The sequence below is a fragment of the Coturnix japonica genome, chromosome Z (genome assembly GCF_054131305.1).
Source record: "Coturnix japonica strain WE chromosome Z, WE-NBRP24, whole genome shotgun sequence".
Taxonomy (NCBI): domain Eukaryota; kingdom Metazoa; phylum Chordata; class Aves; order Galliformes; family Phasianidae; genus Coturnix; species Coturnix japonica.
The window spans coordinates 6,898,762-7,184,642 of NC_140702.1; the positions used below are offsets into that span (position 1 = coordinate 6,898,762).

At 40.1% G+C, this 285,881-nt stretch overlaps 14 protein-coding genes across 26 annotated transcripts in view; 7 read left to right on the plus strand and 7 right to left on the minus strand.

Moving 5' to 3' along the window:
- Positions 1 to 1,671: 1,671 nt before the first annotated feature.
- Positions 1,672 to 28,659, minus strand: MCCC2 (methylcrotonyl-CoA carboxylase subunit 2). Of its 3 annotated transcripts, none has more exons than XM_015849975.3 (17): positions 28,525 to 28,659; positions 26,076 to 26,142; positions 23,640 to 23,724; positions 23,293 to 23,394; positions 22,596 to 22,723; positions 20,530 to 20,642; positions 16,799 to 16,912; positions 12,967 to 13,031; positions 12,095 to 12,194; positions 11,003 to 11,098; positions 10,151 to 10,223; positions 9,883 to 9,959; positions 9,271 to 9,337; positions 8,875 to 9,031; positions 8,005 to 8,119; positions 6,080 to 6,165; positions 1,672 to 2,104 (listed from the first exon to the last, which is right to left on the minus strand). In XM_015849975.3, exons 1-17 carry the CDS (start codon positions 28,645 to 28,647, stop codon positions 1,987 to 1,989), a joined length of 1,686 nt encoding a protein of 561 aa, XP_015705461.1. In that variant the 5' UTR covers positions 28,648 to 28,659; the 3' UTR covers positions 1,672 to 1,986. The 3 variants fall into 3 exon arrangements, with proteins under 3 accessions (XP_015705461.1, XP_085385723.1, XP_032297381.1); XM_085529597.1 differs by having other exon boundaries at positions 28,401 to 28,659; XM_032441490.2 differs by lacking the exon at positions 28,525 to 28,659 and adding an exon at positions 26,252 to 26,939.
- Positions 28,660 to 28,799: 140 nt separating this feature from the next.
- BDP1 (BDP1 general transcription factor IIIB subunit) lies at positions 28,800 to 80,798 on the minus strand. 3 transcript variants are annotated; one of them, XM_015849971.3, is made up of 40 exons: positions 80,570 to 80,798; positions 77,754 to 78,297; positions 77,330 to 77,439; positions 76,598 to 76,657; positions 76,092 to 76,232; positions 75,433 to 75,566; positions 74,562 to 74,656; positions 73,911 to 73,965; positions 73,132 to 73,275; positions 66,785 to 67,069; positions 66,272 to 66,449; positions 65,814 to 65,973; positions 64,885 to 64,961; positions 64,077 to 64,221; positions 63,642 to 63,718; positions 62,966 to 63,122; positions 62,494 to 62,576; positions 61,253 to 61,484; positions 60,676 to 60,779; positions 60,093 to 60,303; positions 59,441 to 59,637; positions 58,440 to 58,656; positions 57,791 to 57,906; positions 55,513 to 55,720; positions 54,129 to 54,340; positions 52,749 to 53,139; positions 51,135 to 51,251; positions 50,712 to 50,748; positions 49,850 to 49,933; positions 49,078 to 49,303; positions 40,070 to 40,221; positions 39,360 to 39,498; positions 38,639 to 38,807; positions 37,443 to 37,503; positions 35,740 to 35,929; positions 34,618 to 34,840; positions 33,691 to 33,733; positions 32,717 to 33,008; positions 31,891 to 32,089; positions 28,800 to 31,544 (listed from the first exon to the last, which is right to left on the minus strand). In XM_015849971.3, exons 1-40 carry the CDS (start codon positions 80,725 to 80,727, stop codon positions 31,416 to 31,418), a joined length of 6,552 nt encoding a protein of 2,183 aa, XP_015705457.2. In that variant the 5' UTR covers positions 80,728 to 80,798; the 3' UTR covers positions 28,800 to 31,415. The 3 variants fall into 3 exon arrangements, with proteins under 3 accessions (XP_015705457.2, XP_085385721.1, XP_085385722.1); XM_085529595.1 differs by having other exon boundaries at positions 57,791 to 57,939; XM_085529596.1 differs by lacking the exons at positions 28,800 to 31,544; positions 31,891 to 32,089; positions 32,717 to 33,008; ... (10 more) ...; positions 51,135 to 51,251; positions 52,749 to 53,139 and having other exon boundaries at positions 54,168 to 54,357; positions 57,791 to 57,939.
- Positions 41,456 to 43,550, plus strand: LOC146753699 (uncharacterized). Its single transcript, XM_085529598.1, has one exon. The coding sequence runs from the start codon at positions 41,591 to 41,593 to the stop codon at positions 43,421 to 43,423; it is 1,833 nt and encodes a 610-aa protein (XP_085385724.1). The 5' UTR covers positions 41,456 to 41,590; the 3' UTR covers positions 43,424 to 43,550.
- Positions 80,799 to 80,993: 195 nt separating the features above from the next.
- On the plus strand, positions 80,994 to 84,791 carry SERF1A (small EDRK-rich factor 1A). Its single transcript, XM_015849979.3, has 3 exons — positions 80,994 to 81,058; positions 83,686 to 83,794; positions 84,301 to 84,791. The coding sequence occupies exons 1-3, from the start codon at positions 81,052 to 81,054 to the stop codon at positions 84,380 to 84,382; spliced, it is 198 nt and encodes a 65-aa protein (XP_015705465.1). The 5' UTR covers positions 80,994 to 81,051; the 3' UTR covers positions 84,383 to 84,791.
- A 122-nt stretch (positions 84,792 to 84,913) lies between these two features.
- SMN1 (survival of motor neuron 1, telomeric) lies at positions 84,914 to 88,434 on the plus strand. Of its 2 annotated transcripts, none has more exons than XM_015849977.3 (9): positions 84,914 to 84,971; positions 85,044 to 85,115; positions 85,212 to 85,337; positions 85,589 to 85,762; positions 86,129 to 86,266; positions 86,571 to 86,642; positions 87,137 to 87,247; positions 87,477 to 87,562; positions 87,881 to 88,434. In XM_015849977.3, the coding sequence occupies exons 1-8, from the start codon at positions 84,933 to 84,935 to the stop codon at positions 87,531 to 87,533; spliced, it is 789 nt and encodes a 262-aa protein (XP_015705463.2). In that variant the 5' UTR covers positions 84,914 to 84,932; the 3' UTR covers positions 87,534 to 87,562; positions 87,881 to 88,434. The 2 variants fall into 2 exon arrangements, with proteins under 2 accessions (XP_015705463.2, XP_015705464.2); XM_015849978.3 differs by having other exon boundaries at positions 87,885 to 88,434.
- Positions 88,435 to 89,146: 712 nt separating this feature from the next.
- GTF2H2 (general transcription factor IIH subunit 2) lies at positions 89,147 to 96,262 on the minus strand. 3 transcript variants are annotated; one of them, XM_015849976.3, is made up of 15 exons: positions 96,117 to 96,262; positions 95,955 to 96,032; positions 95,741 to 95,777; positions 95,158 to 95,244; positions 94,642 to 94,692; positions 93,719 to 93,773; positions 93,200 to 93,305; positions 92,415 to 92,505; positions 92,206 to 92,293; positions 91,517 to 91,624; positions 91,189 to 91,252; positions 90,646 to 90,749; positions 90,276 to 90,378; positions 89,958 to 89,997; positions 89,147 to 89,559 (listed from the first exon to the last, which is right to left on the minus strand). In XM_015849976.3, exons 1-15 carry the CDS (start codon positions 96,170 to 96,172, stop codon positions 89,440 to 89,442), a joined length of 1,188 nt encoding a protein of 395 aa, XP_015705462.1. In that variant the 5' UTR covers positions 96,173 to 96,262; the 3' UTR covers positions 89,147 to 89,439. The 3 variants fall into 3 exon arrangements, with proteins under 3 accessions (XP_015705462.1, XP_085385725.1, XP_085385726.1); XM_085529599.1 differs by having other exon boundaries at positions 95,158 to 95,335; XM_085529600.1 differs by lacking the exon at positions 93,719 to 93,773.
- Positions 96,263 to 97,273: 1,011 nt separating this feature from the next.
- On the minus strand, positions 97,274 to 105,762 carry MARVELD2 (MARVEL domain containing 2). Its single transcript, XM_015849988.2, has 6 exons — positions 104,730 to 105,762; positions 103,125 to 103,157; positions 102,136 to 102,275; positions 101,298 to 101,469; positions 100,869 to 100,919; positions 97,274 to 99,955 (listed from the first exon to the last, which is right to left on the minus strand). Exons 1-6 carry the CDS (start codon positions 105,690 to 105,692, stop codon positions 99,839 to 99,841), a joined length of 1,476 nt encoding a protein of 491 aa, XP_015705474.2. The 5' UTR covers positions 105,693 to 105,762; the 3' UTR covers positions 97,274 to 99,838.
- A 2,398-nt stretch (positions 105,763 to 108,160) lies between these two features.
- On the minus strand, positions 108,161 to 114,596 carry TMED7 (transmembrane p24 trafficking protein 7). The gene is made up of 3 exons (XM_015849989.3): positions 114,284 to 114,596; positions 112,166 to 112,411; positions 108,161 to 111,028 (listed from the first exon to the last, which is right to left on the minus strand). The coding sequence occupies exons 1-3, from the start codon at positions 114,455 to 114,457 to the stop codon at positions 110,792 to 110,794; spliced, it is 657 nt and encodes a 218-aa protein (XP_015705475.2). The 5' UTR covers positions 114,458 to 114,596; the 3' UTR covers positions 108,161 to 110,791.
- Positions 114,597 to 140,999: 26,403 nt separating this feature from the next.
- On the minus strand, positions 141,000 to 149,447 carry CDO1 (cysteine dioxygenase type 1). The gene is made up of 5 exons (XM_015849985.2): positions 149,242 to 149,447; positions 147,511 to 147,588; positions 145,467 to 145,624; positions 143,073 to 143,242; positions 141,000 to 141,761 (listed from the first exon to the last, which is right to left on the minus strand). Exons 1-5 carry the CDS (start codon positions 149,418 to 149,420, stop codon positions 141,732 to 141,734), a joined length of 615 nt encoding a protein of 204 aa, XP_015705471.1. The 5' UTR covers positions 149,421 to 149,447; the 3' UTR covers positions 141,000 to 141,731.
- A 4,905-nt stretch (positions 149,448 to 154,352) lies between these two features.
- ATG12 (autophagy related 12) lies at positions 154,353 to 156,906 on the minus strand. Its single transcript, XM_085529602.1, has 4 exons — positions 156,706 to 156,906; positions 156,481 to 156,617; positions 155,931 to 155,993; positions 154,353 to 155,586 (listed from the first exon to the last, which is right to left on the minus strand). Exons 1-4 carry the CDS (start codon positions 156,887 to 156,889, stop codon positions 155,527 to 155,529), a joined length of 444 nt encoding a protein of 147 aa, XP_085385728.1. The 5' UTR covers positions 156,890 to 156,906; the 3' UTR covers positions 154,353 to 155,526.
- A 61-nt stretch (positions 156,907 to 156,967) lies between these two features.
- On the plus strand, positions 156,968 to 175,313 carry AP3S1 (adaptor related protein complex 3 subunit sigma 1). Of its 2 annotated transcripts, XM_015849984.3 has the most exons (7): positions 156,968 to 157,067; positions 158,336 to 158,427; positions 159,202 to 159,313; positions 163,950 to 164,021; positions 165,709 to 165,816; positions 168,936 to 168,977; positions 174,128 to 175,313. In XM_015849984.3, the coding sequence occupies exons 1-6, from the start codon at positions 156,999 to 157,001 to the stop codon at positions 168,969 to 168,971; spliced, it is 489 nt and encodes a 162-aa protein (XP_015705470.3). In that variant the 5' UTR covers positions 156,968 to 156,998; the 3' UTR covers positions 168,972 to 168,977; positions 174,128 to 175,313. The 2 variants fall into 2 exon arrangements, with proteins under 2 accessions (XP_015705470.3, XP_015705469.3); XM_015849983.3 differs by lacking the exon at positions 168,936 to 168,977.
- Positions 175,314 to 188,878: 13,565 nt separating this feature from the next.
- LVRN (laeverin) lies at positions 188,879 to 210,276 on the plus strand. Of its 4 annotated transcripts, none has more exons than XR_014939804.1 (20): positions 188,879 to 189,611; positions 191,384 to 191,526; positions 191,714 to 191,853; positions 192,338 to 192,464; positions 193,648 to 193,802; positions 194,437 to 194,550; positions 196,108 to 196,251; positions 196,569 to 196,634; positions 196,748 to 196,813; positions 197,467 to 197,636; positions 198,690 to 198,766; positions 200,207 to 200,346; positions 201,524 to 201,579; positions 202,456 to 202,609; positions 203,134 to 203,182; positions 203,829 to 203,936; positions 205,709 to 205,879; positions 206,356 to 206,496; positions 207,522 to 207,597; positions 209,048 to 210,276. XR_014939804.1 is itself a non-coding variant. In XM_015850010.3 (20 exons), the coding sequence occupies exons 1-20, from the start codon at positions 189,034 to 189,036 to the stop codon at positions 209,192 to 209,194; spliced, it is 2,868 nt and encodes a 955-aa protein (XP_015705496.2). In that variant the 5' UTR covers positions 188,879 to 189,033; the 3' UTR covers positions 209,195 to 210,276. The 4 variants fall into 4 exon arrangements, 3 of the variants coding, with proteins under 3 accessions (XP_015705496.2, XP_085386235.1, XP_085386236.1); XM_015850010.3 differs by having other exon boundaries at positions 203,088 to 203,182; XM_085530109.1 differs by lacking the exons at positions 205,709 to 205,879; positions 206,356 to 206,496; positions 207,522 to 207,597; positions 209,048 to 210,276 and having other exon boundaries at positions 203,829 to 204,119.
- A 1,275-nt stretch (positions 210,277 to 211,551) lies between these two features.
- On the plus strand, positions 211,552 to 219,264 carry ARL14EPL (ARF like GTPase 14 effector protein like). Its single transcript, XM_015850004.3, has 6 exons — positions 211,552 to 211,934; positions 213,235 to 213,303; positions 215,090 to 215,171; positions 217,921 to 218,033; positions 218,384 to 218,523; positions 218,853 to 219,264. Exons 2-6 carry the CDS (start codon positions 213,268 to 213,270, stop codon positions 219,073 to 219,075), a joined length of 594 nt encoding a protein of 197 aa, XP_015705490.2. The 5' UTR covers positions 211,552 to 211,934; positions 213,235 to 213,267; the 3' UTR covers positions 219,076 to 219,264.
- A 222-nt stretch (positions 219,265 to 219,486) lies between these two features.
- COMMD10 (COMM domain containing 10) overlaps positions 219,487 to 285,881 on the plus strand; it is a 79,915-nt gene continuing 13,520 nt past the window's right edge. The window contains exons 1-6 of one of the 2 annotated variants that reach the window (XR_014939656.1): positions 219,487 to 219,549; positions 219,653 to 219,743; positions 220,424 to 220,534; positions 221,718 to 221,873; positions 230,850 to 230,960; positions 282,307 to 282,484. Coding sequence is in view for 1 of the 2 variants with exons in the window: in XM_015850003.3 (XP_015705489.3) it covers positions 219,518 to 219,549; positions 219,653 to 219,743; positions 220,424 to 220,534; positions 221,718 to 221,873; positions 230,850 to 230,960 (501 nt within the window). In the remaining variant the exon portion in view is untranslated. The remainder of the gene's footprint in view (positions 219,550 to 219,652; positions 219,744 to 220,423; positions 220,535 to 221,717; positions 221,874 to 230,849; positions 230,961 to 282,306; positions 282,485 to 285,881) is intronic. The other variant, XM_015850003.3, reaches the window with a different exon arrangement.

Sequence of the window (285,881 nt, forward strand, 5' to 3'; positions counted from 1 at the left end):
TACCTGCATCAACCCAGTCAGACCTTGCAGTTGAGCAGCCTGTTGTACCAATGGACTGACTCAAGCTTATCAAGGTTAACTTACTTTCTCCATGCTGAAATTATCACAGATGCGCTACAGACACAGCCGATGTGCTTTAATATCTATATACCAAATGGATAACTGCTGCAGTTTCACACCGCATGCTTCTCATGGGCTCACTGTTCCACTGTGATTGATCATGTGAGCGTTCTTCCAAACTGAGGAAAATAAAGGAGGTTTCTCTTGACATCAGTGTGTAAATAATGGAGTATTCTTTGAGGAGGTTTGGGTATTGTAGCTGTGGATGGACGTAGACACACAGTGAGATGGATTTTATGACCACTAAACCACAGAGATTAGCGTGAAGACTTTGCTCCAGTGTTCCACTGAATCAGCGCCATGGAACTGGACATCTGGATTTAAGTGGATGCTTTAAAGCTTTGCAGAAAAGCAGGGACTTTTATATATGCCTTATTGGATTGCCCTAATTTATAAATCTTGATACATGCCAGGATGCCATGGATGCATCACATATTAAGCTAAAAAACTTTTTCAATCAGTGGTTTCCTATGCAATGGGGGATAGTTAATTGCTAGTGATTCCTTGCGTCATCTGTGTTCACTGACAGTCCCTCTCTGTGCATCTCCCCTATAAGGAGCACGCTGATGGGATGCTAACAAGCCCATGATGATGAATTTCATCTGTTTAACAGGTTTCCAAAGATAGGTATTACTAATGTGGACGTAACTTATTTATGCAGAAACATGTTTTGACTTTGCTTGTACACATATTTAGAGGGATAAATCCTTTTAGCAGCGCCAATCACGGTAAGTTTTGGGTACATTTATTTGCAATCAAATCGGACAGAAAACAGGTCTTCTATGTACAGGCATACCCCGTAGCTCAGCATATACCGGGCTTTGCTCACAGTTTCACCTTCACCTTTGGATTGTGCCAGAAACGCACTGAGACGGGCTCTGAGACTCTACTTATTCAAGGCACAATTAATGTCAAGCATTTACTTTCTGCAAGGTACAGCATTTCTAAAAGGAACACAAGAAAGAGAAGGCATTGAATTGTCTAGAAAGACGACACTGCAATAAACTACACTAAATAAATAACAGTATTTAACATAGCACTCCAACATCTTAACCCCAAAGTCATTGGGATTCAGGCAAGCGCTCTGCCTGGGTCAAGTATTGACCCATTTGGAGAGCCTGCTGCGTCTCTCGGAACTGGAATCTGCCTGGAGGATCTCATCACTGTATTAAGATGCTGAAACGCCTCGGCAGCCAACTCTCATCTTCAGAAGAGTTCTCAGCAACCTGCAGCTCACACAGAAAATAAGTTACACGTCCATCAGATTCCCTCCTTGTTTTGACTTCGGGGTGTCGCACAGAGGGGAATGTTTTCCAGATGAAAGCCAGAGAAAGAGCAGAATATCAACAGCTGCACGAAATCTGCAGTTCTGTGCTGTGCTGAACTCTCTGGCTACTGCTCCTGCACTTCCCTTTTGAACATGTTTTTTTTTCCCCACTAGAAAAACGTGGATTCTGCTTTTGGTTGCTGGATTGTAAGAATATTCCACATTTGTAGGAGACAGAGAAAGAAGAAATGGAACAAAAGGAAGGAGCTGATAGGCAGCAAATATGCAGCGTATTTTGCAGATTTATTTGTGTAAGGGATGAATGTTCTCACCAAACACTTTAATGCCAGAGGTTGCCGTTTATTCATGGACCAAGCAATGCATTGCTGTGACCGACTGGTCTCAAATCACTACCATGACATCAAAGGCCTGGACAATGATTACTCAGTGAAAATACATAATTAAGGCTTCCATCAATAATAGCATTGTATAAGCCTTTATTTCTTAAGCCAGTTTAAAATACTTCAGTGTTTAAGTAACTTCACTCTCCAGTCCACATTAAGATATACAGGGGTAATTCTGACCAGCATACATCCAGATTACATCCTGAAAACCCCAAATTCTGTCTTCTTCGTGGGTGCATTTAGTGCTGCGCTGAGACTGAGGCCCAAAACCAGTCTGGTATCAGCTGGATCAATAATTCCATCATCCCACAGCCTAGGAAAAAAACAAAGAAAGAACAATAATTAAAATAAATTAACAAACACAGCAGGTATATTTTCAAAGTGCTGATAGGTGCTGATAGCATCAAGGCATCACCACACACTACTGGCAGCTTCCCATCCTTGCTGTATTTTGCCAGGCAGATGAGCCTCCTCCCCTCAACAGAGCACAAGAGCGTTGCTGAAGTACAGCTTTTAATGAACACTTGCAGTGAGCTTTTTATTTATGAAGAAGGCTGAAACTAAATGAAGTAATTCATACTTCTTTAGGAGTGTTTAATAAATGTGCTGAGGGCTGGGAAGAGCAGAGAGAAGCCGAATGATAAAGAATCATCCCCCTCTTCACATGGTGTGCTTCCATGCTGCAACTTCCTAGTGACTGCTGCTGTAATAAACACACCCAAACATGAGGCACGTTTTAAAATGGCAGATCTGGTTTTCGTAGCAACACAATGAACTTATATCCACAAACACACAGGTTCTGTGCAGCATAAAAGTTGAGCCACTTTCTGATGGCTACCCCTGGCTTCTGCTTCTCTTTGTTTAAACAAAACTACATTCTCTACTGGGATGAAACATTAATAATTGAACTATCTATTAAAACCCCACTGCTGGAACATGAGTCACATCTACACTCATAAAACATTCATAACAGAAACACTGAGTAAAAGAAATGAACATCCCCTAAAAGTGAAATGCTCGTGTAATTTGTTATGGTGCACGCTGCTGAAACTCCTTTTGGCAACCTATAAGTAGATTAATATAGCTCATTAAAAATGGTGCTGCCTAATGACTTCTGTTAATTAAGACTGCTCAGTGTGAAAGACTCTAATCAAGTAATTGATTAAAGTTTGATTAGAAAATACAACTATGGGGAATAGAATCAACATTCTGTACATGTAACAATTTGATATTTGTAAGAGTAAACAAGGAAATCTGCCTGTATTTTAAGATCATTAAGGCATTTTTCTTTCCTCTTATTATTACGGCTCAAAGCTTGAGTCAAAGCCTAATGAAGTCAACTGGAAGGGCTACATCAATCTCGGTGGACATCAGAGGTGAGATAAGTCCCCATAAATTAGCAAGAGGACAGTATGAGCGAGCTTCCAGACTGTCTGCACCCAAGCACCAGAGGAAAGCAAGCTTTATTTCCATTTATCTTCCTTTTCTCTCTACAATGAAAAGCTGTTTGTTGGAGATTTCTCCAACAAGATTTTGTCTTTTTGGTGGAGGGATCTAGTTTGTACAGAATCACAGAATGGCCTGAGTTGAAAAGGACCACAGTAATTATCCAGTTCCAACCCCCTGCTATGTGCAGGTTTGCCAACCAGCAGCCCAGGCTGCCCAGAGCCACATCCAGCCTGGCCTTGAATGCCTGCAGGGATGGGGCATCCACAGCCTCCTTGGGCAACCTGTTCCAGTGCGTCACCACCCTCTGGGTGAAAACCTTCCTCCTAATATCCAACATAAACCTGCCCTGTCTCAGTTTAAAACCATTCCCTCTTGTCCTGTCACTGTCCACCCTCATAAACAGCTGTTCCCCCTCCTGTTTATTCACTCCCTTCAAGTATCAGAAGGCCACAATGAGGTCTCCTCAGAGGCTTCTCTTCTCCAAGCTTAAACCTTCTTAGTGTCTGACAAAACTATGACAGTCTAGATTCAGTTTCAAACAGATACAATGACACATGGCCTAAGGTTCACCACTGTGGTTTAATTGTTTTGTTTCCTTTTTAAACCATGCTTGGGATTCCTTTAAAGCAAAGGGAATCTTTCTCCAATCTGCAACAAATGCTTGCTCAATTAGCGACCACTCTAACAACAGGTTGGCTCCATGGTGCAAAATCCCTTCCTTGTGTACATTACTTGCCAGAGGGAATGTAATCCTACCTTAAATCTTTGTTTCTGGTTGAGCAGTCTACTCCATAGTTTCAAAAAATCATGTGAGTGAATGGTCTGAAATCTTTCTTTGGAATTAGTAACAAATGGAAGAAAAAGACACACACAAAGTAGCACTCAAAGGAAATCAAGAAATGAAGGCAGAAAGCCCCAGAATATCTACCAATAGATCCAGTTATCCCTACCAGACAGCAGAGAGCAATTAAAAGCTCCTACGCGATGCAAAGTATACCTGCACAGACATGGAGACAGAAACCAACCTGGACTGCCTTGACCTGGGTCGATCACTCACCACTCTCACAAGTGCTCAGTGACAAGAGGCATTTCACTTCACTTGCTTTTAGACAGATCAGACTCAGAGGGATGTCAGCTCTGACATTTGACTTCACAGCTCAGTTTGGTTTATTATCCTGAGTACAGCATCAGCATCACAAGAACTCAACAAGATGCAATCCAGATCAAAGCTACTTCTGCCAGCTTTCAGCAAGCGCACATACATTGCCCTTCCAAGCTACAGGCAGTAGTATATAACAACCCTGCTTTTTCTAGGTGAAGGACATGTCTCCTGCTGCTAAGAGTATTTCCTAATGCCTAGCAAAGTTAGGTTACTCATTGAGTGCTTATGCATTTGCAGCCTATCTTTACAGAATAGCCAGAAGCCTGGGGAACAAACTAGTGGAACCTGGTCTATAGAGAGCTGGGAGCTGGAAATAAATACCCAACTTTCTTACCTAAATTATTGCTTTTCTAAATCCTAACCTTATTCACATAAGTGAATTTATTGCTGCAACTCATTACAGTGCTCTGTAGTTTTTTGGGAGGGGATGAGATTTTGTTTCATCATTATACAGAACATATTGGATGTTAAATGAATCAAATTATTCTTAATCATGAGTACAGGGAGACTATGACTGTGTCCTCAGTGAACATATTAAAAAGAGAAAACATAAGAAAACTGAGATCTTTCATTTCCTCCTCCATGGTAGGGATTCATTTTAAATACAGACAGATTGACTCATTTTTTTAATGTTATTATTTCAGTGGAAAATTCTTTTCCTTAAATCCAATTATAAAAGATGACAATATTTGTTTCCATTTTTCCTTTTTTTTCCCCAGGGAACAGCACAAGGTTGTGTGGCAGAGGTACCAGCCTTCATCACTGAGCAGTACTAACACAGCACAACTGACACCATCTAAATTTGGGGGAAATCCTAAAAAAAAAAAACAACTAATAATTAGAACCATTAAAAAGACTGGGAAAAAAAAGCTCAAACAGAATGTCACAAAGTTCATGTCAAAAAAGAACTAGGACTTCACAAAACCATCCTCACTGACTATATGCAAAAACCGAAAGAATTATTCTTTAGACCATGAAACTAGCACAGAGGAACACCCAGAGGCCAAAAAAGCCTCCAACCTATTTTCAACAGGCAACAACACTCCAGAATGCCACTCTATTTCACCAGCCTAACTCCAGGGCTGTTAATGTATTCCAGGAAACTGAGCAGAAAATGCTAGAGGTCTACCATAATAGTTTTGGACGACTTATCAGCACACACACACCCATAACCTAACAGCCTACATGAATTCTTACGACCCAGTGTACATCTACATTACCCAAGATCTACAAACTGCTTCAGATGTTCACTGACCTCTTCTATCTTCTACATGCAAACCCCACTTTCTCCTGACACCCACAGAGTGCTGCAGTACACTTCAATGGACTTTAAAGCATGACTGACACTGAAGTGTAAAGAATGAGATAAAATTTATCCAGAACAAAATACACAGAACTAAATGTTCCAGAAGACTGGTTACAGAATATCTCCCTACCACATAATTACTTACAGAACCAGTGTAGTAATTCCTGCAAATGCTTGCCTTCTTCTAAAATAAAATGCAGTACAAAGTCTCAGAGATATTTATTTGATGCTTGTGGTGCTGCACTCCTGCACATGAAACTAAACTTCTGTTCCAGAGTGCTCTGCTTACCTGCCCTTCAACACTAAAATTTAGAGTTATTTCTATGTCCTTCGATTATAATCAAGTTTTGGAAAAGACATTTTCTTGTTACCGTGCACTGGAGTAATAAGGGTTTCCTTCCTCTTCAAACCTCCTAATGATGGGCTCCTTCAAGGCTTCCTCATCTGCTTTGGATAACTGCAGCAAAACAGGCAAATTAACAAGCACAGAAAAGACAATCTTTAATATTTTCTTCCACAATGGCAGCAGAGCTTCAAGTGCAGCATCAAACAAGAAGAAATTGCTGAAATAATTCCTCCAAATCTATTCCACCTTTTGGCTTACAGTTACAGGTTGTGGAATTACTTTTTGAAACTGGAGTGAATGGGAAGAACGAAGTAAACAGGCAGAAAGAAAGTCGTTTCACCATATTTATTTGTCAAATTTATTTGCTGATAAAGCCAGATTAAAAGACTTAAATGAGTGTAAGAGTAACTGGGGATTAGTATCAGAAAAATTACTGAACCTATTCTATTGAATAAATCTTGTTCTGACTCGCCTTTGGCAAGACATTCAATAAAACAGACCTGTGCTATTCTAGTACTATATTTCTCTATAATCCAGAGCGGTGACCGCTGTAATTCACAGTACTTCCACGTCTTCACATAACTACAATCTTCGCAGACCTCCTGTATATCATCTCATCAATCTCAGGGGCTTGAGAAGTTGAGACAGAGAAAAGGATGGGTATGTTTTATACACAGAAAGGCAAAATAAAGAGTAGAAGAAAGAACGCCAGAAATAAGATGTACGTAACACTTGGTAAGAAAAGTGATTTTCTGACACTGCAGTAAGATCACTCCTTATGGAACCAACTGAAGTACACTAATGTACACATAATAATGTAAACACAAGCCAAGTAATGTAAAAATCACAGCAGAGAAGACTGTACGGAGAAACTAGAAAATATCATTGAACTAAATACCAAAAATTATTATATATAATTATTAAGTAAGTCAAAGTCTTTTTTCAAACCTCCCCGTGCTTCTCCTATTTTAAGCCTCATTACTCTGTCACAGAGTGATGTGAAGATCAGATTTCTACAGAACTGCCTACTTCAGAAGTAAATGGAAAGTTGCTTTATTCTCACATCTTCCTCACACTCCCAGGTGGGTGTCGGGGAGTGGGAGTCCCCTGCTGCTAATCTTGGGCAGATAAATAACTGTGTGGGAAAAAAAATCCCCATAAGATGATATAAGAATGCAATATAAGATGCGGCCTTCGGTGAGGCTGCACCTGGAATATTGTGTTCAGTTTTGGGCTCCTCACTACAAGAAAGACATTGAGGCCCTGGAATGTGTCCAGAGAAGGGCAACGAAACTGGTGAGGGTTCTGAAGCACAGGCCTTATGAGGAGCGGCTCACAGAGCTGGGTTTGTTTAGCCTGGAGAAGGGTTTAGCTCAGGGGAGACCTCATTGCTCACTATAACTAACTGAAGGAAGGCTGTGATGAGGAGGGGCTTGGCCACTTCTCCCAGGCAACAAACAGGACCTGAGGAAATGGCTGCAAGTTGTACCAGAAGAGGTTTAGATTGGACATAAAAAGGAACTTTTTCTCTCAGAGAGTGGTCAGGCACTAGAATGGCTGCACAGGGAGGTGGTGAAGTTGCCATCCCTGCAGTGTTCAAGAAGCGTCTGGATGAAGAGCTAAGAGATCTGGTTTAGTGGCTTGTGGTAGCAATGGTGATGGGAGGACAGTTGGACTGGATGATCTTGTAGGTCCTTTCCGACCTTGTGATTCTATGATTCTAAGAAATTCTTATCTTTTTCTTCAAAGGCAAGAAATGTCACGAATGACCTTCACATTTAGAAGACATAAATGACAACATTTCACAAACGTTTTGCTGTTGTCAGTGTACTAGGTGGCATTAGGAGAACCAAAGCACCTGGTATCTCCATAGCATACTTCCCTATGTAATCTGAGCGCTTCCACTGAAGAAGAAAATGGTAATGACAGAACCACAAACGAAACACTTACCTGTTTTCCTTCTCTTGCTTTTTGGTCCTTAGCTATCGTAGCTAGAACAGTTGCAGCCTGTTCCCCTCCCATCACTGATATGCGAGCATTTGGCCACATATAAAGAAATCTTGGACTGAAAAGGTATGTGTTGAGTATTAAAATACAACACTGCATAATGACACAGAAAAGAATTCTCTCTCAGGTGTGTTTTATGCATAACTGTCTTACAGTTTATTGTTTTTTAGGGAACTGAAACTAACACACTATATGCTTGCAGCATCATATTTTAAAATGTAAAAATTCAGCTCATATTCAAGAACCTTACACATTTCTTATTAAAATCCCTTAGGAATTTTTCTTGGATAAGTACTACTAACAACTTCAGTTCTAACAGGGACCTTGAAAAGTAATTATAAAAACTTTCAATGAGTCATGTCCAGTAAGCTAAAAAACAAACCAAAACGACTGTATTGAACATTGTGCAAATACTGCTCATAAAAACCAGACTTGTTAAAGTGAATGAAGATGATTTTTAATATATATTTTTTAATTCAAGCTAGTTTTCTTCACACATATGCACAATAAAGGACCATCCCATGGTAACTAGCAATTGTTTAGGACTGCCCATTTCCTTCCCCTCCCCTCACCAATTATAATAGCAGAAAAGCAGGTCAGCATACTTGTATGCTGGAAAATCTTCTGCTACCTAAATCTGTGTAAATCATGAGTCTATCCACCTTTACAGTTCTGTATGGTTGTTATTTACTCATGACCATATTCACTGAGAGTGGCTTTGTTTTCCAGTACTTCTACAAGAATTACAGCTCAGAACAGCACTTCGTCACAGTATGTTAACTTATTCCTGCTGTAATCTGAAGCAGTGCTTACCTGTATGCTCTTCCACACATCCCATAGTTTCCAGCTCCGTAAGAGCCACCAATAATGACTGTTATTTTAGGTACGCTGGCACAAGCTACAGCAGTTACCATCTTTGCACCGTCTTTTGCTATCCCTCCTGCTTCATATTCTCTACCAACCATGAAACCTAATGAGTTAGATGATGGAAAAAAAGATTCAACATGAACATTGTGCTGTCATACTGCACTGTACTTTGTAACATGCACAATAAAGCACTTCAAAAAAACAAGCAAAGTGTGCATTCAGGCTGACTCCAAAAGAGGCTACACATGTAGGTAAGCATAAAAGATGATGTCTAGAAGTTAAAGCCTCCATAGTTAACAGCAGAGACTACAGCGTTCTGAAATTTCATAATACTGAGCTCACCTGTAATGTTCTGCAAAAACACAATGGGAATATTTCTCTGGCAGCACAGCTGGATGAAATGTGTACCCTGTGGGGGAAAGAAAAGAGAAAAGAGGCAGTAAGCCTTTAAATGTCAAATCAGTGAAGTCATCACTACCAGCACTTTGAAGTCTGTGGCAGAATAAGTTCCATGGACTTCATCCACAGAAGTCCCTGTGAGCATCTGTATCTTGCAGCACTGGCCTGCTTCCATCACATCCAAAGTCAACTACAAAACATACATTTAAACTCTAGCAAAAGAAAATGCTGTAAGTACACAAGTCCAAAGGTAAAGGAGAAATAATATCCTTAAAAAGCACTGCCACTTGTACTGAAAAGATCAACCTTTTTTTTTGGCAAATACGTTGTTAAATTGAAGATAGCTTTACAGTCTGGCACTGAGTTATGTAACACTGCATTGGAATATTCAAAAATTCTAGAAAATAAGGTCAACTATTCTTACTGTATTAAGCCATTTCTTGTTTACTTGAGAAACCTGCAGCCTGCAAGCTCTCATTATTTAAAGAAGTTCCTCACAAACAAATTCTTCTCCAGAAATCTTGTTACTTGATGGCTAAGAAGGCCTTTATTTACCTTTTTTGCTGACTCTGAGAAGAGAACTCCATTGTTTCCAATAATTCCTACTAGATAACCAAATATTCTTGCAAATCCTGGAGAAGAAAGGTAAATATGCAAATTTCCATTTATTTTACAGCAGCACTTAAACACACTTTCTCTTGACAACAGAAATAGCTATTCTTTTGTGGGGGGGGAAAAAGCAAACCCTCCTATTGAGTGATCCAAACAAAAGAAATCCAACTATGAGATCAATGAATACCCAGAGTAATTGTATTTTTAATACCTGTGATTAAAGTATCTCCATACAGGGCTTTGAATTCATCAAATTTACTCCCATCCACAATTCTAGCAATAACCTTAAGAAAAACAAACAAACAAAAAACAAAACAGAAAAACACAGTGAAATTCCCAATCCTTCACAGTTTTGCTTTTGGAAAGAAAGAACATACTAACGCCTGTCTTAAAATCAGTGCCTTTCATAAAGAGACCATCAAGCAACCCACCGTGTCAGCAGTGTGGAAGTCAGGCTAAGTCCATTTTGAAGTGTGATTTATTTACTCATTCATTAAAAAAAAAGGAATATGAATATTAAGAATACTGTGACATTAAAATTATGTAAGCAGAACTTTTTCTCATTTCTTCAGTTTCAAGGGAAAATTGGTACAGAAGCTGTAATCTCTGAAGGTATCTCAGAAAATAATCACACTGCATTAGAATACAAGAGTTTCCATACATACCTGGGAGAGCACTGAATTGTTTGGGGTGCTGAAATTAGTATTTGATCTTTATTTTTCTTCAGAGTAACAGAAAAAGAATGCTATCATATCACTTGGCAAGTCTATAGAATGTTTGGCCACAAGTTCACTGTTTCCTGGCAGCCTTTTACTATTAATCTCTATTCTTTGCTCACCCTTCTTTAAATTAGGACTAGAAAGCATTCTATTTTCAACATGTTACTGGCACTGCAATGGATCCGTCAGACAAAAACATCCAGAAAAAGGTTAGAAGTAATTATGTAATATTTAAACACACACTATATGCTCCAAAACAGATTTCTGCAAACAAACCACAGTGCTATATTCCTTCTATTTCCAAGAAAACTGAGTGCATGCAGACATTCCATTTATATTCTTACCTCTTTGACATCAAAGTTTCTTTTTAGCTGGTCACCAACTATTCCATATATTTCATCGGCAGGAAATAAAGGTTCTTCAGATGGTTCTATGGACACCTATAGCAATGTAAATTTATGCATCATCTGGTTTCCAACTTTCTGCTATGTACAGGGTCACTAACCAGCAGCCCAGGCTGCCCAGAGCCACATCCAGCCTGGCCTTGAATACCTGCAGGGATGGGGCATCCACAGCCTCCTTGGGCAACCTGTTCCTGTGCGTCACCACCCTCTGGCTGAAAAACTTCCTCCTAACATCCAACTTAAACCTCCCCTGTCTTAGTTTAAAACCATTCCCCCTCGTCCTATCACACTGTCCACCCTCATAAACAGCTGTTCCCCCTCCTGTTTATTCACTCCCTTCAAGTATCAGAAGGCCACAATGAGGTCTCCTCAGAGGCTTCTCTTCTCCAAGCTTAAACCTTCTTAGTGTCTGACAAAACAATGACAGTATAGATCCAGTTTCAAATAGATACAATGACACACAGCTGAAAGTTCATAAAGAGCTGTTCTCTTTCTCATTTCCCTCCAGGTATGTTAAGACAGCACTTCTACTATACGACATTTGCCCTAAAACAAAATTTTAAATCAATACAATACATTGCAAGGTCTAAGGTACCAAAATGACATGACATAGCTCCATCCTCTCCATTCTGTATCTTTTGTTAATCACCACATAAAATATGTGTTCTAAAAGATATTTCAGCAGGTATCTAATTTAAAGTCCATGGGAATGGCCATCTAGTTTTAAAATTAGATTAGGCAGCTGACGAGACTGAACTCATTGTAAACTGGAATTCAGCAATTCTGAAGTGCAGTTATTGTGTGAGTTTTGGTGCTGCATGTAATCCCGGTGATTCTGTTGGGAATAATGCAATAGGATTGTAATAACAGAAGTGAAGTATCACACAAAACATTAAAGATTAAGAACAATAAGTTCCTCTTCTAATGCATCTAAAGGCAGAAACAAAGAATGTATTGCATGAATTACAGGAAGAAAAGTGTTTTCTACTTTAAAAAATGCAGTGTTTTTATTAGATGGCACTATGTACTTACATCTACTTTCTTTTGGAGATTTAAACTTTTTACTGTTTTCCTTGCCAGATGAAGTGCATGACTGTCATCCAAAGCATAATGATCTGTTACACCAGAATGTCTGTATTTAAATGAAAATAAGAATATAAAGACTTCTTAAAAATCTATGAACCAAAATTTGAGCTTTTCAAAACATTCAAGGCTGCATATTTAAGATATATGTACTGCATCACATTTCCAAATTATCTTATAAAACTGCATTCCAAATAAAACTTCTGTTTTTTGACCTTTCTTTTAAGCAGTACATTCATGTTACCAGACAAAATACAAACGCTAACAAGCCAAAAATCCAAATGGCAATATAAAGAATGACAAACATTGTTCTAATTGAAAACAATTTTACACCATAAAGTGAAACATATATATATTTATAAAACATCTCTATTTTAGAACCTGAAATTGCACAGAAGTCTTCATTTTGATAACCATCGAATGGCTTGGGTTGGAGGAGTCTTTAAAACCCACCCCTCTCCTATGGGCCCACCACCCAACCTGGCCCTGAGCCCTGCCAGGCACAGAGCTTCTCTGGGCTGCCTCTGTCAGTGCCCAGCCACCCTCCCTTGAAAGAAATGGCAGACTGTTTTGATTTTGTTTGCAGTAATTTCCAACTGGGATATCACCTGCAAAAATATAGTAACCTCCTCAAAAGTTATCATTCTTATTAATCACTATTCGATAATTACACAGAAAAATGTCAACTTTTCAGATCTAAGTACAGTTTTAAAATCTAAACAATAATAATTAAAAATAAACACATATATATGTATACACAAAAACTGTACTGAAGTCTAAAGGATAGAAGAAGTAAGCACTGGGAAAAAATTTCTTCAGACCTGCAATGAAGATCTGCCCCACCAAGATCCTCTGCTGATACCTCTTCACCTGTTGCTGCTTTAACCTACAACAAGAAAAGGGAAATAACACTTGCCTTGTACTCATATTGATACAGGCCTAGTTACAGCAATATAATCATACTCTCCAAAATGTTTCTTCATTAGTAATTCTTCAGCTACTGCCCTTTTCAGCACTTCAAATGTGACAATACAGAATTCTGTCCAAATTACTTAATTTTACTGATTTGGTATCTGTATGACTTATATGTAGCTTTTATTGAGAAAGACTCTCCATATACTCCGCTCTTTGCTGCTTTACCTACTATTAGTGTGGATACACCTACAGATTAATATTCAGTCACTTCACAAATGTTTCTTTTTTAGCTGCTGACAAGGAAGTAATTTAAAATGTGAAGCTTTCCTGCGTTGTTTCAATAATAATAATAATTAATAATAATAATAATGCCTCTGTTCACTTTGCTTTCTCTGAGCAAACTTTTATTCTGTGGATTTTAGTTACTTGTTTTAACAATAGTCATAAATCAATTATTATTAGCTTTTATGTTCTAGATCTTCCATAACAAGCGCAGTAAATTACTAAGAATCATTTTCTAAAAGGAATGCAATAATGTCATGAAACTGTTGAGATCAATTATGATGTCTCTGTAAAATTAACTGGAATGCACAAACTAAGTCAAACCACATACATGACAAAATAATTTAACAGCAAACGCATTCCTCCTGAAAATAAAGCAGTATCATTTACTGCTGGTGAAAAAAAAAATAAAGAAAAAAACACAAAAAACCCCTCTTGACGCATTCCCAATACAATACCTTTCCCCCAAGCTCTGCTGTACTCCTTTTGAAAAGGATTCCTCACAAGTTAGTGAAACCATTACTCATCACCCACACAGTGTGTGAAGGCAGCAAAAGACATATAAAACTATCATCGCTTCTAAACCAGGTATCAGTTTACAAGATTTATGACCACATACAGATGGGTTTTCAGTATCTCCAGGGATGAAGATTTTAAAATCTCTCTATGTATCTCGGTCTGGCGCACAACCACCCAACCCGCACAGTAAAAGTGCTTTATTGTGTCTAAAATGAATCTCTTTTGTTTCTTGTATTTGTGTCCACAGCCTCTCCACCTACCACCAATATTTCCTACTAATCCATCTCCCTCAGTACAACTTATAAGCACTTTTTTAAACACTCCCATGTCATCCGGTCTGCATTTCATCCTTTTATTGAGGTCATTTCAGGAGACAGCATCAAAAGCAAGATAAACAACATTCACTGCTCTCTCCTCACCTCCTGAGACAGTTATCTTAGTAAAGAGAACTATCTGGTTGGCCAGGCTCAGTTTCCCTATTGCAAACCCATCATGTCTACTCCCTGTCATCTTGCCTTTCTTTTACTTCTGCTGTACCTATAGAACCCAATCTTCCTGCCCTTCATGCCTCCTACTAGATTAACTCCAAGTGTGCTTTGCCTTTCCTAAACCCATCCTAACCCAAGACCCGCGACAAAAAAAAAACCACGAGTCTTGTCTAAATAAGTTCTTGTCTTTTTAAACTAGAAATAGAATAACACATCACTAGGAAATAACTATCAGCCACTTTTGAAGGGAATATATTGCACTTATCAGTCTGGGAGGTTGTTACCTAATAAATATATATTAAAAAATAAATAAAAGTAGTAGCACGTAATAAAAAGACAGCCCAGGTTCCAATAAACCAAACACCCATGGGTCACATATCCAAATCTTTCAAAACACTGTAAATACAGATAAAACAAATTTACAATACAACTAAGACTTCCTTCTTCTTGAATCCAAAAGAACATCGAGAGAAAGAAAATGAGCAAAATTTTCACAAAATTTTAGAATGGGACACCAGAGATTGGATGGAAAGGAGTTTCCAAGTTGTTTGTCAGACTGTATCTTCAGACCACACATTTTTACATGGGTTTGCCATTCACTGAGAATTCTACAAACAGTAATTTTAATGGACTTTTTAAGAGTTGGCACTATTTAACTCTGACACTGCAGATACAGCCTCCACTTGTTTTCAGATTTTCAAAGAAACCCCAATTTTGAAACCAACAACAGACATGCACACAACACACTTTATTTAAAAAATGAATTGCATTTCTGTAAACAGATAATGTTGCTGTGTAGAAGAGGCTCTAGCACAAAAAAGGAATTTTGCACTTTTCCCAGTTCTCTAGACTTCCCTTCACCACTGGGAAGGGAATGTAGAAAGCAGCAAACTTACTGTGAGGAATGAAGGATCAGAAATTCCCGATGGGGTGGCAATGCCTATCAGTCAGCACAGCACCTAAGCTACAAAGGAGTATTTCTGGCTAAGATATTGATTCTGTAACTTGGATGGAGCTCCAAGTCTTTATTACTCACCTTCCTAAGAAGAAGACTGAGAAAACTTTGGACTGCACCTGCAGTTTTTCATTCTTTTTTTTATAAAGCATACACATTCCAAGACTGGTTACACCTAGCATCAAGATTCTTCTTTTGTTTCCTTAGGATGTTTTCTTTTAGGCAGGAAAGCAGGAAAATCAAATCCAATTTATTATTTTTTTTCATATAGGAATGATATTTTGGGAAACAAAGCATACACACTAAAGGCTACAATATCTGCAACAACATGAAGCAGATGTTTCTATGGGACTCTGAAGTAATTTTGATGCTTACAGTAAGACAAGTAAAATATTTTCAGTGAGAATATGAAAACCTTTCCCAAACATAAAAGCTGACAGCTGGAGATATTAAAGTTTGATCTATACGCACAAAAGATAAAGATCGTTGCATCTGCAGGTTGGTAAAGAACAAATTAAATGGGAGGATGGTTGTGAAATCTTCTGAAAGTAGTGAAAAGTCTTTCAAACACTCTTCATTCTGTGGCATGATGGCTGTGCCACCCAGAATGTGGCTTGTCTTTCTCATCACTGTCACCACTGCTACCACACAGTCTCCCACCTCCTCATTGCGCTCACATCCACTATTCTATCTCCATAAACATCTGCCAAGTGTTGATGAACGTCAATGGGCGCCATCTTTTCCACATGGAAGAATTCAAATCCATACCTTTGCTACATCCACACTTCCATGTCAGATGCCATTCTGTCAGACTGCCACTCTGCTGCCATTTGTCACACAACAACAACATGGAACAGAATACTGGCAGGGAATGGCCGTTTTCCTATAGCTTACAGGACCTGCTATGTTTTTTCCAAGTATCTTAAGCATTGGGAAGAAGTGGATTCCAGCAGACTCCCACCACTCTGTTACTAAAGAAATGAGTGGAGTACTGTCTTAGTGACAGCATATAAACTGTAATGAAGTTGTTTCTTATTTTATGCCTACTGAAGACGGAAGGACTTGTGAGAGACATTTGATTTGCACCTGGCTTTGTCAAAGGAAATATCACAAAGTTTCCAAATCACTATCATCAAAACAGAGCTAATGTACTGCTTAGCACCAAACTGTTCAATGATACAATATCAGCCCATCTGCTGAAGTTCTCTGACCCAGACTGTTCACTATAACATGCATTTTCATTTTTTATTTCAAGTCAAACTTAGAACCTGCAAAATTGAATACAAAAGACATTTTTTCACCACACTGCTGTAACTAATATCAAAGTTTTCATTTACAGCATAAGCATTCAGATATATTTAAAGGAAAATGCAAATATCCTGCAGAGAATCTGGAAACATCTTGTCAAAATAGGGCAGAGTGGTTTAAGTTGTACAGAGCAGTCAGTAGTGCAAATCTTCTGAGCTATGTTACCAAAAACCTCCCCACGCTTACCAGTGGTGGCCCTCCCAAGAATATTGTTCCCTGTTTGCCAACAATAATGCTTTCATCAGCCATTGCAGGTACGTAAGCTCCTCCTGCTGTACAGGATCCCATCACTACTGCTATCTATTAGGAAAACAAAAAGCATGAGTTAATAACCGCTCAATCCTTAAACCAGAAAATGTATGCACATAACTACTATTACATATTGTACTGATTTTAATGTAGGCTATTGGATTGGAAAACACTGTAAGATTACTTTTGCTTGACAGGACAAACACAATATTTCAGCTTTCATTCAAGAACAAAAAACAAGAGGGCAACTCTCTAGTTTTCAACAGTCTTCAACACTCCACCTTTAGACCTCCCTGCATGAAAATTCATATATGATGTCCTGTAAGGTACATATATGAAATACTTGAAGAGGCTTACATTCTACCAAGGAAGTTGTCTCACTGAACTGTATCTGGGTGAAATCTGGAAACTGCTTCTGGTATTCACACTAAAGTCAGGGAATCTGTTGCTTATCAGCATAATTTCCACATTATTAGCAGCCTTTGAAGATGAATCCTCTCATTTACTACTATGTGACTTCAGTTCTTCAATGCATCAGTGCTGATAATCAGATGCCACAGTGGTTCTGCTCCTTCAAGGTGTGTTGCTTAACTCATTATTTGCTTTAACACTACTAACATTTGCTTCTCTCTTATGCGTAATTTTCAGATTGACCAGGACCCACCTTCCACTGTTAGTATTCTGGTGACACTTAAAACAGAAAAACTGACTTGATCTCATACATAATAAACACTGCAGCAGCAAACAATCCTGAAAGTTACTCCTAACTTTCTGAAGTTCTCCTTCATATGAGTTCCTCCAAAAAATCAAAGACATTTTCAAGACAGCTTGCATTACAGGAAAAAAAAAAATGCTTATAATGAAAAGACACTATGAAAATAATTCTCTAATTGAATGCTTTCTTCCACAACCACAAAAAAAAAATAAAATTTAAAGCACAAAATATTGTCTTGTGGTAATCTTGTTTGGATATGTTTCTGAAATAACACCAAGCAGTGTTCTGTGTTTAAATGGTAACTTAATGTTTGCTATTAGAACACCACACAGAAATAAAATGTCCAAGTCACATTATCTTCTGCTAGTGCAGAAGGAGATTAAACTCATTAAACTGTACTCAAACACCTTCAGGAAATAGTTTTCAGTTTCTCAAACTATAATCAGAGCCACATAATTAATATGCAACTGCACATTTAATAAGTAACTCCAGGTTGATAAAAACATAACATAACTTCTAGAAATGGGAGTAATTTGGGGAAATTTCATGATTTTTTATACAAGGTTTGCAGTTTTTTCCTCCTCTCAGGATTTTGTTCTCTCATGCTCACTCTGAAAAACATAGGCACACTTAACATTTAATTCAGGTCTTATTTTCTCTAATGCATGTATTGGTTTATCCACATACTGCAAAATTAAAATCAACTTGTTAAAGAACACAGACTCATATTTTCCAGCCAATGCTATTTTCTGACTTCATTCTCAGAATTAATGCACTGAAAATTACCTAAAAAAGCAATAAAAATCATCAGCTCAGCTTTCTCGTTGTATCCATGCCACATGAGTATGAGAGAGCATACGAAGTGGCTAATGCGAAGCTAATCACTGCGTTCTGATTCACAGCTATACAGACATCAGAGCAATTTAAAGCTGCAGTAGGAGTATAATAAATTAGTCACAGGTAAAAGTGGAGGGAGAAATTAAAAGCAGCACAGGCAATTGGGAAAAAAAAAATAAGCAAAAAAAAAAAAAAAAAGCTATTACTGTATGGTCAAAATTGAGAAGGGCGGATGAGTGAACTGATGAAACAGACCTTCAGCCAGAGCAACAGCTGATAAAAACAATTTCCAAACTTCTTGTTTGAAGAATTAAAGTGAGTGGGAACCACAAGCAGTGCTATTTCCTAATTAATACTACTTCCTAATGATGCATCCTCTCAGACAGGGAAGATGATTCTAGCTACCACAACCTGTTAGCACAGAATCAATAGCTGATTTACAAAGGTTAATAGTGCTCTTCTGAAATGAAAGGAAGAAACAACTCTTAAACAAAAGACATTCATTACATATTTTTAATGAAGGAATAACTTCAAGAACAACTTTTTCATCCCCTGCCCTCTTTAAACACTTTAAGAAAGAAAAATTTTCATTAGTGTCATTTCAAAAGAATTACTTTTATCCACATCATACCAAACAGTAAGTGCGTTATTACAAGGCAAACCCTTTGAACACTTAATTTTGATTAGGGTCACTGCAGGTCTACAGTGCTAGTCTAATGAAGCACTACAAAGACACATTCAGGACTCTGTAAATGCGTTAATATTGTTTCAAGGTGTATCTAAAAACAGCAGCACGACTTAAAGGACAGGACTTTTGAGCAAGGTCCTGCATAACCTCAGTAGTTTCAGCCTTACTAATTGGGTTTACATATCCATCTTCAACATAAGATCTAAAAACCACCACTACGATACCAGATAATGATTGGAGTCCCTAGCAAAAAAATGTTTATTGAAACTTAAAATCTTTCAGTACAACAGCCATGCGACTGTCTCCTTTGTTCCCTTCATTTCAGGAAATATCCAACACAACCTGACAACAGATTCAGAGAAATTAAACAGGGATGATCAGAAGTATGACAAACACATATCAGGAACTGCTAAGCAAACTTGAATTCTTCAGCCTGCAAAGGGAGTAAATTACAGAGATGTGTAAGCATGTGAAGAGACTGGGAGCTGACCGTAACTTCACAGAAAGGAACTGATTTGCTTTGCTGTACATCAGGATAATAAGTTCCTCTGTTTGGACGTAGTTATCTTCAAAGACCATGGACTACTCTGCTCTCCTAGCGGCCTTCCACAGGTGCCAGCTGACAGCTCCCTTGGCAAGCCAAAGTCTGATCTGCTGAAGTCCTGGCTCTTTATCCTTCTACTTACCTTCTTCACTTACATCCAGATCTTAACACTCTGCACCTCATTTTCCCTGCAGCCCAGGCTGCCATGAGCACTTAAATCCTCAAACAGCTCTGCACTCTTCATGAGTAACAGACCCACTAGAGCACCTCTCCTAGTTGGTCACCTGCATCAAATAAATTGCCTTCAACACATTCCTGAAATATCCATGACACAAAACCATTTCTAAATCCAGGAACTGTGACTAAAAGTCACAATGCTTCTATGCATCATTAATACATTAGAAAATGACTTCAATGTCAGAGCAGCTTTATCATACAGTGATCCACATAAAAAATAGGTATAAAAATATACACATACCACTCTTAGCAAAAAGTATGTCCCATTTACTAGCCATCATCAAAAGGGTTCTCACCCTTAAAGCAATGATGCAGAATAATCAACTGTTTCGAGAGATTTTCCACTGCTTCCTTACACTATTCTACTTACCATACTGTCAAGTTCTCTTTTCTCCCACTCCAAGATAGGAGCAGGTAGGTCACGCAGTCAACATTAAGGCCAAGAAAGAAAGCAGTCTTTTCAAAATGATGACTTTTTGTGGATAGTTAATGAGTTTACAGTGTCTCTAATCCCCAGTCTGGGCCATCAGGTCAGCACAACTCTGTGCTGTCTAAAATAAAGCACTGATATAAACCCTGAAATCAGACAAAAGCTGCAAGTATAAAAGCTAATTAATACTCTTCAGCCTCAAGTCAAAGCAAATTACCTGTGGAATTCCTTGCGAAGACATGATGGCTTGATTATAGAAAATACGACCAAAATGATCTCGATCTGGAAATACCTCTGCTTGCCGAGGTAAATTCGCTCCTCCAGAATCAACTACAGTGAATGAAAAAACATTAATACATTTCTGAACAGTGTTATATACTGAAGTTAGTAGTAAAACATCTGCACATTAGTTAAAATATCTACCACATGCTAATGCTGCATGTATTGCCACAAATCTAGGCATGTTATGATACTCGTTTTGAAAATGCAACACTAGCAACATCACACAACTAAGCAAACAACATCCACTCTCCCCTCCAACAACAACAACAAAAAAAACAACTCAGATGTGCTGAGATGCAATTCAAATTCCTTATATAATCTTATGGATTCATCTTAATGCAATTAATTCATCTTTAAACATTTAAACCAAGAACACTTCCAGTGATTTCATCTTTATTTTCTATGTGCCTTATCTGGCCCTTCAGGAGGATCTGCTCCATGATCTTGTGAGGCACAGAGGTGAGACTGACTGGCCAGTAGTTCCAGGATCTTCTTTCTTTCCCTTCTTGAAAGTGGAGGTTATGTTTCCCCTTTTCCAGTCAGTGTGAACTTCAGCAGACTGCCACAAACTTACAAATAGGATGGAAAGTGGTTCAGCAACTTCATCTTCCAATTCCCTCAGAAATCCTGGATTGATCTGGTCAGGTCCCATGGACTTGTGCACTCTGAGGTTTTTTATATGTTCTCGAAACTCATCTTCACTTACAGCAGGCAGATCTTCCTTATCCAAACTCTTACCATTGCTTTCTGCAGCTTGGGCAGTGTGGCTAAAGACTTGCTGGTGAAGACCGAGGCAAAGAAACCATTGAGCATCTCAGCTTTCTCTGTATCCCTTGTGACCAGGCCCACATCCTCACTAGTCTTCCTTTTATCACCGATATATCTGTAGAATTTCTTCTTGCTCCCCTTAATGTCCCTCGCTAGATTTAATTCCAACCAGCTTTTAGCTTTCCTAACATGATTCCTGTCTGCTCAGACAGCTTCTTTGTAGTCCCCCCAAGTAACCTGCTTCCACTCCCTGTAGACTTTCCTTTTGCACCTTCGTCCAGGAGCTCCTTGTTGATTCACGGAGGCCTCCTGGCATCCTTGCCTGCTTTCCTTTTCTTGAGATGCATTGCTTTTGGCCTTGAGGAGATAGTCCTTGGATGTTGACCAGCTTTCTTGGACCCCTCTTCCTTCCAGGGCACTATTCCATGTCACCCTGCCAGGCAGTTCCCTGACGAGAGAATAGTCTGCTCTCCTGAAGTCCAGAGCAGCAATATTGCTGTGCACCCTCTCTGACATCCTGAGGAACTCCATGATTTTAAGGTCCCTGCAGCCAAGCCTGCCCTTGAGCTTCATATTACTCACCAGCCCCTTCTCGTTGGTGAGGATAAGGTTCAATGTAGCCCCTTTTCTTGCGGGTTCCCGTACCACTTGGAAGAGAAAGCTACTATCAACACATTCCAGGAACCTTTTTGATCATCGGCACCCTGCTGAATTTTCCTTCCAACATGTTTCTGTTCCCAGCACATTTTTCAAAGTTAAACCTGTGCCCATAGTCCCTTATTCCATTAGACCTCAAAATGGCAGCAAGACACAGTTTTGTCCGCTGATGCATTCACTAAAAGGTAAGAGCTGTCTGGAGTCAGAAGTTGCTAGTAAGTCAGACTGAAAAAGAAATCACAGTTGTTTTGCAAACAGTAAGGCTAAATTTCTTACAGCTTTCATGAACAACAACCTCAAACGGTAATTACAGCCCTCCTCTTTACTTTAAAACACCTTCCACACACAATCCAGCAAAGCCTACATGCTGTCACCGTGTCCACTCCACCAATGCTTTCAGTAACACAGCATTATGAAAATGCATCTGGATAAATCTAACTGAAAATACAGACCTGGTCAGTCAAATCTGGAGACTCACCAGTCTCAGTAATACTTTTTAAAAGAATCAGCACTTTACCTAGAGATTACGTGATGCCCTTGACAAGGATCACTTGCTGTTTCCACAGTGTGACTTACCCAAATATATGCAAGGCAGATGGTTTTGCATTGCAATTTCTTGAGCGCGTAAGTGTTTTTTAACAGTGATGGGATAGTAGGTACCACCTTTGACAGTTGCATCATTGGCAACAATCAAACATTCCACCCTAAAAACAGAACAAGTTTATAAGAGATGAATGTTATCTATAGTAAATAAATACATATGTTGCTGAAAAGCTGCAGCTTCACCAAGACACGTGAAACCTCTGGGATGCTCAAGGGAGCAGCCCTCCTCACCTGCATTCCCTTCCAATGCACGTGGTAACAGCAGTCTCAGCACTACGACACTCTGCTACACAGTTCCTTAACTCCCCAAAGGAATGCTGACTAATGTCATATTTATTTTCAACAACAGTTTCCATGGTACTTCTAGTGAGCAAAACTAATTCTCAGCCTAGAATACAGTTCTATCTTTTGCAAATTGCTTTACTGATTCACTAATCTCTCAATTTCACCAGACAACAGAAAGTCTACATGTGTCTAATGGGCAGAACAATATCTGAAAAAAAGCCAATTCCTTTTAGATAAGACTGAATGAATTAAGATGATAACTTATTTTCTGGACGTCTGAAATGAAATACTTAAAAAACCTACTCGCTTAACACTGGAAACCAAAGGAAACTATACCTTCTTCCTTTTCTTAACACCAATAATGTAGATCAATTGTATCTCTCACCCAGATACTCGTCCAATGCCCGTGATAATACCTCCTGCTGGAACCTCTTCATTACCATACAACTGGTAGCCTGCAAACTGGGAGAACTCCAAGAACGGAGACCTAATAATGACAAATAACATATCAAGACTTTAAAGGTCAATCAGTCTAATAATTAGCTGCCAGTGAATCTCACTTGTAAGATTCAGTTTTTTGAGATGTGATTAAAAAGACCCAACAGATTAGTATTTCAAAGAATAGATCTGTAAAATTCCAAATGGTGATAGAAACTAATGAGAAAATAAGGCTCCTAGAACACTACCTGTGAAAGAGAACTTGATGTGTTTTTCAAAAGAGAAAGTACTTACCCTGGATCAATAAGTCTGTCAATTCTCTCTCTGGGTAACAACTTTCCTCTTGATGTGTGAAGCTTACGAGCTTTTTCTCCACCTCCTGTGATAGAAGAGCCATTCGTTAGGCTTACTGAGAACACAGACAGATAAATCACCAGTTATATTAAAATTCAGAATGGAAGTATTAAAGAGTTCCCAGTTTTTTTATGTATGGACTTTAATAATGTATTTAATAAATAACATTTTTCACTTTAAACAGATTTAAGATATCAAAACAAACGTTTGCCTTTCAGAATCTATTCTTCCTTCTGTTTTTTACAGCTAGTCTTGAGGCAAAGACAATAATAAATAGTTGTCTGGAGCTTTCCCTCACTGTTTGGCAATGAACAGAATGAAAACACAAATTCACAGAGGAAAGGACAGCAGAAAGCTTTTCTGAACGAGTTCAAAATAGCTATGCCAACTCCAATCTTCAAAGACCCAATACAATGAAGATTCATCTCCTTAGGTTACTTCAAAACTGTAAGCAACAGATTTCAGAAACACAGCATTTAATATCAAAGTTTACTTATCTTTGCTTCATTTCAACCTTTTACCTGAGGCCAATCTAAATCATACATTTTGCTCTCCAGAGCCTTGTGTCATTCAGTGCTTGAGACATCTCAGTTTCACATCAGTTGACACATCTCAGCCCCTTTATAGCAACTGCTTATCCAAACAGTGTATTTATGTAGACAGATCATTGATCTACCCTGTCAATCTAAAATTGTCTCCCCCTGTCCAAAGTAAAGGAGTTACTTTTTGCTAACATTTCTCCAGACACTTCTACATTTGACATCTAAGCATTGCTGCAACAGAGCTGTTAAGCCTACCTGTCATCATATTGCATTCAGTATCCTTTTGTCTAGTTAAAGTCAGCTGTCCCAATTCTGCTCCCTCCCAGCTCCTTGGGCCCTTGGCTGTGAAGAACCTTGGCTCTGTACAACACTTACAAGGGATTACAGGGTAGACTGTAAGGATTTACAGAAGACCTACCCAACAGAGCAACAAGGAATGAAACATGCATTAAAAAGACCTCTGTCAAAAGCTCACTTTCCAAAAGACAGCTCTTAGAAAAAATAAGAGTTTGCAGCTATCCCTCAAAACTCTTCAGTGTAAGCAACCAATTCTCCTCACATACCTGTAAGACATGTCAAGCAATCATTCTCAAGATACATATTTTAACATCCTGGCAGAGCACCCCAAGGCTTTAGTCTTGCTATCATATGATAAGCAAGACCAGGAAAGGTGCAGCAGTGAAGAAGGTCATATCATTAACTCATAAGCCACATGAAGAACTACTGAACGGTCTCTACACTCACACAAGACAGAGAACCTATAGGATTCAGCACATCATGATGAAATATTAGAGTTTTCTTACAAGAAAAAGTAAGAAAAAACAGAGAGCTCACAAACTGTGCTCTTCTAAAGCTGCAAAAGAGATTGTATTACATGAGAAACAGTATGCTACCACAATTAACACTAGGAGGGGAGAGTTAAGCTGCATGCTTTCAACATCTTTAAACTTCTTACATCTTCTTGTCTACAGCCAACTGGAATTAATTCAGATAGTCTATAAACAGTTAAGGCACTGAGACACGGGTATTTTAAACTTCTAAACCAGTACAAATTTGCTTCTGTTTGCCAGCAAAATGAAACCAGAGGTCTTTGTAAATCCCCTTTACAAGTAAAGAAACAAACAGGCAACCTGAACAGAACCACACTAGTCACACCAAGCTGTTGCAAAAGCAGGCAGGAGGGTGAAGCAAAGAAGCAGGTAAAGAGGAAAGTGCAGCAGTAAAAGCCTTTTGTTAATAGTCTTATCCACTGTTAACATACTGCCATTAAATTTATTAAAGAAACACACTGATATTCTAAAATTTGAGCTCATAAACAATTAAACAACTCTAAATACCTAGCTTTCATTATTTACTTTGCTTACTTTCTGCCTCACTAGGAATTAAATTAATCTTTTGATTATATCAGCCTTGCTTTAATTTATTTCATTTTCCCAGTAATTTATTTGCAGCATTAGGACAGACCTAATCCATCTGACAAACAAATGCATTAACTAAATACTGTAATAAAACAGTACCAATGTTACGGACTTTTTCCTTATTTAAGGTCAGTTGCTTCTTTTTCTATTTTATTTTATTTTTTTTTAAAAATCAACTTAATTTTCAACCAGGCTAACTTGGATAAAAGCTTCAGGGTTTTCAGATGATGAAAGTGGATTTAAACTGATGACACAAATTTCTGTATGACTGTGACAATCCATCTAGCACGTTGTACCTGAATGATCAGTAAACATACAACTAAGAGGAGAAATGATTACAAAAAAGAAAAAAGGAAAAGCACTCTATTTGAGGAATAGTTTTAAAAGCCTTCTAAAATCCGGAGTAGCACACTTACCTAATCTGATTTTTTCTGCTTGCTCTTGGAGTTGAGTTACCAGGGCTTTCATTCGTTCATAGTTTTCCTAAATGGGGAAACAAATGTCTCAAGTTTAACCAAAGGTGACAGAATGATGCTTTAATAAAGAAACACAGAAAATAGCATGCAACATTAATTTCAAGTTTTCTTTTTACCTTATTAAATACTTGCTCCGTGTTGTCTTTAAAGAAATACCATTTCAACCTGTATGTGGGCTTCCTTATGTCATCCCAAAGCACTGAATACACAAGCTTCACAGAAACTATGATTATGTTTGAACTGTAACAGCCCAGCTCTAAGCTTAATGAACCAGTACCAAAATTAGTCATTACAGAGCTCAAACTTTATTTTTCAGGTTTTGTTAACTTACTGCTATGCATTTTGTTTGCCTTTCACAAATATAACTTTGCAGAATAAATCATGGGTACTCAAATGAAGTGCTGCTATGCCTCCTGTGCTGGAAGATTAATAAACTAGTGTGAATTAACTTGGTAAAAATGTCTGTATTCTCACTACGTAAGTAGAACACAAATATAAACCAAAGCTTTTCAAAAGCAGGGAAGTGTGACCTTCTTGCCAATACTCCTCTTAGAATAACAAAGGCTCTTGTCGCTTTGGATATGAGTTATCCAGCAGGCTGCTCACCACTGCTGTCATTACAGTCCTTTTTACCACTTCTTCAGGATTAAAAGGTATTAGTCAACCTTAATTCAGCTTTTCAGATATGTCAAGAACTATGTAACTTCTCTGCAAAGTACAATTGCAACACAGCATAGAGATGTATTAACTGCAGCGTGAGAAAGATCAGTCCCGTCTAATTCTCATTTAGGAGATATGAAAGCCTAATTTTATTGTAAAAGAAAAACAAAACCAAAAACCTGGAGACTTAATATTCAAAAGGTGAACTGATAGGGTTAGGGTCACCCTAGGAAGTAGCAAGTGCTGTAGTTTGGTTTGTTCAGCTCTGAATTAACGAAAGGCACTGCAACGTGAAGGGCAAACAGAATGAAAACACATGCACAGGCACTCTGCATTCAAAGCAGTCTGGCTGCCCAGGACTTTGTAAAGGAAGCACTTCTTGCCCCTTAGCCCTAGGAATCTGACACGGAAATGGCTCCAGGCAGGACTGAACCTATTAGTTCCGCTGTATCTTTGTGGCCCCTTAATTAATTAATACTAAGAATGCAATCGAATGGACACACTTTCCTCCTGTAAACCTGCCTCTGCACCAGTCGAGTCTATAAAAGTCTGCTCTTAGTGCAAGGGCTCCTAGGAACTTAAAGCAGGATCAAGAAGTGAAAGTCACAGACTGCTGCTAAGATCCTAATGAGCTCAGTGAGTTATTGCTACCCAACCAAAGCAGCTGTAAGAGTTAATCCTTAGAGCCTTCGCACAGATTCTCCTCTGTTTTCCAGAATTCAGACTCACTGCTAAATTACGTTTTCATATGTCTAGCTTTACAGACAGTGTACATTATGAAGGACAACCTGTCTGGCTGTCCTGACATCCAGAGGGGCAAACAGCAAACAGACGGCAAGACCTTCATCACACACTGCCATGCACTCTCGTGTTTGCACTATTACTCCTTGCACAACGTTATTCTTGTCTCAGACTGCTTAACACCTCACAGCCCTTCGTGCCTGTCAATGCACTCCCACTACACACAGGTGGGCTCGTGTAACAGAGCCACGTCTTGAAGTCTCATTGCAAACTGCTGCCAAGATACATGAAAGCTAAAAACGGCAGTGGAAATAAAGTGCTCTACAACGAGTTACCCAGCCTTGGATTTTAAAGGTGCTCACACAAATGCAAATCCACTGGCAGCTTAGCAGAGTAAATGCATTAGCATTAAGGCATTAGCAGAGTAAAAGCTGCTGATTTTTTGCTTGTTTGTTTGCAAATGCAAACACATGTGCATGCATGGCATGTTATTATACATGTTTATATGTGTACCTAAACACACTCATATAATCAGGCCTAGCATGTATATATATACGCATACAGGTGTCCCAGAAAAGTTTCTGTAACCTGAAGTACCGTCCCAAACCTTGTTTTCTGCAAAACCCCATTCACAACTGCACGAAGTGCTTCACAGCTCCACACTTAAAACTGCCTTACTCTCCAACTAGCTCCCCAATGACAACGCCTTATGCCGGCACCCCGTCCCCTTCTCCTCAGGAACGAAGCTGCCAACAGCCGGCAGTTCACTCAGATACCTCAGCCCTGCAAGTGAGGCACCCTAACTAAGCCAAAAGTAAAGTCCCGCAATAATCCAGACGTGTCCTTGCTCTGTTCATACGGCACCTTTAAACTCAGCCTGGATGAAGCCTGGGGGACACCGAGGAGCAGCGCTTTGTGCACTAAGGCCCGCCCCGAGCCCTCGCTGCCAGCCGGCCATAGGGAGCCGGGCCCGCCCGGCCCAGCCTACCTGGTAGACGGGGGAGCCCGCGTCGGGCCGCGAGCCCACCGCCGCCGCCTCGCCATAGCAGGCACGGGCTGGGCGGGCGGCACCGGAGCGTAACAAGAAGAAGCAGCAGCGGCCCAGCAGCATGGCGGCCCCGTACCAAAGCGCTATCAGCCCGCCCGCCCCGCCGCCGCCACTCCCCCCGCCGCAGCCAATGCACGGAGGGGCCGCCCGCCATAGGCCGCGCCCAGAGGAGCTGGAAAGGAAAGGGTAAGGTCGTGGGATAAAGAGTACACAGGTAATATAAAATAATTTATTTACATAATTTACACATACAGGACAACGACAACTTCTTTTGAAACAGAAAGCATGTGGGCGATTATACAGGCGGCAGGCACCTCCAGGCAGGAGTCCCGTTGAGATCCCATTGCCAAACATCCACCCTCACAGGACAAACATAACCCTCTCTGTCTCTATTCAGATTGTTCTTTGAAACAAAGTGCAAACGTTTACTGCAGGGAACGAAAAGCATAGCCTCCATTAACAACATAGGTAAGGCACCTTAAATCTTAGTAATGAAACAATTACTTGGTAACGTGTGATACAAAAGGCAAGCCAAAGTGTATGCGATGAAATGCACAATGGTTATCACTTTGGAAAAATACTTACGGCAATTGTTTCATAGCCAGATCCCCAGAAATGTATTCTTAGGCTATGTCAGTGCAAAAGGGATTGAAACATGCCACGTGTGTTCAGAGCTAAGACAACAAAATGAAATATCTACAAGATATACACCAAACTGCATGTATACACTCATCTATTTCCTAATGCTTACAAGTAAGACAACACGCACACATTTCAAGTTAAATGTGCTAGGCAGAACAAAAGATCTGACATTTCCCAACAGGAACTGGTGGTGGTGGATCACTCCCCACCCCCTAACGCAAGCAGGGCCACCAACCTCCACTTTAACACCAGCCCAGGCTGCCTAGGGCCCCATCCAACCTGGCTTTGAACACCTCCAGGGATGGATGGGGCATCCACAGCCTCTCTGGGCAGTGTGGCTGACAGAGGTCTCCTAATACAACTTGCAATAGCAGTAGTTTTTCCTATGTATTCTTCCTTGTTGACAAAGTTTTAAATGTCCATTCATAACCACTGCTAAACATTCTCAAACTTCATGAAGAATTTCAAAATTCAGTACATAACTACATGTGAACATTTGCAAATAAATTATTACCCAGCCCCAACATGAAGACGAGTTTCTGCAGAGCACAATACAATTCCAAATTTCTCTTTCATAACAATTTCTTTCGCAAAATTAATTGCTGTTATTAATTACCAGGAGAAATAGTTGGATTACTTATACCTACATGCTCATTTTTGTGTAGTAACATCTAAGAATTACTTGACCTCTCAGTGGCCACCTATAAGAACTCAAAAGAACTTTCCTATTTCAACAAGACAATTTTCCTACAAGGGAACAAGCTAAAATCTAAAGCTGCACCAACATTTTACGGTGAGTTTCAGTACAAGTAAACCTGGAACATGAGGAAAATGGTTCAAATACAACCGCCTCCAAGTAGCAAATCCTTAAAGCAACCTCACTGTGGGTTAGAGTCAGTTGTTTGCGCTGCTTTGAATAAGTGCAACAAAGGGCACCACTGCAGACACATACACCTACATGTAGAAAGAAGCAGCAGCAGCATCTAACCCCTTTGTTTTCAGATTTAGGATTTGTCCTGGTTCCAGCTGAGACAATATTGACAGCACATATTTGGTTCTTGCTGAGTGATGTTTGCAATCTCGGAGCTCAGCCATTAAGAGCCACCACATGGGATGGAGCCGGGACAGCTGGTCTGAACGAAGCAAGGGGGTTTATTCCACACCACACGGCGTTATGCAGAAGGCTGTAAAGATGTGAGGAGGGGCTGCTGCTTGCAGTTGGCACGTAGTGAGACCTTGAGTTGGTAGCAGGGCATCAGTCAGCAGGCAGCTGTATTGTTAGCTGGGTGTTGGTCGGTGAGCGAGAAGTAGTTGCACTGTAGAGATGTTGATGTTATCGCACGTTTGCCTTCATTCTCCTTTTCTGTCTTAGTAAATAGTTTTTATCTCAACCCACAACTTCTGTTCTCCTTCATCCCACTTTGTCTGGTGCTTAGTTTCCTGCTAATCACAACAGAAGGAAACTGGCATTTATACTGAGAAACATCAACCTCTTCCTCTCACTCCAATGGGACAGTTCCAAGGATTATCATTGTATAAATGAAATGCTATTCAGGTTTTTCCTCTGTACATTTTAAAGGAGCTAAAGTCATTGGGCTTTTCAGGCTAGGGTCTTTTAGCTTATGCAAGTCTTCTTAAATATAAAAATACATATTTGGAGATGCTAATAAAAATACCCGCAGTGCTGAACAGAACTATGCATTTATGATGGTACTTTCCTTGTTTGCAGCCTGATCTACAGAGATTACACTGCAAATAAAAGGTTCATTTTTTTCCTCATAGCATACTAATACAGCATACTTCACAAAAAGAAGTAAAGAACTTGTACAATCAGTACCGCAGTCTTCAGCATTAAATCCAAAGGAGCAGCTCGTCACAAGAATAAGCATTTTTTTGCATTGCACTTTTCTGGAAGACAATGTGCACTTATTATCAAAATCCAAACAAGTGAAAATTAATCCTGCAGCCACTGTTCTGGTCCAATGACACCAACGTAGTTGTTTAGCTTATGTCAACGTTTTGAAAACATCCATTTAGAAGAAAATGATTCCATCCTGATGGAAGTTACTAACAGTAACTGATGCTAAATTTGGCATAGTTAATATTAAAACAATCAATGTTTTCCTAAAAAATAATAGCTTTTAATTTAGTTGCACTAAGATCCCACCATTTCTATAAAGCCTATTTTGCTATTCTGGGTCATCTACTTCCATAAAGATGTCACTGAAAAAATACTCTGAGATTTTGGTTGGCTCCTCTTCCTTCTCTCGATCTTCATCACGATGAGGAGGTTTATCAGATGGTTCATTATGTGGAGCCTAATAGAAAAAGAAAAGGCTGCTCTTAACGTTAAGAGTGCATTTGCATGCAAGTATAAGCATATATAGATGCTTGTGCTGCCAACTCAGATACCAAGACCACAACTTTCTGAGAAACCAAAATGCTCACGGATAGACGTGCACAGAGAAGGCTACTTATTTCCCTTTTAAGTTTCCCAGACATGCACAAGTCTAGGAAGAAACCAAGTCTAACATGAAACCATTCACTGCAGCAGATAAATCTCTCAAAACTTGAACACAACGTGCCCCCCTACTCACTCCTGAAGCGACTAATTCATTGTTTCTCACATCTCAAAAATGCAAAGACATTCAGAAGCAAACATACCACAACTACAGCATCAGCAGCTATGTTGTCATACTGCACAAATGATGATGTGCTTCTAGAGGGAAAGGAACAAGATTCCCTGTCATCCTTATTAGATGGAGTTGTTTCTTTCAGACTTTGCTTTGTGGTCCCAGTCTGTGGGTTTGGGATCTCTCCTCTCTTCCTTTGCAGTTCTTCTGCAAATTCAGAACTACTTTTTCTGCAAATTAAAGATAAAAATCCTAATGGTTTTCATCTACTACTGCTCAGAAGAAATACAGTAAGAATGTAATAAAATTGATCCATAAAAGTGATATGTAAATAGTATTACAAATACAAGTACAAATAGGAGGACAGATAAGAACAATATCCTCTGAGCTGTCAGGCTAGAAAGTCCCATAGGGAAAAGACAAAAATTAGTACTTGTAGAAACATAGCGAGTACTGCATCAAAACAAAATCTTATTGGCAGAAGGCTGAAAATCATAACAAATGGATGGGTGCATATATTTAAGCATTAGACTGAGCTAGGAAAAATAGTTACCCTAAGTCTGTATTACAGCCTCACGGATGTCTGTAGCAGAAGAGGCATCTGTCAGTGCCTAAACAGATCATACATCAGTAGCATCATCCCTTGGTTAATCTGCCTATTTAATGCCTAAAACACTCCAAATTTCAAAGGAGACAGTTTAATTCTTTTTAATTTGTGAGGACAGACCTATGATTCTTACAGGTCACAAAGGAAGGTAGTGCTGCTCTTGTAATACTAGCTGGAAAGAGGATATCAATAACTCAGTATGGGGAAAAACATCTAACAGAAAAGGCTGACGAAAACATTCTATCAATACCTGAGTAATGGAGTTTTTGAAGATTCTGTTTGGCTTTCAGTACATTCCAACTGTGCTGCTTCGTGTTTATCTCCCAGTTCTCCTTGTTCACTTATTTCTGTTTTTCTGCTGGAGGTTAACCTGCACATCACCTCCTCTTGACTGGATGCTGAATTGTGAAACAATGCTTTCCCTGAATTCTCTGAAGTTTCACACTGGCTTCTCTCATCTTGCGTTGAAACAGGCTCAGACAGCAGGGCAGCAGTAGGAACATTTTTATTTGTTGAAGCCCCTTTTTTTTGGAAAGGATTGCCTGTAAAAGAGTCATTAAAAAACTTCAGTGATTCACTTTCATTGATAACACTGCAGTCCAAAAGATGAGCATAATATTAAAATGGCTTAAAAGATGAGGGCTTATTTTTTTCCTTCAGTTTTTTGTCATTTTGTTTTTCAAAACTATCACTAAGACTAAAGAATTCACAATCTACTTTTAAAGTCTGTAAAATCTTACAGACATTATGTGGAAAAAGCTGGAGAAGTTTAGTTTTCCTTCGGTTGATTTCTTCAGAGACTGATTAAACAGCGCATGTACTTTTTAAAAGACCAACACAGACTAAAAAGTGAATTGTGTTACAGCACAGTAACATTAACACCTTCGGTTATTAGCACTCTCCAGCAAGGGAAAATATTTGCTAAGCAGACAGTAACATCTTCAGTCCAAAAATCTCCTGAAATTCACAAGTAGAAGAAAATCCAGCATTGCCCTTAGAATGATTACAAACCATTATTAAGTTAATAGCCAGCTATGTAACACAACACATTTAGTTTATAGCAGAAACCATGAAATAGGTATTAGGGAGTTACAGGAAAGATTTCTTTTTACTTTTAAATTAGCTGCAGATAGGGCCACTTAGGATAACAACAAGCATTAAGCTGTGGTGTACTATGCATTTAGGTTAGTTGCAATTTGCTTTTACAAGTTTAAATTTACCTACCAGAAGTTCTTGTTTGAGTATCTGTGGATTTACTTGAATACCCCTGCATTAAAAAACAAAACAAAAAAAAAGTTATTAATCTCACTATTCAGGTGACAAGAAAAGCTGACAGAGGCAGATCATGCATCTACACTTCTAAGAACAGGAGCGATAAAGAACAGATCTTCAGTAGAGGACAATTCACCATTTAGCTCCTTTCCTGAGCAAGTTTTCAAGATGTTCCCATGAAAAATGATTCAAGATGAGGATGTCAAGATGAGAGGTCAGTGAAAAAGGAGCAGTCTTATCTAGTCCTTCCTAGAAAAGCTCTCTGATTCATATGTGAAATTATTGCTCATTCCCTGAAATTCACACTTCAAAGTCCTAGCCTGGTCGCAGAAACTAATGGTAGTAATTTCAACAACCTGGGTCGTTTTCAAAAAGCACAGCAGGAAGCCCAAACAGGCTGGCCAGTCCTTCTTTGCAGGTATTCTTTTAGACTAGTGCCCACTAGGTCAAAAATGTTATGACAAATCTAACAACTTCTTTCTGTAACAGACACCAGCAGGAACCATAATGTCATCCAGTTAATCTACACAGTCTGCCAGTCATCCAGCAGACAGTCTTCCCTCCTGCAGTGTTGTTGTCAGAAAGGCTGTGGCGAACAAACCAAATAATAAGATGTATTACCAGCCTGCATACTAGAAAGCCTAATAAAATTATCCAAGAGCAAGTGGATTCTCAGAAAAACAAATCTGTATCAACAGCCTAAAAACTGTTTTATCATTCAAAGGAAAAAGCAACCTATAGATGTGTATTTGCCTTTGAAATTGTACAGATTAAGTCACTTTATTCCAACTCCAAAGACAGTTAAAATGCTCTACTATACATTAAGTGTTAAGCACCTACACTACACATAAAGACACTGCTACCAAATTACCTTCTCACCTGACAAGGGCCTTCCACGTTACTGTCCGCTACAGTAGATATGGTTCTCTTGACAGGAGGAATATCGCTCTCTGCAGGCTCAGCAGCTGACCTTTTTTGAGCTGTCTGCACCAAAGTTAGAACAGGCTCTACTGAAACAATCTGTTGTTGTTTGGTTTCCGTACTGCTGTTTGAACATTCACCAAGTTCATCAGCTGCAGTTGTTGAGGATCCAATGATGTTTCTAGAAAATCATTATTGTGATTTGTTAGTGTTTAACCTGGCCAGCAGGTTATGCAAATGGCACTGCACAGCCATTTGCTCCCAGTAGCATGGGCAAGAGAATCAGAAAAAGCCCCAAAACTCATGAGTTGTGATAGTGAGTATTTAATGGCACAGAAAAGGAAGGGAAAATAATAACAGTCATAATAAAAGAATGTACGTAAAAAGCGATGCACAGTGCCTACTGAGCCACTTCCTGCTCAGTATCTTCTATCTTAAGGTAAGTTAGAGAAATGATTTTTTCTAGTTACAGTCAAAACTAATCACTTTAGAAGCTGTTCTATTTGAACTCCATTTGATACTTCCGCAGAACAGTAGGATAACTGCCCTAAATAGTTCCAAAATACAACATTACTTGTACATGTGGCTAAACCTTGATTCTCACCCTCTCCTTGTCCCTCCTCGTATGATCCCAAAAAGACTGTGACATCTCAGGAAGCAGCAGAGATTAGAGATATAATGTAAAGCAGTAAGGGAACAGTGACACAGAAGACATATCCTAACTGTGCCTGTCAGAAATTCTCTTTATCACCAGTAGTTCCACAGCAGTTAGAATTCATACACTGTGTAGCCAAAATTCACTCTTAAACATCTATCTATTCAATAAAAGGGCAAAGCCCTCTACACTAATGGAGCATCACACATGTTATTTTTACCTGAGAACTTACATAGATATAGCAGTACTTTTTACAGACTTGCAAAACTTATTATACTTCAGAATATTTTCCTTTGATTTTTTCCCCCTTCTTTCCAAGCTGAACAGATTTAATTCCAACTGTAATGCTGAAATAATTCAGTTACCTTGCATTGAGGAATACTCCTACTCTAATATACATTCAAAGTAAAAAATAAAGTATTTACCTCCCCACTTCAGTCAAGCTGGTTCCACTAGATTTCACTGGGCTGATAAGTATTGGTGCTGGTAGTAATGGTTCTGAAGTCTGTTCCTGCAAAGCAGATGTATCGAACCCTCCTGAGTCAGCAAGGATTTCCACCAATGTTAAAATGAATGTCTGTTCTTCTTCCTCTGGACATCTACGATCATCATTCACTACCAGAATTTTCCAGGGAAATAAAAAAGTAACAAAAATCTATTATTCAAGTTTAAAATCATACTGTTCTCTTCTTTATGCCCTCCCCACATTGAATAATGAGCATGTAAATCTCCATGAAAGAAGGCACTGGGAATATCCTTCACACAACATGCTTGCTTTCTTCTGAGACAAGATACATATCACTCTGGAGCTCATTCATTGCAGTAGAATCCTTATCATCCCTCAGAAGAAAGAATATTAAGAATGCCTAGCAGGGATGAAGCTTTTAAGATACATGTAAGACGTACTGTTTAATCAAATCTGCATAGCTGTGGTTGCCAGATGGCCCTCTGTCTCTATATATTACTGTGAGGTACTAAGAGTTACTTCTTTAAGTGACAGAATCCTGCTGTTGCTTTATTTCTGTGTGTTTTCTTTGTGGTGGTGGTGTTCTGTTGTTTTTTAAAATAAACTATAGTGGTTTTTTTTCCCTTCCCTGTTGATTTGCAGAAAACCTAAGAAGCACCATCATATATGTCGTAAATGAGAACTAAAATTAATTTAGCCAAAAAGATGGGCATTATCAGACAACTGCCATTAGAAAGAATTTTAGGAGACAACATGTCTAAAGGTTTTTTAAAAATGGAATGCAACAGCATTGCTCACTTAAGAGAGCTCTAATTTTTAACGATGCAGATCTGTTATGCCAACTTTAACTCATTTTGACTTTTTTTTTTTTTTAAATCTCATTAAAGATTATTTAATATGCTCTACAAGATGCAAAATCAGAGCATGGTGACGGACACATGACAATAAATATTAACCCTACTTTTTGCACATGCCTGTGGATTTGGCAGGAAGGAAGTATTTTGTGAATCTAACACTGATTTTCCCATACCTTACCCTAGTATTAGTTCCAAACTGCCAAGTTCTGTTTTAGTTTGTTTTACCAACAAGCAGCTGTCACCTTGGCACCCTGCATTACTTTTAAACAATTAGCAGCTGAAAAGTTTGTCTTCTTCAATTATCATCCCCCCTTCTCCTCTTCCTCTTGCTCTATATTTGCACAGTCCAGCCCAGACACTCACATTCAATGATGCTGGCATTCACTTCGAAGTTTCATGAGCCACTACAGCTCACTAAGCTACTTGAAAAATACATGGGCTTTCTCCCTCTACCAACTTCGGTTTTTGAGGGGTATGTGAGTCAGTGTCACAAAGGGCTCTAACAAATGCTAAACACAGCAGAGGTAATAAGCAGGCATTCACTGCTGAGAGAAAAGAGCAAGAACTTCCCCTTCTATTGATATCTAAGCTTGAGGAGTCATCCGAAAGGTTTCCAAGTCTAGGTTGCAATAATGAAATATAAATAAGAAGCAAGAGTGGGGAATGACACTAAGCTATCGGTCCTTTTCTTTGTTTGTTAAGTACATTATTTAATCATAACACATTTTCTTTTTTTATTAATCTTTGCATCACTGTAAGATACACAACTTTTTTTGCTAACTTAAAATATTAATGTGCATTATACCTGAAGTCTCTTCCATGCTGCTTATATGTTGCTGCTGACAATCCTTAGCATTCGTTTCATTCTAGAAATAAAATATTGGAAATAAAACAACATGGTAAGCTTAACAAAGAACTCTACAAAACAAGAAACGAAGCATGTCAGACTCCAAAGAGACATAAAACCTAAAATTGTGTTTTCTCAGCTTTTACTTCAAGGCATTCCAAGCTGAAGGATACCAGACCAACAAGAGTAATATGTAATTTATATTCAGCTCACTGTCTGCATGGATGATTTCTTGAAATAAATTTATATTTCCCAGCGCACAACTCTGTCACTGATGACTCACATAACAAATTGCCCTAGGAATGTAAACTCCCCCAACCACTGCAAAACAACCAAGTGCCAAAAGAGAAGCACTGAGCTCTGCAACACACCCATCCTATGTCTTCTATAGTAGAAGTTCTTTGCTAAGAAAAGGAATCCTCCATTGCAAGCTGCCTCCTCCTGCTCTTTCTGCCACTCCATTATGAGCACAGTCTTTTGCACCCTGTTCTAAAATGACACATCTACTGGTTGCACTGAGAAAACAAGTTACTGCTCTTCAGCCATTCCACAGGAACTGTGAGTATGCTGGTATCAAGCAATGCTGGAGGTCTCAAGGGAAGAGTGAATGAACCCCTCTCAGGAAAAAATAGGGTAATTATTTATGCTAGAACAGCATAAACCACTGCAAAACTAAAGATGCAAAATACATACATTATCATGGCTGAATAGGTATATGTAAAAGGTAGTTATGCATAGAATTGGGAAGGAGTACAGCAAAGGATAAAGTTTATTTAAACAGAATTAAGTTTGTTTTAAGCAAAGCGGATGAAGGTGACAATGAAAATGCATTGCCCCTGCAGTATATAACTTCAGTTTAAAGAGGTATAACAGGAAGAGGCTGGACTGAATGACACTGGTGTCACAGATACTTCTTCCAATGAAACTGAGAAATTCTCAACATTTTGCTAACAAGCATCACTTATTGCTGAAATCCTAAAAACTGAGGATTGTTGGAATGATTAAATATGACTACACCTGTGCAATACATAAATAAATAAATAAAATCTGAAATACCAAGTCTGTAAAACAGGTGAGTGCACATTTGCACTGAATATTTCCCAGAGTTTGAGAAACCAGGAACTTCCAGACTGTAATTAAATTAAATTACTAACCTGAGCTAAGCTGACTGTACATTGACTGTCCTTGGCAGGGCAAGGATTTTGCACAGCTCTGTCCAAAGAACTTCCATCCAGATAGTCCTGTGGCCCAAGATGAGATTCCACACATTCTGGTGACAAGTGCCCAGAAGTTCCACAAACATCCTTCATCTCTTTCTGTGTTCTGTAAGATGTATAGCCAGGAAGTTTGAAACAAATTAAGGTACCCTGTGTATGGGCTTAAACTCTGTATAATATGATTCTAATCATGCATTTAATGTGAAGCTTACATATTTACCTGTTTAAAAACTACTAAAGAACATACGTAACATTCAAACAGACCTACATGAAGTATTTCAGTAAAAAATCTCCCTAACACCACTAACTTGAGACCTTACTAATAAAGGCACACCCAAGCAAGAAAGCTTAGGAGCTCGCTAATATTTTCAAACTGATCAATCAATTAATGTTTCCTTCCAGACACAGTTTGTTGGCAGACAGTTAAGTAGCAAGCTGATTAGTAAGTAATGAAACAGCAAGCACAGATTAACATTTTCACCCAAAAGTCTTCAGGTAACATCTAAAAAGTAAAAATCTTAAAAACAGAAGTCTACATTAAACTTCTGTGCATTAACACACAATGTCCATAAGCACACAATCCCCATCATGCATACACTTCAGCTGCTTATTTTAGAAGAATCTAAGAAAAAAGTGTTAGCTGACGATTTCTTCCTACCTCCCTTTGTTGTCCATTTGCTTGACAAGTTCCATACTAGTTCCAAAATTCTGAAGGATCGAAGCATCCCCTGAAGTTGGTCCGGCCCTGACCTGTTCCACCTCCTGCACTTCCATACTACCTCTCAAGTCTATAGACTCTAAGAAATATGAAATTGTATTTTAATAAGTTACGTTACGTAATTTGAGCATTTTCTTGTATATCATTTTAAATGTAACTTTTGTATTTAATGCATATATATGTAGAACTGTATAAGCATACATACTGAAGTTTATTCCTATACATCCGTATTCATACATTCTTTATTAAAAATGCTGGCATATATGTAGGTTAAAATTTATGTCTTGTATTTATGATATACACATCTTATCTTGTGCTCTTTGCCACCTTGCATAAAAGAAAACTATTCTGTACACCTCCCCTTTCAGTTCTGATGGAAAGCAATGACAATAATAATAACAGAAGGAAAGCACACTGCACTGTACTTCTGTCATTGCCAGACCAGTAATTGATTTTGACATTTCAATTAATTTTAAATTGAGGCTTTTGTTTATGTATAAAACTACAATAAATGAGTATCTCATGGTATAGCTTTGATGCGTAATCTGTGAACAGGAACTGGAAAAATCAGTTCAGTTTTACATTATAAATAGGCATGAATCTGCTAGAAGAAACTATTTTCAAAATCCCAGGATAAGAAACAGGCTTACCACTTTGAACACTGTTGAGCTGTTCCATAACTACATTCATACTAAGAGGCTTCTGAATTACACTTTCATTAGACTTCAGTACTCCGCTGTTTGGATCTGACTTCTGGGGACTTCTCGGTCTCTCACTATTCACCAAAGGCAGAGAACCACTGCTAAAGGTAAGAAGGAGAAATGCCATCAGCATAGATCTTGATTTCTTGACATCTAGCAATAAGATATTCTCAGCACAGACACTGTACAAAAAAGATGAGAGAGGTAAAACAGATGACAATGAACAGATGTAACACAGACTGCAGCTGACAGAGGAGGCATTATTTGGCAGAAAAAAACACCAAAACAAAAGCAAACATCAGCTACTTTAGTAACTGGAACAAGTTTATTGCAAACTAGTATGTACTCTATCAAAATAACTGAAACATTTAAAGATGTGAGATGATCAGTGATCTAACACTGATCACATGCCACTAAATTCTGGTTAAAAATATAATAAAAGAGCTGATGAACTTAAGTAAAAGTTTCAATTATGTTTTTTCAGAAGAGTACAAGCTGATAATTTGTTCAAGCAGTCAACAGTCTTCCGAATAACAGAACATGATGATGTCTAGATTCTTTTTAAAAAAGAGTTCCATCAAGCTATTTTAACTTTGAAGAATATTTGTGTAAAATTGAAAAACACAATGACAGAAGATCACTGCTCCTTGATATCCATTTGTTCTATATGTAGAGCGCAGTAGCAATGACAGTTCAGCAGTCTGCCTTGGCCCAATTAGCCATAAAGTACTTTGGGAAAATGATCTTAATGATTAGCAGCAATTTCATACCAAGAAAGTTCTATCATTCTTCCCTCCCAAACATAAATTAACTTTTGGAGTGATGAATTGGAGAGTGTTTATGCAGAATGGCTTCATGAGAAAGGACATGAAGAGATTCCTCTAGTTAAATTGTAAAAGAATGAATGTGATTAAAGACAAAGACGGTTTATCCTAGGGACGGTCACGAGCTAAGCAGCTGTGGGGAAATCAGTATGTGAAAAGACAGGGTATGTAGCTAAAGATGAAATATGTATCTAGAAGCAAGGACGGCCTAAGGGAAAAGCAAGATGTGTAGCAAGGTGTAGACAAAGCTGCAAAGAAAAAGTATCTATAAGACTAACCACAAAGGTCAGATGAAGTAATGTCTAATTCACCAATCCTGAGCTTAACTTTTGCAATATGCATGAACTTATTACTGATTGTATAAATGAGATGCTGTAACACCTAATAAACGAGGCTTGTTGACCATGATAGCATGAGACTTGTCTCCCGCGGTTACTTCCAACAAATGGTGACCCCGACGTGATAAGGAAAAAAAAGGGCGCCACGGGTGAAGAACTGCGTTGGGTTCGGGTCCGGATTTCACAGCCCGACGGACGACGAAAGAGCTAAAATTGGAGCTCCGCGTCTCGAGTGACCACACAGGTGGGCTCGACCGACACGTGCTGCCGAAGCCTGGAGGGCTGCAACGGTACCGACGTGAGTAAAAATGGACAGGCAAGCAGCATATGATTTATTTTCCGCTTTTCTTAGGCGGAGACAGTTTAAGGGTATAGACTTAGAAAAGGATCTCCCTGCTTTATTGAGCCACGCGGTCTCATATGGCTTTTTTGCAAACCCCCACTTAGTGCATACATTAGAGGAGTGGCGGCGGTATGGGGATAAGTTGTGGGAGTTAGTTTTAGATGATGATAAGTCGGCAAAAAAGATAAGTAAGTTGTGGAAAGCAGTGCATAATGAGTTGTTGATGAGTCAGGCGGAAAAAAGGGCAGCTCAGGAAGCTCAAGCTGCGCAAAAACAGAATCAAGATTATGGGCTGCCATGGGGCACTAGCGTTCCAAACCCCCCTGTTTTTTCTTCCGTTACTCTGCCGTCTGCAGCCGCAGTGCCCTCTGCACCCCCTCGCGAAGTGCAGGCTGACCTAGCAACGGAGCCCGCAGAGGTCTCCTCTAGCCCCCCCTCTTCGCTGTCCGGAGCTCCGCCGTCCGGAGCCGACTCGGCGCCGCTCCCTGTCTCGGCACCGTCTGTGCCGCAGCCGCAGCCGTCCGGCTGCTCTGAGCTTTCGGTAGCTCCGGAGCTGTCAGTTCTGCGCGGGTCGGGTCCGATCTCTGGAGCTGGGTCTGATTTTGTGGGGACTGTTGCAAGGGAAAGGCGCAAGTTGTGGTCTATGCTGGCAAGGCGCGGAATAGAGGATGGTGATAATGAATTAGTACAGGCAGCGACTGAGAATCTTGCATTTCCTGTTGTTTATGCTCCCTTGCCGCAGGGAGGAGTTCAGGCTGAGATTCAATCTCTAGACTGGAAGATGTTATCACAGTTGCGAGCTACTGTAGGGTCATATGGAGTGACTAGTGAACCGGCCAGGCAAATGCTAGATTATCTTTTTAGTGCACATATCCTTCTCCCAGCAGATATTAGAAGTATCACGAAATTGATTTATACTCCTCATCAGTTAATATTGTTTAATGCTCATTGGCATCAGTTAGCTGTGGCGTCTGCAGCAGTTCAGAGAGGACCAGGAGACCCCTTAGCAGGTGTAACAATGGAACAATTGTTGGGTCTTGGGGCATGGACTCGAATAGAGGCTCAGGCGATTTCTGACCCTGAAGTTTTGCGAGAAACTATGAATTTAGCCAGGAAAGCTATGGATAGTATAAAAGCTCCGGGAGGAACGCCCATTTACATGGGAATAAAACAGGGACGTGAGGAGCCGCTAGGTAATTTCATAGATAAAGTTGTGGATGCCATTAAGAAGGCTAGTGTTCCGGAATATATGCAAGGGGCTTTGATTAAACAATGTGTGCTTCAAAATGGTAATTCCTCAACCCGATCCCTGGTCAATACATTGCCCGGAGATTGGTCGATCCCTGAGTTGTTAGAAAAGGCTGCTTCGGTTCCAACTGGAACCCAGGCATTCTTAGTGAGTGCTTTGCAGAAAATTAGTGAGGGGTTGCAGGAGCAGGCAAAAGCATTTCAGGAGCAATCAAAATCCTCACATACTCAGGTTCTAGCAGCCCTTGCACCCCTCCAAGCTGCAGTCGCTACAAACCCACGCTCGCAGAACAGCCTCCGTATGAAATGTTTCCGTTGTGGAAAAACTGGACATTTTCGTCGCGATTGCCAAGCCACTGGGATTTGGTGCAGCAAATGTCGATCCAACACTCACAACGCTGCTGCCTGCAGGTCGGGAAACTCGAAAAGCAGCGCGAGCAGCAGCCGCGCTCGGACACAAGTAGCAGCTGCAGTATCGGCAACCCCCAACAGCAACAACCCCAACCTGCCACCAGCGGGAGCCTTGGCTTGGACTTGGCAGCCTCAGTAAATGTTACTATTTTGACTAATCAGCCCTATCGGATTCCTACTGGACTATTTGGCCCTGTCATGATTAATGAACAAGCAGTAGGAGGACTGTTATTGGGTAGATCGTCTGTCAGCATGATGGGACTGTTTGTTTTACCTGGAGTAATAGATGCGGACTATCAAGGGGAAATTATGATCATGGTACACACCCCTTACCCGCCTGTAAAAATACTTAAAGGGCAGCGTCTAGCTCAATTAGTGCCGCTGCCGCAGTTAGCAAAAGGACTGACTCCCCTTAAACAAGAGCCAAGAAAACAGGGAGCATTTGGCTCAACTGGGAAATTAACTTTGCTTACTCTTGATTTATCAATGCGCCCGAAAAAATCGTGCACTTTGCACTACCGTGATCAGAGTATTACTCTGACAGGACTTTTGGATACAGGAGCGGATACATCAATTATCACCCCAGGGGAGTGGCCGTCTGACTGGCCGCTTCAATCTTCAACTACCACAGTGTCAGGGGTCGGAGGAATGACACTGGCAAGCCGAACCCCCATGCTCACAGTGGAAATAGATGGCAGGAGAGCCACAGCAATTTTTTCACTTACACTACTTCCACCTACGGTATCCTGCCTTATCGGCAGGGACGTGCTGGCTCAACTGGGTCTTGTTCTTACCAATGAACACCCTTTAGTATAATGGCCATTGCTTGGACTTTCCCACTACCACTTACATGGACTACAGAAACTCCAGTCATGGTTAAGCAGTGGCCACTAAAAAGGGAAAGTCTTCAGCAAGCACATCAACTTGTGCAGGAGCAGTTTGCCCAGGGGCATTTGAAACTGTCTACTAGCCCTTGGAATACTCCGATATTCGTAATCAAAAAGAAATCTGGAAAATATCGTCTATTGCACGACCTAAGGGCTGTCAACGACCAGATGGAGCCCATGGGGGCGCTACAACCCGGATTACCCAACCCTTCTATGATTCCCGAGAATTGGCCCATCCTCATCATCGACCTGAAAGACTGTTTCTTTACAATTGCCTTACACCCCCAGGATACAAAACGTTTTGCTTTTACTCTGCCAGCGATAAATAGGGGAGAACCCGACAAGCGATTTGAATGGACAGTGTTACCACAAGGAATGCGTAACTCCCCAACCATTTGCCAGCTGTATGTCGACGCAGCACTGCAACCGTTACGCCGAGAAATGCCGGACACTATTATTTATCACTATATGGATGATATTCTTCTGGCTCAAAAGGATCCATTCACAGACTCTCAGATTGAACATATCAAAGCAGTGCTGGCAACCTCCTCTTTAGTTATAGCTCCTGAAAAGGTACAGAAATCCATGCCCTGGAAATATCTGGGATGGCAAATCACCAATAAGCAGGTGAAACCGCAAAAATTAACCATTGCTACAGACATTTCTACCCTTAATGATGCACAAAAACTCCTTGGAGACTTACAATGGCTAAAACCAATAGTAGGTCTCCCAAATGTGCTGCTAGAAAAACTGCTGCCCCTGCTGAAAGGCACGGACCCTTGCACCCCAGTGACTCTTATACCAGAACAAAAGGAGGTGCTACAAAAAATTTCAGACTGTATTACCAAAGGGTTCGTTTCCCGCATGGACCCTACAGTACCATTGACTCTTACCATTTGGAGCAGCGATATGCATCTCCTTGGTGCAGTTACTCAGCATAAAAAGAAAACGGGGGAAAGGGTCCTGGAGTGGATTTCGCCACCTCTTCAAAAACGGAAAACAATAACCACAAAAATTGAAAATCTGGCAGCAGTGGTCAAAAAAGGCCGCATGCGTATATTGGAAATTAGCGGTCTGGAACCACAGACAGTTTATCTTCCCATGGAAAAAGCAACGCTAGACTGGTATTTGCTGAATTCGCCAGATCTAGCTGAAGCGCTTTTAGCCTTGGGAGCTAAAATAGAAACAGGTCCACTTGTTCCACGAGCATTGCAATGGATCGGTGAATGGAGCTGGATTGGCGTGCCTTTGCGAAGGGACAAACCCATCTCGGAAGCTGTAACTGTTTACACTGACGCTGGGAAAAAGACACGCAAAGCAGCTATTGTTTGGCAAAAGAAGGGAATTTGGCAGCAACACACACTGGAGGCGGTCCCTGAAGACAGTTTACAAACACTAGAACTTCTTGCTGTAGTGTGGGCTGTTTCTAATATCACTGAGCCTTTGAATGTGGTTTCAGATTCTCTCTATGTAGTAGGGGTGGCCTCAAGAATTGAGGATGCAATTGTTAAGGAGGTTCAGAACAAGCGATTATATGAGTTATTTTTACAACTCAAGCGAGCCCTCAGGAACAGAACAGAGCCTTACTCCATTATCCATATCAGGAGTCATAAATTAAGCACGGGTTTAGGAGAAGGCAATCAGAGGGCAGATCGGCTGGTATCAGTTGCAGTACCAATGTCACAATTTACTCTGGCAAGGGAAGCTCATGCTACCTTCCATCAGAATGCCAGAGGACTGCAGAGGCAATTTCAGATCTCTCAAACAGATGCTTCTGCCATTGTCAGAAGCTGCCCAGTCTGTGCAAATCACAACAATGGAATGGGTCTGGGAATTGGAGTTAATCCTAGAGGTTTATCAGTCAATGAAATATGGCAAATGGATGTTACCCATGAACCCAGTCTGGGAAGGTTAAAATATGTGCATGTCACCATTGACACCTACAGCAATTTTATCTGGGCAACAGCTCAGGCTGGGGAAAGGGGCATCCATGTAACCCGACACCTCACAGCATGTTTTGCAGTCATGGGAGTATGCAAACAGTTAAAAACAGATAATGGTCCTGCCTACATAGGTCAAAAGGTTCAACGTTTTCTACAACAATGGGGTGTTAAACATATTACTGGCATTCCACACAATCCACAAGGGCAGGCAATAGTTGAACGAGCAAATAGCACCTTGAAAACTTATCTCAAGAAATTCTCAGAAATTCAGGACATGCAGGAAAGGCTTGCTAAGGCACTGTTTGTATTGAATCATTTATGCATAATAGGATCCTCAGATTGTCCTGCAGCCGAAAAACATAAGTTACAGAGCCCAGAATCAGAGAAGCATCTTGAAGAAGAAATGTGGGTTAGGTATAGATGCTTGAAAACTGGGGAATGGAAAGGCCCTGCAAGAGTGCTTTATTTAGGGCGAGGCTACCTTTGTGTTTCAACCCCTACAGGTTCTGAGTGGATTCCTGCTCGTTGGACCAAGCCGGTGACGCCATCGCATCCCGGAGAGCACAGTGAACCTGGATGACTGACTACAGATCGGTGACTGCAGAAAAGTTGGAAGAGTGTCTCCAGCTGATTGAGGAGCCACTCCAAACCTTCATTCGGCATGTTCAGTCAACAGTGACTCAAAATTTCTATGGTCCATATATGGAACTGATACATGCGTTGGTTAACATACGAGGACTGATTCCATCTAATAGATATTACAGGTGTTGGGGATGTGGTGTGCGTGAGCATCAGGCTCAAGCGTTGCTTCTTTGTGGTGGTTGTGGAAAATTGGGTTGGTACCACCAATCAGTCTTTTACATTAACCAACACTATCTGTGGTGCAGAGAGTGTGATAAAACCTGGTGTGCAGAAGACCAACCGCTAGATTCAGAACCGGAGGATATTTTATCAGTGACCCGTCTTTGCTGGGTGCTTAAGAGATTCGCTCAGAGAGCTCGAGCTGCTAGGAGGTCTCGCATCATAAGCTATCAATGCGGCGGTACAGTCAGAGCTCTTGGGGCCTAACAGCCCTAGGAGTTCTGGTCTGGCTGCAATGCTGTGGTGCATTTTGGGCCCCTCCGCAGCCTAAGGAAAACGTCTGGGTTACGTTAGCCAACAAGACGGGTCAAGATGCCATATGTTTAGCATTATCATCTCCTGGCAATCCTTTTTCTACCTGCTTGGTAGGCATACCTTTGGACACTCCTCCATGTCCAGAAGGTGTTCTGCCTTGCCAATCAAAAGGTACAAAGGGCTACGCAGACCATTGGGATGCATATATACCACACTTTCCTGTAGCCCCTCTAGAACCACAAGAATTAGAAATTTTGGGATCAGTAAAAGCCGATTGGTGCATATATTTTAATTGGACCGGCAGTTATCGAATTGGGCCTGACAGATCAAAAATCAAACCAAGAAGTGTAAATTCTAGCCTGCTTGTATATAGAAATCAATCAGCATGGTGTAACTATACAAGCACCAGTATATCTGTTTCATCTAACAACCCTATAACATTGCCCTATGGAGTGTTTCTGATATGTGGGGATCGGGCTTGGGCAGGAGTCCCCTCTAAGATAATAGGAGGACCATGCACATTAGGTCGTTTAACACTGCTTACTCCAAATACTTCTATGATCCTCCAAATTCACAGACAGCATTCTAGAGTGAAAAGGGTGACTCATGCCTTTACCCCAGACTGTAAGGATAAGGTACAATTTTGGTCTACAACAGGAAGAATATTTGCCTCTATTTTGTCAGCTAATGTTGCCGCTGCTAAAGCATTAGCCATGCTAAATGGTTTAGGCTGCTGGCTAGCAAAACAAACGAATGCCACCTCAGAGGCATTATCTCAACTACTGATGGATGTGGATTCAGTAAGGCATGCTACACTCCAGAATAGAGCAGCAATTGATTTTCTATTACTAGCACAGGGGCACGGATGTGAGGAGTTCGAAGGCATGTGTTGTATGAACTTATCAGACCACTCCGTGTCTATACATAAACAGATACAAACGCTGCACGCATTAACTAACCGTTTGCAGGTGCAATCTGGTTTTGGTCTTGATGACTGGCTTAGAAGTTTAGGTTTAGGCCCCTGGCTTACTTCTCTACTACAGCATTTGATTACAATCGGTCTGGTACTGATAGCTATCATATTAATAGTTCCTTGCCTCTTTAAATGCTTGCAAAATGCACTAATGAGAATGGTTGACTCAAAATACAATGTATCCTTGGTCGTCCAAAAAGAAAACGGGGGAAATGTGGAGAGTGTTTATGCAGAATGGCTTCATGAGAAAGGACATGAAGAGATTCCTCTAGTTAAATTGTAAAAGAATGAATGTGATTAAAGACAAAGACGGTTTATCCTAGGGACGGTCACGAGCTAAGCAGCTGTGGGGAAATCAGTATGTGAAAAGACAGGGTATGTAGCTAAAGATGAAATATGTATCTAGAAGCAAGGACGGCCTAAGGGAAAAGCAAGATGTGTAGCAAGGTGTAGACAAAGCTGCAAAGAAAAAGTATCTATAAGACTAACCACAAAGGTCAGATGAAGTAATGTCTAATTCACCAATCCTGAGCTTAACTTTTGCAATATGCATGAACTTATTACTGATTGTATAAATGAGATGCTGTAACACCTAATAAACGAGGCTTGTTGACCATGATAGCATGAGACTTGTCTCCCGCGGTTACTTCCAACAATGAATAAATTTCACATCTCTCAAATCACATAACAACATCCCAAAAATTATAAAGAAAAGATATAGGTGGTGGTTCCATATTACACAGAAAATTACCTAAGCTGAGAAATTTTCACTAAAGTAAGACTGCTTGCAATTCAAGAAAAAATTCCAGAGAGAACCTTCAAAAGAAGAGTCAGAGGATTTGTCTCTACAAAGTAATTGAAGTAGTAATTTAACCTGGCCTCTGTTGCATTTCTCTTGAAATATTCTTCAGCGCCTGTTCCTGCACAAGTGCTTCCATCCTCCACATTAACGCTGCTTCCATCCTTGCAAGGCACCTTGGCAGAAGTAGCTGAAGAAACTACATACTGATTAGGAGGTCTGTTTGGCTCTGACTCATTGTGGCTCACAAGGCTATTGGCCACATTCATCTCATCTTGCGCAGGTGACATACGTGTCCATTCTAGTTAGAATAGCAAACAAAACAGAACAGCAAAATTTAATTAAAATTTAATTTTAAAATTAATTTAATTAAAAGTTAATATTCAAACAGTGGAAGCAGGTGATAAATTCTATATGAAAATCTACCAAAAGCTAGACTAAAAGCCTGGTAACCAAAGGTTACAGCTATTCAGAAGGGAAGACCTATGTTTCAATTTAAAGGCCTGGAACGATCACTTATGTCCATTTGACTCCAGATCCTCCCTTTTGTCCTATCTGTGTAGCCAACACAGATCAATTAAAACACATCCTTCCTTAAATAGCTCTAAGAAACACACAGTGATGCAGCTGGTACTACCTGGCAAGGTGCTTTGCTTTTCCCATCCCAACTGCATTGTCTAGACCCCTAGCGTAAGTACATGTTACAATTCAGCAGGACTAAATACACAGAGGACTCTTGCCCCCCTGCTATGCAGCCACATGTAGAGAAGCTCTGCAGCTGCTCTGTTCCTCCTTAGGTGGAGGCCCAGAATGCACAAGGAAGACTGTCACATAAATCAGATCATACCTTCACTGCTTGCTTTTAACTGGAACGTTGGGTCACCCATTGCAAGTAAAGTCATGGCAGCTTCAGTGCTTCCATCACTAATTCCTACACAGTTGTTCAAACAGAGGTTAAAAATCACAAGTATACTTACAAGAAACTCATTTACCCACATCCCAGAAGCATTTGATGTTATCAGCCATACAGCACAGAATGCATTTTTATGTTGTTGCCATTCATGAATTAATACACTCATGGACAGATGGCATCCACTAAATTCAGTACTCATTGAATGATACTCCCTGAAGGAACCGCCCAGTCAATATCAAGTGCTCCTTACAAAGACTGAGAATGTAATTAAATTCCCAAGCAATTCTGAAAAGCAATAGTTCTGTAAGGGTTTGATACATATCTCCTATGAAAAGAGTACTTTCTTCTGGTCAGAGCTGAGTTAGAGACCACACATACAGCGGACAAGCCTTAGACTCTGGCCACTTCATTATCACTTCACAACACTGACATGTCGTAAGCTGTAAGCTGGGAGTTGGAATTAGATAATGTTTAAGATTCTTTCCAACCAAGCCATTCTATGATTCTATGGTTTGTCAAGTTTCCTCTTCTCCCAGTACAGATAACTACAGAATAGGACTCAGAAAATGCACATTCCAACTCTAAGAAACAAAACTTTGCAATGCTTGGTCCATCTACTTGATAGAGAACAGAAGAATGTAGATAGTTTAAGCCTGTTCAAAAAAACATGAGAGTCCAGTACCTCATGTGAGGTTTTTTTTCTAAAATACACAAATTTTGAAATTTCCTCCAAGAGTAACCACAAATTGGTAGCATGTTAATGGAGAAGACACAAACAAGATAATTGCATATCTACCTTTGTCCACTTCTGGATTTTCATGCTCAGTTGCTTCCTTAAGCAAAAAGAAAAACATATCAGGTATTTACATAAAAATCAGTCTGCAATTTTAATGTAATGCACACTGGTTAATTCTCCACCCAGAGGTCACCGTGGCTTTAAAACAGATAGCAGAAGCTGACAAAATGTTACAGTCTTCAATATCTATACTAACAGAAGCAGGCCTGGAAACCAGTCAGAGGCCAGAGCCTTGTATCTGCTATAAAATAACAGACAGAAAAGGAAGGTGAAGGAGACATTGAGGACATGGTGGGAATTTGTCTCCCTCATAAACTGGCTCCCCAAGGAGAAAGAATGCAATTATCAATAGTTCCTGAGAGATGGTTCCCAAAGTAGATGGCAATGCTGACTACAGTGTCAAAAATAAAGAGGCATTCTTACAGCTGGTAAGGTGTTTCCTTCTTCCTCCTTCTGCATGACTGGCTGGAAAGACACATGAGAAAGACCTTCTACATCAGTAGCCACTGGCACCACTGGGATATTCAGAGATATATCCAGCTGTAAAAATTAGTTTGAAAGCATTTCAGTTCATCAGCCCTGGCAGAAAATCTGTCAAATACTTTTTTGTTTTTTTCCTAATAAACTACATGCTTAGCAGACATTGAACATTTCATGGAATCCCTCCATCAATCAAGTACTAAACAATACTGCAGGTTAAAGAAGGAAGCAATTGGAGGAAGAACTGGCAGTGCTGCTTATCACTAACTAGACAAATCAGAAAATCTACATTATCCAGCTGAGACCTTTTGAGCTGGTTATTTAACTCAAACGGATTTTGTTGATTTTATCATTTTTTCTGCTTTTCAAGTCTTCAGGAAAAAAAAGAACTTCAGATACCCGCCATTTTCATAAACATGGACTTGAAATATGGCAGAGCTGTTACAATACAGCCAACGAGGTTCTTAGGAAAATTGTTTAATCTATGCAGTTAACAAAAGCTTGCTTTCAGTATTTATTGACACTTTCCACGGCTCTATTTAAATCTGGAAACAGCTGAGCCCTCAGGCAAAAACTCTGATCTCCATCATTGTTCTAGAGTTTCCCAAAGCATTTTGACTGAGCTTTAAATTCTCTCACTCTCATTCAGAGCAAGAAACAGTATGATTAATTTATGTAAAAAAGAAGGATTTCAGCAGGAGAAAAGAGGAAGAGAACTACTAGTAGTAATCCTAAAGGAGAGCTGGAAGCAAATTCCACTCTAGTGTTTGTCCAATTGAAATACGAAGTCTTGTTACATTCTTAGAGTCCTAATTCTAGTCTAAAACCACAGTTAAACACTAGGCCTTTACTCTAGGCTTAACTATAAAAGCAGTTCATGGGAGAGGCCATAAACAGCTTTTGAAAAAATAATTGCCAAAATGTAGGGACCACAGGCTTTGGATCTGCCCACACCAAACAAAGCAGGATCTTCCTTGAAATACCTCCAGCCTGTGGAAGGGTTACATTCGAGCACAGGGAAGGAGTGGATTCCACTGCTATGTCAAACTCTACAGCCTAAACTAAAGGGATATAGGGCTGTATCTTATAACAGATATATGTTTAAACTCAACCCATTATTTAATTTTTATGTTACAGGAAGAACTATCACAAGAACAAAGGAAGACAAACCTCCAGAGAAACCAGAAACTACTGGTAATCTCTCTCATTCCCGGACATTCAAATGTAGAACTGAAATGCTCCCTTTGCTCAATCCTAGGCCTCAAAACATGCAGTAAGCACATCAGGCCGTGCCTAAATCCAGTCCCAGATAAACTACATGGTGAGCACCCTGCAGACCTACTGATAGTTCATAGCACTGTTTGGATCTCAGGCTTATGTAAATTCATCTGAAACCAAGTACATGTGTCAAGTAAACATCCTTGCCACTGTTAAGACTATTCTTAACAAATTAAACTTAACTGGGATGAAAACAAGTACTAGCAATTGCAATTAGAATAAAAGCTTCTGTTTGAACACACAAAACAAACATGTACACAGAACACAGACACATTATACCTCTTCCATCGTCTCCTCTATCTGAACAGGAATAGGTTTAGGAGATCTAAGACCTACAGGAACAAACACTGGTGCTTTGTTTACTTCCTCTTCAGCAAAACATTCATCTTCATCATCAGGCTCAAAGTCATCTGCTTCCTCCTCTTCTTCTTGAGAAGCCCGGAGGGTCACCAGGCTGCTTGTTTTTGAACTTCTCTGCTCCTTCACAGGTTTCTTTCTGTGGGCAGTTTTCATGCTTTTGCCTCTAGTAACACTTGATTTCACTTCTTGTCTTTGATTCCCCTTCTCACAGTAACTGGCCTCACATTCAGAAGCAGAAGATGAATCAGTTCTTAGCTCCAATCTCTGTTTGGGTAGTGCTATCTGTTTTGATGACCTCCTAGGTTGTCTTCTGAACACATAACAAGAGCACATGACTATGTTAAAAATGATAATCAAGTCTAATACAATCCAAAACATTAAAAGAGACACCACAAATAAAAACCAACTCAATGAACATAAAAGAAGAAAAGGAGCACTGTGATCAAGAATACAATCCTGTTACTTCCTGCAACACGCTGGCAAAAATGCATTCAGATATGACTCCTTCTGAAACTAAATCATCACATATGCACAAAAGTACTGATTTTAAGCATGGAGTAAGCAGTTTCAGAGTGCTGAAAAGCTGCAGTATGAAATCTGCAATATATGGAATTATTAGAAATAGAAAAATTAACTTTCATTTTGAGATAGGTGAAACGTGCAAACTTTTTAAATCATAGGAACTTCTCTAGTTTCTCCTTTGCTAAAAGTATGGTACAGAACCCAAACTGTGAGATTTTAGTTAATCTTACTAATGCCTAGAAACCAGAACTGTTAGATGATAACTAATTATCAGCTCCCGTTACTTAGAACACAGTCCCTTTGAATTAGCTACCACTTCCATCCTCAAAGAGATGGTTGCAATTGCTCTAAGCAAGAAAAATTATTCCAAATTTCACCCTTAAAAGAGCTTGCATTGTCAACTGATAGAAAGATGAAACCAAGTACAGAGGACACTTCCAGTACAGTTTGTTTAGATAAATCTCATAATCCCACTGTCCCCAGTATGGGTATTTTTAAAGCTCTCCTTTTAAAATCTGGAACTTTTACTGAGGCCACAGTGGACTCCAGGGTAGGGTGTTGAGAGTGCTGGCTGTTCATTTTATGAAGCTGCAAACAGAGTAAAGGGTACAGGGATTTCTGCATGCCCCTCGTATGGTTCAGGTGGAAGTCATTAGTGCTACCATCCTGCATGTGCTTTCTTTCTATCACACACACACTTCAGAACTATGGCTGGTTATTAATGTCTAAGAACAGAAACAATCAGTTGAACATACAAACCATAATCAGCTGTTTTACCTTGTTTGATCATCTGACTTTTTTTGCTGAGGTGCAGAAAGCTGAGACTCTTCTTGTTCCACTTGACTCTTATTCTCTAATGATATCTCTGGAGACTGTAAACTATTATTCTGCCTGATTCTTTTACAGGACGGCTTCTCAGAGTCTGTAAAATCATGTTTTCTTGTAGACTCTGTGAAGGAAGCTGCTTCTTCTGTGTTACTGGAGTTTTGCTGGAGAGAAGAGACAACTGCTATCATTGAACATGTTCAGTTGTAATCTGGTAACACAGTTCATTTTGTTGCTCTTTTTTTCTTTTTATTTCAGATTTTTAAAAAGTGTTGTGAGATAGTATTAAATATGATGCCTGACTTTCCCCACTGATGGCGAATAACACACCAACTCCACACAGCTCATCAGGAGTAACCCTTCAGGAAGTGGAAAGACAAATCATTTTCTGTTTTCAATCCTTGTTACTTAGCTGTTCATTCTAGAGTAAAACATGAAGGATGGATTTTTTTCCTGCCATGGGAGTCAGCTAAAAATAACAAACTACCCCAGTTTACAGAACAGAGCTTAAATGTTATTCAGACACACAGAAAATCACAAGACAAAACATAAGGAATATCATACTTACCAAAGTTATATCACAGAATCATATTATGACTTAGGTTGGAAAGGACCTTAAAGATCATCTAGTTACAACTCCCTTGCCATAGGCAAGGTTGCCAACCACTAGATGAGGCTGCCCAGGGTCCTATGCAACCTGGATTTGAACACCTACAGGGACAGAGCATCCACAACTTCTCTGGGCACTCAATCTTACTGTCAAGGTCATTGATATAAATGCTGAAAAGCACTGGTGCTAAGATGGAACCTAGAGGTAAACCACTCCTGACCAGCCTCCACCTGGATACAAGGCCATTGCCCACAGCACTCTCACTGCTACCGTCCAACCAATTTCTTATCTACTGAATAGTCCACCCTTGAAATCTATATCTTTCCAATTTAGAGATAAGAAAGTGATGTGGGACCATAACAAAGACCTTTTTTTTTTTTTTTTCCTTCAGGAATTGTAGGTTCAAGGAGCCTCAAATTTTGCTTGTGTACATTATTTACTGTCATACTGGCTTGGTTTGGAAGGGATCTGAAGGATCATCATGGTTCAGTCCTCCTGCCACAGGCAGGGTAATACAGATTTCTGCACATAAACTGCAAAACTTTAGTCAACACTTTAATATTTCTTAAGTGTTTAGATTCATCATTTCCAATTGTGAAGCACAAAAAACGAGAGTATCACCTTATCATATTTACTTACTGGATTTTCATGTCATCTATGAGTTCTAGAAAGCTAGACAAAAGAACTGAGGTACAAAGAGGCTCAAAACACATGATCAGCACTTACCACTGTTTTTTCTAACAAATGCTCTTCAGTATTTCTAGTCTCAGCATCATCTTCATCTCTTCTGTTTCTGTCTTCTTCAGAATGACCCCTTTTTCTGTGAGCTCTTGCTAGGTTTGGCTTTGGGTTCCTGAGGGACACCCTTGCTTGCTGTGAAGGTTTTGTATCACACTGATTACTCTCTTCTCCAGAACTTAATTTTATGTTGGACCTAGAAAAAATATTTTTCAACTTTTACTTTCCATGCACTGCAAAATACATTCCACAAGGTTGTCTTATTATCAAACATATGGTTATAAATGAATTCAAGCGTTCTGCATATTTATTTGTTTATTTTGTTTAGCAAAACAGAGTTAAAAGAGTTAAAAAAACCCCATAAATAAATAAATAAATAAATAAATAATACATGATTTGCTTTTCTGCAGTAATGGACCATTTAGTTTACTTTTGGAAAAACATTAAGATTTTAGGAAGAGATAAAAGATTCAGCCACAATGGGTCCCCGGATTAATTAACCATAGGAACACTATCTTCATTAATTCCAGTATTGGAGGTACTACTGCTTTTAAACAAGATAAAATTCTCATCTCTCCTTTAATTACATTCAGATTAGTGAATAGAAAGCTGAAGCTTTCAAACAAAGCAATACGGAGGATCAAGGAAACTATAGGCTGCTGTGCCTTATCTTAATCCCGAGGTGTGTGATGCAATGATAAGTTCTGTAAACCACTTCCAGAACCAGGAAAGACAAGAAGCTTAACCAACCTGATAAACCTTCTGTTATAAATAATTGACTTGGTGGGCAAAGAGAGAGAGAGCAGCAGAAATTATCTACTTTGACTCCAGCAAGGCCTCTAGCACTATCTCCCCTAACTCCTTCATAAAGATGCTGATAAATTATGGGCTGTATGTGCAGACAATAAGGTGGACTGAAAACTGACTGGACAGGTGGGCCCTGAAGGCAGTGATCAGTGTCATAAAAGCTAGTTATGAGGCTAGTAACTGAGAGCTACTGGCTTCAGGGGTCAATACTGTCTTCAGTCCTCCTTACCGTCTCATAAATGATCAGGATGATGCAGAAGAGCCTACCCTCAGCTATCAGACCGATTTGCTAGATGCTCATGCTGCCATCCAGAGGGACCTGAACAGGATGCAGTACCCAGCTGTCCATCTTACAGCCTGCCTGGGCTGCACTGAGTGAACAGGTATTGTCTTAGGCTGCATATGTCACTCTGAAAGTAGTGCTTCCCATTTACTTCCCAGGAAACTACAACTGCTACAAAGAGCACAATAACACTACTCAAGGGGGCAAATTCTAACCTACAAATCACTATTTTTCAGACCAGTCAGCACCATTTGTCACACATTATCACCAGTGATGAAGAACCACCTGCATGCCATGCTCATAAAAAACTGCACAAACAGAGGAGCTGCTGTTACTGCTGCAGACACACACCACCACTGCCCCACTGCGCTCACATCCATTGCGTGGCCTCCATAAACTTTCACTAAGTGTTAACAAATGTCAACGGCTGCAGGTTTATTCCACATGAAGAAATCATATTCCACCCTTTTGCCTCATCTGTGCTTCCACATCAGACACCATCCTGTCAGACTGTCCCACTGCTGCCATCTGTTGCACAGCGACAGCACGGAATGGAACACTGGTGGGAAGGTTCAAGCTCTATTGCTGCACCACTGACATGCGTCTACAACATCATGGCCCAACATCACAGAACAGGAAGGATTACTGTTGGAGCAGCCCTCATACCATATATGATACATTTCATATATTTAAGAAGGAAAAAAAAAAAAAAAAAATTTAATATTTTAATGTTTTACTCCAACAAAAAAATAGAACAAAGAACCAGTGGGATAGTGGACCTTCTTTATTCTGAAACCAATGCACTGATTCCTGGTTCAGTGGCAGTGGCTGCAATTCTTAGTGAGTTCTCCAGGTGTTCAGCACAGATTTTGGATGTAATATCTCAGAACTATCACAGCTCGGAGCCAACAACTCAAAAACCTAATGCTGTAGACAAACAGTATATCGCTATTTAAAACAAATGAAAAACTGTGAACCAAAAATAACCCAAAAGTAGTTCACCTTAACTAAAAAGTGTGCACCAAAAAATAAGGGATGGAGCTGCCTATGGCACTGAAAACAAAGAATCAGAGAAATACAAATACAAGGAACAGAAGAATTTATACCTTCAAAGACCTATTTTTATGTACCAAAGGAAAACTTATCATACATGATTTTGCTGAACTCTGTCCTTACCTGCTTTGTTCACGCAATAGGTTTTCAGAAATACAGGGCACCTGAGGTACCTCTTCCTGTGCCTGTTCCTCATTGCTCAATACATTTCCTTCATGCAATTCAGCTTCATTTTTACCCTTTGATTTGCAATAAAACAGAAGTATTATCCACTTCAACAGCAAGAAAAAAGGAGAGTCAAGCAAGGTTATAAAACAGAAGTTCATTTATAAACACACAAAAACTTTAACTCTTACAGAAAAACAGACTACCCTATGTCTTCTCTTGATACTTCCTGGATTCTTCAACACAGACTTCAATCAACCATGCAGGACAGAAAAAATGAGCTAAATGCCTATCTTTATGGATTGCAATATAAAACAAACTTGCATTCTAGTTACTTAAAATGTACATAATCCTTCATCTGTCATGCAATCCAATCAAAACTAGATCCTTATTTTTGAGAAGACATTAAGACTATAAGTAGTAGACTCCACTAATTTCATATCTGCAGTATCTCAACATTTCAGAGTTTGTGGGATTTCTTTCATAGCAGATGGTGTCTCTGCTTCAGGGAATGAAAATTAAATATTCTAATATAACTGCCCAAGATAGAACATATAACTTGGAATCATATTTTTGAAGGCAAAGTAGCTATTCTTAGTATACTTACGATGGCTGACACTTGATGAGCAGACTCAGTTTGATGCACCTCCAACTCATCTGCTTCAGATTTTTTATCTTCATTATTTTCTGGTGTTTGTAATTCTTTCCTTCTAACACCTCTTCCCAAGTTGGGCTTGTACTTCTGGAATCCACCCCTCACTAACTGGACAGGTTGAAGAGGTGTTTGTTTACTTTCACCCTGAGCTGTGATTTTTCTATCGATGCTAAGACAACCAGAAACAAACAAACAATATCAAATTCAATACAAAAGCACGTCATCAAAAAGCACAGGTTCATTTTTTATAAAACACAGCTTACTTTTTGAAAGACATTACACAAATGCAAAGTTCTGCTGCATGTTAAATTATGCACACAAATCTTTTTTTTTTTCAGCAAATGCGTATAGGCATTCATCAACTAACTACTTCCACAACAGAAATAATTCTTAATGACTCCTGAATGCCAGGTGATTTTAACCACCCTAACATCTACTGGAAAAGTGACAAAGCAAGCTACAAGCAATCGAGGAGACTATTGCAGTTTACTGAGGATAACCTCTTAGTTCATGTGGTAGGACAGTCCAAACAGAAGATGCAGTGGTTAAGTGTTAGTGGAATTCATGATCTTAGCTGAGCAGTACAGTAAGGACCCAGAGCTATGGGTGCCCCATACCTAGAGGTAGGTGTTCAAGGCCAGTTTGGTTAGCAGATCTGAACAACCTGATATAATGGGAGGTATCCCTGTCTATGGCAGGACAGTTGAAATGAGATAGTCTTTAAGATCCCTTACAGCACAAACTGTTCTCTCAATCTAAAGTAAACATTCATTATTTTGATGCTTCGCATAGCAGTAACTAGTGCTTTAATACGACTAGTGTTAAATCTACATGTAGTAACATTAAGTATTTTTATTAGACTTTCTTAGCCAATTAGAAAACCATCAGCAGAACAGTTTCCTTTTAAAATGCCTTCCTTGTTAGTCAAGGTATAACTGCAGCTAGACCCTTACCCAGCATTAGTACTTGAGGTCTCATTTGGGTTATCTACAGGTAGACAAGCCTCCACTTTGCCACACTCTGATCCAGAAAGTGTGTCTGGGGACTTAAAACTTGAGCTTTCAGAAACATCCTTTGGGCCAACTGACTCTGCCTTTCCTAAGGATTCCAGTGATTGCAGGACTTCACAGTTTTCACAGTTTTCTGCTTTCTGAAAAATAGGAAAAAAAATATGAGCAAGAACAAGTCATGGTACTAAATCCAAAAAGGAGACAGTTTTATGTCCACAAAGCTCAGTACTAATCACTCCTCAAAGCACTTCCCATCCAAAAAGACTGTCTCCTTTTAGTTGCTCCCTAATAATTCCAAAGGCTTTCCAAGAAAAATCTGTATTACTTTCTTTAACTAAACACCTTGAAATGCAGATTCCTTCTTCGTTATGTGTTTTCAGTACTTTTATTTCTTCACTGTCATTTCATGAAGTTCACCTCAGGTTAGAAACAACTGGAAGTACAAGAGTTCCCACACAGAAGATCATAGCTTTTGAAAAATAAATTGTTTCTAAAAAGATAGATTAATCTTTTCTTTAAATCATCAAGTGTTTATATCAGTTTCACAAACTCATAAGCTGGAATCCAACTAATGAAAAAATAAGAAAAGCCTTACATCTGTATCTGGAGGGATGCAAGATTCATCACTACTCTGCATCAAACTTTCTTTCTTGTTGGCATCCTCCTGTGATACACCTTTATTTACATTCATCTCTTCCTTTCTACTTGTTGTTCTGAAATTTGGCTTTGGCCTATGGAATCGACTCCTCAGTAACCGAACTGATGAAGTAACAGTTTTGTCTTCTTGGATCTCAGGACCAGACTCCCTAAAAACCAAACAGGCAGTTGATGGCATGGGACAACATGAATTCTTCAAATCACATTTCACATGCTTAAATATGAAAATATTTAATTTTCAGCAGTAGCTACAACAAGAGCAAAGTACGGGATGTCGTGAAAAAGATCAACTAAGATCACATCGAACATCAAGAACCTGTTGTCATGGTTGTTTGATGTGATCTTAGCTAATAATTTCTAGAACTACAAAAGAGATCTACAGTATTTTTAAAATTCTTATTCATTAACTATTTTCTTTACCAAAAGGACAACTTATCACAGATATGTCCAACCTGTGGCCAGTGGGCCATGTGTGGCTTGGCCCAGCTGAGCCCATCTCTCCACTTAAAAAATAATCTTACCCTGTACTGAAATCTGAAGCATCTTTCAAGACATCTGAAGACGCTTTTTCATTTTCAACAGCTTTTAGTTTCTGCGGACTTTCCTTGGGAGCATCAGCCGTATCCTAAAAAAAATATAAGTTCCACTCTAGTAAGAAAAAGATTTTTGGCCAATCTCTTTTTTGGAATGAAAGGAAGAAAAAATATTTACTTCAATCATTCTCATATTAAAAAAAACTCAAAAATTAAGTTCTTTCTTTTTGTTCAGCAGCTAAAATCCCTGAATACTTTAAAGATAAAAATGTGTTATTTTTCTGCATACGTTCCATCTTAAATGGTCTTTTTTTTCAGAATTATCCTTTCTGTTCAGCACTTCTCTCTTCAAATCCGGTATCACCAATAACAACAAAAACATCAGTGAAATATAATCTCTGTCTCCACAGAAAGCAGAATCTAATTACAAGCACTAGAAAATTCTATGACAATTCAGTTTAACTGGAAGGAATAAGATACACAAATACTATGCTTGCAGATTAAGTGGTAAATCTTTACCACTGCCCAGCAGAAATACATCTATGCAGCTGCTTGAGAAGCTTACATTTTTGTGGCATGAATCATTGCCTTCATTCACATGGTGTAACACATGTCCTTCTGCTTCTCCACCTTCAGCTTTCTCCTCTTCAGGATCTTTTTCATGTCCATGGTCTTTTCTCCATGCAACAGTTCTTTCTAGATTTGGTTTTGGTTTCTGCACTCGGCCTCTTTTTAAAGGTGCTGGTTTCAGCACACTCTCTTTGCTGCCTTCTTGTGAACCAGCCATGTCATTAGACCTGGAAAAAGACATAATACATCTTGTGTACTTATGGTTCTTAAATTGGAAGGCTCTTAAGGAAAACATGTTTTCCTTTTTAAGCACTAAATAACATACACTTCCATAAAGCAGAGTTATGCATTGCTAAGTCCATGGAGACAGTAGAAGTGCTTGAGAAGTAAAAATTTATGCTTGCACTGTTTTCCTTCTCCAATGGAAATGGGATACTATGCTTTGGATCTTTCTCTGACTCACAAAGGCACTTCTCAAATTCATATCTTGTTTAGAAGCAGAACAACCTAATTTAACAAAGGCTATGAAAGTTATCAGAAACTTTATAAGAATATAAAAATAGCTTAATAATCTTACTGGCATACAAATATCAGATGTATCTACAATGAACACATTCTTCTATGCTTTTACACCTAGAGCCACGTTAAACAGCAAGAAAGATAATAACAGAACTAAATGCTGAAGTGTTTTTATGTCTGATCAAACCTTATACAGTCATCCTTCACCTTTAAAAGGACTAAGTAAAAAGACAATGTGTTTTTTTTTATTAACTCTCCTGTAAAACACATTTCTCCTGTCACACCACATCTGTCAGTTCTCCACTTGAATAGAAATACAGGAAACACTTATTAATTAAAATATACATTAAACCACCCATACTGGAATGTTTTTTCTTTTCCTTCTCATACTCAAATGCTTAACTACACTATAAGAACAAACAATCATGTGGATTGATGCATTTAAAAGCACTGCTTTAAATCTAAAAACAACTAATTTATGTCATGCATTTAATAAGTAAGTACACAAACAAAGAAATAAATAAATGTTACTCTTCTCTGAATTTCTATCTCATAGCAAAAATTGCCTAAGAAACTTCTGTTTTAAGAATTGCAAGACTGTGAAGATGCTGGTATTCTGTGATCCTGTGTAACTAACACTATGTAACATGACAAGATGTGAGGGTGGCAAATTGCAAGAAAGAAGTATCCTTTATTTTTTTCCCCCCCCATACTTACTGAGACACCATCTCCAAGACTTTATCATCTTTTTCCACAGCTTCTCCACTGTTAACATCAAACTTATTGCTTTGGTCAGTACTCTGAGTAGAAATAGAATATTAAGACATTAACACTTTTGTATTTATCAACTGCAACATTACCTAATAGACCAGGTAACTATCCATGACAAGATACAAAACAGATGCTTATGACAGATGTAATCACTTATGCAATATGCATCACATGCCAAGAAAGGTGCTGTAAAGCCTATTTCAAAAAACCAATGTTGTGTTTGCTGCATGGCATGAGAGAGTATTAACATCTACCATTTGTGCAATGAGCTGTCACCCAAGCTGAGATCTCTACACCATGTTACAGTCACTGACAGCTAAGTAAGTGCTAATTCCTGGTCACGCTCAGGAAACAGAGAATGTTGCATCCAACAGTTTCACAATTGACATGTTATTTCTAGTTCTCACACCATCAGTACCTTTTCAGTTTCTTCCTTAGACTCTGGATGGGACATTTTATCATTTTCTGTGTTGTTTTCATGCTCTTTCCTTCCAGATGCCCTTGTAAGATTAGGCTTAAACCTCTGTCGATTTCCTCTAATTCTTGGTACTGCAAGCACAGTTTTCTCAGGCTCCCTGCACAAAGGGTTCATAATAATGACATTTACTCCATAATATTCAAGCCTAATATCCAATGCCTCACACAGCTTTCTTCTTTGGAAATCTTTGGAAAGTTTTGCATACACTTTAGCAAGTTACTTCATGTAAGTATCAAACATTGCTTAGTCTTAAGATTGTGGAAAATCCATTTATCTCTGTGTTGAAAATATTAAGTAATCACACTGGGAGCATGCCATTGCTGCTTTTCCAAGCAGCAGAAACAGCTGGCAGATGGGGTGGGGGCAAAGCCACTGTTATCACTTTCCCCTCCCCCCAGATTCCAAGCATAGCCTGTTCTCTATAGAAGTAGTACTTCCCAGTTTCCCATATAACACCCACAACATCTACTGCAGAACCATTACTGGAATCATCCATGAAAATTCCAGTCAAATCTAAGATCCATATTAATTATTAGTGTTTTGGTTTTTCTAACAGCACTATGCATAACAAATTAACAATTACAATCAGTTAGTGAAAAATAATCTCAATATTTACTCAGATTTAGTATCCAAATCCATGCTTTCTGCTTCTGCGATTGTACTTCTGTTTCTTCCACTGTCTTCCTCAGAGCACTGGAATTAATGCAAATGTTGCAGTTTAACTCCAGTGGGCAGCTAAGCACAATACAGTTGTCCACCACCGCAGTCAGATCCTCTGCAATGGCAGCCTTAACAAACTCACACCCTTCCAGCATTTGATTGTTCAGCACAACACTATACAGTATGGGATAACCAGTAACTTAGGAGTTATCTGTTCCCTATCTTGACAAAAGCAAGCACAGCATGAAATATAACTCAAGGATGAGCATACAGATACCTCAGAGGCAGTTCTCCCAACACTACATACTAGACAGTAACTTGTACAGAGAATAAGCACTGACCAAAATTGATGCGAGTACCTAGCACATTAAGAAAAATTTTTCCTCCTGACCTTTTCAGTAGTGTTCACAAGTTTTGGAGAGGGAGTCTCAGCTTCCATTTTCTCATGGTTTACTGCTTCTTTCCTACCAGATAACTTCATTATATTGGGTTTAGGTTTCTGCAAGCGCCTCCTCTCTGCTGGCTTTTCAGTTTTCCTTAGGACATAAGAAGAGGTAGTTCATATTACTACTAGAGAGAAACAGACACTGATGCATTAGTTTCACAAAGTTAACGTCAAATGTCCCAGTAGTTTTGTGTTTTTGTTGCACTCTTTTTAAAATAAAAAATACTAAAAACTAAATTGTTACTTATATACATTAACTACATCATATATTTTTGAAGACTACTCTCAGAGTAACACCTCATGTTTTATTGTGTTGGCCCACGATGCCAGAAGCAGATGGTGGTGGTATGGCTGTAGGGGCTGAACCTTCTGGAGACACCCAGTGGATGTGAGCACAGTGTGGTGGTGGATGGATGGTGTTTTTCAGCAGTGGTGACAGCGGGTCACCTTTGCAAGTGCAGATTTCTACAAGCATGGCAAGCAGGCTCTAGTTCATGGCTGCTGAAAATGTACAGCTAATGGTGGTAGCTATGTTGAAAAATAGTGCTTTGTAGCTGAGAATTTGCTACGTCAAATGGTGTTATTGTTCTCATTTTATCCTCAGCAATCAAAACTTCCATCAAAAATACTTTCTTATATATTAAATAGTCAGAATTATCTACCATCTAGTCCAGCCTATACAGGTGAAATGGAAATACAGACAAATGAAGGTTTAGCTCAAGTAACCCACAAGATAAAGAATACCTCTACTTACGTTATTTGAGACTGAGAATCACTTTCTGATGCATTCTGCTTTTCCTCTGGTTTATGTAAACCATGTGCGTCTACATTCTAAGTAAGATTAAAAGAGTATTTTAGAAACTAAGTGATAAGCACACAAGAACTCTGATATAACGTAAGAACAGGCAGAAACAAGAAGAAAATCAGTTTGTTTTCTTAGCAGAATGAAGCTGATAAGGACTCTTTGGGCAGTAACACTTAGAATTAGTCTCCAGGTCTAGTTTTTAAACCAGTTTCCTACAGAACCCTGATGGTAACTCTGAAAATGAGAAAAAAAAATGCGACAACAGCAAACTAATCACTATTACAATAAAAGTTTCCACAGAACTTATCTGTGTATGAAGTCTGTGAAAAAAAGTTACATGAAATCTCAATAAGTTTCTAAACTGCCATGCTTGATTAGAACATACAAAGACAACTCAATCTTGTCTCTGTTTCTTATATGTTTCCTGGAATACCTCAAACCAGCCAAGACCATCAAACAAAAGTTTAGACAGGTTTCTCTTCTGAGGCATCATAAACAACCCTATGCTTATCCTGCTCAGACTCCAACATTCTGCTAGTAAGCATGGAGCAGCAAAAACTGACACCAAGGCAACATGTCAAGTTTTACTACTGGTACTGCATTGCCTCAGTTTTGAATAAATAACCTGTTTGGCTTTATAAATTGCCTGTGAGATAAGGCTGTATAACAGCCCATAAAAACTAATGAAAAATGGTAATAGTTAGATTCTGGAAGTCAGGCTTCTTGCCTTTTTTGTACCTTATGACAAAGCAAAACCAGAAGAAACCATAAACAAAGAAAAAACAGCTTTGATCTGCAGAAATACTATCATTATTAAAGAGGAAGATTTAAATAAATCAGAAAAGCACAAAAATAAAAAATTAAAAAAATAAACATACCGTTGTTTCTCTAGCTTCTTCAAGCTGACTTTCTTTGCTTCTAGTTCTTGAAACTGGACACTCTGAAAGCTGAATTTCTTGTGATGTATCACCTGTGACATCTAGGCTCCCCTCTTTGGTAGGTTCCATTACTAGTTTTACATCATTGCTATCTTGAGAGCTGAAATCAATAAAAGTACACAAAAAACATAAATACTGTATTTTAATTAAAAGCTACTGTTGTTTACAGTCAGATCAAGTTGCATATATAAAATTTAGATTTATAGTAGTAAGCAATTTTGCCTTTAAATGATTACGTTTAACACAATCTGACAAACCCAAGACAAACCTTAAATACTAAAAACCTACCCATTTTCTGCCACTTCACCTGATGGCAAAAACAAATAAATGAAACTAATGTTTAAAGTTTTAATCACTTTTTTTGTTGTTATTCTTAAGCATTCCATTGCAAACATTACCTGCCTAAATTGACATCACTTTCTCTCTCTGTTACATCATCCATCGATCTAAAGGACACTGATCTCTCCTCCTCTATAGCAGGTAGATCATCTTGTTCTTCTTCAGTAACGCTGCCCAGTTCTTCCCTGCAGACAGTATGATCAGCAGCGTCGGGTTCACTGACCATTTTTTTTCCTGCTAATAAATAAGAATGAAATCAATCTGGACGTCCTGCACATCAACTTAGAATTCCAGCTTTTGCATCCTAGCTACAATGAAGTAAGTATTAATTTAGGAGGAAAAAAAACATCCCAGCAGAACATGACCTCTAGATATTACATTTTAAGGGAACTGTTTTCAGCTACAACAAAATATATCCAGTGATAGGACAAAAGTTGACTTTGAAGGGCACCAATCCACAGCCTTTCAAGGCACATCAGTGATATGAAACCAAAGCTCAGTTTTCATTTCTAAGCTCGCCGTATATTTACATAAATTTTATATTTGAACAAGTAAACATTTTTGCCTCTTACTTTTCTTAGATGATTTTCCTTCCTCAGCAGTTTTTGAAGGGACAGCCAACTCTTCCGGATGATTTTCCACTTCCTGTTCAAGATCATCTTTTTTCTTCCTTTTTCTTTTTTTATTTACTAACGCTGCCTCTAGTGAAACTTGTTCTTCTGCCTCTTCCGAAACACCCAGCGATTCCTTATTCTCCTTCTCAGCTGTCACAGTATCTGCTTCTGTTTCTGCGTCAGAAATTCTGGCTTCCTGAAGATCATCTTGATTATCAGTGGTTTCTGTGTTGGCAGCTTTTGCTATTGACACAATATGTCCAGTTACTACTGTGGCAGAGTATTAAGAGTAATAATTTGAAAGATATTTCCACTAGCAATATCTTTCAAATCCACACATCAGTGTCAGTATATTTCAAGGAAACAAGCAAGCTTCAGCACTAAACATGTTCCACACCTGGGACCACACTTATGAGCATAAAGCCAACAAAGGACAGTTATCAAGTGTTCTTGTTCCTATATTTTTTACTGGATTATGAAGCCATTTTTGGGTCCAGTAAAAACAGGCACTGATATTTCTAAAGAGAATTCTTCTATCTCTGCAGAAAGAGATAGTCATGGCTGCAGAAATTATGTCAGGAAAATTTTTATCAATCGAAGCATGTGATTTAACAACTCTTATTTTACATAAGAAAGATTAAAATTATTATCTGGCTAATAATTCATAAGCTCTCTACTGGATTTAACGCATTTCTAAAATTCTGCTTCCTACCACCAAACACTTCTTCCCTGTTCCTTTTATTACTCTTACACTTCTTACCCTCCAAGTAATTCAAAATGTAGGAGAAATAGAAAAACATATTCACATTGCTTATCATGATGTACATTAAACACACTATTAAGGTCTGGCAACACCTGTTGGGGTACTAAGCTGTCTTTGTAAGGATTTATGAGTGCATACAGTAGTTCTGAATAGATGGAGTATTCTAGAATAGCTGAGTTAGGCCTGTAGGTTAAGAGTTAGTGGGCGGGGGGTTTAGGTAGGTGTGTGTACAGGTTCTCTCGCGTGCATCAGGTTTTGCGTAGCGGGTGTACGCATCTGCACGGGATTTAGGATGGTATATAAGGAGTGTGATGCAGCAATAAACTGAGAGAAGACATCATGGCATCCATGTTTGTGCCTCTCCCCCGGACAGTCAAGGTGCTGGGATAAGTCGGGTTAATTGGCGAATACATCAAGTGGTGACTCCCAACGTGATAAGTGTGCTTGATTTACGATTGAGGAGTTTGCTTGTGGTGTGAGTGTAGAAGTGATTGTTTCTGGTTTTTTACAGAGTTTGGTGTTCGAGTACTTGAGGAAGCAGCTGAGAGAGCAGCTGGGAGAAGCGGCCAGGAAGCAGCCGAGGGAAGCGGCTGGGCGGACAAGAAGGTCCGGGATAGTGGCTGGGAGAAGCAGCCGGGAGTGCAGCTGGGAGAAGCGGCTGGGAGAGCGGATGGGGAAGGTCCGGGAGAGTATTTACCATGGCGGCAGGATCCGTTAAAGAGACGGTAAAGATTTTAAAGGTGCTTGCGAAGGACGCGGGGGGCACATTGTACTCTAATAGCACAAAGGGGTTCATCCAATGGATTTTTCAGGGGGGGCTGAGTGAGTCAGCCGCAAAGGCTATGGACCTGGATAAGGTTCAAGCCGCAGGAATGGAGTTACCATCAGCTGCTGTAGCTGAACATTAGGAAGTATTACTTCTCGGAAAGTGTAGTCAGGTATTGGAATGCACTGCCCAGGGAGGTGGTGGAGTCACCGACCATGGGAGTGCTCAAGAAATGTTTGGATATTGTGTTGATGAATATGATTTAGCTGGGAAGTATTGGTAATGGTTGGACTAGATGATCTTCCAGGGCTTTTCCAACCTTGATAATTCTGTGATTCTGTGAAATGAGTCTGCTCCTCAGCATATCCCTGCTTGGGGGGTGCTACGAGCTTGCTTTTACAAACTTCATGGTTCGCAAGGTGTGTGGATTGCAACTGCGGATGCCGTTTATGGCTTACGAAGCCGGGGAATTCAAGCTCTATAGCTCCGGGAAGCGTTTTCAGCTGCTCTCTGATGTTCCATCTCAGGAATGCAAAGGGGTGATAAAGGGAGAGAAGGAGGATGGTGTTGATTCTCTGGAGCCAGCACAGGCCTTTTCAGTTACTGAGAGAAAAGCCTTGGAATCCATGTTTGCAGAGGGAGATGATTTGCCTGAGAGGCTGTTAAAAGTATTTTGATGGCTTTCGGTTAATTCTAGGTTGTTAGCTCAGTCAGTTAAAATTCAAGCTGCACAACAGCAGTGGGAGTCTGATTTAGCAAAGCCCCTTAATGATCCGGTGCACGATTGGTATATGACTGTTAAGAACTTCAAAGAGATCTTCTCTTTCAATCATTAGAGGGGGGAGGGCTGCTTGTACGCCCCGAGGTATGGGATCCTCAGGGCCGGCCCACCTGGGAGCCTTTGGATTGGCAGCTAGTTAAGGAATTAAGATCGGTAATGGCTATGTCAAGCTTGGAAAGTCCTGCCTGCCAAGCTCTATTGGACATGATACAGATGGAGCTCATCACCCCCTTTGATTGGCATAGTGTGAACAGGGCAGTCCCATCGCCTGCCCAAACGATGCTTTTTGAAAGTAAATGGGAGTTGTTAGGACTGCCCCTATCTGGGTTTCAGTATGATATGTTCGGCCTCATCTCTAAGCAGAAACTAGTATCCAGCTTTCATAGTGACTGGGACTGTGTGCGTCTTACTGATTGGTATTGCTTTGTAACCTATTATACTGCAGATAACAATGATGTGGCATAATGGGAGAATTTCTAGCATTTCCAATGTAGTCTCAGGAATTAGAATTATTAGGCATTATCCAGGTTATTGTATGCTTCTATTTTATTAACAGATTGGATGTGAACCAAATAGGATCTGATGTTACCAATGCTAGAATCTACATGAATAGTCATTTGATGTATTAGTAATGCTCAGTTATGATGCTGTTAGCCTATCAATTAGCCTTTTCTTAATTGGAAAAGACAAAACCTGGAAAGAAATCTTAGGTGAAGGGGATGGCCCTGTATCATAGAGTGATCACTTCCTTTCATCCCACTAATCAGGATTGTTAAAATATGACCATGTACATCAAAGGCGCACACTAAGAGAGCTGATTTTAATGGCTTATTCTGTTTTCCAAGCAGGTGTTCCACTTGGGCTCTGTATCATGCACTGGCCAGGCAGATATAGTGTACAATTGGAAATACCCTTTAGGATCTGCAAGAAACAAAGGCAGGAGAGAATCTGTGATGGGTGAGAAAGGTAAAGTGCACTTAGAAACAGGGGACGCTCTGCTGGCACTGCCTATTACATCCACCGCAAACACATTTTAGGCACATTTGCCCACTAATAATGATTCTATCTGACATGCAAATTCATAAATTTGTACGACCATTAATTACCTATTAGTATAAAAGTCATGGTTGTGAGCACTCTACAAGTATTTGCTGCATAAATTTTAGTGATCATTCAAATCAATATATCAGAGTATGCAAAAGTTGAAGGCTTTTTTCTAATCAGTTACAGATCAACACAGAATGGGACCCTTTAGAGATTTATTTTCAGGTTGCAGTAAAAATGTTTCTGAATTTCTGAAAACTGGATTTTCTCTTGATGGGGAACTTTTAGGTTAAAATTGGTACAAAACTCCAGCAGACTTCTACTGTTGAAGACAGAATGGCTGCTAAACTGTTGTCTCTTTGGTACTAAATAATGGAAGGGCTTAATCAAATTTGACAAGGAAGAATGTCTTTAAACTGTTCCTCTGTTTCTGCCTGGATTCAACCCATGTCTCACACCTCCCCTCCCCTCGCCCATGCTGCTGTTCTACCTTCTGCCCCTGATGCTGTGATGCTGGCCATGCTTCCTTACCCCCCCCCCGCCATTTTCCCGCCCCCCTTCGTTCATGGTGATGCTGTTTTTCTGTACTGCATCTTACTTCTTTTTGCTGTTGTTGCTGACAGTTATGTTATGATTTCAGGTCTGGGCGATACTTCTGGCCCAGACAAAGATGAACTGGCAATGCTTTGATCAACTTAAGACTGGTGTTATTTGTTATTTGTCAGATACCTGATACTAATTTGTCTAATGCCTCACTTATATTAGTTATGCAGGAGGCTGCCCAGCCCTACATTAAATTTCTTGGCCATTTCTCAACTCAATGCAGGAACAGCTCAAAGAATGAAATGCTACAATTGTGGGGAACCTGGCCATGTACAGAGGGACTGTAAAAAGCCTGAGCAAGCAAATAAAACTGCTCATACTATTCCACATTGACCCTGTGGATCTGGCCAACGCCCAGTCAGTACTACAGACTGACAACACTGTGACTCTTATTCCAACAGTTGTCACGGGCCCCCTTCGGGACAGGCATAAAGCTCTCTTATTACGATATCCTTCTATTACATGGATAAAAATTTTGTTTTTTCCAGGACTTGCAGATGCTGACCATGCTGGGGTGCTTAACATAATGGCATGGATACCCTCACCCTCTGCTTTATTTCTACATGGCAAATGATTAATTGCTTTTCATTCTTTGACTGGACCTGGCATCAAGGACCAAATTGGTGGATTTAGGACATGACAAAAAAAAAAAAAAAAAAATCCAAAAAAACCCACCAAACCATTGTTACCATGCTTAGTGGATACCAGAATTGATGATACTATCATTAAATCCTAATTCTGCTATAATAGGAGTTAAGGGCTACGTCATATGGTTGGTCTATGCTTAGTATCCTGCACAACAGTACCGACCAAGTGAGCATCAAACGCATTAATCAGACACTGAAATTACGGCTAACGTGGTTAAAGGAAGGGGGAGACAAGAGTGATCTGCCAAGGGTGATCTGACTACAATATTGCAATAGGTGCTGGTAGTGCTCAACTAGCCAGCAGCTCTGGTGTATCTTCTTGGGGTTCTGGTGTTGGATGCTCGAATCTTCTAAATGACACCTATAGATCTTCTCACATGGGGTCGAGGGTATGCTTGTATTTCTACAGGAGCTGGAACCCAGTGGATTCTTGCCCGTCTGGTCTGGCTGTGGTTGCCAGCTGCTGCTGCCTCTACTTCTGTTCCTGCTGCTGGAAGTGGGCCTGTCCTAGGTACTATCTTCGTAATACATGTGTGACTGCACAGCTTGCTTGCTGGCAGAATACAAATCGCACTTCCCATGCACTGACTGATATAGCTGATACACTGAGTTCCATTGACACTGGACTGACTCAGACTAATATGGCGGTGGACTTTCTGCTCACTCGGACTGGTCTAGATTGCACTGAGATGGAACAACACCTAGGCCTGAAACGATTCTGCTGTCTTGACTTCAGTGTGAATGCAGCTTCGGCCATAAGCGAGATCCAACAGGAGGTGAAGGACAAAGCTGATTCAACGTTCCAGATAATCAAGGACAAGGACTGGGGTTTCTTTTCCAATTTGTGTGACTGCTTTAGTAGTTATCCTGCTTGCTGTGTGTTTGATTCTTGTTATAGTTCATATTGTTCACCATGTTTTGGATCAGGCAGTTAATTGCCTTCTCACAGTTAATTTAGTTTTAAGTGCACCACATGGAGATGACTATCAACCACTATCAAGGTGTGATTCTGAAACATCACATTAGCAAAGGGGGGAGATGCTGGAGTACTGAGCTGTCTTTGTAAGGATTTATGAGTGCATACAGTAGTTCTGACTAGATGGAGTGTTCTAAAATAGCTGAGTTAGGCCTGTAGGTTAAGAGTTAGTGGGCGGGGGGTTTAGGTAGGTGTGTGTACAGGTTCTCTCGCGTGCATCAGGTTTTGCGTAGCAGGTGTACGTGTCTGCGTGGGCTTTAGGATGGTATATAAGGAGTGTGATGCAGCAATAAATTGAGAGAAGACATCATGGCATCCATGTTTGTGTCTCTCCCCGGGACAGTCGAGGTTCCCGGGATAAGTCGGGTTAATTGGCGAATACGTCAGACACCGTTTCTACATTCAACTTTAATACCCACTAGGTGGTCTCTCCTGCCCAGAGAAAATGTACCTCAAGGAATGGGCTGCTACCAATTATTAAGATAGGACACAAATAAATTGTCTTAACTTGCACAGGGGAGGTCTAGATTGGAAGGATTTTTCCAACCTCAATGACTCTCTGACTTATTAACAAGCTACACCTAAAGAAGAATTATACTATAAAGCCAGGATTCTCTCATTATGTCTAGAAAAGGGAAGACAGAAATTCTCTACAGGATTTTACTTCTGCTGGCAACATCTTAATACCCATTGGCCTGTAATGCTCACACGTTCCTTTGAAATACCTTTAGGCTTCTTCCTAGGCCTCGGTGGCTTCTTTTCCTTTGGCTTCTGGCTCTTCACAGTCTTCTGCCTCCTCTTTTCCTCATCTGCCAAGACCTTCTCAAGAAGCTGGGCGAACAATTCAAAATCAAAGGGCCGCTTTTCTTCTTTCGGATTTAAGCAATAAAATAGGAAAAAAAATACATAAAATCAAAGGTGAGAATTTTTTGTCCTTTGTGAAATACTAATTAATATATTATGATACTAAAAAAAACAGAGGTTATGTAATAAAAATAAAAACAAAAATAATTGTATAGCCAGAGCGCCCATTCACCCTGGGTGTGCTCTGCACTTCTTTCTGTTTATGACTACTGGCCTACCTGCAAATGCATTGCCTGGCATCACCAAAAACCTGTCAGAAGCTATTTTGCTTCTTTATGAGCAGAACACATGCTAATTCAAGACTTAGTCTCTCAGTGAAACAATATACAAGGGATTTAAAGATTCTCAAAACAGTTTACAAGTAGTAACTCTGATAAATAGGACCAGAATGATTAACTGAATATATGTGGAAAAATTATATTAATGTAAAATACTAAATACACAGAAAAGCAAGAAATTAAACCCCAAAGACTTTACTGTCAACCAAACTTTTCATAAGAAACCTAAACTCAACTTCTAAACTCAGCTATGATCAAGAAGCTTAGTCACATAGTCAGCTTAAGCAGAGCAAAAACTGACAGTGAAAGAAGATAACTGCTAGTTAACCGACTTACAGTAGGGTGGGGTATGCTTTACTTACTGAAAGCCTTGTCTATCCGCCATCCATTTGCTTTTTCCTCACGTTTGAACTTGTTCTAAAAAAAAAATTTTAAAATGGCATTGCCTTTTTCAGTAAGCAAGAAGTGCTGTACCATATCTTGTTGCATAACAGATCAATATGAGCCTTCTTCAATGCAACAGAATTTTCTACAAACCAAAGCTGTAAACACTTGCAAACATGCTCACAGAACACGAATTTGCCACCTGCTTTTAAATGTCAAAACCACATTTGTTTTTACCATCAGCAATACATATCATCACTCAGTTTATAATTCTTTTCAACATCTTTTTTTCTTATTTCTAATCCAGGCAGAGTTTGAAATCCTAGAGGACAAATACAAAGGCACCATAGAAGAACCTCATTGTTATGTTCATTAGTCTTTTCAATTAAAAATAAAGACGAGGCAAACTGTGCTCAAATAGGTAAGATTTAGAAGATATTCTGTTCAGAATTCATGTCAGTATATTCATAATTGAGATTCTTATCTCCTGGAAACATTAAAATATAATTTCTACAGAGACGATTAGCACTAATGTGATCAGTACTAATAGGAATCATAGTAACAGAATAATAGGAATAGAAAATTGAAACAAGATGCGTAATTGTTGCATTAAGTGCTTTAACCTCTACCTTAATTTCTGCTCTGGCTCTGTGAGGAAACAATTGTCCAATCAAGGAGAAGTCCGTTCCAACCATACTGATAGCTAAAAAGAACATGTCTGTTTCTGGGGAAGAAGGAAAAGATACATAGCTATACATACACATAACTACACAATATTAAATATGTTCTGTAGATAGCTAGTAAATAAAAGTTAACTCATTTCAAAGTGCTAGTGATTACTGTTATTATGAACACAACCTCAAACAGGAACCAGGCAAATAACACCTAAAACACACTGTTACTATTCCTTGTAAATAGGGTAATAGCCCATCCCAAGAGCAGCACAGTATATTCTGAAGCTAACTTTTCCATATGAGTTATTAAAAAATGATAAGAAGTTTTGCACAGTGCTGTCAGCCATGATCAGCCATGATTCTGTTATAACAACAGAGCTAGTTATAACAGAAAAACAACAAAACAGAAAAACATAGCTTCTGTATGCATTAGAAAAATATAATGTAGAAACAACTTATTTCCGCCCATGCTGGAAGAACCCATTAGAAGAGTTGCTAAGAAAGGCTACCTGTTCCATACTGAGCTCAGATATCTTGATAACCCAAGCCAAAATTACCCATCTGAAAAAGGCAAGCATTTCCATGGTATCTAAATTTCCATAACAGAAATAGTCATGAGTATCCTACAAAATGCACTGGATTTCTTTAAACATTCCTATTTTCACAGACAAAAATCAGAGCTCTGCTTGTTTAAAGAACTTAGGTGTGGAATGTCAGGCTTAAGCAGATCCATAAACTTCACTGGGAATAAAATTTGTTAAGCATAAAGCACTGGTGGAAAACATCTTTGTGCTGATGCAAAACATGAAACCAAAGGTACACCCACCTTTATTTGACCATGGTTTGGTATAAAAGCTTTTCCTGAAGCTGGAATATGTAGTTGTAGAGCCACGTTCAAAAATAGGATCATTTTCTTCTACAACACAGGGACCTTTTGTTCTTAGAACTTCTACAGTTAAACTACAAAAGCAAAGACAAAAGGCATTTGACAAGCAAGATACACATATAACATTTAAAGGCCAACTACTTAGACTTTTCCTGCCATAAGTCAGAATGCATTGTTATCCACTGTAACTACCTTATTGTGTATTTTAATGGAAGAATGTGGTAAAAAGCATTAGATTACTCAGACTGTGCAAGCAAATTTGGTTTTCCCTTTTTATTAGATATAGTACAAAGACAGATAATTAAAATATCTTTTAAAATTAAAATCACCTTAACAAACATTCAGCCCTCTTACAAAGCATGACATCTTCCTTGCTATCTCCTTCCCCAAAACGTGTTTTTCAGAGGAAGTTTGCCACTACTGAGACACAAATAATTGTTGCTCATATATTGCTGTATATTTGCACTGTCCTCTATATTAGCACAGCTCAACTCTCATCACATCATACGCTTGGGTCTCCCTCACTCAAACAACAATCCTATCTACAAAAAAAAGAAGCATCTAGCACCTGTTGTCCACGAGTCAAACACAGAACTTACCTCTCTTCATCCAGAATAATTGAACCATCTTCGGCTACTTTCACACGAGGAACTAGAAGTGGACCATCCTGACCTTCCTCCTCATTCTCTGCCTCCTCCTCATCTTCCTCTTCATGATCGGGAGTACTTTTCTCTTCCTGTCTACAATATTAAATAGAAAAGTTGTATGACTTTTGGTAGCACTCCACCAAATTGTTGCTCTGTAGGCCAAATGCTCAACAATTTAATTAACCACTTAAAATACAACCCATAAACATGTCAAGCTCATGCAGACTCTGAAATCTGCTTTTCATTCTGTTGTGTGATGGACAAGTTCAAAATTGTAATATGAAAAGCAAGAGGGTCTTTTACAAAACACTCTCACAGCTTGTTTTAAAGAAGGGCTATGATATTGAAACAGTAAATGAAGATGTAATGTTATTAATACTACTACATTTGCACATTCTATTTTCCAATATCAGACGACTTTTTTTTTTAATCTAAGTACCTTCATCTCCAAGACTTACTCTTTCATTTGACCCAGAGTAGAACTCTTTTCTGTCCTCTTCTCTTCTGCTAACGAAGACCTAGAATTTTTAAGAGACGCAAGTTTATACTGATATATTTCTGCTTCATTCCCTCAAACCCACTTTCACTGGATAATGCACAAACAAGCAACAAAACATAAACTCTGATTTTCAACTCTTTCTATATCTGAACTTGCCCAGAGCAGCCTGATCTAATGGGTGGTAACCCTGCCCACAGCAGGGGGGCTGGAACTGCAAAGCCCCTTCCAACCTCTTCCATTTTGTAATTATTCTCCCCATCTGTACACATATACAGGATTGCCCCCCCCAACCAAAAGCAACATTTTGCCGTACTGAATCTCACTAGGTTCATGTGGACTCACTTCTCAAGTGAGGGTGACTGTCTTTTACATAATGCATTCAGAAGGTTGCACAACTATGTAAATTTATTGTGATATATTTAAGTGAGGGGTCCAAGGGAGGGAGAAACAGTGATCCTGATGGATCAGTATGGAATAAGGATGGTGAAATGCATATGATTGGAGCAGGAGACAGATTAATGGGCTATAACCAGTCATTACATCTAATTTCTATATGAAAGTGCTTAGAAGCTTTTGTTGCCATTATAATAATACTGCATCTGTGCTAACACTCCAGATTTGAGAATTCTCCTCATAATCATTAAACAGAAAAAGAATCATTCAACCCAGGAAGGAAAAAAGCCACACTTACTTCATTGGATTGTTTTCTGGTAGGTAGTATATCAAGTCTCTCATGGTCATTTTAGAGCGATCTGGTGGAGAACATCCATCAATTATTGGAGGCCTGTGTTTCAACTCTTTCTGTATAAAAACAAAAAACTTAATTTCAACAAGGAAGTACTTTTCATTTCATATATAGCATTTGTTTGTTACGTACCCTAGTAAAATGAAGTTTGTTATTTTGTTGGTGGGATTTGAGGGTTGTTTTTTTGTTCTTTTCACACTGAACTGGTTAGTTTATGAAAAGAGTATATTTATCAGAGTGGAGACTACATATCCCTTAAGAGATTTACCCTCTCAGAGATATTCAATGCTTGGCAGAGCTAAGCCACATAACTCAGTTTGTGAAGGTCTAAAAGATGCAAGAAATCCCAAATCCCAAGGTAGAGGCTTACCATCCGCTCTTTCTTCAGCTCTTCTTTAAGCATTTCTCTTAACTTCCGAGCTTTGAGGATCCTTTCACGGTCAGAACATATTCGTTTCTCTTTCACAGGAGATGGTTTTGGAGGTAGCTTTTCCTCCTGTGCCACTGACGTTTCCTGTGTTGGTCTTTCCTTAAGTGGGGAGGGTAAATTTTTTAAGGTATCATCATTTTTTTGAGCAGCAACAGTTTGCTCTTTGTTCATTGATTTTTTTAGTGGGGAAAACTGTGGCACTTGTGGCACAGGTGTTTTCTTTTCACGTAGCATGGGAGACTTTGAAGAACTTTCAACATGACTTCTCTCTGATGGGGGAGAATCCTTCTGAAAGGAAGCACTGCCATCAGGAGCCTGTGATGCTCGCCGTTGTGGTTTTGATGCAGTATGCAGATCAGATGAAGGCCCAGCTCTGGGTTTGACAAGATTGGGCATAGTGGAAATTCGTTTTCTTCTCTGCGTGGGCATGTCTGTAGGTTTACTAGCTTCTCCAGCACCACTTGAGCTGTCAGTCTTCTCATCACTGGAAAATATAAGAGATTAGTCTGAAATATGGTAACAGATTTACAACGCTTGCTATCAAAACATGCTAATGCACCAAGAAGTATAAACATAGTACAGGAAAATATAACTGTATACAATAAGCCACAAATGATCTGTACAACACCTGCCACTTCCTCAAACTAATAGATATAAAAAATGGCATATTTTCAAATACTAAGTATTAATGCTACAAAATTAGTTGACCAACAATGCTAAATACACACCTTTCTCTTTTGCCCCTCTGTTTGGAGGCTCCGATCTCTTGTTGAAAATACCGTATTTCAAGGTACAATAAAGTTAACAGATGTATGTAAAGAAAGTATTCCACATCCACATCATGTGTTACAAATTATTAAAATGCTTTTAAAGGTACGCACAAGTAGCTTTATGATTTTTCACTGGAATTCATGCATTCCCCTAATATAATTAGATAAAATCTTATCTGTGATCTTAATTTCTCTTTTAAAGCATGAATCGTTTAAGGAGTGAATGCATAAAAAATGGACGTCAGGGGGCAGCCTTCCTTGGAGACTTTCTTATTTAGGTACAGCTTTAATCTCTTACATATGAATAATTTTCAAAGCGCAAGCAAAATAATTCATCACTATTATCTTAAAACCTGTGAACAATTCTAGTATTCATCTCCTCGGCTGCTTCTCACAGTAAAGCTGCAGCAGAATTACAACTGAGTCATAAAGAGCTTTTTAACTTCACATGTCTTTCTTGTTTCTGTACCACCGACCACACCTATGCTTTAATTACCCAACTCCAAAAGTACTCAGAAGCAAATGCCTTTGGAGGAATAAATGAAAAGAAGAAGTTCTCCAAATAACCTCTCAGCATGTTAGTATACATCCTTTAATGGGAAAAAACATTATGTGTGATGGGCCCTGCTTTCCTGGAAAAGACCCTCGAGGGGAAGAAGTAAACTAACTCTTTGGTTTGATTTAGTTGCATGTGCAGTTTCTGCTTTGCATACTGAAGTGCCTTTATCTGAACCCACGCATTTTCTCTCTTTTACCTTTCCCATTTTCTCTCAGCTGTGTGGGGCTGAGCTGCCTACTGAAGTCAGCCCACAGTATCAGCAGAGACCACATTAGAAATAACTTTGAATCTTATGCTGAGGGAATTTTCTCTTCCCTGATAATCACCAAAACCAGCTCAGGGATCAGAAAACAGGAAAAACAGTACAGGGACAGACTGCAGAGGATAGGACAGAATGCTCTGGGTGGGGCAAGAAAATAGATAAGATGTCCATGTTTGCCATTAATTTTTTTTCAGAGCACAAAAACTGACATTCTGCAGTATCCCCCCGATTCCTAAAACTCAGATCAAACTGAGCACATGTCCTTCTATCTCCAGAGGCACCCAGGCAGCCAACCTTTAAAACACATCATCTATAGGAACAGCTTTCTATGAATCCAATAAATGCTTACACTGCAGTCAATCCCTGGGGCTGCCCTCTCCTATTTGCTTAGTGGAAGCCTTCAAAACCAAATGGAAGCTTCACGAATTCAGCAGAACCGGGGAAGAGCAGATGTGGGAAAGAAGGTGGCAGCTCTCACCTGAGCCTCTACTGCCTGAATTTCCCCCCAGTCTCCCAATACCTGCAGGCTGGGCACTCCCTTCTTCCACCATCAATATCTGGTAAGCTTAGCCCTTCTTCCACCATCAATATCTGGTAAGCTTAGCCCTTCTTCCACCATCAATATCTGGTAAGCTTAGCCCTTCTTCCACCATCAATATCTGGTAAGCTTAGCTCTTCTTCCACCATCAATATCTGGTAAGCTTAGCCCTTCTTCCACCATCAATATCTGGTAAGCTTAGCCCTTCTTCCACCATCAATATCTGGTAAACCTGGCTAAATACTTGCATTTATAGTCAAAGCAAACGGAAGTTGTAACAAACACACCATTTAATGTCGTAAAGGACAGATTCTAAGGTTTTGATTGTTTTTAAAAGAAAATAGTCATGCAATAGGCCAAGCCAGCCATGTGGGAAGGTTGTTCTGAAGGGCAGTTAGAATGGAGACAGCTGTAGAGAGCTGTTCCTCAGCCCAACCTCACCGGGTACGGAAACCATTCATGATACTAAAGCATCCCGAAGAACAGTCATAGCGTTCCGGCATGGTGATATTGCCGAGTCACACAGCACACAGCGCTACTCAGCCCACAGGGGTGGCTGTGCTCACCCGGCCCACCCCGCCCTGCCGGCACCGGCACCGCCAGAACCCGGAGCCCCACGGAACCCACCTGTGGGCCCGGTGCTCGGCCGGGAGGCTGTCGGCCGCCGCAGCCTCATCCTTAGGAGCCGTGGAGGAGCCCTGCGGCTCCGTGTCCGCCGCCCCGGCCGCAGCCTTCCCTGCGGGCCGCACGTTGGGCCGCACTGCGAGGCGGGCTCGGCGGAACATGACGAGGTGATGGAGATGGGCAGCGCGGACGGGCCGGCTCACACAGACAGCGGCGCGGGGCTGACGTTATCACAGCGCGACGCATGGGTGGAGAGCTGCAATACAAGGGGCTCCTCCTCCTCATCCTCCTGCCCCTCCTCTTCATCCTCTTCCTCCTCACGGCGTAGTGAAGCGCTCCGTCACCCCGTGCCCGCCCCCCAGCCCGAGCAGTGTGACGTATGGGCCGGTAGAGCTCCATAAAAAGAGCCAGCAGTGGGCGGGCCGGCAGAAGGTTCTAGTTGGTGCCGTGGTGTCGGTGGCGTTGTGCGATACGAGCATCTCGCCATGACCCGTAAGTTACACTGGGGGCTGTGGAGCCGGGCGGGGTGGGACGTTAACGCCGAGCTGAGCTGCTGTGCGGTGGTTCGTTCCTCGGGCTCAAGGCCCGGCTGCCCCCGGGCTGCGGGTACAGGGCTGTCAGGTGATGGCGGATACGGAACTGCGCCTTTGTGTTGTGTTTGTGCTGCGATAAACCGTGTTGAGAGTGTTAACCGCGTTGGTGAGGTTGTATTTGGCAGCACAGGAACGTAAGGTGAAAAGGCATTAACAGTGCTGGGTGAACAGCAGAGATGTAGCTCTGAATGTTCTGCAAGTGATGACCTGGATCACAAACAGCCCATGCACACATCAGATCTTCAGTTTCATAAAGTGGAAGGCTTTTTATGCTTTTTCCTTTGTTTTTCCAGCTCTTACAAGTTAACTATATGTTAAGGATTAAAGACGAGCACAATGTCCTGCAGACAAAGATAACAGAGCTATAGTGTTTTACTGTAAGGCATTTTAGCTCAGTACAGTGCTGGGATGCTAAAGGGACAGCTGCTGTGGCATGCTGCCTTGCTGTTTGCTCTCAGCTTTAGTGTATATGTCTGGAGTTCAGACCTTTGGTATCAGTCACATGTGGGCTAAACTCTCATTTCAAATGTTCAGATTGTAAATTAGGATGAGACTACACTGCTAATTAGAAACTGTGCTTCTGAATTCATAAATTCGTGGTAGTTCTTGTACTACCAAATTGAAACAGCAAACACACAAGGTGCCCAGAAGTGCAATAAATCTGTCAAGATGTTGATGACTGGTTGAAATGATGAACGCTTTTCTTCTTTCTGGTAACCATCTTCCTTTGTCCTTGTATGATACTGCTCTGTTTACTTCAGCATTCTGATCTTGGAACACGGTGGCGCTGGAGATCTGACACATGATGAGATTCTTTGCTGCTCAGAAGGTCCTCTGGGGCCATGGCATCTGTACTCCATCCTTACTGCCATTCTCTTTGGCCTCTGTCCAGGAGGAATGATAGCAGCTTGTTCCAGTGCTGCACAGAAGTTTCTGCTTAACTTTGTATTAAGAGACAGCTGGATCTTGGAAATGGAAGAGCACAGATGGGAAGAACTAAGGCTGTGTGCCTTGCAGAAGCAGACCAGGATGAGCTATTAGGGCACAGGTATTGGCAGGAAGGATGTACTGTTCTTCTGTTGGAAATCATGTGAATTTCTCATTATAGGAAGTGGAATTGGCTTCCTTTCTTGGAAGATTTAGATTGATGTATAGAATTCATAAAACAGCACCATCTCTTAAGGGATAGGAATGCTCAATCATCTCAGGTGAAGTTATAGGGCCACATAGTCTTAGAAGATCATACATGCATGTATGGAATAACTGCAGATGCTGCTTGATTGAAGAAGAAGAGAGTGTGTAAGGTTAAGGATGGAGGGTTACTGCTGTATGGATTTTGTCTCAAACAGTGTGTTTTGACTTCCCACCTTTTTTTCTTTGTGATAAGTATTTATTTAGTTTCTTCAGGCCCCACATAAGACCTTGCTGCAAATCTACTCATGTGACATTCATGCACTAAGCACTACAAAACCGAAGGACCATTTATAGCCTGGAATGTATCATCTGCTTATGACTCATCAAGTTCTAATCAACTCCCAATACTGCCAGAGATAGCCATTTCATTTCCGTTTCTGAAGAAATATTGACCACTTCAGCTGGCAGAACTCTGGGAACAGGATCTCACCGAGTGCTTGTGAGAAGGATGGAGCAGAAATTCTCTTTGTTTTTGCTAAAGGTGGTCAGTCACAGGTGAAGTACATCTTCAAAAGCAGGAGCAGCCCTCAGGAAGTTGTATGTAGCACCTCTTGCCAGGGACTATACAAACAGGTATGAAGAAGGAACACTTTTGTCTTGTTGCATGGCAGGTACCTTTACCACCTCAAGTATGGTTAGTACAAAGCTGTGGATTATATCAACAGTAAAGCTTCAGATGTTCTTTTTCACCCGGTTCTTTCTCTGTATACCTGAAATTACAGGCAGGTGAAGTTTGGAGAGGTTGGTCATGGGGATTGAGAGATGGCATAGGTCATCTTAACTGGAGAGAAGCTGAAAGGGGTACAGTGGAAATGATGGTGAAATTGAGCTTTCATTTTTGAGCATGGGAAATGTCTCATGTCTGTTCAAGTTTGGTTGGAGTAAGTTGAACAGACTAACAGCGCCTCACATGCAAAGTAGGTAGACCAACAATGACTGCATCCTTGCTGCCAAAGTAAGGCATCACCTGTTTGTAGAAACTCATAAAAGGAGGAAGATTGGGATGAAATCAAAACAGCATGCAGAGGAAGGAAAGATGTGAACAAAACCCTGTGGCAAGAAGTTACCTGAGTGTTTGTTCAAGTAATTCTTTGAATACCATGGAACCACCCTCACATGTGCATAGTGTTAGGGGTATCCACCCTGTGCAGGACATTAGCACACTCCCCAGAATAAGCTCTTTTTTTGCTCTTTTTTTGCATGTCAAACCATGACAAAGGATAATGTCATTGCTAATTGCAAAATGAGCCCAATGTTAATGCTTTTGTAATGGACGTGCTAACTGTGTTTAGAAAGTGGTACCACCTGTATAAATTATATGGTGTCTTGTAGGTGGAAATCAGCGTGAACTTGCCCGACAGAAGAACCTGAAGAAGACTCAGGAAACTCTCAAAGGTAAAAGAAAAGAGGATAGCTTGTCTGCATCTCAGAGAAAGCAGAGGTAAGATCCACAGCACCGCTGATTAGAGTGATTGTGCAACATGGGAAGAAAAATGAGACATAAAACATCCACTGTCTTAGCTGAAATAGGGTCTAAGTACATTTCTTCTGTTCAAAGTAGAAAACCTGGATATAGGTTTTGCTGTGTCTGCTGCTAGACATAGACTTTTCTTTGGCAAGACCTGGAATTACTTTTTAGCAGCTTTTTGCCTGGTATTAACAGGGAAATAGTATGTAACACCTTCTTGAAGATGTTTGATCCATTGTGGTCTTTATTTCAAAAATTACATTGAATTACATTATATTTTATATAATTCTCTAGTGGCATTTCTGCATCGTGGGGTGCTGAGGTGACCAGGATGAAGATGTGATATTGGCTGAGTGTTTTATAATATATGCTCTTTATCAAGATGGGATCGATAAAGGGCTGCTAAAAAGGTGTATGAAGCTCTTGTTAGAAAAACAGCAATCCAGTATCAGTAATCTTACCTTATTTTGTCTTCACAGAGACTCTGAAATCATGCAGCAGAAACAGAAGGCAGCCAACGAAAGGAAGTCTCTGCAAGCAACAAACGTGTCAGTCAAGTAGAAGGGCCTAGAAGATGGTTCATAAAACTGCTTGCTAAATGGTTAAATGTTTATCTCGCAGCTTTGTTCAACCAGCATTAGTTTGTTTCCTGTTTAGTATAGGCTGATTTGTCTGGAATGCTGTTTTTAAACTGACTATAGTCTGCATGGTCATGGCTAGGAATAGCTTTACTGCAGGTATTGCTATGCCCAGGAATAGCTTTACTCCAGCTATTGCTGCATTTAGGGTGTAACTAATGGTTCCAGTAGTCAGTTTTCTATATCTACAGTGAGACCCCATTTTCTTGTCTTAACTTCTGAAGTCCGACATCATTTGCAGTGGAACACAGCAGTGAAACGTGCTTAACCTGACAGAGGTCTAATCTGTAAAACCCATCGTATTTTTACAATAAAACATTGCATGAAATATCGCCTGATCTGCAGTACTGTTTGATAATATGATTGTGGGGGGGGGGGGGCCGACACTGTGGAGCCGCCATTGTGGGGCCGCCATTGCTCCGCCCTCCTGAAGTAGGCGGTGCGCATGCGCGGCGGGCAGAGGCGTGTCGGCCATGGCGGGCAGGGTGCTGTTCCGGCGCGGAGCCGAGCAGGTGGGCTGAAGGCCGAGGGGGAGAGGGAGGGAGTAAGATTTACTCTTATAAAGCGTTCTGTGGTACCCCTAGAGTGACGACTCCGACATGTGGGACGACACAGCCCTCATCAAGGCGTACGACAAGGCGGTGGCCTCCTTCAAGGTGAGGGGCGGCTCGCTGGGCCTGTTCATTCCCTCCCCCCGGAGCTCACAGCTGTGCTTTATTCTCTACTTTATTCTTTGCTTTTCTCTCTTGAAGAACGCCTTAAAGAACGGGGACTGCTCGGAGCATGCAGACAAACAGGAGCCGTGGCCGGGGATGAAGAGGAAAAACAGCAAGAAGAACAGGAACAGAAACAAGAGCAGCGCCGTGCCGCTGAAACAGGTCGTCTTTCTTGTGGGTTATTACGGTACCAACGGGAGCCCTTAGGTGCTACCTTGATAGTAACGTTTGAGAGAGCAGGGGGGGAATGGTGTGATAAACCTGGGTTATAGGGAGCTGTTACATCGCTGGGTAAAGCTCCCTGGGTAAGACACATCGTCCTCATGGCTGGGACAAAAAGGTAGTTTAGAAGTCTTTGTTCCATGTGATTCTTTGGTGCGGGTTTTTACTTGTCTTTCTCGTTTCTGTTGCAGTGGAAAGTTGGTGACAGCTGTAATGCTGTTTGGTCTGAGGATGGTAATGTCTACCCAGCGACTATTGCCTCCGTAAACTTGAAGAGGGGTACATGTGTTGTTACTTACACTGGATATGGAAACAAGGAGGAACAGAACCTGTCTGATCTGCTTCCTCCAGCTGGCGATGGAACAGTAAATCAATGGGGGATCCCGGGGGGGTGAACAGTGTTTTTTCAGTGTTTTTGGCATCACTGCGCCGACCAGATGGGTTATGTGACAACTGAAACCCAGTTCCATTGTAAAGGGTCACACACAGGGCAGGATAACTCTCCCCTTGCTTCCTGAAGTGTGCATGATAGAAAGCAGGAATAAGAAATTCGTGGGTGAGAGAAAATACATTGCAAATGATGAACAGATAAGATTGAGGTGCTCCCTGAGGAGGGTTGGGAAGCTTAGATGAAGGGAGGGATGTGGGCAGCACTTCCCATACTTCACACTGCAGTTGCTTTCTGTAGTTTCCTACTTTGTGCATCTCATAACAATGTTTTGGTCTTCTAGAATGAGAATGAGACTGCATGTTCAACAGATGAGAGTGAAAAATCTTCCCATTCGCATCAAAATGAAAATAACTGCACAAAAACAAGATTCTCTCCTAAGAATTCACGGTTTCCTGTGCCACCTCCAGGCCTGGGAAGGGTAAGACCTCATCTTTAATAAGTGCAAACACTTATTTCTGTTTATAAAAACTTAAAAGAAACAAAAAGCCAGAACTTTGTGTTAACTAGAAGTCTGTGTCAGCACTGTTTGCCTCACAGTGTATGTAAGTTTTACTTCTCTAGCTGTGGAATGCTCCCCAGAAATGTGTGCTCTTATTGCAGTCATTAAATTGCCGGGGTATGTTGCCTTTAGTTTGTGAGTTGCTTCAGATGCTTCTGTTACACAAAATCCTAATACCTTCAGTTTCTTTCTAATCACACTGTTGAATTATTTCAATATATAGCATGGATCAAAGTTCAGAATGCTTCCACCGTTCTTATCTTGCTGGCCGCCCCCCCTTCCAGCAGGACCACCGGTAAGTGAAGATGGATATCTCTGATCTTAGACTTTCCAACTGAGTGTCCTGATCTTCAGAACTCATTTCTATGTTAAAGTCTGTATTTTCTGGATATTTGGTAATGCATTAAATTACAGCTATCAAAAGGATCTAATGCACAGAACCAGATCGTTACTTATTTTTGTGATAATAAGCTGTTGGTAGGAATACAAAGAGAGTATTTCAAGAAACCACACCTTTATTTTTAAGTAATGATGTTTCATTGATACAGATAAGTATTTCTGTTTAATTAAGCTTCTGAACAGCCAAGCTATGGGAACCATGTTTCTCCCAGACTTTGGAAACCAAATGTTTTCTTAAAGATTCCTTTGCTTGGTTCCATTTCAGAGCATGCACTGAGGGTATATTTCTTGTTTTCAGCTTTATACTGTTTAGAATTTGTTGCCATGTAACTGGAGATAAAACTCACTGAAACAAAAACAACTTGTTTTTTTTTCTTTCTGATTTCTTAGTTGATTCCTCCCCCACCACCTATGGGGCCAGATTCTCCTGAGGATGATGAAGCGTTGGGGAGCATGTTGATAGCTTGGTATATGAGTGGTTATCACACTGGATATTACCTGGTATGTGCTGTTTCTATCTGGAAATGTATGTGATGTTGTATGGTTAGACTTAAGGTTATTTTGTATTGTACGTGTATTCTTACATTGGAGCAGGAGTCATGTGAGCCTGGGTGTTTGGTCAGCTGAGGTTGTTGAGGTCTCATTTCCCCAAACAGTTTGTTAAAAACTGGGAAAAAAAAGTCTTGTTTTTACAAAGAAATAAAAGCTTTACCTTAATTGTGTTCCACAGGGGTTAAAACAGAGTCGAATGGAAGCGGCCATGGAGAGAGAAGCCTATCTAAAATAACTGAATCACCATCACTCTTTGGAAGGACTGTAAGTATGGTAATTTGGCACTAAATGAAGATACAGTCTTACCTGAAAATCTCTTTATCTCTTGGAAAGCATTTGATTCTATGCAAAAATATTGGGCTTCAGGAGTTCCACCTGCTTTCATGGCTCTCTGTAAAGATCATTTCTGTTAGAATCCATTCCTTTGCCTAGCAGCAGTAGAATATTATTTTCTTGGGCAGGATGATGGACAGTATTGAAGCACTGTGATGAGGGGTATAGATAACTCTCCAATATACTCTTTGGTTCCTTGTAGGACAAATCTGATCTAATCTGATCTGCTGATTCTCATCTTTTCTGAAGGCAGGTGCAGATGTTTGTCACTGGGAAATGGTCATCACTTGTGCACCCGGTGATGGTGAAGATGAGAATCTGTGCAAAGGGGATAAATCTTTGTTTTCATAACAGTGAGCTGCCCATGGTAACAAGTAGACAAATTACCCAAGACAAGTAACTGTAGGTGCTCTTTTTTGAAGACATCTTGGCATATGCGTTTAGAAAGAACTGCTGCAATAAAATGTTTTCTTACTTTCTTGAAACGAAGTAATAGATCCATCAAGTTTGGGTTTTGGGGTGTTTATTTTTGTTGTTGTTATCCTTTATTAATGTTGTATTCCTTTGACTTTTTGTCTGACCGATAACACCTGCACTAGCGATTGCAGCATACTATGTTAGGACACGTTTATGACAGCATTTTGTCTTACTATAGTTTATGATGGCAATGACAGTGTGCCTCCAAGTTTAAGAGGACTTGTCTTGTTCCATGGCTCTGCTCAGAATGCTGTGAATGGCAGCTGGAGAGGCTCATTTTCTGTTCAACATGCCTGTTAAATAAAGTTCTGCTCTTTGAACTTTTACATCTTGGTTTTCTCTTTGTTCGCGTGATGCTGAATGAGTTGTACAAGTTCTGGTGTGATTCCATCGTGTGGTTTTCCTGTGGTACTGTACTAAAGCCAAGTGTGTTAGTAGGAGGTAATGAGAAGGTAATTGAAATTGTGGACTTTTTGGCCCTTACAGTCATAGTTTTTGTATATGTAGGATTATGATTTCTATTTCACGGTACATTATTTGCATAATTAATTTCATTACAAGCACAAGAACCAAGTAGAAATAATTGTCTTTTAGCAGAATTACACATTTTCCAATGGAAGGCATCAGTTATGGCCTAAACTAACTTAATCCTGTTCTCTCTTCCTTCTTTCTGTTATAATAATGCTGCTGTAGAAGAGACCAGTATATTTCACTGCAGTAAATATTACTACAGAATGTGTTTATTTGCAATGGGGGAAGCTTTCCCAGCCTTGAAGATCTCTGGATGCAAAGATGGTCTCACCTTGGACATCTTTTATGCTTTTTGTATCAGTAGTAGTTTCCTTGGAAATAAATACGATGGATCACTTTCAGCACAACCAAGGAGATTATCACCACTCCAAAAATTGCTTTATAAGATCTTTGTTAACTTCTTACAATAATATTTTGCTCTATTTCACAATCCACTGAAAAAGATGCACGTATTTTCAGGGCTTCTCTTTTGAACAGAGAGACGAACGCGAATCATCAGATCCATCATGCTAAATAAAAAACTAGTTTTATTACTCCCACATTTACAAATGTACATGTAAACCCGCAGCAACAGTCAGAAAAACCTCATAACTTTTAAAATAAATATATTCCTGAATTAAATGCATCTGATCGGTTACAAAATTAATGCATCAGATAAACATATCTGCTTCCAGCCCAGCGTTCATTCTCCTGTAATCAATCACTCTTATTTTGAGGTGCCTCACTGAAGGCCAAGTAAAAAACACAGATTTACACAAGGATAAAACCGATACGACAATCTCTTAAAATAAAAGATGGCATCATACAGATGCGGGAGTGGGGTGCTCATGAATACAGCCAGGACAGCAGTGCAGGGAGTCGTGAACAAACATGTCACACTCCACACAAAATGCATTCTTGCACATTTTACATACAAACACCTGGAAAAGGTAGAAAAACTTAAATTAGAAGAAAATTACCCAACAACGTCTTCATCAAGAGAGTATTAACAGATAAAATAGATACCGCTTGCTATATATACCCAAGAGAAACCTTAATTCAGTTGGATTTCAAAGAGCAAGAGTGTCAGTAGGGCTGAGTTGGAGTCACTGCTTCCACGTGCTTATGAGTGGAACCTTACCCATTAAGTCTAGGAAACCCCTGCCCTTGCTTGTCCAGCCTTTGAAGTCTCAAAGGTGCAACTATGACAGAGAACTCAGAAGACAATAACACTGCAAGTATTATTTTTTGGCTTCTACAAAAGTACTTTTTATGACTGCTCCATTCTTTGACTGTATCTACCTGTGGCACGTCTCCATGCACGTTCCAATGTACTTACACTTTGATCTTTGAATTCTGCTTGGCAGCCTTGACAATACCTAAAAACGAAATAGCGTTTTTAAATAGAAAAGTTACAAGATAATATAAAGCGGTGTTTAAAAACATATCCCACATATCAGTCATTCCCAGGACAATTTCAGGTGTTGCTCTGAATGGGCAGATAACTGCTGATATAACTGCAAAAACCTTATCCCAGTAGAGATCAAAAATCTCCTAACATTTAACAGTCTCTCCAGCAGTATGGAAGCCATGGCCAGGAAGATGTGTATTATCAAAGGTAGCCTTATTGTCACAAGCCTTATTATCACTCACATACCGTTCTCCCTGATATTCCTCCAGTGGAATTTCCTGAAAGGCATCCAAAGGAAACAGGTGGTGGTAAGACCGAGCCAGATGAGGTGCAGACACCAGTGTAAGACCTTCCATTAAGAAAAAAAGATAACGATGTTCCTATAAGAGACAGCTAATAAATAACCTCTAACTCCTTTATTTTGCATGAAATTCTAGTTAGAAGGATTAATTTGATCTTCAGAAGTACTGAAGAATGCAGCCTGAAGCTGTAATTCCAGGACTCAGAAATGAAGTAGAGCTGGCCTTTAATTTCTGAGCACAACTGTATTTTAACTCCCTTTTACTCTCTTAGTGTTAGCACATAATGCGTGTGCTCACCTGCTTTTGTTACTCACCGCAGATCTTGCATTCCACAGGAAGTTCACTGTATTTGGCTCTGCACTGAGGACAGAAATACCCATCCAGTGTAAGACATGGCTCACTGTTGTTTTCCAGTTGTCTGGAATAGAAGAAATCAGTTTAGTCCTTAAGACATAACAGTGTCATACTGTATCACACTGCACAGACAAACAGTCCTCACAACAGTTAATTTTCAGTAGCTTCTACACTCCACTTCAAAGTATCATAGTATCATAGTCTTGTGCGGGTTGGATGGAAAGTGTATGGAAGTATCAAAAACCAACTGATAGCATGTGATATCAGTAACCACATATCCCCACAGAGATAAAGCAAAGACCAAATATTCCCACATAAAGGAGTCAATATAACTATGGCCAGAGTTGATGTGCAAACAGAAGTAAGACTTTCAGTGCTTGCTAGTCCTTTTTCATGTTATTCTGCACCATTTTCAGAATAAAACTGGAGAGCAGGTTTGATCAACACTACTACACATCCTTTAGTTCTAGTCAGCCCACTGAGTTCCCATCAGCTCCACTTACGCCATGCTGAAGGATGGCTTTGCATCTTGGTCAGAAAGGGAAGCAATGGTGTGCTGGGGAAAACCTGCAGAGAGAAAAATATTTTCTATTACTGATTTTAAACAAAAATAATCTTTCAGTTTTAATGGTAATGGAGAAGTTCAAACAAGATGCTGAAGATTAACATTTCTTTTGTTTGCTTAACAGATACTTAACAAAAGCTAACTTTCTAGAAAAAAAAGTATATTCCTTTATTATGCTTCTAACCACTTGCTTTGTTTTCACACAGAAGACACAGAGACAGAAAAAGACAGAGGGTTTGCAGATCTTGCACCAAATCATTCCCTACCCATTCGAATCAGGGAGCACTCCGAACTGGAACTGGCGGGTGGAGGACTAACGTGATGCATCAGCAGTTCCTTATAATGGCTTTCATCTAAAATAACGTGGTATGTGCCTGCCATGACAAAGAAATGCCTTTCTCTCACATTATGCATTATGAACAAGTTCTCCAATTACATGTGTTAAAAAAGAAACAGAAGCAAAAAACAACTTTGGTACTAAATATATATATAATTATATAAATTATATAATTTATATATATATTATTTATATTTATAATATATTTTTATATATATAAATATATAAATTATATATATTTTAACCCAAAAAGAAAACAACCTTGTGAATACTACTGAAAACAAGTTTTATCATTAATACAACAGAATGTTCCTTTACAAGTGAAGGCCCTCAGCTGTATCACCAGCAATTATGTGGTAAGAACTACCACTGATGTAAACATACAGTTTTTTAATGCAGAATCCTGCTTTTAGACATTTTTCTTCTACCAGCATATACCATTTCACTGAACACTGTGTATGCCACAGATTTGAGAAGACCTTCTATCTCCCACTAGCACAACAGTCTATTCACTCTTTATCACCCAGATGCATTAAAGAAAAAAAAACAACAAACCAGTTATTCAATTCTTTTGGAGATGTATTTAATCAGTGCCACTACAGAACTTCACACACATACCTCCAGTTTCTCGGGTCAGTACTGTACAGACTCGAACTTCAGCACTCAGACCAATGACAGACACTCTGATCTTCATTGCTTTCAAACTCTTCATATGGAGAAAGAAAAAATAATCCGATTTGTACACTGAGCACTAAAAAAGGGTAGAAGTTGTCAAGCTGTCTAACAGCTTGGAGGATAAAACTAGTAGTCAAACTTTGACTCCATACCTTGATTAGCTCATAGATGTTAGCCGGATCACATGTTGTAAGACTGCTGAAGACTATTAAAACCTCTCTGCTTGTATGTCCTGGCATATGCCTAAGGAAAGCACAATGTTAGTTCACTTCTGCATATTAAGCAACACATATGATAACGTTCCCAATGTTTCTCCTTCCAAAATCCAGTATCTAACACTTAGTACACAGCTGAACAACTGTGATCTGATTGTGATGATGCTCAAGTTATCCCCATGCCTTATCCACACGCTGCCAGGTAAAATTCACCTTCAAAGTAGCAACAGTGCAGCAAGTCTTCCTAATTTCTTAAAACAGAAGTCTCTCATCAGGTCATCCTACCTCAATCTCTGTCAAGACTTCAATCAGGTTACTGTGATTCAATACAGTTTCCTGTTCTCTTGCCATTACTAATCTTCAGCTCTCTCTTTAACTCAGTCCTCTACTAAAAACTCACTGCAGGGTCTATCACCACATTTATACACTATATAAAACCATCTAATTTTATAAGATGCTTTTGCTTGCTGTAAGAAGCTCATCTCTAAATGGAAATATTTTATGTTAGAAAACTGAACACAATGCCTGTCTAGAAGTAAACTCCTTAACAGTTTGCACTGTACAAAGAATCAAAGCCACCTTTTTAAGGACTCACAGCAGATCAGGGCAAGAAACAACTTGTTAAAATGTAAATACTGACCCTCTCCCATCAAAAATTCACAACTAGCATTATCTTGATGATGGAAAACAAAGAAAGCACAAAACCCCATTCACATACTAACTTTAAAGTCTGCATGGCCAAGTTTAGGGAATTATATAGAGATGGCTCTCCTTGGCAGTTCATATCCACCGCTTTCTTTAGAGCAACTATGTGCTTTTTTGGGTTACCTGCAAATAAATAAAACACTTCAGCTGAAATAACTTCAAGAAGCCAAAGAGACAGAAAACCATCATCATTAAGTGCTTCCCATGAACAAAGCAGTCACAGAGTGAACTGTCTGACAGTAGAGACGGAATTCAGTTTCCTGTTTTCCTCAAAGTACTGCTTAAGCACCGAGGAACTCCTCTAATTCCTTCAGCTTTTCAGGTGGATAAAGAGACAACACTTATAACCACATCTCTGAACACACTTTTCTTGCTGGTGACAGAAAGTAAGGATCCAAGAAATCTTGCTTCACAGCAGCTTTCCAAACGTCAAGGAAAGCACAACTATCAGCAGATACAAAGCTGACATCTAGATTGAGAAATTAACTGCACTGACAACAGATCTGCCATTGTAAAAGAAGACACTGCCTCCCTACCTGAAAGCTCTGTCATTTTCTCAGCTCTTTTACTCTTGGTTACAATTAAGCCCATCTAGAGAAGGAAAGAAAACAGCAAAACTTAATGAGTTTTAAAATACGTTGATTTACATCTCTGCTGTTTCACCCCATACTTCTTCATAGATCAATAGTTATTTAACTACACGGGTTTCCATACACGTGTAACAGCAGCAGGAGCACATAAACGCTTACCACAGTCTCTTACGGTAGTGAGAAATACAAGTACTGGACAGAGTCAGAAGGAAACACTGGTGGTGGGAAGTCCCAGTTGAATGGTCTCCTACTGCAACTGAAACACTGAACCTAAAACACCCCATCATTACTTTACTAGCTCTTGTTATACTATGCTTCTTGTTAACTACTGATTTATACTCCAAGGTTTGAAGGATGCCAGGTTACATTCATCCTGACATCCTTCATCTACCAAGCTGCACTGCAAAAAGCGCTCCTTCACGTGCACAACACCAGCTAAGTTCTCACTTAATTAAACAGAGCACATGAAAGCAGAGAAATACACACACAGAGGCACTTTATTCATAGGCACAGAGGAAAAAGGTGACCACACTGCCACTCTGTGGAGAGATGGAGTGATTTCAGTCACAGGGCTGCTGTGGAGGTGCAGCCCCGAAACTGAACTGTGGCCAGAATGCAACATTAATGGCAGTAAGTCAATTATCTTGAGGTCCTACAATAATGATCCTAAGCAAAGAGCCCCTTGAGGTCTGCAGGACTGCAGCAGGCTGCAGCCTTTGATGATTAAGTGCTGATTAAGTGCTATTAGCAATCACGCAATCTAATCTTACAATTAACTATAAAAGTATTTAATAAATCTTCAATTGCTGCTAAATCAAACCTGCATAAACATCTGCTCACGGCATTGTTTCTTGCATGGTTTCGCTCACCTGACTAATGGGATTCTGGTCAAAGTACTCTTCAACAAAATATTCCAGTAACTATAAAGACAAAACGAGACTGTTACAAACTAAATACAGTTTTGCTTCACATGCAGTAATATGTTGCTATAGTATGTGCAAAACAGTTGCCCAATCAAACAATAATGAAGAGGGGAGGGGGGGAAATAAGCCTGTCCCTGCCACTCATTGCCCTGTGTCCCTCCATCCTTCTCCTTCCAGCATTGCCTATGCAAATCAATACCAGGCACTACTGATGTTTTATTTTATCCACTTCATATGCTGAAGCTCTGTATTAGATTACTTCAAAGACGCACCAAAAAACATTAATCTGTTCAAAATCTTCAAAACCCAGGATTTTAATGCTTTGTATTTTATGATACACTGCATGTACAGTTCAAGTATTAAGCAGCAATACAAACTCCTGTCTAGCACCTATTCAAAGCAGAACTTACAACGTACAGTTCTACTATTGATAAAGAGGTAAATATTTGAGTGGAGAAATACCTTCAAAGTGCAAGTGAGTCTGTTGGGTTTTAAATCTTGGTCCTCCATCGTTCTGGATCCATCAATAACCACATAAAGGTGACGCATCTGCAGTATCACCACAAAACGTTAATTCTCATACAGGTTTTAAGCTTTAGCACAAGGACCAAGTTTTTGCATTCAGTTTTCCATTTCTCCTCTGAAATGGAACAAAAGATCATCTACCTTGAAACACATTCACTGCTCTTTTTCCTCTACAAATTAAGCACAGTTTGCACCTGTTTAATCTCTTTACTTGAAGGCCTTGGTGCTGCATGAAGCAGTGTTGTAATCTGCAACTAAAGAAAGCTGTTTCTTTCTCATTTCTCACATGGAGCAAACTGCATGGTTTAGCACACACAGACTGGCTGCATTGTGAGGTGCACTGTGCATACACACCAACCTGGTGCTCCACAGCCCACCCTGCTGCCGAACACAGGAAAAGCCTTCTGACAACACAAGAGAGAAGGCACAAACTCTGCTCTCAAGCACATCTCGTCAGCACAAACTGCCTCAGGTTGGGCATGCCAGCTCTGCTGGGTTTGTTGTGGATGTGTTGACGTACCATTCCCAGCCGGACTTGTCCATGGTGTTCGTAGATTCTGACAAAACACACAGAAAGATTCAAGTGAGATGCAGGTGAATGAGTGAGGCCTGAAACAAAGCCTGGAACTAAACCAATATCAACCTGTCAGCCTCTCATCACTGCCGGCCTGCACGCCTCTAAACACAACAAAACCCACTGAACTGAATACCGAGCACACTGACGGGCACCTCACCTTTTCCTCTTGGCTTTGAACAGGATGTCCTCGATGGTTGCCTTCAACGACCCGGATTCATCTTCTTTCAGTATTTCCCTACGGAAAACGGAGGTTCACGGTGAGCACATCAAGGCTCTCCTCGTCCTCACAGCGAGGCGAGGAAAGGAAACCAGACCCTACCATGTTCTCTCGTAGCCTCCTTCCCAGCGCTTGGTCCTCTCGGGCTCGTCGTCCATGGCGGAGGAGAACACACTCACACACACTCGGACACACTTAAACACACTCACACACGAACCTCCTCACAGCAGCAGTGCCCGCCCTCAAGCAGGAAGCGGCGCCGCGCTGCTTCCCGGTGCTGCAGCCTTGAGCCTCCGGCTGCACCCACTGCTACTCGCCTTTCGTTCCTCCCTTGCCGCTGTGGGGGCTGCAAAACTGGATCAAAATGCTTTGAAAATCTGTGTTTTCTTGATGGATTGTTTCTTGTTCCTCTCTCTAACTCGAGTACTCAGCCCACAGACTGTCTGCAAAGTTTAGTTTACTCATTAATACATTAAAAACTATGCATGAATTTGTACAAATTCCAGCTCTCTCAGCTTGACTGAATTGATCCCTCAGCAACAAGCTTGTGCTCTATTTACTACCATCATTAAAAACGATATGGCACGCTTGTTTTAACTGCATGATCCAATCTGCCATAGGTGATACTGAGGACTGAGACAAGCAGGCAGTCTCAGCTCACCATCACAAAGACCAGCACGGTGAAGGCCCTGCAGCCAGTTCACAGAATCACAGAATGACCCGGGTTGGAAGGGACCTCAAGGATCATGTAGTTCCAACCCCCTGCCTGGCAGGGCCACCAAACATACACCTTTACTAGATCAGGTTGCCCAGGGCCCCGTCCAACCTGGCCTTGAACACCTCCAAGGACGGGGCATCGTCCTCTGCAGAGCAATCCCAGCACTGCTGAATACAATGGAAACGAGCCAATGCTGTGTTTGGCCTTTATGAATGACAGGAAAATCACCAAACATCCGTTCTGAGGGTGTGTCACTGCGTCCAAGTATGACCAGAACTGAGGAAGGAAACATTTAAACATCAGTAACATTGCCATAAATAGGGGTGGAAGGCTTCTGAAGCTTTCGCTCTGTTCCATATATCAGGAGAAATGTTAACAGATGGGAAGAGTAGATTGTGGGTGCTCACATGCTTCAAATCTCATCGTAATTGTTGAATTGTGAAATTAAAAACCCCAAAACCAAGTCTGTGAGGCTTTTCATTAGCACTTTCAGTCGCTGTATTGTTAAAGCCAACCATAACTACGTTATGCAAACTCCTGATCACATTTATTAGACAATGCTTTATTTGTGCAAAAATATACAGAGCCATTTATGAAATACAGCTTGAAAATTCACACTCCTGGAAAGCTCACACAGCAACCAATTCCTATCGCACGAATCTTGATTTCTCCAAAATCTATGCTGGAAAATCAGCAGGAAGAGAAGCACGATAGTTCTGCAGAGGTTGTAGACATTGTCTGAAGGTCCAGAAGCCATCAGAAACTGAAACTCAGATCACTTTCAAAGGGAGGCTGAAAATAAGCGCTCTTATGGCAGAAAGGTCTACTAGGGGTGCAGAACCTTCTGTAAAGCCTTGATATGTCCCTCTCCCCCAACACTCTTGCCTCTAAATTGGAGAAATATGTATTTCTTGGATGAATAAAGGACTGGCTTTTTGTATACATCCAGGGAGCTAGAGTCAGCAGTTCAATGTCCAAACTGAAACCAGAAACAAGTTCTGTCTCTCATGAGTCTGTACAGGGAGCAAAACCGTACAGTGTTTTCATGAATTACAGTGGGATTGAGTGCATCCCCAGTAAGTTTGTGGATGACACTGGTTGTTTCTCTCTTCTTCGACCTTCTGAGACCTCACCAAAATACCACACCCAGGTTGGGAACCCCATCATGAGAAAGATGCAGAGCTGTTGAGTAGGTCCAGAAGAGGGACATGAAGATGGTCAGAGCACACAAACACCTCCTGTGTAGTAAACTTGCTGCAATCTGTGCATCATAGCCATCAACTGTGTATAACGTTAAAAAAATGACTTCCTTTTGCTTATACATTTGGTACAGATTGGAAAGCCTAGAGTTTCCACTGACAAAAAAGCCAAGTATAAAGCAAAAGAGCATTTAGATTGAAGGGACTTGGACAGGAAGCTTTCAAACAAAAGCTTGTCCTTTAGAATGCATACACTACAGCAGGTATAGAACACTAGGGCCAAGCACTTCATAAGGTAGAGGGGACTTCTCTTCTTTAAAAAGGAGAGAAACCTGAACCTGAGACAACTGAGAAAAGAAAGAAAACAGAATGTAAGACCTCAGACAGAGTAATACTGAGAGATCTTACAGACGGTGAAGGCTGAAGCCCATCTAATGAGGAGGTGCCAAATGTTCTAACTCTCTCATGGTGTCTTGTATTATTAACTCTACCTTCTAAAACTCATGGGATTAAAGTGGCTGATAATGGAAAGTCAATTTTCTAAGTATGGGAGTAAGCTGTAACCTCAAGATTGCAATATAAGTGACAATAAGAGCTCAAAAATCAAACCAGAAATAAAGCTCAGAGTTAGGTGTATTAGTGTGTTTTCAATACTGAGCAACAGTGGCAACATTTATTTTAACAATGATGTGATTATATAAGCAATGGATCAACATCATTAAGTTGTTTCATTTCTTTAATGAAACTAAAATGCATTTCAGAAAAACAGTCCATTTGCAATTATATAAAACTGTACAAGGAAACTATTAATGCTTCCAGAAATTTTACTATGTAAAAAAAAGGTTTTTTTTAAAAAAAGGTGTGAAAAAGGATAAAAAGAGAAAATTCTCTGGCTTGTGTGAAAATTCGCATATATAAACCTATAGCCCCATCACTGATGAAAATTTATATTGAATTTATAAAGATACACACTAGGAAAGAAAACATTCCTGGCCTTATAAAAGATGCTAATAATTTATACATTGAGAATTAATTTTGTTGTACTTAATCTCTGAATAAGTTCACAAACAGCAGCATTTACATAAATTAAACTGGGCTACAGTGAAAAGTCCAGTTTCTTGCTGACAGAGAGAAGTACTGTTTCTTTATTTAGCCCAGTAGAAGCTCACTGAAATGTCCCAGAAATATATGCAGATTATCCTGCAACTACAGCAACACCAGTGGAATGCTGAATGTGGAATGCTCAACGCTGCTCTTCTTTTAATCTTTTAAGGTCACTTCTGAGTTTGCTGCATCACCTCTGCAGAGGAGCATGCAAACAAAACAACCACAATTAGAAAAAAAGAGCATACAATCACTGCTTACATAGGAACTCATTCTGCATTTCTTATTAGGCAAAATTCCCAGTCATCTCTTATGTACTATGGTGCATTTAAAAATGCAGCTGACTTGTAAAACTCATTTCCTACTTGCTGAAACTCCTCAGTGTGATCAAATACTCTACCAAACCCCAGCCACAGAGAACAATGCAACTCTTGATATCATTAAGATGTCACCTGTATCATTACAGTATTGGTATGCATGCTTTTGACAGTGCTTAGAATTGCCTTTTCTAGTGGATATTCCAACTTTCCAAATAAGGTATACTTAATTAAGAGGCAATTCTATGTATTGCCTGAAGAAAGCAGAATGTTAACACTGGTATCCTAAACGTATCTGAATTCGTTACACAGATTTATAACTGAATCTGCATATAGACCCTATCGGTAACATACAATACCTAATGAAGTGATCAGGCAGCTGTTATCCCCGCTGAAAGTATACAGATCTGAGAGTAAATAAATACTTTAAAATACACATATTGATTTAAAAACTAGAAAAATATTACATCCAAGCTCAAGGCACTTCTAAATTTGTACTTTCCAGTTCATAATTTTATCATAGTCCTGAATTCGTTGCTTTATGTGAGAAAGCTTATTCTTTAGGTATTCACAGCGCTCCTTTTTCTCCAGAAATGCAGGATCCTGCCAAGAAAGCACAAATCCTTACATTAGTATTTATTCTTTCAGTATTATCCAGCAATAGTCTATTATCCATAATGATGTTCTTGACTAAGGACAGCATATAATTATTCTCCAGAATAATACTTTTTCTTTGGCCGTGATTTTCCATTTCTTGTTTTCCTTCATGAAGGGGTAGAGAAAGAAGCTCTGCTTCAATACACTGCAGCTACTCGGGGAAAGAGAGCTGTTTTTAAAGAAGAAGCCTGAGAATGTAAGTTACATCCTTCTACAAAATCTTAATTTAATACATGTGTTCTGTCTAATAAATACGTCTCCAAAAAAGCAATGAAATAGTGTTAACATGGACACAACTCAAATTTAATTAAAAAGAACAACTGGTACTTGTAATGGATGATGTTTTAGAAGGGCACAAGTAAACATTTGCTGCCTCCACTTAAAAATGACCAAGTAAAGCTCTTTGGATTATGCTGGAAATTACTTTTTGGAAGCCTACCCAAGTTTCAAGCTGCCAAAAAAAAAACCCAACAAAACAAACAAACAAACAAAACCCCCTTATTTTTAAGGGTAAGGCTTCCTTTTCTGATAACGTATCTGACAGCCAAGTCAGTAAATATAAACAAACTATACCCCAAGAAGTGAGCAGACCTTTAAAAGGAAGATGTTAAAAGATAAAAATACTTAACTATTTTATTCCTCACCCGGCTAATAGAATCACTCTCCTAAACAGGTTGTTGGCATGAAACAGGGTAGGCAGCACCCCACTTTTGCCAAAGATTTAAAATACAAACTATACAAAGCCCTGTAATAGCCAGGGGTACCGCAAGGCAGCAAATTTCTATCAGAAGTGCTATAGATTTACGTTTTCTTTGTTATTCTTTAGATTCATCAGCAATGTAAAGCTGTAAACACTCACATTTTTCTTCTTCTCGTATTCTTGCAGAACTTTTGATATCCTTTCCTGTTCCTGCAGAGAGATATCACACATTTTTAGACACACTGAGTGTCCTATGTATCTTCATCTAAACTCTACAAAATACTTGTCAAAAGTCAATCTCACAGTTGATCAAATCTTTTCTGATTTTAGATGCACAGTTTGTACCTGAGAAATAGTGAAAACAAGTTAACTTTGCTTTTTTCAAACTAGAAAGCTAATAATATGAATAACAGAAAAACACAAATACATTCACACTATCAGTGCTATCTAGATGGATGACGAAATAAGAAATAGCATATCTGAGAAAAACCATCTCTCCTCCTGAGCCACTGCCAACATCACCAGACATTAACCACAGAAAATTAGAACTGCATGCTTTCCAGTAGCCTTTTTTTCACAGGTACTCACATATACGCTTCCAGGGTGGTGAGGAAGTTGTCTCATCAATGCTTCTAGCTCATTAAACTTCTTTAGTACAGCATGAACTTCCACAGACAGTTCTTTGTACTCAGCAAACTGATCATTGAACACCGCTTTATATCGGTCTCGCATTTCATTTGTTTGAATTGCTGGGTATTTCCTTTAAAATAAGTAAATATTCAGTGACTAGTATTAGACATCAGACTTCAACATGCACACAGTGTTCTGACGTCAGTAGCGTGCTTCTGTATTGTTTGCTCATCTCATAATTGCTGAAGCTTTCCAAAATCTGAACCACTAAAATATATGGCAAATAGTATATAAACCAATTAATTTTATATTTCACCACAGAATCACAGAATATCCTGGGTTGGAGAGGACCTAAGAGATCATCTGGTTCCAACCCTTCTACTGTGAACAGGGTTGCCCCCCACTATATCATGAAAACCATAAAAAAACATAACAGATTGTGGATAACATGGAAAGCCTACCCTTTTAAAGAGATAGTACCTATTTAGCACTCACCCATTTAGTATTAGACAAACTCATAAAGCTAAAAAGCTAAGAAATTTCCCACGAATAACTGTCTGAGTCTTCTGTTCCTTTGATAATTACATGCTAGATTATAATAGCGTGGTCCAGTATTTGGGTTTAGGGGCTGTTAGCATGTTAAGTTTCAGATCATTTATTCATATTACTGTGTCCATGGCACTGATAAAGAATTGCAAGGTTCTATAGCACATGCAAAGAAAACATGAATATGAGAAATGCTGCTTGAAAAACGCGATCCAAGTACTGACTTTGATAAACAAACTAAGTCACTTACGCTAAGTAGTCTGGCATCACTATAGGTTTAGGAATGTGGCCTGCAGGTATATGACCATTAAGTAGCTCTGGTTTCCTTTCCATTGATTTAAGCTGCCTGTAAGCAACCTCTTCTCTTGCTGTGTTGTCACTTTCAGTATACTAAGTTTGAAGAGAAAAAATATTGTTCCAATTAAAATGAGACCTCATTCAAGTTCTGTAAAGTATCCAGTTAAATTGAAGACAAAGATAAGAGTCCTAAGCAGCAGCACAGGTAAGTTGCATACATTCTTTATATGATCTACTATAGTTAGAAACTCAGGAAAGAGTTGCACAGTTAAGAACTTAAAATGATTACCTTCAGTTTGTCCTAACATTTTTGGCAATGAACCTCATATCTGTACCAGTGACAGACAAATAATTACCGGGGGCTTGAAAAGATTTGTTCCAAATATCTTAAAAAACAGTTTATGGAAGTTTTCTGGATATCCATTTCATTTGTGGATAAACATGAGTCACCCTCTTCTCTAGAGATCCCTCTTTCTCTTACTTCCAATTCTACAATTTAATCCCCGATCCAGAAGTAATGTCACATGTAGTCAAAAAGGCTCCTGATTCAGTACTGAAGCAAGCAATGGAAAGGACAGTGGCCGGATGCTCACAGTATTTAAAGGGAGACATTCAATTCTGAAGAAAATACTTCATAAATGTTCTAGGAATCATCAACAGCTACCCTGTTAAAATCCCATCCAACCTTTGGAGTGTGTATGCCTGCAAATTTGTGCAGTAGAAGCACAAAAATCCTTCTTTTCTTGGTATTTCAAAGCTTGTAAGGGAGTCCTTAGTCTTAGAATAACAGGAGCAAACTCAAACCTCAAACCTAACAATGAGCTCCCACTGGCTACTCTCCAACCTTAACAGGTAGCCAAAAGGACGCATCAGATGCTTTACTGCTATAACCATACCTGCAAAATTCTGTGGTGTAAACAGAAAAACACATTTGCTTCCTACCTTCTTGTCCGGTAACGACAACTGTGTTTTCATCTGTCAAAAAAAAAAAAAACACACTCAGAGCTCTAAGTTTTATCTTAAACAATAAGAAGAAAAGCACAGATACTTAATATATATTTTAAGCCAAACTGTAGGGATTCTTATATAATTATATTAAATAATGAACATATTTAGCAAAAGAATGTTTTCACGTCAAGCACTTTGAAGACATTTGAAGAAAGGTGGAATGAAGAAAACCACACAAAACCCAGAACAAGACATTTAGTAGTACAGCTATAAGGAATAAACACAGAAAATACTCCAACTACTTCTCAAAGACCTTTAAATTTCACATTCCATTGCCTCCCACAGCTTAGTCCATTGCCTAAAAACACAGCAATGCACTAGCCAGCAACCAACCTGCCACTCTTCTGCACAGAACTATCCTGATCCTAGTTTATATGTTAACTTTGATAATATTCTTAAGTTACTAGAGCAAAAGAACATGCATAACAACAGGTAAATCACCACATACTAGCACGACGTAATTAAAACCTGGATGAAAACCAGCTAGTTTCATACACCTACAATTCACTTTCCTAAAGGTGAGTCTCAGTTTCATGCAAGATCTTGGCAAGGAAACCAACAATAATGGAACAAAAATTCCTGCTTTCTCCTACTGAATCATTTAAATGCTGACAATTACTTAAGGTAGGCTTTTGTAAGCTTCACATGTGTGTTTTTAAGCCACATTTTAATGATTTTTAGGAGCTTTTCAGAGTGTTTTCACATGGAAGAAGTTTTATGCAAATGGCTTCAAATGCCCTGGTTGACAAAGCGAGGTCTACGCTGTGACGGTTTATCATTAACTAGGTGAGTATTGAGCTGTTTTAGTAGGGGCAAGGCCAGCAGCAATGCAAAACAGACTGAGCGGAAAGATGAAATAATTGAGAACTGAGACACCTGCTCTATCATTACTATCACTATCACTGAATCATAGATTGGCATGGACCACAAAGATCATCTTGTTTCAACCCCATGCTATGTGCTGTGTTGCCAGCCACCAGCCCAGGCTGCCCAGAACCACATCCAGCCTGGCCTTGAATGCCTGCAGGGATGGGGCATCCACAGCCCCCTTGGGCAACCTGTTCCAGTATGTCACAACCCTCTGGGTGATTACCTGGTACAACTGTAAATAAAGCTGAAAAGGCAAGAAGTAGTCACTTGGATTTTTGCTTCAAAATGCCAATTTGTATTTCATATTCTGTCATTCCGTTTCAGTTCACATGCTGGGAGCGCGGTCTTCAAACAAATGAGGTGGCTTTAAGCCCAACCCTACTTAAAAGCTCAACAGGAACATGATTAGTGTCTTCCTTTGCTTGGAAAACACACAGAGGGAAGTATGTCATCACATGATGTCAGATGAAAATGGAGTATTCCACAGCACCTGTTCCTTACCAAAGTGAATACAAAACGACTCTGGGTCACACCTTCACAGTACTTGTTATTTGTCCATAACTGAGGCTGAAGGCTCAGCCCTGAAGGCTCAGGGCCTGCTCTGCATACAGCAGACCTTACAGCTGTGCCTATTAGGTTGTGCCCACGAGAGAGAACCCCAGGACCCACCTCTTGTTCCATCTGCTCCCTGTGCCTCCTGGCTGTTTCGTGCCTCCACAGCTTCAGGGAAACCAGAGCACTGATCAGGTAGACGACCACCGTGACGAACAGGAAGATGACTGCTGCCGTCTGACCTCCTTCCACACGGCAAAAAGAGGCGTTTATCGGTGTCTTAAACAGCTGGTAATAGCAGAGCCCCCCTCGGTTGATGTCATTGACGTACACGATGCCAGCAGACATGTACAGAAGGAACATGGCCACGTTAATGCCAAACTCGGTCAGCGGCCACCAGTTGGAATCGAGGAGGATGGTGCGGTAGTACATGGACATGCCGAGCACCAGCAGCACGATGGTGACGATCCACGCCACTCCAGCCACCACCAGCACGAAGGGCGTTTTGGGCCCGCTGTAATAATACCCACCATAGGCCGTGCCGTAGTTGTAGGGCTGCGAGTACCCGAACATGTTGTACCACTCGTTATCCTTGTGCACGTAGGCGGTCACGCAGGCGAACACGGCGGCTCCCAGCAGCAGCTCGGCCACACCGAGCAGCCTCAGCAGCCCGGCCCAGGACTTCATGTAGGCGTATCGCTGCCGGTAGGCCTCCACCTGCTCGCTGTACGTCATGCCGGTGGGCGCGCCCAGCGAGTCCCCTCGCAGCATGGCCTCGGCTTCCTGCGACGAGCAGCCGGGCCGCACCCGCGTCAGGCCGGGCGATGCGGGCGGCGAGCACGGCGTCCCGTCCGACACGTACCTCATGTCGGACGCCGCGCTGTCCCAGCCCGACGAGCGGCCGCGCTTCCCCTTGAAGAAGTTCTTCCACGAGTCGGGGATGAAGCGCCGCACCGGCTTCAGCTCGGCCTGCCCGCCGCCCGGCACCGCGTCCGGACCGAACGGCGGCTGCAGCGGCAGCGGGGGCGGCGGGAACGGGGTGGCGGCCCCGGAGGGGGACGAGACGGCGCTGCGAGACATGGCCCGCGGCAGAACCGCACCGCCACGACGAACCGAACCGCACCTGCGCCGCGCCGCCCCGCCCGGCCGCACCTGCGTGCTGCGGCACCGCCATCCCACACGGAGCAGCGGCTGTGGGCGAGCACTGCGCATGATCCAGCACTGAGCTGTGGTGATGTGAGGGACGGTGCTGTGTGTGACTTGTACATGGCGTGTAGGGAACACTTCACAGTGATGGTCTAAGGGCAAAGAGTGCTCGTGGCTTGCAATCACAGAATCGCAGAATGACCCGGGTTGGAAGGGACCTCAAGGATCATGTAGTTCCAACCCCCTGCCTGGCAGGGCCACCAAACATACACATTTACTAGATCAAGTTGCCCAGAGCCCCGTCCAACCTGGCCTTGAACACCTCCAAGGACGAGACATCCACAACCTCCCTGGGCAGCCTGTTCCAGGGCCTAACCACTCTCCTAGTGAAGAACTTCCCCCTAAATGAGAGGCAGTATGCTTTGTTAAATGATATGTGTGGTATGTACTTAAACACACTCAACCCTTTCTTCAGAATCCCAAGCATGAGCACCCAAAAGCTTTCCCTGTTGTTCCAGCAGTATCAGTTTGATAACATCTGCCACCTTCTGCTCTGCCACAGTTGGCATAGGGTTATCAGGAGAATAGGGTTATCAGTGAGCTTTGGTTTCCAGAAGAGCTGTAGGAAATACACAAAGAGCAAAAGAGCATTTTGATGGAGCAGATTCTCAGATACAAAGCACTATTTTTCAGTATAGTCACAATCATCAGCTGATTTATGCAGGTGTGCTGATCAAGACTCTCTTAATTTCATGGTGTGACAATTGGGCATGGCTGTCCAGCATGTGGCTTGTATGACATGCTACTGTCACCACTGCTGGTCTCCATCAAGGTTCAGCAAGCACTGATGGATGTCAGTGGGCTCAAGCTTTAAGGCATGGATGTATTCAACTCCACACCTTTGTTTCATACGCTCTTCTATATCAGATGCTGCTTTCCAGACTGCCTTTCTGCAGCCTGTCACATGGCAACAACAGAATGGAATGGAATGGAATGAATATCGGTGAGAAGATTCAGCCTCTGCTGCCATACAGCCACCATTCACCCCTGATGTTGTGGGCCCATATAATAAAATAGCAGGTGTTACTTTCAGAGCAGCCCTCATACACCTCTGCCGGACAGCCCACATAATAGGACAGATCCCTGCAGAACTGTGCTGGCTACTTTCCTCCATTGCAGGAGTTAACCATTAACTCATCCCTCCCCGCTCACGCCCCCTTTCCTATTTATCAATAATTGATCAGGCTTTACTAATTAAGTCATTCTTTTGAGCTTCTTTTAAAAGTGTCTGAGACAGAATTAGAAGCCCTTTGGAAATCCGGTAAGCTCTATTAGCTAGATCTTATTGCTTACTGATCTCTTCCGAGCAATTTAAAAGCTTAAAAAAACCTGTTAATAAAAAAAAACAAACTCCAAGAAAAAAACTCCGCTAGTATTTCTGAACTGGTATAAATTCTGTTTGGAGTATTCAAAAGCAAAATATATTGTATGATAAAAAGTCACTCGTGCCATCTCAGAACAAATACAATTCTCCTTCCTACTTTTCACTGTTTATAATATTATGATGATTTCTTGTTACTCAGGTTGCCTTCTATCATGTATGCAGTGATGATTTCCACATTTTCTTTAAGTGCATTTATTTGTATTTTTAGAGTTAAGAAGCTTGGCTTCCATTTTCAACTTCAGATATTTTAAGTTTATGAGAAAACTAAAAACTTTGCAACCTCTAAGGCACTGGACTTTTCTTTTTCCATCACAACTGCCTATACAGATAGATATATAATAATACACATACATGAATGTTAAGAAGATATAAGTTATCTAAGTGTTCTGAATGATAAGGGCTCAGAATGAGGTCTCCATCACCACTGTGCATTCACTTCCTGAATGCAAACATTTTTAAGCAGGGTAGTTCTGCATTTGTTTTTAAGCAAAATCCTGAAGATCCTACTCTGTGGTTTACAAGAGTGGGAACAAACTGCTTTGGAAACACATCCACCAACACATGAGCTATATTTTACATTAAACCAAAGCAACTGCTGATCAGCTCCCATCTAGAGAACCACAAAGAAAGGCTGCAGGTGCAGCTAGCACCATGTCAGAAAGAAGCCATGGCCCCCATTGCCCCCACCAAGCAACACTGGCCAACCACAGCCCCACCATTACAAATCAGAACTGAAACTTTGTTTTTCTCTAGTGACCTTAACGTGCAGCTAATTATCAGCTGCAGTGAATTGAATCGCTTCTGAATGCACAGGAATGGAAGAGTGATCAAAGCTCAGGTAGATAAAACTTTTCACTGCAATGTATTAAAATACAAGTTGATACTCAGATTGTCATTCAGCTTTTAAGTGAATAAGGCTCCCCTCTCCCAAATGCAGACCGAAAAAAACAGGCCACAATCATATATTAACTTTTTATTTTCCCATACAGTATTCACAGAGTCTGTTTCTTGTCTTACTCAAAGGTTTTGTTTGTTTTTTCTCCAAACTAAATCAAAAACTGACATTTCACAACACGAAAAGAAGTTGCGTAAACACAAAACATTGAAGGAATAGCTGAAAACGAGGGTCTTAAGCAAGTTAAAAACACAGTTGTATCCCCATTAATGCATGGCAATTCATTTGTCTATGACACCATTAATCAAGCTATCTTTTCATATACGAAAAGACGCAGCTCAAATGAAAAGTCACAAAGCATTTCTTCACTCTCTGCATATTAGCATGTGTTTTATTATATCCTATTCAGTCACAATTTAAAAACTATATACAGCTATGTTTAAATGGGTGTCTGTGCCATGTTTTTAATAAAGACAAAATGAAGGCATTTTAAACTATTGCTGCATATTATGTAGCAAGATATCAAAGGGTTGGTTCAGATAACTAATTTTAATGACAAAGTCCACTAGGCCTCTGCAGTGGGCGTAATATTGAGCACAGCAGTCCCACCTTACACATTCAAACATTATGAAAGAATAGAGACATATGCGATGGACAGCCAGTATTTGGTTTACCCCACTGTTTACCAATTTTAATAGCACACAGAACACAGCAAGGAAAAAAAAAAAGTTTCAATCTCTAAAACAAATGTCTTTGTTCTGATTAAAGCTACAGAAGTGATTTTCAAAATGCAGATTACAGAAGACAATTTGCTAATTAAATCGTGTTTTCATCCAATACTTGCACCCCGAGTGCAGAACTTGCTTCACTGTTGAGTGCAAAGCAGCCAAAAGTTACTGAGTATCAGCTGCAGAAGTACACACATATGGGTACCATTAAGAACATAGTTCTTAGGCACAAACCTGTCTCAAAAGAAAGGAATAGTCAGGGTGTTGGTTTTTTTTTTTGCTTTTTGTGAATTTAACTACTTCTTGGAAGCCTGCATTCCAAAATGATAATGCAGTATTTGAATTTCAATACAAGACAGTACACATAATCCTAAACTGAGCATTTTAGTACCTCCATAACCTTTTAACTTATTTTTTAGCTCCTTCAGTTTGTTTTGTTTTGATTTCCAAAGAAGATTTTCCCCAAACAGAGATGACTACACGGTTCACTTTTCAACCATCACAATGTTTAAAATGAAATTATCCTAGGTCAATTCTTCAGGGTCTCAATTTTTTTGCCAGAGATAACACAGGCTATGAATGAGGATACAGCATTCTTCCTCTGGTTGCTGAAAATTAGTTTAGGAAGCATCTTTTGAATTAGTCAGCAATACGACTTTTTCCCCCCCCCACCTCTGTTTAGTTTGTGTGCATTTACAAGTTGCAAGTCTACTTTCTCCTCCAGAAGCACCTAAAGGAGCTGACCAATTCAATCTAAGCTACATGTATGTTCATACACTTACTTCTTTCCACATCCAAATAAAGCAAGACTTGACAGTACATAAGCTACTAAGTACACAAGCAGTGGAAACAACGTGGCTATTAACTCTACCAAAAGATAACCTGAAATATTTAAAACATTTTCTGACCACTAGCAAAAATAAAAGAGTGGCGATCAGATGCACAAGGCCATACTGTATCAGTGCACCACACACAAGGAAATAAAATTTACAGCACACGTGCAATGCAGTATCAATATCAAATCGGCCTCTGAACAGGAAAACAATCTGCTAAAAACCTCTGTATGTGCTTCATATGTACTATAGCCTCGGCCAGTGCTGGTGCTGTGCTGCCTAACAAACCAAGCTACCTCTGGTCTTAAATACTAAAAGCAGCAACAATGCGTGCCCAGACACTGCACAGCTTCAGTGACAAAGTTACAACTCTCTATTTTATTGCAAGTTTTTAAAACGAATTTGGAGATTTGGATTTTTAAAAACAGAAAATCTATTTCCTGAGTAGTCTCAGTTTAAAGTTTGTTCAGTAAAACAAACATCACAGAAGAGGAAAAATGTTATACCTTAGTATAGAAGAATACATGCTTAAGCAAATGCACTCAACTATAAAATTTAAAGTGTTTTGAAAGTGGAGATTCACCAGGCTGACAGAGAATGAGCCATGACGTAGTGTCACACTTGCAACAGATTAACAAATAAGCAAAGGATGTAATCAGCAAATCAAAACAGCATTACAGTTCATCACATCTGCTTGTTTATAATGCAATCCACTCAGCCTGGAAATTATAATAAAACCACACTTCTCATATGCATTGCTTTTGCATATCAGACATTTGATTGCTTGGTTCTTATAAAGTTTTATACTGCAGATAAATAATTTCCCTGGTAAAAAAAGGAAAAAACCAAAAATCCTCAATTTGGATTACAATAAGAAAAAGATAGATAGGCTGGTCAATGCAAATGTTTAATAGAGGAATCAGAAAGCAGAAGTGTTTTGTTTTTTTCTTTTTCTGAATGTTATCATGTGTCCCTTCTATAACTTTTTGTGTCTGTTTTGTGATTCTAACAGATGATGGGTAGACACACTCGAATGCTGCACATATTTAGATCCTTTGTACCTAGAATTAATTGGAGAATAGTAACTATACAGATTAATAGTGCATAATGACCTGAAGCATTATCACTACCAGTTATGATCCAACGCGGGTTGTTGTGGTTCTTTTATCTGAGAAGAAGCTCTTGAGGAGGAATACCTGCCCGATACTAACAACAAGCAGAATGATTGCTTCCCCTATCGACCAATAAGCAACTCTTGTGTTCAGATCCTCAGCTCTGCTGCGGCCTTGCGCTTCCCTCAGTCGAAAGTGAGTCTGATAATCGATGACAGACTTCAAAGCTTCATGAATTGAGACACAAGCAGACTCCATCTAGAGAAGAAAACAAATGCAGCATTCCCCATTAAGAGCCTTTCTAATACATTTACACAGCTATGTTGTTCTTTACTGTCTGTCATGTAAGTTTTATAACAGCTCAAAAACCACGCTAACTTAACATGTTCTTCTATCAAGAGACACTTCTCTCACTTAGGCATGCAAAAAGGGATTAGAGAAAGAACAATTCTGCTATTTTTCAGTGTTTCCAAGTGGCTAAAACCCTAAAACAAATAATTCAGAAAAACCTGCCCAAATTCACCACTTAACCCATTCAATCTGTGATGGCAGTTTTCCGAACCCTACATCATTTTTCACAAACTTCTTCCATGTTCAGCTCATGCTGTCTGAGTAAAAGTCAGGACTCCTCACTCTGCTTTGATCATCACAGAATCAACCAACAGATCTTCAAAGTATTTGAGTTCTAACAGGTAGCTTTTCACTTAAAATTAGGATTTCCTGAAGAACAAACAGCACAATCTATTATATGTTTTATTGACAGGACAAGGGGGAGAGGTTTTAAACTAAAGGAAGGAAGATTTAGATTAGATGTCAGGGGGAAGTTTTTCCACAGAGAAAGCTGTGAGCCCCTAGAACAGGCTGCCCAGAGAAACTGTGGATGCCCCATCCCTGGAGTTGTTCAAGGCTGGGCTGGATTGGACCCTGGGCAGCCTGATTTAGTGGTTGTCAACCGCAACTGTGGCAGAGGTGGAAATCAGATGATCTTTCAGCGCCCTTCCAAACCATTCTATCATTCTATGACTGTTAAGGGGAAAGTTTAACACTCTAGTACAGCTACTTGCACTTATATTGGTGTTTAACCATCTTTTACAAGTCTGGTGTCTGAACACGCCCCAGTTTATTCTTCTCAGTGAGACTGAGGAAGAGGTTTCCCACTACGTTCTACCACTGGTGTCATTAATAAATTGTAGAGGCCTTCTACTCTGCAGAAGGGATCCTAAAATATCAAGCCCCTCTACTTTCAGGCATTCGCCTTTCACTGTCCCTGTAAAAGAGCTGTCCAAGTTCCAACTGATATTCAAAAGCGATACAGATATCTAATTCAGCTCAATCTGGAAAAACAACAACGTTCTTTCAAGCTAACAGCTGCTGTCAAGCACAAGGGCATCTTACCTGGGTAAGTGCAGTTACTCTGTTTTCACTAGGAAACAGCGGTGGATCTTCTCCAACTTGGAAATCAAAGTACACAGTTTTGTGTGTAAACGTAGAGAATTCGTTACTGAAGCAGAATTTGTATGTTCCATTCCTGGATGCAGTAAACGTGAAGCTATCGTATTGTTTCTTCATCTCTTTATACAGTACGATGCCATCAGGATCTTCCAATCGACAGTCAACGTCGTAATGGCCTCCAGTGATCACCTGATAAGAAAAAAAAAGACATTTAATACCTTTCTTACCAGAAATACAACTTGTCAAATGGTATTCCACAGTTTCTAACTTTTACAAGTATATTTTGAAATATAACACATTAATTTGAATATTGTTTAAAGCCAGTCTGCAAAAATCACTCTTTTTATGGAAGACACATAGAAAATAACAGGAAAAAAAAACTTTAAACTCAAGATATGAAATATAAACTCTTTGAAAATGTAGCTGACAAAAGAAATTTTAGTTGCTTTCTTATAGCTAACTGCGCTAAAGGAAAGGCTACCATAGATAAAACTTGATGGAGCAGCAAAAGACAGTGCTGTAACAAACCTACCGTTAACTAAATCCACCACCTCTCCATGGAATCAATAATGTGAGCTGATATTGTTAAGATGTTGTAAGACAGCTCCTTTCTGTATGGCCTAAGGAGCATAACTACCCTGTTTGGTCAAGCTGCTCAGCTCAGCAGGAATGGCATATGACCAGTAAAACAGGTATTACAACAGGCCTAGTCCTTATACCAGCTTGTCAACAAAGCAGTGTTACTGAGGGGTCCGCTGCTTCCCTCCTGCACAGTTGGCAGCAACCACTGCTTTTCAAAACCAGTACATTCAGATAACGCCCAGGAGTGACTCCAATCTTCATGACTCACTTTTATTTCAGGCTTCGGTTATTGTTGACATTACTCCATAGAAGCAGACAAGATACTCTGCCTCTGTACTATGTTCCACTGGTAGCTCAGATGCTCAGATGCTGTTTTCATGACCCTCAGGCTAGTAGTTTTAAGCTTAATTTTCACTTCAAATTTCTATCTTTTTTAGACAAAGCATGCTGAACGAGGAAAATACTCATATCTGAAGGCCTGTCCCTTTTGTATTATACAAAAACGTTCTAAAGTACAATTAGTTTTATTGTATTGAGTATCTTTCACAAATCTGTTTGCATATCTTTGGATGTGATGTACACTTCATGTGATTCCACAGCTATTTTTTCCTGTTTATCAAGTTATCAGAGCCATGAAGTTAATAAGACAGAAATAGCAAAAGAGCTGACAACTATCTGCCCTACAGGCAGCTAACTTTAAAAAGGTGGGATTTTTGCTTTTTTTTTAAACATTCTGCACAGAAATAGCGGCTTATCTTTAAGGCATGATTTCAGATTTTACAAGGGCATCACTAACCAGTTTACACAAACACAATAAAGATGCATTTTCAGACCTTTAAAGCTCTCCCAAGATTTCTTCCTATAAAGAAAGCTTCCTTGAGCCTCTGCTCAGCTCTTCCCTAAGACTACTGCCAAAGGATGCAGCACTTCAGCTGGGCAAACCTGGAGTGTATTTGCAAAAGCACAAAGCTATCTGGTGGCAAAATCCCCCAAAATACTAAGAAAAAAAATAAATACGGGACTTCAAAGGGGAAAGTTGGTCCATAAAAGCACACTGCTCCCCTAAAGTAGCCCTAATTCCCACTGTTGGGGTTGACAATTTGGTGTCAGTGGCAGCAGACTCAGAGGTACCAGAAGTGCCAGGGCTGTGGCCTGATGAATCTCAGAGCTGTGCAGCAGTTTTCTGTTAATAAGATAAAGGTTCAATCTGTTACAAAGTACGGAAAGCCCCTTCTTTACATGGCACTGATGAGGCCACACCTCAAATACTGCCTTCATTTTTGTGCTACTCACTCTAAGAAAGCCACCAAAGCCCTGGAGCATGTTTAAAACAAGGTAACAAAGCTGCTGAACGATCAGAGCACAGGTTTGATGAGGAGCAGATGAGGGAGCTGCCCGTTTCCGTGTGGCCGCGCACCGCCCTACCACCATTCACCCCAATGCGAGGCCTCGTGGCGCTGATCCGGGCTCTCCTATTACCTGGAACTCCAGCGTGCACTTGGTGCCCTGAGCGATCTCCTCGTAGAAGCACTGCTTGGCGTTATCGGGCAACTCGAAGGTGATCTCGGAGGCCCGCGTGGCGCAGGCCAGAGCCAGCACCACCACCAGCAGCCGCCCCCACGGCAGGTCGGCCCCGCAGACCCGCGGCAACATGGCACAGAGCGGAGGGACGGCGAGAAGGGACGGACAGCGAGCGGGACGGGGCACGGGAGAATGAGGAGAAGCGGCGGCCGAGCGGGAGGAGCCGGGGGGAGCGCGATGCACTGCGGAAACACTCGCTTTAACGGGAGCCGCCCTCCGGTTGTGCATCCGGGTGAGGACCGGGGTTCTGCGGACGTGGGCGGGGCGGGGCTGCTGCCTTGGGCGGGAAGGAGCCTCCCCTCAGCTCTGCCAGCTGAGTCTGTGCGCACCAGGGACAGCCAGCTTCTGTACCAGAATGTTATAGCCTCCAATCCAATGCGACATCCCCGGTCAGCCAAGAGTGCTGAAAAATGATGGAGAGGGGGTTGGCAGCCACAATATTTACTGTTCTCTTTTACCTTAGCAGCCAAGCTCAGTTCTAGCTGTGCTTTGGCTTTCCTAAGTTTCTCCCTGCACAGCTTCACTACATACCTGTAATCCTCATAAGTAGCTTGCTAACTTCCAGAGATCATAATCACAGAATCACAGAATGACTCAGGTTGGAAGGGACCTCAAGGATCATGTAGTTCCAACCCCCAAAAGTACATAAACTTGTCTTTTGTTCTTGAGGTCCAGCCAAAGGTCTCTGTTCAGCCAGCCCGACCTCCTTGCCCTTCAGCTTATCTTTCATGACTTGGGGATGGTCAGCTCCTGCACCTTTAGAGCAGTTTCCTTAAAGTATTCCCAACCTTCCTGGGCTCCCATGCTCTCCAAAGTTACCTCCAAAGGGACCCTCTCAACCACGGACGTAAAGAGGTTGAAGTCCGCCCTCCGAATCTGAAGTGTGAATCTGGCTTCATTTGTTTGTCTCCTGAACATTCCACTCACAGTGGTAACCAGTTTCCTGGGTGATACATGGGTCTAAAGATTCATTTGTAACATAGGTCTGAGATTTTACTTTCAGAAGGACATTACACCTATAAACTTATTGATTTCATTACAATTATCTTTGAATTAGCCAGTTCATCATTGATAAAGTGCTGCTGGTACTGTTATCAGGTTCTTTTTGATTTTCATTGTTCTATCTCTATGTGTTAACCATCTGTGAACTAATGGAACTTCATATAATTGTCTTTATTGTCTTTCTGTGCAAGGAATATTAGAAAGTTAAACTCCAAATAAGTTTATGAAGTATAATTTAGAGAGAGTCATATGAAGATCTTTTGTTTCCAAGGAGAAAACCCATTTAATTAGTATTAAACTCATTTTCAGGTGTTATTGAGTATAGCTTTTCCTTGATAAATACTTTAATGGAGACACTGATGCTCTGGATGTGCATATGCTCCACTGGGTGAAGCACTGGCTGGATGACCAGACCCAAAGAGTTGTGGTCAATGGAGTTGAATCCAGTCGGTGGCCAGTCACAAGCGGTGTCCCCTGGGGCTCAGTGCTGGGTCTGCTTCTGTTTAACATCTTCATTGATGGTCTTGATGAGGGGATTGAGTGCACCCTCACTAAGTTTGCTGACGACACTAAGTTGGGAGGGAGTGTAGATCTGCCTGAGGGGAGAAGGGCACTACAGAGGGACCTGGATAGACTGCATCAATGGGCCAAGGTTAACGGCATGAGTTTCAATAGAGCCAAGTGTCAGGTCCTGCATTTTGGTCACAACAACCCCAGGCAACCCTACAGGCTTGGGGAGGTGTGGCTGGAAAGCTGCCTGACGGAAAGGGACCTTGGTGTGCTGATGGACAGTCGGCTGAATATGAGCCAGCAGTCTGCCCAGGTGGCCAAGAAGGCCAATGGCATCCTGGCTTGTGTCAGGAATGGTGTGGTGAGCAGGACTAGGGAAGTCATCCTGCCTCTGTACCTGGCACTGGTGAGGCCTCACCTTGAGTACTGTGTTCAGTTTTGGGCACCTCATTATAGGAGGTACTGGAGCAGGTCCAGAGAAGGGCAACAAGGCTCGTGAAGGGCTTGGAAAATCAGCCCTATGAGGAGAGGCTGAGGAAGCTGAGGCTGTTTAGTCTGGGGAAAAGGAGGCTGAGGGAAGACCTTATCTTTCTCTTCCAGTATCTGAAAGGTGCTCACAGTGAGAGCAGGGCAAGCCTCTTCTCACTGGTGACAGGTGACAGGATGGGGGGTAATGGCCTCAAGTTTTGCCAAGGTAAATTTAAGATGGACATTAGGAAAGATTTTGAAGGTCTTTTCATGAAATTCCTTGTTCCATGTGTTTATCATGCCTTTCTCGGACTCCAGTTGTGTAATTAATAGAAAATTCACTTTCACCTCAACATTTTAATTCTCACTTAAAGTAGATTTCATCTTGCTGCTCAAACCCACCTAGCATTTTAAAACCTCATCTTTAAAAATCTTTGCTTGGGGCTCTGACTGATTTCACCTTAAAAACAGAAAACAAAACAAAACAAAAGTTACTGATATCTAGAGAATAAATGCAGTTTACAAGGTTCAATTTTTGATAGACAAGAATGCCTGAAACAAACAGGTCAGTTGATAATACAAAGTTGTCTTCGTTTTCACTGTCCTTCATGGTTGAAGAACTGGACTTGAACAAAATTGGAACCTGCAAAGCACTCAAAGTGCAGTCAAGTATACTATCAACTAGCACAGTTTCAGCCCTCCGATTCAGTGTGATTTGTTATATGTCATGCTACAAACGAAAAGAACCTCCAGGCATTAAAACCACTTGAATTTATACCTTCTTTCAAGGTTCAGTGTGTTTTATAACCTTTGTTCTCATTCTTTCAAAACTGCAATGAACAAGGCATGATTTTGTTCAAGCTTAAAAACTCCGTGCACTACTCTTCATGCTGGTGATAGCTGGTTACATAAAAGTCTGGAAGCATCCAAACAGAACATCTGAGAAAAATGTTAACTATTGTGTTAAGTGCTAAGTAAATAAATAAAAGTTAGCTTCACCTAAAATTAAACATTTACTGTACATCTTCATACAGGAAGATATTTGTAGTTGCTCCTCTACCAGGATCTGGCCATTGTGGAATCGGGAAAAAAGAGATTGCTGAGAAAGTTGTGATCCTTGTCACCTTCTCCAATACATCACATGCACTGCTGCAGTCACCACTTGACAGCCAGCATTTGAGGGCTTACTTGCACACTCCCAAGCACTCAGACTTGGGAACACACGGACTCGGACCTTATGCTGTTTCTTTGGTACACAAGAGGGAGCTATTGTTCACGATAACTCGCCTTTGTTACTTTTTGCAGGGAACACTGTTCTTTCAGATTGGCTTTTTCAATTTATTGATAAGAAGATACTGGAAGCTTAAAGTGAAAACAAAAACAACATGCCTGTACATAGGCTTAGATATAAGGTATGGGTTGCAATACCCAAGACTTATGCATGGATCAGGCTTCCAGTTCAGCAGTGAAATCTATGCTTTAAGTCCTTTTAGGTACTAGGATTCCATGTATAACACAAAGAGATCTCCAACAGTAAGGTTTGCTGAGCAGAAACCTGCAAAATCTCCATGGGAAATGAATAACACCATCTTCTGATGTTCGAGATGAACACAGATTGCTCAGAAATAGAGATTCTTCTGATTGTCTGATTATTAGAAATTGCCTATGATTAATATTCACAACTCCCAGCCCTCCCAGGTAGTCCTAGGATGAGGTAACTGAATTTTGATAATGCTGTTACACTTACCTAGAGAAATAAAGACTTATTCTTCAATACATGCAGTTTTTATGCTCCAATTTAAGGTACTTAGGATGAGCTAAAAAACTTAGCAAGAGTTTTAATAAGACTCTTCACAACTGAATGGTTTAATGAAGGATTATCATTCTCTCTACAGGAACTGTATTGATCACAGCATTTTAAGCAGTGTTGTGACTGCGTAAGTAACAGACAGGATTTCGAAAACAAGGCAAAAAGAATCAGATTCATTTTTCCTATGCATTATATACCAACTACATACCAAACTGGTTCTTCTCTATTCACAGTGATCACAGCTATTCATGCACTGACTGTACATATGTACTGAAAATGAACATATTGGTCTGATGCCATCTATCACGCCATAATTACTGCTTATAGGCTAAGGTCAATTGAACAAACAAATCATTTAACATGACTGGCTCACTAGTAACTGCTGCTGCTGTATTTCCCGAGGGAAGCAACCCAAAATGTCATGCAAGTAAATAAGGATGCCCGTCTGGTACACTGTCTGGATACCTGAATGTAGTCTTTGCATTTAAAAACTATCTCTCTTACCCCTGGGTATTACACTGAGCACAAGGTGTCTAATATTAGAAAGATACCAGGTAAATGTCAGTATCTCAAGTATTAGAAGTACTCTACGCCAGAGGAAAATTCATCTTTTCCTCTTAGCCAACACAGCAACAGTTTTAATAACTTAGAAAGCAAAATAATTGTGCATTCTGTGTGTCCGCTGGCATTTTATTTTGGGGTATTTCTCATTTATTTTGCATGGTTTCCTGCCCATATTTAACTGGTACATTCAGGTGTATTCCTTAAGGAAACAGAAGCATCTGGAAAAACAATGTTATCACAGCATTTCAAAGTAGGAGTCCAAGTCTGACAGGTGTGGCAATTTATAACAGATTAAGTCAAGACAAAGATCAGTCATTAAATAGATCTGCGAAAAACAGATGTAGAAGTGTCACGTGTAGAGAGAGGAAGAGATATAAAATGTGTTTATTGAGGTGGAGTAATTAAGGGGAAAACAAGAGTAATATGAAAAGCAAGCATCTTAGGTGGGATTGAAAATAGGAAGAAAGGTATTACTCCATTACTCTGTTGTAAAATTGCGATGCCGTTCTGCAGAACAGGTTGCATGCACATCAAGGTGTATTTTGTAGTTTGAGGAAGAAACACACAATCTCTTTATGGTTATAACTTGTCTATTTGTTTATTTATTTATTTTACTACAGTTGAAATGAAGAGTCTGTAACATATACTGCGGTGAAATTCACACTTGTACAATATTTATGTGATTCACTGGAACATTCAACAAAATACACTTGAATAGTGTGGAGAGCGGTCAGAAATGCTTGGAGCTTGGGTGTCAGGCTACACCACAGAGCAACTTTGGATTTCATATGATGAAATCACAGTTAGCCAGAGAATAAGCTATTAAATCTTCTTGTATGAGCCGACTGTTTATTTCACTCATTTACACATCAAAAAGTGAAGAATTAATTAATTATCAGTAAAGAGGTATAAGAATACATTATTCCACTTTGACTTGGACTGTACAAAGTCTACACAAAATGATAGAGACCTAGTAAAAGTCTTATCTACATCCAAATACAAAACATAATGTGATGGATATCTCAGAAAACATGCTTGTACAAAATGGACAGTGAAGATTGTCTGCCCAGAATAGTCTCTCAGTAAACGATTCTCTCTATGACAAACTGGCTTGAACTTGAAGCCTCTGAAAAAGAGCCTTACTGCAGGAGTACAGAGATCTCTCAGTGCAGACTGTTCAAGACTTTGGGCTGGAATACTGGTGTCAGAACTGAGCTAATGCCTGCCTGCTTAACAAGAATTTGTTTCTAGCAGCCTCTGTTCCGCAGAGTACTACAACACAGTAGCAGTGTTCTGCCAGAGGAAGAAAGGAATCCAAGACACTTTCATTTGTTCCTGTTCTAGCCTGAGTCATTTGTTTGGACAAAATTCAGCTGTCACCCACATGGAAGACTAGACTATGAGGAAGTACAGAAACAGCTGGTGTCTGAGCTGTCATTGCAACCAGTGTACGCTGCATTCCTCACTAAGTCCTACAGTTCTGCTCAATGGAAACATTAAAGCAAATCCCATTATGAAAACTAATGCATGAGGATGAAAGAGGACATCTAACAGGCAACTACAAGACAAGATTTCTGTCCAAGAAAGAAAGGACAAGGATAATTCCACTCTTCTACATGTTTGTGGCTGTTGTTGCATTGCCTTAGTGTCTGTGCAGCACAGGAAAATAGTAACAGTGATGGATGGTAAAACCTGCTCATTGTCTTCTTACTGGGGTACCTATTCCAGGCTCATAGATTCTGTTTCAGTATCATTTCTGTGGTAGTCATCTGTCATTACTCTGGCAATCATCTTACCTGTCCCTTGAAGATGTGGGTTTTTTGGTTATTTATTTATTTATTCATTCATATTTTCTTAGATAATCCATCTAAACGGTATTTTTTTATTGCTTGTCTTTATAATGTATTCTGTATAATGGGTACTGTAGTGAGACATATCACGTGTAAAGTAGGTAGCTATCATTAGGCTAATAGAAAACACAGACACTATATAAGTACTGACTATCTATGTCAATCTGCAAAATCAAGTATATGCTCATAGTTGCCTTGAAAAGATCCTTCCTTCAGTAATGTAGACTTCTAGTGTCCTTTTCCCTTGAAGGTTGCAGCTTGGCCAGTCACTGAGGTAACACCAATGTGGTGAACAGTGAAAGGGAATTTATTGAAGCTGATACACGCTTATATATTCTATGCTTATCGTCCACTAATGCTACACACGTCAGGATTAATAACGTAAATACACCCACTAGTGCTGCACACTTCATTAGTCCTTATCGCAAGTACGCCCACCAAGGCTGCATATGTCATCGGTCCTTATCACAAGGGGAAGGACCTAACGCATCACAACCCGAAGCCCACATACGCCTAATACAACGTGTAAGTTACGAAGGTACAAACAAGGGATTCCTCCACATTAGATAAAATAGCTGACATGAAGAAATGCTGGTGTTAAAATAAAGGAATTTGAGGGATTCAAGGGATTCATTTAGAATACCGATTAGGTTTCTGAAAGCCAAATGACCTTTCATTCAAAAATAAAACCAAGACTGAGTAATACTCTTAAGTAAGTCTGCAAATTGGAGAGGGAACATTCACACAATTACTGTAAAGTGGAATGATGAGGAGGTGGAATTGCTCTTTATATGTGAGAATGGCTGGAATGCATTAAGCTCTCTCTGCAGATGAGTAGTGAATGACTGAAGAGGTAATGTGTGAGAATTAAGGGGCAGGCTTAAAGGGCAGGCAAATATGAGTGACTCCATTCTGGGTATTCACTAAAGGATGTCTGATCTGGAGGAGGAAACTGATGAGACCTTTAACAGGCAGCTGAAAGAAGCCTCATGAGCATCTGTACTGGTTCTCATGGCGTACTTCAGCCACTGATATTTGATGGAAAAGCAACACTGCCTAGGATGCTCCTACAGTGTATGGAAAATTAGTTTCTGATGCAGTTAGTGGAGGAGCCAATGAAGACAGGTGTGCTGGTGGACCTCGTTCTTACAAACAAGGACATGTTGGGAATGTGAAGGTGGGGGCAGCCTTGGCTGTAGCTGGATAGATGTGGGATAGAGTGGCCATGAACCCAGGCTTGTGTTAAGTATGATGGGAACGTGAGAGTGAAGCTTAAACCTCCAGACTCACCATAACGTGAGACTGTAATTTAATTTTAAACCTGCATTACTAACATTAGTACAACACCCACTCTGTCTGCAGTTTTTCTTATGAAAATTCTATCCATACAAATTTTTGACATTGAACCATGAACTGCTATGATGGATCATAGTCTGCCAGTTGGAAACGATTTAGAGTCTAATCAAGCACTGCTCCATCATCGTGGTCTGACAGCAAGCACAGAAAATGGGACAAAAACCTCTTTTTACAGTTCATCGTGGCAGTGAAGAGATACAAGTACTGGAAGGAGTCAAGAAGAATGGAAAATATCAATGCTAGTGATATTTTATTAGTGACAGGAGTGCTGTCTATTTATAAGCATAGAGGTAAGAGTAATCACACTGCTACTTTGTGGAGGGATAGGTTGACTTCTGGACTGTGGTGTTGCAGAACCCTGAGACACTCTGCAATCTCAGTTGTCAACATTAGGCTTTGCCTTCATTGTAGTATGATGAGTTGGGCTGAACCAGCCTATAAATCATTGAAATCAAGCAATCCCCGACCATTCTGGGAATTCCTGCTCTTTGAATTGTGGTTGGATCTGAGAGGTACCAGAACTGTACAGTCTAGGTGTGCTGGAATGATATGGTCGAGAGGATATTCTAGTATTACCTCACCTGAATTGTTAGAACGTTTTCTGACTAAAGTCAGTTATCCTGCAGACCTATCATAGTGGTCCTAAGCAAAGAGTCCATTGAGCACTTGAGGTCTGCAGTAGACTGTGATCCTCGATCACCTCTTTTTGAGATATCAAGGAAGAGGAGAAATTTTTTGGAGCAGACCCCAATTGTCTCTATCATGGGTAGAGAGTCCTTAAGCAAACAGCAAACTCCCTCCAGTATTCTGCTGTAAGTCTCATGTGAACATTATCATTCTTAAATTTTTAGGTAAATTGCTGTATTTGATTGCAGTAGATTCCTCTGATTAATAGAATAATAAAATCTTTTGAGTTGAAATTGACCCTTCAAGGTCACATAGTCCAACTCCCCTGTAATGAACAGAACCATCTACATCTAAAATGAATGTTTCCAAGATCGAGGCTTTGACCACCTCTCTGGGCAACCTGTTCCAGTGCCTCACCACCTTACTGTAAAAAAAAAATTAACTTCCTTATATCGAGTCTAAATCTCTCTTTTAGTTTGAAGCCATTTTCCCTTGTCCAGTCACAACAGACTGTGCTGAAGAGTCAGTCCTCTTCTTTCCTACAGTTCCCCTTTAGATATTGAAAGGCTGCCAGAATTTTCTCCAGGCTGAACAACCCCAACTCTCTCAGCCTGTCTTCATTGGGCAGGTGTTCTACCCCATGGGTCATTTTCTTGGCCCTCCTCTGGTTGTGCACTACCAGGTCCACATCTCTCTTATATTGAGAACTCCACATCCGGATGTATTAATTCCTTGTGAGCATCTGTTTAGAATATTAGCAGAAAATGTTTAAAAAAAGAGGAGGAATCCAGTTATCTGTCTTCAACAATATTGTTCTATTTTACCAGTGTTGTGAGTAAGTGAAAATCCTTAGACCTGACTAACCTGTCCAAGAAAACAAAGGAATAAAATGTGGGAAATGCAAACATTTCTTCTAATTCTGTCACTGCAAGATGAGTTCTTCCCAGTTCAAATAGATCACTTACAGGAATGAGGAGATATCCAGAGTTTACTGTGGATTATTACATAACACCTCTGATACTGCTACCTGATCTTCTGTGCACCTGCATCTACACGTCACAGAGCTGGGAACATCAAATTCTGTTCTCTGTTACTTCTACATCGGGACACAAATTTTGCAACTCAGCTTATTTCTAAGGGAGTCAAAAGGTGAAGCAGTTGATTGGGTAGCATATCATTACAGAATAGAGCTATAGCAGTGAACAGATCAGCCTGGGGGTAGTTATTTCTCAAAAGCAAAGATATTCTCTATCGTGTTCCCAAAACATTCATTTTTAAGTCATATATATAATTACTAACGTCAGGATATCTATTTACTTCATTGAGAAAAAAAAAAACCAAAAAAACACAGAAGTTCAGTTTCTCCCTGACCCACTTAAGCAACTCAGTTTTCCCTGTGAGGAGCTGAAATTGAAACAAGTTACCTTCAAATATGTAATGTTAACTCATCATTTATCATTTGACTGTGTCATTTAGCTTCTCTGTCTGTACATTTGATAAAATGTAACGTCTTTAAGGACAAGCTGTTCATCTTCCTGATGTGATGTTCCTACTGTTGATAATAATTGGCAACAGTTGCTCCATGCCTCGCAAGGATGAATAAAACTTGTTCCCCTCTATTTTCAGTACCGTTTAGTCATATCAGTGAAGATAAAAACACAGAGTGCTGGAAGTAGAGTGTGAAGGTTACTTAACGTCACGTATTTGAAAACTCATTAAAATGATCCCAATGATACAACAAGCTGTGGCATCCACACCATAAGTAAAATCAGTGACAAAATGCCCATTGGCAATCTTAGGCTAGATTTGCTACCTAAATATGTAGTGCAGGATTTGAGACAGGGTTACATCAGGGTTTCCCTACAGACAGTTCACCATTGCAGGGACAGATTGGAGCACAGCACTGAGACTCAAGATAGTGAAGAGTTAACTCAAACTTTGATTTTAACTGCTTGTCAAACAAAGGATCACCTGTACTGTAGCTGAACCTTTGCTAGGCAATGGAAGTCAAAGAAAATAGCTTTGTAATCATGTTGCTTGCCTTTTAAGGAAATGCATAAGTAGTACGTACATAAAATTAAAGAGGATTTGCTTGTTTGTTTACCATTAGCTGCTTTTCTTCTATAAAAATTTATCATGATTAAAACTTCAGGGTGGATTGACTTATCAACACTGTGTCCTTCTTTAGGAACTTGTTGATTATACCCTCTTCTTCCAAGTAATTGCTAAGCTATCTATCAAATCCAGTCTTGGTATAATGCCTACTTCAGGATGGAATGAGGAACAAACAGCCTTCTATTCCCATTCAAAACCTCTCCAACAATTAGGCTTTCAGACCCCTTCTGTATGTCATGCTGATGCAGTATTGTCTGGCAGTCATTTCCTTCTAGCACTCGGTGTGTACCTACAGCATGCAAATAAAAACAGTGTTCCAGATTGCTGGTGATCTGGTCAACTGTCGTTTTCCCCAAGTAAAATTCTCCAGCGCGTTTCCAGCCAAACACTGTGGTCCAGCACACAAAGCATGCATTTATGCTGATTAAGCACCAGTTTTATCAGCAGAGGGTGCATAATCGAGCATGTTTGACTCAAATACAGAAGCACAGATTAGTTTACTCAGTTAAAAGCTTTGATCTGGCCACTGCAGATATTAGGTAAAGCTAAAGGAATCTACCTGGCTTATTTTAGTCTCTAAAGCAGTACACTTTAGGCAGAAATTTCTTCAGAGGCAGTAAAGGAGCATTTGGTTGCCAAAAGCTGGAGATGTGTTCTTCCTTCTGCTGATTTTGCTTGTTTGTATGACTGTCTCTTGCTAGTCTGAAACAAATAAGCTTCTAAGTTCTCATTATATCACATGTGACAGCAAAAGCATTCCTGGTTGTCTTAAGACTAAAAACTAGCTTCAGGGTATTGGAATTTCAGTGAGACATACTCAGAAAAGGAATACAGCCCTTGCTGTAGAATGGATGAAGCCAAAAGAAGTAATAACCTAAAAGAGCATGTGTGGTGTTAAATATCCCTTCAGGACACACCTGCTACCCAAGAATAGGAAATAATTAAAATACTGTGTTCTGTTCAAATAACCATAGCAAAGATCATCAGAAATTATTATGGCTGTTAACTTGAAATCAGTGCAGAGATTTAACTACAATCCTCAGAGTTACAGATCGATATTTTCCACCTCGTCAGCTATTTGAGGGGATGCAAAATGAGGAACTGGGTAGCTGAGACTAAACAAACATCATTGCAAAATCAGAGTGTGCAACTGTACAAGCAAATTAACTTTCTACATGCTGTTTGTAGCAGTTATTTCTTGTCATCTTACTGTTAAATTCTGCCAGTCTTACTTTTATTTATTTATTTTCTTTTCTGGCTTTTTGTTACCTTTAAAGACAGAAGGGTTTTTCAGGAAGGTATCCTTCCTTCCCAATTATTTTTAAAGCACTTGCCACATTCCCAACTGTTACAAGATATTTAAGCATACAGATTGGTTTACTCAGGTGTTTCAGCTAACAAAGGTCAAGAGAATTGGGTTATAAATATGTAAATCATTAATTGTAGTGTGTGTTCCTTTACCGTAGTGCTGAGAATTGCACAGAAGTACAGAGATTAAATACTTCCCTACATTTCTCTTGATGCCTGAGTTAACTTTGCCTTCCAGAAAGACGGCATCAGTTCAGCAGCACTAATTTCCTCTCCCAGCCTGCTGGGTTTCCACTGCCAACTAATGTCTCACAAAGCTTTCAGTGACAAGAAGTCATCAAATGGCTTAGGTTGGAAAAGACCTTAAAGAACATCTAGGTCCAGCCATCCTGCCATGAACAGGGCTACCACCCACACCTGATCAGATTGCCCTATTCAATTTGGCTTTAATTCTCCAGGGATGGAGAATCCACTTCTCCGGGTGAACTGTTTGGGTGCCTCCCCAGCCTCTGATTACATAATTTATGCCCAACTTATAATCTAAATCTTCTCTCTTTTAGTTTAAAACCATTTCCTCTTGTCCTACCACTATTAGATCGTGTTAAGTGTTGGTGTCCCTCCTGTTTGCAAGCTCCCATCTAGTACTGGAAGGCCACAGTGAGGCTCCCTGGAGCCATCTCTTCTACGAGCTGAACAAGCCCATCTTCCTCAGCCTTTCTTCACAGGATCAGTGCTCCATTCCTTTGATTCTCTTCATGGTCCTCCTCTGGACCCTTCCCAGCAGCTCCACATCTTTCTTGAGCTGCAACCCCCAGGTCTGGACACAGTACTCCGGATGTGGCCTCACAAGGGCAGAGCAGATGGAGACAGCCTCCTCTCTTGCCCTGCTGACCACCCCTTTTGATGCAGACAAGAATACAGTTGGCCTTCTGGGCTGCAAGTGCACACAGCTGGTTGATGTCCACCATTTTGTGGAGCAGAACTGTCCATCCCTTCTCTTCAGTTCTTCTCTCAGTGAATTCTTCTTCCTATGTATATATCTGGGATTGCTATGACTCAAGTGCAACACTGTGCATTTCACCTTGTTGAGTACCATTAGTTTCTAATGGACTCCCTTTTCAAGTCTGTCCAGATCCCTTTGAATGGCATTTCTCCTTCTATTGTATCTGCTGCACCACTCAGCTTGGTGTCATCAGCAAAACTGCTGTAGGTGCACTTGATCCCACAGGTCCCAAGACTGACCATTCTTGTAAATGGGAGCGATGTTTCCCATTGTCTCGTCACTGGAGACTTTGTCTGATAACCATGACTTTTCATACATGATGGAGATTGTCTTAGCATCAGCATCATTCAGTTCCTTCATATATGGAATGCATGTCATCTGCTCCTGTATGCTTGTATTCATTTAGTCCCAAAAGGTGCACTTGAACTTTCTCTTTGCTACAAGGGAAATTTTATTCCCTCAAGCTCTGACTAAAGGTTTAGGGGCATGAGAGATGTGGGAAGCCTGACTGCCAGTGAAGACTGTGGCAAAGAACTTGTTGAAATCCTCAGCCTTCTCCACATCTACTGAAGCCAGTTCTTGCTTCTGATTTTTCACAGGGGCCTGTCTATTCTGATAAATGTACCTGCAGAGCCCTATATGGTTATTGTTCATGTCCCTTGCTAAATTCAGCTCTATCTCTGCCTTGGCTTTCCTCATCCCACCTCCATACATCTGAATGGCATCCCTGCATTTTTCCAAGCCCAGACATCCCTTCTTCCTGTGTCTGTACACTTCCTTCCTATCTCTCCATTTGACCAGCAGGTCTTTATTGAGTCATGCCAGTTTCCAGCCTCTTCTGCTTGATTCCTTATGCCAGGGGATGGAAAGATCTTGTGCTTCCAGAAAGGTGTCCTTAAAAGGCTTCCATGTCTTTGAGAACAGTTTCTCAGGGGAGCTCATCCATTAATTTCTTAACCAGATGGAAGTTCACTCTCCTGAAGCTCAGGGTCCTGACTGCACTCTTTGGCAGGCTCATATTCTTCAAGATCAAGAGCTCAACCAGCGCATAGCTGCTACAGCCCAGACTGCCTCCAACTTGTTAATGATCTCCTCTGCACTGGTGAGCACCAGGTCCAGCAGCACTTCATGCCTGGTTGCTCTATCCAGTACCTGGACCAGGACATTACCCTTAAAGGACTTCAGCAGCCTCCTAGATTGTTTGGAGTCTGTCCTGTTGCTTTCCCAGCAGATATCTGGGTTGCTGAAGTGCCCCACCAGGATGAGAATCCTGCCTATCCCTTCTATGTAGGAGCTCTTTGTTCTCCTGGAGAGCAGAGCTTTGTCAGGTCGTTGGTCTGCCATTTTGTCAGATGCTTCAAAACGTGTTTTCTTATCAGCTTGTGAGACTGGTGCCGAAGGAAAACTTTGTAAAGCAAGTGTTGAAAATCTGAAGGAGATACAAAAAAATGCAAAGTGTCCAGCCTTGGAATAGGATGTGTAGAAGGCAGTAGTTAGAGATGTAGTCATGTTTTGGCACCCAAACTGAACTAGCAACCTTTGACACTATGCCAGTTCAGCTCTGGGTCTGAAACTTTTGGCATCGTGCCTCAACTTCACAGTATTTTTAAGTCTGGCGACAGAAAGAGAGAGAGCAAAAGAGACTGGAGAATTCAGAATATTTTAGATGCCTTGTTTCTGTTTCTCTTCTCAATTTACAAGAAACTATTCATGCCTTTCAGAAACTATGGAGAAACTTGTTCTCAAAGATCAGTGCAAGGAAACAACCCACATCTCTTATTTGAGTGTTATTTAGAAGTATTAAAAGTTATTTTCTCCTTCTCTCGCACAAAGATTACTGACAAAGTGATAAAGATATCTCTTTATCTGTGTGATAGAAGCTGTGATAGAAAAGTGAGATATTACTTCAGCTTGGGACTCCAGACTTTCTTGTTGAAAGGTTAACAAAAGACAGATGAAAATACTATGCAGATGTATCAGATGTATGGCATAAAATCACCAGTTCCTTCCCCAGTCCAATAACCTTGTTTATAAAAGCAAAATTATCTTTACAGTTCTGATAACTGTGGATTTTGCTCAGACGCCCTTTGCCTGCCCTCTGCATCTGGCACTAGTCTTCCTTTCACTCACAGATGTGAAGAAAAACACCCTCCCTGCAGGGCAGGCTGTGCTTCCCAGCATTGCTGCTGTGGGCTTTTTATGCTGAAGGTCTCAGTGGAGAGAGGGAGGGGTGCAGGATGGGCAGCTGCCCAGGACTGCAGGTCTGGCAGAGATGGAGATCCTAACTGTAGTCACTGCTCCCTTCTGTGCATTGTTCATACTACACACCAATTCCAGTTCTTCTACTAGCAGCTTTTATTGCCACTTTCTGCCATATTCTATTCCAGTATCACTCTGCAGTGATCCTGCAGGAAGATACTGTGGCAGCTCTGACAGGTGTTGCTGAGATGTGTCCTGCAGTCTGTCAATACACATGCCTGTTTTTTCCCACGCTGACTTGGAAGGGGAGGCAGAGCAGCAAGAGCATTCATTTGTCCACATTGGCAAACCCTATATATACCCCATTTGGTACTATTCATCCTTCTCTTTCCCCCACCCCCCTTCCATGTCCTGAATAGGATTAACAAACTGAGTTTTCCTTTAAGCCCTGGTGAACTTTACTAAGATACTCAGAAACTGCATCACTGGTTTTAAATAGTCTTTCTCACTGATGGTTCTCCTTGGCACTGTAATTTCTCATCACAGGCACAAACATTTTGCCACTGGCGGTTCTAGATCATGTCACCATCAGAGTGTGACATATTAACTTCCCAACAGTCTAGAGGTTTTATTTGTTGTCACAGATCTCTTTAAATATTGACCCCTTTAAACATTAAACATTATGGACAAACACCCCAGAGCTGATGATGCAGAGATTGCAAAATAAATTACTGTTTAAACTGTGGAATGTGCAACATGACAATTCGGAGCAGCTGTCAGGACCACCTCTGACTGTGCTCTGGAAAGTGGCATCACCAGCTGTGATGCTGGTGGTAGCAGAGGTTTCAGGTTTACTACAGGAAGCACTATCATCAAGTGAGTATACTGATGGATTGCTTTAATAAATCCAAATGCTGTACATCTTTCAGCCACACAAATGTCTGCCTCTGATATCATGGGCTAACAGAATAAAGTAGGAGGCATTACTTTCAGAGCAGCCCTTTGATTTTAGCTGAAATCAAGGATGCAATTTGGAAGTGAAACTCCTGATCACTCCCACATACCATGCAGTGAGGTCCTGCAGCACACAGTGTGGATTACTTGCATGTGTCAATAGCCCAGAAGATGCACTTCTGGAATGCCTCTCAAGTGCTCCAGCTTCATAGGGCTCCCAGCTCACAAATCAGACTAGTCTGAAGTAAAACCCATTCAAGTGAACGAATTGTAGCACATATGTCCTCAGCACCAATTGTTTTGCTCTACGCATCCACTATTATTGTGTTATACCACTTGCTGATTGTAATTACATAGCTCAGATGAACTTCATAGCTTGTTTGTTCTAATCCTACACTTCAGGCTTCTCTTCTCTGCATGTATTCCTCCATCCAACCACAAGTACATATTCGCAGTGCTGGAAGTAATTAGAAATTACTCCTTCCTCAGAAGTTTACATTCATATCCTTCTGTGTGAATCTGTTTTAAATTAAGTATATGGGTTATACTGCCTGATTTTGAGGATGTTTATCCCAGCCTGCATTCTGACCAGCAGTATCCCCCTCAGCAGAAGTTGAAGGCTTGTTCTCCATGTGAAGATCCAAATATGTACCTATCTTATCTTCAAACACGTAACTTCCAAATCCTATTTCTAAATGAACACTGATATGCTGAAAAAGCCATGTCTGCCTGGAAGAATGTATTTCTGTTTGGGACAAAGATCTCTCGTGAGCATCTGAGGTTACTTAGATGCCTCCCCTAGACACCCTTTTCCAGATATTTTGATGTTCTGTGTGCAGAAATGTAATACTATGGAAACATTAACAGGTATCTTCTTTTACAGAAGAAGAAAGACTAATGCTTGCCCAAGGATTACCTCCTGCATTTACAGTACTGCTGAGTCTTGGAATTTGATTTATTTCTCCTGCCAGTGACAAAAGACTCACAAATGTTCCTACCAAACACATCTGAAAGTAGGGAGCATGACTGCTGTAAAGGCAGTGCTGTTAAGTGCACATAAACTGGAATTTTACCAAGTCTGGTTGAATTTTAAAATTTAAGTTGAAGGTTACAGTCAACTAAACTGACCTTAAAGGACCTGGGGATAAAAGATGCAGGTTAATTTGGCTTTAAATCTGTGTAGAATGGTGTAGCAATGGCATGACCTGTCTGAAGGGGGACTGTTGGTTTTATTTTAGAAAACTGCTGAAAATTGTTTTCCTGAAAACATCACAATTCTGTAATAGATTTTTACCCTGCCAGAAGGGATTAACTGGCATGCAGTAAGATGCCAGATGGCTGAAGATAAACTAACTTGTTGTATATGAACGGAGAACAGTTTATCCTGTCAAAACACCAAGTTTCCCACAAACACAGGGCATAGGACAGAAAGTCTTAGGCTGAATTTTCATGAAAGAATTTCTGCTCCCAGGCACCTCAGTGCAGCCTAACAACAGCTATCTATCAGTGCTACTTTCATTCTGTGTGTAGTAGTACTTCACTACAGGAGTAAGAGTCTCATTAATTTTGGTGGTACTCCCAGCAGAGTACAAGCAGAACTCCTCAGAAACTGGACAGCAGCTCAGCAATGTGTTTGTCTGTCTTTAAATCTAGGAACAGTTCCAAACATCCCAGTGGTTGAAGTCAGTGGCATTCATACATGACTTAATTGAACTGAGACATTGTGCAGAGGAGAATTTTATGCAAGGCTGTTTTATCCGCTGCTTTCTGCTGGTGTTGCCAACAGCGGGGCTCAGCCCTTGGCAATAAATGCAATTAGCATTTAAAAAAGGAAACAGAACAAAATCCTAGTTTTCCCAGGTAAGGAGATCACTCACTTGGGACTTCATTTGGCAGATTCTGTAGTATATCAGGTCTGAGTTACTCTGGAAAACTGCTCAGTGTCTTGTTGATGTCTCCAGAAGGGAAACGAGTACAATGTTTGATGGCAAAATACTTCAGGAATGTGAATAAAAATGCAACCAACCAATTCTCACAGCTAGGAAACACTTTCTGAACACACATAGCCACACTGCTTGGCTGCCTGATGGTCAGAGCCCCGAACACAAGCTCTGCTCCAACTGGAAAAGAACATTTAAAGGGTTTATACAGCCAGCTTTCTAGCCAGGAAAGGTTGTTAAAACACTTCAGTTCTGTTTTTTACGCACTGTCAAAAGATTGTTTTTTTGTTTTGTTTTGTTCTGCCTTGTGTGTTTTCAAAGGCAGAACAGGAATATTTACAAAGGCTCTACTCATGTCATTATTTGACCATTGACTGACACCTCTTCTACAGGCTGGTGAAAGCTCACTGAATTGCGGCTTTGACTGGAAGGGGCTGATAGTGAAACCGAACACCTCCTCCTCAATTTCAAATATCTGCTCCTTTCAGCAAGTCAAAAGGGCCTTTTGTTGAAAGAGCACTGAATTGTGGAAAGCCAGGCAAGGAATTAAAAATATTTGTTTCCAGTTCTTTCCTCTGAGAGCCAGACCAGCCCTGTGACCTCTGAGCTCCGTGGAAGTATTCCTCCCACTCCCATCACTTGTGAGAGCCTGTGAGCTTCCAACAGGTGTTTTTTTCCCTGCAAAATCAGTTGGATGGATGGAAGATAAACTTACAAATGCTGGGTTACTTTGAATTATCTATGGTGGGAGAAAGCAAAGTTAAGGAGATATTGCTAAGCAGTGAGAACTTGTTTTCTGTGTATGTCACTGTGAACTTTGCCTTTTCAAGGCTAGATCTGAAAACTGAAGAAATAAGCTTGTACTTTTGGTTTCACATCATTTAATTGGATTTTGTGATTTTGATGCTTTTAAGCTGTATTTACGCGAAGTTGCCTACTGAAAGGATTTCAACAAGTTCCTATGAAACTTACAGACAACTGGCGCTTTCTCCTTTTCCCAGTGTTTTGAGCTATCATTTTTGAAAGTCCTGGAATTCACATGGGCTGATGTGCTTAGAAAGGTTTGCATTTCAGAGATGGGAATTCTGAGTGCTCATACAGCGTATGAGAAAGAATCAGTCCTGATATTCAGTATAAGACTAAACCAGGAATCCAAAATTTGCTTTTTCTTGGTCAATTTAGCTGATGTTATAGACGCCAAGTTAGTAGTCTAGAGAGGATAAAATAAAGACAGGCAGGGAAAGGCTAAAATGTTAAATAGATTTTAAGTGCTTGCTTCATATGGAACAGTATTTAAGTGTCTGTCTTCCCAAGTAAAAGTGGAGAATTTTACTAGGATGTGACATAATACAGACTCTATTTTGAACTGTAATAAGATTTAAGGTATTTTACTACGAAGGGAGAATCGCTGAGAACTTGAACAAGTGAGGCTTTGAGTCAGAGCCAAATGTAATCAAACTGTTTTCCAGCTACTGCTATGCAACATACCGGCAGGGCTTTTTCCTGGCCACCAGGGCTTGTGTTACATTTAACCTTGAGCAGTTCTGGCTTATTCACATGGCATTTATTTTAGTGAGACGTTACTGACCAATGTCCAGCAGTAAAGACACTGCCTGAACTTCATCCGTATTGGACCATGTGAAATACAACTGCAGACCAAGCAACACATCATCTCAGTGAGTACTAGGGATACTTAACATACTAGGAAAAGATGTGAAGAAAAAACAAGGTCTTATTGCAACTCTAGTGGAAAAATATTGTGACTGTGTTGAAAAACGTGTTTTTTTCAGCTGAAAGCCAACCAGGAAAAAGTCTAGAAAAAAGTAGAAAACAGTAAACAAATTCCTTTGAGATGAACTAATATTGCCCTCCGCAAAGGAAAGTAGTATGAAAGTAATGAAAACAAGCAGTTTGGAACCAGAACATGGCATCACAATCTCTGACCCCAGGCACTAAGGCACTAGCCCAGGCATTTCTGGTCCAAGGCACCTCTTGGAAGAACAGTCTGTTCCCTGTTTGATACAACATAATTCACAGGCATTTGTAAATGATAGCTGCCTAAGCTGAGGGGGGCCTAACAGGTGTGAAAGGCATTACTGCCTTGCTGATGCCCTTTCCAGCAGCAAAAGAGCAAAACTTTACTGTTACTATTGAGACACATCAAGGCCACTGAATCTAGTTCTGCTCCCATGGGAGACAATGGCAAGCACTCAGATATATTACAGAAGCACTTATTTGAAGGGCTTTTCTGAATAGAACATTATCACAAACTTCCTGTCAATTAGATTGTATTTATTATTATTACCATCATTTAGTAATTATTACCATTTTGCTGATATTACTGTTCTGTAACAGGGTCCAACTCTGTCAGGAACCTCCCTTTCAAATAGCAGATTGCCATCTCAACCATGAATTTCTTCCAAGATTAGATCATATGTGCTTGTTGTCTTCCTGCTGTAGAAGGCCACATGTGCCAGAATCCTCAACCATCTTTCCCAATTCTACTAGCTGGTCTAGCAGTGCTTGCTGAAAGATGCCATATTTTGGTTTAAAAGAGTTTCTGGGATGTTGTTCTTACTAACTTAATGGTTGTAAAACTGAGTTACAGGACCCAACCTTGTGATTTTTTTTTGAAGTGGTTAACTCCTCTATGCCTCACATTTGCATGCAAGGATTGTATGAAGAGGTGATGCCAAAAGAGCAGTACAGAGAAGCTATGGATAATTCCAGAAGACACAGAGGTAACCTGAGGAGTGTAGAGCAGCTGGCCTACGAGCTCCAGTGTCAAGATGCAGGTACCTAATAAAGAATTTATGCTTGGCTGTTGTGCCACAGATCCACAACTTCCCAACAGCATTTGGGAGCCTAATGTGGACCTCAGAACAGTGAGTGTGTTGCACCATTCCTCTAACAGTGCTCCGCTAGCAGAAAAGAACATTTCCTGATATAAACATCATCAGTTCGAATGAGATTGCTTTAAGAGATATCTGCCTTAATCCACGATGTCCCAACCCTTTTAGACAAGACCATGTACTTTGTCCCTTAATACGAACTTAATGTCCTTACTAAACAGAAATAAATCTTTTCTCAGCACTGTTAATGCTTGATATAAGCTATTTGCATCACAGTAACAAGGGTAGCAATAACATTGAGAAATCACCACTGTTTTTCACTGTTAAGTAATTGCCCTTTCACCAATCAATAATTCCAGATATTTTGAGGGGGGATGTTCCCCTCAGAGTCCTCAAAGGAATCTGTCATGGGGAGATCTTATGAGATCCTAGGAAGACTATGAGTTTCATGGAAAAGTGCTAAAGAAATCATTTGGGAGCTTGCTTATGTGAGGAATTTTGGTCTTATGACTTTGGGTCACTGCCAAAAGGACTGTTTGGTCCAAGAGCATTGGTTTTTCTTCTATGCTGTGTGATACTTAATGTATAGACACTTAGATCCTGATTATTTAAATCCATAATCACATCCATGATCCCAGAGCATGAGGTAGTGCGTAGATACATCTACACTTAATGTGCTTCTACTCATCCATGAGAAGCAGCTTCAGGATACTGCATTTCTTAACAACATGATTAGAGCATCTGCAAGAAGCTGTAGTTCCAAGTTGTGAACCTGGTGCAACATCAGCATATCTTCTTGTTTCCCATCCGAAACATGAAGGACGTAGCTAGTGGTTGAACTGGTTCTTTCTCTGCTTGAATGTTATCTGGCCACCACCCCTTCCTTCCCACTCTACACCAAGAACAGCTGAAAGGATGTGCAGCTGCTCATGAACTCTGGTGACTTACCACTCCACATGTAACCTCAACTGGGCACCGGTTTCAGTTTGTCTTTATAGCAGACTGCAGTACTCAAATTCACCATCAGCCAACCCTGCGACAAGGCTCTGGTCTTTGGAAAGCAGATGGGCTTTCCAGGTAGATGGCTGTAGGTAGCAATGACTTTGTCCATCTTAGATCACTGGTGGTGAGTCACGATCTTAAGTGTTCCTCACTGAATTGTACAAGTGCTTCACTCAGCTAATCTGACAGCTGATAGCCCGTGATTTTAAACCTCTGTAACACAGTACAGCCTGCTCAGAACTGGGGTCACAAACCCAAGCTCAAGGCACTGAAAACATGCAGTCATTTGCAATCACTTAATCTTGTTTCAAGTGACAGTAAGAGGTACTTTTCAGATATCCAAACAGAGAGAATCAACTGTTCTGAAGAAATGGCTTTTCACTGAAGTGAGCATTTAGTGTTCACCTCAAATGTGAGGTGAGCATTTAATATTGCAGCAACTCCGTGACTCGTTAACTTACTTACAAGCTGCCCCACCAGTTCAAAGGAATGGGAATTCCAAAGGCATTCTACATGTCAATATTTTGGTCCGTTTTTTTTTTTTTTGCTCAGCACCAACAAGTTTTCAAAACCCCACCTTTATTTTAGCATGATTCCATGGAAAGAACTTGCTGTTTGTTTTGAATCATTTTGAGCTCTGTGAAAAGACCTGCACAAGTGTTTGGGATGTCCTGATGACGAAAGGTGAATATTGTGACTGGGATTCAGAGTCAAAGAGTACAAAAAAGAGATGTGTTACCTCCTGTGGGAATGGGCTGCAAATAGCATTTGATACTTCCAGACCCTACTCCAACATTTCTGTTGTTACAATAGAAGTGTGAGGCAACTTAGAGACACTTCACAAAAACATTTCCTCTCCTTGTATTTTGGCTCTCCATGGAAGCTGATGATATTTCAGACAGCAGTAGGAATACAGACTAGTTGAGCGGGTGGAAAACAAGCTACACGTTTGCAGAGCTTTCTGCCCTGTATGGCAGAAAGTCACCAGCTTGACTATACTTCTATTTATTTTCTATGGCAGAAGTTCAAGCTGTATGAGTAGTGTAGGTATGACTCAACTCATTTGGCATATCAGAGTCTAATACACGGCATGAGATCTACCCATGGATGGGCAGCACCAGTGAGAGCACGCTGCATTTGAGTGAGTGAGCATCTCTCCGACTTGTTTATTACCATGTTTATTGAGGGCCACAGTCTGAAGTCTCACGTAATAAATTAAACCAAAATTAAGCACTCATTTGCAGCAAAGGCTTAACACAAGAACCATTAAGTCAGTGGATGTAAAACATTATGTCAGTCAATGACTGTATTCCTATTTCAGTGTACGCTGAGTAAATATCCAGCTGAAGAGGTGACGAAAGCTTCCTTTAGCCTCTGTGTTTAAAGAGGGCTGTTCTGCACATTTGCCTTGAAGAGAGCTTTTTCAAACGCCATTTCCTTCTCCGTGCATGTGCTCAGTGAAGATCCTTGTAACCGTAACCCCAGGCCCCCTCAGAGACCTTGTCACACAGTGAAATTGTTGTGTACCAAAGGTCCCATTGCCTCCCTGCAGGATTAAAGCTTTTTGGTGGGGTCAAGCCGTGGCTGCTGTAACTGTATGTTGCCAGACCTCAGATGCACTTACAGAGCACTTCTCTAATCTCCAGAGCTATTCCTGCTCCTCAGAGCTGCCTGTCCTTGTGCTTACAGCAGCATCAGGGCCATCTTCCAGGCGGGTGATGGACAGGAGGTCTCTGCACTGGTTCACCACTGCTGTTTTGCAATTCTTTTAAGGGCAGAGCTTTGTACCTGCCTGCAGACAGGCATAGGGGAAGGGACTCTTTTCAGCATGTCTGTTTGGGTGGTATGACTCAAATGTATGGCGAACATGTGATGTGTTCCAGGGGCAGCTTTGACCACATGGAAGAGAGGAGGAGGCTCATTCTCAGAGCATCCCATGGCATTGACCCACTGTTGCCAATGTATGGCAAATCAAACACTGCATTCACAGGGATGATATCAAAAACCAAACAACACAAGGAACTTTTTCTCTCAGAGAGTGGTCGGGCACTGGAATGGCTGCACAGGGAGGAGGTGGAATCGCCATCCCTGCAGTGTTCAAGAGATGTCTGGATGAGGAGCTATGAGATCTGGTTTAGTGGCTTATGGTAGCAATGGTGATGGGAGGACGGTTGGACTGGATGATCTTGTAGGTACTTTCCGACCCTGTGATTCTATGATCCTATGAAGAAATGCTGCTAAGTACATACTTGTAAAAATCTGTACCAGAGGAGGTGCCCACTGTCACTATTGCCACAGCTGAAACACACCACTCACTGCCTCGCTGTGCTCACATCCACTGTTTGGTCTCCATAAATACTCAGCAAGCATTGGTGAATGTCAGTGGGTGACATTTTTTCCACATGGAGGAATTCAGTGACAGCTTTTTCCTCCATACACACTACCGTGTCAGTCACCACTCTGTCACTGCCCCTTTGCTGCCATCTGTCTCACAGCTACAAAATGTAATGGAATATTGGTGGGAAGGTTCAACCTCTACTTCCATATCACCACCCTCTGCCTCTGACAACACAATAAAATAGGAGGCATTCTCTGGGAGCAGCCCCTGCAGAGTGAGGGATTGAGCTCCACATCATTCTGCTTCTCTCTGCAGTCACCATAGGTACATCACCTCTTTTAACCTTGGAAGGGTTATATCCTTGCAACATAGCTTTCTCTTCAGCATGACAGGAGTGTGGAAAATAACTATAAAGATTAGCTAGTGAATAGCACATCTTGTATCTTTGTGGTTTAGGGAAAAAAAAGACTTTGTAATGGAAACAGAGCTATGTGTAGGGTGGATTTTGGTTCTGCTATGTCCTGTATGTTGTCAAAAGAAGAAGAATACAAGCAAACTTTGTGCCATTTAGGCTTAAAAACCAAGCCACCCAGACCGAGGTGGCATTCCCCAACATATCCCTGTTGTCAGCCCTTCCACTGCATGCCAGGCACTTTGATATACCACCTCACCTTCAAAATTTCCAATAACAGCTCTCCAAAACAACAACAAAACCAACAAACCCTCACAATTGGCTGAACTGATGGAAATAATTTGTTGTGCTCCTGGCATTGTTTGGCCTCCCAGCACCTTTCTGTTGAATCCCTTTCACTGGACTTGCAGTTAAGTCACCAAATCGCTCTCACACTGACCTCCAGCTGTTGTCAGCCTGATGGTGTTAGTGGTACTGATAGCTTAGAGCAGTATCTCTGACCACTCCACAGCAACAGTACCAGATACCGATCCGTGCTTCTTTCACAGTGACCCTGCTCAATAGCACTTACTGGTTGAAAGTGTATGAAATACTGAACATCTGTTCATTACCAAGTGACAGCTATTTGTCACCCTATAGCATGTTGCTGCCTCATCAGCCAGCCACCTGGGCTGCTCTGAGCCCAAGGATTTTCACACGCTAGGTTTAATACACTGGTTGATCAGCCATAATAATGTGTAAATACTATTTTGCTACTACTGGTTTCTGTGTTTTAAGTCAGCACAGGTTACATGCGCACATTTGTGCAAGTGAAAGCATGATTCTCCTCATTGTATCCTGTGATATGAGGGATACTCCAAAAGTAATGCCTTCTATTTTATCTATTTTATGTGTGCGGCTAGCTGCAGTACTGTGTTTCTATATTGCTGTTCTCAGTGCAGCTAACTGCTTCTCTGATCGCTGTTATGCTCCTTGTCTGTCTCTGAGCTTCCCAGTTCATCTGAACTGACAGACCCTGTGCTCTGTAAACTGCTGGGTTCGCCCTTTAATTTAAGATAGTGAGCAAAAGCACAGACGCAGCTGTGAGCTACCTGCTCTCAGTGACCCTGCACAAGCAGAGCACCTGGATGACATAGCCTCAGCTCATCCCTGATGCTCACAAGGCAAAACATGTCAAAACTGAGCTAATCAACATTTGTCTTGACAAGGTTTTTCAAGAATTGGTTCCTGTGAATGACAAAAGCAAAACAAAACAAAAGGAACCAAACCATGCTAAACTCTGGGGTATGCCAGAGCCCAGAAAAATCTGAGGATTATTTATGTTTATGATCAATGCTTTTAATATCACTTCCAGTTTGAGGCTGTGAATCTCCTTAACCCACCCTCTGGCACAGCCTCCAGGTCCACCTCTCACAGACAGTCCTCACTGCTACAGCTTCCTCCTCTTTGCCTCTAGGGCTGCTTTGACTTTAATTTCTCATCCTCTTTTACTTCTATGCTCACTTTCTCTCCGCTCACTGCAAAGCACTTAGAGCCTTCCCACAGGCTCACAGAGTAAATGCAACTCAGTCATAGACTCATAGAATCACAGAATGACCCGGGTTGAAAAAGACCACAATGATTATTTAGTTTCAACCCCCCTGCTTCGTGCAGGGTTGTCAACCACCAGACCAGGCTGCCATAGCTTAATTTAAAAACCATGACACTGCTTAAGCATTCTGTGAAACTCTGAAAGAGCCTCCCTGAAAACAGGATCTCATTGGGTAAATAATATTTTCTGGGCTTGTCAAGATGTGTGACTGATCTAGGAAGATTACTGTTAAAGCTTACACTGCTAACTGAGTAATGAGCCCCCACCTAACCAGACCTTCCACACATGCTCTATATTAACACGCTATCTGTGTTAAGCAATTAGCACAGCCTCAGTGAGGGCAGCTTCAGAGAATCATAGAATCATAGAATCACAAGATTGGAAAGGACCTATAGGATCATCTAGTCCAACCGTCCTCTGGGCTTTAGTGATGTTTGTACATATAAGCAGTTAACTTTTATCAAGATGGTGCTTTCCTTGTTATTATCTTTGAAGATAAAACCAAGCATTGGTAAACTCAGTTGCAAATCTCCCACCAACTTAATTGGCATCAGAATTCTCTGCATGTTTGAAATACTTCCAGCTTTCTAAATCCTTATTTAAAGGCTTATTATTTGACAAAGTCTTTTATGGCTATGACCAATGTGGACATTCATAAAGGGTGATGAAAATCTCAGTTACAAAGATTAAAAAAAAGGCTGAAAACTACAAAATCTGTGCACAAATCCAGTTTTATTTCAGTTACCTGAAAGGACTTCAGTAGCTACACAGAACACTTTGGAAACTGGACATCAGTTGTGTTATGTATGATTAGCCTCATTAAAAACCCAAATCTCTGCCCAATCAGTTCTGAAAATCACTGTACACAAAGCATTTTGCTGCTCCCATTTTAAACAAGATCCGACGAATGAAAATGTAAAAAAAAAAAAAAAGGAAGTAAAAAATGCACAAAACTATCAAAATGGCTTTTTAGATCATTAAAACCTAAAAGAGTTAATAATAAAAAACAATAATCTGCTAATTGTATCTAGTGTACTACCATAGGTACAAATGACTGGAAGCTTACAGGTGTATGTGGTTATTAATCACACTGAGAATATACATACGTCTAGGCCTATTAAGTAGTGTTAGATGATGTTTAAAACCCTATTTCTGATACTCTCAGTAGGCAACAGAAGCAGAATCAAAAGGAGGCTAGAATCAGAAAGCCAACTACTTAATTCTGGCTTGGCAGTAGCCCAAGGAAAGGCATCTAACCTCTGAAGTAGTTGATGGCACTAGCTGGCTTAGTGTCCCATGATCACCATTCACTCAGGGAAAACGGGGGTTTGCTGGAAGCTGCCCTAGTGTCGGTCTACACACAAGAAGTATACAAAGAGCCACGTGAGTCTTCTGTCCCTGGTTCAACATTCAGCAGGTCTTGTGCAAACACGTGCTGGTGCTCCTCAGTTGTTCTCCTGTGGCATTGCCGTGGCCTGCAAGTGAAAAGGACAGGTTGCTGTTTTAAGAGGCACTGACTATCATTGCTCATGGGGTACCAGCTCCCAGTACTGCTTGCAAGGCATCCCACTTGTTTAACAGAGGGTGCTGTGACTCTCTCTGTATTTTTAACTTACAGCTCTCTGCCTCTGTGTGTCCTTCTGAGATATGGTAAGCAGGAGGAAGCCTGAGTTTCCACTGAGCTTTCCAGAAACCCTCACCCAGGCCAGAAGGCTGTGGTAGCATGAGGTCATTTCAGATGGCTGGATGGCCCAGCCCAGACACCGCTTTTCCCCTTGCTGGAATTTCATTTATAGCAACTCATGGAAGAGACCCAGTGACTAAGATTTACCTCTGTCCAGTAAGACAGATCCCCACTAAAGTTAGAGGTATTATCAATTGGTTATAGATCAAGAGTAGCAAAACAGTCCAAGACTAATTTTGCATGTTATCTTACATGATCATGTTATAACATGACAAGTTTGAAATAATTTACATTGTTCTCACTGATTACATTAAACTTTAACAGGATCTTATTTAGGGCTCGCTCTGTTAAATGGCTGAGCACTGAATTTCTTGCTTCTGTGAAGGGTGAAATTGTTCAGTATCCAAAAGAACACAATCATTGAACTTCTTATGAGTCTGACCAACCAGAATCTCTTTTCCCCCCCTTGTCAGAGGTTTTGTTTCCCAATGCATGGAATAGTGCTAGAAAGAGCCCTAATAAGCTCTCCCAGATGTCCTAGCATGGTCTCCTAAGGCTGATATTAAGATTTCTATACCACCCAAACGCAACCTCATGTTGTTGCTTAAGAATGCAGCCAACAGCCAACCAGACAACTCCTTCTCAAAGCACACTTTTTCCATTTCAAAGTTTCAATTTTGAAGAATTATATTCGGTTTATTAAAAAAAAAAAAAGCTTCAGTTCACTGTAAGTTATGAGGCTTAAAACATCTGACTTGAAACCTGATGCTTTTTTGGCAGAACAGTTTATACAGGAAATGTTACACATGACTTAAACTGGCTCAAACGATCTGGCCACTTTGCTGTTTTCCATTGACTAGGTTGCATTTACCATCATTTGCTGCCTGAAGGCATGCAGCTAAGAGCCAACTTCTCACTCCTCAGCACAGAACTTATCTCCTGCTGACCAAAGGGAGACAGGCTGTTTCACCACTCACAAAAACTGGTCTACTGAGTCCACAGGATGGGGGAAATAGGGTTGTGGGCTGAGCAGCCAAATCCAATGTTATCACCCTGTGCTCAGAGCTGAGGGCTGCTGGGCAGCGTGCTGCCTCCTACTTACACAGTGAGTCCTCTCTCCAAACTGGCTGTAAAAGGTCATCTTGACTTTGTGCTTGTGCCCGGTCCTCTGGTCAAAGGTGTTGCAGCTGTCAAAGGGCGGGCTGTACAAATGCAGGCTGACAGCAGTCTCTGTGTGGCTGATGTTCTCCACACGGTGCAGGCCAATGGAGTCTATATAAGTTGGGGCATGTAACAAGAAGTTAACAGGCAGATTTAATGAGATCTCAAATGTCTGGGAGAAAAGAAGTCATCTAAACTAAAACTAGTGAGCGAGCCAGTTAGGCATTCCTGCACTTTTAAGGGCAATGCATAACTCAGTGCAGGGAATCTGACTGCTGGTCTCCAGCACATGTTCCCAAATACTTCACATCACCTCACAGCCTTCCACACCTCCTGTGATGCTGGATTATCTGCTACTAGCTGAGGGCTAATAGGAATCCAGAAAAGCCTAAGGGCAGCCATGCTATCAGTTATTTTCAAGCTATGATTTCTAAAGGTAATTTACTTTCCTCAGAAAAAAACATCAAGATGTGATACAGGGAGGAAGTTTTCATATTACTAATCCTTATTCCACGTAACAAGGACATCAGTCATGTTAACAGTCAGCTACTCATATCTGAGGCAGAGACGTGGTTATCTTCTGTTGGAGGCATCTGTTTACTAATTAATCTTTCCGGGGTGTTGGTTTGGAGAACAACAGCCTTCTCATTCCTCTGATCTTTTGAATAAGGTGACAAATTACTAGTGACTGGCACACTTCCAGCCTTAGCTGAATAGCAAGCATAATTCAACTTGTAATAAAACAAGGCACTGTCTGTTGTGTGGCTTCTAACAAAGTACTGGTGCCTGCTGGAGCAATGGAGTAGAAATCAAGCAGTCACATGAAAATGTAAGGTATGAAGAATCACATCTACCCAAAAAAAATCCAAAAACTATTTATACCTACAATAAATTTTTGGTTTTGAGTTATGCAAAAGAGACCCTGTAATCAATTTCATGACTGCTGGAAACAATTCAGGCTTTTGAACTTGCACTAGTCTGTTATATAACACCTACACTGATATTGCACTATGTTGGCATATTACTCTGCGAATCTTATGGATGCTTTTAACTTTGGTACATTGGAAGTGTAAGATCCAAGTGTCATTACTGTAATTTACTTAGATAGAGGATATGGAGTCCTAATTCTATGCTCACATAATAGAAGGCTCGCATGGACTCAGCTGCCTGGATTTTAACCTCAAAAGCAAAGTACAGCAGTAACCAAGAAGCACGACGTAGAAACATGAGGCTCATTGTTGAAGTAGTTAAGGTAATCAACACACCACCGGTGTTTTCCTTCTACTTGTTTATCTATCTGCCTTATTATTCACTTATTTTTAAAGCAAACTGTCAGCCAGGAAACATGTCAGAGTTCCAAACTGCCCCAGAGAAGTAAATATCAAATTTGTTTGCTTTAAATAATAGAGAAAGTTTGGATTAGTTGCACATAGAGTATAATTGCTTGCAAGGGAAATAACTGCATAGTGAGGAAGATCTATATGAGCACGAGAACCACTGCACACACAGCTCAATACGAGGCTCTGCTGAGGAGCTCCATGGCTCAGCCCCACCAGCTGCACGCTCCAGTTTCTAAGCCATCACACAGAAGGCAGATTCCCCCCCTTCTCCAGGGCTTTGCCACTACTCAGCAGTACTCACTTCTCCTCAGCACAATGTATAATGTCTTTCATAGGATTAGACCACGATAACCAGCTGGTGATTTCCAGATGGCCTCCAGCACAGCACAACACGGTGATAACTACAGGGACGCGCAGTGGCACAGCTTTAGGTATCTAGGCAACCATGCTGCTGGAGACTTGGTTGTCTCTCATTGCCTGTGAGATGAGGCAATCTTTTTGTAAACTGAAATGCTCAGGTCTGCCCAGTTGTGCTGACACTGCAGCACTGTGCTTTCCTGATGGTTTGGACAATAAACCTTGGGATCAGGGCCTTCGCTTCTGCCTGCTCCGTGTACTCCATCAACAGCTTTTGTATTAAGATGATTCAACTGTCAAGGCTTTGGTTCCCTTATTTCTCAGGAAAGCTCGAAGTTTATAAGCAACTTCAGATATTTATTTTGGACTGATTAGGGTAGAGGAGCTATCTAGTACATTTAAGTATCAAGCAATTGTTGCAATGACTTATGAGTGAGTTGAAGGACTATTCTGTTGTTTTACTGAATGTTAGTGTGCAGTTTATGCAGAACCTAAAGATCCCTGTTCTTTAGCAATCATGCAAAATGCCATTAGCATCATACTGTTAGATGCAGGAGACTAGAGTGCACACAAACTCTTCTGTTAGAAAAGGGACTCAAGGTTAAGTACTTGTCAAACAAACTATTGGAAGAGCTTACCATTAATATAGGCGCATTGATTTTCTCTCAAAACTCGCTCCGATTTCTTAGTCATTTCACCATTCCCTTTTTTCTCAGGCCATTCAAACAGCGTCTCCTTTAGATTTCCCTGGAGGATCTTCATAAAGCAGTGTGAATCAGTGTGGTCATGGATGCTGCTATATATGTGAAAACAATAACCAAACTCAGAAAAGGATATGCATATTTAATACTGCAAGCTGAACAGATGGCACAGCATATAGTATGTGGATGTAGCCCTAGAGTTACATGCAATTGCACATGGGTCATGCACAATAATCTTAGGAATAAAGAAAAAACAACTATGCAACAACATCCAGAGCTACTAGGATATGCCTACTTAAAAACGATACATTAGAACCATACGGGGATAAGTTTACAGCATTTAGGGAAAAGTCAAGATATTGGTCAACATGTGAAATCTCCAGGGAAAAATACAAAGGAAGTCTGAGAAGGACAGAAAAAAACCTCTTCAGAACAGCAACTCCTGCGGGCCAAGGAACAGAACAATGCTTTCCACAGTGATCTCCAGGCAGAGGCCAGCCTAAACTTGCAAATACATCTGATATTTACAGATTCACTATGTTTCCTCCCAAAACATGGGATAAATCGGTGATTTCCACTTAATTTCTTTATTATTGGGGTGCATAGGCACTTGCTGAATAAAGAAAACAGTGTACTTCTCACTCTGATAAGCACAGCCAGCTATAGCAACCTGTTAATTTCACTGGTATGGCAAAAATGAACAAAAACAGCAGGATCTGGCACAATCTGTGTGTTTGCTTGGTCTGTCTCCTTGCTCAGAACTATGCTCCATTTGCTACAATTGGAGATACGTGGGCTAGATTTTGTTTGGTTTTATTTTTCCTTTATAAATAGAGGAAAACTGTTACAGCAGCCAGCAGACTGGGACAAAGGGAGAGCTCTCCATTCACTGTGTTGGTGGAGGAAAGGGGAATTTGGCCCACAGTCCTATTGAGTTTCAGTCAAAAACTTGGTTTTTAATACATCACTGTTTTCAGTAAACAAACTTCTTTAAATGTTTTGTTTCTTCAGTAAACAAATTAGCTTCCCTACAAAAGGACACTCAAGAAGGCAGAGCTTACTTCAGGCACAGAGCACTTCACAAATGACACATTGTCATGGTCCTTCCACAAGCCATGAGAACAATGTGATCCTCCTCATGTCAGAAGCAGAAATCTGCTTGTGGTCTCCCTCCAGCTCTTTTAATTGCTCATTCAGCTCAAACAGAGTTTGATATAAATCACAGCCTTTGTGAGAATAGCCCAGAAGGAGCAGAGGTGGTGGGCTTCATTCTTATTTACATCTCTCTGGGTATAACCTCAAGGCATCCAGTAGAGAATACCATAAAAGTTTGCTATGCGTGCTCAATTAAAACAAAAACCTCATCCTCACAGCTCCCTTGGTCTTCTACTTATATAAAAAGCCAAGCAGCAAAAACATGCAAGTTTTGTTATTTCACTTCGTGTTTTGGCCAATGTTTCGTGAAGGACCCTCTATGGGACAGGTCTTTCCCTCAGGCTGGTAGGAGCACACAGCTCACAGGGAGGAGATGGGATGTCTGAACCCACAGATCAGAGTCCTCAACTAGATGTACTTTTATACCGCAGCGTGGCAGAGGCTAGATTGAAACAACACAAGAGAGCAACGGCTGCCTAAACCAGACCAAATCCTTAAACAGTGGGGTCCATCCAACCTGCCCTGCCCGCAGGACCCATTGCAGTACTGGGATTAAAAACAGACAGAAAGGGAGCTTAATTTGGCACAAGTGTTTATTCTAAATGCTCTAAAAATGTCCATGAGGTACAGCCTTGCAAAAGCTAAATAAATAACCAAGTGTTCAGGACTGCTATCCAAAATGAATAATGACGAGTTCTGTTCTGCTTAGTTTCCAGACATTTTCTAACAGCTTGTGTGGGGCTGATTATTTTCCTCTTCTCATTTAACAACGAAAGATACAGCAGCTTTTATATGTTTGCTAAAGCCGTAATCTTTGAATACAAACCTGCCATGTCCTTCACCCCAGCACAAGATCATCAAGTTGAACTTTCCATTTCCATTGTCCACGAGATTTCTGGTGTATCTGCAATATAAAGTGTTTGCTTTTCTAACTGTACTGATATGCTCGTAAAAGACAAAATTATATAAACACTGCTATAAAAGAAAGCTGCAACATGAATATAAGGACACAGTTTATATCTGACAGTCGTATTGCTTTTGAATTACATGGATGGAACAGAGTTTGGGAACTGTGAGTCCAAGACAAGAGTGGTAGATGGGATCAGATCAAAATAGTTACTGAATGAAGTCACTCCAGCAGCTGGCTTATAATTAGAACCAGAAGACTGCTATGAAGTAAGAAAAATACATGGTAACATTATTTTACAGCTCTTTTTTTGGATATTCTTGGCTCTTTCTCATTATGCTGCATTCATTTGAACTGGGCCAGAAAAAAGAAGAAAGAAAAAGAAAAGAAAGAAAGAAAGATGTCAAGTTTTCACTTAGAATTTTCAGGACAAGAATATACATCTCACACCATAGCGTTCTTGTACCTAGACCCATACCAATGGGGCTAATCCCTGCCAGCATTTTGCTGTCTTAAAGGTAGAAGACAAAATACTTGCTTTTAGAGGCTTTGCCATCAGTGTGTATTCTGGAGTGTTATTTGCTCTTGAGGTTTGAAGGGGTTTTCTGAACAGCCACACCGGTTTCCTTGCATCCCTGGCATGCCTTTCCTACTCACCTCATGCTGCTGGGAAGCTCCCTGCAGAAGCTCCCTCCTTTCTCCTTGCCTATTAAATTGGTTGCCATACTGTGGCTCTAATGACTCCATGCCTCCAACTATTATGGTGCCACTCACCCACTGATTTTGTTTTAGCTTTAGTCGCGGTCATTAGCACTTTGCCAAATAAATCAAATTTATGCCCATTAGAGATGCCTTGCTTTTATCTAAATGATGCAAGCACATATGCACAGAAACTGCCTGATATCAATTGATTTTGTAATAGTTTCTTCTAGATTCCACTCTATTGCAATGAAGATGGGATGCCTGCAGCAGATCACATTCAAAGCATAAAACCTATGCTAACACGCCACCTCTTAGCACTCAAAATCTACGTGTGCATTAGGCGGGCATATTTCTCCTACCATGCCAGAGCACAAGCAATCAGTGCTGGCAACGGAATGAACTCTTCAAGTGCTGTTATTTCAGTCAGCCGGTCAGGCTGCCAGGCATGCTGGCATTAGAAGGATTTCTAATCCTTACTTTCCTTAAGTTTGTGATTTGTCCCAGACAGAGAAAACACGAGACGAAGACGGGTTAAGAAAGACAGAAGGAAGAGTCCGTTCGGTCTGCAAGTTTCAAGGGAGATGCTCAAAAGAAATCCATCCATTTTTAAGTGCAAGTGAAGCCACCAGCGGCAGGAGCAGTCCATAACCGCGCCGTCACCCGAGAGCTTCGCCCCGCGGACGTCCGGGGCAACAACCCCCGCTACAGCCCCACGCCTTACAAACCCGAGGGGGCCCGGGCCGGGGCTGCCTCCATTGGCCGCAGCCGCCCCGCCCGCTCTCCGCCCCGGCTCGTCCCTCCGGGGGCACCACGAGGACCACCGCCCACCCCCGACCCCGGATCGGGATGGCGGCCCGAGCCCGAAGTGCTGCGGGGCACCGGAGGGGTGCGGCGGGGGGCGGCAGGGCGAGGGATGAGGCTGTATCCCCAGCACCCCCACTCTCCTACCTGTACTGATCGAACTGGGCGTACTGCAGCCACTCGTCGGGGTTGCTCTCGTAGGATTCCATCAGCGCCTGCACCTCCTCCACGCTGACTTTATCCTCGGCGAAAAGCCGGTGGAGGATGCGGACCAACTCCTCCAGGCTCCGCGCCTTCCACATCTCCGTCTGCACCAGCTGCTCCATCGCCGGTCACCGTCAGCCCCGCTGCCCTATAGCCGGCTCCGCCGCCCGCTTTTATGCGCCGGGAGGCACGGCCGGAGCTACCACCGCCCCGGCGGGCGGAGGGGCCGGGCGGCGACGGGCGGGACCGCGGCCAGGCTTTGCCCGGCCCCGCGGCGGCACAGACACCGGCGGGCGGAGCACGGAGCGATGCCATCGAGAGCCCCTCGGCCGGGGACGGCGGGCAGGGGGCGGCCGAGGAGGGGATAACGCCGGGGGAGGAGGAGGTGGTGATTTCGGGCCAGCTTTGTGAGGTCTGAAAGAGCCTGGATCCGTGCAGTGCAACCGGGAGACTCCGGTAATGATAGACACGGCCACTGCGTGGCTAAACGAAAAGCATCCATTCTTTTCAGCAGAAGAACAAGCGCAGCGCTTCCCTTGGTGGGAAGTTCAGCGCTTGGTGATGTTCAGGTATTTAAACACAGGAAAAACAAACAAACAGACAAAAAAACTTACGACATTATGCTTCCATTGTTAATTCCAGAAACTTCAGCACTTTGATTCGCTTGCCGCAGTGTTGATGGCATAATTAGGGATGCCTTTAGATGCAACAGGAAGAACACTTTGTGCCTTACTGTGTTACAGCTGAGGGGTCAGACTGGATTTCCCTACTGCAGTTTCACACTGCTGCTCTCGTTGGTTACAACTCACTTATAACGCTGCAAACATATTTCTTTTCCCTTTAACTTCATGGCAAGATTGATATTTTTCTAGTGTACTCCTTCCCTGTTCTCCTGCCATTTGTTCCTATTCAAATCTATTCATAAATATTCTCATTTTGAGTATTTCAGCATGAGGTGTTAATCCTGACAATCTCTTGAAGGACATCATTAATTGACTGCATGGAAATTAATTGATTGCTTATGGATTTTTACTCACCCCGCTGACAGAAATGGATCCGAGCTCACATGCAGTAGTTGATGCCATCATTATGGCATCACAGTATAATCATTCATTAACAGTGAATCATTCTTGCACTTGTTACGATACAAATTCACTGAGAAGCACAGAGGAAAACAGTGAACTACTCCTGCCTTAGGTGATGGCAAGTTGGGCTCTAATCACAGCAGCACTGCTTCGTGGTCACAAGTCAGTGACAGAGACAGAAGGCTGATAATCCTCACTGAAATACATTGCAATTTCAGACCCAAAGAATTACGGTATGGCTACTGCCTTTTTCTTCAGACTTTGAGTGATTTAAAGACTGTGCCCTGCATCTGAAAACTCAAGTGGCTCAGCCTACGACACCAGACACTTCTATTGCACATGAGCTCTTGGACAGATGTCATTTGTTCAGAAGACACCGTCTGAGTTAGAACCAGGAAGAAACGTAAGTGAATACTCACTGCAAATGTAACTGAGATGTAACTGGAAAACATGTGGGAGAGCTGCACAGAATAAACCATACAGGCTCCTAAAATAATTAGTTTGATCCAATTTCAGTGTGTGGTTGGTGTGCTGCTTGAAAGGTGTCTGTGTTAGAAATAAAACACGAAAGACTGGCACCCATACTCTCTCTGTGTGAGAACCAGTTTAAAGTAGGCTTGTGTTTCTTTAGATTTGCAGTACTTAACTGAGAAAGCTAAATAAAGTCCCGCCTAGACTTCTCTGCTCTGATGGCATTTACTGTGTGGTTTTGTTTGGATCCCTTCTCTTCTGTGAGGTTTCCTGTTTCAGAGCTGGAGAGCTCTTAATGCATTTTAATTCCCAAGAGCTGCCAAGGTTCTATTACCAAGTTCTGTTACCAAGCTGGGTTTGAGGGGAAGACATTTCTCTGCTCTAACTTCATACAGGGACTTTTGCGGCTGGAACAACTAACTATGACCTCTTTAATTTTTTAAATGCTAAAGCATTTAAAGGTATTTTAACACTACTTTCACATATTCTGGTATGTATCCATAAGTAACATGCAAATAAAACAGTTCCACGATAAGATGTAGAGCGAGGACACAGACTCCTGCACTTTTCCCTAGCTGATACTATTTCATACTCATCAGGTATCCCTGGTAAGAGAAAGCATGATTACATTGAGATAAGCAATTGTTATTCCCCTGCCAGCCCCCCAATCTGTAATCTGCACTCAGAGAAGTGGCAGCATCAGAATGCACTTAGAGCAGGTATGTATGTGATAATTACAAGGAAGGAAAGCTGAGCGCCTTTTTAAAAAGACCTGAGGTTTCTCCTCAAATTCGAAGAGGGAAAATGTTGTTTTTTTCTCCAAATTTATCCACTTATTATTTTTTTTCCCCTCCTCAATGTGGATACAGGGAAACCAGACTCACCTGCGTGAACTGTGGAACTGTGTATCCACCAGTAAATATGCCAAGGACTGTCCTCTGGCACAGAGGCAAGCCAGCAAAGAGCAGTTTGCAGCCACCTTATTAACCTTTCAGCCTCCAGAATAAAGCTGGCAACATGCTGACTGCCTACCAGAAGTTTCCTGGCACCACTGTCTCTAGTAACACAGCTGTAGCGTGGCTGGATTAACATTAAGCTTCTAACTTACTTATTTGGGTGCATTTTTAGTCATGAGATTCATTCAGCTTTCCTTAATGGTTATTTTAGGCTGAGAATAAAATATCCAAATGAGTTCTTGTCTCTTTGTGGTAGCAAGGCATCAAGTCAAAGTTTTATCATGACTGAAGATGAGTGAGGAGCATCCGCCTTAATCATCCCTCAAAACATGGAGTTAATAGTATTTTTCCCTTTCCCTGTCTCATGTATGCATAAGAAAGTGTAGTAATAAGACAATACCTTGCATAATCTTTGTGAAGTATCCCTGAAGAGTAAAGGAGACCTCAAGATAGTCAGGGCTGCATAGGATTAAAGCATATGTAACTAAAAGTGGAGCTGGATCTACAAAATGAGCATGAACTGCAACAGTGGACCAACAGGAGCTGCTTTAGAGCTGCATGGGGGTTTGCAGAATTGATGTGTGAATATTTTTCCTCCATTTTATTATAAATCAGTACATTCAAGATTATACTGGGGGGGAGGGGTAATTAAAATTAACACATGCATCTCTTTTGTTAAGATCTTACCAGCAGTTCTTCAGGGATCAAAAGGAGATGGCATTTGCACAATGTGTTCACAGTAGCATAATCGTTGTATTGCTAAGGCAGCTCAGTTTCATATAGCTCCTTTATGTTTTCCACATGCTCTTAAGATTAGTTCAAGCTACAGATTATTAGCATTAAAGAGCCCAGCAATGCCAATTGATAGAGCAAATACTCAGCTACAAAACATCTTTTTTCTCTGCACAGTCACTATCATTTTTGCCAGTGAATAAGAGCCTGAATGCTCTTGTAAAAAGCCATCCAGCACGTGGCTTGTTGCTCACACAGCTGTCACCACTGCTGAAACACATCCACCTCCTCACTGCACTCACAGCCTGTTTGGTATCCACAAACACTCCGCAAGCATCAATGGATGCCAGTGGGTGCTCTTATCCACATGGAGGAATTATATGACACACCTTTGCTTCATCTGCTCCCATGTCAGACACCATTCTGCCGGACTGCCCCTCTGCTGCCATCTATTGCACAGCTGCAACATGTACAGGAATATCGGTGGGGAGGCTCAAAAAGCAAAAAACACTTAAAAAATTACTGCAGTGTGAGCTACTAGAAGATAGTGTACATCGAGTTTGTGAGAATACTCATGCTTTCCTAATCAAATACATACCAGGAGCAATTAGGCACACTTAGACCCATCTATCAGTATGGAGAGTCCTTTGTGAACTGTATTTTCACGGCTTTCTCCACACATCTTGAACAACTCTTGCTTTCTGATTCAGATGTGTATCCATGCATACATATGTACTTCTACTGAACACCCCAAATCCACAGCAAGGTGTTATTTCCTGGTAACGTTATGCCTTGTAACTTACTGCAACTGAATGACCAGCTGAATTCTGCAAATAATTTACTATTCTTGACGTAGGTTTTACTTTAATGTACTACGGCCACTAAAGGGTTTGGGATAGTACACATAAATATACTAGGGGGTAAAATTTACCTATAGATTCAACTCAAAGGATAGATAACCTTTCCTCATTAGCTGTAAAGAGATGACAAACCAAAGTCCTCCCTGGCTTAGAGACCCCAGAGGGGTTTTATTTTCTCTTTTTAAAATACAAACCTAAACACACACAAGTTCTTGCATCATTCCTGAGGAGCACATTTGCACCACACCAATTGTTTCGTTTGTTAAGATCAACTGAGGTGAAAGGCACTCACAGAACAAACAGTCAGACGCTCAGCTTATCTTGGGCAAACACACTGCCACACAGGAGAACAAACTGTGTACGTTTGCAGGGTGGGCAAAGTGGACATATTATGAAAAAGGAAAAAATCCAACAAAATATTATGCAAGAATCTTTGTCCTTGTGTACCCTCTAGTGGCTATACAAGGTTACTCTGTCTTTACAGTAACCAGCAGGCAGTTTCTTCACCAGGAGGGAGGGAGGTCTATTACATCAACAAAGATCCAGGAGATCAAGGTTCTGAACAGTGGAAGTTATTATTTGAAGAGTTTAAGTTTGCAAGCAATTCTGCCTTGTTAACTGAATGCAATAGATTGCTATCTCAGTTTTCCATAAAAGTGATAATTTTCCTATCAAATACTACACATTTAGGGAATACATCCCACGTTTGGCTGCACAGAAATTGCAGCAGGTCAGTAGATGAACTGAGCACTGGTTCTTCAGAAGTTCTAGAAAGATGGAATCAATTTGATACATTGGTTCCAGTGGCACATACAAGACACACAGAGGTTGCATGAGACAACAAGAGATGACTCAGGGCTATTCTGTAAAGCATTCTTTAAACTGCAAGAGACTGTTGTGATTGAATTGCAGAAGTGGATTGTAACAGGGACCAAGACTGCCATCCAGCGTAACAGCATGCAAGCAGACAACTAACATTTACTTTAATACAGCTTAAACAAGCATAAGTGATAGTACTACAGACAGACAAATTTAAAACAAATGAATCCCCTCATCTGCACTGTCCAAAACAAACAACAAAAATACTAAAGCCCACACGAACCATCACACCTCCCCTAACCCTCCAATAAATAAAACCACCACACATTCCTAACCCTCCAATAAATAAAACCACCACACATTCCTAACCCTCCAATAAATAAAACCACCACACATTCCTAACCCTCCAATAAATAAAAGCTTAGCACTCTAGTCAAAGTACCAAGTCCACTCAAGGATGAAAAATAAAACAAAAAATCCTCATTACAATACGTAGTACTAGGACATAACCCAAACTATGTTTGGCTGATTGAACACGCTACCAGTGAAGCAGGAAAACAAGTATGTCAAAAGGGGCATAGACAGAGTAGATTAAGCACCTCATATCACGCAACCACTTTTGCTAGTGGTTAAACAGTGCCAGAAGTAAAACAGTCCAGCAATCACTCAACTGTTCAGCCTTCTACTTAGTAATACCCAGCTTCTCAGGAGGAAGTATTTCTGTGGCATATCAATAAGGTACAATCATGTAAATAAGGTACATGCACTCCCGATGTGAAGGCAGCAGAGGTTGAATATCTGTGTACCAACTTTCAGAAAAATTCAAAACATCTTGAAATTAAATCTGAGATAGCATGTGCTTCAGATGAAGTCTTCAAAAAGTACAGAATACATACAACAGTTGTACATGTCCAAAGCAAACTGAATCCCAGGATGTGTGCAACTCACATTGCTTTTAATAAAAAGGAACTCTTTTGTTCCATACAGCATACACAGACAGCACTGCCCAGTCCTCGAGACAATTATGAAGGAGCTTCCCTTCATATATGGTAACTGGGAGCTCAGCAGCAGAAGAGCTGGCTCTATTCTAGAGATAGCAGATGAGGAGTTTTCTTTTGGACTCAAAATGAACATAAGTGAAAAGCAATGCAATTGGACAGCCTCAGTAGCTCTTCCTTCATGCTATTCAACTGCATCACTTTTTATAAGCAGAAATCCCCAAATGCTTTCTTCTGTGTGTTGGGTTCCAGAAAGTTAGTCCATCCATTCTGAAGATCACACCTAAGCAATTCTATTGCTTGTGATTCATCCCCATGCCTGTGTTTTGCAATAATGTAGTACGAGCTTGCCATCACTTCCAAAACACTGCAAGAAAATGAAAACAAAAGCTGTTACATTATTTATAAACTAGCATATGCACAAAACAAAAAGAAACCATCTTGGTAAATGTATCATGGGGTAAAGCAACTCATTACAAAGTTCTCCATCATCACTGGAGGCATGATATACTGCATGGGAAGGACTGCTCTTCCAAAGATTGTACTGTCTCTTTAAATCTAATTAATGCAGATTTACCAACATCAACCATGTTACACTAAATTCAAGATATTACCAGCATTACTAGGAGCAATAATATAGTTCAAGTGGCAGAAGTATATAAACAACTTTGTTCAGCATGCTTGGAAAGAATATTTTAAAACCAAAGTCACCTCATAGAGGGTCCCAACTTCCTGGTCTGGAGATGGAGCGAAAGACTGGTTTACATATATAAACTGTAACAAAAGAGAACAGTTGAAGAAACATTCCTCCTAATTTCTAACCTAAATGTCCCTTTTTCAATTAGAACAGTTCCCCCTTCTATCATTACTGAATTGCGTAATGAGTGTAACTTTAATTTTGTATTTCAAATGAAATCACAGAATCACAGAATGACCCGGGTTGGAAGGGACCTCAAGGATCATGTAGTTCCAACCCCCTGCCTGGCAGGGCCACCAAACATACACCTTTACTAGATCAGGTTGCCCAGGGCCCCGTCCAACCTGGCCTTGAACACCTCCAAGGACGGGGCATCCACAACCTCCCTGGGCAGCCTGTTCCAGGGCCTAACCACTCTCCTAGTGAAGAACTTCCCCCTAACATCCAACCTAAATCTTCCCTCTTTTAACTTAAAACCATTTCCCAAAAAATCTGGGATATCTGAGATATCTCCGTTTAGAAAAGCATACAGATGTTAGAATCACCAGGGCAAAGGCTCCGTACCAGCTGCTCGGAGGCCATCAGCTTCAGGAACTTCTTGATGAAGTCACACAGGCCCTGGATGGTTCGTGTGCGCTCCACGGCCCATTTCTTCGTCTTCATGATGGGGGTGTCCCCCACAGCCTTCAGCAGGACGTCAACTGGGGACAGAACACCCACTAATGGCGGCCGCAGCTCTCACCCATCACCGCTCCGTCCCGCCCCTCTCCCATCCCACCGCCCCATTACTTTTCTTTTTGGCGTCCCCAGCCGGCTCTTCGCTGCCCGGCGATCCAGCAGGGGAGGCGGCCGGCTCTCCAGCTCCCAGCACCGCTCCGCTCTCTGAGCTCCTTTCCGAGCTCTCCTCCCCGGCCCCGCTCCGTCCCTCGCTCTGCGGCGAGACCGACCCCTGCTCGGCCGCTTCCTCCTCCATGCCGCCTCCTCCCCATCAGCGGAAACGACGTGACGCTCTCCGCGTTGTTCCGACCCTGGTAGGACGCCGCCTCCCGTCACTTGACACAGCTCCGGGCTGCGGCTCCACCATGATTAAAGCCATCCTCATCTTCAACAACCACGGCAAGCCGCGGCTCTCCAAGTTCTACCAGCGCTATGTATGGGTGGGCAGGGTTGGGGAGGGCACGGGGAGGAGGGTCGCAGCCCCAGAGCTGTGTGGGGAGGGCCGGTCCCCGGGCTGGTTTGTGGGCTTTCAGGCCGTTCTGCCCCGTTGTTGTCCTTATTATCCCTATGTGATACTAAGGATGCAATAAAGCCTCGCTCAGAGGCGATCCGCGCTCTCAGATCTGTAGGGATTCACAGCCCTAGGCCCTGCAGCTCCATTAGGCCGGGAGCTTTTAAAATGATGCTTTAATCATAGAATTATCAAGGTTGGAAAAGACCTAGACAGGCCAAGCCCTGCTTGGATTGACCTTGGATGCTGAAATCCAAGAAAACAGCGGGTGCTTCCCAGATTTGTGTATGCAGATAGTTCTTTTTTAGCAGCACCCTTGTTTGTATCTGTGACCAGTGCAATTTTGGCCATCACAAAACCCTTATTTGCTATTACTGGAAGGAATGCTTCTTACTTTGCATGTCTTCAGGGTTAAAATGATGGCTGTGGCTCTTCAGGCTTGCGATTAAAGGCCTATAACCAATAACAGTTCATTACAGTGGGTGACTGAATTGAACCCCTCTTCTCAGAGAGTCAGTACTTAGAAGTCCTGTTGTATGTCTGTACACCATTTTTATCTTTCTCAGCTATCCTGGATCACCAAGCCACCATCTCTCATGACTGTGATACTATGATCTCTCATTTACCATTCCCCATTGTAAAGTTCAGATGTTGATGAGCATTACCCTTGTGTGCGTATCCATGTATTTCTGGGTAATCTTGCAGAACTTACTGAAGAAGTCTCACTCCCTTCCCCAACCAATCAGTGTAGATGTAAGAGTTAATTAAAAGAGTATTAATGAAATACTTTCAAAGGGTGTCTGTAGCTGTTCAGCTTACAATGGAGATAGGAAATCTCCTGGATACTTTAGTGTACATCCTTTTTATTGAAGAAACTAATTTGAAATGTTGGTATCTGGAGAATTTTCTTAAAAACGGGCAGATTTTTTCACAATTATTTATTTCATGGTAATATACTCTTCTATAACTTGTATAAATGTTTTTCTTTCTTTTTTTTTTTTTTTTTTTTCTGACCACAGATGTTGAAATGACATAAAAACAGCATAGAGCTTATTGCTTGGCACATTTAAGGCATCAGGAGTGGATAGTTACAGGATTCTCCTATGCTCTATGTTCTATTTATCTGCTGTGAGTGCTGTGCATTGTTGTTTAATGATTTTGCTTGATGGCAAAATACATTTTCTTTTGTAGAGTGAAGATACACAACAACAGATTATCAGAGAAACCTTCCACTTAGTATCCAAACGTGATGAAAACGTCTGTAATTTTCTAGAAGGAGGCTTGTAAGTATCAGATTATATATATATATATATATATATAAAACAGTAAATGTTATATACTTGCAAATATTTCTGTTGATAGTATCATACTTGCTCTTACAGTTGTACTGTAAATGCCACATGGCTTGAGATACTTAACACACTAGTGATTGCATTATGTTGATACCAGGTGTATTTTTTACTAGTTGGAATATACATGTCTATTTATTCATAGATGTATATGGACGTGTGTCAAAATTACGTAGGAAGTAAAGCTTATTTTTTTCTAGTGAAACAGATACTGGTGTGTTAATGTTACTTTATGCAGAGTCACAGTTAAGTACCTACTTGTACTGTGCCAGCTGTGATTTCTTTGCATTATATATTTCTTCTAATCTTGCTGTGGTCTTGAGAAAGTCTTGAGAAAGAAGTCATTCTTCAACACGTGTTCTGTTAAGCTAAAAAGCACTTTTATGTCTGTACAGTGCCTGCTAGCGTGTAATGGAAGTTCATTTTGGATGAACCTGCACCATCAGTTTGAATTGATTGTAATATGATGGCGTGTGTATCAACATAATAATTATCCATACGGATAACAATAACTATGTTTATGTGGAAAATGTAACTTGGATGTTGCTTTGTTTTCTTCTATTGTAATTGTATTACAGAATTGGTGTTTGATTTTTGAATAGCTGTAGCCAGTCATTAACAGTAAGCATCCTTTAACAGAATTAACTGGGGTTTTGCTCAGCATATTCTTAGAGACTGACTAAGTTCTGTGTTTTCTTTCCCATTTAGATTAATAGGTGGATCTGATAACAAACTAATTTACCGACACTATGCCACCTTGTATTTTGTGTTTTGCGTGGATTCTTCAGAAAGTGAGCTTGGCATTTTAGACCTGATACAAGTAAGTTTGTTTACTTTTAAAAAATTAGTATTTTTTTTAGTAATTGGATTTGTAAGAAGTTTGAAACTTCAGTACTTAGCGTTGTCTTTCTATATAATATTTGTAATGAAGGAGACTTTCATACTGTGAAGTACTGTTTTTTATAGATGCTTATTTCGTATTTACTCATAGAAACATTCTGAGTTATGTGAGTTACTGAGTGCCCAAAGTGGCCTTATGCACTTTTAGCTGCTTGTCTGCTGATTGCTTAGTGTGACTTCTGAAATATTTATGAACTGAGGAAAGAAGCATGTTAATGTTTCATGTGACTTAGGAATGTTTTTCTGATAAAGAGCTTATTTATGAGGTTCACCTGTTGAATCAGATAATAAGGACAGGAAAGACTATCTAAGCCAGTCAGTCTGACTTGCTATGTTTTGCAGGGCCATTATGCAGATTCAACTAGCATTTTATTTCTTATGATATACTAAAAGTGACGGATCAGTAGCTTCCAATCATTTCCAGTTAAATTGTGCAACCTGATACTACTTCAAGGTGCTGAAGCAAGTTTCTGCAGCTCTGTACTAGATATATATGTAGTGCCCACAAACTCTCTGAAGTGAGAGTTTAAATAGTGCATAAACTTTAAACTGTGTTACTTCTTATGCCACAAGTTCTAGGATGGATTTCCATCACTTGATTTATATATTTCACATTTTTTCCATAAAGATCCAGTGCTATATTACATGCTAGTGTAAATACTTCAATAAAGTAAAAACAACATAAATAATATTTCTTTTTATAGCAATAGTTAATTTTTTTTTCCTGAGCATTATGATTTTCTTTTTAACTACAGTCTCACCACAGTACCTGCAGCTGTTCAGTGATCCTATTTCTCTAGATCATTGTAATTCAGCCAACTGATTGTAGTAGAAAGTATACACATATTAATTTAACGTTATTAATTTCCATTCTGGCTTACGGTCCATTTAATCCTCTTCGCAATAGCCATCAGAGTTAAATGGAGTTTAATCTGGAAAAGCACCCTCAAAAAATTTATTATTACATCTCAAGCCCATGTGCAGTGCAGACCGGCAGTATATACACACACACACACACCTGCATCTACTCAAGTAAATTAGCATTGTTTTTGCGTTCAGAAGTGTTGAAACATTTTCACGTGTCTTTGTTTACTGTAGTTCAGAGACAGTACAGATAACAGTAAGACAGCTTAAACAACCTCAGCTTCATCAGCCTTTCTTTAGAGGGACTCCACTTCTGTAATCATCCTCATGGCCCTTCTCTGGGCCACGTAGAAGATCCACAAGGATGGCCATGTTGGGCCTGCTCAACAACTGTATGTCTTTCTTTTCCTTGGAGTCGCAAGACTGGGCTTCAGAAGGGCAGAGCAGAAGGGAACAGTCACCACCCTCACCCTGCTGGCCTCCCTTATTCTGATGCAGCCCAGGTAGTTGCCCTTCCAAGCACAAGCACACACAGCTGGCTCATGTTTGGCTTTTTGTCCAGCAGAACCATCAAGTCCTTTGTAGGGCTGCTCTCAGTGAATTCTCCCAGTCTGACCCAATTGCAACACTTAGCACTTGGTGTTCTTAAATCTCATTTTAGGTTCATGTGGGCCCAGTTTTCAAACTTTGTGTGACATCCCTTCCTTTTATTGTATGAACTACTCCACTCAGCTTGATGTTATCAGCGAACTTGAGGAAGGTGCACCCGATCCCACTGTCTGTGTTGTTGATTAAGGTGCTGAAGAGCAAAACTGGTTGCAAAATGGACAGCTGGGGGACATCAGGACATCACTCATCATTGACCTCCACCTGTACAAAGAGCTGTTTACCACAACCCTCTGGCTGCAGCCATTTAAGCAATTCTTTATTCACTGAATAGTCCAGCCTTTAAATCCTTATCCTCAATTTAGAAATGAGTGTGGTTTGAGACTGTGTCAGAGGCCTTGAGTAAGTCCACATAGACAACATCTCTTGTCCTTCCCTTGTTTGTAAATGCCATCATTCCATCTTAGTGGCCACCAGATTGGTCAGATGCAGTTTCCCCATGGTGAAGCCAAGGCAGATCACTTCCTTGGATCACCTCCTCATCTTGCATGTGCTTCAGGAAGATCTGCTCTATGGTCTTCCCAGGTGCAAAGGTGAGGCTCACTGCCTGTGGTTCCTCAGATGTTTCTTCCTTAAAAATGGGACTGATCTTTCCTGTTTTCCAGTCACTGCAGACTGTGCCTGACTGCCATTACTTTTCAGATATGACAACAGCTTGGCAACAACATCAGCCAGTACCTTTAGGACCCTGTAATGCATTTCAGTCTCTTAAGGTACCCTGAAACTTGCTCTTTTCTTACATTTGGAACTGTTTTACTCCCCCAGCCACTGTGTAAAGGTTGAGGGATGTTAGAGACACAGGAAGCCTGAATGACAGTGAGGACTAAGGCAAGGAACGTGCTGAGAACCTTGTCTGTGTCTGTTGAAGCCAGTTGTTGCTTCTCATTTATGAGGGATACATTCTTCATGGCTTTTCTGTTTTGACCAATGAATCTGTAGACTCTCATCTTACTATTTTTCACATCCCTTGCTAGGGCCAGTTCTGTCTGTGCCTTGGTTTTTCTGGGCCCATCTCTATGTGTCCATACAGAATCCCTGTGTTTTTCCCAGGCTATGCATCTCTGCTTCCACTGCTTGCATGTTCCCTTCTTTTCCCTCAGTTTGACCAGCAGGACCTTGTTGAACCATTCCAGTTTCCTGCCTCCTCTGCTTGATTTCTTATGCAGGGGATGCAGAACTCTTGTGTTCTCAGAAGAGTGTTCTCAAAGTTTTACCAGCTCTTATCTGCTATTTTGTCCCTAAACCCAGCTTCCCAGGGGATCCTATCCTATAATTCCATAAAGAGCCAGAAGTTCAGGCTACTGAATCTTTTTGCCCAGACCATACTTCTCAAGATTGTGAATTCGATATGATTGCTGCAGCCCAGACTGCTTACCTGTCCTACCTGTTTAGTGAGCATCTCTGCATCAGTGAGCACCAAGCTCAGCAGTGCTTTACTTCCTTTTGATCTAATACTCGTGTCAGGAAGTTCTCCTCAAAGGACTCTAGGAGTCACTTGTTTAAAGTGTTATGTTGTTTTCTGAGCTGACGTCTGAGTGGTTGAAATCACCCCATCAAGGTGATAGCCTCTGAGCTCAATACGTCTTCTAGCCGTAGCAAGGAGGCCTCAACAACGGGCTCCCCTTGATCAGGCAGCTTATAGTAGACCCTGCCCACCAGACAACTTGTGTCAGTTTGATCCCTAATTTTAACCCACAAGCTCTCAACCTGATCATGGTTGTTTTTTAGAGGTAACAGTCTGTTTATCACTTAACAGAGGGCAACTCCCCAACCCTTCCTGCCTGTCTCTTTTCAAAAGCACATAGCTCCCAATTGTGGTGTTAGAATTCTGTGGTTTGTCCCGCCATTTATCTGAAGGCTAACTTTTGTTTTCACTAATCAACACTCTCTGGAGCAGCTATGGGTAGCTGTAATTTATATTTATTAAAGGAAAGATGGGACATCAGTGTATGTATGGGGAAAATACAGTGTCTTCAGGTGCTTGAAGTGAAAACGTGAATGATGACTTAACTACATGTCATCCCTGGGGAAGAAGAAGAAACAGCCTTGTGTACAGAGGACTGGCTTTATTGTAGTACTGTTATGTTCTAAACCAGATGATCAGTAAACTTGTGATCGGGGTAGTACACTCAGTGAGGAAATAGAATTAGTTGGATGTTGAAGTATTTAGAAATAAGTGGGATCTTCTTGATATGGGTTGTGCTTATTGTTTTCACTTTATTTTTGCACTTTTGTTGTTGTTGTTATTGATTATTTTAAGTTATCTAGCATCAAATGCATAAAATCAATTAGATATTTTAAATTTTCTGCCAACTTACTTATATTCTGAGCATTGATCTATATTTTATTCCCCTTATTATTTGCCTGATTAAAAAATGCAGTTGTTCCAATGATCGTTGTTTTAATAAGCACAGGAGCCGCTTTGGTTCTGTTATCCTCCATAAATAAATTATATGTGTTATTTCAAAAGTGAAACTCAAGAGGGAGCTGGACAGTCACTGTGAGTCCGCTAGTACGCACTCAGTGATCTGCTCTGCATTTGACATTCCTTTCTGTTTCTGTTCCATTTATTTTCTGATGATGTCACAAGGTACATTTGAACTGGTTTGTTTTTTTTTCTTTCCCTGGGTGTGTTTTCTCTTCTGATTATTTTGATCTACAAGACTGCAGTACATGAGATATTTACCAAACTACTTAATTTCTGGCAATGCTTACTATTGCATGCAATTCATTTGCATGCATTCTCAACTAAAGTTGTAGTGAAAGCAGCATGGCTCTTATTTTATCTACATCAGTTATTTCAACATGCCTTAAGAGAGGTTGAGAGATGTTAGTGTAAAAAAAATCTGGTTTCCACGTCGGTCAAAGCTATTAAATATTAATAATTCAACTGCAAGTTAAGAAATAATATTAAATTCATAATTTGACACACACACACAACAGGTTGAACTCCTGACAGAATCTACTGGAACTACTGAGTTTCTGTTATAGCTTGACTTCTGACCTTTTCTTTTCCCCCTTTTCAGGTATTCGTGGAAACACTAGACAAATGTTTCGAAAATGTCTGTGAGCTGGATTTAATTTTCCATGTAGACAAGGTACAGTGATGAGCTCCTGTAATATTTCCTACCAAGTAAAATGTTTGATTCACCTGCTACTCAGTATTAAAATATGCAGTGATTCTCCTTTCATTGTTAATAAAGTCTAGACAGGTTCCATCGAGAGGTTATTTTTAAAACTTGAAAGCTGTATGGAGCCTACTTTTCTAAGTTAAGATGTATGAAATATGAAGTGAAGGTGTGAAACTGAGTTACTTCATGTGGAAAAAATGATACCCAACTGACACTGACTGGTGCTTGCTGAACATTTATGAAGACCAAACAAATGTATGTCACTCCAAAAGTAATGTGAAACTAATGCATCAGGCTGGTGGTTTGATGGCAGTGGTTGCAATTCTTAGTCGGTTATCAAGGTTTTCAATAGAGTTTTTGATAACATCTTACTCTCACCGTACTTTGTCCTTCAAAATAGTTGTTCACAAATGTATATAGTGGCAAAAAGTGATGACTTGAGTAAGGTGTGATACTGAAGTGAAGGATATTTCCCTGTCTTACTAGAGGTCTTATAAAAGTTTGGTAAGGAGATGTGATCACATTTTAGAATGCAACTCTATACATTCCAATTTAAAATTCACAATATCTGTTCACTGATATTTGGCTGGCATGGAGGGTCTGTGCTTGCAGGTGGGGCTGAGCTGTGCCCTGATGGCACAGGGCTTGGGGGCCAGCTGCACTGGAGCTGTGCTGGGCTGCATGTGGCCCACAGACTGCAGGTTGGATGTGCCTGATTTAAGGATTTACTTCTGTCCTTGATCCACAGGGAAACTGCAAGAATATCTCAAGTAATAGCAGAATTATGCTTTGAAGTATTATATTGTACAGTGATTTTATCTCATAAAGGTAATTATGTGTAGCTTCAGAATTATAACAGGCTTGCAAAATTTTACATTATGTATTTGCTGAAGGGTTTTTGTAAAAAGCATGAGGAAACATGCATTAAAAAATAAATGAATCGTTATGTAAGGTGCAAATACAGACTGAATCAGAGGTTTGTGAACCAAAGCTCACATTCTAAAACCAGAGTTACAGGGAAGAGGAATTTTAGACTCACCAATTTCATTAACATCATTGATTAGCTCACTCATTCTTTCAGTCCTGACCATCCATCCCATTCCTAGATGCTGAAGTCTTCATGGACTTGTGGGTTATGGAACTGGGATTGTTTAGTCTGGAGAAGGCTCAAGGGAGGCCTTATTGTTCAGTTGTATTATCTCTGCTTCCAAGCCTAACCTTGGTATCCATGGGTGAACGTCATTATGTCTCTCATGTGTCACAGATAAAACTCAATATAATTTTTACATAACTGTTTCTGAGAAATCCGTTAATATTCTAGAGATTGCTTCTTAGCTTTATTACCAACACCACTAAGTAGAACTCTTGTTCTAATATCCTTGCGTAGAAAACATACTAAAAGGAAGATGAATGATTGAATGAATTGATAAGCGACGTGGTAAAGCTGTTGAGAAATGTGATAAAAGAACTACGAGCAAAGAGCATATTGCAGAAGTGAACAGCGTGTTATAAGCTTTGTGCCCAAATTGTTCCAAAGACTGTGCTAACATTATTTGTCTGATAGAATGTACATGCTCTTGGATGGATAAATTTAGACATAATCTGTCCAGCTGCATATAGAAGTTTTAAAGTTTTCTTATGGTCTTCTTTTTAGGTCCATAATATATTGGCTGAAATGGTGATGGGTGGAATGGTTCTGGAGACCAACATGAATGAAATTGTCACTCAGATTGATGCTCAGAATAAACTGGAAAAATCTGAGGTAAGAACGAAGCAGTGCTGTGTAGTGTCTAAACTAAAAATATGATTGTAGTAAATGCATGCTACATAATACTGCTTATTCTTCAAGCTGCTTGCTTATACTGAAAATTCACAATATGTCATTAAATGAGTATATTGTACTTTCCTTCTTATGCAGAAGTTGCTTAGAAAAGCTGCTGTTTAGACTTTTTGCTAGATACACATTTTAGATGTGTATCTAGCAGCAGAACATGTCATTGCTATTGGGATGCACCTGTAGTTCTCTGAGTTTCTCTTGCAGAAAGCATTTTATTTCCAGAGTATTTATTGTATTTAAATTGCTAATCATTACAGCAAATGAATTTATATGAAGAACTGAAGTGTGTAGATAACACATTCCTGTCTACTAGTATGCTTCTATCTGCTGACATAGATGGCAGTATATTTAATACACAAAAATACTGCAACACAAATGATAAATCGGAGTGAAACGGACTTAATAGAAATTATAAGCCAGTTGTAGGCACTTTTAATTAAATATGAATTCTGTCATGCTGGTAATTAAAACATTCGGTTGTTAGCTGAGTAGACTCCAGCAAGAAGATGAAATTCACTTACATGTACATGCTGGTCTGAGTGAGAGATGCTTGTGTAACTTGAGGGAATTGCTTTCCTCTTGACAAGTAGAAAAGAGGCACACTTGTGACAAGATGTAATTCCATGTTAAACTTTGCAGCTTGTAAATCTGGATATTAAAATGCTTGTCTTTAGTATTGTTGGATTTGTGTTTAGGAGAGAAATTTAGAATGAGAAGGGATTTTAGAATTATTTTAGCTATGTGACTAAATGCTACTCTTTTTAAACATTATCAGGCTTGTCATGTTAGCTAAAATATTAACAGTACATCTTAGGTAAGTCTGTGAATGATTCTTATTGCTCAAGTAGTTGTACAAAAGAACACATGATCTGATTTTCAGAGCTTAGTTTTCAAATTGGTAAGCAAAACTTCTTAAATTGAAGACTTTCTAAATCTGAGGTCAGCTGAATGGATTGAAGAATCACAGGTGGCATAAACGTGAAAACTGAATGACATTTGAGAGGAAGACACAGATAACTTTCTAGTTCTAGATTGAGTGCATCTTACAAACCAGAAGAGAACTTAATTTATCAGCTTTTTTTTGTTTGTTTCTTTTATTTTTTTTTGGTGGTACAATGTATACTGTTCTCCTAATTCTAGAATCTCACGTTGCATCATCTTGAGCCTTTTGATAGACTTAGTTGTCTGTTTTGCACAACTTCCAAACTATTTCCAAGATCAGAACAGCGCTGTAAGAAGCTGGAAAAAGCTGTGCATGATACGACATTGTGCCTGGCAATGTATGTTCAGAAAGGCTGCATTATGGATTTTGAAGATGTCCAACACTTTCATTTTAAAATCTGCAAATTTAGAATGAGGTGTTGCTTACTTGGAAGTATCACAAGTTATTGCTAAGTTTGAATAATTTCTGAATACATACATTTTTATTCTTTTGATGGAAGGCTAACGTGGTATCCCAAAAGCTGAACTTATTAAGCAGCTGGGTTTGACCATGTGTTAATGCACATGCAAGTTTCCACTAGAAGCATTTAATTAAAGTGTTTTTTCGTAATTTATTCTGTTACCAAACCAACTGGAGAGTAGTCTCTCACTAGGCACTGAAATACATCTGCAATATTTTCTTTTTCATATACCCACCAGTAAGTATTTCTTTCATTTAAGGTACTCGCAGAAAATTAGGCCATAGAAGATATAAAAACAGCACAAAACAAAACAGAAAACCTAGAATTCGTAGCATGTGTAAGGCACATAGCAACTTACTCTTTTACATTCAGCAATGAATTATAGAAGGCAAAGAAGCAGCAGTAATAAACGTAAACACTTAGTGACTGGAATAGAGTGGAATGTTTAACAGTCCTGCTCACCAGAAATGCTTTTTTTTTAGCTGAGTGACCGTTTCTTCTCAAATGTAACAGTTGCTGTAATGCTGTGATACTTCATAAATCCTGATAAATAGTTCCACAGATCATTAATCATTTGCTGCATGAATCTCCTCAGAAATTATCTGGTTGCTATTTCTTTCCTTTTGCCTTTTTGATCAAGATTGTAAATCTTTCAACATGTCTTTCCTGAATATGTCTCTCCAATATAGCATCAAATTCAGCTTGTATAAATAAAAAGTGGTAATAATTCATTAATAATTCTTAATGCTTGTCACAAAGAAATCAAATCTAGTGGATCCTTTTAGTTCTATTTCTTCAAAAAGAAAAAATGTTTTTTTAAAAGTCAGATTTTTGTTTTGTTTTGTTTCTTTTGGCCATAGTTCATAGGACTTCCTCCTATGCCACAGTACTCGCACATTAGTCTATTCAGCTTCTTTGACCTCAGTTGTGGTTCTTGCATCTGTACAATAGCTGTGTTAAGGTTGAATTGCCTTTACGTTTATAGCCTGAAGAGATGAACCCAGTACAACTGTGAGTGAGCTCCATTTACAGAAATACTCTAAATTTCATAGTGTACCCATCCAACTTTACATAATATACAAAATCCAGCCATTTGACATCAGATATTTGTTTAGTTTTATATTGGGTTTCAAAATGGTCTATCAATTGGAGTTTAGCAAAGGAGTTAAATTGCGTTTATTTAATTTACAAATATTTGTAAATATTATCAGCTCAAAGGATTTCTTAATCCTTTCAGCAGAGATGATTTGCTTAAATTACTGTGATGGAGTCCATAGCTTTGATTTCTGATTCAGTTCCTAACATTGCGAGGATGTGCTATGAAGGAAATTGTGTTTTTATGCTGAGAAATGTTGTCTTTCCTACATTTCCTTACATTAAAGTGTTAGTGTTTGTCTGTGAATGGGTTTCTGCTCAACTCTTCTAAAGCCAACCAATCATGGTAATTAAGGGAGGGAATTTTTGGGAGAGGGATCTTTGGGATTTTATCCAGTGCTTCTGGAAGTACTGTAGGTAAATCTGTGCTACCTTTTCTCTATTTGGAGTGTTCAACTATGTGTGATTTAGACATTTTAAGTTGGACCTCAGTTTTTTTCCGAACATCCTGATCTTTTCTGGCTCTTTCATTCTTCTCTCTTACAGACCTTTATCTTTCAGTCTCCCAGACAGGACAGGTAGACAAAGGTATTGCTGACTTTGAGAAAAAATGTACTTTTAACCAAAAGGGAAAGCAAAATGATGTCAAAGGCAATAAATTATGTAGGCCAGACTCAAAAATTATGTGTAAAAATACCCATACTAGTCTATGTAGCCTACTTTTTGTGCTAGTTTCTTCTTGTAGTTCCCTCATCTTTTTATTGGCTATAGTGTATTTTACTAGCTTTCCATTGACATCATATTTTTCATTTTATTTCTCTTCCTGCATTTTAGAATTTAACTTTTCTTTCTATCATTGTTTAAGAAACAAGGAAACGTGAACTTGCATGCACTTTTAAGAAAGCTGTAGAACTAATCTGAATAGAAATTAAATGCAAGGACAGCAAAATGGAGCGTGATGGTACAATCAAAATGCCTTCCTGATAGTAAAAATCTAAACTAGGAAAGAAAATTCTCCTCCAAGTAAAAGCAAACAACTTATCAGCTTACAGAGAGTTTTAGAGCTTAAGTTTTAGAGTAAATTTCAGATGAACAAAACTTAAACAGAAAAACAGCAAATCCAAGCAGGTTTTTTTTTAACATGTGAAATGAAATCATCAGTCTGATTTGCAAAGATGATGAAGAAATACCAAAATTGTTTTGTGAATCCTTAAGTTTGGCAAACATAAAATGAAGAAGGTGGTTGCCATGTTCAAAACTTCAGATGTACATTTGCTGCCCTTATCATCTGAATGGCCGGATTTTGCTTTAAGGTATCTCAATAGCCTCAGTCCCTGAATAGGGAAAGGAGGAGAAAAACATATGTTTGAATGTTAGTTTTGGTCATTGTCCCCCTTGTCATTTGCTGCTGGAAACATTTAGTTCAGCTCAATGGTTTGAATGTCAGTCAACATTAGTGGCACTATTTCAAAATTCATTTCCATTCATTCTAAGTATCTACGTGTTTGAACTTCAGGTAGTTTAACTATCTGGGACTCATGCAGACAAAGTTTATTTAATTTATAAATAGCTTTGCTCTTGGCTTTTTATGTGATCTTTCCAGGAAAAACTTTAAAACTTAGCAAATATAGTTCTATAGTTGCTTTTAGTTGCAGTAAGTTATAAAATGTTAGCCAAAGTATTTTTGGGTAGTGTGAAACTTTTAACCTAAATTTGGAGTATGTTACAGCGCATGAAAATCAAAGAAATTACCTTCCTCTGCCTCAAATGTCAACACTTGAAACATATAATGGCAGCAGTAGGGAGCTTGATTTCAGGTTTTGTTTAATTTCTTTATTTGTGTGTTCTGTGTTCTGCTCACCCATGTTCTGTTTTTATTTTTGGGTCTGGCACTGAAAAACAAACAAAAAAATAATCATTCCCATCCATTATTCTTTGTGATTCAAGTGCTTAAAATTTCTAAGAGTACGTCCTTAAGTCTTCTTATCTGTTTGGCCTCATTTTGATATACCTTCAGACTTCATTTTGTTTTTTCTCTAATTATGTTCATTTATTTAACCTCATAAGCAGAGGACATAATCATTCCTTTATATTATGCATTGCATCCTTTCATTCTTTCATAACCTTGCTGCTTTGAAATCATACTTGTTCCAGAAATAAGCACTAGTATGAAACACCAGCAGCAGAGAGGTCCTTGTACCTCCAGTGTACCTCAGAAAAGGATGGCTTATTTTGCAAAACTTCAGCCTGCATTATTTTGTTTTCCAGTAGGTCGTATCTTTCTATATGTTAATTTTAGTGATAGATAGCTCTGTTTGGGGTGAAGTCTGAATTGCTTTTTTTTTTTTTTTTCATTTTCAATGTACATAAGAACTAAGTCTGTGACATACAGTGCTTTTTCCAGATGATATGAATTTGATTTTTTATATTTTTTTTTAAGTGAAACAGTGTTTCTGGGTTTACTTTCACATAGTTCTATCAGTAGGGCCTGATGAGAAAAGGTGATGATAACAACAAAGAAAGTTAATACCCATAGTAATAAATAATGACCTAAGCTAATTAACGACAGTTAATATTTATCACTTGATAAGCTAGGACTGTCAGAACAAGATTTGTTACTGAATGTTTCTATTCCAATCTTAAAAACAGCATTGTTTTGCATTTATGCCATTGTTCTTTTGCTCTAAAAGTGCATAACCATGTTCACAAGCTTTTTGTTTTTTGCAGTAACTGAACCTAAAATAATAATACACAATATTTCAAGATTCACATACAGACTTTGATAAAAAGGGAAGTTGGGAATACAGAGCAGCTATGGCAAAAATCTGGTGTATTGGCTACTTGTAATATCAGATTTATGCAATTTGTCCTCTATTTCTGAAATTTCATTAACGTGTCTTCAGAAGTTTCATTCTCACTGGCTTAAGTCATTTGCTTGCTGTGACAGACAATCCATCATTCACTGCATGTTAAAAGCTTGCGTGTTTTGATTTTTTTGTTTAAAGCGAAATAGTTTTTCTTTGCACCTCACCAAGATACCTGCTGAATTGCTTCATGATAGAGGCAGTTGAAACTTGCCCAATGCAATGTTACAAAGGTGGCTCTTTTAATCAGGTACCTCTATAAAGCTGCTTAAAAACACACTGGGCTGAAAATATCTCCTGTAGAATCTTTGTGCTTGTGAAATATTCCACTTTCAGTAAAGGATAAGTAAATGAAAGGACTGCATAAATGCAGATGTCATCTTGTTTCAGATAATGCATTAATTATCCGGTTTTGAAGTTTAAGGACTTCTCATTAATTTTGTTATTTTTTGCAGATTTTTGCTCTCAGAAATACAGTGTGTTATCCTTTATAGAGTTGGTATGAATTTTGATAAACAGCATTCTGCTGTGCACACCGAACAACTTAATATAGACAGTAACAGGAGAAAAGACTGCAGTGGTTTGAAAACCTCCACTGAAGCACATGGCAGTGAAAGACAATCCTTTTGTTAGGGATCTTCGTAGATCCCCATCCAAAATGATGCTAATGAAATGTGGTTGCTGGAAGTCGTGGCTGTCTAAGGGGGAGGAAGGGCAGAGGTTGTGTCAATTGTGGTATTCTGAATAATTCTCAATTGTGTCTCCATTGTATCCTATGCCATTGGGGCGGGAGGCAGGGGCTGTAAGTCTGTGTAAGGAGCATAGCTGCAGGTAGGTAAAAATAATGACCAGCTATACTAAAACTTTTATTTGTTCATTAAGAATAATTAACTTTCATTAAATAAGAGTAAAGACTTTCCATCCTAGTCACCCAGAAGGCATCTCTCTCTCGGATTGCCAGCCATGCCTGTTTGTGTGGACCATGTCTGTAACTTAACGATATTTTTCTGATTTTCTCCTTGTTTCAGTTACAAACTGCATAATTCATTGCTTTCGTTACTACTTTATTATTATTTTCATCTGCTCTATGGAAAACAGTTTACATTGCCCCGTTTTTGTTTTTCCTCAGAGATGTTTTCTAATGCTGTTTCTTTAAGACACTGCAGATTAAAGGTGACAGATTTGGGAGACTTGCATTTCCTAATACTCCTAGTGTTAGGTCCATAGCTGCCCCTTCATGGAGGGATTGGAATGGAAACCTTTGAAGTGCAGGACCTGAACGCTTGGTGATACGAATGGAAACTGAGGAAAAAGAGGCTTTAAAAATATTTCCTTGCACTTTTACAGGTTTAGTTAGCCATACAGCTTAGAATTGATCATTTGGATTGTGTGAGGGAACAACGTGAGAGCAAACTATTTGGTTATACTAAGAGTTGTAAGGTTTCCTGAGCTTTCTCCTCTACCTCCACATCTTTTTCCCAACGTAGACACATCTGACTTGGGTTTGGCAGGCTGTGTATGCAGCAGATGACTCATGGCTTTTTGGTCTTTGTTCCCAGTACTGAGGATCCTCCTGTGGCTGACAGCTATGGATTTACAAGGCTCTAGCTTTTCCAGAAACTTTAAAATTGATTTTAGGTTGACCGTGGGTTTTGTTTTTGAAGGGAGGAGATAAGGTTCATATCTGCAGCAGAACTGTAGGTAGGATTTAAACTGGAAACCTTACATTAATTTGACCTTATGACATTCATTTCTTTATTAGGAGAGTAGTAAAAGGGATAAAGTATTTTTGTACAGCCTTTGGAGTTGTTATCCCAGCAGCGTATGAGGTGTCTGTCACCTTTCGTGTATCAGTGGAGGTGAGGTCAAGGAGTTAGAACTTACTCTGCAGTCTTACAATGAATTTCACTGGAGAACTAGAATCTGAAAAGGTTATACCTGAAAAGTTACCTATAAACATTCTTTAGTAATTGAAGATACAGATATAAAGCTTTGCCAGAAGTTTGCCTCCTTCTGAAGCACCGTATCTCTTCCTCAGAATTATTATGTGTCCAAGCGCACTGATTTCTTCAGTCTTTGTCACTCTTAAGTAAAATCAAATTTAAAGAAAGACCATCAGTTTACATTTAGTCTGTCTTAACCAGTTCTTGGCATGTTGCTTTGCTTCTTGAAGGTTGCTTCTATTTTACACAGCCTGCAAGATGCCACAGTGTACAACTGTAGTGGTTCTGAAGGGCATTTTTGTGGTGGTTGTTGTCTTTTGTGAACATTTTTAAGCCTACTTGTACAGATCAAAAGTATATAAAAATAATTATCAATAATAAGTATATTAAATTTGTTAGCAATAATAAAAATAAAATCTGTATCACCTAAATGCAAAGTTTTTATCCTTTTCATTTCAGGCCAAGCCACCCTGAGTTACCTCATATTCGTATGCTTGTAGATAAGTAATTTGGTTCAACTGACATTGGGTAACTTGTTACTTTGAGGTTACATGTACTGAACCTTTAACTGTGGTCAGTGTGTCTTAGTATAGATGAGAAACAGATAGCACACTAAATATCTCAAGACTGTACCTTCAGTAGCCTACGCATTACACACAGTTGGATAAGCCTCCTGTTCCTCCCTGCATACTTTCCCATCAAGTTGACAATATATGTTCTACCATATAAAAAGGAATGTGTGAACTGTTTTCTCTTTCTGGATTAATATTTCCAAATAACCCATTTCATTCCAAACACAATTACCATGTGGTCTTTCTAATTGTGTAAAACCATGGAAATACTTGAGACGTTAGTTGTCTGTGTGTACTGCTATTGAGTGTTCTTGTATTCAGCTTTGCCTGACTTATGTTTTTCCTCACTTTGTACACAGGCTGGTTTAGCAGGAGCTCCAGCCCGGGCTGTTTCAGCTGTAAAGAATATGAATCTGCCAGAGATCCCAAGAAATATTAATATTGGTGACATCAGTATAAAAGTGCCAAACCTGCCCACTTTTAAATAACATGGCTACTCCAGGTAAAACCAAGGGAAGATGTAATAGAGGTTTACCACATTCTTGTTTACTAAATAAATGATATGTCTGACTTTTAGTATTTGAGTAAAACTCAAGGTACTGTATAAACGTTATTTGAAGAATCAGCGTGTGGGGTTCAACATTGCTTTTGTCTTGTTTGTGAAATTAAAAGAAATGGGTAGTTCCTGTGTGATTCCTGAATTACATTCCTATGCCCTTGCAAGGCATATCACTGTGTTTCGGCTGCGGCAGTATTTTGGGAAAGTATAACCTATAATGCTGAGTTTTTTGTATGTTCACTAAGGTCTATAATTAGTGCGTTGTTTAGCTACTTCTGTTGTTTGTCATGATTATTTAAGTGCAAGTATTGCATGAAAGCATAAAACTCTTGTTTAAATAAAATCATAGCAAACTGGACCTCTAAAAATACGTGCTTGTCTAAAATCTACTCTTTGCAATAAATCACTTTTATTTCCTATTCTTTGAGCCAGTTCACTGTACATAAACGCTGTTGTAGCAAACATTAATGCCGTATTTCAGTCTTTGAAGGATTACAGTGGAGTATCATATTGAGTGCATTGGCTCTTCATGTTTCCAAGAAAATCTGTTCATTATCATTCTGAAGGAAATACTGCCTTTACTGAAGGTTTTCTGACTTCTGTTTACATATGAGTGTTGAGAATGTACTTACACAACCTGATAGAGTTCACCTGACTTTATTCTCAGAGGGGACCCAGGTGGATGTCTGCAGTTGGTTGTGTGTGTTGTGGGAAGTATGGAATGGGTTGAGATCAGTGGGCTGCTCAGAACTGAAAATGCCTGATGAAATCTGCAGTTCTTAACATCAATAATCGAGTTATTTACTATTGTTATGACCTTGGCAAATCTTAAGTACTACCACTTTGGTGTAAGATGCTCAGCTCTTAAACTCTTCTGTGAATTAAAAATGTAAATAAAGGTAGTGATTGATTTTTATAGTCATGCTCTTTAGCTCTGTGTGATGTACAGAAATGCTCAAATGAATAATAAAAATATCATTGGGATATTTAAGAGTTCCTGTAAAGTTTATTCTCCAAAAACACGTATGCAATTGTAAGCTTATCTCAAAATACAATATTATTGCATTAAGTACAGCATATTTCAGGACTGGTCTCCTAAGCCCTGAATTACTTCAGAATTGTGGATATTATGTAAGTGAAGCATTTCTTTGAGTTGGATGTCAGACATATCCTGTAGGATAATTTTGCAATAAAATCACGTTCTCAGCTTGATAATTTGTAACTGCCTGTTTCCCCTTATTCTGTTGCTGGATGCCACTGACAAGAGCATGGCCACATCCAATTGACACCCCCATTTGTAAGTGTTGATCAGATCCCCTTTCAGACTTCTCCATACTGAACAGCGCCAGGTTAGTCAGCCTTTCCTCACAACGGAGATGCTCCAGGCCTCTCGTCATCTTTGTGGCCCTCTGCTGGACTCTTTCTAGACCTTCCCCATCTTTCTTCAACCGAGGAGCCCAGAACTGGACACTCCAAATGTGGCCTCACCAGGGAAGAGTAGAGGATGAGAATAACCTCACCTGCTGGTCGTGTTCTTCTTAATGCACTCCTGGAAACAATTGGCCTTCTTGGCCACAAGGGTGCACTGCTGGCTCTTGATCATCCTGTTGTCCATCAGGATGCCTAGATCCTTCTCCACAGAGCATCTAACCTGTACTGATGTGTGATGTTATTCCTGTGTAGGATTTTACACTTGCTTTTGTTAAGCCTCATCAGATTCGTTTCCACTCAGCCCTCCAGCCTATCCAGGTCGTGCTGAATGGTAGCACAGCCTTCTGGTATGTCAACCACTCCTCCCTGCTTTGTGCCATTAGAAAACTTGATGAGGAAAGGCATTTTCCTGCCTTTCCCTTTCCTTAACTTGATCTGTTAAGGCCTGTGTAGGGCAGAGATATTACTTCTTTAGAGCAAGTGGGATCCTTCTAAACAACTGGAGAAAGAACAGAGAGGATGCAAGTGCATAACAGACTCTTCATCTGAAGTGGATGTTACTGCTCTGATATTTTCTGCTTGACAGGAATGGGTGGGGGAGAGGTTCACTTGTTGCCGGGGTTAAGCGGGTTCAAGCCAGAAACTTGGGCTGGCCTTGGCTTCCTGTGAACATATTTATTTCATCCTCTCTTTCTAATGACACATTCCAAAATATGCTAGAATTAATCCTCTGTTTTTCTTGTGCTCATTCTGATGACTGAACTGGATGTTATTCTATCAGTTGCCTCATTAGAAAAGATCCATTATACTGAATTTTAGCACGTGCAGGGTGTAGAATACAGAAGGAAAAATGCTGGAAATCAGATCATTGTCTGTTTATAGTTGTTAAACAGCAGTTTAATTCTTGAGTAAAAGCACATTCCTAAACTTCTGTACAGGGCTCTTATAATTTTACTAAGAATAAGGTAAGTACCCAAGTACTATCAAAACCAACAAATAGCAGCAAATGACGAGTGATGACAACTTTGAGAATTAAACTTCATTTAGACTGGTGTTTTGTGGTTTAAAAACAAAGGCCCAGAAAATGCCAGATACCCACACACAGCTTCCAATTCCAGCGATCCCTATTTTCTTTCCCGTGCTTTTTTAGTGAGCAGAATCTCACAAGTTAAGGACTCTGAAAGTTACAGTTGTATCTCTTTAAAATGCACTTCTTATCTAAAACTTACACACTCCAGGTCAAGAAGCGTTAACAGTAATAGCCTGCAAAGGATTGATTTGGAAAGCTTTATCCCCAGTTTTGAAGTTGGGGTTGTTGCTTCAGTCCATTTTCTTTTCTATTCCCTTTTCTATGAGGATAGTCCTGAAAAGTAGTCTTTTAAGGCGCTTTTGAGCTTCAAGTATTCTACCTCGATGTGACTGAGAAACTTTAGCCTCTGCTAACTTATCCACATACTTTTCAAGCTTTACCACACATGGCATTGACACCATTGGCACGGCCAGCTAGGGGCTGCCATTCCCACATCTGCGGGCAATGTGACTGCTTGCACAGAGCTTACATGGCTGCAGAATCAATGTGCCTGTATAAAGGACACAAGGGATTCTGACTGGAGCAGTCTTGGGTGGGATGATCACAAATGCTCCTTAAAGACTGACCACAGGGACAAGTAGGACAAGTATGCTGCTGTTTTTTGGAGCTTTCAAACAGTTTGGTAGTCCTGCTCTGTGCTGGCTCTGGTAGACCATGCTCCACTGTTTACAAATAAAGAAGCTGACAGGCTTCAAGAACACAGAAGTATGATATTAATTTACAGTCTGCTGTGACTCACTGATATAACTAGAAGCACATTGTGTTTGTTTGTGCTCCTATAACCAATGAGCTTCACTACCTCCTCCTGTCAGAACAGTGCGGAAACAGGGTTTACGTATTTTTTTCTGAGGTTGTTTACTGTGTGCAGCTTTTGCTTAAAGCCAAGGAATCTCCCAAAGAAGCAGCTCTCGAGGGGGTGCTGATGCCCTGCTGCCACACTGCTGTCCTATGTTAGACTGATTGGGGACTTTGAGTTTCTCAAGTCTCAGAAATGCTGTAGTGTGCTGCTGTCATGAGCCGTTTTGTGTCTGCTCTATGCAGCGTGTTGAAATAGCTGGCAAAATGAGAATGTGATACATGAGACCATGGGAATGGATGGCTTTGTGGGCTGCAGATGAACACTCAAAGTTTGGTTATTTGCTCCAGCTGATGTTTTGGTAGCTCTGGTAAGAGTCATCCAGAAAGGGGCACCTTACAGTCTCCATATCCTTGGGATAATGAGATTCAGCTGGTTTGGGAGGGAGCCAGCAGCCAAATTCCCTCCCTATCAGAGGAGAAATGTCCTGTATGGTTGATGATGTTCTCTCTGAGATTATTCTCTGCTTCTTTGTCAATCTTGGTTTTCTCCCTCTATGAAGAAGGAACCATTTTCAAAGTTAGTTTCTAGATTTTATGACTGAGATTGATTATACTGAATGTCAGCATATTCCCTAGTTTATAATGGTATGATTTTGAAATGCAGTATATTAGAGTGCTTTCTTTACTGTAATATGACTACAACACCATAAAAACATTCTGTTCCTCCAAATCCAAGCAAACAAAACATGTTCTGTATTTACTTGATGGTTTCAACCACAAGAAATTTGACCTTCATTGAATTTGCATAGTTTTTTCTACAGCTGTGATGTCCAGCACATTAATCTATCCTGTAACTCCCATAACGTATTATTGTTTCAGTACATAGCATCTCAAACAAATGCAGCTTCTGACTCCAAACAGTGAGTGTTGTTTAAGCTCTGAGTGTGTTTAAGCTCTTGAAAGTTGTATTTATTTTCCATCAATCAGCCATGCCAACTGTAGTCTACTAAATAAGTGTCGGTGTATGCAGCCATTCAAAAAAGTCTAATGAATGGAGTTCATAAGAGCTGCAATGTCATAACCACACTGCATATGCTCTTATCAAAAACTCTTTGCTTACTGAGTGCTTTGGCCCTCACGTGCTTATAAATCCAGATCCTTCTTGTATTGATTTATTTCCTTGTGCCATTTTTGCTGTCACTGGACTCTTTACATAAGAGTGTGGTTTGTTGGAAGCGCTTTCTACATTCCTAACTTTTGGAAACATTTCTACTATTTTGTGTTAGCATTCAAAATTGGACTTCTCTGTTTCATATAAGGTACACCACTGCAAACAGTGTAACTTGATTACTCCCAAGAGACCTTCTGGTGCTGGTCACACTGGGAGATCTTTCTTCATGCAGCTGCAGCAATTACACTGAAGAGAGACTATTAGACTGAATTGAGACTATATGCTTAAAAAACACAATTTTCTGCCCATTTTTCTTTTGGACCGGATATTTTCTTTTTGGCAGAGGGTCTGATCACCCATGGACATTGCACCATTTGTGCAGCCTTTAGTAGCTGTTACCTCTGCTCATTACTTCCTTCACTAACGTGCCCAGGGAGGGGTGGCTGGTTGCTCTGTGAGAGTCATGAGTTTGCCAGGTTGATTCTCCTGCTGAGGGCCTGTGCTGCCCAGCAATTTCAGAGTTTCACCTTCCTCCCTCTTCCTTCAGCAGATTCAGAAACCATGGGAATGAAAATAGGGTCATGAGAAGAGATGCAGAGAGAGGCAATGTGTAGAACTCATGGAAGGGTAATTCAAGTACGTTGAGCTGCTTCTCAGTTTTGTGCAGGATTTGAACCATGCCAGAAGACCCTCATACGATAGCTCTGCTTTTCCATGACCTCAGAGCATTGAAAAGAGTCACTGGCTTGTGAAATACAGAATGCTATAGGGTGTACTGTATGGCTTAGTTATGTTTTGTGGGTTTTGGCTCTTTTGGTTACCCAAATGACAGTAACAGAACGTAAATCTTAGCCAAAGCTTTCTCGCCAAGATCTCTCTTCCCATGATTTCCTGTCTGGAAAATGTCTTTCTGCCTCCTGTCGGAGCCTTATTCTCATCTATCAAAACCAAATGGATTAACTGTAGACCCACTGAACCCAAAGGGACCTCTCCTCTTTCCTGGGTTTACAGCTGAATGAATCTGATGATTAACCCAGCCATTTTGACAGAGCAATTTGAGTATATATATATATTTTGAATCCTCACATCTCTCCTGTGACCTGTGTTTTAAGCAAGAACGAGCTCATAGATAGAGAGCCAAGTGGTGAGCCATGTTCCAGTGCTCCCATGGCAGTGCATGCTGTGTAACTTCTATGATAATTTGAAAGTACTGCTGGTTTATTTAAGTGTATCTGAGACGAGGGCAGTACTCTCAGTGCTAAAACTAGAAAAATGATGAAGAGAATAAGCCTGGGACCAGGTGTCTCCAAGTGCGGGGTGAAGTCAGAGTTGTGGCTCTCCACGGATGTGCTTATTGTAACCATGTACATATCAAACCCAGGCCATGTAGCGTATGTCTCCCAATCAAAAGCCAAAGCTGCTATGTCCTGTATTTTGTACAGAAGCCCTCCCAGCTATTCCATGAATAGTTTATAGGTTTTTTGGTTTTTTTTTCAGAGGCAGGTGGTTTCCATCTTCTGTTCTCTTTTAGACGTGTTTTGGAATAAATTCTTTTATCTTCTAATGACTTGAAGTGAGAAATAAACACACATCCACGATACCAGTTTCCTTCAGTTGAGGAAGACTCTGCAAAGTGTTCTTTAAGCTCATTGCCTTTGCACTGGAAATCTTATGCCTACATAAAACTCTTTGGCAGCAAATATTCATTGCAGGCTCTGTAAGAGCAAATAGTAATTTAAAAGTGGATCATAACTTATGTTGAGTTTGTACAGTGCTTCCCAAAGGCCTGTTTTATAGGAAACCTCCAATTAAGCTCAAAAACTTCCTCTAAGGCAGTGGAAAATGAGTGAGAATGCCTAAGGCACAGGTATGAAGATGTGAATTGGCCGACTGGGATGTTGCTGCATAAAGGAGACTGAAGTAGCAGAAATATCAGACTTACAGGCACTGCCCAGCACTTGGCCATGGGTCAATACTCCTCAGCCTATAGATGGAGGACAGTGTTTTTTCTTGTTCTTTTCTGGACTCAGGGGAAATAGCAGCATTGAATGGTTCCTCTCTCATCTTCTCCTCTGAGAAAGCATTCTTTGTTTTATTGCTGTTATAACCAGAAAGTATTTTCAAGGAATTTGGGGCTCATATTATTTCCCACTGTTCTCATAGATTCTGACACTGAATTGGTGCAGTAAGTGATGAACAGCTGCATGGGGGCAGGAATAAGAAGTCGTGGCTAAAGGAGGATGGAAAACTTTTAAACCAGTGCTGCCACTGGAGACAATGTAAAATAAAACTGCACTGACCACAGAGTCAAGATTTGCTTATGCACCAGAATTCATGTGATGACATCTCCAGAGAGCACAGGGTTGGCTGGAGCAACAAATCTGGTTCATGAAACTCTATGTATTCACATCTACTGTTAGATCTTCACAAACAGTCAGAAAGGCATCAATAAATATCAGTTGGGTGCAGGTTCTTCCACATGGAGGAATTCAGTTCCACACCTTTGTTTCAGATGCATTTCCATGTCCAATTCTATTCAGACAGAAGGCCCCTCCACTGCCATTTATTGCACAGAACAATAGAAGAAATGTAAGTAAAAAAAGAAAAAGTATAGAAGAAAAATCTGCAATACAAGACACCAAATGCAACCCCCCCTTGTCCCATTTTGCTACCTAAAGCCTAAGCTGAGATGTTTAGTTAATTGTCTGCTTTGCTGGAACCAACCAACCCTTCAGTAAGTGCAGTTCCTTTTCATTTCACCAGATAGTCTCAATTGAATGGCCGAGATCAGAACATTGAAGCTATTGGAGATGGTGGTCTTCTCTGAGTAATGGGATAGTTGGTTATGTGTGTATTTTTGATATTGCAGTCATTTTTGTTGCGGTAATCATTTTTATGCAACAGAGAAAAGATAGGAGAGTTTTGGAAACAACTGCAAGAATCTTCTAGGTATTCTATGAAGTGTGTTTGCATGAAGTTTCCACTAGTTTATTTAATTTTTGTTTCTGCAGCAACAATCTTTAACACCATTCTACTTGAGCCAGCGGATCAGACCAGATGGTCTCCAGAGATCTCTGCCAACCTCAACCATTCTCTGATTCCACATTAAAATGTGCAATGTAAATAAGCAAGCAGATGCTCAGAATCTCTTTTCCTGTTGAAAATCTATTGTCCCAGCTCCATGATTGTTTGGACCCATTCCTGGAAATATTTATAAGTTAAAAATTCCAGTAATGCTCTCTTGCTGCTTGTCATCCTCGTTCATTTGCAGCTGGAAACAAAAGTGTCATAACTGACAGTACTGGCTATACAGATTAACTTTAAATGCCTGTGACTTCAGCTGTGCATGTTCACACAAGATGTTTTCAATAGAAAGTGTTGGAAGTGACCTTACAACTCATAACACTGCCAGGGACAACCCTGACAATCATTATCTCAGCCTGACCAGGGCCCCATCCAATCTGGCTTTGATCAAATGCCTTCAGGGACAAGACATCCACAGCTTCCCTGAGCAACCTGCACCAGCGCCTCACCACACTCTGAGTAAGGAATTTCTTCCTCATATCAAGTCTAAAGCTATCTTCTTTTAGTTTAAAGCCATTACCCTTGTCTTATCACTGTGTGCCTTTGTGAAAAGCCCCTCTCCTGCTTTTTTGTAGACCTGTCAGGTACTGCAGGGCTGCAATGAGGTCTCCCTGGAGCTTTCTTGGACAACAAGCCCAGCTGCTTCAACTTTCTTCTCAAGAGAGGTGCTTCAGCTGCTGATCTTTGTGGCTCTCCTCTGGAGCTGCTCCAACAGCTCCACATCTTTCTTACGTGGCAGGTCCTAGAGCTGAATGCAACACTCCAGGTATGATCTTAAATGAGTGATGTAGAGAATCAACACCAATGACCTGCTAGTTAGATTTATTTTCACGCAGCCCCGGATACAAGGATACAACTAGCTTTCTGGGCCACAAGTGCTGATGTTGTTGTCTCATGTTCAGTTTTTTGTCCACAAATGCCTTTAGACCTTTCTCTCTCAGGGCTGCTCTCCACCACTCATTGCCCAGCCTGAATTCTTGTTGGGGATTGCCCTGATCCAGGTGCAGAATATTGTATTTGACCTCTTGGAACTGTATTTGGTTCACATGGGCCCACTGGGAGCATTGTCCCATTGGATGGTTCCACTGTCCTCCAACATATTGACTTCACCACTCAGTGTGGTATTGATCTCAAACTTGCTGAGGCTGCACTCAGTCCCACAGTACATTCTCTATATCTGTTTTTTGTTTGGGATATTTCCCCTAGTATTTTGCCTTTAAAATTACTCATTATACGAGCAAATTCTCTATCAATAGTATTGATTCCACAGCTTGAAGAGTGCAAATAGAGGCAAGTAACAAACTGAGAATGGAGTAAAACACCATAACTTTGTGTGCATTCAAACACAGTTATTAAAGTACGACTTAATTGTGAAGGGGAATTAGAGTGAACTGTCTGGACAGGTAAAATGGGTACAAATGTTTCTTTAAAGGGGTATTGCACACTATGCTCTGCATCGCTTTCCCCATTTAACAATACATTTCTGGTCCAGAGGAGCAACACCCAATACTGTATACACAAATAATGCCACAGTTATGGCACTCCCATCAGCAGTCATTTCTTGAACAGGTTGCAGACACTCTGTATCTTATTACAACACTGTCCAGGGATTACAATGCAGAGACTTGCTGAAAGCTGATGTGAGGTCTCCATTTTGCCCTCTGTGCTTCCCAAACCAAAATGGAGAGTGATGTTATGTTAAGAAAGAGAATATCTAACAACAGCCCTAGAAAGAAAAACATGGAAAGAGGAATAAGAACAAGGAAGAACAGACTTAGATTTGGCAGAAGTCTTCACTTTGGCTTATCAGTGTTTTGCAGAGGCAGCCATCCTGGGAACTGAAGAAACATCTGTAATGGTAAGCCCACATCAAATGAGTATGATGCCAGTAAGGAGAAGAAACTGGAGGTTCCCAGCTGACGATACTACATGTTAAACATGATTTTTCAGGTCCACCTATGAGTTTTGTGGGTCCTAAAGACTGCCATATTAGACCATTAACCTGTTGCCATTTGTATACAAACATTTGCCTTTACTTTGAAATACATTATTTCTGGTTTTACCAATGTCCAGCAAAGGTGCTGATTGTGTCAGCGGAGTGATGTTATTCTATGCTCTCTGAAAATATTCTGTTATAAATGGCCAGTATTGATATCACTTCTCACCAGCCCTGGAATGACTTTCTTGCCTTCTGTGGTTCATTGCAAAATCATTCTGTGTTTCTACAATTTCATTTTCCTTGTCAGTCATACATCTGCATTTTGAAATGTCTTGATTTATGGAAAGGCTCTACTGAGGCTCAAGGTCTATGGGCTCAAGTTCTATAGACATTCAGGGTGTCACTGAGATGTAAAGACATTCACTCTCTGTGCCGAGATCAGTCTTTGCGTCACCCACTGCACTGAAATAGCCTTTGCTCTGAGATGACTGCTTATAATCTCTGGGGTGCCTACAGCTGCAGGAGCATATGGAACAGTAGCCATCAAAAAGGGAAAGAGAACAATTTGTTATAGCACAGAAAATAAACACTTTGGAGTTCACATTTTATTTCCAGAGACACTATTGAGAACACCTGGTAAGGGCAAAAGTCATGCAATAAGGGACTAAGAGAATATTAAATGAGTAGATGGACTGGGGGTGCTTGAAAGGAGTAATCAAAACAGGAGGATTTGATGCTTCTGAAAAAGAAACACTACAAAGCATAGGCTGTTCTTCCTGGAAATCATTTGGAGTGTCCACAAAATGGGTGTGGGTTGGTAATAAATGATGATCTTGCTTGTGAAGAATTCAATAGCATCCCGTGAGATCCTTAGAACAAAAGTTATTTGAAAATTCCTTTTTGTAAGTAAGCCTACCATAATCCTGTTGTAGTTATGTTGGACATCTGCTTGGGCTTTGAGGATTACCTCTTCCTTGGGGCCAGCTTCAGGGTGTAGAACATGAATCCTGTGGGATGCATATTTTTAGCTTGGGTCAAAGTTGTGGTTTTGAGTGTAGGGTCACTTTACTCTCATAAGGAATGACCCCAGAGAAGAAAGTAAGACCCACTCGTAACGTTAGGGTCAGGAAATCTAATTATGGGCAGATATGTGATTCTGTCCATTATTGTTCTCATGTAAGAGCCCTTTATTCTGTCATAGCACAGAAGTTTCCCCTGAAGAGGCCTCCATCTGTTCTCTTCTTTCCGCCATGTACTGATGTAGACATAGGTGTTGCAGTGAGGCTATTCAGATGGATAGAATATGATTCTCTCTTTTCCCCAGACCAAAAAGATATGCAGGATCCATGTGCTGGTCCACTCGGAACCAGGTGTGACTGACAAAAGGCCAAGAACACTGTGTGATGCTAACAATAAATGAGAGAAAAACAGGGAGATGTATCAATCTTTCAGTATTTAGAGATTGATGCGACGCTGAGTTGGTACAAACAGCAACAAAGATAACATGGTGAACCAAAGATGTCCATCGGCGTAAGAGTGAATCCCATCTGTGTCAAATATACAAAGTAGTGAAGTTCATAAAAGATCCATCAGATGTTCCCTCCAAGTGGGTGAAAGGTTTGACCAAGTTTCCATTAACACCTAGATGATACTTTAAATAACAGTAATGGTGTACTATTAAGGCAAGCTATAAGCAAAGGGCGGACACTTTATCTATAGGTGACAATCCTGCCCTTCCACCCCAAGAGTGGGTGGAATCTGGGAATCATCCTTTCTGTGATTTGTCTTTCTATCCCTTGTAGAGATTTGGACATTTGATGCTGTAGATTGTCCATTGAATACAGTTTCCTCATCTTGACTCTGTCTAGTAAGCAGTTCAACCAGAAATCAGGTGAAATGAGAGGACATGCACCCTTGGTCCAATAATGTTGGTATAACTCCATGAGCAAGAAGTAATCTACAGTATCTCAGTAGATCAGTTCCTCAAATGTTATCACAACATTGCTCCTAGAGAGATGATAAATCACCTTATCTGGATGACTGAAAATCTTTTATCTGAAAATGCTGCCATTCATCTTATTAAGCAATATCAATCTACTGACCAGGCAGAAGCCCAGCAATGCTGGTACATCTGGAGAAAAGCTGATCCATATTCAGGTTGTTTCTAAATGCACTGACAATTAGAAAGCATTAAACCAAGTACCTGTCACAGAGTTGTCTTGATCAAACTATGCCCGTGACAAACTTCAACAACAACAAAATAAAAGAAGAAAACATTAGTTCCCATTTGGAAGAGAGCTTAACATGCTGCAAATAATTCATGATTTTTTTATTAAATTTATTTTTTTCCTCTTGCTAAACAGTTGTTGAGGACAGGACACGACTTATCCTCCCTCACAAGACTTGGTTCTGTCAGTCCTACTGATTGCACATAACAGCTTAGAAGCCAGTTAATTGATAGAGTTATCAACTACAGAAAGAAACTACTTACAGAAATGCAGGCTCCTTAATCCCATCTCGGACAGCATGCTGTTCATCTCCTGCTTGTATTCTGGGTGGTGATTTTCACATCTGCTGTGTTTACTTCTTGGTTACTTTCCACATAGTTCTGTGGAGCAGCTTGCATTCTCTACATATGTTTCTCTGGATGTGACTCTCACAGGTTTAATTCCTTCAGACAAGGCTACAGGCTTCTCGGATGTCTGAGCATCCTGACTGCTGGAAGGAAGCTTCTCCAGCTCCGAGTGCAGCTCTACCCACTGTACATGATTGCTATGTCGATGCTCTGTTTTACAGCTCATCACTATCTCATTTTATTCATGCAATTTAGCTGTTACTCAATTGTCCTCCACAAGCAGAAGTTTCCAATGAAGTTGTCATAGAAAAATTGAATAGTTTGGGCTGGAAGGGACATTAAATACCACCCAGTTCTACTCTCTCTTACCATGGGCAGGGACACCACCCACTAGATCAGGCTGCCCAGCTCCCCAGCATGTCCTTGAACACCTCAACATTCTATTCCCTCATCACCCTCTGAGTAAAGTATTTAAGTATTTATCCCAAGCCCACAGTAAAGATGAGGACTCTGACATGCCAGAAGTTATGGTCATACTTGGATCACTGCACTTTGTCAGCGAGGAGAACAGCAGAAGTCTACAGCCTCAGCATCTCCTAAAGAAGCATCTCCTGCTGCAAATAGTGTCAGGCATTACATTGTATCAGCACTGTCAAATTACCAGATCAGCTAAAGAAGGAAAACAAGCAAAAATGAAATTATGTGCTAGGAATAAAGGGAGAAGCTGTTGATGAACCAAATGCAGGACAGAGAGATGTGAAGCAAGTGAAAGGGGAGAAGCATGAGATGGGTTGATTGGAAAGAGCACAATGGCCAGGAATGGAAAAAGAGAAACAGGTCCAAGGGTGTGGGTGTGGAAGGCCGGGGTAAACAGATGGTAAATGAGAATGATATGGGGAGGGGAGCAGAGGAACAGAAACAAGAACATACAGTTGTGCGAGAAGAAAGAGAAGATGGGCCAGTGCCAGAAACCATCCTGCTGGGAAGCTAATGGGTAACAGCAGCGAGGGCATGGAGAGGAAGAGAAGGATGGCAGAGCCCACATCCAGATGGCAGAGGGAGCCCCATCCCTCCAGTGATGAGAGGAAGAGCATCACTGTAAGATATTTCTGCTGGGACCAGGGACTTTGCTGGCTGGCTCAGAGTTGTTCCAGAGGCCTGTAGTGGTCAGCACAAAGAAGGCAATCTCTGCATCCTATACATTATCATGGGAAAGGGCCCTCTCGATGGACAACTGCATTAGCAGGGAGATCACCTTTTGGTTGGGTCTCTGAGGGGAATTCATTCCAGTCATTTCAGCTCCAATAGTGGCAGCAGGACAGACCTGAAGACTTAACCTAACTGTCTCAGTTTTGTGGATGGATCTGTTTGGTGTCAGTGGTGACTGTTGTGCAAACTGCAAGGCCAAGGAGGCTGATTTAAGTTCAGAACATCAGCAAATGGAAATTTTAACAGAGAGAGGAAACAAAATAAAAGAGACAAAGGAGAAGGAAAACCTGCTTTTAATTCAGATTACAAAGTGCCAGTGGTTATGGCACTCAAAGACCAGCATTCCTGGCTTCTGATCTAGCTGATGCAGAGCTCATTGTACATTAAGAGAGAAGCTGCCACTGAACAAAACCATTGGGTGGGCTTCATGAGGTGGCACGAGTTTTGTTTTGAAATTATTTGCACTCAGCTGTAGCTTGTAAGTACAAGGGGTGTGGGATGGGTCCCTTGATTGCTGTGGGACTGAGGTGATGATGTTTGAAGTGGTGGAGCCGAAAGATACAAGGAATGGGGCTTTTGGGGCAGGCAGGTACTCAGAAGTACTTTGGTTGCACCTTCCGTTTTTTCCCTTTTTCCTTTTTCCCTTTTTCCCCCTTTCCCTTTTTTTCATCTCCTCTCCTCTCCTCTCCTCTCCTCTCCTCTCCTCTCCTCTCCTCTCCTCTCCTCTCCTCTCCTCTCCTCTCCTCTCCTCTCCTCTCCTCTCCTCTCCTCTCCTCTCCTCTCCTCTCCTCTCCTCTCCTCTCCTCTCCTCTCCTCTCCTCTCCTCTCCTCTCCTCTCCTCTCCTCTCCTCTCCTCTCCTCTCCTCTCCTCTCCTCTCCTCTCCTCTCCTCTCTCTCTCTTCTCCTCCTCCCCTTTCCTTTTGCCTTCCCCTTCTTTCCTTTTCCTTTTCCTTTTCCTTTTCCTTTTCCTTTTCCTTTCCCTTTTCCTTTTTCTTTCCCTTTCCCTTTCCCTTTCCCTTTCCCTTTTCCTTTCCCTTTCCCTTTTCCTCTTCCTCTTTTTTCCTTTTCCTTTTCCTTTTCCTTTTCCTTTTCCTTTTCCTTTTCCTTTTCCTTTTCCTTTTCCTTTTCCTTTCCCTTTCCCTTTCCCTTTCCCTTTTCCAAACTTATTTTATTTTACTTTATTTACTTTCGATGTCATCTCTCCAAACCCGGGAGTTGCCGGGCATCCCATCCCCATCCCCATCCCCATCCCCATCCCCATCCCCATCCCCATCCCCATCCCCATCCCCATCCCCATCCCACTGCCCGCCCACCCCGCCTCAGGTGCAGTCCGTCCCCCTGTCCCGCACCCCGCCCCGCGTCTCCGACCCGTCTAAGACCCGCTCTGCCGCCGTCGGGGTGCTGCGGCGATGGGTGCCCGCGGCGGCTCGGGGCTGTACGTGGGACGCGGCACGGCAGCTCTGGTGGTCGCAGTGCTGCTGTCGCTGCTGGCCGTGCTGTTTGCCCTCGCCGCTCTGTACGGGCGCTGCCGGCACCCGCCGCTCCCCTCCCGCCCCGCGGCAGCTCCCGGTCCGGACCCCGGCGTGCCCGGTGCCCCGACGGCGGTCTCGCTGCGACGGCTGCCGCGGCACCTGCTGCCGCTGCACTACGAGCTGGAGCTGTGGCCGCGGGTGCGGCCGGGGCAGGAGGGACCCTTCGGCTTCAGCGGGCAGGTGAACATCACGGTGCGCTGCCGGCGGGACACGCGGAGCGTGGTGTTGCATAGCGCCGGTCTGCACAACCACCGAGCCGCCGTCCTCGGGCCGGGAGCTGCCCTGGAGGTGGAGGGGCTGCGGCTGGAGGAGGAGGGCGAGCTGGCGGTGCTGGAGCTGCGCGAAGCACTGCAGGCCGGGCGGCAATACGTGCTGCAGCTGAGCTTCCACGGCCGCCTGCGGGAGGACCGCGAGGGGCTCTTCCTCACCCGCTACACCGACCTGGGCTGCAGCAGGTAGTTGTCGTTCATGGATATGTTCGTGCAGTTTTTCATTTAAGAGCCTTGATTGTGTTGCCTAATTTACGTAATTAAAATAACGTGGATAGGAATCGAACAATCGTTTGTTTAATTCTTCATCAGCGTGCTTTATGATTCTGTATTAACTCCATCTAAGAGATGCTGAATTAGACTACAGTGTTTTTTGATTCATCCTATTTTTGGAGGAGGTGGTTGTGAGGAATATGTTCTGTAAGCTGGAGCAAGTTAACAATGGAAGAAGTTGGATTCCAGTGGATTAAATAGCCAGAAATGATGCACAAAAGAGAGCTCTGAAAGATAGAAGTGCTCTCCATGAATACCACCATAATGTCCAGCCTGAGTGCAGCAACAAAAGAAGTGGAAAAGGAGGATGACTATGTCACTAGCACTAAGTGTGTGGCAGGCTTTCCTTCTGAATCAGGCATCTTTATTCTGCATATAGCCAGGAGATCCCATGGCAGGATGAGAGCAGGCAGAAATCTGTAGAAACCACCTGTGCCCTTTTTGAGCAGCACTGGCTCAGACAGAAGCAGTGCAGGGTTGTGTGAGCATCATTCTGCATGCAGACCTTGCAGTGCTGTGAACAAGCTCACACAGACTGCTCCATGCATAGTGAGATGAATGCGGAGCACAGTGTGCAGTGCAGGCTGTGTGTGTATGGTAGCAGGAATGACTTCTGTGAGCAGAGCCCAACACTGTCCCATGTCAGGACAGACCAGGTCCAGCAGCTCCAAAAGGGACCCACCACCACCAGCACTGAGCTGTGAGTGATGCTGGGTGCTGGGAGAGCAGACTGAAGGAAGGAAAAACCACTGCACAACAGCAGCTGGGAGAGTGCAGTGAGGAATGTGAGAGGGAGAAGCCCTGCAGGCACCAAGGGCAGGGCAGGAGGTGCTCCCCCCTGCAGCCCATGGGCATCACACAGAGCAGTCTCCATGTGCAGGTTTGCTGTTTTCTTGTGTTCTGTGTTAGTCTGAGCACCATTTCTTGAAGAAGAAGACTACCGGGGATGGTCAGTGCACAGAGCAGGATGCTGCTCACTGCAGAACTCCCTTACTTTGAGCCTCTTAAGGTTTTGCTAAACTGTTTAGTTCCTACATATTTTTAAAGTGGAAGAAATCAGATTAAAAAATACATCAACAGACAAAAATATACCATCAGTATAACACATGATGTTATTTCAGTGAGAAAGCAGAGCATTAGGATATATCAATTTAATGCAAAGCATATCAGTTTTAAGAGTAAAACACATTTACACAGTCATCCTGTTTGGTCCCACCTCACCAGCTCTGAGGGAGGCACAAGTGTAGATGCTGCACACGCTCTTAGAACTGGGTTGATGAGCCCTGCTAGGATGGCAGCATGTGGCATGTGATAAAGGTGCATGTAAGCATAGCTACCTAAGAGCCATTAAATGTACAGTGGTTTTAGTTATAGTGAATAATCAAACTAGGCAAAATGCTTCACAAGTATTTTAAATATTTAAAATATGATATCTGGAAAAGTTCAGCGAGAGGAAAAAAATAAACAACCATGACTTGACTGAAAAAGATGTTTTTTTTCCAAAGAGAGCTGTCTGCTGGGTGGGGAGTTTAACTGGGACTTGAAATGATAACCAGACGTTGTGCAAATCTGCTTTGTCTCTATAGTTAACTCTTTTGCTTTGCATCTGGTGTATTTATGCACCATGTCATGATTTTGATTAGCTGTCGCATGTTGGATTAATCTTATCTGTATTTTCCATATAGCATGCTAGTTGCATCCCAACTGGAACCAGCGTATGCCAGGACAGTGTATCCATGTTTTGATGAGCCTGACATGAAGGCCACATTTAATATCAGAATTGTCCATGACCCAAGCTACATGGCTCTTTCCAACATGCCTGCTATTGGTAGGTAAAGAGTAAATAGTCTAACGTTTGTTTGTTTGTTTGTTTGCTCCTTAATTTACCTTAAAAATGGTGTGATGCATACGATAACTTCATCATCTGACACAACATTCAGTTGCCTGCAGACAATGCCTTGAAAATGTTCAAAAAATCCTATGCCTGTTAACCTATGCCTGTCTATTTTTCCTAGATGTATCTGAAATGAAGGATGAAAATGGAAGCCTGTGGAGTGTTACCACGTTTAACACTTCATTGAAAATGTCAACTTACTTAACTGCTTTTGTGGTCTGTGATTTCGACTACGTCAACAGGACAGAGAGAGGAATCGAGGTAACTCCAGTGCTGCACAACACACCATAGAGATTACTGCACAAGTTGCCTCTGCCATGCATCGAGTGCTTCAGAAAGCATCGCAGGTGTTTGCTGTGCATCCCACTCCAGAAGCGTTTGCTTATGTGGCAAAACTAACATTTATCCTGCAGATAGTTCTGCAGAAAGCTCTCCTTTTCACCAATTAGCTTATTGTCCTGCCCCTATTATCCACAAGTAGGTGTGAGTTTTGTTTGTTAAAACTTCAGAATGTGCTGTTCAAAATGAGAATCTGATTGTTTTATTTTTCCTAGTTGGGAAAAATAAATCCATTTCCATTGCTGTGACAAACCAATGAAGCTGTGTTGTGTTCTTCAGGGCCCTTTGAGGATCACTGCCATGACTTCAGTATGAGAAACAGCATGCTGTATACTTGCAAGCCTTCTGTATTCTTCTTTTTACTGCAGTGGCTTGTCTGAAATAACGCTTCCTTGTTCTGTTGCAGATACGTATTTGGGCTCGGAAAGAGGCAGTTAAAAATGGGTACGTTGACTATGCTTTGAATATCACAGGCCCAATATTTTCATTTCTGGAAGACTTATTTAACATCAGCTACCCTCTGCCAAAGATAGGTGAGATTATTTACTTTCTTTAATGGGCCACAAATGGATGCTGATGGTATAACATATGCAGAAACAATGGGTTATCCTGCAGTATTATTTTTTTTTATAACTTGCTATATTTGTGATAAAAAATACCCCAAACTTGAACTCACTGAAATCTCAGCACGCTTATAGTCATATCAAAAAGTCTTTTAAAACAGTGTTTCCTAATAGGGTGGCAGGTGGGGCTACAAAGTGAAGAGGGTTATTCAAAGAATCACAGAATTGTAGAGGTTGGAAGGGACCTTTAGAGATCATCGAGTCCAACCCCATGTTATTCAGACATGTGGCTACTTCTGGGATGCATCAGTCGAGGATGCTGAAGTCCCCAAATATGCCTTGTAAATCACTGCTCACTGTAATGCCCAAAATGTTCCTTGCTTTCTTCAGTATGTCCTCATCTCGTTGTTGAAGTTGCTGAGTGTTCATATGTATTTCTCCCTGGATAAAATATTCCTGCAGAGAAATGTAATTTCTGTCTAAAATCAATGCCAGGTTAAGTTAGTTAATCCAAGCTTCAGTCAAGAAAGCAGGGAGCCATCATGTGTTCCCTCCATACAGTTCGGTACGGTCAGCATCAGTGCCATGGGGCAACTTGCTCTCTTATACAAATTGATTGGATGCTGAAAGCACAGAAGGTGGGGCATACTGAAATTGAGAGTATGGAGGTAGAAGAGCTGAAAGTAAGCTTTTTTTCTTTTCCCCTCAAAATTATTCTTTGGCTAAAGGTAAAGGTGAGTATCATCTTTCACAGAAGGCAAGAGAAGATCATACAGAAGAAGACCTCTGAGATCTGACAGTGAGTACGTTCTCTCCTAGCATGGGTAGAATACAGCCCTCATTTTTGTTCAGGACATTTATGTGCACAAGATGCAGTACAGATTCCATGGGAATTTGTTGTACGGCTTCCTGAAATAGTGGTAATCATAGATGAAAGTGATGACAAGAAGAGATTTCACAAGGCATTTTCAAGGGTGTTGCCATAATCGAGCCAAAAAAAAATTAATATATATAAATATATAAAAAGGAGAGGTGGATACAGATGTAATGCCGTTGATTTGCACTGAGTACTTATCCAGCCTAAAATAATGTAAGCATTTTACTTCCAAAGATTTTTTTACATATATTTCTTTTCCTGTTTGAATCGATTTAGATCTGGTTGCACTGCCTGAATTTGGAGCAGGCGCAATGGAAAACTGGGGACTAATGACTTTTGAAGAATCAGCATTGCTGTACCTCCCAAATGATAAATTTACAGGCAGAAAGACAATTATTGCCTTAATTGTGTCACATGAGCTAGCACACCAGGCACGTGGTAATAAACTTCTGTATGTCTGTTTGTCTGCAATGTTATTTCCTTACAGTGGGTGATGATGCAGTCACTGATTATTGAAGAGAAATAGTGAATAACTGAATGGGGTGTGAGAGCTAGAGAGCTGAAAGATTATTCATATGATCATATGTTAATTGATAAATCAACATTAAGAGCAGTTTTTGTCTTATTCTATTGTACGACAGACTGCATATCAACTGCATATGACTTGATACAAAACTTTTAATGGACTACTTCTCTTTTGTTGTTTTTTTTAATGCAATAACTGAATGCTGCACTAGAAAATTCTGTATGGGTGTGGGGATGGCAGTTCTGTCTATACGCTGTGTACTCAGTACCTAGTCAGCAGAGCTAGCAGAGGATTTTAACTTTATTGAAGCACTTTGATGTCCTTCTAACAAGGTCGATAACTTTTCAGAGCTTCAGATGAGATGCTTTCTTTATTGCAGGCCAGGAAATTATGAGGGCTGCTTGCAAATAACACCCCCTTGACATCAGCTGAGAAACAGACATCAAAATCCTTCAGTAGGGATACATGTGTTTAACTTGCAAGAATGAAAACAGCATTCTGAGGTGATGTTGAGACATTTTCTTTCTTTCTGTTTTAAGTGGTTTGGTAATCTGGTTACAATGACCTGGTGGAATGATCTGTGGCTTAAAGAGGGCCTGGCATCTTACCTTGAGAACCTGGGAGTTACCTTTGTTGAACCCAAGCTTTCACTGGTAAGTACCAGTGGCTATTGGACTCAGTAAGACAGAGCACCAAAGTTCCAGTATTGGAGGAAAGCAAATAAGATGCAGGAGATGGGATTTAATGTAATTGTGGTGTTAGCTACTTTATTCCCCTGGAAGTAACCAGCAGGTCTCAGTTCTTCCCTTGAGGGTTCTCCTCTGCTGGGGTCCATGATCATAATAGAGTGCTCTTACAGCTGAGGGATGTAACTAGCCTTCTCCATTGAACTTCAACAACTCACTTTGTTCCCTGTATTGCAGTATTTTAGTCTCACTGAAAATTTTAGAGGCCATTGAATCTTCATTTGGATATAAGTAATTAATTGTCTCCTTTTTAATTTTAATTTACTTATTTAGAAGGTTGCCTATCTAAAAATCGGTAGATGCCATTTTATTAATGTCCATAAAGTAAATTTGAGTAGGAGACACTAATTCCATTTGATAAGTTGCAGATGAAAAATTTGCCATGGAAATCCAAAGTATATTACACAGATGCAAGAGTACAGCTTTTCATGCAGTGTTATGAACCTCAAACAGTCACAGCATCAGATAATGGTTGAGGGTTGAGGGTAGTCATCTCCATGGCCCTTTAGCACCCTCTCCAGCAGCTCCATGTCTCTCTGATATTGGGTAACTCAGATGTGAGCCCCACGCTCCTCATGTGGCCTCAACAGTGCTGAGCAGAGGGAAAGGATTATCTCCCTCTACCTGCTGGCAAGGCTTTGCCTAATACAGCCCAGGACACCAGTGACCTTCTTTTTAGCTGGCTCATGTTCAACTTGATATCCACCCAGGATCCTTCCCTGCAAAGATGATTTCCAGCTGCATGGCCCGTGGTATTTGCTAGGGCCGAAGGTGAACTACGCTCCATCATCCAAACCATTAATGAAGAGATTAAGCAGGACTGAACCCTTGAGGCACATGACTACATGCTGTCTTTCTACTAGATGATTAGATTACAAAGTGAATCTGGAACATTAAATGTACTGGCTGCTAAAGTAATGAAAAAATTGTCAACAAATTGGATCCCATTAATTAAAAGCCTTTTGTCCTTCTTCTTGAGAAGTGGATGTGCCAAAAGTGGACTGTGGTGTCTTAAAAATGTATTGGTTAAAAGTTAGCCTTGCTGTAGTCCTTTAGTTTTTAGATTACTGTTTAGTGGTGCTGCAGGAGAAATACAGAATTTAGGAGGAAAATGCGGAATACTAATGACATAGCAATGTAGATGACATGAATGTTTGCAGCCTTCAGTGTTTGTTCACTTGGTGTTTCATGTAATTGACTCTTTCCATGAGGCTTACAGTGTAATTATCTTTGTTAGGCCCACTATCAGCTCAGACTGACAATTTTCACTGCCAAAAGTACGTAGCGTTGCATGTGGAATGTGTTAGGATTTGTTGTGAGATCCTTTTGCCTCAAGGGGGTGGCAGGGAGTGGGAAGTGGGTAATTCCTTGTTTATTGCCGGGCTATTCCTATTACAGCTAACTACATAATACACATTGTCTACCTGAGGATTTGCTCTTCAGTTGGGTTTTTTCTTCTTGCAGCATGAAATCTTTTATGATCACATCGTACAACCTGTATTAAGCCAAGAGTATGACGTAGAAGTTCGATCGCTGTCAGAAAGGGAAGACAAGGTCAACGGGTCATTTTCATTAGCATCTCTGTTTGACAGCATCACATACAACAAGGTAAAAACATGTGGGATAATTCCTTTTTCATCTGTATTCTGAACTAATGTGATACATGTTATACTTGAGAGAAATGGAGAATATCCTGTTGAACTGCAATGCTTCACTGTTTTGTCATGCAAAACTTACTTCTGCTGCACACATGAATTCATTGGATGTTGCAAACTTCTCTATGAAAGAAGCGGAATGTTTTTTTACCTCCTTGAAGTATGAAGCATAGGAATAAGCTGACTTTTCTGGAATATAATTTGAAGAAATATTGCAAGAATAACTGCAATGATAACTCGTGTTTTCTCATAGCTTTTTTTGTACTTCAGGGGGCTTCTATTACATGGATGCTTTCTGGTTTTCTGACTGAGAAGTTGTTTACCAGAGCTTTAAATGTAAGTTTGGAAAAGGGACACCTTTCATCTTGATATATAAGCCTGAAAACGATGAGTGTACAAAAGACCGTCTACCTTTGTGAATTCTGATGTGCCTGTTTGTTTTCCTGCAGTCATATCTGAAGGAATTTGCCTTTTCAAATGCCAACCAAGATGATCTGTGGACCCACATACAGTTGGTACTCAATCTATTCCTAGTGTTTTGTCCTGGAGTTTGGCATAGGTTAAATCTATGTCACAAAGTATTTGTAGAATGCTGTAGTGGAATTTGCCTATCCCTTTCACAGTCTTTTCTTCACATAAAATTTACTTTGCCCACTCTCTTGCCTCATGTCTTCACGAGTGTTTGTTTGGCTTTTTAACTGCACTTGTGGTTGGTGCTGCCAAGTTCAAGCAGTGGAGAAATGAGATGCAAAATTAGGGTACAGTGGGATTTTGGATGGATCAAAACAAAGGATCACGTTTGTTCATATGACACTGCGTAGCCTCTGTTTTTCTGGAGCTCATGTTTTGCCAGATCCCTGTGTGTGATTCTATGGACCTGGTGATCAGCAGTGTTTGATGCATTACAGATCCCGCATGGTCTATACCCAGAGTGGTAGATCAGCATTTATCCCTTTGTTGGCTTTGTCAGAAATCTGAATAAGAAAATGGGTGCTAATAAAGTACAATCTCACTTCCCTACCCATCTCCATCTAAGGAAGTCTTACACTGTGTTACAGAAAAAAATCTAAGGTTAAGAGCAAGAGTTTCACAAGATAGAGTGTTGCTGAAGCAGAATCAATAAGTAGCTGCTTGTTATGAATCTTTCTAACTCCCGTTTCTATTGAAGGTAATAGATGCACAAGATGAAGTTCAGTTGCCAGCATCTGTAAAAAAAATAATGGATTCCTGGACATGTCAAAATGGATTTCCAGTTTTAACAGTAAATATCACCACCGGCACTATAAGTCAGGAAAAATTTCATAATAAAAAGCATGAAAACAGTACGGATTCTTACAAGTATGTTTCATTTGTGTCCTTATCAGAACCTTTATACCTTGTGTTTTGTTTTATTTTGGTTTAATTTTTTTGCAGGAAACTCTTCAAAATGTGTTGACTGACTTCTTAATTTTTCGCTTTGTGGCATGGAGTAAATTCTGTTTGAGACTGGGGTTTGCTGTAGTTTCTCAGAGGGTTGCTTTTCTTTGCAGCCACATAACAGCTTTGTAAGGACAGGCGTGGGCTATGAGTGGATTGCAAGGCAGGAGTTTTGCCTGGCATTTCTTCATATAAGAGAAAGATAACTCAAAGCAGTTTTTCCTTGTCTGTGGTTCTGTTCATATAGACAATTAAAGGATGGGGAATTTGATAAGAGCTTCCTTTGCTTCCAAGCACCAGGAAAGGTAGAAATCTGTAGATTAAAACAGTTTCTAGACAAAACTAGATAACTCAAATAAGGACTTCCAAGCTAGAAGTGTTGCATCCACTACTCTGGTTACAGCAAGACTTAATGCCACATGAATTTAAGCAAATCCAGGGCAAACATTTTCACTTTCATGAACAACTTCAGGCTGTCAAAAGTTTCATCTCTTTTCTCTGGGAGATTTAGATTCCCTGAGACACGAAATAAAAGCTGTTAGTGTTACAGTTGTTTTGCTTGCCCGGAGCCATTTTTACCACACGCACTTCCAAAAAAGAGATTTATGATCCCCAGAAATCAGATGAAGTGAGGAAATTAAAAAATAAGTGTGGAAAATTAAATATCTCCTGGAGAAACAAAGCGAGAACACAAGGATACAGTGATACTTCAGCATATCTAGCAAAATCTAGCATAGAACTACCTAAATATGTGTGCTTATTTAAATCCAAGCTAAATCTCCATTCCCATCAATGAACCTATGTGCTGATCCAGCTTAAGCACGACCATCTGATGACAGTTTGTGAATCAGAGAGGAGAAAGGGAAGGTGGGGATTCTTGTAAGGAACTGATTTGCAATCTAGTTTAGTGTCACCATTGAGTGTTTCTGTAAGAGCAGGAATTAATTATATTGCCTTTTTATTATTTCCCTTAAGCAATACCTGGATTGTTCCTATTTCTTGGATGAGAAATGGGTCATCACAGCCCTTAATGTGGCTTGACAACAGCAGCAGTAAGTAATGTATTTTTCATACATGCTAAAACCAAGATGATAAAAAGCCACCTATTACACCTATGAACAAAACATTGCATTAATTTTATGTTATAATAGCAATAAGTAAATAAATAAAATAGATCAGTAATCATTTTTCTCCGTGTATGAATGCCTGTTATGAACAGATTATATTTCCTTTTGTGCACCAATCCAAACTCCAAGTTGCTCATGCTTCTCTATTACTTTTGCTTCAGTAGGTCCCATTGACGTTAGTGAGAGTTTGTGAGGATGGCTGGGATCTCTGAGTTTGGCTGTGATACATCAGAGTATGTTCAACCTCAACTGGTAGATGTGAGGACTGAAAAAGATTAGAACTAATTGTGTGAAGTGATCCAAATTTGTCAAGTATGGATATCTGTAAAAACAGAAGAGAGCATTTTCTGTGTAATTTAGCTTGTTTATGGAGATCAAGTGCAAACATAGTCTTATTAACAGAGCGGACCTCTAAAAGGCTTTAAAGGCTTATAATAAAGTAGTGAGCTTATAGGCATCTCCAATCAAATAAAAAATCCACTTATTTCTCACAATTCTTTCTCATATTAATTTCCAGTAAGCAGCTGTATTTTTTGGGGGGGAAAAGTGAGGTAACCATTAGAATGAGTTCATAATTTTTCTTCGTTAAGTCAGCCCTGAAATCCATCAGATCTTGAATCATTTAAAATTAGATGCAGAGAGTGATGTGTTTGTCGAATGCTTAAAAAACTACAATACATTCTCTGCAGTTTTTAAACTCTCTGCCCTTTGTTTGCAGTTGTCAAGAACCACTTGCCTTACCTTTCAAGCACAAGTGCCTGCTTGGAAGGGCTAGTGTTATGTGGTAGGCTTCTACCATTGAAACAATAGCAATTCCAATTCCTCACTCATCATGTGCATTAATTAAATAAACACCATGTTGCACCTGCCCGAAAGAACTAAATTAAAGCAGAAATTCAGCCATCAGAACACATTCCACTTGTATTTGAAAGCCATGCGTGGAACTACCCAGACCCTAGACTAGTAGTTTGCTTTCGAGTGAAGGTTAAAAAATAATAGTAATTCTGATTTCCGTTTTGTCTTTCTGATGTAAAGATGAACCAAGTGGTCATCTTTACCTACCATCTTCATGGGTAGGGGTGTTGAGGGTATTTTTCAGTTCACTTACCATTTTGGAACAGTTTCTGCAGTGGCATAACAACATATCACCAGGAAACATCTCAAAAGTGCTGTTATATATGTGTATTTTTGCTGAAAAGAGCAATAGTTCTTACTTCTGAGCAAGTGAAATTTGGCTGCAAGCTCTAAGCTGGGCTGCTAATGGTGGCATAGCTTGTTCTTGCACATCTCTGCTATGCAGTGCTAAAAGCTTGTCCTATCAGTTTAGGACTTCTCTGTCAATGACTTTTTCATGTCACTTCACAGAAGTGTTTCCTGAAATGCAAGTGTCAGAATCAGAATATGACTGGATCCTACTAAATGTAAATTTAAGTGGATACTACAGAGTGCACTACGATCAGCTGAACTTGAAAAGATTAGTACACCTGCTTGAAAATGATCCAAAGGTAGGATCGTGTATGCAGTTTTTCTTTCAAGCTTATAAACAGACTTCTTTCCATGTATTTCTTCTTGCATTTCTTACCAGTAATCACTCTGATGAAAACCTGGAACAACGAGAACTTGTGTTTGTCATGTAAGAATAAATGATCCACTGTTGCACAACTGAAGTCAATGGCAGTCTTCCATAGTGGAATAGGAACGGGCCCAAATAGTTTCACACAGGCATTAAGTTGAAAAATAACATACAAGAGATGGCATTCTGTCTTCAAAGTTGTCTTAAGAAGTCTCTTAAATTTCACCCAAAGGATTGTTGGTATGGGTGAGCGACCAAGCTTTATCTGCTATTAGGTAACCGTGGAGAGGAAAGGTGGAAGCAAGTTCTTGTTTCCACCAAAGCACAATATTTCTGTTAATGAAATGCTAACAAAAGTATCTGATTTGAGGTTTCTCTGTGTTTTGTGATTCTTCTGATGTTCCAGTCAGTTATATAACAGAGAGAAGATTTCATGTAACAGTGTGGGCTGGCGTTAAAGGACGTGTGGAGCAGCCTACCCAAACGGCCTCATGTAGTGTTGCATAGCATTTAATGTTTCCTGGCCCAAGCCTGAGAAGGAGCTCTGGTAATCACAGCGATTCATTGGATTTGACAACAAAGCTGTGCAAATTTATACACAGTCTGAGACTCTTGAATATGTGTGACCCAATGAATTCTCTGGAAGGTCCAAACCCAAGGCTGATGAGAGCACATAGGGGTGACCAAACCTCCCCAAGGCCTATCAGCTTCGTTTCTTCTGAGTTTTTCTTCACAGCAAATCTAAATCAGGCCTGACTTACGGTGTGGTGGGCGGGAAGGATGGCTAGAGCAGTAGCTGAGCCATACCAGCATGGAAACAGGGAGAGGGGGAGAAGAGACCAGATTTTAATTTCAATTCTAACAGTAATAGGAGGGATCCTCAAGCTCCACACACAGTTGTATATTTATATATGTAAGTGCTACTAAAAGCACATAAACAATCTCAGCTTAAAATACAAAATCAATTTTAGCATGTTTTGTAGAAGATTTTGGCTTATAGAAGACATTAGTGACTTTGCCTTACACTTTTTATTACTTTGTCATACACTTTTTTATTACTCTTAGTGATGTGCCTAGGTCTATTAACACCACATTGATGCCTTCTGCAGGCTATTCCTGCTGTCAGCAGGTTCCAGCTGCTAGATGACATGTTTGCGTTGACACAGTAAGTATGTTTTGTGTATGTCATAGAAAATGAGTGAACTACCTGATCTTGTGAAGACCACAAGATACTTGTACTGTGGGTGCTGCAGTTCAGTAGCAAATCACTTTGATAAAAATAACCCAGTGTTTTGTGGGGTGCTAAGGATGAAATAAATAGATCTGTGTCGCAGTCATAACAATCATAACAAGAGATGTCAAAAGCATCAGGCACCTAGGATGTGGGAGCTTGGGCAGCAGGTGGCTGAATCACACTGCCGTGCTCTGAAGCCTGTAGAAGTGGTTCTGAGAGCAGGAGCTCCAAATGCAAAAGTGTTTCTGTTCTGGATTAGTTTTCTGTTCTGGAGGAGTGAGGCTCGAATTGGCTTTTTAGGGAAAGAATGCATTCCATGCTAGCTTCATACTGAGGCATGGAAGTGCCATGCTGAAATTTCTAGTCCCTTGGGTAGCATGCACGCAGTTTAAATTGTTTCATTTTTATAGTAATGTTTATTCCATGGAAGAATATGTATTGAAATTGTCTTCTTTAGCAATAAAAAGACAAGTGTCTTATAAGTGAAAACACTCTTTGATTGAGTGAGGCTGATACATGCTGGAAATTTGCTATTCCTTGTGCTGCAGACACTGCCAGAATACATCCTGCCATAATTATCCCATTACTAGGCACTATGCTTTTCAGTGTGTTCATTAAAAAGTTTGGCTTTTAAGTGACCCGCCATAGTTTGATGTTTATTTTAATAATACAACACCTTTTCTAGATGACTTCCCACCCTGTATCTGTATGTTTTACCATCCATTCCATAAACAAATGGATATTCATGGTAGGTAGTTAATGTGAGTTAAGCATGCTAAGATATGAGTGGGTTTTGTCTTCAAATAGGTCTGGATATACTGAGATTGAAGCTGCACTCGAACTAACAAAGTACCTTGCTGGAGAAGATGAACTCTTCATATGGAATGTGGTACTGGCAAATCTTGTGCCTGACAACGTGGAGAGCACTCTGAAAAGTTATGAAGTATACCCGCTTTTGAAGGTATCAGCTTCTTTTGTTAGTCAGCAAAGGTACCAGTCCATTTACACTGCAGCGACTAAAAGGGGCGCTTTCTGAATTCTCATGAAAGAATAAACATGATGGGTAATAATTTGTATAAATGATTTACATGATTTTGTTAACTTCTTTAAACAGGAGGTACTTGTTTAAATGTGGTAGTCAATGACAAACATTATCACATTGCCAGCAGTTCTTACCGTAAAGCAGAAATTCATTTGCATTCTTAGTATAAACCTTCATTTTAGTTCTTTTTGTAAAACAAATTCAGAAAAAGCTGTGTGGAGAGAAAGAAGAAACTCTCTTGAGATACTATATGAGATTATTTTACCCCAAATTTAAGATACCTGAAATTATATTTTCTTTTTTTCTTTTTTACTTCTGTTTCACGCTAAAGAAAAATGCAGTATAACAAAAACATGCATTTAAATGAAAATAATTTTTCTTTCCCTTCTTTTAAAAGAAATACCTTTTAAAGAGAATGTTGCCAATATACCGTTATTATGCAGGTTTTATTCGTCAAAATGTTGATGCTCTGGAAGATGACTATTTTGCTCAGTAAGTATTCTGCTTTTCCCAAAGCTTTGATATGCTGTAGTTTGTCTTTGCAAATTTAAGTGCAAGATAGAGGAAAATGGTCTACTTAATTTGGGTGTAACTGAATTGTTCTCACTGATCTATAAAGGAGTTACTTATGTATAAGTACTTGCATTGAAAATGCAGTATGTCAGGATTGTTTGGGATATTGTCAGGATATTTTGTGAGGGTAAGAGATCCTTTAATGATATGAGTGTTTATTGGAGAGTAGGCCCAACAAGTTGCTGCTCACTGGTGAAAAACCGATAGCAGTGAACTTCAGAGAACCTTTATGCATCAATTGCCAGAGCTTTAAAATAATTCATTTTCTAAAGTCTTTTAGAATGACTGAGACTAGGTGTATCCAGAGCAACAGCACTGTGAAACATGCAGAAACCTAATAAAAATTACAGTATGTAGGTAGCCTCGCTGACATCCAGGAACAGAGATGCCAGGAGCCTATTTCTGGCAACATAATTTCTTTAGGTTTATCATAACTCACATGCTTCTGGTAGAGGTTCTCCCCAGTTAACAGCATTATTTGCAGAAACTGTGGACAAGCACAGTTTGAGTACTCTAAATGTGGGATACACATCTTTTATTCTTGCTATTTTGGCTTTCCTTCAAGAGTGTATTTGGAAAAATTTCTTGCAACAGCATGCTGGCTGGGTCTCCAAGACTGTTTGGATCTGTCATCTGAACTGTATACTAAGTGGATGGACAACCCTGAGTACAAGTAAGAACTGTAATGTGCTCTGGGAGGTGTTCGCATGCAAGGGATGTGGGTAGCTGAAGGGCTTTCAAAGGGGCACACAGGATAAGAAAGGGCTCTATACAACGCTCATTCTCTCCAGACCTACATATAATATAAGCAACAACAAGATCTCAAAACAAAAATAATGAATGCAGAGTTCCACGTCTTCCACAAAGCTCAGCTTTATGCTGATTTCACAATTACTGCTGAAGAAAGCATATTTTTTTCCATGAAGACCAATGTCTGCTTAACCACACAGCAGGTGATATTCAGGTTAAGACTAACATACCATGTTGTCTGATCCCTTTGCCACAGCTCAGCCTTGGGGGCATCAAATGTGTTGACTTGAGTTCTAGGCTTCTTTAAGTAGAGCAGAGAGAAGCAATGTTGGTATGACATGAACATCTGCCCATGATGAATGTCATTCAAGCTTTGCATTTGCATGAACAGGGGCTGGGAAGGGCTGTCAGTTCTCTTGCTGATCCTGGAGCCTAGTGGCTAAGTTTCTGGCCTGTGGGCTTTATCAGTATCAGATTTTCTGTATTAGTGTATTGCATTGCTAAAGGAATCTTACAGTGTATTGTAATTCTTATTCTTTCTCTCCCTCTCTCTTTTGATGTTCTTCTTTATTTCCTATGCAATAGTCATATAATATTGGCTCTGGTGAGTGAACATTTAAAGTTTATTTATTATTTTTTTGTTCATTATAGTTGCAAAGAGCCTAATGTTTTGCCTTACTCCTACCTCTTCTGATATGTGATGTGATTGGCTGAGTGCCTGTGTTCATATTTTGGTAGTAGTGATTCAGTAATCATCTCATTTTAAAGATTCAAAATACTGTACTTTGGTGATAAAGCAAAAAATTTCATTAGACTGAACACATCCTGGTATGTTTCAGAGGGGATTTTCCTATCCCACAATAAAGGCAGCAATGCTATGTGGAAATCTGAGACCAATGCAAAGTACCTCCTTCATTAAAAGTATTCAAAATTATTTTTCTTCATGGAAAATTTCCTCATGTGCTTATCTGAGTTCAGGGGCTGAGGAGACTGTGAAATATTAGCTCATCTACTTCTAAAATCCCCCCATCCCTTAAGAAGTTCAAGGCCAGGTTGGATGGGGTCCTGGGCAGCCTAATGGCAATCCTGCCTATGGCATGGGGGTTGGAGCTAGATGATCTCTGAGGTCCCTTCCAACCTAAGCCATCCTGTGTGTTTCCACACAGGAGAAATCTCCAAACCCAACCAGGACAGTTAAAGTCCCTGCTGCTTATTTCTTCAGTCCTTAAAATGATGTCTGCATCAGCCCTTAGAAACAGTGAAATCACTTATTCTAGACTATTACAGTTTCTAAGGTTTATAAACTACTTTTTTTCTACATTTCCCTTTGAACATTTCTGTCCTCTGGTCTTTCATCTGACTAGCACTTCCTCTGGTACTGACCCCATTTCTGCTGGTGTTGACCTAATTCTCTCTAGAATGATCTAGTGAAACTAGGAATTTTTATCAGATTATTTTTACATTTGAAGGAAAGTCATCTATGACCAGAAGCTTGACTACTCTTCTATCTTCTGGCATAAGATAACTTTTGCACCTTTACCGTTATTTAAGTAATTCTATGTACATTAACAGCAAGCTATGGAAAAGTTAAATTTAATTAAATAAAAGTTAAATTCTTTTTTTCCAGTTATGCATTAATGGTTTGTTATGGGTTTATAACAATACAGTACCTTACAACTATAATTTGCTTCACAGAATTCCATTTTTAATTAGAAGAACGGTCTGTTGCTATGGCGTTGCGGTGGGAAGTGAACAAGAATGGGATTTTGCATGGGAAATGTATAAACATAATGACTCCACAACGGAAGATAAAGACATCCTCCTCTCTGCCATGAGCTGTGCCAAAGAATCGTGGTTACTTCACAGGTGCCCTTGACTGAAGCGTGTCTCTGGGGGTACTGCACCATACAAACCTCTCAGAATGAACCAGTGGGAGAATCTTATGAATTTTCTTATGGAGAAAGTATGATAAACAGTGCAAACATACGCAATCCTTTTGCTGATGTAACATCTCAGATGTTGTTATTGGCTGAGAAAAGGATGCAGTAGTTGTTGACAAAACAACTTCAACCTGAAAATCTTTTAGGCTGAGGAATCTTAAACGGAGTTGTCCTCAGTATGGTTTGTCCATTTGTTTAAGCATATTGGTGGCATGCAAATGGGAGAAACTCAGCTCATCTGCTCTGCCAACAAAGAGGCTGTTTGCAATTCTATGTCAAATATATATATTTTTTTCAGTAATGCCTGTAGAAAGCAGGAGACTGTAAAGTTATACAACAAAAAGAGTTATTCATTTACTTTTTCAAGATATGAGAAAGTAATGCTAACTTTTTGTCTAACAGATCCTTGCGGTATGGGCTCAGTGATGCACGGTTTTCTTCCAACTGTACTACAAACATCCTTGAGTATGTAGTGTCTAAGGACACTGGACACCGTATAGCCTGGGAATTTGTTACAGAAAATTGGTCACTTTTAAGTGAAAGGTATGCTATGATTTCTTCTTATTTCTGTGTTTCTTTTGCTCCAGCTGCAAATTTTCCTTAGTTTGTAATGACTGATATGGTTACTTAAGTATGGAGATCACAGTTATCTTTAGAACTTAATGTCAAAGAAGAGCTCGTGTCAGCTACAGAATGCTTTGAAATTTGCCTGCTCGTGACTGGTTGTGTTAACTTTCTGAAAAGTCTGACCTTTACTTACATACTTAAATGGGGACCTTTCCCAAAAATCCCAGTTGTGAGATAATGGAAGATAAAAATCTGGCTCTCGGAGTACACTTTAAGACTTGCTTTGTGACAAGTAGTGTGGGAAACTAGTAATCACGATGTTAGAGAAGGTATTACTTATGTATCTCCATATCAGCTACCATGCAATATATAGTTTCCCACTTTTTTCTGTCCAGGCATTGCATCAAACAAACTTATAGGACAGAAATGAACGTGTCCTTTTACTGACCTAGAAAATGAGAAGAGTGCATGGCTGTGATGGTTGGCTGTCACAGCATAAGTGTTCTTTTGATACCGAATGATAGATTGGCAGCAGACTACTGACTGCATTTAATAGATTTTAGCATGATTATATACACTTGCAATCAATATAATTAAGCTTGAGCAGAACAGGAGTAATCTAAGCATAAGCAAAAGGAAAAAGGAAAAGCCACTTGCTATGTAGGCAAAGCACATAGCCATTAGCAATTACTCACAAATGTGGCTCACAAAAATTATCTTTTTAAGTCAACAACTCGTTATAGCTGAGAAAAAAAATAGCAGATCATATCAGGAATTTAAATGAGGGGCAATTAGTCTGTTTAATTCTGCTCAAATGTCTAAACTGACTTTAATGGTACTCCCACTTTTAAGGGGCAGGAGGTATACGATTGGAAACTTCTGCTTAATTGGTACTTCCAGTGTGGTTAATGATTGACAAATAGTTGGAGTATTGTTAAATGACATGAAGTCTAGTATTCTTCCAACATGCTAATAGAAGGACCTTTATCTCAATTTTACAGGTATGGGAAGGAAATATTACACGTCGTGTTAAAAATCATGGGAAGATTTGTCAATACAGATGTACAGATCCAAGAGGTAAATGAGAGATTAGTCGCAACTTTGCTACCAGTTTGTAAATGCAGCTTTTAAAATCTTTTTTTTTTTTTCTTCTTTTCCATAAAGAAATTCAGGTAATGTATTGCTGAGTGTTGTTAAGCTTACACTCATAAATGAATAAATAAATAGTACCTCCTCTTCTGGGAAATAAGCATACAAATGGGCACCCACAGCTCTGCTATCTGTGTGTGCAGTTATTAATCATGACATAAAAAGGATAGTTTCTGCAGGATGGATATTGTCCTGCTCTTGTCGTTGTAGCATAGGAGGTTGCCTGCCTACATGCTGAAGAGAAGGCCTGCAGGTGTGGAGTGCACTCCTTTCTCTTTAGCTTCAGGGCAGCCCGTGTAAGTCCATGGACAATAGATTCTATTTGGGCTTCTGCACATTGGGAAAACCAGGTGGATGTGTTTGGGGATTCCTGCTGAAGGGTGGGAGTCTGTGGCAGGTGGCTATAACCTCTCTTTAATTTATTTACCACTGTATGACTTCCAAATGTTAGTGCCAGTGACAAACGCATAACTATCACTGCTTCCTCTGCTCTCTTTTCTTGTTCCTTCTAGTTCAAGTCTCCCTGTATTATTACCCAAAATATTCTTTATCCTCTCTCTGAGCTGTTGCTCAGCTTTTGTCCTGTCTGTATATCACACAGATCCCTAAGTAGCTTCTACCCAGTATCTGTCATTGTAAGAAATAAACTGTTTCCCCTTTTCAGCCATTAATAGATGCATCAGCAAATAAGAGAGAACGGACTGTTAATGAAGAAAACAATTCAGAGATGGAGCTCACAGAATAAAATAAATCTCTCTTGGACATGCATAAACTAGAAGCTTCTCATCTTTTATTCTTCAGGAGAAAATTTTTGCTTCCCATGATGGCAAAAGCAGTAGTCCAGTGTCAGCCTTTCAGTTAGCTTTCAGATTCTAACAGAGTCCCAGTATTATCATTTCTGCTTCATTTTCCTCCTTAAAATCTATCATCTGTAGAGATGCCCACAGGAAAGTCAATAAAAGGTTGATGGACATCTGTCTCGTTCTCTCATTGTACATTCCTCCACACCATCTATGTATGTTTCTTTGCTGTTCTTCAGTCCTCTCTTGTCTTCTGCTCTTTAGATTGATGGGAGAAACTTCTTGCTGTGTAACTGTAGAAGAAGCAGCATGAGAGGATTCTGCTACCCAACTAGTCCTAGACACTGTGTGGTACCACTAGCACTAATGAATCTGGCTGCAATTTGAAGCATTTTTACAGAGGTGATGGCAAAAGGGCACACTCCTGGTGTGTAAGGAACTTTTCCATCTAGTATAAGTCAGTATGCTTGCTCCCATCCGCTCTTTTTATGTATTTCTGTCTAAAACATCCATCAGATATGCAGCTGTTTCCTCAAAGGGAAATTACATTGACTAACCTCATGCATTTATTTATTCAGTTGCAGGTTTTCTATAATAATACACTAGAAGAGGACGAGAGAGAAACTGCTACTCTGCTTCTGGAGACTGCAAAAACTGAAAATATGGAAAGGAAAGAACTTCTAACTAGAGTTGCTGATTGGCTAGATAAAAATATAGACGACTGACTGGGGAAAATAATTTCCAGTGTATTTTAGAGTGTGATTCAGTAGCACATTGATATTTCAAGATGTAATTAAAGGTAGAACAAAACTTTATGATGCTTGAGATCATCTTCCCAACTGGAAATTCAGGCTAAACCAATTCAAAAAGAAAAGAGAAGTTCTGATTTCAGACCAGAAATAAGATATATGTAGGTTGTTTCGAAAGTAATTCCTCATATTTAGTACTACAGAAACTACAGCATATAAAAAGAGCATGTTAACACCATCAGATAGAGCAAATTCTCAGCTACAAAACATTATCCTTCAACCTGGTCACCACATTAGGTGTGCATTCTTGCCAATGATGAACAAAAGCCAGCATGTTTATTCATAAAAATCTGTGCTGGCAGAGGAGACCAACAGTTCCACAGCTGCTATGATGGCATTATTGCTAGGAAGATGTTGCCTTCACAGTCTGTCATTCATCAGCTCCAGTTTTTTCCTCATGAAGGAATTCACTGAGACAGCCTTCACATGCACTCCCATGTCAGATGCCATTCTGTCAGACTGCCCCTTTGCTGCCATCTGTCACGTGGAAGCAACATGGAATGGGATAGTGGAGGGAAGGCTCAGCCCCTACTGCCAAGTCACCAACATCCACCTCTGACATGGTTAGCCAACATAATAAAACAGGAGGCATTATTTTCAGAGCAGCCCTCATATATTTTCCTGTTGTATCTAAATGTACTTCCTAAGGAATGAGGGGGCCATAGGGATGTGTTGCTAATAACCTACAGATACAGTCCTAAATTTCTTTTTTTATGTTTTTCCCTAAATCTCGGAAGAAAGGGTGTGGTACAAGTTTTTGGCAAAAGCCAGGATGAAGTGGGAGAAGTTTTATGTTCTATTTTGCTTATGATCTACACTATGGCCTAGGACGGGTCATTTAATATGTTGCTTCAATTCCATGTTTGTAAAGTGAATGGGGGATAATAAATACAGTGAAACATAAGCTTGTGAATGCTTTCAGATCTGTGGGGAGGAATGAAATAAAGAAACATCAAATTTTAATTATAATAAAAAATGCTTTATTATTAAAACTTCAATTTTCCTTCTGTAAAGGTTTGTACTTAACATCTCTACATTTACATTTATGTTTTACTAGGAATGTGCTTTTGAAAAGTTTCATCTCGCTTACCATGATTCAGGGGGGATGAACAGACAGAATTTAGGCCTCCAGAGAACTAGAGTCAGCAAAATAGACTTGCTTGTTTTTGAAGAAATGTGAGGTCCCTGATGTATTTATTTGTATGGTAGTAATGTTATAACAAAGCTGTCTGTACTGATGCTCTGGTTAATGTAGAAAACAGGGTTGTATGGGAATATAAGAGCCCCAAGATATAAGAGCCCCAACCAGCCTTACTGACACAAAGAGATTTTCTCTGTTTACAGACTAACTACACTTAAGGTAAACACTGCCGTACGAACTGCAACAAATCTTCTGTTCTCTCCCTTGTAGTTATTGTGAGGATACCTGAGGATCCCTAGGGGAATTAACAACTGGTGCAGCGAGGTTTGTGTTGGAACTGTTTCACCTCTTAAACAAGCTGAGTGCAGTCTTGAGGGTTTCCATCAAGCTGATTCAGACCGCAGTTAGGCTACAGTCACTATTCCCACTTGTCGAACAACAGCTTTGCATGATTAGTCAGCAGAGGGGATACACGAAACATAAGAAAGTTGTTGCTGCAGGATTTATGGATTGGAGGTTTTGTAAAAAAAAAAAAAAAAGAAATAATTTAAAAAAAACAACAAAACAAAACATAAAGCTTGTACTTTCAAAGCATTTTCTTCCAACCACAAGTAAACTCATCACTTTCTAACCATTCTTTCACTGCCTTGTTATTCTTTTCTGGTCTTTTTTCTTCTTTCTACTGAACAAAAATATAACTAAATAAAGCTGATGTGTAAAGAAGGATTGAGCAATTTTAAACAACTGAGAGTGGTCAGTGGCTGCAGATCATCGACAAGTGGTGTCTCTCAGAGGTCAAGTAGTGGGACCAGTGCTCCTCAGAATCCTCATCAGTGACACTGACAGTGGGATCCAGTGCAAACCTCAGCAAGTTTGCAGAGGACAACAAGCTGTGCGGTGCAAATGACATGCCTGAGGGTTGGGATGCAGATTGAACAGAGCTAAACACAAGAACTAGCTGTTGCTGCTGTTGGATACAAGTTGAGCATAGAAATTTGGGAGCGGCAAATGGGAGCTGTAGCAAGGGAGGGAGAGGTGGGTGGAAGGAATCTGGATTGAGCTGGGGAAATTGCTTTTGTGAAGGGAGTTGAGGTGAAAGGAAGTTCACTGAAAATCATTGTGGAGACATGGGTGGGAAATAAGCTTTTACAGTACTTACACACAGTGGGCTGAAATTGTACAGCTGCCATACACCCACCCTGATTTGTTCTCACTACCTCTGCTCAGTGGGCCTGTGGAAGGAAATGAGGTGAAAAATCTCACAGGTTGTGATGAAGGCAGGAAGACCACTAACAGTTACAGTCATGAGCAAAACAGGCTCATGGAGGAGAAGGCTGAGAATCACAACTATAAACTCATGCAAGCCCTTACTTGCTCCTATGCCGAACTCCTCTAGACAGGGTGGGTGCGGCCTTGGGGAACAGAGGTCAGTCTGTGCAGGTTGCCCTCCACCAAAGTCTCCACATTCTATCCCTGCTCTTGTGTGAGCCCTGTCAGCATGCTGCAGGACTGCAGGTAGTACCCACGGGCATTTCTGCCCTTTCTTCAGTACTGTTTCCCACAGGTAGCACACACCTGGCTGTGGCAGTTTGGCCATGGCCTGCTGCAAGGCTACAGGCATCGGTTGGAGTGGCTGGTGGCCATGACAGGAGTCATACCAGCCTTTTACAACCTCTTCTTGATGACATCTTGGCCACTATAATTATCTCCCAGACCTGTATACATATCCTTTTCTTCATATATTCTACCCCCTCAAAGTCTGTTGCTGATTTGGATGTCCAGAAATGAGAAAATAGACAGAAATCCCTGATAAGGGGTGTGGGTGGTGCAGCTGGAGAGGAGAAATGGTGTTTTCCTGTCATGATGGTGATCTTTTACAGCACACCTTTTTCCACTGAACACAATCACCTGTGCCACATTTTAACAATGAAACCACAAAGCTGCAAAGAAACTATTATCAGTGGGTTAATCCCTTACAGGCTCATTTTTAACACAGGGAAATGTGATTTCTTCTTCTCAGCTGCCCCGAGCACTGCCCCATGCAGCATCCAGCCTTCTTATCTGCTGCTGTTAGACAAAAAATATCAGCCAACAGCAATGTGTTTCTAATTGGTTGCAACTCTTAATTTACTTACTGGAATTTAGCTATGGAGGAAATTTGTGTTGGAGAAAGCTTGCTGAAATTATTAGTTCCATTTACCTGCAGAATAAAACTTGTGTAATGGCTTGGCCCTTGAGATACTTGAATACTGCTCCTGTATTTTTAGGGATGAAACAGAAATCTGGAATTATGTCAGGCAGGGAGCTTGCATTGAAACTCTCACTGAGGCAGCAAAAAAATCTGCACTGGTTTTAACAGAGATAGAGTCTTTTTTTAAGAGCATTTTTTCCCCCATAGCTGCTTGTAAGATGCTAGGATCAGAACAGTGCTGGCAATACAATGATGCTTCATTTGTTGCTAAGCAGTGCTTGCTCACAGTCATAGGCTGTTTATTGTCCTTCCACACCAGCAAGGAGGCTGGTAGAGCAACAGAGGCTGGGATGGAACACAGCTGGCCCCAGTTAACCAAAGGGATGTCCCCTATGTGTTTGTGCTCAGCAATAAAAGCCTTGGGGAAAAAGAGGAAGTGGGTCGTTTAGAGTGATACCATTACATGTAATGAGCTCTGCTTCCCTGGAAGTACATGGCCATTTGCCCTCTGATGGGAAAACCTGAGTAAATTTCTTGTTTTACTTTGCTCGCTTGCATGGCTTTTGCTTTGCCTAGTAACCTGTTTTACCTCAGCCCATGGCTTTTCTTACTTTCACTTTACAGATTCTCTCCTCCATCCTACTGTGAACAGAGTGAATGAGTGGCTGTGTGACGCTGAGCTGCTGGCCTCGGGTAAACTACCACAGGAAGATTTTAAGTAGATACCTGTGTATGCTGCCACTGATACAGCCCTGACCATCTTGCATAGGTCATGAGTCCCCAGTGAAATGAGCTGATCAAGTGACAGAATTTAGAGAAGATCTTGTAACACAGAAGATGAGTGTCATGCATTAGCTGTAGGGAAAGGCTATACAAAAAGCAAATACTTTGCAAAGCAAACAAATGGATTTTGGATAATGGTCAGGAAGCTTATAAGAACTTACATATAACTGGGTGTCTGTAACTTTGCCTGCTCTTCTTCTCTATCTTTCTCTATTTTCTTAATATTCCTTTCTTCCAATTTCTTTTCTTTTGTTTTCTCTCTTTCTTTCTCTCTTTTTCTTCCTTTCTTCCCTTCTTTTTACTCTTTCTCTTTTTCTCTCTCTCACCACTGGGAGATTTTCCACCAGCATCAGCCTTTGAAAATGTCACCAGCAGTCAGAGTTTATGTACATAGCCTCTCAGCCTAACACACTCAGTGCAAACTACCCTGGGTAGACTTCAGGCTGATATCTGCCATGATAAACAAGAACCATAATTAATTCATAAAGTTCAGCAAAAATTCAGGAATTGATATACTTATATACCACATTATGCCATATTAACAAAGGCAAAGAGACCAAACTGAAGAAAATGAGATATTATGCATCAGGTCATTTTATTTTATTTTATTTTATTTTATTTTATTTTATTTTATTTTATTTTATTTTATTTTATTTTTTGTTATAGAGTTATTAATACCTGTTTCCTGCATTGTATAAAACGTAGAAAAATCAGAATACTGGAAAATGTATAGAAGAATAAAGCAAAAGTTCTTGGCTTGTTTCTTGCCGTTACAGGAATACCTTGGAGAGTTTATTTCGCCTCCCCCGGGGGATTTCCTCTTTTATTTTTCATGATTAGGAAAACTGCATGTAAACAAAACAACTTTATGTGTAGCAGCCTTTAAATCACCTAGCTAAGATTTGTTGCTAGAATATTACATCAAATTTTGGTTTTAACAGTGTTTGGAGTGAAAGAAAATAAAATAGTAAATAAATAATCAGCTCACTTGCCCTTAGACTGGTTTGTGAAATGATCAGAGAGTGAGTGGATACAGATAATGTAGTTAAAAAGACATTCCGAACTATATGCCAAAGCAGAACAGGAGAGTTTATGAGACTTTTCAGCTTTGTATGTTCTTTAGGGTCTGACTGTGTTCTAGGGAGGAGTAACCAGCAAGGAGTGTACCATGCTAACTGTGGGCATCTGGAGGTAGCAGGTGGAGCCTCAATTGTCTCCCCTGGTAAGATAAACAATACTGAAGGATAGCAAGCTGAACTGGGAGGCTGTGATGTCCATGTAGCTATTAGGCAACATATTTATTTGCTGACTTTTGCCAGTTGGAGATAACAAACAAAACCCAAAATATTCTGTAACAAACAAAACCCAAAATATTCTGTCTAAATAGTATGTGGTACAAAATGCCACTTCTTCTTTGCTCTAGAAAAAATCTTAATTTTTGTAAAATGCAGCAGTTAGTTACAGTTTTGTCATTTATTTATCCTTAAAATAAAAACAAAAGCAAAAAAAAACTTTTGATCTCCAAAAATATGATGAGTGGAAGGTAATGCATGTGGGCTCTTGTCCTGGTTGACTTACAGCTTCTCTATTTCCACGTTTTTTTTTGACAAGTACTATTTAAAAGTTAGTTACCTGGCACAGTCTTCAACCTGCTTCTCTGGGGAGTGTTATTTTGATTATTTGTCTTCTGTTTCAGTCACTGGGGGACAAACGTTACACTCACACAATCAGAGGAATTATACAGCAAGAAACCTGTGTTGTACCAGCCTCCTGCTCTGGTAAGTACACTATAAAATTCTTAGTAACTTCATTTCTTTCTATTCTGATCTAAATGCATCCCCTTTGGAACTCTAGATACTTGTAAGGTGATTCCAGCAGATCTCTTCTGCATGTGCATGACAATTGGCAGATTTTCCCTTAGAATTCAGCCACAGGATCTCTCACATCAAGGGAGGCAGAAAGACTCTTGGAGCGGAAGGGAAAACTCATGAGGATTTGATTTATATTGCTGGGAAAGGGTGAGATGTGCTGTCTGAACTCCTCTCACAGGATGGACTGTTACCCATTCACCACACTTATGAATTTCTTCAGGAAACCTGTGGAGCTGGAAGAGATGAGGCCTACTTCTTTATCTGGTCTGTGTTTTCTTGCTCAACCAAAGGCCATCTTCTGAAAATAGATATATAGGTGGAGCTATAAGAGAAGGCAGGCACTAGTTAATAAGTGGCGTTTCCACATCTTAACAGATCAGCCCATTATTAATTCTAAGGAATATGAATATTCACATTCTTGATTAAGCTGTCATCAGATTTCCTACAGAGTTTTCAAGATGCGGGTGTGAATGTACAACATCTGTGCAGAACTATAGATGTGACCACTGCAATGTGTGGGTATGATGTTGGACCACACTGAACTTTGGGAATAGCACCTTGTTTAGCCTGGGTGAAGGTGAGGAACAGGAGGTTACAGATCTGAGCTGGAGTGAACATGTTCCTCTGGAGTGAACATGTGAAGCTTGAAAACAATGTGCAATCACTCTGGCAAGCTCTGCAGGGGTACAGGCTTTAGGCTGTTGAGATCAAGCAGCCTGGAATATCTGAACGACAGTCACCACATTTCACTAGCTGAAATATTTGGACAGTGCAAGGATCATAAATAGGAATACTGAATTCTTGAAAGGGCAATACAGGAAAATATTTCTCTTTTAAAAATCCTAAACAGATGCAATTCCTTCCAAATCCCAACATCTTCTGAAATCATTCTCTGAATAAAAACATCTGCCACTTGGATAAGAACAAGTCTCTTTTAATGTAACGCAGACTCCGATTTTCCTCTTCCCCTAATCTGCTTTTAAAAGCTTTGCTTTTAGTTGTGCCAATGGTCCATGCTGAAATTGCCATGTCTTAGCCATACGCTTTAGTCACAGCAGTACTTTGAGATATGGATGGTCACCTCCAGAAAGATTTAGCTCTGTTTAAAAGGTGCAGAAGAGCAGAGATTCTAGGGGAGGAAAAGTGCAACTGATGGCTGTCCTCTAAAGACATACCAATATGAAATAGTAATTGAAATTTCTAGTTTTGAATGCATTGCCCCTGCAAGACACAGTGGACCAAAAGCTTGCTCACATTAGAGGGATAAACACTGCTTCATGCAGAACCATCCTTTCCTTTGAATAATTAAGCTGTGCAGACTTTAGAGTGGATGCTTCATAGTTTCCCTCTTTTCCTCATCCTCTTCTGGACATGATCTGGAAGAAAATCAGCCTACAAGTATGTGAATCTAATAGAGTTTCCTAGGCCCACTCTGCTTCATTTTTTAATATCTTTCCTGGAGGTTAAAATTTAATACTTTCCATTTACAACATGTACAGTGACAGAAACGTACTACATTTTCTATGTGGAATATTTTCACCAAGGAGGTGCAAGAGTATTTGAAATATGTTGTTTGGAAAATGATGCTGGCTTGTCCCTTTTCTGTCGAGATTTTAAATATGCTTCTGATATTGGATGTTTGGCTCCAGATAGCTGCTAGGACTGCTTCCAAAGAGGTTAAATATTTATGACACAAGAGGACACCGTGGATTCTGTGTGCTTACATTGGTATGCGCTGATGGCTATATTTCTCCTGATCCTTGCACGCTGTAATTAAACAGGCACAGATGACATTCATACGTACTGATAAAGATGCATGACTGTACATAAGAGGAGATGCAGGGAGCAAATCTGTATTGGGAGTCCAAGCTGAGTGCACTTGGAAAGCAGCACTAACTTCCTGTGAACATTCCTTCCTGTTTTATTTGTTGATCTCTAGCAAAAACTAAGACAAGCAGGTTCCCCCAGACAGCAAACAATATTAAGATCTTTAATAGCTTTCAAGAACGCCAAAAAGAAGCTGATGCTGCTTGTCATTAATGTTAATGTTAAAGGCACTGGAGCTATTTACATTGTATTACATTTTAAGAGTCTCCCCAGACGGAGTAAAAGGTAGTAGTCATCATCTGTCCTGAATAGTTGAAACCACCATTTCCTTGTGAGAGTGAGGAGCTGGTTGGTGTTTGTACAAAAGAGTCAAAGAACTCATAGCCCTTGTGAGTTCCTTGACAGCAGAATGAGGCACTCTTTGCTCTTTCATCCTAAGAGTTACACACTGCATTTCTAAGCAAAATCTCTTGCAAAGATAAGGGCTGAGTATAAAGGACAGGAAGTTCTCGTCTAGTAATTTGGATATAGGGTGAAAACCACCACCTGTGTTGTAACCTCCCGGCCGGCTCACTTTGGGAGCCTAAGAGGAGGAACTGCTGCTAGGATAACAGTGTCACCTGCTGGCAAGCGGAGAAACAACTCTTAAGTGCAGAGACGTGGTGTCAGTAATAGAGTCAAAGATGATGACATTTCTTTGAATTAACAGTTCTGTGTTTCTCAGACATACAAAAGTCTACTGTGGGTATCACTGCTCTCAAAAACTTCACTTGGAGGCTGGTGAATCTCACACTTTCTTGTGTGTCCAACATGCATGCATTTCGTACAGGTGACATGAGTGAACAGGTGGAGGAAAATGACAAGAAAAGCAGCAATGTCAAGAAAACATCTGCAGAAGAATCTGCCCGTCCTGACGCAGACTCCATTACAGCACAACAACGGGTATGACTTCTGCAGTATTGTTTTATTGCTAAGATCCTTACCATTTGTCTTCAATCTATTCAACAAATATAAAAGTTTAAAGCTAGAGTTCAAGTAGGAAAATACCACTAATAACTGCAAAATAGTTGAGTTTGCAGTGCAGTAATTTAGAGAGCTAAGCGCTTCTGAGCTCTAATGAAACAGAGAGGAAATAAAGAAGTATTCTTTGAGGGCGGGCTATTTCCACAGCTTATTAAGATACTAATTTTAATGCCACTTGGAAGACAGTGAGGGCATTTGGTAGCTAATAAGTGTTTGCTGTAGTTACAAAAACTGTAACTTTGCTCTTCTTTTTGTTTGTTTGTTTTTAGCAAAAAGTGAACAAGGAACTAAAACACTTAGACTTTCAGAATCCAGGACCTCAGATAGCTAACTTCAATCCTGAAACTAGACAGCAGAGGAAAAAAGCATGCATGTCAGAGATGAAACAAGTCTGTTTCAATAAGCCCAAGTAAGATGCATTAATTTATTACAAATTTTGCTATTAAAAATGGTTCTCATGCTGTTTACTGAATAGAAACGGAGTGCGTAGAAGCATTAATATTTTTCAGAGATTTCTTTTTACATATGAAAGCTTAGCAAGGAAAACAAACTTCTGCATGACATAGATTCTGACCTCTTCAGCACAGACACAGCGCCTATTTCAATTAGGGCTTATTGTGAGGGTGCTGAGAAGGAAATATTTGTTCTTAGACAGATGTTTTCCACATCTGCTGGGTTTAGTCTTTAAAAATGTCAAAGCACTCTCCAAGAATCACTGTTTCTTTTTTGCTTTTGCAGAACTCTGAAGAAGTACAACAGTCGTGGCCGGCTGCTTGGTACTAACATTGATTTGTGTGACTGCCTGGACAAGAAGTGCTTGGGTTGCTTCTATCCTTGCCCCAAATGCAACTCAAATAAGTGTGGGCCGGAATGTCGCTGCAATAGGAAGTGGGCTTACGATACAATTGAGAGTGAAGATGGGAATGTGATCAGTTCTTTCCCATTTCCTACTGACCCCTGATTTTGTTTCAGTAGCTTTGTAACTGTGCAAAGTTCTTCTTTCTTCATGTTCATACTACATTACTTATGTAATTTATGTTCATACTACATTAGTTATGAATAGTAACGTTTACTGTAGCTTCTCCTTCAATACACTATTCACAATGTTAGAAACACCGCGATGTTAGAATAAATTACACCTTTCAGCAGATTATTTTGGTCGCTCTCATTTAGTTTGGGAAACATTACAAGCCTGAGGTAACAGTAACAATAACAACTATTTGCTAGAGTAAAGCACTTGCATTTAATGAACCTTAACTTACAACATGGGTGTGTTTACAAAGGACAACACTCATCAAGCAGAGCAGAGCTTACATCCACCCGACACGATGAACGGCACCCCGCCTTCCCCCCCGCCCCGCCCCGCTACACTGCTGACGTCGGGCGGGGCGGTGGCAGCAGCCATGGCGGCCTCTGTGGTTCCGGAGACGGACAGGTAGGTATAGACATGGTGTCTGTCCCTGCTCGGCCCTGTGATGTTGTGGGGTGAGGGCAGCGGGGCCTGCTGCAGCCTGACCTCTTCCTCTGCTTCCATGCAGCATCCGCAGGGCCGTGCTGCTGCTCAACGCCGTGGACCCGGGCCGCTTCCCGAGGCTGCTGTCCCGCCTGCTGCAGAGGCTGCATCTGAAGGTGAGCCGGCACTATATCTGCACTTAGATTGCTGTTTAATTTATCGTGGTCACTACTACTGCATTTAAAAGTAAACACATTTGTGGTAACTGTCATTAGCATGGTATAGTATGGACTGTGTTAAAATCCAGCTTTCAAAGCAATGTGCTTTGACTTAGGACTTTTATTTCCCCTGTCACATAACAGACATATCAGGGAGGAATCTGAAGTGGAAGGAGCCTGCAGAATTAACTACACAACAGCTTTTGCTTCCTGTTTTCTTTGGTTCTGATTCAAGCAGCGTACTAATTATTTATGGAAGTTTGTTGCGCGTGATGAGCTGATGCAGTCAGAAGGGAAGTGTTTCCTCAGTAGCTCTCATTCGCATGGAGAAAGCATTTTTTTTTTGTATTTCAAGTGATCCCGATAAAAGCTGCAGAATCTCATAAATTAAACCTGAATTTCAAGGAGATCAATTAGATTGATTTTTTGGTGTTTCTTTTTTCTTGTTGGAAAGGGCTTTACTTTGTTATTTCCACTTAAGAAATTTAGAGAAGCTCAGTGTATGTAAGAGTGATGAGAAAACTTTGTCTTGGCAGGTATGTTTGTAGTGGCTGAACACAATGTCAGCAGTAACTTTCCTGGAGCTGGTGGTGGCCTTTAGTAACACAATGTCACAGTGCTTTCACCCTGTGTTTCAGGCTGAAAGCAGCTTCAGTGAAGAGGAAGAAGAAAAGCTTCAAATAGCTTTTTCACTGGAAAAGCAGGATCTTCATCTAGTTCTCGAGGCCATATCATTCATTTTGGAACAGGTACGTTGTTTTTACCGCTGTGAATTGATAAATGCGTTTCTTTTATCAGGCCGTTGATTTAAAAATACAGATGTCAAGATAGAAAATACTTTATGGGAACGTGTCTATAGTATATTACACATGTTTTGGGGACATGGTTTTCCATTTGTTTCTTTATTGATTTGTTTGGAACTCATTGCATTTATGGGGTGATCTTCCAGCTAAGATAAATACAGGCAATGGAAATCAGCTCTGCATGACTGTGAGGAAGTCTTTCCTCTTACTTGCAGGTGAACAGGCACACTTGTTGTAGTTCTTGTATCTAAATGAGTGGGTGACTGCATGTTGTACAGCTGAGTGTCTTGTACAGGATGTTTCCTGCTTCTGCTGTAGGTTGCCAGTCAACCACCACTGAGGAGGGAAATGCGTTTACACACGTGCAAGTGTGTAAACTTTTTGTGCACAGTGAGTGCATGCTGGTGTTACTCAGGTGTGCTGAGTGACTTGAGTCTTTCTTGCACCTGTCAATTTAACATTAATTAACTTAGTTCCAGAAGCTGGACCTTTTTCCAACTACTTTTCCCAACATGCTCTTTACATGTACCACAGGGACCTTATCTCCCTCAGCAGTATGTACAGGGCTGGATTGGGCAGGATCATCTCAACTGGTTGATCTTTTGGTGTTGACTTCTGCCAAGTGCTTCTCCGACTGCTTAAATGTTCCACCACCCATTGCTTTCAACATGGTTTTTAACAGCCCACTGTATCGTTTGATTTTACCAGAAGCTGGTGCATGGTAGGGGATATGATAAATCCACTCAATGCCATGATCTTTGGCCCAAGTATTTACAAGGGAATTTTCAAAATGAGTCCCATTATCTGACACAGTTCTTTCTGGAGTGCCATGTGACCACAGGACTTGTTTCATATGGTGTTTCGACCGTGGTTTGCTTATGTAACTTTTCACAATTTGTCTGTCTTGAGTCATTTGTATTATTGCATTTTGAGTTGTGATTGGGAAAGTTGCACTCTTCCGTCTCCTCAGTGAAATGGTTAGGATGAACTCAGTGCTTGCAGTCCCATTGTAGAGCTGCTAGTAAAAAATCTTACGTACATGTGGAGGCCATCTGTGGTATTGTAGAATGGCTTGGTACAACATGTAGAATGGTGCTTCAACAATTGCGGTTATTCTTCCTTTAAACAGGCTGTTTATCACAATTTGAAGCCTGCTTCACTGCAACAGCAGCTGCAGAGCATTCACCTGGACCAGGACAAAGCTGAGGCATTTGCCAGTGCATGGGCAGCTGCAGGTCAAGAGACAATTGAAAAGTTCAGACAGAGGGTTTTGACCCCTCAGAAGGTAATTCTTATTATTTTTTTTTAAGATTAAAGCTATATAGCTGTGTTTCAAAGCAAGGTGTCTAATATTAAAAAAAAATTATGACAACACAAGGTACTGAAAACAAAAAGGGTACTTTGTAGGTAGTGGCTTAATGTTGTCAGTGTAATTAAGTTGTGTTGCCTTGAAGAGGTATTTATGTGATAGTTTAGCTGCTATAACTGTTTGAACTATGCAGTATAATGTGCCCTACGTGTCATTTGTGATATGCTCTGTGTTATATGAAGATGCTTTACAGTTGGTCATGGATGTACAACCTCTTGTCTTGCCTGGGCCAAATGGGGTGAATAGGAATTGTCTTGGGCCACAAGTGAAATTTGTGGATAATGAGCAAGAAAGCCATAAAACTATATATTTATCTATCTATCTATATATATATAGATATTTGGATTTGTGAAACTGATGCATCATTGTCTAGGTCAGCAGAAGTAGTTGCCACTTTGCCACTCTTAGTTCTCAAGGAGGTGAGCTGAGATTTTCCTGTGCTACATCATTGAAAGCAGTTGTTCACAAATGTGTGTACTGACAAAAAGTGATGACAGGAATAAGGTGTCAGGGATCTGGTTTGGTGGCTTGTGTTAGCAGTGGTGATGGGAGGATGGTTGGACTGGATGATCTTATAGGTAATTTCCAACCTTGAGATTCTATGGTTCTATGAAAACTAAAAGCAAGGCTGCATACTTTATGCCAACACGACAAAATGCAGGAAATTATAACGGTAACTTGAGTTTGCCATAATTTGTTTCACTTTGAATTCAGTTAGTTTTAGAAATGTAGTACAGATAAGGTGATTTTCACCTTGAAGATATGATTAACTCATTTGAAAGAGACGTCAAATCCATCAAAAATGCTAAATTTGTGAATCATTTTTAATCTTCACATTCTAGCACAATTTTCCCTTCAATTCCATAAAAGACTTGATTTCACTTCGTAAATCATAAAGTCTTTTTTTGGCATTTGGCTTTGAGTTCAGCCAGCTTCCTTCAGAAAAGCAAGTGATGTCTCTGTAATCAGCATCCATACTTATAAGGATCTCCTGGAGCTGGTGGTGGCCTTTAGTTTGTGTTATTTCTCTGTAATTAGTGTGTTTCAGAGCATCTGCCACCTTTGATTTTGTAATCTGGATAATTAATGAAAGCTCTCATGCTTCATATATATCTGTTGTCAGTTAAAAATTTGGCATATACAGTTGAAGTCTGATCTACTGTATCTTTAGGCATAAATGTATACATCTATGAGCAGGTATAAAATCCTTTTGTTTATTTGTGATAAGCCTCTGGGGGAGTGTAAACAGAACCCACCAGTGTCGGGCATGATTGAATGATTTGACAGAACTGTTGAATATTGACTTAACTGTCCTTTATTTTTATCTTTTTTATCTTACTAGCATAAGATTTGGCTTTTATCTGTTCTGTATCCCTGTTCAGTTAGTGAATTGCGTGTAGAAAAGTGAATTGCATGTAGAAAATAAATGTGATAAGCAATAGATGATACACTGACAAAATAAGAAGGTAGTACAAGCAGCTTCTGGTCTTTTAGATGTAAAGGTACGTTTTAAGAAGACAAAATCTGTCACTTGCAGAGAGTAAAGATATTCAAAATTAGGTTACAATTGATTGTTTTCCAAAGTATTTGAACTTGACCATTTGGAAAACTGGGTTTTAAGTTATGAGGTGGACCATTCAGAACACAACACGTGTGTGCAGATTGGGAGGCAGTTCTGAAGAAGCTCTGCCAAGCAAATATCTCAGTAAAATTCTCAGACATGCTGTTCAGTGATCTGATTTTTGCTGTTGACATTTCTACTTATAAGGAACTAGTTAAAAAAAAAAAAAGCCTTTGATTGTCTTCTGTTTGTAATTCTTTCTATTCTAGAACTTGTACCCTTTTCACCTTCAGTGACCTTATTGGGATAGAAATGCTGTGTTTCTCTACCACCTTATGTAACAGAATTACATTTTGTTAGCATATCACAGTTCATACAAAGTTTCAAACTGTCATTTGTAATTATATTTGCGCAAAAGCAGCTGCAAAATTGTCATTTTTTTATTCCTTAATTTTTGTTCTTTTTAGAATGAAAGCATGTTTAAACAAAAGGTGAAAATGATTTTGCTATTCTGGAGGGCAAGTTGATTTTCAGTTTGGGTGTGAATGTAGTTTGAGTTTCAACAGCTTGAATTTACTTTCTCAGTTTGCTTTGTAAAACCTTTTAGAATTCTAATCCTATGGACTTAGATTTAGTGAAAAACTATGAAGTTCATGAAAGCTTTTTCTTAGGCAAAGGATTAAACCTCAATTATTCTACTAAAAAGGCACGTATAGGAAGATATTTGAAAATTACACAGAAAAATGGACGAACTCGTGATCTCATTACATGGAATTCATAATATTACAAGTGTAGTGGATATTTACATGATTCCTTCAATTAGTTCCATCTGTGTTCTTATAGTAGTAGTAAATTAGCACATATTTGCTGTGTTGTCTTTAAGAAGTTGGGGAAAAACATTGTATTAAGATATATTGCTGTTGTAGCAACTCCCTCTAAGTTGTCATAATTACCTCTTTAAAAAAAAGTTGATACACGGAAAAACACTTGTATTATTACATAGTTTTTAGATGCAATTTATAACTTGGTTATATTTCCCACACTCAGGCATGGCTGCCTGGAAAGGATTGCCTAGGACTGAGTCCAGGAAGCCTTTGAAGATCTGTAAGGAAGGATGCTCCTTAACTTGCCTGGGCAACCTGTGCCATTGCCCTGTCACCTGCACAATACAGAAGTGTTTCCAGCTGTTCAGATGGAACCTCTTGTGTTTTAGTTTGTGTCCATTGCCTCTTCTGTCAGAGAGTACCACTGAAAAGAGCCTGGGTTAGTTGTCTTTGCACACTTGTTTCAGGTTTTTATACACATTGATAAAATCTTCTCTGAGCCATGTCTCCTGCTGGCTAAACAATTCCAGTTGTTTTGGCTTTTCCTCACAGTAGAGATTCTCCTGTCCTTTCATCACTGTTTGTGTTGAGTGAGGAGGCTGCGGGTTGGATGTGCTCACTCAACCCTATCATCCAGATCATTAATGAAGATGTTAAGCAACAGGATCCAGAGTTGATCTGTGGGGCACACCACTGGCCTACAGCTAGGCTTTGTGCTGCTGAGCCTGGCTGTTCAGGCAGTTGTCAGTCCACCTTAGCCTCTGCTCATTCAGCCATATTTCATCAATTTCTCTCATGTAAAAGGAGATGTCAGCAGCTTTGCTACATGACTTACCATGGTGTGCACCACGTGCTGGCTACTCAGGGTCATGTTCATGCTCCTGGAGGTGGCTTGTAGGATTAGTTGTGCCAGAGCTTTCATAAGGATTAAAAAGGGCTGATTGGCCAGAGTTCAATGGGAAATCAAGTAGGATCAGGCACTTATCTTTCATTTCTGTTTCTGCAGGTCACTACCTATTAGGTGGAAGTGATGTCTTACAGACAGTTCTCTGTGTTTTTGTGTTTATTTTGATTCTCTTAAACCAGATCCCTTTCTTACTGGAAAGGTACAGTAGCATTCTGAATTCTCATTCTGTCCTCATGCCACATGTGTAGGTGATAATGCACTGGCTGATAGCTTCATTAAGATTACAGGTCAAATTGAGTTTATTATTACAACAGAATAAATATTTCCCGGGTGAGGAATACTAATCTCCTCTGTGACATATGGAAAACTGCTCCTGATTGTTAGAAAAAAAAATGTTCTTTTTTGAGCTGGGGTCTTTGAATACTTTTCGGTGTAATCTGGTTGATAGAGCCTGTTGTCCTGAGAGATTAATTAAAAAAAATTTAGAGTTAAAGCTATATCACCTAGTAGTATTCTTTTGCTTCATCCTTTCATTTTCTTTTACTGATCTATTTATAGTCAGTATTCAGCTGCCCAGTGTTATTAATTATGTATAGTCTCCTGTTGCATTAATTAGTTCAGCGAGTCTTTACTAGTATAGCAGTCCATTTACTGTTTTACGTCTGCTGGGTGATACATTCCTTATCAGTTGGAATGATGGTATTTGTATCTGGGTTTGGGTCTTTGTTTTTTTTTGTTTGAAGGTATTCTTTATTTGACCTTTAGAATGATAGGAAAACAATAAGTCTGATCCAGTTTTCAATTCTTGTTAATGTGTCAGTTCAGACATTAGGACACATTGTAGGGATTAAAATGTATTTATTCCTCTCTGTGACGAAGAGCAAGTTTTTTGGTAAAGTTCACTTTGAATTCTCATGGCAGTTTTCCATTGATTTCTTTACTTTTCTCCACTGTCATCCCTCTAAAAAGAAAACCAACCAACCAAAAAAACCCTCCACCCTTATTTTGTTCTATATATATGGGTTTGGTTTTTTTGGGGATTTTTTTTTGTGCTGCAATGTAAGGCTATCTGTTCTAACAGGCAAGTCAAGCTATATTCTTCATAGGCTTCTTGTTTTGGAAACCTGTTTGCTATATCTCTAAAATATATACAATAAAAAAGTCAGCTTCCAATGCTGCCAGGCAAGGGGAAGTTTTTTAAGGCAATGAAGTAGCCTTACTTAATATAATGTTGTGTGGGAATGCAACTGGTGTAATTACATACCTAAAACTTCACATAGCTGTCAGTTCTGTATGTTGGCTGCCTGCATCAGGCTTTATGGGAAAAATTATGAAAGGTATTTTCTCCAAAACCGGTCTTCTTAAGGGGCTTATCTGCGTACTGAATCATACTGAATTCCCTGTTAGATACTGGCTAGCCTGTAGAAATGGCGTTCTGAGTGACATGCATCCTAAGGCAGTTACGACAAAGAAGGGTTCTGCATTGTTTGTGGGGCAAATTTCATTCTGATGTGGAAGAAAAGTGAAATAAACAAGAATACACTTAAAGCAGAAATAAGGCATCTATCATTTTCTGGTTTGTTTTTGCTCCTCTAATCCTTCTTACAGTGACAAGCAGAGGTCACAAGACAGTGTAGTCCCTATGGGTATTGTCACAATGAATTGTGAGGCAACTTGCATAGTACAATATCATCACACATAGTGGTGAAGAGAATTCAAATGGTAGAAGATGGAATACTCAGTTTTATACCTGCTGAGATTTATTTTGAAAGCCAGCTACAGCATGGCTGTGTTTCTTTAATCTTCTGCTCCTTAACATGGTTATTAGGTACTTTAATAATGCCCAGTTTTTTAGATTCTACATCTTGAGGATTTTTTAATGAGATTTTTCCTATCTTTCTTACCCTATTCTTTACCAAATAAATGCAAATGACAAGGGATAGGAGATACACTTTGAGCACATTTAAAAACTATCGTTCTACTTCTAGGCACAAAATAGCCATTTTAAGTTGGAATGAAATGCTGTGCTCATCTCATTTAGTGTCGTGTAATACAGACTATAATTTTTTCCTTCAGTATGTAAAAATTCTTGGAAAGGGTCTGATTCGGATTTCAGGGCATGAAATGACAGGTAATTTCTGGTGTATTTTTGTGGCTAATAAAAAAGTGCCTTGTATCTGTTTAAAATCTGCCTGACTTCATTTTCCTTCCAGAGCTTTTTGCTATCTATTCTTCTGCTAGGTAGAGTCAATCAGCTGTCTTTTTCCATTTGGGTACTCCTGGTATGTACTTTTACTGCCTCTGTGAACTTGGAGGGTGGGTTTTCCTTTCCTTTCTGAGATATAAATCCAGTTGTTCTATCACACAGTTTCCTACAGTATTTGTTACTCCTAACAGTATAATAGGTGAAGCTTAGAGCTTGGAATCTTAAATTATCTGTATTTACTTTAGTCTTTAATACAATAGTCTTTACATTTAATAGAGTGTTCCAGCATTGATGTAGTGAAGTTGCTCTGCATAAACTGATGTAATGCTGTTATGGATGTACTACCTTTGGTAGAAATAGATGAGTAGAGTATAACTCTGAAAAGCGCTGATGTTACTTGTGTATTAATTTGGCTTTGAATGGAAAAAGCTGTATTAAAAAAAAAAAAAAAAGCAAGTCAAACAAACCATCAGAAACTCATGGAAATGAAGTCATTTGCACTGCTTTATCCTGTCCTCAAATTAATCAGCTTGACTGTGGGGGGAAATATATGATAGATGCATGTAAAGTACCTTGAATGTTCTGAGTATTCAGTGTAAGGCGACACGAATGTCCTCATCTGTGCAATTCAAAAGCTCTACTCTGTGCCACATGTAGCTGCATGTAACCTCAAGTCTCCTTGTTAATCGAATCCTTTGGCATTGCTAAGGCTGCAGGAGAAGCTGTGCTATTAGAAGTGCTCGGATCTGTGCCAAGACTTGGGTTTTCAGAAAGAAAATCAGGACTTTCAGGTGTGCTCATGATGGCACTAGAGGCCAGTTGGACTCAGCTGGTTGGTGCATTATGAACTGGACGAATAAGATGTGGCATCATGCCACAGTTTCTTTAGTACACTTTTCTCCTCAGTCCCAACAGTGTGATCTAATTACTTTAAAAGTTACTCTTACTGGATCTTAATTCTTACTGTGGACACAAAGAGCAGTTTGTTTCAGCATTCTGGTCAATATGTATCACTCCTGTTTTGTGAGGCCCAAAATAATATGATAATAATAATGATCAGATAAACTAAAAGCCAGCAGGAAATTAAAATCTTCCTTTCCTCTAGCAATGGAGAGCAGTGTTCACTATGGATCCTTCAAATATCACATCACCAAATTATGGAACAATTATGTAGTTATTACCAAGAGTAATGCATGGAGCCTTTTGGCACCACATCAGTGAGTTTTGATGATAAAAATGAAGATTTTTTTGTTGTTTTCATAATCATTTGTTATGAAATTGTGTGACCTTCTGGAAGCTTCACCTTCCAGGAGTGAGTAAATCATATGGAAATTCAGTTTTCCTGTTTAAAATAAGTCGGTGCAGAGAAAGGCAGGGAAAGTTACTTCAGGATATCTCAAAAGCTCAAAACTGAAAAGTATCCTTGCTTTTCCCCCTGAAGTAGTTGAGTATTCAAACAGCTTTACACACTCCATCCTTAAAAATACTGGCCCTGCTCTGCAAGTTGAGAATGGCTGAAGTTGGAAGTACTGGGATGCTCTTCACAGCATTATGTGTTCTGTGAAATTCTGCTGCCACTTACAGTTCTCCCTTTTTTCCTCATTACTTCTACTTGTAATCCGATGAGCATTTCCCAAATTAAGGTCCTCAACATTGTTTTTCTTTCATAGTGAGGTTGTGTTTCTCTGTTGCTCTGAATCTTGTTGTGGTGTTCATGGGGCAGATCTGGGATCTGAAGGACTTTTATTTGTGCTTACTCATGTTTTTATTTACTATCCACCTTTTTTTTCTTTCCTTTTTTTCCAGCCTGCACCTGTTGTTTTTTTTTGTTTCCGGAACACAACCTTCTGGTTAAATAGTTGCCAGAGATACCAAGTGTGAGCTTACAGAGTAAAATAGTGCATTTTCAACAGTGTTAAATGTTGCAGTGACAAGTTAGCTTGAGTATTTCTAAACTGCTGCTTGGAAATTATAAAAAGAAAAAGCTAAGAACACGATTTTATTTCCCTGCTATTTCTGGAGAAATTCTTCTCCACTAGTACATACTTCTTGCATAATACAAGTGTCAGTGTTATCTAAGGCTCTCCCAATATTTGTTTTGCATAATTTTGCATTAGAAGTGAAAATAAATTTGAATTCCTTTCATCTCTTGAAAAAATTGCCCCTAAAATACATCTTCGTAGCATCCAAATACTGTGCCTTGACACAAATATCATGCAACATGTCCCTGCTCTTGGAAGATTAATTGACCTTTCAGAATGCTGAATGTCTAAGTAAACGTACTGCAGTCAAATACATGTTATATTTCGATTTCAAGAAAGTATATAGGCAGGCCATTTTGGAGTTTGAGGCAGCTTATTATCTGTTAATCAAAACCTGTTCTCCTGCAACTGTATTCAAAACAGAAATAAAAATGGCTATGGGAAACAAAGTAATGATAAAGTAAAGTGGTAACGGGAAGGGTGTTATGGCTGCTATTGAGCTATAACCACTGTGCTGCCTCTCATTTTCTGTCCTGTCTTTCATCTAGAGATTGCTGTCACCGCAGGAGAACAGGGCATGTACTGAATATTGGACTGGGAAGGGGTCAACAAATGGGCTGTCTTAGTAACAGTAAAAGTGAGCCACAGTATTTACTAGCAGAAGGGAGAGTAGACTAAAAAACTTGTATGTTGATTAACTTGCCAGGTGGTAAGACTTTGAATTTCTACTTCATTCAAGAAGGCTAGGTAGATTATTTCTTGTTAGGCGTCTAGTTCTGTTCTTACATATTTTATGTGTGTGCTGCAACTCAGTAATTTTTGAATGTCACTTCAATTTAAAGATTAAAAAAGTACTTTGGAATGCATTTTTGAGGAGCTTCCTATTCAAATACTGTTGTGCACCTGCTCCACTTTTTAGCTTTTTGGTAGAAACATGTTAAAAAGCATCCCAGAATTATTTTTGTTGTAAGCTTCCATGTATGGTAGGACATGCAGTAATTCTTTTGGTTAAGAGATTACCATTTTGAGGTAGTTTACACTGGTAATTTATTAATTTTCTGTACAATAAAAGAAGATGTGAAATTGAATCTTCAGTCAACTTTGCAAGGAGGGGGAATGCATCTTAGTTTGGTTACTTCATTTTGCTTTATGGGTTAGTTCAGCACATTTGAGATATTTGAAGTTACTTTTATTTGTGAAGGCCGCAGGCAGTTTTAACTGGTAAGGTTGGTGGGAGGTAGAAGCAAACACTAATTGGAGTATAGGAGAATTTGCAGGGTGTGTATTGTGTAAGAATGCTTAGTACTTACTTGTAGATCATGGTGTTTGCTGACAAACCATTGACAGATGCTCTAAGTTGACCTCCCAGTACTTCTGTGCACCTGATTCTAAACTAAACTTATGTTTTATAGCTTGAAACAATTGGTTGGCAGCTTGATCTTCAAATGTCTGCATCTGTGCAAGCAAAGCTGAAATCTCCTCGAGCTGTGCTAGAGCTGGGTGTGAGCAATGAAGATTCAAAGGTAAGACAAATGTGGCTGACAAAGTTGGAATGAACTGTGATGATGGCTTTATGTTAGAAGTTTGGGGGCATCAGTTGGAACTCTTGATAACAATTAGTCTCTCTCCAGTGTTTTCATATTTTTCTGATGTAGTTTCACAAAATATATGATTAAGCATTTAAATTTGTGAAGTACTGATGTAATAGCACATGCATTAAGCGGACTGTGGAGCTGACAGCTGTGCTATCAAATGTGGGCTGTGACATCATGGAAGAATGTTCTGAAATATGTCTATTTTGGATCTGTAAAATATATTTCTAGATATATAGATGCATCTTGTGATTGATACTCCTTGGACTTAATGTTCAGCTTCTTGCTGCACTGTACCATGACCAGTTACTTAAGATACCACTTGCCACTCCTAGCCTTTTTGTGCTAGTGATGTATTTATATGAATGATGACAGTGGCCCAAGGCCACAGATAGCTTTGACTGTGTCAAAACACAGATGTTTGGAGATATTTTAGGTAAGCCTTACATTGAAAGTGTTTAGTGATTGATGGTGTTTCAGTGTCAAAAACAACTAATGAAGCTTTATTTATAAATTTGTGTCATATATTACTTAGCACATGAACATTTATTTACCTAATCTTGCTAAGGTACATAAATTGGTGCCTTCTGTGATGTCTCTCAGACTATTAAGCGATGAAACAGTCAGTGCAAAAGAAGAGAAGAATCAGAACTCAGTTCAGCTTTTGTGTTGCCTTTAAATTGAGGTAATTTTACTAATGCATGTGGAATTCCTGACGTGTGACTGAGTAAATGAGAATATACAGCTTGTATTTGTGCTTTTCATTAGGACCTTCAATAGTCCACTGCAGACTATAAATCTTTTTGAAAAGTACATCCAGGAACTGAACAATTTCTTATACCCAAGTTGTGTTGAGAAACACTGCAGACAGGTTTAAGTCTGTGTCTGTAATTATAGCAACATGAGAAAGATGTGATTTCCACGTGACTGAGTTAGTTGACCTATTTCCTTTACAAACAGAATTTGGTGACTGGATATTTTATTTATTCTGCTTATTTTTGTGAGTGTAGGTGAATACTTATGTCAGAATTATTTTTGAATAATAACAAGCTTAAGAGCAGGCTTGTACCTGGCGTTTAGACAGGGCAGCGCAACATGAAGAACATCCTGCTGATGAAAGATGTTTCAGACACCAAAAGTCTAATATATGTGTTGTTATGAAGATATCTGTTTCTTTTGTTTGTTTTAGGTGATTGATTACATTCTGATAGAGAGTAGGTTTAAGATTGGATACTGTGTACCCATAAACAGACAGAAGAGTTGAAGATGATTGATTTTTGTGCAGTATTTGGTATCACTGTGAGGCTTTTGTGCACGGTGTATCAAGTTGTCTGGAAATCTGTAATAGAAAGGAAAAGGCTGTTGTGGATGTGCTCTGGTGGGGTTGGCACATTAGGGGGCAGTAGTGCTCTTTGTCAGGCGTCTCCAGCTCTGAATAATATTTGCAGATAATGCTCAGAATCACTTCTAAAGTAAGTAGTTGTGGGAAGCACTAAGGGTTTACATTTCTGATCTGTATATAGCAGTAGAAGTTTGTCTTGCTAATCTACATAATCAAAACCTATTAAAAAAAAAAGCGAAGTAAATGAAATTTGCCACTATTTCTATTAATTGGGAGTAATTTATACTAATACGTTAATGTTTACTACAAGTAACTACAATTAAACACTGTTCAAACTACTTTTTATCAGAACCTAATGTCTAAAATAGTTATTAAATACGGAATGAAGATGTTGAATTCCTTTTGCTTTCAATCTAATGTACATTTTACATATGTCATAGAGAGCTTGTCATTGTGTTTAAGCACTGGAATGAGAGGCTGCATAGCTGCCAGCTGTGGAGCTGTGCAGGGAGCGAGTGGGATGATGACTTGAGCAGCCTGACCCAGGCGTGCATCCAGCCCTGCTGCAGGGGGAGCTGGATCAGGGAGTTGCCAAACCCTGCTTCCCAAACTGAGCTGTTCTGTGATTATAGACTGCTCAACAGCTTGGTTGTTGATGAAATTTGGTATAAGGAGGAGAAAAAAGCAAGCTGTGATTGAAAATGCAATTAACAGCACTTGCTACAATGATTAGAATTTATAATCCTCAATAGCATTTCTAAATGTGACAAAACGTAATTTCTGTGAAGTAGACACAAAAAGCAAGTTGATATGATGGGGAAGTTGCATTTGTTTCCGTTCTTACATTTAAGCAGATGAAGAGAACATTTAGAAATAGCCACTTGCAAACTGATGCGTTCGCTTTTGGGTATCTATGAGTGCTGTCTTTAGCTGTGTAGTTAGGTTTCAAGTTTGTTGTGGAGCTGCAGCACTATCATCTTTTGGCTGAAGGACGAAGTAGCCAGTAGAGGGCGTCAAAATTAATCCTGATAATACCTACCAATGATGATGCAGATTTGCAAACAAAGACTGATCCCGAAAAGTAAGTGCTGTGTGTATTAGCATCTCTGTTTATCCCCATAGTTTATTTAATAATTATCTATGTAGACACACAGTCGTACGTTCTTTCCCACTGTTAATACAGCAATTCCCTTAGCCATCTCGGGAAGAGCTTTCTGAGCAGCTGGAGCAATTCCCTGTAGCCACAGGAGTCATATACAAAAGTCTTTTGTGGTAGAGGTTGTGGAAAAGGTCTGTGAGCTTCAGAAATATCACATTATCTGTGCAGAAGAACTTCCCAGGGAAATGTGATAAGTAAAAGCGTGTTCTGCTGTACTTGTTCACTAGGAATATGAAGCAAAGTACTTCATCATGTATGATATTTATTACTGTGTGTTTTTACACATGATCTGTGGTTAGCATATATGCTTGAAAGTTGTTAGGATAAATTAGCTATTGTTGCCCAGTGTTGTCTCTCAGGTCTGTTTTGTAAACTGGTTTCATTAAATACTCAACTTTAATTGCAGTTTTTCCTATGGAAGGTATTGCTCTTTTCTTTTTTTCCCTCTACTTTATTTTTATGTACAGTTTCCTTTCTAACCATTAAGGACTTCTTGATATCCTGCCTTTGAGGGATTTTTTTTTTTTTTCCCTTTGAGTGGGGTTGCTATGAATAGATTCCTTCTGAGAGTTCATTACTTTGTTTATTGTATTTCTTCTTTATGCTGACATCTGAAGAATTTTGTGTTTCATGTGCAAGGCAAAAATGATGAAAGTGCTGTTTTATTAAACCTGCCAATGCAGTGCTTCTGACACAAGGCACGTGGTATTAAAATATTACTGTAATCACTTAATTTTTATTTCATTTTAATTTCTCTTGAATCTCTGGATGCTTTAAAAGGAGAAAATCTCTGAAATGATTTTTTTTTTTTTTTCCTTTGCGACTGTTTGTTGAAAATCAAAATGAGGTCTGCAGTTGAAGCAGATTATAATACATATTAGTTCTACAGAGGATATGGAAGTCTGGTCATCTTAAATTATTTCTTACTTTCTGAAGTGAGAGGCCTCAGCTTTCTCTTTTTTATCCCCTCGTAGTTTTAACAGAATTTCTACGCAGCCGGGACTGTGAACAACTGTAGGCCTTAGATGTATTGCTCTGTTGACTTCACTAAGTATGCTGCTTACCTTTCTGAGTTTGTCATTGTGAATGTTTTCCTCATCTTTAACAGCAAAGCAGAGTAGATGACAAGCAGAGCTTTCCTTCCAGTTGAGCTAGGTCAATCCATCAGCTCAGGCTGTAGATTCAGTGCAGCCTCTGTATCATGCAGGCAGGACCTGCACTTCTGATGGATGTTTAAGGAAGCGTGATGGTGCTTCCACTTTCCCTTCAGTTTAACCCTTTTCATTCTGAAAGGGAGCAATGTTGGCAGAGTGGTAACAGTGGATGCAGGTGGCACACTTCCATTCAAGAGGCAGGATGTAATGGCACTGAGCACCTGTGCATCAATGTGTACCCTCCATTTGTCCTTCTTAGGCCTCTGCTTTGAGCATGAATGCATTTAGGCACTCCTTTTTTTTCCCAAAATACATAAGTAATTTGTCATGTCTTGGAAAACAAACAAACAAACAAAAAACCAAAACAAAAGGGGAGTGCAATTAAAACTCGGTGTTGGAGGCACTATGATGAATTGCAAACACTAAGTTGTGACTTGCTTCTTGTGTTCATCAGCCGTTTTCTGTTCTGATTAAGGTATTACCCTTTTCTTTCTCAGCAAACAAGGAAGCTTGCATGTACATGCTTACTTGAACTTAGTGTTCGTGCAGTGCAGATTTGCAAGTGTCTAGCAATTGCCAAAAAGATAAGTAGGACAGGCTACTGTCTGAACACAGAAATGTTTGAGGATGGGATTTAAGAGGGCTTTTTTTCATTCCAATTGAGAGGAGATAAGTGAAGGCCTAGATGGCTTCAGATAGCACAGTCCTGGTCACAGTCTTTCAGAGCCTCCACATACAAGCTAGATTGCTGCTTTTGGCAAGGAAGATTATGGAACCAATTTTGTTCTGAGTACTAAAATCAAATGAATACTCCTGCTGATAAGAAAGCAGAAAGTTCCCTAAGACAAGGTTTCAGAATACTGGGAAATGTCTTCGTGTTTCCAGGAGCTGTGGCGATAATGCTTGTAACATCTTGGGCATGTGGAACAGCTCAGAAAAATGAGCTTGAAATTCATAATTTGCTTCCAGGCTGTCATGTCACTTCAGAAAGCTGTTAGAAGTGTCTTTGCTCAATCTTTAAAGCCTGAAATTTCAAACTTGCAATGCACAGCAATTCTTGCATTGGCCCGTTTCTGATTTATCTATTGTCCTTGATTAAATTCATTTAATTAGGGAGAAAACTGAAGGCAGTCCTGAACTTTCAAGCTGCTGAGAGGGCTTTTGTTTTCTTACCAGCACGAAATGGAAGGGTGAATAACCTGTATCCTGAAAACTGTGGGTAGTATGGCATTTTACCTAGAAGCCATCTATGAGGCGATGTGACTCCAGGAGTACATGCACAGCTCTGACAGTTGTGGTGCAGCATGTAGTTAATGAGCAAGCTTCGTTCGTGATCTTAAATGGTTGAATTATCTAGCTTACAGTGAAGATCCCTTTACAGGCATTTCTACAGCATCCTTCTGTTTTGCCTGGCAGTCGACACAATTTATGAATAAAATCTGTAACACATGAATTTGCAAACTGTGTAATTGGTAGCAGCCCTTGCAATTGCTCCCTTTCCACTAAAATACTCTTTTAGCTCTGTCTATGTATGTTTTTGTCATGGAGTTAAAGAAAGACTTGGTCACTGTTAACAATGTGAAACAATGTCAGTTTATAGATAATACTGGATTTCCAGTTCTTTTGTACAGGAGTGTACTGAATTGTGCACAAACGTGTAGCTTTACCATCGTCAGTCCAATTAAGGAGCTGCCTTAAATATTTGAGTTTAAACTCGATAACCTACAGCACTGTTAGGCGGTTTAAATTTAAGGTGGAAAATAACCTTATTTGCCTGTATTTTGCCTGTAGTTCTGCAGTACTTTCACAGTACCTTCAGTACTAATCTCTCCTTGCCTCAGAATGCCCATGGGCTGTGTCTCCTGTGCTCATATCTGCCAAAATGTGGCATCTGCCCTGTGCCTGGTTCTTCTGACTGTAAGGTAGGAAGGTAAGGTAATGTTAAAGTTGACCTTCCTCTAACAACAAGGCTCTCTGTTGTGAAAATAACTGTTCTGCGTATGTCCTCTGCAGCAGCGACGTTTACTGTTGCCTACTTCAAATAGAGGTGAGGCAGGGGAAAAAAGCACGTAATCTCCAATGTCACCAGCTTTCTAATGCAGATATTTACAGAGAATTCTTCTGGTTTCAGACGTGGAAGAACCAACATTTTGCTTAAGGTTTTAAAGCTAGTAATTTCAGGGCTCATAAAGCATTTAGATATTAATTAATGAGTAAAATTTTGTGGCATTAAGATCGGATAGGAGTAGTTGTCTTTTGTTCTACTTAGCAATTACTCAAGCTGAGAAGATGTGGAATTGGTTCTTTATAAAAGTTGGAGATGATTTCTTTAAATATAATATAGTATTGGGAAGCTCTGCAGACCTCTAAGTGTGGGGGTGTCTTTCCTGGGTGTGACTGGCAGTGCTGCTTAGTTCTCCATATTCAGTTTCTCAGCTCTTCCATATTTAAAATGATCTTGTTACTGTTCAGCAGTGTTTTATTTCCCTGTATCTGGCTCCCCTGTGAGGTGGATGTCTTCAGAGCTTGATGGAAGAGACAGATAGTATTGTCTTCTGCAATCCTAATTATCTGTTGTTTGGTGTGTTTGTTTGTTTTACTGCGCAGGTACTCAGGGTAGACACAATTGGTTTGCTTTTTGTTACTGTGATAGTAGTTTGGGAGTAGTGAATCCCCGGTGGAAATGGAAGAGGCACTTTCCTACTGACTCCTCCTCTGGTAGGTCTACTGTGTTTGAGGTACCCTCAGAAATTGGAAGGCCTTTACATAGAGTAAAGCAACGTGTAAAATGTAGGTGTTAGAAGGAATTTCTAGGTATATGCAGGTTGTTTTATTTGAAGTTATGTACTAGAACTTGACTATACCTCCAACTTCTGTAGCTGCAACTCAGAAATGCATTTTTGGGGGACACTCCGACATAAGGACGTTAGTAACTTAATTAAATGTGAACTGCTGAAGAAAACTGACAGGAGTTTCATTTCCTGGTTTCCTGGAGTGTTTTGTCATCTTCTTTTGGCTCAATTGCTTTCCCATTATTTTAGCTAATTTTTTGTCAATATGCAAACTTCTCAAATTGCCAGATTGGGCTTCCTGGAGAAGTAATGTGCATATTCTTGAAAGATTAAAGAGTGAGCATCTCCTGTGTTGCTAACATCTGTCCTGCTTAAGGCAATAAATATACAGTACATGCTGTCAGACAGGATCAACACTGTGCATTTGACATTACCCAGGTGCCTGTAACAAGGCTGTGACTCCCTTTCTGGTTATGCTTTGGGTGGAAGAGGGTAGATCATCACCTCTATCATACACAAGGGCAGCAATTTTCACTCTTTTTTTGTTGTTGTTGTTTGTAAATGAGAGCAGTCTGGTATCTGGAATGAAGTGGCATCTAAACTTGTGTCTTTTGGCTTTTTATGAATGTTCAGCTAATTTCAAAAGCTGCTATGACAAGTGACTTTTTTCTCAAGATAATATATGTGAAATATCACCAGTTTTACAGGAAAAACACAGCCCACAGCCCCTGTGCAAATCTTGTTCACTATGATTTTATGAAATCACTACTAATGAAATGACATCATTGTAGGAATGCACGCTTGCTAGCAATGCAGTAATAGAAGGAGATTTCAAGGGGAAAACGGAAATAATTTTTTTCCATAAGGAGACAGACATGCTAAGAATACATTTCGAAGCCTTGCAGTAATGTAATTACAATACAAAAATATAGCAGAAAATAATAAACATGCTTGTCTGGCTTGAAATTTATGTTTGAGATGAAACTGCTTGTTTTTTTTTTGACACCTAAAACCACATTTCTGAGCTTGCAAATGCATAGTCAGAGTAACTAAGCTGTTCAGTCACCTCGTGAGGCAGAACCATATTGGTTGGTCAAATGGAAAAGAAACTTGTATAGTTATGCTTTTTAAGTGAGCTTATGGAGTTCTCAGTGTAAAGGGCATAAATCTTTCAGCTCTCTACATAATGAAAATATTTTGAGAATTGCTTTATAGGCGTGTTTCTAAATGCTATCTTAAGAGTGTCAGGATTAGTCACTGAGCTTTTCAATAACAACTGATTGATGGCTTTTTGGATTACTACTTGTGCATAAATGCAGGGCGCGGAGTTTTAAAGAAGGTTGAAGAAGCTGGATTATTTCTGTGTCCTCTTTCTCAGCATCAACAGAAATGAAGAGAGCTGGGAAATGTTTATACATGAAGGGGAAGTCATGAGATTCAGAATCTGACAGCAAGGCAAGTTCTCAAGGACCAGATTTGTAGGCTGCTCTGGTCCATGATTCTATTTTTTTTATGAGGTAGGTACTTTACTAAGGAACATGGTTTAGTGGGAGAATATTGATGATAGGTGGACAGTTGGACTGGGTGATCTTAGAGGTCTTTTCTGACCTTGGTAATTTTGTGATTGCACAGTTCAGCACAGTTCACCCCCAGTACAGGCTGGGGGAAGAGCTGCTGGAGAGGAGCTCTGCTGAGAGGGACCTGGGCGTCCTGGTGGACGACAGATTAACCATGAGCCAGCAGTGTGCCCTTGTAGCCAAAAAAGCCAATGGCATACTGGGGTGTATTAAAAAGAGCATGTCCAGCAGGTCGAAGGAGGTGATCCTCCCCCTCTACTCTGCCCTGGTGAGGCCTCATCTGGAATATTGTGTCCAGTTCTGGGCTCCCCAGTACAAAAAAGACAGGGATCTCTTGGAAAGAGTCCAGCGGAGGGCCACAAAAATGGTGAAGGGCCTGGAGCATCTCCCCTGTGAGGAGAGACTTAGGGAACTGGGTCTGTTTAGCCTTGAGAAAAGAAGGCTGAGAGGGGACTTGATCCAGGTTTATAAATACCTGAGGTGTGGGAGCCATAGTGGTGAGTCTGGTCTCTTTTCAGTAGTGTGTGGGGATAGGACTAGGGGTAATGGGATGAAAGTACAGCATAGGAAGTTCTGCACGAATGTGCGGAAGAACTTCTTTACAGTGAGGGTGACGGAGCACTGGAACAGGCTGCCCAGGGAGGTGGTGGAGTCTCCTTCTCTGGAGATATTCAAGACCCGACTGGATGCCTACCTGTGTGACCTGGTGTAGGGAGCCTGCTTTGGCAGGGGGGTTGGACTTGATGATCTCTAGAGGTCCCTTCCAACCCCTACAATTCTGTGATTCTGTGATTATGGGTGCACTTGCCTACTTCATGAGATGCAGAAAGGTATTACTGTGTTGGCATAGCAGAACCCCAAGCTCAAGCTTTTAGGAGGAGCACAGTATCTTCATGGGTCTGCCCACTGATAAGTTAGGTGTGCCCTCATACCTAGCAGTCCTACGGTTTTTCAGTGTGGAACTGAGTACAGAATACATTAACTGCACAAAGGAGTTCAGATGCGTGACATCTTCCTCTTCCCTTCGAGTCCTGAATAAAGGAGTTTCAAAATCTGACTGGATGCTATTCAAAATAAATGCCTATCTTTGTTCAAAAGCAAAGGCAAAAACCTTAAAATATTTAATGCAGATTTCTAGAATGATTGCTGGAAAGGAAGAGGGTCACTTGAAGATTCTCCTTAAGAGGAGAAGGCTCATTTGAAGTTGAAATTTAAAGGCTGAAAGTAATGTATCTGTAGGTTAAGAGAAATCCCTCTTACAGCAGTAAAAAAAAAAAAATTGTTTTCCTTTGTTTCTAGATCATTTTGCCACTTTACTTTCCTTTTCTCTTTCCCTTTTTCCCTTTCTGTCATTCCATCTTTGCAGAAACACTTACTGTTCCTCTCAAAAACATCCTGTAGATTCCAGAAGCTCTAATAACACACTTTCAAATAAACCTTCCATACAACTGGTATCACTTTATTTTTCCATTGTTGCTTCTTCTCTTGTTAACCAATAATTGATATTATTTCTTAGATTATTTTACTTTGTTTTTCAGACCTTCTTGTGCTGTAGCGTATCTTTTGCTGCTAAAGGTAGTGTAAAAACAGTGTATTACTGCAAAGATGATGTTTAGACAATGTTTAGACAGCTTCGTAGTTCCTGGATTGCAGTATATTCCTATCAGTTGTGCTTTTGGAGGCTAACATTCAGCATGTTATTGACTGAGCCTTTTAGCTTGCTGTTTCTAAACATGTTTCAGGTTTAGAAAAAATGACTGTTGGATGAGAACTAAGCTGGCTTGCAGATAGTGTGATAAATCTTGGAGTCACAGAATGGCTCAGATCCCATCATGATGGGATCATCTACTTCCAGCCTCCTGCCATGGACAGTGCTGCCACTCACCAGATCAGGCTGCACAGGGTCCCATCCAACCCAACCCTGAACACCTCCAGGGATGGGGCATCCAGAACATCTCTCAGCAGCCTATTGTAGCGCCTCACCTCCCTCAGAATACAATTTTTTTCCCCTAACATCTAACCTAAATTTCCCCTCTTTAAGTTCAGTCCCCCCATGCTATGACTATTAGACTGTCACTCTCCCTCATGCTTGTAAGCTCGAAGTGTGGGAGGGCTGCTGTGGGGTCCCCCTGAAGGCTACTTTTCTCCAGTCTAAACAGGCCCAACTCCCTCAGTGTTTCTACCCAGGAAAGGTGTTCCAGCCCCCTGACTGTCTCTGTGGCTCTCCAGGAATAGCTATTTCTTGGTATTGAATTTGGTACTATTTAATTTCTTTCCAAATACACCGTACAGATGGAAACATTTAATGTTAAACCTTTCAGAACTGCTTTGCTGCAGCAGCTGCGGCCAGAGGACATTCCCTGCTAAAATGCATTGAGCTTGTGAAAGGTACAGTAGCCAGGCAAACTGTAAGGGAAATTGTCACCGAGAGAGGAGCAGTGAACTGTTATGAACTGAAGCTGAGTTGAGCCAGTGGAGTCTTTCTGGTGCAGCTGAGAATGGTGAGTATGCAGGAAGCAGTGCTCTGTGAGTAGTGTTACAATACATGACACAGTGCTTTCTTCTCAACCTAGTATCAGGGAAGTCATTTTGAAGAGCTCTTAAAAATTCACATATAGCATAATTTGATTTTTTTTTAATGTATTTTTTACTTGGAGTGGCTTTAAAATTCATGTTACCATTTTAACCACAGTTAAGCTCTCCTGTGGCCTGGAGCAAATCAAGAAGATCTTGAAGCCATCCTTGGCTTTAGGACTGAGGTGTTTAAAGAGCACAGTGCACTTATTTTTACTGCTTTTTGAAGAGAAAACCTTGACATGTTTAACTGAGGGAATGTGATCAAAGGGCAAGCATATACTTTAAAAGATCTGTGGAAATAAGGCAGAAGGAAGGTATAATAAAATAAAATTAAAATAATGAAATAGAAAAGGTATAATAAAATAAAGATAAAAACCTTAAAAATGTCATTTAGTGTATCTGTTGTGGATAGACAAGTGGATAAAACGCATTTGTCAGCATGAAGCAGGAGAGGTGCCATACTATAACAATTCATTCTTGCTCATTCTAAATCAAAGCCCTTGTTTATCTCCATTAAAACAGTTTTAACTAAAGGAAGTAATAGAAATTGTAGAGTAAGCAAAAGTTAGCCTCTAGAAGTAAAACAAAAAACTAGTGTTTTAGTGTGTGTCTTTAAATAAAAATAAAATAAAAACAAGCATTTCACGTGTTAAATTCATACAACCACAGAATGGCCCGGGTTGGAGGGGACCTCAAGGTTCATTAAGCTCCACCCCCCCACCCCCAGAGGCAGGGCCACCAACTTTCGTATTTCATACCAGCCCAGGCTGCCCAGGACCCCATCCAACCTGGCCTTGAACACCTCCAGGGACAGAGGAGCATCCACAACCTCTCTGGGCAGCTGTTGCAGCACCTCACCACTCTCATAGTAAAGACATCCAACTTAAATCTTCCCTCCTTCGACTTCAAACCATTTCCCCTTGTCCTGCTGTTCTCTACCCTTGTAAAGAGTCAAGCATATGAAATCCTGTCCCAAAAGGGAAGGGAGAGATTAAATGCTGTGAAATCTGCAGGCTGGTATTGCTACTGGAAGCAATGCACAGGAATGTGCTGATCCACCAACAGGTCTGATAACAGATACAGAAATAATCTTTTCCCTTTGTATGTGTACAAACTATGTTAATCCATTTGTATTTCCTCACAGCTTGAGAAAATTAAGTTATTATTTGGCTTTTTAGAAGATAAATGTTTATAAAAGGTTTGTGATTATATGGAGTCCCTCTTTCTCTGTCATAGGCATCTAATTCTTATTCCTGCGTTAAAATACTTTTTATGTATTTGTTTTGTTTTTTAAAGGTTTCTGGCCTTTTTTCTGAATATGAAGTACTGGGTTTGGAATATGTCAAGGAGAAAGTCATTGCCTAGAGAAATGTCGTGCTTTGTACCACAGAATTCCTTTCATGTTTAATTGACTTAAACTATTTCAAAAGTGGTTCTTTCATTTTTGCTGAGTGTTTCTCAAAGAAGTCCTGCATTTTTTGCACAAAAGTTAATTGATGATGGTGAAGATGATTATTTAAGGTCAGGCCTTGCAGTCATTAAACAGCGAAGCAAGGAGGAATTGTGGAGAGCTGGTCTAACTGCTGGAATGATGCACCTGAGAGGTGGAAAGTGGTTGGGTTTCTGTATATGAGGAGCCAGCTGTGTATTCTGAAGGTGGGATATCAAATAATGGAGAAGGTGGTGTTTGATTCTCATCCTATCTGTCTTCACCCCTCCCACTCCCACCTCAGATCCACCCAAGAAGATGTATTCTGTATATAGTAACATACCAGCAGGAAGATAGGTGAGTTGGCCAATTGGGTTTTGGCAGCTTTTTTTCTTTCTGATTTTAATAAAATCCCTGTTCATTTATTTAATTTACAGGTTGTGTGATGTGTGAGCAGTAATAAAATCTGTTTTGCTTTAATTTTATTACTCTGGCTGATGTCTATGGACCCTGAAAATCATCTTGGAAAGGAGCAGGAAATACTTAACAAGAAAGAGAGCATCAGAAGGGTGAAAAGTGGCATTTATAGCAAGCTTCACTGAAATAGAGCACAGCCCAGCATGGAGCTGAATTTCTTTGGCTTTTCTTGTTATAATCCTTATCAGAATGTATGAGATTATATTATCCTGAACTTACCAATACAGACACTAAACCTTAATACTGCATAACTGTGGTATCTGTTTAGATGAAAAAAGTCCAGAACATTTACGTCGCTTGTAAGGAGTCCTTTGCAACCAGCACAAAAGCATTAAATTGACTGTAGAGATATGCAGATATGATAAAAACATTTAAAAAGCCCACAACAAAACACCTCCAACCACCCAAAAAAATCACTCTCAACCCCTATTTTCTCCTGGCTGTTGAGAAATGTGCTTATTCTTTATTTAGATCCATAGAAACTCCAAACATTGCATTTTCATATGATTTGGGTCTCCGTGCTTGAGCAACCAGATGATCATTAGGGGTCCCTTCGAAGCTTAACCATTTTGACTGCAGTAGATGGAAGAAAGACTGCAGAATAAAACTCAATACTCCTTCAGTTGTCCCAGTGTCATGTGTAAGAAAGCTACAGGGCGAACCAGAATAAGAAAGCGAAATAAAACCATTGTGCGTTATAACATATAGAAAGAGGGTACGAGAAGGCTGCAAAATGGTAAAAAGAAATAGAACCGTGGCTGAAAAAGAGAGATTCTGTTGAGAGGTGATGGTTACTGTTATCAGAAGGACTTCAGTACATTCAACTGAAGTTTTAAGTGAAGTTTTCAAGTTGCAGGGAAGAAAACCAAAAAACATCACTGAAATTGGTGAAGTTTGGAAGGAGCAGTTTTAGTGGTTCTGTGGTTGTAGTTTTCACAAGGTGCTAGTCAATAAGATATTAGAAGTGGATGTATTCAGGGAGGCTGTCAGAGCAAAATGCTTGAACAAGGGCTGGAGATGGTTGGGCCGGATGACCTGAGTCCCACTTCAGCACTTTTGAAAAACAGGATTCTGAGGTTGTTTGTTACATTTTCCATTTTGGTTAGTATGTTAAATTGTCGAAATGAATATTCATTAAAAATGCTACTTACCTGGAGCAGCTGTGGCATTGCAGATTGGTCTTTCAGTTGAACTGACTCCCATTAAAATTACTTGGTCCATACCAGAAAGCGGGAAAAATAAAGAGTTGTTCATAACTTGGCAGACTTGGGCCCTGTGTCGAGCATTAATTAGTACTGCTGTAGGTAGTGTAACCTGGAGCAGTCTTAATAACGTGAAACATGAACAATAAGGGACTATTTGATGAGAATTAAAGTAATAAAATAGGATGAAACCAACAAAGGAAATGAAAGATGAAAGGCAATGTTAGCACTGCGCCTGGAGTCCAAATTTTGTGGTGTTCCTTGTTTTACACTACATGAAAATAGCACCTGTGCAAATATTTATGGTTGCAGTTGCTCTGAGTAGATCTTGTTGGGCAGAAGGTATGAAGAACTGTAAAAACAGACTGCACAACCCAACTGTTAGGCAGAATTCACGTTTAGATTTCATAAGGTGGGAGGAACAAAAAGAAGATTATAAAACGTTATGCTGGTACATTTAGTAAGTTTAAAAGGCTTGTAAAAAGCATTTTGTAAAATATAGCTTCAGTATTAATTATTTTTAGGCTAAGGCTGGAAGCAGGGTTTTGCTGGGGTGTTTTTTCTTATTTTAATAGTGGTATTCTACCAGTGCAAGTTGCTGCTCTGTTGCACATCCAAGTGTGTCCTAGCCTGCACTGCTGATGAAACATATTGTGGTTATTGTGGAACACTGCAGAACTAATAACACAGTTGACTTCTTCACTTATTTCATATAAAAATTATGGTTTACTTAAAAGAAAATGCCACGCACTGGAACATGTTAACAATTGCTTCTAATATGTGCCCCCAGTCCAACAAGATTTTGTCTGTTTTTTTGAGTCACTTCTTAAATGAGACTTCTGAAAAGTATAGGAAGTACCTATTCACGGTGTGTTACATACATTGAAATCTGAACTATCTAATGCTATCAGATGCTCACTCTGAAGTAGAAAATTGGTGCATCTGAGACACTGTCAAGAGCTCAAAGGAAGAAACGCAGGCATTCTTTTATTCTCTTTAATTTTGTGCTGTAACCACTCTGCATGTCTGGACTGTATTATTGCAGTTTAGTCCTTTGTGTTTTATTTGGCAAAACAAACATAAAACTCACAGCACTCTGGTGGGTGAGTGGGTTTTCACTATTACAGTAGTAATGGTGCAGCTAGAAACAGTGAAACTTCAGATTTCCATCTCAGTGTGGCTGTATTATGTAAAAAGAGGCTTAACAGAAAAAGTGAGGGAAGAGGTTGAGAAAGGATTGAGCTGTGCTAGTCCTGAAATCACCATGGTGTGTCCCTTTGCCAATTTCATACTACTCATTTGTGACTGCAGCAGCACAACAGACATAACAGGCTTTGTTTTGAGCTTTGTGTGGTGTAGAGGATCTTGTACCTTCTGACATAAATGGGCAACTGGGCATAGCTTTTAGACCGGAGTCAACCTAATGTATAATCCTGTCTTTGTATTCCAGGCATAGTTCATTTCAGCTGTTTATTTATGCTCTCATGAGATTGTCAAAGCAATAGAAAATACTTCAGAAGGAGAAGGATTCCCTACGTGATGGGAATCTTTGTGCATTATTGCTCATCTTACAGCCGTGGTTGGTTTGTTTCCATGTTTGCTAAAGCCTTGTGGCCAGATCCTGTACTCACCTGCGCTGTGGATACTCTGCTACCACTGTGAACAGTTTTCTCTGTTTCTGCTGGTAATTTCTTTCAACACGATCATCTGGAAATAGCTTACATGTTGAAAGCAAAAGGCTTGTGTACTTTGTTTATATATGTATTATTTCTTTTAAATGATCAAGGGATTGATTCATTCCTTGTGTCCCACTGTGCCAGCGTTGGCCTGATTTATTGCATCATGTCCATGACACCCATGGCTTCGGAAAAGCATTAAACATTTCACATGCCCTCTGCTCTTCACCCATGTCATTTTGAAGGACTGGCCTAATCAGGCAAACGACAGGGAGCAGAAAGAAATACACTTCATGGGTAATTAAAGTTGTGGGACTTTTTTTTGTTGTTTTGAGGTTGTTGGTTTTTTTTTTCCTTCTTGGTGTTACATTTAGTTTAGAATAATTCATTTGTGTTTTGGGAAGCTAAGTTTTTGTAATTCAAATTACCTGAGTAACCTGAATTATGTGTTTGGAACATTGGTTTTAATAATTGACATTTATATTCATTCCCAGAATACATTTTGGCCCTTTTGCAGAAATGAAACAGGGAAATAAAGCTTCTTCAATGCAGCAGTTATTATGAGCGCAGTATGAAATCCACATGTGTTTGTGGAGGCGATGTAATAGCTGTCTGTTGAGGAATACTGTTTTACTACCTCCTGGAAAAATAGTTTTTAATTGGTTCTTAGGGGAAGCAAGCCTGTGTTTCATGAAGGATGAGTGTTGGAAGGAAGTATATGTGGTTAAGGGAGGTTCTGAGTAATGTGTGGACTCAGGTTAAAATTAACCTTTTTTTTTTTTTTTTGGTGAAGAGCTATTTTTTAATACGCTTTCACTATCAAGGAACCATACACCAAAAGGAAGTTGCAGCAACAGTTGCGTGTGCAATAGAGATACCCGAATACAACTTCACTTCCCTGCAAGATCATATGCGTAGTGCATTGGGTGGAATAATTGCATGCAGTACTGCCTCGAGAAAAGCAGTTGTCTCTTGTTTACCCCTTTACTGCGTCCTCCTCAGCTTCAGTTCCGTTACTTGTTAAAATCTCCTGAAGTGCATTGCTGGAGGACACATGCAGAGATTTTCTTTCCTTAATGAAATACTACCAGCTGAACAACAAGAGCTGCATGAAAGATTTTAGCGTGACATTGTTTCAGATGTAATGTTTTAGTTTTGATTGGTGTTCAAGCGTCTTGCATGCCGTGAGTTTTGTTGTTGGTTTGTTTTTTTTTTGTTAAAGAGTGGTAATGTAAAAGGTTAAGGAACATTTTCACCTAGAACTGTGTGTTTCTGATGAACTCCCATTTTCCCATAGCAATTTCAGTAACCACACGCTGTTTTACAGGAAGAGTGACTTGAGGATATTGCTTGATCTCTCTACCTCCCATGGTAAACCTTCTGTTTGTTTTGTGAATTTAGTAGTCAGAGGTGCGTGATAAAACTTGCTGTCTCTTACTTAATGACACTTCACAGCCAGTAAGACTGCCAGACTGCTGTACAACTTTCCTTTCTACCACAGCAAGCAATGCGGGGGAGCACATCACAAGTTATTTTCTTTCCTAATCCCTTATATTGACTCAAACACTTAAGTCTATAAATAGATAAGCACAATAAAATAAAAGGAGTATATGGAAGAACATCTTCACAGTTCCAAATGGTCTAAGGAGAAGAAGCAGCTATGGGAAAAGGGCGTGAAGAACTGAGTCAAGAAAATTGAGGCTTTCAGATGAGTGAGGCATGAATTAGAGTTGGGAGAACACACTGACCTGTATTTATCATAGTAAGTTTTATTGGAAATATATGTATGTTATATTCTGGTAAAATCACACTGGAGGAGCAAACTGAAACCAAATGTTTGAGCTTTCTCTAGTGGCAACGGTTAACAAAGGAGAGACACTTAATGTGTGCTGTTTTGAACAGAACAGTACTGAATCAGAAGTCCTTTAGTAGTTGGCTGACCCAACTGCTTTAAGGGCAAGGGATGAGTAGTTTTGCTCACACTGAAATGTCATACAGCATCAGTTGTTTTCTTCTGATTATGGGGTTTTGCTTTCCACTGTATGTTTCTAGTTTTCGAGTATTCTCTTTGCAATACCTTCCTCCCTGAAGAGTAGTCACACATTGAGGACCAGGTTAGTACTTACTTCTGTCACCTTTTACTTCTATGGATATTTGAAAACTTTTACAAAAACACCCCCATCATTGTCATCAGAGAATCCTGAGAGTGTGGCCCCACCTTGAGGTTTGTGCACAGATGCTGTATACCTTGCCACACAAGCAATATATGACTCAGGAGGAGCAACAGCAGGTGTACTTTTGGAGGAGATAATTGCAGCAGATGTGTAAAGTGCTCATAGTGCTGTAGGCTTTGGTATTTTAATGTGAAATTTTCAATTTGCTTTTTTCTCCCAGGGTTTCAGGTGAGAATCTTAGGTTTAATTTCCTTCAAAGAGGAGCGAGCTCTCTAGGAACTGGGTCCCAGGTCCCTCTTCTCGTTGTCCAAAAGGACAATCCTCACCATGGTTACCAGGTGGAAAAAGAACCTGCATTCTTGTTTGCAGTGCTTCTTTGAGGGCAGATAAACCCATGTTGCTGCTCTTAGATTACTCATAGGAATCCAATGGGATTAATTATCTGCTGGAAAAGAGTGAACCTTTTATTGGATGAAGAAAATGGTTGATGCAAAAACACCACAGAATTTCAATCATTCTGACTTTTAAAAATTGAGACTTTCAGTTATGAGATTCTAGTTGCAAGTTATTGCTGATTTGCTACAAATAAGGGAAAAGAGTATTAGAGTACATTTATAAAGTATATTAATAAGTATATGAAGGTTTGAGTGTCGTGACTACTGAAACCTATGTGGATGGTATTCAAATGTTGTCAAGTCCAGTGTTGCATCATGGACTTGCTCCACATGGACAAAATGACACCCCTTGGCATTGATGTTTGCCAAATGTTTACAGGGAGCAACTAGTGGACATATGAGCACAGTGTGGTGATAGATGGTGTGTTCCGGCGGTGGCAATTGCAATGTGAAAGACAAGCCGCATGCATCTGGATGGCTGTGCTGATTTTTATGAGCATCACATGCAGGCTCTTGTTCAGCCCTGGCAAAAGTGCAGAGCTAATGGTGGTGAGTGACTGTGTTGAAAAATAAGTGTTTCGTAGCTGAGAATTTGCTCTATCAAGTGTTGTTATTGTGCTCTTTGTCAAAGTTTCTATGGAAACAAGTAGGAGGTATTACTTTTGGAGTGACCTATGTATACATAAAGAAAACTGCATTTAAAATCCATTCATCTCAATGCAGCTTCTTTGCAGTTTTGAGGGCAGTTTTGTTCAGAGGAGCTCATATTCACACTTGCACGTCTGTGAATTCCTGCTTCAGACATTTCTTCCTTGTTTGAGCCACTGCTTTCCCAGTCCAACCGGTGGTAAAGTGTTAGAAAATTAACTTTATCATCCAGCACCACTAGAAACATGAAGGTGACAATAGTGCATTTAAAATGTTCCTGTTCAAAACATTTTCAGCACAATTAAAAGTTGGTTTCTAATCAAAGTATAGCAGAAAGTTAAACTGACTCCTGAAGAAAGCGGTGCATGAAGCAAAGCTACCTTCAGTCAGGTTCATCAACACACCTAAGCTTCTTATCTTGGTGTGCACCTTTTGCAAATGCATACATTTGTTTCATACTTACTTCTTCCAATTACTTTTGCAATTTTCTAAATGCCCCTAAGCACTGGTTTCTGTACGGAAAAAATTACTCTTGTACAGTGTGCGCAGCAGAAATACAGTTATAGGCTCATTAGCTATTTTCTATTTTAGCATGTTCTACAGTATTCCAACTTAATTAGTTTCAGACCTCCGTTTAAAAGGGACACAGCTGTATTTTGTGTCCGTTCGAGTTTTCTCATTTCTTTAACATTTTCACAGTATGTAAGAATGGAAGAGAAAGCACTTTCATGAAGTCCTGCACCAAAAGTAATGCGATAAAAACGTTACATAAGCTCAATAAGGAAACAATTTCCGCGTGTATTTTTTAAGATTGCATCTTTGACTTCCACAATACTCTCATTAGCAGTGAATAAAATATTTTTCTCAAATATAGTGAGAAAATATGGCATTCAGCACAAGACTGATTATAACTTTGATTCTCCAATATTGTTATTTTGGGTTTTATTCTATGCTAACTTCCTATCAACTATCTTCTTGTTGGAATTTGACATTATGCACAACTTTTTAAAACAGGAAGCATCATAGTATTTTTCTGTGCATCGTGTTCTTGTGCTGAGCCACTTGTTAGCAAACAGCTGTCATCTCTATCAAGAGTTGTAGTGTAGGATTAATGGAGTCTGGATGCTTTTTGCAACACACCATTGCATTCTTCTATTGTTCTACTCACCACTGTTCTTTCTTTCTCTCTATACAATCTATTTGTATAAATATATACGTATATATTCTGCATTGTTCTATTGTTCCATTGTTCTAATCACCATTGCACCACAGCATTGTTCTAAGCTATCTTGGAAACACTGTGTGAGTTTTACACCAGAGGGTTAATCCTTGGTAGATGTTTTGGGATGCACCATGCTGTCCAGCCCACTGCCACACACAGTGAGGTCACTTTTCTGGTGCTTACTTATCTGGGAGTAAGTATTTCTTAATCTGAGCTCTGAAATGGTATATGTATGAGGTGCTACAGGACCAGGGACTGTGAGAAGGCAGGAACCTTGCAGTGGTGGTGCACTCTGCAGACAGTTTATTGTAGCTTCTTGATGGCCTGCTTCAAATCTGGGTTCAGGGCATGACAGTTTACTTCAGAAAAAAGAACCTGTGATGGACAGTCTGTCAGAATGGTGTTGTTTGTAGTGGTCATCCTAGGGCGTGGACATCTGCTTTTAGGGGGCTACTCTTAAGACTGTCCTTTACATTCCTACTGATAGCTGTTGGACATTAGTGACTTCAGACAATGTTAATGGTTACTGTGATCAGATAAAGCTGTCCTGTAATTGTGTTACTGAAGCCTCAAGTTATTGAGAAATTGAGGCAAATGGAGCACGCTGTCAGATGGTAGAGCTCCCTCCTGATGATCTGCAGATCCTTGCTCTGATGTAACAGACTGTAAGTGCCAACTTTGATTTCTACGGGATAGGGCACCCAGATAACATTGTGTTTTAACCTTGTGGTCGTTCTTCTGTAAATTTCAATTATAAGAAAATGCATTTTCCCGTAGAGATGCCTTTGTGATTTCTGTCATTTGCCACGAGTGCTTCATATTTTCTTAGAATTTAAGAGTTGTGCAAAGGATTATGACACTTGCAGTGTCACTTTTGATTTTTCTGTGTTGTTTTATCTATTTTAATCAATTTTCTTCTTTTTTTTTCTTTTTTTTTTAAAGCCATTAAAATAAAAACTCCTTTTTTTCATCTGTTCCAAAACTAATGAGAACGTCCTACTGAGAAAATTATACACCGTCTTTACATCAACAAGAATGACTTTCTCAGGTCAGCAGCAGGAAAAATTACAGTGAAAAAGAAAATTGGTGGTGTTACTGTTATTTTTAATGGTAATTTTGGAGTGACGATTTTTTTTAGAGAAACATGCTTATTCAGGTTGTCATTATTTCTTATTCATTTGTTTCCACAAAATCCTTAATGGTGCTAATTAGTGAACTGAGTAAATGAAATAATCACATAATTTTTTAAATGAGTGATTTTTAGAAAGGCAGTGGAAATATTGTTACGTGCTGAGACTGTTGTGTCCTTCAGAAAAGGCTCAGACACATTTAAACAAAGGATGCTGTTCAGCCTCGGAAGACAAATTGCAGATTGAAAGAGAGAGGTCAGTGCTGAGGACACCTAATACACCAGCTCCATGTGAAGGGCTGTGTGCCCATAGAACTGAAAAAGAATCCAGCACGTACGCTGATCGGTCTAATTATAACATTACAGATGGCCATTACATAAGGAATGCCTCTAAATCAATATTGTCCATGCAGAGAGGCTTCTAAGTATACCTGATCCTGAAAGCAGCAGCTCTCTCTGTTTATCTTCAGGAGCACAGTGCTTGAAGTACAGAGATGCATATTCCCTTTGCAGTTACTGTACACCATTGTAGTCTCTCTTGCACCAACTGGATATTTGCAGTTTATTTTCTCTACTTGATCAGTAGTTTCCCTTTAATCATTTACTTATTTTTTTGTGCCAGCCTTCTTGTCTGGCGTGTATAGTCGCTATGGAAGAGACTTGTGGTTTTATTAGTGGTCCATGCAGTCTGTGTTTTAAGCTAAGGGTGGACTTCAGTGTCTGATCTGTATCACGATCTTTGTATAAGATACAAAATCACATGATAATTTACCTTCTAAACTGGCATTCCAGTTGGCTTCCACCAGGCTTGTCTGTGTGTTGCTACAGATGCTGTGCAAGAATTGCATGAGGTCCGAACACAGGTTGCTTGGGTCGTGCGTATAACCTGATGAACATTCATAGTCTAAATGCAGTAATGTAAGTATCAAGCCTGATACTGCCTGGTTATTGCTGAGCAAGACCATTGCTAGTGTGTTCTGGATTTTTGGCTGTGGATCTTTTGTAGCATATGGCTTTTCACAGTGTTGTACTCTTCCTTAAGAAACATGCAACTTTTGGGCAGGGCAGGCAGTATTTGGGATCTCACTGTTGCTGTGTTTGGAAATAACAGCTGTTCTGCTAGATTAGTGTCTGTAGGTCCATTTAAATATTGCACATTTAGTATTTAGATTAGGTTGGTAGGATTTAGCTATGAAGTGGATGGCAACAGAGCTGCACTCCTGTTTGGTGATTAATGGTGAAAAAATATAATGAGTTGAAGGAAACTTGCTCTTTTTGGGTGTTAGTCTCAAGTGACCCTTTTAATTCTAATGGGAGCCTTATTTTCTAACACGCATTAACTTTTTAGCATTTAAAGGCTGACACTGGTAAAATGCAGTTTTTGTGTTTGTGATTAATGCCATGTTCTGTTACGGAGTTATGTGTTTCAGAATGCTTGAAACAGTGATGTAGGTTAATCAGGATACTAGGACCTTGTTTATATTAAATAGCATGGTTAGAGTGGTTGTCTAGTTGATGTAGTTAGCAATACAGCGCAGTGTGGAACAGATGTTAGTTTATTACCAGCTTGCTGTGTAGATAACAATGTAAGGAAGGAGGAAATAAACAAGTGGCATACTGGTAAATTACATAGCACTGTGTGAGCTATAAAGTTGCTGTTTGGTGTTGGTGTATTGCGATGTACTGCAGATGATAAAAATATTCCAGCTTTTTGCTGAAGGCTGACAAAAACTGCTTTTACACCTTAAGTACACTGGTGGTTATGTCAGAACACATCAGTGCTTTAGCTTTGGGGGGAGTCCTGTGCTAAGGAGTACATCAGAGTGAAGAGGTTTTATAGGGAAGTGCCTGCACATAGACTTCTGCTTCTGCACTATGCGTAAGAAAAGAGAAAATGTAAAAAGCAATGGCAGTCATAAAGGTGGTATCTCAGATGGAATATTGATAAGGAAAAGCCTGTATGAAGGGATGCTGCCAGGGTTCTTTTGCCCTGCAGCAACTGTGCCCATTTTCTAAAGATGGTAATGCTATGAAATACCGTACAAAAATCACAACGTGTTTTGCTCCTGTCTTGTTTCTTAACCCGATTGCTTCTGGTGAAAACTCTGCCAGGGTTTTGTTTATCTGATGGTGTGTAGCTCGAGTTTCTAACTGTGCTTCTGAATATCCATTTTGTGTGCCAGTGATGTCTATAGCTTTAGAGCTTTTTCCTTCCTCTATCCTACATCCTTGATTTATTTATAGAGAGCACTCTCATTACCTCCCAGCCTACTTTTTACCAAGCTAATTTAAGCAGTCTCTGTGAGCATTCTCTTTGTACTAACTCCTCTTTGCTTCCCTGGTTGTTCTGGTAGCTCATCCCTGTACCTGCTTCAATTTGAATTCTTCTTTTTCTTCTTTTTTATATTATTTTTAAGACAGATGACCAGTAAAGTTCACAGAATTCCAGTTTACGTTTTACCCCTTCCTTAAAAAATAGCTTTAATGTGTTTCCATCTCTGCTGAAAATGCCTCCCTCGATACAGCCTCAGACTGCAGCATCCTCTTCCACACTGCATTTACCTGATTCTCTGTATTCATTGATTAATACATCCAAGTTCTACTCCTCCTTTGTTATTTCCAGATGATGATCCTCCAGCTTACAGTAGAAATTCTTGCTGTTTCCAGAGTGCTTGACCTTGACTCTGTGCGATTGCATTTTGTCATTGCAATCACTTTAGTCTTTCAAGGCAATTCAGCACTTGCAATGCAATGTTCTGTTCTTCCTCTGTATTGGTAGAGGTAACAGTTCTGCATTTAACCAGCATCAGGTTTCATTACTGTGGTCCAGTTTTGTGTTCTGCTTTTATTATGTGATTAGTTTTCATAATTTGTGAGTATGCCTTCTCTTAATCTCTCTGTAGCCCGATAATGTCATCCCACATTGTAAGCTCACCTAGTAAGGTGCTCTGTATTTTGCAGTAGACTTGCTCCTTTCTGTCTTAATTACTAGTGTCCACACAGTTTGGTTTTGTAAGACTTACAGAAGTCCCTAATTTTAAGGTGTTCATTTCCATGATCTAAAACTTTAGCTTACCTCTGCGGAATAGGTTAGCCTGGAATAACTAAATCCAGCCTTTTTTTTGGTACATAGGGTCTGCCCATTAGAACACCAAATGACTTGATGGGAATGCCTAATGAAGAAAACGAAGTTCTTCAGTGTCAAAGGAACTGCTTCTCTGCATTTCTCTTGGACTTGTCTGAATGTAAAATTACATTACATTACTGTCTAGGCCTGCTATTAAAAACTGCATCGGACAATTAATTGGGAACCCCAGTGGTACTTCATTGAGGGGTTCTAAAAATAAGAACTGCACTGAGTTCTGTTGGTGTTTGCTGCATGCTGTGAGAAAAAGGTAAAGGATTTGGCAAAGTTTTTGTGAGATGCTAAGTTTTCTTCTGTACGATGAAAAAGAATTTCAAAGAGGGTAGAAAAAAAACCAGTTCTGCTTTCTTAATGGGCTGGTCTTGGGATTACAGAGTGTCTTAATGAGGTATACTCGAGCCTGCTTTTCTTGCACGGAAACATATCCTACAGAGCTGCTGGAAAAAGTCTACAGTGACGTGTGACTTCCTTACCAAACATGATTGTTAGTCATAAATCCTGTCTGCGTCAATCCCACTAGCCTTCATCTTGATAATACCTGACTGCCTCCTTTGTATTTAAAAATAGAAACGACAGCCTCTCTCCCTCTGTGTTTTTAGCTCAATTAGTTGGGAGCTGCAAGTGTGCGGCACTCTGGGGAGCAGCTAAAAGCAGGGGTTGCGGCTCCGCTTCCCAGCATAGTGAGGGCCTGTTGTTCTTTGCCCAGGAGCAAATGATGCTGTGTGAAGGCCCTTTTTGCAGAGCTCTGCTGGCACAGAGCAGCTTCCCACCACGACCTGGTGCAGGCAGCCCCATGGCAGGGACTGCATGCTGATAGCAGCCTACAATCAGTACTTTATTTGCTTTGGAGAATATAGATGCGTCTATGAAACACTCGTTTCAGTGATTACTTGACAGAAACTAGTGGAATAGAAGTTGTGTCAAGCAAAAAGACTCCAGTTTTGTTAGGACTGAATTTTATGCAGAGGGAAAAGATGTAGGAATTCTTAGGAGCAAGCAGATGTCTCCTCCCTCCATAGGCTGTGTTGATCCTATCCAAAGTAAACAAAGAATGTGCTCTGTTCTTTCTCAGAATTTCTTTCTTCTTATTTTTTAGCACTGGAAATAACACTTGTTGTTCCTCTCTGTCTGTCTTTGCTCAAAGTTATTGCTTCTTCACTTGATGTAATTAATTTTTTATTTTTTTTATTTTTTATTTTTTTTTAAAATTTTGAGGATTGCTGCAATTCAGCATAGAATCATAGAAGTGGCCTGGGTTGAAAAGGACACAGTGATCATTCAGTTCCAACCCCTGCTATGTGCAGGGTCTCCAACCACCAGACCAGGCTGCCCAGAGCCACATCCAGCCTGGCCTTGAATGCCTGCAGGGATGGGGCATCCACAGCCTCCTTGGGCAGCATGTTCCAGTGCGTCACCACCCTCTGGGTTAAAAGCTTCCTCCTAACATCCAACCTAAACCTCCCCTGTCTCAGTTTAAAACCATTCCACCTTGTCCTGTCACTGTCCACCCTTGTAAACAGCCATTCCCCTTCCTGTTTAAACGCTCCCTTCAGGTACTGGAAGGCCACAGTGAGGTCTCACCAGAGCCTTCTCTTCTCCAAGCTAAACAAACCCAGTTCCCTCAACCTTTCCTCATAGGAGAGCTGCTCCAGCCCTCTGATCATCTTAGTGTCCCTCCGCTGGACCCTCTCCAAGATCTCTGCATCCTTCCTGTATTGGGGGCCCCAGGCCTGGACGCAGCACTGCAGATGGGGCCTCACAAGAGCTGAGTAGAGGGGGACAATCACTTCCCTCTCCCTTATGGCCTTTTTTACTGCAGCCCAAAACACAGCTGGCTTTCTGGGCTGTAAGAATATTAGTGACTTATAACCTATACTGAATTCTGTATATTTAAAAAAAAAAAAAAAAAAAAAAGTAACGCAAGGTTTATGTATTTTTAATAACAAAAGCTATTTTAAAAGTTATGTTTTAATCTTGATACCATCTGGGGGTGCAAGTACAATATGCAGAGCTTAAGGACTTTGGGAAACTTTGCTTTTAAGGGGAAGAAAAAAGACTGTTCTGAGAGAAAAACACTGAAAAAAAGTACATGACTCTTTCCAAGTGATGTATGTGTGTGTGTGTGTGTAAAACTGTATACACACACAAATGTATGCATGTATGTATACAGTCTATGTCTGTTCCCCATACTCCACCAATTATGCATTTTTCTTGTATCATCAGAGGTCTTTAAGTAGCTGTGTATTGCTGCACCTCTGTACTGAGAATTCTACTCAGGGCAGAGTGCAGTGCTTCAGTGCAGCATTAGCAATTATGAAACACCATCCGAAGAGATAGAAGATGAAAGAAAATGAACTTGTAAATTTTCTCATGGGAGATATGGCCCAGAGCACAATAGGGAAGGCATTACAGTGATGCCAAATAAACTTCTGGGACGTTCAAGCTCAATTTAACCTCCAATAGTAACACTGCTTTTGTGAAAAGCAGTGTTTTGCTTTCTCCTGAAAACCTCAGGAGAAGCAGGGAGTGAGCCTGGCCAACCATATCTTCAGACAGGTTTGTTTCAGCCATTGCAATTGAGTATTAATCGATGAATCTGGAAATCTGCTCGACCTGAAATTTCATTTAATTAAAAAAAAATTTAGAACTATAATATGGCTTAGGCTGAAAGTACTGGTTTTGATAAACATTTATGATGTTGCACCTTAATAACCCCCTCCAAGTGGATTCATGTGTCTAAGCCTTTGTGTACCTAGGTTTCAGATTGTGAAATGCATTTGAGTAATAGGGTGGTCCTGCATTACAAAGACACTCCTGTGCTGAACAGAATTCAAGGTAAAAGGTGGAATTCTTGTTAGTGAGTTGTCACTGTATTTTATAGGCACAGTCAGATATCTGAGTGTTTCAAATGTGCTGAGAATTGGTGTGCAAGTATGTAAAAGTGAGGTTGCTTTTTCTTTCCTCCCTTATGGGTGTGAACTTTGACATGTGTCTTTGTTTTGTCCTTTTTAAGACAATAGTGACACTAGGTTTAAGCACCCCAAGATCTCTTAAATTAATTTTAAAAGATCAATTTCCTGATCATTGTAATGTGCTTTTTTGTTGTTATTTATTTAAGCTTGGACAAGGAAAGCTTAATTCATGTCGTTTGCCAGTTACCATCATTTACAATGAAAAACAGAGTTAACTCATTATCTCTTTTTAATACAGTAACATCTGGCAAATGTCATCTAGATCATAAAATGAAACTCAGAAGAGTTTGTAGGTACTGTGGTCTTGGCTGCACCTTCAAGCAACCAGCCATGCTGGCATCAGGTGGGTCGTAAGTGACCAGGGGGGGAAAGAACATACTGAGCAGCGGGCTGTCTGGGCTCATTATCAGAGCTTTAAAATTGAGTATGGCCTTTGACAAGATGCTACACCACATCCTCATCTCTGTGTTCAAGAGACAGAGATGTGAAGATGGGACTATACAGTGGATAAAGAATTGCTTGGATGGTTGCAACCAGAATGTTGTGGTCCATGATTCTGTGTCCAGATGGAGGTCTGTAACAAACTGTACCCACCAGGGATCATTCTTGGAACTGGTACTTCCCTGCATCTTTATCAGTGACATAGTGGGATTGCAGCCTTCTAGTTCTTGCAGGGAGCTTGTAAGCATGAGGGAGTCTGGCGTTTTACACAGAGAAATAGTGACAGGAGAAAAGGGAGTTATTTTAAACTAAATGAGGGGAAATTTAGGCTAGAAGGTAGGAAAAGATTCTTTACTCTGAGCGTGGTGAGGCACTGGCACAGCTCCCTAGGTAAGTTGTAGATGCCTCATTCCTGGAGATATTCAAGGCCCAGTTGATTGAGGCCCTGGGCAGCCTTATCTAATGGGGGGTTGGAACTCAATCTGTTATGTGATTCTATGATGATTTCCAGTGGAAAATGAAGATAGCTTACAAATGGTATTTAAAAAAAAAAAAAAAGAAGAAAAAGGAAAAAAGAGTTAAAAAGGTGAACACATAGAGGAAAGGCTGTCTCATCAGAGAGCGAAATGGATGTGGCACTGCTACAAGGCTTTTTATCTCTACTCAGAACCCATCCTCTTAGAAACAACTCAACTCAGTAGGTAGCTTGCAAAATTTGGAAGATTATTTTGGAGCTTAAGAAGTGTGAAAATTGTTTTTATTCCCCCAAGAGCTTGGGATTACAGAACACAAATAACTTCCTAGGCTTATTGTTATTGGAAAGGTATACTGTTGAAACTAAGAAGAAGAGGCCAACTGTGTGTTTCACATGAGCTGAATTTGCTAAAAAGCAAATGCAAGTGCTGTCACTCCTTATGTAGCTGGGGGAGCTTATGTTTCTGTCTTGTCCTACATGGACTTAAGAACCTAATGTTTAAAATATTGACCATCACAAGTCTATTAATAAAAGTCCACCAAAAAAGCATGTAATTAAATTTTTATTCCTCATTTGACAGATCTGTTAATCCATATCAGCCTTGATCGTATTTTCCAGTCATCATGCTTACTGACACTTCACACATTGTTTCCATAAGTTTTTGATGTAGAGAAATGCACTTCAGTGTAATTGCTGAAATATCCTGCTAGAAGTTTGATCCTTATAGATAGGTTTTTGTTTTAGTTTTATAGGTTTTCAATTCATCTAAGTTTCAATAACAGTGAGTTCAATATGTCAATAGGAACATAAAGAGTTAATAAGTCAGTCTAGCAGCAGTGTGTTAGTTTTTTTATATGTATTATAGGTATATTTTGTGTACGCATTCTGAATTGACCATATGGTTCAAGTAGTCATTAGTACTTTAGGTATTTAAACACTTGGCACTTGCAGACACTGTTAAACATTCCTATATAAACATCCTGCTTGTAAAGGCTGACAGAAAAAAAGACTGTCTTCCAAGTTGCTCACTAAATTATTGAAATTACTCTGGTTACGTGTTACTTACTGGTTCTGAAATGTGCTGTAACATTAGTGTCATGATTACTGTCTGCCATTCATTTGCTGCTACTAGCAGTGATGTAATTTCATCTTTCTGCCACAGAATTAGGTGAAAAAACTACTTATTTTAATGGACTTTGTCCTTTGATGTTTCTGGAAAGAACTCCAAGTCTGAGTGCAGGGAAGTAACCACTTTTTAAGGTTTTCAGTAATTCACTAATTCACTAATTTCAAAGTTTGTATGTTAGTTACTTAAGGATGAATTACACAGTGTCCAATTGCACCCTCAGTAGGTTTGCAGATGGTTCAAAGCTGTGTGGAGGGGTTGACGTGCCTGAAGGACTGCTTGCCATCCAGAGAGATAGCGTTGAACAGTGGACCCAGGTGAACCTCGTGAGATTCAGTAAAACTAAGTGCAAGGTCTTGCACCTCGGTCATGACAGTCTCTGCTATCATTGCTGTCATTTGTTTTAATCTTTCAAGACCTAAAACACTATATTTGAATTGCAAGTCATGTATAAGACATCTTTATGCATTGCCTGCATGTGACATTGAATGAAGAGAGAATTTTTTTTATGGGTATCATTTTATTTTTAAATTGTGACTGCAAAATATTGATAAATGTTCTTTTGGAGAGCACCGAAAGCATTTTGCAAGACTAAACATGTCTCTTCAGAGCCAAAGCACCTTTAGAGTGTCTAGGTTCAAGGATAATAGGCTGGTTATCAACAAAAGATATGGCTGACCTCAAGGTGAAATAGATTTGTCATTGCAAATGGATGGCTGCAGACAGGTTTCTCTTGTGTTTTCTGGTCTCATGATGTTTCTACAGCATTAAAGCATGCTGGCAAGTGTTTCAGTAGGCTGATGGTGATGTGTGCTTTCCTCCTGCCACCAGTTTTTTGTTTCAGAGAAGCAGACATTTTGTTTTGCCCTATCAGATTTTTCCCCCTCCCCTCTCCTCACCCACAGCAACAATAACAACAAAGAAAAAAACAACTCTACGCCAAAGCCAGAATAAATAACTCTTTCTAATGCACATTCATCAGTATGTGAAAACTTGACATTCTGCTGGGGCAGAATGACATTTAAAATACTTATTTTCCATGGTAATTTGATCCAAACCTTGTCCATTAGAAATTTTAGCAAAAGCAAAAGTAAAATGCTACTTGCAGGGTGCTTGTTTGGGAAATTGCAATAGGTAATGGCTGGGGGGTTGTTTCTCAGATAGGTGCTAGAGCACTTCCAAGCACTGCTGTTGTAAGAAGGAAGATTCAGTTGTCGTTTGGTAAATATCTAATTATGGATTGGTGGGGGAGCAGTTTGTAGAACTGATGCATGTTTAATAAATAACCCTGAATTAATTATTCATGTAGCATTTTAGTCTTCCGGGCTACAAATTCAAGCACGCAAATTAGAGGATAGGTCTGCTTATAAACATCATAATCCCATACTCTCTGTATACAGACAGGGTGTGTTTTTTTCATAGTCTTTATCTATTGTAGGAGCTGTAGAGTGAGTGAGGTGAAATCAGGAAAAGAAATAACAGCCTCTTGGTACAATTGAGATGTTACTTGTGAATTCCTGGGAAAAGCTGACTCGTTCATGCCAAAAATTAACTAAGTAAATTAAAAAGAAAAGCCTGAGACTGACAGCTGCATGAAGAATTCTGTCCCAAATGCTGACATTTTTAGCAGTACTGCCAAACTGTCCTATAACTGAGTGAATAGAAATAAAATTACGTGTGTATTCTTGGGAAAATTGGGATTGCATGAATTGTTATAGAATATGTGGAGACACAAAGTGCAGGTAGCTGGAATGTATGGTGTATACTCTTACTGGGAATGTATGTATTTATTTTGAATGTCAGTAGATAGAAAGATTTTAGCACATTATCAATGCCTTGGCAATTTCTCTTTAAGTTATATATGGGAACTTAAACCTTACGCAGAAGCTGTTGCCTGCATTTCTGGTCCTGCTGATTTCAGCATGTTGTGCTATGCTAAAACTCCATCTGACCACTGATGTCAGTTAGTATTTTATCACATCTGTGGTAGAATTTTGTATAGACAGATGACACTCGGAACTTTTGGAAGTGAAACTGCCACCTATGCATATGTATTAATATAATTCCCAAATTGTAAGTACAGCTGTGTTGTTTGGGATGCCAGTATATATGCTGTTTTACTGTGGTCATGATGGTATGTTTTTTCTTTTAGCTACTGCTAGTATGCAATCTGAAATTATGCTGTGTATGAAACTAGGTATAATTTGAGGGTGAGGAAGAAATCTCTATTTTTCAAATCACATAATATTCAATAATTTTAAAATACTTAATAATTTAATAAGTCACATTAATAAAGCACAATTTATTTGTCAAACCTTTAGCTCATTAAGCAGTCTCTTGTTTGCTGCTCATAGACAGCAGATCCATATTTCATGTGGAACATGTTGGGAATAGCTGAACTTCAATGCTGAAAGCAGTCCACTTTCAGTGGATGGAAGGGAGAAGCTTTGTGCAGGAAAGTGGGACTGAGTGAGTTCATGAGGTCTGTGTTCATTTTGTGATGCTGTGGTGTTCCCTGCTTTGATAAAGTGTAAGGACGTACAAGATGAGATGGCACTTGGCACTGCCGCTGATTGTTTCTGTAGATACAGGTGTCGGTGGATGTGGCTGTTTTGGGCGCAGTGTATAACAATTAGACCTTGAGCATTGCAAACACTGTACAGATGGCAAGATAGAGATGCTGGGCTGGATATAAAAATACCTGTGCTGGCTGTCCTTAGTGTGCTGGAGGCTGGCTGAGATACCCTACTTTCTTGCACTGCTCTCAGTAAAGTGAAGAAGGTGGCAAGTGTAAAAGAGGAGTCTCTGTTCTCACTACCCATGTTTGTCCTTTTTAACTTTGAGCATAAATGACAGATTGGAGAACAAATTCAGATTGATTCTGAGATGAATTGCACTTGAGCCTTGCCCAGGAGATACTTCTTAACTGTTCTTAACTGCATTTCCTGATGGCAGAGATTCTGTAAGTTTCTGACACAACCTCTACTGGAGCAAATAATCTGTATAGCTGGAAAGATTTCCTTTCTTTCTAGGTACAGATATTGAGTCTTAAATCCCCCTTGCACCAAATTAGTCTGTTTGCTATCTTTCACTATATGAACTGACCATGGAATACTGATCTCTTTTCTAGCAGTATCCTGCATATGTCAGGATATGAAGTGTGTGCCTTTGATCATCTCTTTTATTCTAAGCAAATTCATTTTTTTTCAGTTTTTTAAATGTCATGTTCTCTCCACTTTTCTGTAACTTCATGCTGCTGCCTGAACTCTCTTTGTTTGTCTGCATTAAAAGTAAAGTAGATGAAATTGGACACAGCACGCTATCTGATGCCTCACTTCTACAACACGAAAAAAAAGAGAACAGTACCTCCTTGTGCAGTTAGTGCACTAAGGAGGGCAGCAGCACCCCACTGTTGATGCAGCTTGTGATCTGCAGTGAGTTCAGAATCCTTTTCCACAGATTCAGAACTGTTGGATAGGATCATCGTAACTCAGCATTAGATTTCTTCCAGTGCTGCAGAAGAAGGCATGGTGGCACGGTTCCTTTGGTGGTAGTGGTGGTTTTATCTGTTTCTGCCTGCAAAATCTGAAACCATTTTTTATTCTGTTGCAAAGGATAGGGGGGCATGGGGTGGAACTGGTGACATTTTCGATGCTCAGTATGAGAATTCTCAGAGGTTGATCTGTTCTTTCTTTTGCTGATTTTTCTTCACTCTTTTCCACGCTCCCATCCCATCCCCCATATCTCTGGCACTGAATAAGAGGAGATTAAAGTCCAGCATAAAGAGTTCTGCAGAGAGTGACTGCAGAGGTCGCTCTTCCATAGAGAAAAAAGAATCTGAAACTCAAGTTTCAGGAAAGAGAGCCATAGTATAAGTCTTTCCATTATAAATTCTGTGAAAAGTGTGAGAAATAGCTTGGGAAGAAGAGACAGTTATCAATTAATTTAATGGGAGCAATGATAGGTCCTTTATTCTTAGAGTCGGAGTTTATGGAGGAGAACCCAATATTTTTGTTTTTTTAGGAGCATGGGTTTCAGATCACATTTTCCGAATACATACGTAAAAAGAAGTACGTACTTTAGTATGCAAACCTACCATGTCTGTATGAAACTGTCCTTAAAAATAACAAGTGGAACCACATCAAGAGTTTTCGGAGCAACTGCTATTTTCTGTATCTTGTACAGGTTTCATAGAATCATAAAATATTTTGGGTTAGAAGGGACCTTTAAAGGTCATCTGGTCCAGATTTCCTCTGCTATGAGTAAATGATTTTCAATGGCAGCAACCTTAGTAAAGTAAAATGATAAAATGTTTGGATGTTATATGGATACTGCAGCACAGAGGGGAAAAAAATGGTGGAGGGGGGAAATTGTGAGTGTCAAATGGATAACACTTGAAATGTCACTTAACTGTACTGTCAGTGTGGTGATTTGTTAGCCCATTATGAGCAGTACACAATTAGCTTTGTGTGCTCAATGTCCATGTGGAGACCGGTTCAATCAATGTTGGGAACGCTGCTATTTAACGTCTTTGTAGGTGAAACGGACTGGGAAAATGGAATGACCTGGGTTGAAAAGGACCTCAGAGATCTTCTGGTTTCAACCTTCCTGCCGTGGGCAGGGTTGCCAGCCATCAGACCAGACTGCCTAGGGTCACATCCAGCCTTGCCTTGTGGCGGTCCAGATGGAGTAGCAAGGCTCTTGAGTATTTTGGCCTGAATCATGGCGGGGTTATTTTGCTCCCCATCTCAAAATTACAGGCTGAGTACCCTGAAGGTAACTCATCTGACTAACAGTGGCAGGTGTATAGAAGGCATTGAGAACCTCATCTTTCTACTTATCCTCAGTGGTCACATTCCCCTCTGATCCAGTAAAGGACAGAGATTCTCCTTAGCCCCTTCTTGCTGTTCATATATTTGTAAAACATTGCCCTCTTTTTTTTTTTTTTTTTTTTGTGTGTGTGTGTGTGTGTATGAAAATAGTTTCTATTTCCATTCAGGCCTTTTATTGAACAGCCAAGTAGCCTTATTTTTGGTTTCCTCTTAGGAACTCTTTGAATTTCCTATCCTTTAAGGCTTGTTATCTAGCCATAATCACTGTAGAGACTAGCGTTCAGGGAGGGATAAGGAAACAAAAGCATTGTTATTCTTACGAGTGTAGAATTGTGTTAAGAATCAGCTTAGTATTAATGACAAAAATAAACTTAGTGACAGGAAATTCCACCCCCTCTTCCCACCCAAGATTTTGCCCATATGCAAAACAGATTTGAAACAAATACATTAATTAAAATGTAAAGCAAACAAATAAACTGGCATATGCTTCTGGCATACTTTTGGTTTCAGAGGAGTTTTGATATTGGAGTTTGAAGGCAAAGAAAATCTCAGTGTATCCTGGTGTATAACTCATTATTTATCATAAAAACAAACAAACAAAAAACTTGCTGAGGTCAAGGAATTTTCAGGAATCCTGAATAGGTCCACTTTAGGTTTTTTGAAGTTTAATGAAAGGTGTTCTTCTCTTCATGTTTTCTTGTTCATTCATTGAATGCTTTGAGAGCACTCTATCTTGGAAGACCATATGGAATTTGCTTAAAACAGTAGTGAACAGACTCTTGCTCATGCTACTGTTCTTCATTTTTAAGCCGCAAAATGAAGTCTCACAAGTCTGTCTCTTTGAGAGCACTATCTGTTTTAAAAATCAGATCTTTGTCTTCATACCTTGCTTTTGTTGGTGGTAAAATACTGTTGGACATTGCATCAGGATATGGTTACGTGCTTTCTCTGCAAATTGGAAGGTAACATCTTTCCTTACCAAGGAATATTTAATATAGAAAATGTATAATTCCATCTTGCTCTGTACAGAAGGCTAATTCTGAGGCAGACTTAAATCATAACTTTTGAGCTTTGTGATTCTTTTCTCTATATTTTTGTTGTTCTCCATCATTCTATTCTACTTCTCATCAAAATCATTTGATGCTGAAGAATGCATTGTTAAGTCCTCTCTTCCATCTTGAGTTCATTGTTTGATCTTAACCTGCTATTCCAAGTATCACAGTAGCTTTTGTTAGTATTTCTGAAGTAGTTCTCATACTGAATCAGTAACACACAGCTTCACACCTGATGTGGAGCTGTCTCACCCCGTGCAGTCATTGATTGCTGGGGGCAGTAAAGTCACCATGACCTTGCTGTGTATTTTGCCAGTGCACATGTAACTGTACGTGGCTGCTGCTTGATGAGTTGGCTTCTTCTGGCAGAGTGTGATTTGAATGATCTATCTAAACTGCACAAGATAGAAAAGCTGCATGTGTTTCCTAAGTTCACAGGTAATTGTGCTGTAGAGATTTCCCATCTTCTTCAAAAACGATTTCAAATAACTGCTTTTTTGGAAATTACCAAACATTAAAAATTCAGAATGTACACCGTGGTCCCAGAAGTGCAGTGATTCAGATGATAACTCAGACTCTTGTTGTATAGAGATTATTTCTCTTACCAGTTACTGTGTGCACAAGCATGAGAAAAAGAGTTGTTGCAATACCGGGAGATACACGCTTGAATCTAAGAGAAGGGAATGCCTAAGAGGTTCCATGAGGTTGTTATCCAAATGTTGGCCTGGAAAGTTTGTATTTCTATGCAGAAACAGACAGCAAAGAGATTTCATATGGGTTTCTGTTATGACAGCTGTTATGCTTGTGGTTTCATTTTGTGAAGCTTTGCTGTTCTGAACAATACCTTATTTTTTCAGTTCCCAAAGTTTTACTCAATTGTGGATTTTTAAAGAGTTGTTCAGCTTTTCCTCCGAACTGTGCTATTCCCAGATGAGAAGAGTGGGCTGGTATATCGATACCATGTATATTATTCATGCTGATTCATTAGATCTAAAATAGTTCAGATGTTGGAGTGACGCTTTTCGGTGTTAACGAGTATATGTTTGGGAACCTAGCTTGAAAGAGAGTCAGGTGGACACACTGATGTATATATTTGGTGATTGCTTAGTGGCATCCTCGACTCCTTTACCATCTTTTGCTTTTAAAGAGGAATCCATATACTATAAAATTCATTACCAAGGTCAGTTTTCTTACACTTCCCTCCCCTAGTTATTCAATTCCTGTTATTTTTGTTAATGTAATTCTGATTTAGCAATCAGATTCAAGAGTTGGTAAATCATATTCTGAAATTGAAAGTAAATTAGTTACTATTCATCCTGTGGGTTAGTGGCATGGCCTTTAATTGTTTTCATAGCAGAGTAATAGCAGAGTAATAAACTGTAGAAACTAAGGCCATGACACTTAAGTGTATTTACCACTGCAGCTTTCATAGCTATATATTTGAATGTTTATGCTTATTATGTGGTGTATGTTGGCACTAGGAAATAGTGTGTCTCGTAAGGCAAAAATGATTATGTGCAGAATAAAACCAAATGATGTCTCCTAGCTGTGTGATGCAGTTATATCCATAGTTACCAAACCATGCCTTTACTCTGCTGTTATTAGTTCTCTGGAATCTGTAGTATGGACCTTCAGACATTTGGTCTGTTTTCATAATCTACTTGATGTGTAGGAGTTGTCTCTCATCCTGAGTTTTTTGTGATTCCTCTTCTGGCACATGAAGACCAATCTTATTCCCTAGTTGTTGTTGTATTACAGTCCTTACATAAGCCAACTTGGTGTTGTTGATAATACAAATAGTCTTTCAATTCCCTGAAATTCCTAGAATTCTTTTCCTGTTTTTGTAGTGAATTGAGTAATATTTCTTACAAGTGTCTTGCAAGCAGCAATTCTGATGAGGTCTTAACAGAAGTCTGATGGTATGACTTGTGAAATGTCCAAGGAACTTAAGAGCTGGACTTCTGCTCTTGTTGAGTCCTTCTATGTAAAGTAGTAAAACTTGCATCACTTCTGTAGAAGTCAGTGTTTGTCTTCTCATCACCAGCAGTTTGAACCTACTATTTGTTTTCTTCTAAGGTTGAAGAAGGAGTAGAGATATCGAGGGTAAAACTGCAGATCTGTTCACCTCCATTAGCTGGGATGCAAGTCCTCTAATTTTTTGATTGTCACACTAATATATCCTAGGGAAGTATGAGGCTCCATGCCATTCAAGTCCTGATCTCAGCAATAAGGTTTCATTATTTTCTCATATGTACTCATGTGGGAGCACTAGTCCAGTACTAGTACAGGACATTTATGTGTACTTAACAATGTAGCTGTGATACTTCTGTTGTCTTCTGTGGGACTAGTGGCATATTTACATTGATTGAAGTTGTGTACTCCATTGGAGGGAAGTAACCAGGATTGGAAAATAAGAAATGCTGTGTTTGCCTCAGAACTTCATGGAAACTCGTGCTCGGTGTTGACTGGCAAATTGATCCATTGGTCACCTTGCTAGAATGCTGGAGATAATGGTTTATACCTTCTTTCTCTTCTTTTTTCTTCTTTTTTTGGCTATTAAATGCATATGCTTCAAAGGAGCTTAGGGTCAGCCCCGTTGCTGATATAAACAAATGACAATATTAAGCATGCATAAGAGTTAATTTAGTAGCTGTTCTATTAGAATGACAGGGTGTTAAAAACCGTAAATAATACACAGTAGTATTGCTGCAACAGAAGTGGCATCTGGTGAGTCCTTGCGCCCTCCTGCACTTTCAAGGTGATTGTTTCAAATGACATTTAGTCATTTGCTGTATTTCCAGAAATCTGGCTCAGAGCTGCATTTCTTCAGACAAATTGCATCTTTTTTGTGTGTGTGAGGCTGCATTGCATCACCAGCCCCACACTCAGGTTTTCCCCACAGAAACTTCTGAATGGAGTAACAAAATGAATGACTTCTTTTTCATTTCCTCTTGTAGAACAGATCCTAATATGAAGTCCACTTTAAATATATCCCAGCTTAATTAAAGAAGTCGGGCTATTTACTAAGATGTGATTGAAGCCGTTTCCTTGAAGAACAGACAAAAGATGTTATTTTTAGTCTTAGAAAAACAAACAGTGCATGAAGCTGGTAGTTGTACAGCAGCCAGGTTTGTGAACAATGGTATTACCAGAACTCCTCTTACGAGATAAGCATTAAGACATGTTAGCATGTGTTTTCCATGGGTATTGCAATGCAAAGGGGATGTTCAAGCACAAATGTCCTCTGAATGATTTTATTTTTTTTATTCTAGGCATTCTTAATTTATTTGGTGTTCTTTATTCTTAGCATTTTGTTTGTTTAAAGGATGTTGAAGATATTAAAAGGTGGGTTGTTAGGTGAAGTAAGTTTATCTTAATTTCATGAAGCTTTTATATGTAAAAATACAGCTTTTCTTTAATAACTATGTTTTCTTCTAATTTCTAGCAGTTGTCTTTTAGTCTACTCTTCAGCATGCTGTAGGTCCCTTAGTTGTCAAAGCAAAACTGTATCTTTATTATGTAGAGTTACAAGAAGCTGAAGCAGACCGAGGAGTGCATGAAGTACCGTTATTACTTCTTGCTGAAGAACGTGTCTCTTCAATTCTGAAGATAAAGGTGCAAGTGGTTATAAATCTAAAGAAGTTCTTCACCTGTATAGAAAGGATAGCATTGAATGTGAATGACTGGTGTCAAGCGTCATCTACATTTCTTCAGGACGCCAGCTGCCTTTCCAGGGATGTCTTGTGAGAAGGGCCCTGAGTGCTGTGATACATGAAATGAAAGCAGAGGAGAACCAAGGACTCCCCTTGGAAGGTGTGCTCTGCCTGAGTCCTGTGGAATCCCCTTGTGATTCATTCTCTGGGACAGCTGGTGGAGTGTGTGGCTGTTGGCAACAGGCTTTGGGTGCAATCTTGCTGCCTAGGAGAATGTCCAATTTTTATGTCCTTTTTTATGAGCAGCATTTTGTAAATGTGATGCTGTTCCTACTGAAATAAGTCTCAGCGGTCCCTTGTGGAATTCCTCAGTCTTCCTTGTGAACTCAGCAACTCCCAAGCCTCCATTTACCTATTCTTACACCAGGGGCTTTCATCAGAATTGTTGAGCCACATGGTCCTGAGTATTTGATGCAACTGGTTGATAAAAGGCCAATCAAATTATATTGCATGCAGTTTTTTTTAAAGGAGAAGAGTTTTAGGTCATGGTCATCAGGCAGGAGTGAAATTACCTGAGGGTCACAGGACAGGACTATGGGGAGGACTATAATAAATATAAGAAGCACACTCATTTCTATCTGAAGAAAATGTTACCATGCAAGTAAAGAAGAAGTACTCTGGGAGCAGAAAGTTTCCCCAGATCCAATGATGGAGCAAGGAAAGTAATTATTGTTACCTTAATGAATTTTATTTTCTTGAGAAATTTTGCATGTTCATCATTGTGACTTGCGTGATTTATTCAAAGGCAGTGACCTTGGTGAAAGATATGATTCACCGTGATGTGTAATTGTTTTTTCTAGAATTGTGTCCCCTGTGTTTACCAGGCTTTCAGAATGCCATTTGGTGATGGTAATTATAGAACATTGCTGGAAACTTTATAAGTTATAGTTTGGATGAAAGTGCTGTAATTTTACAGGAATTATTATTTCTTATAAACCTCATTTGAAAATTCAAGGATGCTGCATCCTGCTGGGCTTTTGGGTGTTTCTATTTTCAGTACTTTTGTGCTTCTTGAGTCATATTGATTTCCAAATGCTATAAATCTGTACTAAACAGGAAGAGTGTAATAGCCTTGTACAGTAGCTGAGCCATTTCTATTTCTAATTAGAATATTTATTAAAATTGAACAAGAACAGGCTTAATGTAGTAAGAAGCTGCATTTTCTCTTTGTGTTCTAAACTAATGCTTGAACTGATTCCAATTGTTTCTATTTGTTGTTAAGTCTAGGATTTATTCACCTGGAAAGAAAAGTAGCAGAGAAACTTTGTTTTAATGTCCTCTCAAACCCAGAGCTCTCTATGCAAGTCAGAAGAGATGAAGTCTGACAGTAGCAAATTGCTGAAGAAGGAATTGTTTTCCGTGGTGTCTGTGTTATCTGTATTTCATTACGATAACTAACATTCTGGAACACCAGCTTGCTGTAATTAAGCTACTTTTTTGTTTCAGATACCCTCAGTATTCTAAAATACAGGTCTTGGATAGATTTGTGGTTGAGGAAACTGCTGGCAGTTCAGATTCATGTGTCATGTGAGTGCGGATGCCTGCAATATTTTGATTAATGTTTTGTTTGTTTGTTTGTTTGTTTTAAGAAATATATCAGCAGTAGTTTCCTAATATGCATGGGCCTTCCTTTTTCTTTGGCAAAGACTGAGGGGTCCCTGCTTTGTTTGCCTCTGGAGGTTTTAAGTTTCTCAGACCTGATGTTTCCAAGTAGCTGTTCGTTTCCTAACAGCAATCAACAGTCTGCCAGATTTCCTGCACAGACATTAACTATTCTGGATGGAAAAGGTCCAATATGGTTTATTTTTGTGCCGTTATGAGGTTTTACTTACTTCTTCCCCTCAATCACGTCTGTGCCTTCCTATGGAGAACAGCAACAAACGTCAGAACTTTGGTGCCATTGGAGGCTGTGCCAGCACCATCCCTGCACACCCAGCTCTAGCATGCGAGGAAAGCTTTCAGGAAACCAAGGCAGCCTGGTCTAGTGTTAAATGTGGAGGTTGGTGGCCCTGCCTGTAGCAGGTGTGGGGTGAGGGAGTGGAAATCCATGATCCTTGAGGTCCCTTCCAACCCGGGCCATTCTTTGATTCTGCTGGCTGTGAGGCTCCTGTGCTGGGGGGGTAGCTGGGCCCATGCTCATGGTTTAGTTTATTAATTGGGATGATGTGGGATAGTTTGAGTCTTGGCCAGGCTGTGGTAAGGTAATTCCGTAATTTCTTTAGCTCCGTGTGAACTTCAATTGCTGTCGCATGGGCACATCTCAAAATACATTTAGGTACAGGTAAATGTTGAACAGTTTGTCCAAAAACACATCATACACTTACAACTGCAGAATATTAAATCTGAATCTCTCAAGGCACAAGTCCTGCCTCCTCCATCTGTCACTGCAGTTCTCTGCTCTGGTACTACCCTTGCAATGCAGTTGTGTTCCCAGTGGGTCCTTTGCTGTCTTTGCCCTCTGCTCTGCAGTTCCCTCGCTGTGTTGGGGTCTGCCCCTCTGGGAAGGCATCACAGAAGCATGGATGGGGCAGCATCGAATGGCGGGGAAGTGGGAAAATGATGTAAGGGCACTGGAAGGAGAAAGAAGCAATTAATGCATTCTGTATTCAGAAGTGTCTCCTCAAGGAGTCCAAATAAGTGGATAGAAGGATTAGGCCTGTGAATTAAAGGCCTGCCAGGAAATTTGTTGCTTTGAAGACCAAGGAAATAAATGAATAAAGGCTTCACTGACTTGGGGTTAAGATTATTCACTGGTGCTCTGTACCTTTTGAGAATGTATAGAATAGCTAATTCAAAGCCTCTAGAAACCAGAAAGCGAATGATTTAACGTGTTAAGCTTCCACTGTGGAATTTTAGCTCTGCATTTCTGGAACGGTGCCTCACTGCATCTCCACAGCCTCTCTAGATGCCCCATCAGCTCTGGGCACAGAGCTCCTAGTTCTGTGGAGCAAAGCCCTGACACGTCCTCCTCTCCCTGGCATGCCTTGAGCCTTAAATATGTATGACAAGCAGGAGCTTTCTCAGCACTGGGCTTGCTCTTCACAAATTACACCAGACTTGCCTGGGGTTTCATTCTGAGATGCTCCTTTCACTTACCCCTTGCTATACTTTTAGAATTCATTGTCATATATGCCAGTAGGCTATTAGTAATTCCATGACACGAAGGCATTTTTGTTCATCTCTAGGGAACCTTTGTAGCTGAATCATTCCCACACAATCAATTCAGTTCAGCCCTGAAAGGAGGCATTCTTGATTCCTTGGGATAAATATATACTCTTTTCAAATCACAAGATGCAGCTCTTCCAGGCTGCTCTCACTAATAACTCCAGTAGTCACCACACTGAGAGTTAACAGAGTGAATGCAGCTGGAGTGTTTGCAAATATGTGCCGGAATGTAAATGTGTGAATACAGCATAAACAATAGCACATTGTTCTGGTTCATTCACATCTCTATTCATGTATCTTATAGCAATTTTCAGGCCCCTGAGAACCATCATCTCATCCAGTCTCCTCCCTATCACTCCCGTTTAGTTTCCTCAGACTGTGGCTTTCTTCAGGAGTTCATCTCCAAGCTTCAGAGAACTATAAAGATGGACAACCTCTACTAATTGCAGAGGTTCTCCTGTTTGTGAGCTCTTGTTGCTGACCTTTTCCCGGGGAATGCTGGCAGTTCTTTGATTTCATAACCCAAGGCCATGATGTGGGGTTGACAAGTATGTTATTTTCCATTGCCTGGCTGTCAGAAGCGTGGTCTCTATCATGGACATCACTAACATACTTGAACCACATTGACTAAGCTCTGGGACTTAGGAGACTTGAAGTCTGTTTTTTTGCTGCTCATAGTTAAATCAGAAAGAAGGTGCTAGGATTCTCTTCATAAAGCTTTCAGTTGCTGGTATAAAACCGCTAAAGTTCCCTTCCTTCATTCATGTGTGTGTGTGGCTCAGCAAGTCCTTACAATCTGCAATCCAGGAAAGAGGTAGCATTGGAGGTGCCTTAAGGGGAAATCTTTAAGGGCAGCCAATTCAGGAAGAATGCTTTTGTTGAACTTGACTTTTCACTACTTGGTGATGCCAAAGCATAGCAAGGGTTTGAATATTAACTTCTATCTTGCTTTTGTCCAGAGTGTTAGATATGTTCTTCTTCTCTTCCTTTTCTGCTCTTGATTGAGTTGCGTTTTGGGAGAGCTGTATTCTCAAAAGCTTCAGTATTCTGTGTTACTTTATCCATGGCGTTTTCCTGGCTTATCATGAGAACAATGCTTGCCAACGCTCTTCATTAAATTCTGTGGTTTTTCTTACAGTGATTGAGCTTTTGGTGATTAAATACCTTTTTACAAAGGCATGCTGAGATATATATTTTTCAGTATTAGACTGATAATTTTTGTTTTATTCCCACCTTTAAAAAAAGCTCTGTCTTCTCAGGTTTACATGTTTGAAAACAGGTTCTTGAGCCTCAACTGAGGAATGTATCAAGAAAAGTTTAATTCGTTTAAGCAGAACGACAAAGGAAGTTTGTTCAGCATTATACTTCATTCTGACACAGTTCTGTTCTCATTTTAATTGAATGAGCTCATGATCGATGTACTCCTGAGTTAAGATTGCATTAATTTCCATCTTTTTTTATTCAATTTGCTGCATTTCAAATAAAACATGTTAAGAGCATCTGTTGAGGGGTGCTACATCATGCTCTTACTCTGTTATCTCCTGATTGCTGAAGGTCTAGCATGGAGATTGCATTAGTAGGACATACTTCATTTAAAGTAGCATCTGAGTGTATTATTTTTAGTATTTGTATGTGTTATCTGTATTTACTATTTCTGTGTGTTTAAGAAATTTAAATTTGAACATTATTGGTGCAGGGTAAGTTATCAGAAGTTGTTTCAGGCTTATTCAGGGATCCTTAAAGAATAAAACACACCATATTTCCTTCTTGCACAGACAGGTACGTTTGTATCTTTATATAAAAGAAAAAGTACAGTGTTTAGGAAACACTGTTTTTCTCAGTGCAGACTTGCGTTGTGTCTCACTGGCTTCAGTGTTAATAATGGTCAGTTCTACATGGATTCACTAATCTGGAGGCTTTTTTCAACGAAGTAAACCAAAGCTTTTTAATAAATGGGCTGGAGGTTTTCAGTCCTCAAAGTTGTAAAGTGGAAGAGTTTTGCTGTGCTATTTTTAGTTAGGAAAATTAGTTTCTTCCTGATCTTAGAAAACATTTCTCATGAGATAGAATGCAACAATGTTTTGTTCTGTTGACAAATAAGGCAGTCTTGAAATTTGTTAGAACTACTGGGTTTTCTCAAGCTGAGTACGTCGAACACGTCAGTATGCTTCCTCACTGTCCTTGGAATTATGTGCTTGGAGACAGTCATGGCTACAAAGGTCACCATGAGCTTCACCAGACAGTTCTTTGATGAACTTCCCACATCAGGAAGAGCGTGAAGTCTTTCGGAATTAGTTAGAGTTTATTTTTCTCCTCTAAAGGTTCTTTTCTCCAATGGGTCTGGGATTGGAAACCTTCAAAAACCAAACCAAAAAAAGATGTCATAATAAAGGTGGAACAAGCAGTGCATAGACTAGCGTTTACCTGTGTCTCATTGACCATACTGCATAAAGAGTGTAGAAATCTAGCAATTCGGAACATGCTTTGTCAGTGTGACTTTGCACGATGCTTCACCACTTAATTTCCTTCTATTTTCCCCTAGGAGAAAGAAGAAAGTCCTTGTCCATTCATCTACAATCTTTATTCAGGCATACTTGTAGGAAAATGAATACTATGTGATCATCTGTCATCTAGGCAGCATGGGATGTTCCCTTCCATTTTATGTATTTAGAAGAAAAGGAATGGAAAATGAGTGAGCTGGAGTTTTAATACAGAAGAAGATACTCAACAGTTTATATCCAATTTGGGCTGTTGAGCTGCTTAATTCAATTTCATAAATATTTACCATTGAGTGCAAATTATACCCAAATTGCTTATTTAAATGCATCACTACTGGACACCTCACCAGCTTCAGAACACTGTACTTTTGCTTCATTTCAAGGCTTACTTAAGAAGCCACTTTATTTTTCCTGGTTACTGTCTGTGCTCAGAGCATAACTTGTCTGCACTTTTAAAGCTGGTTATACGTTGTTCACACTGCAACATATTAGTTGTTCATATAACTTTTTTCCTGTCTGTCTAGTTCATTTCATATAATAATTAACTTAGCATACTGTTTTATGAAGAGCTGTTTATTCATTGGTTCTTAGGCTTTACCTTACAAATTTGGTTACTGGGTATTTCTGACAATAGGGCTCCAGGTTTCTGGGTACAACATACCAAGTGAAGCGTTTTGGTAGTTCAGCGTTTTAACTGTAGTAGAAGTAAAAATAGTTTGGATTTTGTGTTTACAGCCAAATTTTAATTGGCACATTGGTCTCATTGGGAATACTGCTGCTGTGATTCAACCCATGGCATTGTAGAGTAGGATATCAAGTCCCGGTAGGGGAACAAAAACAACAAAAGATTTTATAGCATCTTTCACATTCTTGTTATATACTTAAAGAACTCGCCAGCAGAGAAAACAGCTACTTACTGTGCAGTGCCCTTTGCAACAAAATGCAGTTGTCCTGATTTTCCTGTTCATCAAGGGGGCTGAGGACCATAACAACAACAAAGCCTTGCTCAGGTCTAATGCTGTGTATGGAAAACCGCATACAGATTGGGATCTTGGTTCCTTGCCAAGGTGCTTATCAGCCTTTGAGATAACCTGGATGACTTTGTACCTTGCCCTGTGTGACAGAGGAGCAGATGTTCGGCAAGCTGCCACCTGGAAGTGCTGTTAGCCCTGAGGGTCTGGCTGGCCACCAGGCTGCCAGCTGGTAAGTGAAGCCAAAGCTCCCAGCAGGCCCTGATGGTGCTGTGTTTTACCTGGAGTTTAGGAACCCTTTTGTCATCATGGCACACCAGCCAGGGATGGCGCTGGATGGGAAGCACCCAAAATGTTGGTGTCTTGATTCTATCTGGACAGATTGTTGGAAGGCTTGTGCAGGAAAACCTCAGTAGTCTTTGGTGGTGTTCAAGCCCAGAGAGGCAGGCAGAAGAGCTGCCAGAAAAGCAGACAGGTTTTTAGTTAAGCTTTTTTTTTTTCAGAATTAGGTTTTTCTGCAGGAAATGTCAAGTTCAGCATTTTCTAACAGTTTTGCTGTACTGGAACAATATTATCCAGCTGTATTAAAAATGTAAAGCCTTTCAGCCTGAAAAAGAGAAAAAAAAAATATTAAGTTCTTCTGGTGAAGTCTAGACTAGATCTTGAAGCTGAAACAATCACGACGTCTGCAAGAAACTCGGGTTTTGGATTTTTGATCCATTAGAAGGAACTTTAAATAGAATGAACAGTCTTGGGACTGGTGCTCTTTAGCACCTTCATCCATGACCTAAGCGTTGTGTTTGAATACACCCTTAGCAAGGCTGCTGCTGACACTAGACTGAGTGGTGCAGTTGATGCAATGAAAGGAAAGAGTGCTGTCCGTTACTTTTTCATCTTTAGAACTTAGTATGAATTAATTGTTTGTATTTTAATTACTGGCATACCAGAGAAAGGCAGTTCATTCTGTGTATGCTGTAATGATATATGAGATCTACTTTCAATCTAAACAAGATCCCTGTGCATCCTTGGCTGATTCTTCACAATGATTACCTTGAGCACAACTGTTATCTTTGTGTAATGTGAATTAAATGGTGTATCCCAAAGTGCATCGACAGTTAACAAATGAAAAACAGTCGGATTGCCTCTCTCATGGGATTATCTCCCTCTTTCTCCTCCCATCTGTTTAAGGCTGATATTTCTGTTTGGAAATGTCAGATCCCAAAGTGGATGTTTTGAATGCTGTAAAGTTATAAAGCAGATTTATCTTGAAAGAAGGAAAGATAACCTAGTAGGAGGAAGAGGTGGCAGGGAGCCAGAGAGCAGAGGCCCACTTCCTGCCCTGCGTCATTCTCTTTGTCTGGCTCTATGCAAGTCCCTTAACCTTTAGTGCTGAGAAAATGCTAGGCTCTAATACAATGTCATTCATTGTCCTATGAGTTGCAGTTGAGGTGACTGCATAAACACACGCATCAGGTGATTAACAGTACAGGAGATTTGGATTTAGAATGAATAATGGTATTGAAAAGTCAACTAGAGAAAAGTGAAAAATAAATTACAATGTTGTAAAACATTCGCCAGCAACTGCAGGCAGTGTACAGTACAGAATAAAATACTCTTACCATTTCAGGATGCGAAGAGACTGTTTTGGACTTCGAGGTTGTTGTCTCGTGCTGGTACAGCTATTACGTTTTGTATCTGATCAGCAACATACATTTTACACATGCTGCTTTTTTGCTTTTCTTGATCTCAGTATTAAAACCCTCATACGTTGTATATAATTTACGTATTGCTCTTAATGGTTCCATATTGTGTTAGCTTGTCTAGGCCTGAGGAACACTGCTTCTATCAAAATATTTCTAAAAACACGATTTGCTATTAAAAATAATTTGGTAAGGCTTGAACCTAAGTTGTCTTTTCCATAAACTTAGCATGCATTCTGCCTTTAATTCCATTTTTCTTAGCGCTCACTCTCCTTCATGTGTGTTTACTATGTGCACTCCATGGTTCTTTGCACAAACGTGCATCCAGCAAGAAATCAGATGCAGGCTTTGTCGTGTGGTTTGCTGTGTAGCTCTTCTTTCTTCTAAACCAAAGAAGAAATTACAACATGTCAGCTTGTTATTTATCTTTTTTTTTTTTTACAAGTTTGCTTGTTAGCAATCAGAATGTGCTACAGTCGCGTCCACAGTTTGTGAAGGGATTTTTGGGGAATTGGCAAACTTCTCTTACTATTTAAGCAAATTTTTGTTAAAAAGAATCAAACTTGTTTTCAATCAAGTGCAGATTGTTCAGTTATATACAGCCACTGAAGTGTGAAAGGATATTTCTTCTACAAAATCTCCCAAATTAGGCAGTGCAGTTTAAATGTTCCTCAGATGTCTGTTTCAGAATGAAGACACAAGAAGTAAACCAGCATTAGTATCTGTTGTTTATCTGAAGCAAACATCAGAAGGCTGCGTTTAAAGAAAAGATTGAGTAAAGAAAGCTTTCTTTTTTTCTTCTTTTTTTTTTAATGAACAGGCAGTATGTGATGAGAGATGAGATATTACAGAAGCAGATACAAAGCCCTGCAGGTTTCTCTTTTGGACAAAAAAATTGACTGGGGATATTTTTGTTCTGTTGTATGGAAATCAGTCCTATGATGGCAGCAGAATTAAATATTCTCCCTGTGCTCATTTAGCTGCAGATTGGCCCTTTTGGGACTTTATGCAAGTACAGGGATAAAATCAAACTCTTTGGAGTTTTGAAGGCTTCTTTTCCTTTGTGTCTAAGATAATGAAAAAGTAAATCAGGGGTCAACAAACACATATTTCAGTTATTTTACAAAACAATACGGATTTCAGGGAGTGAATCATCTGAAGGCATTTCACTTCTTAAGAGCTTCGCAAAGGAGGTAATTTGCAAAAGTGACCAGCTGTGTCTTTTCTAGGAGTCTCTTGTGCTTCTGAAACTTGCTCTGTTTTAATATATCCAGTGATAACGTGCTCAAAAGTGGCTTCTGATTTTGGGTGCATCATTCTTCAGGTAACAAGAGTCTAGAACTAAGTGAGTTCTTAGGCTGCTTATTAATTTATTTTTGTTACATCACTAAGTCATACAGTTCCTTCACAACTCTTGTGATCTTTGTTATGAAATTGGTGCTGAGTTTTGGCCCCGGTACTTTGATGAGAAGCCTCTTCCAGGCTTCATTGTCATTATATTTAGGACCTTTGTTTGAATGTGAGCTGAATATTTGGCTAAGTCATGTCCATTTGGTTAAGTTCCAGTGTTCTTTTAGCCTAACAGCTTTATGTCCTTCTAGTGCCTAAACTGCTGGTGTATTTATGCTTTAAGTAACTTGAGTCTGAAAGAATGTGGAGAGTTGATACAAACCACCTGCAAGCACCTAAATCATTAATTGATTTCTCCCTGTTTTTGTGTCTGATACCTTTCTGTACATTTGTGTGTAGAATGCAAGAATGCAACGTTTGGTCATACTGCATGAGAGGTGTGGTGATTGGGTGATTGGTGCTCCTTGGTATATGCATTCCCTTTCATTTTCTGGATGCACTGCACAGCTTCATGCTTGGGGATATGGAAGAGTAAGTACAGGATTTCTCAGCTCTGTGGGCAAGAGATTTACACAGACTGTGAGGGTGGACTTTCTAAACATCTGAAGCAATAGGCTTCTGAACAGGTACTTGACACAGTGGTAAAATTGCTTCACTTTTCAGACAATACTACATTTTCCAACTAGGATGATGTCCATGTCATCAGCAGAGATTGCTATTTGTTCAATTCCTTTTATTTGGATGAATCTCTGAGCAGATGCATTATGCATGAGCTCTGCAGACGTGCTATGAAATCATAACGAGTCCAAATGTTGAGCTGTTCTTTCTAGCACAAGTGCCAGTAAACGTGTGGAGTTGCCAAGTGGTAAACTACTTCTTTACACGAGGACTAAAGCAATGCGTGCAGTCTGCAGGTTTCTTTCTTTACCACTGCTGAGAAAAATGAAACAAACAAACAAACAGAAACAACAAGAAAACACCCGGAGCTGCCAAGGAAGAGAAGTTTAAGAGCAGAGATGGTCTCTGCAAGTCTGTGTTTAGGACCGCGACATAGACAGCTGAGATGTAACAAGATCTTCAGCTGGAACCCTGTTGAATTTTGTAAGCCTAACAGGGTGAATTTAGGGAACTGTTACTGCTAACATAAACAAGCGTGTAAGTATAGATACTATTTCTGAAAATGCTGTAGAAGTTGCTGGGAGAGGGAAAATCACTTTCAGCATCCTCAGGTGTATTTACCTGTATGTAGGCGTATGTCAGATACATTCCTTTATTTGAAAGGTTTGTTGTTAGTTTGAGTGATGTCAGTTGGAGTGATGTTCATAATGCTGCAGATTGAAATTGGAATCCTATTAAAGTCTATGAAAATGGTTTTTTTCCTAATTAATTGCACTTTTTCACATACCTTTAGTACTGCACATAATATTACTTCTGACAGTGAAAAAGATGAGACCCTCAAAATAACAAAATAGATCTGTATTTAAACAGCTAACACATTTGGATGATTAAGAGTTATTCTTTGCTGTGGCTCATTCAGTTCTGGGGTGGGCCGGTGACAGTGCTTTATTCCCTTTGTAACAGTTAGACAAAGCTAAGCAGTGATGAGGATGTAACATCTGCAACTCACCAAACAATTCAATGTTCTTCATGCACCGCAGAAGTTTACTTCTTTTACCTATTCTACACTGAGTGATAATGAATAATATTAATTGATTATTCAGCTTTACCACTTGGAATTGTGCAGGTCTAACCATTAGCTTGTGCATAGAAGTCAGCTGTTTGTTTAACACGTTCTCTCACACAGCCGACGACTGTTGCATTGGAGGTCATTATCAGATTTGACTGGATCGGAATTGCCTTTAGATAAATCTAATATGATGGCACCTCAAGACATACAGTCCTTTGAAGTGTATATAGACGTGTTGATGTGGAGTCTTTTTCTGGGGCAGGCTTCTGGGGGGTTTCTATAGTAGAGCATCAGACCATGTTTCTATGAAATAAGAGATGAAACAGATGCACTGAAGTGATAATATTGCAGAGAGGTTTGGCACAAGAAAGGAAGAATGTTTTGCTATGTAAGCAAGGAGAAGGGATTTTGCAGAAAAGAGAAAGAAATAAATTACATTGTTTTTGCAGTCTGATTTTCAGTAGTTAGTCCTGCTGCTACTTAGATGTGTTATCTTTTGGTTAAAAAGGAGTTTTTCAGATTTGGGAATGAAAAATGAAAAAATGAATATGTTTGGGAAAAAAAAATAAGAAAATTATGGGTGATGAAAGGTGGTATAACCATTAAACAGAAGCTCAGTATGGTCTCCTCAATTAGATAACAATGACAGTCAATGGATGGAGGGAAGACACAGATCAGAATACTTTGTTGTTCCTTCTGTTTGTTCCATACTTACTGGTGTTTCATCCATTGCATGATTTGCTTTGAGTTAGTCAGGTTCTTTGGTAGATATAAACTGGGCCAGTTAAATCTATTACGTTAATTCTAAACAAAACTTATCATGACAAGTTAATATTTCCACCAGATTAGTTTTATCGGTAATACAGATGCATGTGCAGAGATTCTTTCTGTAATGCATTTAGATAAAATAATAATAATAATAATAATAATAATAATAATAATAATAATAATAATAATAAGAAGAAGAAGAAGAAGAAGAACAACAACAACAACAACAACAACAACAACAACAATAATAATTTCCTAAAACCAGTGAAGTTTCTAGAGCTTCTGGATACTTTCATGTTTGATGAGAATTTTTTAAGGAGAATTTGATTGTGTCATTGCTGTCTCCTTGAGCCAGGAGTGGAGTCTAGGATGAAATATGCCCATGTTTTCCATAACCTTTGATCCTGTGGTATTGCTTCCTTCTCTAAGGTCGTATCCCTGAGTTCCTTGGCAACATTGGAGATTCTCAAGGGGGATGCTCAAGTTCTCTATAAAGTCCTCTGTAACACAGGAAGTTGCATCTTATGTCCCGAGTCTCCTCAATCATCTTTTCCCATTTAATTTATTTTTCTTGCTCCTGTCACTTCTTGGGTAAAGAGAAATGCAGGTAACTGCTTTTAAAATAACACCACTTATTTGCATTCTTGTGTCTTCATAAAATATTTGCACCGCTGTTGCCATAAAAGTAGTTTGGGACAAAAGGTTTGCATGTTGAGAAAATGCATGTTGTCAGTCATCTAGCTGTACAGACACGTGACCTCCTCATGTTAAGACCAGCATTCTGATTCCATGCTAATCACCTAATTGTTATTAATATATGCTGCTTGTTTCTGACCTGTTTTGTTTAGAATGCACATTGGTTTTAGTGTGCATGACATTTAAGGGTTATGGATTAAAAAATTAATTTTTCTAAAATAAAAAATACCTCATACATTTTTAATAGGGGTTACAAAAGAGCTACTCTGTATTTTCCCTCTAGCAAGATGGTACAGTATTGAATTAAGTGTTAGTACTTCTGTGGCTGTGTAAGATTTAATATTCTGGGCAAAGATATTAATTGTCTTTTGAAGTGGACAGCTGGGTTTCCTTAAAATTGTTTGTAAATTAATTAGGAATTTTGAAAAATGAATGATCTCTTAAAATGAGATTTCAGAATTCTAATTCTTTAATATAAATATTTTTATGTTGTATATATGTATTTTTTTCAGAGGTATGTATGAAGATACAGAAGAAAACATTACTTTGTGATCTGTACATTTTCTTTTGGAATGAGAGTCTTGATAGTGTAGAAATTCAGATCTTAATCTATTAAGTAAAAAGAATCGCACCTGACCTCAAAAATAAATAAAAATATCCCAGCAGTCAAGCTGCTTCTCCTCTATTTGGACCAGTAGTGTTTAAGTGACACTGACAGTGGGGTTGGGTGCGCCCCTAGAAGTCTGCAGACAACACCAAGCTGAGTAGTGCAGCTGATGCAGTAGAAGGAAGGGATGCCATCCAAGTCCAAGACTTAGCTGGAGAAATGGGCCCATAAGAACCTAATGAGATTCAACAAGGCCAAGTGCCAGGTGTTGCATTTGGGTTGCGGCATTCCCACATCTGTATACAGATGGATAGATGGATGGATGGAGAGCTGCCTTGTAGAGAAGGGCAAAAACCTGACTGTGAGCTGGTCTTGCAGTCTGAAAAGCCAGCTGTGTCCTAGGCTGTGCTAAAGAAAGAAAGCAGGTGAAGGGAGGTAATTCCCCCCTGCCTAGAGTACTGTATCCCAGTCTGGAGAAGAATGCAAGAAAGATGCAGAACAGTTGGGGTGAATCTGGAGGACAGCCACAGAGGTGATCAGGGGGCTTGAACACCTCTCCCATGAGGAAGGGTTGAGGGAGCTGGCTGGAGATTGGAAGGTTCTTGGGGGACCTTATTAAAGCCATAAAGGGCAGTTGGAACTAGATGGTATTTAATGGCTCTTCCAAGCCAAGCCATTCTATAGTTCTGATTAAAAAGAACATAATTTGTGGATATGAAATTAGTTATGAGGCAACTTATAACTCTTACAGTCTCCTGAGCATTTTCAGAAATGCCATTTTTAAGACTGCAGTGTTTGATATTGAGAATCAAGAGGGAAATTGTCAGCAGAATGCAAGGCATCTTTCAGGGGAAGGAAGAACTGAATGTGGGAACCACCGTTAGGTAAACAACAGACCTTACAGCCAGTCAAATATCATGCTGTGCTGTTGGTGCACAAATCTGTGGACGATAGTAGAACATAACAGGTAAATTCTCAAAGATTTGGGGAAGTTTGAATATATATATCTTTCATAGACTCTTTTTTTCCATCTACCTTGTAGCAGTTTTAATCCACATTCTTTGCCCTGTCCACAGTCCTTGGGATCATGAACTGAACCAGGGCATGGTTGCTGCAGCTCAGACTGCCTCCAAGGTTAACTTTTTAATAAGCTCCTCTGTGTTTATGAGCATCAGATCCAGTAATGTTTCACTTGAGGTTGGTCTGTTCAATACCTGCTCCAGGAAGTTATTCTTGATGGACACCAGAAGTCTCCTGGATTGCTTGCAGTTCACTGTGTTGTTTTCACAGCAGATGTCCCAGTAGTTGAAATCCCTCATCAAGGTGAGACCTTGCAAGCGCAGCACATCTGGAAGCATCCCATCTGAAGTCCAACTTCTTGTTTTATTGAAGATGCATCCTAGTAAGTCCCAGATTATGGAATCCAGAATGCTGGGCATGCCACCATCCACTTAGCCATTCATTGTACTGGACCCTTCTCCTCTTGCCCAGATCCCAGCCTCCAACCAGGAGGATCAAGGATAGCACTATCTGCATTCCTGATCTGTTAAACAAATTCCTAAGGGACAAAATTCGTTTTTTTGTTTTTTTGTTTGTTTTTTTAATATTCTTTAATTTCTGTAGTTTCTAGCTGTTTTTTTACCCTAGAATCTGTTTTTTTTGTTGTTTTTGGTTTTTTTGGGTTTTTTTTTGTTTTTTTTTTTCTTACAGCTGCCAGTATAATACTTAAGAAACATTTAGACAGACCATTATTGAAACTCGGGTACCACAGACTTGGAGTTCCAGGGTTTATGGCCAGACTGTCTTTTCATCTTGTCTCCTAGCTCACAGAGTGACAGCAGGGCTGATCAGCAGCCACTACTGTACTCTCTTGATCCTGATTTCTTTCTTTTTCGAGGTCTATATTGACATTTGGACAGATTTGTGTTAACAAACCGCTTTCTTTGTAATCCTCAGTCTTGGTTGATCCTCATGCATTTTGTAGTCTGTGAGACGGTGGCATGTGTAAACCACTGCGGTCAATAAAGAATTGAGAGGATTTATGGCAAAGCAATATTATGTCCCAAAATTACTGCTGTATATTGTATTCTCAACTGGAGTCAGTCAACTGGAAGGAGTTTAAGAGCTGTTTGTAGTCAGCAACCAAGAAGCACTCAAAAAAAAAAAAAAAAAACCCCAAAAAAACCCACCAAAAAAACCCAGGGTTCTGGGATGTTATGAAGCAATCAGTGTAAATTGTCTTTCATTAATTTCCTTAGGTGATATGAATGATCCTAATCTTAATTGCGGTTTAAGCATAATTTAATTTTTCATTCTGTGAGTTTTGAATACGCACCTCTGTCAGTGTTTAATTTGTCTTGTTTTCTGAAAACATATTGCTTGTAAAATGCAGTAAAATTATACAGGATGGAACAAATACTAAGGAGATGATGCCATGCTGTCATTTAGCAGAATCATAGGAAATGAAGTACTTTCTAATAATGTTTATGATTACCATCAGAATAATGGTCTGTGAGACTCCTTCTGGTATGGCTTCAGAATGCTGAATGATTTTTCAGGGAGCTTTTTGGGTAAGAGCTTTCAGCAAAGTGATTTATAGATTCATTTTGATGCCGACCTTCACCTCTCCAGCTTCTTGTTTTGTTTCAGCCTCTTTGTTTCACTAAATGCTTGTTTGCAGATTGTGTTTTTAATTCATCTA

Coding starts and splice junctions, on each gene's coding strand:
- AP3S1 (XM_015849983.3), top strand. CDS start 156,999: ATGATTAAAGCCATCCTCATCTTCAACAACCACGGCAAGCCGCGGCTC. Junction 157,068..158,335: donor CCAAGTTCTACCAGCGCTAT/GTATGGGTGGGC, acceptor TTTCTTTTGTAG/AGTGAAGATACACAACAACA. Junction 158,428..159,201: donor AATTTTCTAGAAGGAGGCTT/GTAAGTATCAGA, acceptor TTTCCCATTTAG/ATTAATAGGTGGATCTGATA.
- CDO1 (XM_015849985.2), bottom strand. CDS start 149,420: ATGGAGCAGCTGGTGCAGACGGAGATGTGGAAGGCGCGGAGCCTGGAG. Junction 143,243..145,466: donor TCAATGCGCCTATATTAATG/GTAAGCTCTTCC, acceptor CAACTTATATAG/ACTCCATTGGCCTGCACCGT. Junction 141,762..143,072: donor TTGGAGAGAGGACTCACTGT/GTAAGTAGGAGG, acceptor TTTCACTTGCAG/GCCACGGCAATGCCACAGGA.
- BDP1 (XM_085529595.1), bottom strand. CDS start 80,727: ATGTTCCGCCGAGCCCGCCTCGCAGTGCGGCCCAACGTGCGGCCCGCA. Junction 60,304..60,675: donor GCTTCAGATTTCAGTACAGG/GTAAGATTATTT, acceptor TTTGGTTTTTAG/GGAGTCTGGTCCTGAGATCC. Junction 38,808..39,359: donor CAAATGGACAACAAAGGGAG/GTAGGAAGAAAT, acceptor TACATCTTACAG/AACACAGAAAGAGATGAAGG.
- SERF1A (XM_015849979.3), top strand. Junction 83,795..84,300: donor GCATCTCAGAGAAAGCAGAG/GTAAGATCCACA, acceptor TTGTCTTCACAG/AGACTCTGAAATCATGCAGC.
- MARVELD2 (XM_015849988.2), bottom strand. CDS start 105,692: ATGTCTCGCAGCGCCGTCTCGTCCCCCTCCGGGGCCGCCACCCCGTTC. Junction 103,158..104,729: donor GGGAGCAGATGGAACAAGAG/GTGGGTCCTGGG, acceptor TTTTTTTGACAG/ATGAAAACACAGTTGTCGTT. Junction 99,956..100,868: donor AATACGAGAAGAAGAAAAAT/GTGAGTGTTTAC, acceptor CTTTCTTGGCAG/GATCCTGCATTTCTGGAGAA.
- LVRN (XM_015850010.3), top strand. CDS start 189,034: ATGGGTGCCCGCGGCGGCTCGGGGCTGTACGTGGGACGCGGCACGGCA. Junction 191,527..191,713: donor TTCCAACATGCCTGCTATTG/GTAGGTAAAGAG, acceptor TATTTTTCCTAG/ATGTATCTGAAATGAAGGAT. Junction 207,598..209,047: donor CAGATGTACAGATCCAAGAG/GTAAATGAGAGA, acceptor TTATTTATTCAG/TTGCAGGTTTTCTATAATAA.
- SMN1 (XM_015849977.3), top strand. CDS start 84,933: ATGGCGGGCAGGGTGCTGTTCCGGCGCGGAGCCGAGCAG. Junction 86,267..86,570: donor CACCTCCAGGCCTGGGAAGG/GTAAGACCTCAT, acceptor TTCAATATATAG/CATGGATCAAAGTTCAGAAT. Junction 87,248..87,476: donor ATCACACTGGATATTACCTG/GTATGTGCTGTT, acceptor TGTGTTCCACAG/GGGTTAAAACAGAGTCGAAT.
- GTF2H2 (XM_015849976.3), bottom strand. CDS start 96,172: ATGGACGACGAGCCCGAGAGGACCAAGCGCTGGGAAGGAGGCTACGAG. Junction 92,294..92,414: donor ACATCTATGAGCTAATCAAG/GTATGGAGTCAA, acceptor CTCCATATGAAG/AGTTTGAAAGCAATGAAGAT. Junction 90,750..91,188: donor AAGCCATCCTTCAGCATGGC/GTAAGTGGAGCT, acceptor CTTCTATTCCAG/ACAACTGGAAAACAACAGTG.
- ATG12 (XM_085529602.1), bottom strand. CDS start 156,889: ATGGAGGAGGAAGCGGCCGAGCAGGGGTCGGTCTCGCCGCAGAGCGAG. Junction 155,994..156,480: donor TGATGGCCTCCGAGCAGCTG/GTACGGAGCCTT, acceptor CTTTTGTTACAG/TTTATATATGTAAACCAGTC. Junction 155,587..155,930: donor AAGTTGGGACCCTCTATGAG/GTGACTTTGGTT, acceptor ATTTTCTTGCAG/TGTTTTGGAAGTGATGGCAA.
- TMED7 (XM_015849989.3), bottom strand. CDS start 114,457: ATGTTGCCGCGGGTCTGCGGGGCCGACCTGCCGTGGGGGCGGCTGCTG. Junction 112,412..114,283: donor AGTGCACGCTGGAGTTCCAG/GTAATAGGAGAG, acceptor TTTTCTTATCAG/GTGATCACTGGAGGCCATTA. Junction 111,029..112,165: donor GAGTAACTGCACTTACCCAG/GTAAGATGCCCT, acceptor TTTCTTCTCTAG/ATGGAGTCTGCTTGTGTCTC.
- MCCC2 (XM_032441490.2), bottom strand. CDS start 26,425: ATGACTAATTTTGGTACTGGTTCATTAAGCTTAGAGCTGGGCTGTTAC. Junction 22,724..23,292: donor GGCATTGGACGAGTATCTGG/GTGAGAGATACA, acceptor TTCTGTTTTTAG/GGTGGAATGTTTGATTGTTG. Junction 8,120..8,874: donor ATGTGTGGAAGAGCATACAG/GTAAGCACTGCT, acceptor ATACCTTTTCAG/TCCAAGATTTCTTTATATGT.
- ARL14EPL (XM_015850004.3), top strand. CDS start 213,268: ATGAGTGGCTGTGTGACGCTGAGCTGCTGGCCTCGG. Junction 218,034..218,383: donor CCATTACAGCACAACAACGG/GTATGACTTCTG, acceptor GTTTGTTTTTAG/CAAAAAGTGAACAAGGAACT. Junction 218,524..218,852: donor GTCTGTTTCAATAAGCCCAA/GTAAGATGCATT, acceptor TTGCTTTTGCAG/AACTCTGAAGAAGTACAACA.
- LOC146753699 (XM_085529598.1), top strand. CDS start 41,591: ATGGACAGGCAAGCAGCATATGATTTATTTTCCGCTTTTCTTAGGCGG.